This window comes from Saimiri boliviensis, chromosome 2 (genome assembly GCF_048565385.1).
Source record: "Saimiri boliviensis isolate mSaiBol1 chromosome 2, mSaiBol1.pri, whole genome shotgun sequence".
Lineage (NCBI taxonomy): Eukaryota > Metazoa > Chordata > Mammalia > Primates > Cebidae > Saimiri > Saimiri boliviensis.
This window is the reverse complement of record NC_133450.1, coordinates 119,151,741-119,440,098: the sequence shown is the minus strand read 5'-3', so window position 1 is coordinate 119,440,098 and position 288,358 is coordinate 119,151,741. Positions and strand designations below refer to the sequence as shown.

At 40.4% G+C, this 288,358-nt stretch overlaps 4 protein-coding genes and 3 pseudogenes across 7 annotated transcripts in view; all 7 read right to left on the bottom strand.

Annotated features, from left to right (window-relative positions):
* ACTC1 (actin alpha cardiac muscle 1) overlaps positions 1–249 on the bottom strand; it is a 5,367-nt gene extending 5,118 nt beyond the window's left edge. For both annotated transcript variants that reach the window (XM_039462909.2, XM_039462908.2), the window contains exon 1: positions 168–249. The gene's annotated coding sequence lies outside the window, so the exon portion shown is untranslated. The remainder of the gene's footprint in view (positions 1–167) is intronic.
* A 48,598-nt stretch (positions 250–48,847) lies between these two features.
* Positions 48,848–63,222, bottom strand: LOC141583660 (tubulin alpha-1B chain-like; annotated as a pseudogene).
* On the bottom strand, positions 60,586–189,658 carry AQR (aquarius intron-binding spliceosomal factor). The gene is made up of 36 exons (XM_003935747.4): positions 189,415–189,658; positions 183,412–183,468; positions 179,071–179,111; positions 170,250–170,285; positions 165,378–165,498; positions 161,821–161,961; positions 159,311–159,379; positions 158,216–158,316; positions 153,703–153,779; positions 150,564–150,628; positions 148,173–148,289; positions 145,816–145,929; positions 142,068–142,171; positions 136,758–136,860; positions 134,976–135,096; positions 131,523–131,664; positions 125,620–125,798; positions 119,997–120,164; positions 117,679–117,848; positions 113,720–113,961; positions 110,970–111,116; positions 110,309–110,378; positions 106,358–106,468; positions 102,774–102,883; positions 98,638–98,773; positions 96,349–96,558; positions 94,229–94,366; positions 88,260–88,331; positions 87,001–87,188; positions 86,155–86,326; positions 81,715–81,885; positions 78,456–78,541; positions 72,904–73,078; positions 70,058–70,171; positions 64,143–65,561; positions 60,586–63,309 (listed from the first exon to the last, which is right to left on the bottom strand). Exons 1-35 carry the CDS (start codon positions 189,487–189,489, stop codon positions 65,226–65,228), a joined length of 4,479 nt encoding a protein of 1,492 aa, XP_003935796.1. The 5' UTR covers positions 189,490–189,658; the 3' UTR covers positions 60,586–63,309; positions 64,143–65,225.
* A 2,197-nt stretch (positions 189,659–191,855) lies between these two features.
* On the bottom strand, positions 191,856–194,525 carry LOC141583659 (small ribosomal subunit protein eS12-like; annotated as a pseudogene).
* A 5,929-nt stretch (positions 194,526–200,454) lies between these two features.
* ZNF770 (zinc finger protein 770) lies at positions 200,455–211,185 on the bottom strand. Its single transcript, XM_003935746.4, has 3 exons — positions 210,997–211,185; positions 210,427–210,546; positions 200,455–205,411 (listed from the first exon to the last, which is right to left on the bottom strand). Exon 3 carries the CDS (start codon positions 205,353–205,355, stop codon positions 203,259–203,261), a length of 2,097 nt encoding a protein of 698 aa, XP_003935795.1. The 5' UTR covers positions 205,356–205,411; positions 210,427–210,546; positions 210,997–211,185; the 3' UTR covers positions 200,455–203,258.
* A 58,551-nt stretch (positions 211,186–269,736) lies between these two features.
* On the bottom strand, positions 269,737–273,067 carry LOC141583658 (putative uncharacterized protein encoded by LINC00596; annotated as a pseudogene).
* Positions 273,068–275,493: 2,426 nt separating this feature from the next.
* The window catches only part of DPH6 (diphthamine biosynthesis 6), a 520,575-nt gene continuing 507,710 nt past the window's right edge, over positions 275,494–288,358 (bottom strand). For all 3 annotated transcript variants that reach the window (XR_012516413.1, XR_012516414.1, XR_012516415.1), the window contains 3 exons: positions 282,950–283,217; positions 276,308–276,425; positions 275,494–276,083 (listed from right to left, as the gene is read on the bottom strand). The gene's annotated coding sequence lies outside the window, so the exon portion shown is untranslated. The remainder of the gene's footprint in view (positions 276,084–276,307; positions 276,426–282,949; positions 283,218–288,358) is intronic.

Sequence of the window (288,358 nt, the reverse complement as noted above, 5' to 3'; positions counted from 1 at the left end):
GGGGAAAAAACAGCAGTTGCAGAGCGGCAGAGCGGCAGAGCGGCAGAGCGGCAGAGCGGCCGAGGGCGGGCCGGGCGGGCCAGGCGGCTGCGCGGGGTTGGGCTGAGGCCGGGCGCGGCCTGCGGACCGAGAGGGGAGGGAGCGCGCAGGGCCGGGCTCTGACTCACCGTCCGCGGGGCGGGTCGGCTCGGCTCGGCTCGGGCGGCGGGCGCTGGGCGGCGGGCTCCAAGAGGGCCGCTTTATAGCACGCTGATGGACAGGGTCAGTTGGAGCAGCCGGGGGCAGGGGTGGGGGGCCCGGTCTGCCACCTTGCCTTATTTGGTCGCCTTCGCACCCGCTAGGACTACCGAGGCCATTCTTGGAGCCAAGGGCAGGGGAGAGGATCAGCCAGTGGGGCCCCCAGACCATGTAAGGAAGGGGAGGGGGCAGCCAGGGGGATGGCCAAATAGGGAGCTGGGGAGGGGCAGGAGGTGAAGGGTAGGGGGCAGGGGAAGACTAAGTGACGCCAACCCACCCCTCCCCGTTTCTGGGGTGGATGTGCTCCCTGGATGGGCTGTGGATTCGGTTCTCACAACCCCACCAATCTTGGGGACAATAAGCCACATGCAAGTGCGGGGGCTTGGCGCCCTGCCCTCTGCTGAGGGGTCCTGACAGCTGAGCCAGGGCAGCAGGGGAGTGACGGCGGCTTCTCGTCTTCCCGGGCTGCCAAGAGCACAAAGGACACCACAACAGCACATCTGAGTGGCTGGAAAAGGGGCAAGCGGGACAGGGCACCCTTCTGGTCTAGTCCCCACCAGCCTGGATATCTTTACTCAGAGAGCTGGGGCTGGGCTCATCTAGGTCAGAAAACTGAGATTAACCAAGGCCACCGAATTCCAAATCACACATGGATCAGGTCTGGCCGGTGAAGAGACAGAAAAGGGTTGCTGTGAGAGTTTGGCCAAGTTTTGCTGGAGAAAGGACCAGGTTTACTCCAGCCTAATTATGGGGTAGTCCTCATCCATGCTGCGGGGGGTTTTGCTCAAACTCAGACTCTGGTCTTCAAGCCAGAAGAGGATCCCCTGCTGCTAAAGTGAATAAAGGAACAAAAGCGGAAAGTAGCTTGCCCAACTGATGGTGGGGAAATGAGCATCTTTAAACTGGGGGCAGACAACTTCATTCCAGGTGGCGACACAAGACTGAAAAGGCAAATACTTTGATGGGGAACATAGCAGCAACTTAAACCATAAGAATACAGCAATCCTTGCTACTCAAAGTGCAGTCTGTGGACAAGCAGTATTGTCATAACCTGGGAATGAACTAGAAATGCAAAGTTTCAAGCGCCATCCCAATCCGCTTTTCAGCAAGATCCTCATTTGCTTGGTATGTACATTAAAGTGTGAGAAGCATCGATGTAAATGACAGATATCCTCTCTTTTGTGGAAAACAGATTTTTTGCAAGATCTTGAACTTCTGAGAAGGAAAAAGAAAAATGACATGAAATGAGGAGAGGGGAAGGAAGACGGAGACTGAAGGACACAGATCACTAGTTTGCCCTGGGTGCCCTGCATTCTCAGTTCTTTATTGGCGCTTTGATTTTTAATGCTCATGTTTTTCCTCCAGTTCACACCAGTTAAAAATAGCAAACTGGGCACTGGCATCTCTCTCCAGAGTGGTCTTGGATTGATATGCTGAGGAGGTCTGCTGATTAGATACTTGTCCCGACTCGGGAATGCTGGGCCCTCCCCTCTGAACTCCCCAACCATGTTTGGGTTGGTCTGCAGAAGCAGCGTGGGGGCAGCTGTGTGGTGGGGCCAGGGGAGAGGTGCGGCTGAAATCACTCCATGCAACACAGCAGGCATTTTACAGTGAAAATGTCTACTGACAGGATGCCAAGAGTAGAACTGCCTTGTCTCATGGAAGTATAGAAAAAAACAAGGAAAAGGAGAAATAGGACTGGTGTCAGAGCCAGACAGACCCGAGCTCAAATGCTGCCTCTATCACTTACTACTTACTGTTTAGTCTTGAGCAAGACACTTAACCTTCCCATGCTCCAAGTTTTCCCTCTCAAAAGCGATACCATAATACTTCTTGCCTAAGTTACTGTGTATTGTAATAATCAGAGACAAATGCTGTAAGCCATGTGGAAGCTACAAAGCGAATTGTATGTGTAATGATACTTGTGGAGGCATTGATAGCTCTGCCTTTTGAAGAATCTGGTTGATTTCATTCTTCATTGATTCAGCAAATCTTTGCAGGACAAGAACTGTGCTATAAGGATTCTGTGATAAATAAAACAGAAGAGGACTCATCCTCTATGGCAAATACAGAAAGTCAGACAGCTATGGCACAAGCTGGGAAGTAAAAACAGGTAGCAGCAGGATAGTCACAAAAAGGGAAAGGCAATCTGAGTTTCCGAGAAAGCCTTCCCGAGGGAGTTGTTCATTTTTAAAAGTAGAACAGAACTGAAGTTCATGGATATTTGTGTGAGAGACACAGTTTCTATATGGGAGCGGCTACTGAGATTCCCACTTTCACTGCTATAGGTGCCAAGACTCTCAGGAATGGAAAGCCATGATTACCGACCTCAGTCCTTCGCACAGGCTCCCAGGGCCTAGGAGGTCACTTCCAGCCCACTCACTGCAGGACCATTGGTTCTGGTGGGGGAGGGTGGGTAGAAGAGTGGAAGACTCACACTAATTTTGTGAAACAATATTCACCCTAAAAATGTTTTTAAAATGTTTCCTATTCTACTCAATTTCATTGCTCAAAACAGTGTATTTTCATGTGTTATGTGTATAGCAAGAAAGAATGCTTATCTCTTAAAGATTTATGATTGTTTGATATTTACTATTGTATTACTGCTTGATCTCCACATTTTATCTTAATTTTTATTTATTTGTTTGTTTACTTCAGATAGGTTCACCCTCTGTTACCCAGGTTAGAGTGCAATGGTATAATCAGGGCTCACTGCAGCCTGGACCTTCCAGGCTCGGGTGATCTTCCCACCTCAGCCAATCCTCCCACCTCACCCTCCCAAGCTGTTGGGACTACAGGCACATGCCGCCACACCCAACTAATTTTTGTACTTTTTGTAGAGACGGGGTTTCACTACGTTGCCTGGGCTGGTCTGAAACTCCTGGGCTCAAGTGGTCTGCCAGCCTCAGCTTCCCAATGTGCTGGGATTACAGTCATGAGCCACCAGGTCTGGCCTTAATGTCCACATTTTAAAAACTTTGAACCCTATTTTATATTTTAAAATGTAAACCAATAGGAAAGTAAGATTTCATGACTGAGTTTTATTTAAACAAGTCTTTAGGGATCCACTTAATATGAAAATTGAGATTGGCTTTTAGGCATATAAAAATTGACATCTCAAAACAAAAAAATTACAGAAGAAAGAAAAAATGGCATCTCCTTGTTGGTACATTACATATTTTTTTATCATGGTAAAATATGCATGATATCAAATTTACTATCTTAACCCTTTAGAAATACACAGTTCAAAAGTGTTCAGAGCATTCACGTTGTTGTGCAGTCTTCCAATGTTATTCTTTTAATGCTAATTGTGACTAAATTGTGGCTCCTGCTGTTTGAGAAAGACTGGTTTACAGCTTATGAGGTATGGAACCACTGAGCATTTTTGTCTGAGGTCACACAGGTGAGCAATGGCGGAGTGACAATTCAGACTCAGGCATCTGACTTTAAGCCCTATTCCCAACCACCAAAAATGCCTTCACATCTGCTTGGTCTGCTGTTTCTCAGAATGTGATGCTAGAACCACCTCCAGCCAAATTACCTAGACTGCCTAATAGAAAGTCAGATTCCTGGGTTCTACCCTGGAAGATTGAATCTGCATTTCAAATGAGCCCTCATCCTTCTCCCCTAGCTATGTTTCTCTGCAGAGTGAAAAACTTAGCCACACTGCTTGGCTGTTCTTTCTGAAGCCCACAAAGCTTTGCTGGATACTGCCCAAGCTGCCAGTGCTGGCTAGAGTCCAGGTTGGCTGACCTTGTAGGTCCCAGTGGGATGGCAGAGCTGGAGCGGGTCCCCAGGGCTCTTGAGGGCCAGCGAGGCCCTTCTCGGTGTGGACAGACCATGAGGCAGACGTGCAGGGCAAACTGAAGGAACAGAAGGTGGGACAGTTCCCACTGCCCTTGCCTCGGGGGAAGTCTGTTTCATCCACCATCTGCTGGGATCTGGAAGGGAGCGGCCCAGCCTCCTCCCCGGCACTGAGGGATTAGCAGTCACTTATCTCAGCTGTTCCTCCATTCGGAGGTGTCACAGTATTTACAGAGAAGCCAGAAACAGACAGAGCCACACTTAATTCCTCCCCATGAGCCCTCTCCATCCCCTCCTGTCCCTCCTGCATTCCGTGTGCCAGGGGGAGGGAGAGCCTCATTTTAGATCAGACCAGGGGCGGAGGATCTAGCCTTCCTAAACATTCCTATTTTCTTTGCCTACACATTTGTTCACCCCCACTGCCCTCTGGCTGGAGCTGGGTTTCAGTTTTCATTAAAAGAAGAAAGTGACGTGATGGTGAGGGCTGCAGGCCCCCACACATCCTGGTGTTCAGAATCCAATATATGAGGCATGGCTAATCTTCACAGCATACTTCCCCATGTTTTATATGCAACCACCAAGGGATTAACCCAGGCAGAGGGTATCTGGCCCCAGATGGATTCTGTTCTTGGCAGGTCCCAGTCATCACTGTTTTCTAACATGATAGGACCAACTGTAATGAACCATTTACTAAGATTCAGAAAAAGGAGGACAAGGAAAGAAGGAAGGGGATTGGGGGAGGGAGAATATAGAAGGGAGATGCTTCTCTGGATCCTAGTAGTAACCACATTCTTTTTTTTTTTTTTTTTTTTGAGACAGTGTTGCTCTGTCACCCAGGCTGGAGGGCAGTGGTGTAATCGCAGCTCAATGCAAGGTTCAAGTGATTCTCCTGCCTCAGCCTCCCAAGTAGCTGGGAATACAGATGCACATCACCGTGCCTGGCTAATTTTTGTATTTTTAGTAGAGACAGGGTTTCACCCTGTTGGCCAGGCTGGTCTCAAGCTCCTGGCCTCAAGTGATCTGCCCGCCCTGGCCTCCCAGGTGCTGGGGTTATGGGCATGAGTCACCACACTTGGCCTAAAGACCACATTTTTACCCTCCTCTATCCTGGTAAAGTCAGCGGGAAAGAATCAGAAAAGACTTCTAGATTGTCTTTTAAATTCCTTAAAAGGAATCTGTCCATCAAGAATGAAATGCTCACCCCCACGGGTTTCTGTTTGGAAGGTACTCCTGGTTAGCTCAGATTTGACTTGCTCTGCGCACGGGCAGTGACTTTATTTATGGTGTCTCAGTTTTTCAAGTATTACCTCGAGCAAACCCATCTTCCCTGGAAAGCCCAACCATGACAATGTCCAACCTAAGCCTGAACTGCAACCAGAAGGGCTCAGGGACCTGCATCAGCAGTGAGAACTATGAGCTCCGAAAACCTCCTGAGGGTCACTTTCACTTATCTGCCCCATGTAGAGCCCAACTCTTCCCCAGCAAAGATTAGGCACTCATCTGACATACAATAATGGTAATGGTGACACTAATTGTTGACATTTCCTGAGAATCTCCTAGAGGCTGGCACTATCCTGAGACTATATTGTCAACATGGTCAGTTTCTAGGTGAAGGTGGTCAGACTTCCGGCTACAGAATCCATTTTTACCCAACTTTTCTCTGTTTTTGTTTGGTTTGGTGTTTAATTTCTTTGTACATAAGGACAGGGTTTCCCCATGTTGCCCAGGCTGGTCTCAGATCCCTAAACTCAGGTTATAGTTGCCTTGGCCTCCCAAAGTGCTGGGATTATAGGTATGAGCCACTGCACATGGCCCCAACTGTTCTTTGATATGATGTCACCAGCCTATGTTGATGGTGAAAGTCACGTCACTTTCTTCTTTTAATGAAAACTGAAACCCAGCTCCCCTATGTTGAGGGGCTGTGTAAGAACAGGCCACCATCTCTATTGTAAGGACATTGTAAGGATGTTTTCATGGATGATGGTCATGGACACAATCTTCTTTATGAGCCTTCTTTGAAGAATTCCCTGTCTGACCCCAATACCAAGGGCAGAAGCACATCTACCAACCAACTAGTTTGTTCTGATTTGTGGTCCCTGAATCTAGTGACCAGTTAAGGTTTCACTTTTGGTGTTGGCTAAGAAAAATTTTTTAAACCATTTATGTGGCCCAATTGTTACAGCGATTACAGGTCATTTTGATCTGTTTTACACACTCGTCTCTTATTTTTATTTTTCTTCTACTTTTAATTTTCACTTTTCTATCTTTGTAAGCTGGCACAAATCTTGTGTAGGACAAAAAAAGAATGAATGAATAGATAGATAAGAACGAATTTATGGGAACAACGGAGAGAACATTTGAAATTAGAATTGGGATGGCCATTTTACAAGTAGCTGAGAGTCCACCATGACTTACATATACATCTGTAGTTGTTGTTTTTATCCCAGTGAAAGCATAAGCCAGGTGTGGTGACTCACGCCTGTAATCCTAGCACTTTTGGAGGCCGAGACAGGTGGATCACTTGAATCCAGGAGTTCAAGACCAGTCTGGGCAACCTGACGAAACCCTGTCTCTACAAAAATATAATAATTAGCTGGGCACATACCTGTGGTCCTCACTACTCCAGAGGCTAAGGGGAAAGGATTGCTTGAGTTTGGGATGTCAAGGCTGCAGTGAGCTGTGATCACACCACCGCATCACAGTCTGGGTGACAAAGCAAGACCCTAACTCAAAAATAAATAAATAAATAAATAGTATACATTGCTTAATGAAAAAACCCATTGCCTGTAAACTATGTCATTTTTTCCTCTTAAAATGGTAAGCATAACTGGCAATCTAAAATAATATTTCCCTCATTATAAAAATATGTGCTTATTGTGAAAAACTAGGAAAAACAGTGAACAGAAAAGTACCAAGAAAATGACTTGTCCGGGGGAGTTTGTAAAGCTCTACATTGTAACCTCCCTAAAATAAAACTAAATGTGACATAAAATTCATAAGGCCTTGACTTCCATATCTACTTATAGCTGCCAGACTGAGAAAAGACAAATAGCCTCCTATTCTGGTAGTGTGTAAGAATGTCCACTTGTTCTTCAAAAAGAGACATGCAATGCAAAGAATTTACATTAAAAGCATTTATTTGTCCTACTATTATAATGTAAATTATTTCTAGTCAACAGCTGGAACTAAAGAATGTCAAACTCAAGAGCAGACTCTGCCCTTGGGCTTATACCATCTGTATATATCCCATTTATATATTTCAGAGGGTGGGTTCTGGTTTCCAAGTCAGCTGTTGAACTGTTTTAAACTTGTAATTTAAAAACTGGTCTATTACAAACATAAAACTAAACCATATGAATATACTTCTGAAGGCCTTGCCTTCATATGTGGAGAGTCGGAAAGCACTTATTTTAGGAAAACATCTTTACAGCTATTTTATGATCAAAACTCTTCTTAATTAAGGCTACAAATAACCAATTCATCTTAACCACCTCTAATTTCATAAATTAAAAAAAAAAAAAAAAAACAATTAAAGCTAGCACTGTGTACCTAGAGAGCTTGTACCTACAAAATAAAAACAACTGAAAAGCCTTCTTAAGCCATCACTTGTGTGTGATTGCAGGCACTCACCCACATAAGTAGGCCTGTGACTTATGCTATTCCAGAGTGAAGAGCCAGCCTTTGAGGACTGAGAGAAAATAATCAGCCATTAAACTATGATGTGGGCCTTGAAAAATGATCAGAACAAACTTGATCATGACCCGAAGGACAGAGCAGACTAAAATACCAAATCATCAAAGAAATACCTGCAATGATTGGGTAACCCTAAAGTGAGAACATTCTTCAAGGATGAACGAGCAGAGTACTCTCTATTCATTTAACGTTTTTGCAAACTCTCTTTAAACATGTAATTTTCCAGTGAGAGATTCTAGTGAATTTTACATTATAGCACACTATTTATAGTTTTCACAAAAGATTCACAGTGGGCTCATTCCTTCACCAATGCATGTAAGCCAGCTTCTTTCTGTACTGCCTGTTCAATAACAGTCCAGAGCCCCCTCTTGAAGTTTCAGAGGGGAAAGCCCTGAAGCTTTAAATTAAGCTGATCTCTTAGATTGGCATAATTAGCTATTTCTGGTGTCCACCCAAGGATCGAATCACTAAGCTGCTGACCCAAGGTAGTGGGTGGGGCAGAGGAGAGAGGGATGAGGGTAGGGAGGTGGTGATGGGGGCGTGACCTACAACCCCCTTTCCCTCTCATTTCTGTCTGAATAGAAAACTGAAAATGCTAAATCAGAAGCACAGACAAACGCGGGTCCAAGGGGCTCAAGGCTTTGCTTTCCTATCTGGCAGGGCAAAACATTACACTGAGTTTACTTTGTCCAACTCAGTGTTATGGGTCCCAACAATGATAAAGGAAAATGCAAAAGTGATCCCATGAGGCAGAAAGTCACATGTATTAGAACGGCTCCGGTGTTCTGGGTTCTTCTAGAAGGGTGCACATCTCAGGCCTAATTATTAAACCTTAAAATGCTATTCCATAATTTACATCTTTATGTAGTCAGATCTTTCCTTGATCTATTTGGAAACTCACTCATTTTTACTAAATGTGAAAGGTTAAATGTTACATCTGCCTACTTTCTCACCTGGAATATGTTTGTATGATTCCGAGAGAATCAGAGAGAATCAGTCACAAATGAAAGATTTATTGTTTCTGTTTCCTATGTTTATTTCATTGCGATGTCACAAGGATAGATTGAGTACATCTTTCCAAAGCATCTGATTCAGTCACAATCACATAAACAGGGTTTAAAAACCTTGAGGCTGGTATTAGGCAGCAGCTAAGAATGGACAGATGTTCTTTGTTTTCTCAGATACTTGTGAATGTAGAAGGTCCAAATAACATTTCATAATTACCACACTGAAACTGTGAAATAAATATACCTTTACAAAGAAATGTGGCAAGATAGGAGAATATAATGCTCTATTCTTAGAGCATGTGTCATTTCCAATGAAGTTTTTTTTTTTTTTTTTTTTTTTTCTCTCGAGACGGAGTTTCGCTCTTGTTACCCAGGCTGGAGTGCAATGGCGCGATCTCGGCTCACCACAACCTCCGCCTCCTGGGTTCAGGCAATTCTCCTGCCTCAGCCTCCTGAGTAGCTGGGATTATAGGCATGTGCCATAATGCCCAGCTAATTTTTTGTATTTTTAGTAGAGATGGGGTTTCACCATGCTGACCAGGTTGGTCTCGATCTCTCGACCTTGTGATCCACCCGCCTCGGCTTCCCAAAGTGTTGGGATTACAGGCTTGAGCCACCGCACCCGGCCTCCAATGAAGTTTCTTTCACCCTCCTGGTCTCCCTGAACACTATGTAAATTCTCAGCATTAACCAAGATCTCAGCGACTGATTCTGAACAAAGGGCTTCTAATAATTTCTATGGGAGGTTCAAGGCTTGCTTTCACCTATATAGAAACTCAAATGTGTCCCAAAGCTCTCATTTTTCAAACAACTTAGCAAAATATTATAGATGAATAAACCCTTTGATTTGAAAAATCATACTAACTAAATATAATCAAAATAGTGATCCTTATCATACAAATGTAGATATCAACAAAAGGAAAAAGCCAATGTTGTGACTAAATTAGTGTTTTCTTGAAGTCAAGATGTGCTTTATTCAATTTTTTCATTCGATCAATATTTATTGAATGCCTTCTCTGTGCAAGCCATTGTGCCAGGAACACTGGAAAATACTAGGGTGCATGAGATGGTGTATACACACCAAGAGAATGTTTTCACTCTGCTAGATAGTACACAAACCCAACAATCCACCACAAGATCTGTGCTAAGCAGCACGAAAGGGTATTAAACAAAGTCTGAGGGGCTGGAAAGAGGGAGTGAGCCCTTCTCATGAGAGCCCTTGGGTAAGACATCATAGTTTGTGGATTTTGAGCTGAGTCTATGAGGGGTAGTTGATTAATAGATCCTGTTTGGAAGCCTTAGCATTACTTTCTACTTGAATTATGTTTTCTTATGAGGAAGACAAAAACAAATAACTTGTTCCCTCTTAAAATAATTAGTTTGTTCAACAGATACTCACTGAATGCCCACTGGGTCCCACATACTGTACTTCCAAGAAGATAACTTCCAGGTTCCAAGTAAAGTCAGAAATAAGCACACTGCTGAAGGTGCACTCAACTGGTCCTTTCAGATGAAAAGTACGTGAAATGTGTGTGTTTTTGTGTATATTTTAAAGGGTAAGCTCATCTTATTCTTCATGAATTGAAAGCTGGAAAACACCCAAGAAAGAGCTCTTCCCTACTTTCCCTAGGTCGTTTGCCATGATTGGTTTTGAAAGTCTTTAGGGAGTGAATGATTTCAAGTTCACCTGTTTACGTAAGTCTTTGACTACTGAAGGCTATTTCTAAAAATCTAACCAAACAAGACAAAACTCTTAACAGTGGGAAGAGTATTGAAGATTACGGGAGGAAGGAATCATCACATTTTCCATTTTTCACTTAGGTATTATTTGAACATTTTTCCAGAAGCATATATTAAAGAAAGAAAGGAGACAATCTAATGTAACATCCTCTTGCTGAAAGTCAAGCATATTTTTGTCTCATTTGCCCAGGGGAAATGTCTACATAATAACATCCACATCCTTTAGGAAAGACATTGCATCTCTGAGTGTTTAGGCTTTTTTTTCCACCAGCACTGCTATTTTTAATACTGTCTTCATATTTGGTCTATAATCTAACTCTGTTCCTAATTTTTTTAGATGCAATAAAATTTCTTTTAGCCAAACTGGTTAGGAATTGGGTTTCTAGTTAAGTTGAAAACTACCATTGTTCAGAGAATTAAGCTCATCTTCATATGCCCACACAAAACTACAGAGATCATTTAATTTTCTTTGAGACTGTGAAGTTATTTCCAGAATATTCTCTGTTGGAAAACTAATTTTTGTCACATACTATAACATATGTGACAAATGTAGACTATTAGGCCAGACAAAATTACAATATTCTGGAAAGCTGCTTAAATGATTTCATTGTTAGTATTGACATACCTGTACCTATTTCTCTTAAAAATCAAGTATAGATCATACTTCTGGTTCCAATGAAGATGGAGCATTCCATTTCTCACAAATGCTCCCTTATACAACTGTGGCCATAACACAACGAACAGACCTAGAGAAACTCAAAGAAGGAAAGAAGGTTGACTACCTAGGGATTTGGGGACTTAAACAACCTGCTGGGGAGTTCTCTAAGTTTCATCATTGCCTCTCATATATCCCAGATGGGGTGTTGCGGACGCCTCCAACCTAGGGCTGCCAACAGGCACAGACAAAATAAGCTCTAAGAAAAGTCTGCTCCTCCAAGTCAAAAGACCAGGAAACCAGTGCCCTTGGAATGGGAAGGCTTTTTGGTAATACCCACCCTACTCTTGCCAAATACTAATAGGAAAATTATATTCTCTTCTCCACAGTTTCAGTGGGACAGAGTGAGGAGCTGCTCTTCCTCCCCATCCCCTGTCTCAGTGGCATCAGACGGTGGTGCTCTGACTCCATTGCCCCGTGGTATTGGTAGGACTGATCAGGGAGCTAGTCTTCCATTTCCTGCAGGCAGAAGTAGGCAGGAAATGGAAGACTAGCTCCCTGATCAGTCCGATCCATCCATCAGGGTAGAGTCAGCAAGGTGCACCAGCAAACTGAACCTCCAACTCCCACCCAGCAGCAATGAAACTAAACAACGACATGCAAAATGGAGCTCACAGGCACTCTGGTTTCCGCTTCTGCCCTCACCCACAATCAGCCAGGCAAAATGAGGGGGTGGGATGTGGATTCTCATTGCCCAACTGCTTCCCTCCATGCCCTCCGCTGGTTCCAGCAGCACCAGTGAGAAGCTGACCTTCTGTGCCCACCCTGAAGCCACAAAGCTGTGTGTGTTAGTCCCCTCCTTCCTCACTCTCTAAAAACAGTGGAGCCCAGCAGAAAGTATTTTCATTCCCATTTGGAGGCCAGGAGATGGTAGGAGTCAGTGCCTCACTTTCACTGAGATGGTGTCAGTGAAGCCAAATGGGAGCTGAGCTTCCTCCCACTCGCCCACTGCAGTGAGGCAGAGTGAGCCAGCACTCCATTTTTGCCAGGATGGTGTCAGGAAGCTAAACATACACACCAACCTAGTCTTCAACATCTCAACAGGGGGGCTGCCTGCTAATAAAGGAAGATAAAACATGATCCAGAGTGTCATAATAGAACATACAAACTGTCAGAATACAATTGAAAATCACAACATGAATGAGAAAAATTGACAGATACCAACATCAAGATGAATCAGATGCTGGAATTATCTGACAAGAATTTTAAAGCAGCCATCATAAAACTACTTCAACAAGCAATCACAAATTCTCTGGAAACAAATGCAAAAAATACTGAGACAATCTCAGCAAAGAAACAGAAATTATAAAAAAGAACCAAATGGAAATTATAGAAATAAAAAATATGGTAAGCTAAATAAAATCTTAATGGATGGGCTCAATAGTAGAATGGAGAGGACAGAAGACAGACTTGGTGAACTTGAGGACAGATCAACAGATTTTACTCAAGCTGAACAGAGAAAAGTATAGATGGCAAAAAAATAAAAACAGTCTCAGAGGCCAGGTGTGGTGACTCACACCTGCAGTTCCAGCACTTTGGGAGGTAGAGGTGGATGGATTGCATGAGCTCAGGAGTTCAAGATTAGCCTGGAAAACATGTGGAAACCCCATCTCTACAAAAAATACAATAAATTAGCCAGGCATGGCCATACGTGCCTGTAGTTTCAGCTACTTGGGAGACTGAGGTTGGGAAGATTGCTTGAGCCTGGGAGGCAGAGGTTGCAGTAAGCCAAGATCATACCACTGCATTACAGCCTGAGTGACAGAGCAAGACCCTGTCTCAGAAAACAAAAACAAAGAAAAACCATAAACAGAGTCTCAGGGACCTGTGAGACAATAACAAAAGAGCTAACATTTGTACCATTGGATTCTCAGGAGAGAGAAAGTGAGACTGAAAAAAGTATTTAGAGAAAGTGAGACTGAAAAATTCCTGCATTTGGTGAAAGACAGAAATATAGAGACTTAAAGAAGCTGAAAGAATCTCAAATAGAGTAATTCCAAAAAAAAAAAACTACATTAAGACTTGTTATGATTAAAAGTCTGAAAACGAAAGGCAAAGAAAAATCTTGAAAGCAGCCAGAGAAAAATGACACATTACTTATAGGAGAACACCAGTGTACATGAGAACAGATTTCTCATCTGAAACCATGGAGGCCAGAATAAACTAGCACATTTTTCAAGCACTGAAAGAACAGAACTGTAAATCTCAAATTCTGTTTCTGCCAACAATATCTGTCAGGAATGAAGGGGAAAATAAAGACATTCTTAGATGAACAAAAGCTAAGAAAACTTGTTGCTAGCAAACCTATTATTTAGAAAAAATGGTTCAAGGAAATAGGCTTAGAACTTCAAAAAGGAAAGAATATTGGAATTGGCAAAAATAAAGGTAAATATAATAAAGTGTCTTTCTCATGAGTTTCTTAAATCACATTTGATGGTTGAGGCAAAAATTATAACATGCATCTGACGTGGTCCTAATCTTGGTAGAGTCAATACTTACAACGGTCTTTAAGAAACTGGGAAGGTAAAGAGATGTAAATGGAAGACGGTTTCTGTTCTCTACTAGATGTGGCAAAATGTGGTTACGGTAGACTGTAATAACTTTGTATATTATAATACCTGGGCTAAGAAAACTGTACAAAGCAGCATGCATTTGTATCATATGCTCAAGATGACAAAATTACAGACTAATGGTAGCCAGGACTTCAGGAAATGGAAAGAAGGGAAGTAATTGTGGCTATAAATGGGTGGTGCAAGGGACACTTGTGTTAGAACCGTACTGAATTGTAGTGACCATATGCGTCTATGCATGTGATGAAATTGCTCATTACTAGTCACGCAAACATACAGACACACAAATGGATGCATGTAAAACTGGTGCTATCTGAATATACTTGATGCATTGTATCAATGTCAATTTCCTAGTTATAATATGGTATTAAAGTTAGACCAGATGTTACCACTGGAGAAAACAAGATTAAGAGTATGTGGGCTCTCTGGATTGTCTTAAAACTGCACGTGAATCTACAACGATATCAACATATACAAGTTTCAAAGATTAAATATAAAGTGTGTGAAAAATCTAGTAATTTCCGTTTTTCAATCAAGTCTATTCTGAATGAATTTATTATGCTTAGGTGATCATAGTTTATGAAATTTAAATAGTAGTGCTAAATGTATCCTATTCTCTGTATTTAGAGAAAGCATACTGTCTGGTCCAGTAGTACGTCTGGCATGTGGTGTCAGGTGCCATTGAGGCTGAGGAGGTTCCAGTGTACATAAACATGTTAGATGAATCAGGGGCTGATGACAGTCGGAAAACTGTGGCATAATGCAAGAGCCCCAGAAAGAGAATTTACACCTACTTCAAGTGGAATCTGGCACAATGAACAGACTGGCCATAGGACCTGAAGACTGGAAGAGAGTGTCACTTCTAATTAATAGCATCTAAAACATCCCAAATGAGCTACTCCAAGAATGTTCATGAACATCTTGAAACTAAGACCTATCCTGTAAATAAACAGAGTTGTCCCACTAAACTCTCGTGGCCTGGGGCCTCTTCTGGGAGCATTCAGAGAAAGCAGGACTTACAGGATAGGGAGTTAAGCTTCCTGCCCTGGTTCAGATCTGCAGCTGAGCAATGAATGATTCAGCAACCAACCAGGAGAAGGCATCTGTGGGCCTGGATATTGGCAGCCAGGAACAAGTGCAAAAGCTGTGCCAGTGATGGCCAGAGTGAAGACGGCATGGCAGTGGAGGCTGGAGTAGCAGTCCACACTTCACCCTGAGCATCTGAGAGATGCCCCTTGGGACTCCTGGAGCTATGGAATAAGGTGGGAGTATGCGAGAGATGGGGAAGGGACCAATGCCACTCAGGCTCATGGAAAGGGGTTATCAGGCAAAAAAATATACAAGGCAGTTCTTCTTAATCTTGCACACATTGGAATCACTTGGGAACCGATTCCTGAAACTGACTCCTGGATCCTCTATCAATTCTGATTTAATTGGTCTGGGTGCATCTGAGCATTTTGGGGACATTTTTAGTTTCCCAGGAAATTCTAATGTTCAGTCTTTTGATCTAAGCTTAAGATCTCCAACTTAACAAGAGTCACGAAGACGGCTTGGTAAGCAGTAAATTGCTGAGTCCATCCCTAGAGTTTCTGATTCTGTAGGTCTGGAGTGAGACATGAGAATCTGCATTTCTGTAACGCTCCCAGATGATGCTGATGCTGAAGGTCTGTGGAATACATTCTGAATGGTACTGACCTAGGATAACTATCTATTGAGGTGACATTTGCATCCACCATGTGGGGTGGGTGCTGGGGACATCTGGATCATGGGAACAGTGCAGAGTACAACCCAACACATAGGCTTATTAGTCTGAGCCTCATGCTGCTCTGTTGCATTCCAGCTACATAAACTTGAATAATTTACTCAAACTTTCTAGACCTAATTACCCCCGGAATAAAATGAGAAAATTATGGCAGCTACTCACTAGGTGGTTGAATTTTTTTTTTTTTTTTTTTTTGAGTCTGGAGTGCAGTGATGCCATTTCCGCTCACTTCAACCTCAGCCTGCTGGGTTCAAGTGATTCTCGTGCCTCAGACTCCTGAGTAGCTGGGATTACAGCTGTGCACCATCAAGCCTGGCTAATTTTTATACTTTTAGTAGAGATGGGGTTTCACCATATTGGCCAGGCTGGTCTCGAACTCCTGGCCTCAAGTGATCCACCCACCTCAGCCTCCCAAAGTGCTGGGATTACAAGCGTGAGCCACCATGCCCAGCAAATACTTAATATTTTAACAGTGCTTTTATCACTGATAAACACACTGCATATATTATAACGATTTAATCCCCAACTAACCCTGGAAAGTATTATTTCTCCTGTTTCATAGATGAGGAAGCTGGGAAGCTGGGTTAAGTTACTTACCCAGGTCACATGGACAGTTAGGATGGGCTTAGAATCCGAACCGAGGCAACCTGAATCTGAAGCTCATCTACATCACTATTATACTATTCTAGTGCAGCAAATATGAGCTACTTTGGATAGTGATTATATTAAGAATTAAATGTAATAAAATTAATAAAACTTCATTTCTTGTTTTCATGAAACATAAATAGAACACAGTAGATATTGGGAATTGCTATAATTAAATCTAACCTCAGTTCTCTAAACTAGTGTTTCTCCGAGCGCATCTTGTATCTTGAGATTACCTACAAAGAGATCATTTGGAAACTCCGTACCTCAAATCTTTGGAACCACAATCTCTTAGGGGCAGGGCTACAGAATCTGACATTTTAAATAAGCTCCCAAGGAGAGCTGTCTTCCCAGCTGTAGTCTGAGTCACATGCCTATAAATTAAACATATTTAGTAATCATTCTTTTTCTATTTCTCAGACTGATCTAGTGTTGTTCTCAATGTTATTTTTTATGAATTTAGAATACACTATTTTGAGTAGTTCAAGTAGAATTGTCTATACTTTGAGAAAATAAAACCTACTTTTCAAGCTTTCATAAGTAGGAAAATAAAAATAATCTGGCTTAAAATCCAAATCATTATTATATGTGGTGGCTTAAGAATCCAACTTGACAAATGAAAAAGCAAATCATTTCATTTTAGAGAAAAAAAATTATAGCTGTATATGATCTTCTTGTTACAGTTCCTCAATTTAAACAGCTAATTAAGATTCTTTTAATGTAAAATTTACTGACACAGTAAAGTAAATTACACATATATTTATTTATTCTCAGACTCAACTGAAAGGACACTGAAGTTTTACAGGAAATCATTCCTATTTGAGAAATTCCTCTGATTCAATGTTGTCAATGAGCACCTAAATGTGAATGACAAAAGTTTCCACTCTAGCTATGATGGCCTGTCATGTGACCACCCAGCACAACTGGAAAAGTTGGGTAAAATATTTTTAAATAAGTTATTTGAAAACAAAGACACATTATCAAAGCAGGGAGAACTTTAGGGGCTAACATGGCAGAGAGAGGGGAAGCAAAGAGTTGACCAATATTTGTTCCTGCTTTTTCCCTTGAGATACTTGCCAATTTGTAGGAAAGAGAGAGAGAGACAGAGAGACAGAGACAGAGAGACAGAGACAGAGACAGAGACAGAGACAGAGACAGAGACAGAGACAGAGAGAGAGACAGAGAGAGAGACAGAGAGAGACAGAGAGAGACAGAGAGAGACAGAGACAGAGAGAGACAGAGAGAGACAGAGAGAGACAGAGAGAGAGACCCATCTAGAGCAGAAGCAGAGAAAAAAGTGGCAGCCAAAAGCTCAGGAACTAAGCAGCAATGTAAGCAGTCTCATGGGGCTGGGGTGGGGAGACAAAGAAGTTGAGTGTAGGGCCTACTGAGGAAGGGTGTCCCTGGTAAAAGGCCAGGCCTTCAGCTGTGATTCACAAAGGGTTACATCTTAGGAGTAAAGACAGACTGACAGCAAACAGACTTTGAGTCAGCTCAATCCCAGGCTACTTGAAACTGATTGGTCGTACTGACTGTCAAAATCAAAAGTAAACATCCTCTGGAGGACGATAACATTGTACAGAGCCTCAAATCATTGCTATAGTTTTTCATACATAGTATCTGGCAAGAAACAAACAAAGAAAAAAGTACTTGGCCAAATCAAATCATTGAAAAATCACAGGAAAAGAAATAGACAACAGAAAGAGACAAGCAGGAGATCCAGATATGCAAGTTATAGCTTTTTAAAAAGTGATTACTATGTTCAAGATAATAAATGGCAAATAGATAATTTCATCAAAAAATTAGCATCCATTAAGGAGACTCACATGAAATTCTATAACTAAAATTATGCAAATTAATAACAGCAAGTGAATTTAAAAGCATGTTGACACAGTTGAAAAGAGGATTAGTGAGCTTTAAGGTACTAGACGATAGCCAGACTAAAGCATAGAAAGCAAAAGAAACACAGTAAAGAGCTAAAAGGCAAATGAATACTGTGAAAAGGTTAGTACACATGCATTTGGAGCTCAAAAAGGAAAGGGGGATGAGAATATGGCAAAAGCAATATTTGAATAGATAATGGCCAAGAATTCTACTAAAGTGGCTGGGCGTGGTGGCTCATTCTTGTAACCCCAACACTTTGGGAAGCCAAGACAGGTGGATCACTGGAGGTCAGGAGTTTGAGACCAGCCTGGCCAACATAATAAAACCTTGTCTCTACTAAAAATGCAAAAATTAGCCACCACTACAGGTGGTGGCATGCACCTGTAGTCCCAGCCACCTGGTAGGCCGAGGCAAGAGAATCACTTAAACCTGGGAGGTGGAGGTTGCAGTGAGCTGAGATGACATCACTGCACTACAGCCTGGGCAACACAGCAAGACTCCATCTAGAAAAAAAAAAAAAAAAGCATTCTACTAAAGTGAAGAAAGACATCAATTCACAGGTCCAAAATTCTATAAACCTTAAACTGAGTAAATATAAAGAAAATCAGGCTAGGCACATCATATGAAAGTGCTAAAAAGGAGAGAAAAAAAGAAAATCGTGTAAGCAGCTAAAGAAAAAAATATTTTTGACAAATAAGCAGTAATAACAATGAGAAAGGCTTCTCAACAAGATGGAAGCCAAGGGCAACATAGTGAAATCTTCTGGCACAAAAGTCAGGCACAGTGATAAGAGGAGCTAAAGTTGCTAGCATTGTCTGGGAAGTAGTAAAAGGACCAATTGATATTAGACTATAATAAAGCAAGAATACAAATTGTGTTATCTAAGCTAGTGTCAAAAGCTTAGCAAAATAATGTGTATTTAACAACTAACATAAGGAAAAGTGAAGTAGTAAAACTACTGAATCCCAAAGAAATGAAAGAATAATTCAAAACAGGTTGGATATACACAGTAAGATAGATATAAACCTAATATAGCAACTATATAAATGTAAATGAACATTCTGATGAAAAGAGAGAGACTGTTAGACTGGAGTTAAAAGCTCAATTACATAATGCACACCTAAAATATAAAGGTACAAAAAAGTTCAAACAATGAGAGAGAGAAAGAGGCATATTACACAAATGTGAACCAAAGAAAGCTGGTGTGATTGTAATAATATCAGACAAAGTAAACTTTAAGACAGGAAGTATTACTGGAAACTAAGAGGAACATTTTGTAATGATAAAAGTGCCAATCTAACAGAAAGATATAAAAGTATTAAATTTGTATGTATGTAATAAAATGCATCAAAAATGTAAAGAAAATCTGACAAATTAAAGAAGCAATCTAATACTCTACAAACAAAACAATCAGATTTTTTTAAACTATGAAAATATGGAAGAGTTAAATCACAAGACAGGGTCAAATATTCACAAGATTCCATCTAAATGACACACAGAATACGATGTATCCAACAAAATGTGGCCCCATTTCAAATGTCCAGAGAATACTACCAAAGCATAACGATACAGTGGACAATAAAGCAAGTATCAACAAATGTCACAAAAACTGACATTATATGGAGTTTTCTAACAATAATGAACAGATAATTAGAACACTCCCAGATGTTTGGAATATAATCCATGGCGTATGGGTGACATTACAGTAGAAATAAGAAAATGTTTCAAACCAAATGGTGAAAATATAACATCTCAAAACTTACGGTATGTCGCCAAGCATTAAACTCATATATTAGAAAAAAAAGAAAAACAGATTGCAAATGAATAACCTAAAGCATCTTCCTCAGTAAATGTGGCAAAAAACAAAAACAAAAACAACACACATGAAACCAAGGGCTAAGATAGCCAAATAAAAGAAACAATAGATGAAGGCAGAAATTAGTAAAACAGAAAATTAATAAACAAAAGCAACAAAGCCAAAAGATTGTTCTTTCAACAAAAGCTAGTAACGTTCTCTGTTGGAACTGTAAAGCTGATTTAAAAAGATAGAGAAAGCATAAAATTCCAACAGTAGATATGAAAAAGGGGCATCATTTCCTTCAGATATTTAATAAGATATTATAAACAATTTTGTAACAATATCAGTAAAGATGCAGATGAAAGGGAAAAATTCTATAAAAACACCATTTACAGAAACCAACAATAGAAGCTGAATAATTTCATATCTGTTATATAAATTGAATATATAATCAAATATTTCCCACAAAAAGAAGTCTCCAGATCCATTAGCTTCCTTAGTAAATCTAACCAAATATTTGAGACATAAATAACACCAATATTACACAAACTCTTCTGAAGAGAAAAAAGGAGGGAAATTTCCCAACTGTTAATGAGGACAGCATAACGTTTAAATTAAAACCTAACAAGACTATTAAGACAGAAAAATGGAAGCTCATCTCTCTCGAACATAGATGCAGTAATCCTAAACTAAATATTAGTGAATGGAATACAGCAATATATGGAGGATAATATAATGTGACCACTTGAGTTCATAAGTGGAGAAATACATCATTTCTCTCCATTTTATGAACACACCTCTTTTAACTATTGGGACAAAAGATTCAACAATATAAAGATGTCAATTCAAATTAAATAACTTTTTAAATGCAATGCTATCAAATTGCCAGCTGTGTATGTGTGTTTGTTAATGGAAATGCTGATTTTGTAAAATTATGTAGAAATACAGAGGTCCATGAATAACTACAGTAACCTTAATGAGCAACAAAGCTGAAAGACTTAAACTACTGAATATCAAAATTAGAAAGCTGCAATAATTAAGAGTATTGTATTGGTGCAAGGTTAAACAAATAGAGTCCAGAAAATGACCTGCATATATATGTACACTTGATTTTGCCAAATGTAACCCCCAAAAATATTGAATTAGTCGTGGCCTTTTCAATAAATTGTGCTGAATCAATTGGATAACCATCTAAGAAAAATGAATAGACACCATCGCATACTATCTACAAAAATTAATTCTAAATGAATCATAAATCTAAATGGGCAAGTTTAAAAAATTGAGTTCCCAGCGAATTCACTTCTTCATTCTTCGCAAAGACTGAAATCAATTTTCAGGACCATGAAGAGTGAAAAAATACTTGTAAGTCCCACTGAAGTACTGCTTTAGTTTAACTATACATAAGAAATTACTTAAGCTTTGACTATTCCAAATATATTTAATGCTCATGTTGTAAGATGAGCCTTCCACCCCCAAAAGTAACTGCATTTTATCTTCGAAATTAAGCGTAAAAACAAAAAACTAAAACCCAGTGCTGGTGACAAATGTACAGCGAATTTACTTCTTCATTCTTCGCAATAATAATACATTGAATAATACATTGATTACTTTGAGATGAGCAAAGATTTCTTAAACAGAAAACACAAGCCACAATATGATGATAAATTGGACAGCAACAACTTTGCTTCAACAAAGACTCTAGTAAGAGGTTGAAAAAATAAGCAAACTTATGGAACAAAATATTTGCAATACATTTATCCGATCAAGGGCTTAGATCCAGGTTAAATGGGGAATTTCTATAAGTTAATGAGAAAAAGGCAGACAAGCCAATATAAAAATGGACAAAAGACACAAATAGGCACTACATGAAAGAGGTTATCCATGCAGCCAATAAATGTATGAAAAGACATTCAATCTCACTAGTAAGAGAAATGCAAATAAAATTACAATGAGACCTAGTAAAATGGCTAAAATCATTATAGTTTTCTTTCTCTTTCTCCCTCCCCAGTCATACAGTTTAGGACTCTTTGAAGAATATAATCTCTAATCTTTCTTGCCAAGTCATGGTTCTCTTTTTCTTCTAATCTCTTTAGGCATTCCCTTTAGAGGAAAAAAAAAAAAACAAAAAAAAAACAACCTTTCCAGCACACCACCACCTGACTCCCAGCACAAGAATAAACTCCTTCCTGGGCCAACACCCACTAGCCAGTCACTGCTTTCCTCAGCTCCCATTTTCTAAGCCTATGCAAGTTGCCCATTCTGTGTATGCCAGAGCTCAGAAACACATGAGCTTCAGTCAGGTGTCTTTAATATTTTCTCCATGCTTATCTTCTCTCTCCTTTTGAAATTCAGACTCTAAAGGCCAAGAATCATAACGTTTATCCACAGGCTACAAATGAGTTATAATTTTGATGGGTTGATGCTAAAAAAAATAAAATGGTTATAAAAGATTTTCTTTTTATTTGTTCCAAAGGAGGGTTTATTCTATATTTTGATTACTGAGAGTGTTTGGATGAGGGGGGAGAAAAAAAGTTTATTTTTGCTATTGCTTATTTTCAACTTACTGCTTTCATGGCCTTAAGAAAACCACAGAAGGATTGTATAATGCATCTTCTGAGCAATAAACAGAAAAAATTGTTATCGTGTGACAAATCTCCAGATTTTGATAAGTTACACTGAAAAAAAAATTAGGATATATGTGAGTGTCAGAAGAAAAGGGAGGATATGTGGCTTCTACCATGGGCTTGAGGGGACTGATTGCTTATCACATTGTGCCAACACAAAGGAAAACAATTTAACTTTGGCCAAAAAAAAAAGAAGGGAACAACCATGAGAGTAAAAGACCTATGCTGAACTTGTCACTCTGCCCTGCCTGCAAGTCAGGGCCAGATTCCTATCCTGTGCTAATTTATGGATTTTCTCTGGTAGAAAGTAGGATGTGAATCTCACCTCCAACGTGAGTTTGAGATGTTTGACTTAGGGAATTCACGGAAACAAATAAAAAACAACCAACTCACGACCAAAGTTCTTTTCATTAAAGTGTCAGCAAGTCTTCAAAGCTGATGTCTCCCGTTTCATATAAATGAAAAGAAAATCTGATGACACAAGGCCAGGAAAATAAACACTATGTTTATAATTAGAAGTTCTTCCACCGATCTGTTCACTTCCCTGTGTGATTAAAGTCTGAGCACTGCCTGATACACCTGGGGACAAATAGTCCTCCCTTTAAGAAAAAAGCCCCCACCCATAAGAAAAATGTCCACATTACCTGGCCACCCTTCCACCCAGTGGTGCCGCCATGGGTAGCACAGAATGGCAGGAAGTGTCTCTAAGAATATTTGTCCTGCTGCCTTCTCTCCGGTTCTTGAAACTACATCTTTCTGTTCAACTAATTAGAGACTTATTAAAAGTTATCAGAACATTAAACTGTTTCCCTTACCCCAGTAAGGGTAAGCCTATTTCTATTATATTGTATACACCGATTACCATTGGTTATTTCAATTAGTTTTGTGCAATTTGATTACCTAAAAGCAAAGATTCTGATAGGAACCAAAGTAAGGTGCTGACTTGAGCTAGCTGCCACAATGAAAGGAGGGCCACGGGTGCCATTGCAAGTGTCACAATGTCTAGTTTTGGGACAACAAAGAGCAGAATGCTAACTGGTACAGAGGAGGCACCCTTAGAAGACTGCCAGGGAACTAAGAGTGGAGAGAAGATTTGGGAAGAAGTGGGTATTATTTTATCAAGTGCCCTCCTTCAGGCAGTTGTTAGCTGTTGTCATTCTCCACAGCTCGAATTCTGCAATGGATGGTCCACTCCTTAGTATTCATTTGAAAAAAGTATAGGGCACAATCCCCCAAAAACTTTGTCCAGACAAAGTTTTGGGCGGAGAAAGAGATTACCATAAGGCTAGTGTAATCAGAGAAGGCTTCTTGGAATAGGTAGCATTTGACCGTGAGGTCTGGGTAGAGTTGTTCAGCAGGACAGAAAAGGGAATGGCATCCTAAATCAGAAGCACAAAAAAAGCAACAGAGATGGAAAAGTTCAAGAGTTTTTCAATGAAAACTAAGAAAAGTGTCCTAGCTCAAGAGGATAACTTCAGGAATACAGCTTATTAAATGCATTTAACAGTAATTGAGACAAAGATATTTTCCAATGACTCACTTCTTAATCCAAAACTTGCCTTTTAACCGGAAGTAATGTAATACCAGAAGCACCAGAGTAAACCTAAGACGCCAGAAAAGCGTGGTTTGAGTGCAAACATAATAATAAACACAATACCCATCTGACTGACAACAAGCTCCAACCCTAGCTGAACCCACCATCCACCTTCTCCAGACTGATGTCTGAGCAGATGAGGACTGATGAGGACACTTTATCCCATAGAACAGCAGCTGCCCAGTCATCTTTCTATGTTTCTATGTCAGTCCATGATTAATTTTCCATATTAGTTCACATATTTTCTATTCTCTTAAAACGTTCAATGAACTTCCACTCCTGAGACAGGCCTGCAGAAAGGAGTTTTAGAAACGAGGTTAGTGGATGACACCAAGTCACTCCCGGAAGTTTGGAACATACTATCTCTAGCAGCATTTTTTTTTTTTTCTGGAGACAAGGTGTCACCCAGTGTCACACAGGCTGTAGTGCACTGGCATGATCTTGGCTTACCGCAGCCTGTCTCCCAGGCTCAAGGAATCCTCTCACCCCAATCACCTAAGTGGCTGGGACCACAGGTTTGTGCCATCATGCTTGGCTATTTTTGATTTTTTGTGTATGTGGAAACGAGGTTTCATTGTATTGCCCAAGCTGTCTAACAGCGTCTTGTCTAAGACTTCCCTTGTCCCTTCCTTCCCTGAATTTCTCCTTCCATTACGTTATATACACTAACTCCAAGGCTTTTGACTTGTCTAGTTTTCCACAGTTGCGTGCTGGTAAACTGGCTTTCTGAAAAAAAAAAATAAAGCCTTCATGTGTATTGTTGGCCGATTTCTGTGGTGGGTGTACATACTTCCACCATGGCCAATTTCAAGGCGCTACCAGCTCAAAATACGAAACAACCAATCTATGGGAGCAGGCTCTCAGGGTTACCTGTGCTGTATTGTGCAATCTTCTCATTTCTCAGACAACTGTTCCTATGGACCTCCATTCCCTGGCCTTAGTAGGGATTTTGAGCTTGAAAACAGGGTCAGGACAACTAGGATCAGCTGGCTGAAGTATCCTTAAATCACTCACATTAGACCTGTAGGGTGCTAACTACATGCTCTATGGGTCCACGTGCTGGGGCTCACCTTTTATTGCTTATGAAGTTCAATATTCTAGCAGGACCAGGTAATGTTAGGGAAGTACAAAAAGCACTTAAGATCCTCTTCCCTCCTCAGCAAATGTTTGGTTCCTTAGCATTCTGGGGTATTTCTTTTGCACGCTTGTCAAAAGGCAAGAACTCATCTCATTTGCATTTTCCATCAGGGCTTGATAAACTTCCATGTGTATACAATTACCTGGGACCTTGATAAAATATAGATCCTAATTTAGGAGGGAATCAGGATGCTGATAGTTTTTTTTTTTTTTTTTTTTTTTTTGAGATGGAGTCTTACTCTGTCACCCAGGCTGAAATGCAATGGCGTGGTCTCAGCTCATTGCAACCTCCGCCTCCCAGGTTCAAGCTATTCTTCTGCCTCAGCCCTTCAAGTAGCTGGGATTACAGGTGTGTGCCACCATGCCTGCCTAATTTTTGCATTTTTAGTAGAGACGGGGTTTCTCCTTGTTGGCCAGGATGGTCTTTAACTCCGGAACTCAGGATCCACCCGCCTCGGCCTCCCAAAGTGCTGGGATTAGAGGTGTGAGCCACTGCACCTGGTCAAGAGTTAGCATTTTTAACAAGCTCCGAGATGGTGTGTGTGCTGCTGGTCCAAGGTCTATCCTAACAGTCCTCCCACCTGCACCTTCTTTCCCAATAACCAATCTCAATTGCAAGCTCATACTCACCTCCCAGGCTAACCCCCAGCCTCCACGTTCTCAATCCAGTTTTAGCAATGCTCTTAGCACTTATGCATATTTAACTTCATCTATTTATACGGTGTCACTTTTCCATTTGTGTTCTCATGCACATAATAGCTATTTACATCCTCTTGAATCTTCAAGAAAAGAACAGAGGCTATGACTTGTTTTCCCTTTCTCCCCTCTACTGTGAGCCAGGTATGGAGCTCTACGTAGGTCACCTCAGGGGGACAGAATTCATAAATCTCCATCAGGGACATCTGGTATCTCACTGTCCCTGTTGCTTCCTAAGTCCTCTGATTGACCCTCTTTTCTTTATCCTATATACTTCTTTCTCTGTGGTGTGTGTCACTGAAAAAGCCAGCGACTTTGGGACGATCCAATCCATCCTGCTTCCGAATGTGAGGCAGAAGAGTGTTAAGAGCCCAGACTTTGGGTCCTTTGAGAAGATCCTGCATCAGTTCAAATCCCACTTTCACCTCTTCTGTTTGGGTTCATTACTTTGCCTCTAAGACTTTCCTCATCAAAAGGGGACAATGGTGTCAAACTTGAGCAGTTTTAGGGTTTGATAAACAGCTCATGGAAAGCACTTAATACAATGCCTAGCACAGAGGAAAACTGCGTAGCTTTAAGAGACTGTAGAGCAGGATGCGATGGCTCATGCCTGTAATCCCAGCAGTCTGGGAGGCCGAGGCGGGCAGATCGCCTGAGGTTAGGAGGTTGAGACCAGCCTGGCCAACATGGCAAAACCCCATCTCTACTAAAAATACAAAAAATAAATTAGTGGGAGCCTGTAATCCCAACTACTTAGGAGGCTGAGGCAGGAGAGTCCCTTGAACCCAGGAGGCAGATGTTGCCCTGAGCCAAGATAGTGCCACTACATTCCAGCCTGGGCAACAGAGCCAGACTCTATCTCAAACAAAGCAAAACAAAACACTATGTAAACTCTGAGTCTTGATTCCCTCATGAGCAAAAGAGGAATAATGGTACATATCTTACAGGGCATTTCTGAGGATGAAATTAAACACTGCATGTTGGGGGCCTCAAGACAATCCCCACACCGTCTCCCCTCGATTCTCCCCTCTCTGCCATGTGTGTCGAATTCCTAAGGTTATTGGCAAATTTCTTGCTCTGGATACATTTTTTCTTCTCCAAGGCCCACTGCTCCCATTCCTTCCTTTTCTCCATTCCCCTTATGATTTAAATAGATTGGTAAAGAAACCTAAGAGTCCGGCTTTATCTGAGGCCAAGTTCTCACTCTTTTTCTGTCCTCCAGCCAAAGCCTTCTTTCTAGTCCCAAAATGCATCAGACCCTCCCACCCTTCACAAAGATTATCTGCCTGGAATGACATTCTTCCCTCTTCTTTTTATGCCATCCTATTCTAGACCATTTGTAAGGCTGAGCTCAAAGAAAGCCCTTGCTAACCTAAATAGCTGTACCTTATGCTTCTCTCCATCTATTGTAAATAATGTAATTTTTATTATATGTGATGAGTTATGTTTCTTTTGTTTTTTTGAGATGGAATCTCGCTCTGTCACCCACGCTGCAGTGCAGTGGCACTATCTTGGCTCACTGCAACCTCCACCTCCCAGGTTCAAGCAATTCTCCTGCCTCAGCCTCCTGAGCAGCTAAGATTACAGGTGCCTGCCACCACGCCTGGCTAATTTTTCTGTTTTTAGTCTAGATGAGGTTTCACCATGTTGGTCAGGCTGGTCTTGAGCTCCTGACTTCATAATCCGCCAGCCTCAGCCTCCCAAAGTGCTGGGATTACAGGCAGGAGCCACCGCTCCTGGCATGAGTTACGTTTTAGTTGTGTGCCCTGCTAGAATAAGAGTTCTCATAGTACCTGGACCAAGAGCATCAGCATCACCTGAGAAATAAGAATGTATCTTCTTCAGATCTACTGGATCCCACACTCTGGACGTGGGACCCAGCATTTTAAGCAGCTCTCATATCATTCTGATGCACCTTGTAGTTTAAGCACGGCTTGGAGAGTCTTAATGTTTTGACGGGCAAGGAGCTACTGCCACATCCTCATTATCCACCTCAGCATCCTATGTACCCAGAATAGCTTGGCCGTAGAGATTCCCACCCAAGCAACACTGAAGGAATTAAGAAATAGACACCCAGATACAAGAGCAAAGTGAGACAGCTTTAAGAGACCGACAGCCTTCTGGGCTGAGGGCCTCATGCAGACTCTGACCCACGTATTTATTCTCTCTGAACAGGTGATTATTATTAACAGCGGGTGTCCTGTGTTTTCTCATAGAACCGGGATAAACTAGGTAGGCAGCTGTGCCTGCTCACCACTGATCAACGACAAACCAGAAAGTATTCTCCACGAGGGAGCCACGGGGGCAGAATCACATATCCTGTGCTTAAAAAATTGTTTTAACCTGTGTATGATATACATCTACTGTCTGCTACTTAAGAGTGCCCCAAGCAGTTTTCAACGGGGGGGAGGGGGGGGGCTGGCTAGGTTTTCCTTGCTATCATTCTTCTTAGCAAACAATACGATTTTACCATACACTATGCATTTCTCAGCAATCATACACTCAGCATTTCTCAACACTATGAGAGTTATGCACCTGATAAATATTTGGTGGCTAAGTAAGCGTATGGCCCAAGAACCTGAGGTGGAGCTCTCTGGACCTAGAGGTAGGGAGCATGTTCATTTAGGTTAAAAAATAAATGCTCTGGCCAGGCGCAGTGGCTCACGCCTGTAATCCCAGCACTTTGGGAGGCCAAGGTGGGCAGATCATGAGGTCCAGAGATTGAGACCATCCTGGCCAACATGGTGAAACCTCGTCTCTACTAAAAATACAAAAATTAGCTGGGCATGGTAGTGTGCACCTGAGTCCCAGCTACTCGGGAGGCTGAGGCAGGAGAATTGCTTGAACCTGGGAGGCAGAAGTTGCAGTGAGCCGAGATTGTGCCCCTGCACTCCAGCCTGGCGCCTGGCGACAGAGCAAGACTCTGTCTCTAAAATAAAATAAATGCTCTGTGATATAAAGCCATATGAATCCTGGGAATTTATTTATCCTGAATCGGTACTGTTAGCCAGGGCCAACTCACTTAGGGCCTTACAAAACCTCGTTAAGAATGTTAGTCTTCATCTTTTTTTTTTTTTTTTTTTTGAAACAGAGTCTCGCTCTGTCACGCAGGCTGGAGTGCAGTGGCGCAATGCTGGCTCCCTGCAACCTCCCCCTCCCGGGTTCAAGCAATTCTTTTGTCTTGGCCTTCCAAGTAGCTGGGACTATAGGTGCACGCCACCATGCCCCGTTAATTTTTGTATTGTTAGTAGAGACAGTTTCACCGTATTTGTCAGGCTGGTTTCAAATTTCTGACCTGGTGACCCCCCTGCCTCTGCCTCTGCCTCCCAAAGTGTTGGGATTATAAGCATGAGCCACTGAGCCCAACCATTAGGCTTTATCTTAAGAGAAATTGAAAGATATCAGAAGATTTAAACACTGGAAGGCAGGTTTAAAGGCAGCACAAAAGGTGCTATAGCTAACAGACCTCAGCTTCAAAGGAGGAGCTTTGTTCCGATAGGAAGAGACAGCAATGGTGACAAGTGGAGAAAAAGGACTCTGGGGAGTGTGAGAGAAGGAACGTGTGCCCCTCAGGAGGGCTGCTGAGAAAAGACCTGACCAAGCTAAGGCCAGGGGAAGAGGACGGAGAAAACACTGAAGAGGACGAGCGCAGAGGAAAGTGGGGAGCTGGGGGATGCCCCTGGAAGTGCAGGAACACTCTGGAAAGAGGCAAGGGTACATCTGCAGGGAGGAAAGCTGGAGCTCCGGGAGAAAGAAAAGCATGAACAGTGCAATTCCAACAGCCTCTTGCAGGAAGGTGGGCGCCAGGTCTAGTGGCAGAGGTCCAGTCTTGTGATGATACCTGCCAGGCAGCACAATCTCAGATAAAGTGGCTTACCGCCTGTTTAATTTCTAATCACAAGGAGTTTAGAGTGGCTCAGCATCAAGTAGGTCCTTGTTCTATTAATAGTACTTAGATTCTGCCTTGATTCTTAGAACCTTATACCCAAGATCCAAAACCGGTTCTTATCCTCAGAAGTTACTGGATGAGGTTGTGTTTTCTTCTGAGCACTCCTCTCATTCATTTATTTACCTACTACGTGCCTGCTAGTATTCTGAAAACTGGGGTTTAAATCCTCCTCCTGAATCATATTCATTGCCTGGGTCCCCTCTTTCTGAAGCCAGATTTCTTTTATGGCAACTGTCAAGCAAATGACACCTGTTATCATCTCCAGACCTCTCGGGGAGGAGTGCACTTCGCCAGGAGCAATGGTCTCAGGATGTCAGCCCATTCCATGGTTTTAGGTCATCCAGAAACACCAGCCTCATCCAGGCAGTAGATAGAACAATGCTTTACTCATACAAAGAGGCAGAGCAAGATCAGCTTCAACAGTCGGCATTATTTCCCCATGGCTAGGAGCTGACACAGCGTGAGTATCTACACACACTCCTCTCATGCTGCAAGCAAAGGGCTCAGCTCTGTCCATGTTGGAATTAGATATTGTAGTGTGGTCAGCCAGGTACCAAATGATACACAGGCTTAGGCAAACACAGGAGTCCATACTGAGTGAAAAGGGAGGTATTCCCACACAAGGTGGTAAGACCAGCACAGCTGTGAGGGCTCTTTAAACTCTCGATAAGGAAGGGTGCTAGGCCCAAAGCTCATTCTTTTTTTTTTTTTTTTTTTTTGAGACGGAGTTTCGCTCTTGTTACCCAGGCTGGAGTGCAATGGCACGATCTCGGCTCACCACAACCTCCGCCTCCGGAGTAGCTGGGATTACAGGCACGCGCCACCATGCCCAGCTAATTTTTTGTATTTTTAGTAGAGACGGGGTTTCACCATGTTGACCAGGATGGTCTCGATCTCTTGACCTCGTGATCCACCTGCCTCGGCCTCCCAAAGTGCTGGGATTACAGATGTGAGCCACCGTGCCCAGCCAAAGCTCATTCTTAAGTGGCCAGAGAGATGACTCAGGACTGCATGCACATGACAGCCTTTCCCAACAATTATCTCACAGAATCTTGCAGGGCTTACAGTTGAAGGAAGTCTTTAGGGTCATTCCATCTATTTCCCTATCCACGTCATTTTGTCCATTGTCTACTATGTAGATTTGGCTGCCAGACATCAGGATGCTTAATTAGCTGGCCCAACTCTTATACTATGTGCAATGAATTTACCCAGTTACCAGCCATCCCTGGGTCTGATCCAAACAGCTACTACATCAAATTTTGACACTTGAGAGATTGAATATACACATAAACAACGGTCAGGCCATATGTGACAATAGAGCTCTGATCCTCAAGCTCTGCAGCAAACTCTAGGAAGCAAAACCTTAACCTCTAGCAATTATCCCAGAAAGGTCAGGACTTGGTCCATGACTGTCAAATTCCCTCCTTTTTTTCTTATCTCTGCTTCTATGTCAGCACCAGCCAGAGAAAGCCAAATACGCTTTCCAAACCAATTGCATAAGATGCCCTGCTGCTAGTTAGCCTGCCTCCAGCTTCCTCATGCCAACAACCTCCAAGCACAGCACACCTGAAATGTCTTTCTTCACTATAAAACTTTCCTACTTCCCTGCCTGCCTGAGTCTCTGCCAAATGCCAGTGATTGTGGCTGACTCCCTTGTTAGAGCCAGCTCTGAATAAATAGCCTCTGTTTGTTCTCCAGTGGTCTTCATTTACATCCAAACTCACGGACAATAAATTAAATGAATTTGGAATGATCTCCTGGACCTCATGAATGTGGTGGGATGAAACTCATACCTAGAACATGTTGAAAGTAGTCTGAGGTGAACAGAAGTGCATTTTAAAAAGATATTCAAGTTGATATGGAAATCTGTGGTCAGCTGGATAGCCATACAACAGAGAAAATTTGCTTAGGCATAGAAGGAAACAGAAAGACACATAAGAATATGCTATAAACCACCAAGCCAGATTAACGATAAAGAAAATATATTCATAATATAGATCATAATGCTAGCAAAAAGACAAATTTTGATAAAATATGTGACTGTGAACTATCTGTTAGAAATCTTTTTCCAAAATATTCAGATGTATTTCTGACTTTTTTTTTTAATATTTGAGGTATAAAACCACAGGAGGAACTGAGTGAACTGAATTGAACTGAATTGAACTTGTGAATTCACATCTTTGCAAGCCACAGACTAGGAAAAGTGGCAGGATCTAGTCAGTTAGCTCACTTTTGGAAATTTAACATCCCATTTTTTCTACTATTTGTCATTATGGTAAAAAAGCTCCCACATTTATGTATAAAGCAGTGAGGTCTCAAGTATGTCATTTTTAACATATGGTCTTATTTCTGATATGCTAATTTGGGTAGATATTTTGGGCAGTTGGTGCTAAACAATGAAACAAGAAAAGCCACCACCTACATTCTACTAGTTATATTTTCAATTAGGAGTTAATGTTTTCAAATTGCCTATACTTTGTTTTAATCAATTTTTTTTCTCCTGTCCTATTGTCACTTAACTGAATCAACTTATGAAGTTGATATTTAAAAACAAGGTGTGATCACTTCTCGGCCTTTTGGCTAAGATCAAGTGTAAAAACAATGTGTGACCAGGTGCGGTGCCTCTTGTCTATAATCCCAGTGCTCTGGGAGGCCGAGGCAGGACAATGACTTGAGCTCAGAAGTTCAGGGCTGCAGTGAGCTAGGATCACACCACTACTCTCTAATCTGGGCTGTAGGATGAGATCCTGTCTCTAAAACAAAAACAATGTTTAGCATGGTACATGATTTCAGCAGCTCAGTTCTTAATCTCTTCTGACTAGAGAGAAATGAATCTTGAAATCATGGATCAAGTCAGGTTTCTCAAATGTATCTCTCCACATGCATACATTTCCAAATTTTCAGCTATGTCTCCACTTTAGTATAATGGCCAATAGCATGAAGGGAAATTTTTAGAAAGCACACTTCATCATATCTGCATCAGACAATCACACTGATTTTTTTTTTTAATGGAAAGACTGAAATTATTCTTTTCTATTGACAGGTAAATACACTTCACTAAATATTTGCAGGGGAGTGGGAGAAAGGGGAGGGAGAGAATTAGGACAAATACCTAGTGCATGTGGAACTTAAAACCTAGATGACAGGTTGATGGGTGCAGCAAACGACCGCAGCACATGTATACCTACGTGAGAAACCTGCACCTTCAGCACACGTATCCCAGAACTTAAAGTAAAATTTTAAAAAATAATAAAATAAATATTTGCAATCATTAAGTATTTGGACATCAGCTTTGTGCAAGATACTGTATATATACTATGACAGGCTGAATAAAAGATGGAATATTTATTCTTCAAGTTTCCAAAGTTTTAAAATCTATTTTCCTGTTTCTGCCTTTCAATGTTTCTCTTAGAGACATTCAATTTATGTATCTTGGAATGCCATAAAAATGGTTACATTTTTGTTTATTTAGCACATCTTTTTTTGGCACTTTGCCCAAACCAATTCAGCTGTATTTAAGGTATTTTTTAATTAAAATAAATACTTCTCATATTTGTTTTTTTCTGGTGTTGGATTATCGGACAAGCATGTTTAAAGTTGTCCCCAGGAAAATACAACCTGACAAACAGAAAATGTTGATTTTGTGAATAATTCTCCATTTGTTTACTAAGTAAAAACATACGGATCACTGAGGACATGCACACCAGTATGCCACCCTTCCTCCAAAAGTCCCAGTTCTCGATGTGATAACACAGCCCTTTCATGATTTGGAGGTTATCACTTGTGAAACATGCTGTTGATTCAGTAACAGATATTTGGGGAAAAATAAGCCATTCTATAAAACATATATATAGTTGTAAATGTTAAAATAGAGAGAAAGGTACATCTTAGAATGTAGGAAATAAAATTTTCTCATAAAATACATATACATATACACCAATTTTTCTCATAATTATACCTATATATATTTCAACGTATGTCCCTCCTTCCCTCCCTTACTTTCTCTTTCTCTCTCTTTGTCTCTCTCTCTCATTCTCTTCCTCCAACCAACACATATCATCATCATCATCATCTATGTGGGAAAACACAGTAAATTTATTCAATCTCACATCCTGATTAGCGCATGCCATTAGCAGAAGCATACTTCTCACATAAGTGATATAACTTTTACGGTTTGGGTGCCATTTTCCCTTCTTTAAATATTTCAGTGCAAATGAGAATTTTAGTGTGATGATATCATGAGAAGTTTAAATTTACTTTAGGAGATACCCAAGGTAGATAAAGAACTTCTAAACATCACATTCACACAAGATAGCTATGTTTAAATAGCAGTGGCAGACCTAACTTTGATTTTCATTGTGGTTAGAATCTTTAGAATCATATTACAAATGAAATTGGATTCTTCTTATGTCGATTCATCTAATTTTAATTATTTAGGACCAATCACTTTTAAAACTCAATAAAGTAAACAGGTTAGATGTGACATTTTGAGGAAAGTTAAACATGGCTCCTAACCACAGGAGAAAAATATAAGGCCGAAGATAAAAGATAAACAAGAATAGAAGATGACATAGCCATCTGTCAGCCTCCCAAAGGATATGTTGTTTTTCATGACAGTGTTTTCTGCTTTCTTTTTCAATGCTATACTGGGCAGCCTGTTAGTAACATTCAGGTGCAGGACTGAGAGAGACATAGTTAACTATCTGTAGGTATTCCTGACATATAGCCTGGCTTGTCCACTAACAGATTTTGGATGATAGTTTTAAAGCACAAGTTTTAATCTACAACAGAAATCTTAAGCTACTGAAGAAAAGACAGATTTTTACGTATATGTGTGTATATGTTTTTCAAGTACAAGGCAAGAGATACAATGGACAAAAGCATTAGAGAAGGTAAAGACTTCTGGTTCCAATGATAGTTTACTAGGATACTCTGCAACTACCCCACGATAAACAACTAAAAATGCCAGATCAAATAAAGCAGTACATATTTTTTTAAGTTTATGGAAGTCTCTGTAAGAATAGGAAATTTGCAGATGCTATGAACAAGGAGGGAACTGAAAATCTGAGAGGTAAGAATGTGTTCTGATGGAGCAGCTATTCTAGAAATACTTATACAATAACCTAAGGGATTGAGTAATTTCTTTCCCTTTGTGTTGGCTTAAAATTCTGTAAATTTTACCTTAGAATTACAAATCTGATATGCACAATGTGAAATATATAATATCAACTTAGATATTTCAGTATTATATATCAGTGAAATATATATCAATTTACATACTTAAATTGTCATGGAAAGACATATCAGATACACGTTAAAATTCTGTAAATTTTACCTTAGAATTACAAATCTGTATCAGATGATGGTTTTTGAAAAATGTACACACCCATGTAACTAATACCCCCATTTATGATAGAAACATCTCCATCATCCCAGAAAGTTCCCTCAGATCCCCTTCCAGTCCATTCCTACACCCACAGGCAATCATTGTTCTGATTCCTACCACCATGTATTCTTATCATTGTCTTCCCAAACTTTATATAAATAGAATCACAATGTATATATATTCTGTCAGGCACAGTAGTTCACACCTAGAATCCCAGCTACTTGGTGAGGTTGAGGTGAGAGGAACATTTGAGGCCAGGAGTTCAAGAACTGCATGGGCAACATACCAAGATCCCCATTTCTAAAAAATTTTTTAAATGTATTTTTATATGTTTTAGTGCATGACCTCTTTCACTCACCATAATGTTTTTTGGAAATTCAAGCACGGTGTTGTGCTTTGGTAATTCATTCTTATTTACTGCTGATTAATGGTGCCTTGTATATAAATGGAATATTTGGTCCAATGGATAGACAGTTGGGTTATTTCTAATTTTTACTATTATGAATAAAAATGCTATACACATTCTTCCACAAGTCTTTTTTGTTTTCATTTCTCTTGGGTAAACACCTAAAAGTAGAATTGTTGGGTAACAGAGTAGGTATATGTTTAACTTTTTTAAAAAATTATATTCTAGGACTTTTTAAATGTTTAACTTTTTAAGAAACTATCAAAATCTTTTTGAAAGTTATTGAAGTAATCTACAATCTCATCAGCAATGCATGAGATTTCTAGTTGATCCACAAATTCACCAATATTTGATGTTATCCTATAATAAATATATAATTTTAGCTGTTCTATGGGGTATAAAATTTTCTCATTTTTAATTGTATTTCCTTAATAACTAATAATTCTGAGAACCTTTTTATGTTCTGAGAATATGCTCAACTGACTATTGTATGTCTTCCTTGGTGAGGTGTCTATTCAAGTCTTTTATCCACTTAAAAATCTGGATTGTCTTTTTGTTATTGATTTGTAAGAAAAAAAATTTTTAAGAGACAGAGTCTCACTCTGTTGCCCAGGCTAGAGTGCAGTGGCACAGTCAAAGCTCACTGCTGCCTCCAACTCCTGGGCTCACATGATCCTCCTGCCTCAGCCTCCTGAGTAACTGAGACTACAAGCACAAGCCACCATGCCTGGTTAATTTTTGGTTAAGAGATGGGGTCTCACTATGTTGCCCAGGCTTGTCTTGAACTCCTGGCCTCAAGCTGTCCTCCTGTCTTGGCCTCCCAAAATGCTGAGATTACACATGTGAGCCACCTTGCCCAGCCTGATTTGTAAGAATTCTTTGTATATTTCAGTTGTAAGTCCTTTGGCAAATATAAATATTTCAAATGTTTTCTCCTATTCTTGGTTTAGCTTTTTATTTTCTTAATGGTGTCTTTTAGTAAGTAGTTTTTAATTTGATGAAAGATAATGTATCATTTTTTTTCTACTTCTTGCTTTTTGTGTCTTATCTAAGAAATCTGTAATTACCTCAAGGGCATGAAAATATTCCTCCTTCATTTTCTGCTAAAAGCTTTATACCTTTAGATTTTATGTTTAGATCTATGATCAATCTCAAATTAATTTTTATGTTAGGTATAAGGTGAAGAATCAAGTTTTATAGATGTATCCGGTTACACTCTTTGCTAAAAAGACTTATTCTTTTAATAGAATTGAATTGCCTTAGTCCTATTGCCAAAAATCACTTTGCTATATATATCTGGATCTATTCTGGACTCTAGTCTGTTATATTAACCTATCTTGCTGTAATTTTGCCAACACTATAGTCTTGATTAGTGTAGCTTTGCATAAAGTATTGAAATGGGTAATACATCATCCAACTTTGTTTATTTCAAAATTATTTTGGCTATTTTAGGTTCTTTGTATCTCAAATAGCTTTTGGACCAGTTTTCCAATTTTTCACAAACAGATAAAAGACCCAAATAAATAAAATCAGAGATGAAAAAGGAGACATCACACCCAATACCACAGAAACTCAAAGGATGATTAGTGGCTACTATGAGTAACTACATGCCAATAAATTAGAAAATCTAGAAAAATGGATAAATTTCTAGACACACACAACCTACCAAGATTGAACTATGAAAAAAAAAAATCCAAAAGCTGAACAGACCAATAAAAAACAATGAGATTAAAGCTGTAACGAAAAGTCTCCCAGTAAAGAAAAGTCTGGGACCCAATGACTTCACTGCTAAATCTTACCAAACATTTAAAGAGCTGATACCCATACTCAAATTTTTCCAAAAAATGGAGGAAGAGGGGATACTTCCAAACTCACTCTAGGAGACTAGTATTGTTCTGATGCCAAAACCAGAGATACATCAAAAAAGAAAACTACAGGCCAATCTCCCTGATGAACAGTAACGTAAAAATTCTCAACAAAATACTAGCAAATCAAATTCAACAATACATTAAAAAGATAATTCATCATGACCAAGTGAGATTTATCCCAGGGATGCAAGAATAGTTCAACAAATACAAATCAATCAATGTGATACATCATTATCAACATAATGAAGGGCAAAACCATATGATAATTTCAATTAATGTTGAAAAAGCATTTGCTAAAGTTCAACATCCCTTCATGATAAAAACTCTCAAAAAAGGTATAAAAAGAACATATCTAAACATAATTAAGGCCATATATGACAGACCCACAGTATCATACCAAACAAAGAAAAATGGAAAGCCTCTCCTCTTAAATCTGGAACATGGTAAGGATGCCCACTTTCACCATTATTATTCAACATACTACTGGAAGTCTTAGCTACAGCAATCAGACAAGAGAAGAAATAAAAGACATCCAAAGTGGAAATAACTCAAATTATTCTTGTTTGCAGATGATATGATCTTATATTTGGAAAAACCTAAAAATCAACATACAAAAATCAGCAGCAATTATATATATCAACATAAAACAATCTAAAAAAAGAAATTTAAAAAGCAATCCCATTTACAATCACTATATAAATAAAAGTAAATACCCAGGAATTAACCAAAAACATGAAAGATCTCTACAATTAAAATTATAAAACATTGATGAAAGAAATTTAGGAGAACACAAAGAAATGGAAAGATATTCCATGATCACGGATTGGAAGAATCACTATTGTTTAAATATCCATACTGCCTAAAGCAATATAGAGATTCAGTGTAATCTCTATCAAAATACCAATGACATTCTGCATAGAAATAGAAAAAAAATCCTAAAACTTACATGGAATCAAACAAGACTCAGAATAGCCAAAGCTATCCTGAGCAAAAGGAAGAAAACTGGAGGAATCATGTTACCTGACTTCAAAGTATACTGCAGACTGTGGTAACCAAAACAGCATGGTACTGACGTAAAAACAGACCCATAGATCAGTGGAACAGAATAGAAAACCCAGAAACAAATCCACATACCTACAGTGAACCCATTTTTGACAAAGCTGCCAAGATATACATTGGGGAAAAGACAGTCTCTTTAATAACTGATGCTGGGAAAACTGGAGATCCATATTCAGAAAATGAAACTGGATCCCTACCTCTCACCTTACACAAAAATCAAATAAATTTGGATTAAAGACTTAAAACCTAAAACCTCAAACTATGAACCTACTACAAGAAAACAAACATTGGGAAAACTTTCCAGGGTATCAGTCTGGACAAAAATATCTTGAGTAATACCCCACAAGCACAGGCAACCCCTAGATTGGTTTTTCTCTTACCTTTTCTAGACATGATGGTGTTGACAGCAGTCCACCAACATTTTTGCATTTCTTTGGCTCTTCAGATATGGTAATGAATGAATGAATAATTTTAAATGCCCAGGGGAAGCAAAGATACCCAAGCATACATTTCCTATCTTCAGATTTGGGGTCCGCGCAGTGGCTCCCAGCACTGTGGGAGGCCAAGGCAGACAGATCACGTGAGGTCAGGAGTTCAAGACCAGCCTTGCTAACATGATGAAACCCCATGTCTACTAAAAATACAAAAATTAGCTGGGCATTGTGGTACATGCCTGTAGTGGCAGCTACTCGGGAAGCTAAGGAAAGAGAATCGCTTGAACCTGGGAGGCAGAGGTTGCAGTAAGCTGAGATTGCTCTACTGCACTCCAGCCTGGGTGACAGAGCGAGACTCAGTCTCAAAAACAAATAAATAAAATGATCTGGCTGTGCACATTGCCGCATTCAGGTGAGTGAGAGTTTGGAGCTTACCAGGTAATGATTCATGCCAACCCCAAACAACATATACAGCTGCAGGGCAGCCAGCATCCTTCAGATGCTCCACACATGGATATATGTTTGGTAAACTTCCCCTGCTGAATTAAGTTGGGCTATGCTAGCTTCTCAGGCTTGAAAAGAAGTGAAAAGAACAATGTCCTAGGGCAGTTAGGCCACCACACCAAGCAGGTGACCTTATCTCATAAGCTTCCTAATGGCTCCCCTCTACATGTAAACATCTCTGTCAATATCTGCACCTCTTTCCGTGGTCAGATTTTAGATGTCTCAATGAGCCCACAATGGCAAAGTTTTTCTTTGTTCAAAGCTCCAGGCAAGAATCAATCACAACAGTTTGGGGGAGGTATGGCCCTTATAAATCTGGTCAAATCACGGCTGCTGGGATTCAGACTTTGTGCCTTGTGGCTTCTATGTATAAAATGCTATTAAATACGTTCTCTATAACAGCAGATGAAGAAGAAGGAAAACATTTCATTTGGACTTCGGTGAACGTGAATTGGAAAAGAGAGGTGACAACTGACTCCCTGCTCATGAGTAATGGTATGTGGAGGAGAAAGCAGGCCAGTGAAGACAAGAGGCCTGGAACGGATTTGGGAAGGGGAGTGAGAAGCTTAAAACCATGACCAGGGAAGGTTGCAGTGAATGTTGATAAGAAGCCGACAGGAACCCATGGAAGAGTCCAGGCAGTGAGTCAGAAGCAGGAGAGGCTTTTGGGCAGTCACAATCCAGCAAGCACTACCTTAACAGTAGGCAGCTACTGTGCAGATGCCTGCCCAAGCCTCCCTCTTGGCCAGAGGCAGTCACAGCTGAGTGGTGAGTCAGCACCAAGCAGTCATTCATCCTTTTCTGAAGCCAAGTCTCCAGTCATTTCTGAAAAAATAATAAATACAAAAGGATCAAGGAGAAACTGTTTTCATTTTTCCTTCATAAGAAATGTAAGTGGACCCATTATATGTTTCACTAAGAAAAGCAGCCACGTCTCAAGAGCACCATGGATTTGGGGGATAAATGTCACATTGATAAATTTTGTCCATCACTGATGCTGCCAGTGGTGCCAAAGGATAGATGTCATTTTCCCGGCAGTGACATGTGAGGATCTGTCAATGCACCACTGTCCACCAGAAAAACATTTCCAAGAGCCAAGTGAGGGCTTTCACTCATTTAAGAGGCCATAGTGAGCCAGCTCACTATCACATGTATTTCAGTAACAGACAAAAATAAATTCTGTGCAACCAATTGTCTCAGCAGGTCCTTCTCCACATCCCCAAAACCTCTATCTTATTTCCTGGTGGCACATACCAGCCTCTCCCATTTCACTAAACTCAGAGTTCACCCTTCTGGGCAGCATAAGCCAGTCACGGTATAGGCCCTTTAGTCAAATATCCCAGTTCAAATCCTGCTTCCACCACTTACCAGCTATGTAAAACTTGGGCATGTTTCTTAATTTCCTGAAGAAATTTAAGTTTTTATTTTCTCATTTGCATAAGAGAAAATACTATAGTACCATAGAGTTTTGCATCAAATGTAATCATTTGTGTAAAACACATATCACAGTATCTGATGCGTAAGTGCTCAATAGCATCATCACCATTACTATCACCACCATCACCATCATCATCGCCATCATTACAGCACTGTCACCACCACCACCATCACTACCATGATCACCATCATAATCACAACTACCAACACCATCACTGTCATAACTACCCTCACCATCATCATCATCACCATCACCACCACCACCACCACCACCCTCATGCTCATTATGATCACAACCCTCACCCTCCCCTTCAGAGCATCATCACCATCACCATTACCTTCAGCATCATTATCAGCAGCAATAGCAACAGCAGCATCTCAGGTCTTTTTCCCCACTCAGGTTATGCCTGTTCTATGTCTTCCTCCCTCAGCATGCTCTTCTCCAGCACTGGTGTGCTAAACCAATGTGTGCCAAAAGCAGAGGGTCTGGACAATCCCAGGACTGAGAAGGATCATTTTTGACCATATCTTTTAGAACATTTCAAACCACACAAAGCAGGTAAAAGGCTGGCCCCTATTTATGATACTGCTGTTCTATCAAATGGAAGGGTGTGATGCATAGAAAGGGCATCCTAAAAATTTTTGGCCAAATAAATAATGTCTGAAACTTTTTGGACCAGCAAACCAAGCCATATGCCTCTTCTTCATATTAGGTGGTTTCTAACCTGCTGCAGATGGAAAGCTACTCTCAAATCCAGTCTTGTATGGGAGATAAGAACATCCACAAGCAACTAACTGTACCGTCATGGGGTAATGCTACCAGCCAGATGGTAATAGTAATAACAAAGGTAATGACCGCTACTATTTATTGAGTCCAACTATGTCTGGCATTATGCTGGTCAATTCCCATATCTCAATGTATTTAGTCTTTATAACAACCCTTCATCATTACCCTAATCATGCAGATGAGGAAACTATAGCAATGTGGTTAAAGATCACCCAGTTAGCAAGTGGCAGAGCTACTTTAGTTATTTTTGAGTTAGGTCTGTCTGACTCCGAAACTATTAATCCAAACGTGGTGGCTGCAAGGCTGAAAGGGGTGGGTATGGGAGAGCACAGCTGAGGAGTGACTAATTTCATAAGAAAGGAAGGTGGGAACATCTTCAGAGGAGATGAATTTGACCTTGTAGAAGGAGTTTGCTAGGCCAGCAAGAAAGAGCTTTTGAGCAAAAGAAGCCATGTGAACAGCAATATGGAAAACATGCTGTATTTGGGGACCAGGGAGGGATGTGCACAGAGTGATGGCAGCACAGAGCACATGAAATGGGGCCACCATCTTCCAGCCTGATCCCTCTGGGCTGACTATTGTGTCCCAGCACCGGCACAACCACCTCGCTTCTTTCGCAGTCTGTGGGGCATACAATGTAGCCCCACCTGGTACTACATTTTCCAATCTCTTCTTGCTTTCCTTGACTCCAGATACTGTGCCACCTGACATGTAATACTGCCCTGCTGGGACTGGCCCCTGGCTTCCTTTTCTGATCATCAAAAATTCCCCCAAACAGTCTGCTTCCCATCACCCTGAACAATCAATCAGCTCATAGAATCTAGCTTCAGGGCCGGACGCGGTGGCTCAAGCCTGTAATCCCAGCACTTTGGGAGGCCGAGGTGGGTGGATCACAAGGTCAAGAGATCGAGAGCATCCTGGTCAACATGGTGAAACCCCGTCTCTACTAAAAATACAAAAAAAAAATAAAAATAAAAATTAGCTGGGCATGGTGGCACGTGCCTGTAATCCCAGCTACTCAGGAGGCTGAGGCAGGAGAATTGCCTGAACCCCAGAGGCGGAGGTTGCGGTGAGCCGAGATTGCGCCATTGCACTCCAGCCTGGGTAACAAGAGCGAAACTCCGTCTCAAAAAAAAAAAAAAAAAAAAAAAGAATCTAGCTTCAGACAGAGGCCATTTTCCACGTCCTGTCTTGAGTTACCCAAGCCCCAAAATGGGCTTAGACTTTACCTTCTAGGCCAGAGGTTCTTAATTGCAGATACACAGATGAGCTCCACAGAATCACAAACCATTAGAATACTAGCAAAATATCATAGCTGAAGTTTTAAGGGAAAATAAAACTCACATTAGATTCTCAAAAGGAAAGGAAACCTGGCTTTTCCAAAAGATTAAAAACAATAGCAGTGTTAGGCTGTTTTTTTTGTTGTTTTGTTTTGTTTTGTTTTGTTTTTGAGACGGAGTTTCGCTCTTGTTACCCAGGCTGGAGTGCAATGGCGCGATCTCGGCTCACCGCAACCTCCGCCTCCTGGGTTCAGGCAATTCTCCTGCCTCAGCCTCCTGAGTAGCTGGGATTACAGGCACGCACCACCATGCCCAGCTAACTTTTTGTATTTTTATTAGAGACGGGGTTTCACCATGTTGACCAGGATGGTCTCGATCTCTTGACCTCATGATCCACCCGCCTCAGCCTCCCAAAGTGCTGGGATTACAGGCGTGAGCCACCGCGCCCGGCTTAGGCTGTTTAATAGTGTATGTAGCCACTAGCTATGTGCAACCATTTAAATTATCTAAAATTAAATAAAATTTAAAATTCAATGTTTCAGTCTCATTAGCCACATTTCAAATCCACGTGTGGTCACTGGACAGCACAGATTCCAGAACATTTCTGTTTTTGCAGAAAGTTCAATTGGAAAGTGCTAGCAAGATTAATGGGGGGCCATTGAAGATGCTGAAGAGGGGAATAACATGATCAGCTCCGTGACTGGAGAGGCTAACTGCAGCAGAAAAATGGAGGACAGCTTTGGGAGGGAAAAGCCATAGTTAGGGAAGCCAGCTGGGAGGAACTGATGGTCTGTGGTAGCAGTGGGAATGGAAAGGAGGTCACAATGTTGAGGAACGGTTCAGAGCACTTGGGGACTGAGCCAGGAGATAGAGGCAGAGAAAGAGTCAAAGACAACTCTTAGCTTTCTCATTTGAACAGTAGAAAACGCCGTTTTCTAGAGAGCTCCTGTCTGGCCTCCACTCTTTCCACTGCTCCCTTCACTCAACTTCAACACCCTCTGCCAGATCCTAGCTCAGGTCCCTCATGCTCCTGTTCTCTCTGCCTGGAATACTCTTCCTCTAGGTCTCCAACAGTCTCCCTCCCTCACCTCCTGCAAGTGTTTGCTCATTGGGGTCTTTCCTCATAAGTGTGAGTATAAGGAGCTGAGGAGACACTGAGCATCACGAAGCAGGTGTGAGGGTGAGGAAGCTGATGAGTCATTCTGCGTGTGCTGAGTTTGAGGGGGTCCAGTAAAATGCTGCTTGTAGGTCAGCTGATCAGTATCAGTGACACGTGTTCATCAAAGAAAGGCAAAGTGTGTGCTGACAGGCCAGGCCCAGAGCAGCCTTGGGAAACAGGCAACACGGCTCTCTCACCCCAGGTACCCAAGGCCCTCTAGTACCTTCTGTCTTTTCAAATCTTCTCCCAGGAAATGTCCTGATACTCTTATTAATACTAAGTCCTAACAACTAATATGTGCAACGTTAGCCAACCCAAGTAATTTTCATTTTAATTTGGAACAGGGTCCTAAGCTGTAAGACTGAATCTCTCATGGTGGGTTTTCATATATCAATGACAAATCTGTTGAGAACACACTTCCCCACTTCTCCCACCCGAAATACCTCATAGCTGGCTTTCTGATCTCCTTTGAGCTGACTAAAGCAATTTTTGAAAGGCATTCACTAGTGAGTGGACAGAAAAATTCTTTGTGACTAACTCCTCATTACTCAGAAAATTTAAGTGGATCAAACATCCCAACCCCTCACCGTTTGAGTATGTTGGTAATCACAATGTTACTGTATAATGTGAAATTTTCCAAATAGAACTAAACTCAGGTCTATAAATACACATGATTAAGGCTTCAAATATAGCACTGCTTTATTTTCATGGGGGCTATTTCTGTGTGGTGATTGCCTGGCTGATTTGCAATTTCAGAATACAAATGGCTTTTCTCCATAACTAACAGGAAACTTGGCAGGGTGCTGCACACCCAGGCCCTCTATGAAAAAGTCTGTAAAACAGCGGCAACTGCTCTTCTTCTGAATTACATAAGCAGGGCTGACAAGAGGCAATGGTACAACTCCACATCCTGCTAAGATGAAATAATGTCTGCTTGTTTTTTCTTCTGGTGTGAAAGGAGTACTGACTCTTCCTGCAATAAATAACAACATGATCATGAGTGTATATCCTTATTATATTCTAAATTAAATACACTATGGTGCACATTAGGAATAAATGAAAACGAAGATTTCTCTGACCTTGAATTCACAGGGAACTAAAAAAATTTTAAATAAGAACAATGTAAATAAATTCATAACCATGGCAACTAAACCGAAGAGGAACTGGATAAAACCACTTATGGCTTTACCAGCAAAACAATGACTAAAGAGTTTATCATCTCTATTTAATAGAGAGGAAAGTAGCTTTATGATCTTACTGTACTCTCAATATCATAAAGCAACTTTTCTAGTATCATCATAGACAGTAAAACCCAACTCTGAGCCCTTCTAGGTAAACACAACAAAATATCTATATTTTGAAGTAGTTTAGATAACGATAGACTTTGGAGTCAGAGTTCAAATCCCAGTTCTCTCACTTATTAATTTTGTGACTTTGGATAAATGTGGCTTAGGGAAGTTTTCTGTTAAGTACAATGGTGATTTCAAAGTAATTCCTGGCTGTGTGCAATGGCTCACGCCTGTAATCCCAACTCTTTGGGAGGCCGAGGCAGGCAGATCACTTGAGGTCAGGAGTTCAAGACCATCTGCCCAACACTGTGAAACCCCATCTCTACTAAAAATATAAAAATTAGCCAGGCATAGTGGCAGGCACCTATAATCCCAGCTACTAGGGAGGCTGAGGCAGGAGAATCACTTCAACCAGGAGGCAGAGGTTGCAGTGAGCAGAGATCACATCACTACACTCCAGACTGGGTGACAGAGCAAGACTGTCTCAAAACAACAAAATAAAACCTGTCCCTGGAACTGCCCTTGTCTAGTTCACGTGCTCTGAGACAGATTGACAAGGGAGTGGCCTCAAGCTGCAAACCACAGGGATAACCTGGAAGATCTTATTTTCCTGCCTCCTGATGGACTCGGGGTTGGTTGGAGATCAGAGATAAGGCTATGCCTGCAGGTGAGGCCTAAAGGCTCCTGTGGTGAAAAGAAGAGCCAAGTGGTATCAAGAATGAGGGTGCGACCAAGCTGATGATTAAGGCTAATTCTGCAGACTTGTAGTGCAGTAAGGGAAATGAAATATTACTGAAAAAAGTACAACGAGGCTTTATATCAGTATTTCTCACATGTGATTGAGTCCAGCTATGAGGGAGTAGCCCAACCAATACTCTCACCAAGACAAACTAAAGAAAGCTGGATCAAATTAAAGAAAACAAAAACAAAAACAGCTGAAAAGCAACAGAAAGCTGCCGAGATAGCTAGAACTTGAGAGAAGTTTATTGAGGTGATTGTGATTATTATGGTGGGTTTTTTACACAATACTTTACCTCTAAAGTCTTGTGGCAATTCTTGATGCAGGGCCAACAGCTGAGAAGGCAGTAAGTAGCTTTAGACAATTTGATGGGTCAGAGAAGTTAAAAGTTTAGTTTGAAGTTGCCAGAGAAAAGAGGGGTGCAAAAATGTGAGCCCCAAATCAGCATCAGTTTTCAAGTTATTTACTGATTAAATTGTACAAGAGGCTTGGAAGTCAAACAGAAAGTGGGTGAAAGGCAAAGCGGAGTTTCAGGCGGTTTCATAATGTTATGGAGACAAAACCTAAGTTCAGAACTTGTCAAGGAGGACCTAAAAAATATCCCAGGCCCCCAGCTGGGATTCTTTACATCTTAGGAATAGGGTGAGTCAGAGCTAGATGGACCTTCTCAGAGACAGCAAAACAGTCAGGGAGGCAGCATGATCCCAACTGGATTGGCGTGATCTGCCTCTGGAGTAAGAGAAAGTAAATCCTCTCCGGAGGGAGAAAACATCATGCAGAGCCTATGCAATGATTCAGGTACAATGTTAGGCATTCGCTAAAAAACTGCCAGGCATAGCAAGAAACAAGACTAAAAGAAATATCAGACAACAGACAACTCCAGATACTGGAGTAATTGGGCACACTAAAATAACTGATTAACATGCTTAAGAAAATGACAGGCCGGGAGCGGTGGCTGAAGCCTGTAATCCCAGCACCTTGGGAGGCCGAGGCAGGTAGATCACAAGGTCAAGAGATCGAGACCATCCTGGTCAACATGGTGAAACCCCGTCTCTACTAAAAATACAAAAAATTAGCTGGGCATGGTGGTGCGCATCTGTAATCCCAGCTACTCAGGAGGCTGAGGCAGGAGAATTGCCTGAACCCAGGAGGCGGAGGTTGCGGTGAGCCGAAATTGCGCCATTGCACTCCAGCCTGGGTAACAAGAGCAAAACTCTGTCTCAAAAAAAGAGAAAGAAAATGACAAGAGTTTGCTCAAAGAAATGGAATTTGTTAAAAGAGAACAGAATGAAGATGAAAACTACAACTAAAATTAGAACTCAGTAGATGGGTTTAACAGCAAGCAGAGCAAAACTGAAGAAGGAATTGGTGTGCTGGAAGATAGGTGAGTTGAAAATATGCAGACTGCATCTAGGCATCTTCCAGGCAAATTGAGGAAAATCAAAGACAGGCCAGGTGCAGTGGCTCACACCTGCAATCCTAGCACTTTGGGAGGCCAAAGCAGGCAGATTACTTGAGACCAGGAGTTTGAGACCAGCCTGGCAACATGGTGGAACCCCAACTCTACTACAAATACAGAAGTTAGCCAGATGTGGTGGCACACACCTGAAATCCCAGCTATTTGGTGGGAGGCTGAGGCAGAAGAACCACTTGAACTAGGGAGACAAAGGTTGCAGTAAGCTGAGATTGTGCCACTGCACTCCAGACAGAGCAAAACTCTGTCTCAAAAAAAAAAAAAAAAAGAAAAAAAGAAAAAATCAAACACAAACATTTTAAGAGCTGCAAGAGAAAAGAGACATTTTCTACAAAGGAGCAGAAAAAGACTAAGCACTGATTTTTCTAATGAGAGACAGGCATAAGAAACTGACCATTTTTTTAGGTACTTAAATAATTAACAATCTAGAGTGAATATACCCTTCAAAATCAAAGGTGAAATAGACATCTCCAGACAGAGAATTTGTCAGCAGCACATGTGCACAGAAGAAAATATTAAAAAGTTTTAATTCTTCATAAAGAAAATTATCCAGAAGGAAGCACAAAAAGAGGTAGGAAGGAATGAAAAGCAATGGAAAGGGTGAATCTAAATGAATATTAGCTTACAAAATAATAATAGTGTTTTAATTAGAAGGTAGAAAAATTGGCCAGGCACAGTGGCTCACACCTGTAATCCCATCACTTTGGGAGGCTCGGGGTGGATCACCTGAGGTCAGGAGTTTGAGACCAGCCTGACGAACATGGTGAAATCCCATCTCTACTAAATACAAAAAAACTAGCTGGGCATGGTGGTGGGTGACTGTAATCCCAGCTACTTGGGAGACTGAGGCAGGAGAATCGCTTGAACCCAGGAGGCAGAAGTTGCAGTGAGCTGGGTTGTGCCACTGCATTTCAGCCTGGGTGATAAGAGCAAAACTCTATCTCAAAAAGAAGAAAGAGGAGAAAGAGAAACAAGAGGAGGAGGAGGAGGAGAAGGAGGAGGAGGAGGAGGAGAACGAGGAGGAGGAGGAGGAGAAGGAGGAGGAGAAGGAGGAGGAGAAGGAGGAGGAGGAGGAGGAGGAGGAGGAGGAGGAGGAGGAGGAGAAAAATTTATATACAAGAATAATTGCACAAAGCAGGAGCCAAGGTGTTTGTGTTATAAGGTCTTGGCATCATCTGGGAAGTGAAATAAGTATATATTCTCAGTAAACTGTAATAAGACAAAAATGCCTGGAGTACTCTTTAGGCTCACTGGTGAAAGAATGAATTACTAACAAACTAATAGAATGGAGAAACTGGAATAATAAAAAATCCTTTATATATCCAAAAGAAGGCAAGAAAGATGAGAAAAAGGAACATAAAACATGGAGAAATAAAACAGTTAAAGTAAGTCCAAATACACCAGTAATTATATAAAAGTTAAAAGACAAAGATAGCTTGACTAATTATATATGTTGTTTACCAAAAAAAAAAAAAAAAAACCAACCAAACAAACAAACAAAATTCTTAAATATCAAGAAACAGAAAGACCAAGCACGAGGATGAGAATACCTATGCCTTGAAAAATATAACCAAAAGACAAATGGGGCAGCTACGTTGTCATATAAGACAAAGTACACTTAAAGTCAAAAAGCCTTACTAGAGTTAAGGACATCTGCTATTGATTAAAAGGCCCGTCTACCAGGAATATAATTCTAAATTTGTGTATATACAATAACATAATCTTGAAATACATGAAGCATAGTATGACAGAACGTCAAATTGAAGTAAACGAGCTCATAATCCTAGAGTACCCCTCCATGCTCCTGCCAGGTCTGCCAATACAAGGCTGCTCTTTTCTCAGGCCATTTCTCTATAGGGTTGAGTTTGTAGCAAGTAACCTCGAGGGATGAGGTTACGTCTCCCTCTGGGGCAAAGAGCAGGCTTGCTTGATGCTTGCTATAAAAGTGGTGCATTGCCCATTATTCTTCTCCTATAAAACTGAGCACTCACGCATTCAGCTGGACCCTCCACTTTACCTCTGAAGGGCTTGGGAGAAAGAGGAACTGACACAGCAAATATGCTGACACTTATGCTATTTACTGTGCTGAGTGAGTCTTCTGCTTATCATCCAAGAGTCTTATGACTTCTGCCGGCAATGCATAACTTATTAGATTGTAAGTAAGTACAATCAAATCCCAAGCCTAACAATATGTTGCTTACAACAGAATAATCCTAAACACAAAGACACAGAAAGGTTATGTAAGAGTGGAAAAAATATGCCATTCAAAAAGCAACCAAAAGAAGGTTGGTGAAGCAATACTAATGTAAGACAAAGTAGATTTTAAAATGAGAAGCATACTGAGAGTTAAAGACAGACAGTGGTAAATAATAATAACAATAAAGTCTACCCAGCAGGAAGATATAATTCTGCTTGTATGTTTTAATAACACAGCCTCAAAATACACAAGAAAAATTTGATGGAACTAAAAATAGAAATAAACATGTAATTACACTGAGTTTTTTTTTTTTAAACACACATCTCTCAGTAACTGGTAGAACAAGCAGACAAAAAAATAAAACCCCACAAAACATGAGGGGATAGAAGGGATTTGAACAAAATGATTAACAAACTTGACCTAATTTTTATATGTACCTAAGTTCTACAGAATATACAGCACAATCTTTTCATGTGTTCATGAAACATGTAGTGTAAAAGTCATGATAAATTGAAAAGGATTATCATAATACAGACTAGGTTCTCTGACCTCAGCAGAGAAGTTAGAATTGGTTTTTGTTGTTGTTGTTTATGTTTTGAGACAGTGTCTTCCTGTGTTGCCCAGGCTAGAGTGCAGTGGCACCATCATGGCATATGGCAGCCTCAACCTCCCTAGACTCAGGTGATCATCCTACCTCAGCCTCCCCAGTAGCTGGGACTACAGGTGTATGCTACCATGCCTGGCTAATTTTTTATATTTTTTGCAGAGACAAAGTTTTGTCATGTTGCCCAGGCTGGTTTCACACTCCTGGGCTCAAGCAGTCTGGTCACCTCAGCCTCCCAAATTGCTAGGATATAAGCATGAGCCACTGCACCCAGCCAAAGCTAGAAATCAACAACAAAAAGAAGAAAAACATAAAAATGCTTAGAAATTAAATAATCTACTTCTTAAAAAGTATTTTTGTTGAGGTGAAACTCACATAAAATTAACATAAAATTAACCAATTTAAAATAAATAATAACATGAAATTAAAATTTTTTCATTTTAAGTGAACAATTTAGTGGCATTTAGTGCATTCCCGATGTTGTGCGACCATCATCTCCATTATGTTCTAAAATATTTTCAGTAAAAATGAAAAAACATAAGTTAAAAACAAAATCACAATGGAAATTAGGAAACATTTTGAACAGAATGTTAATGAAAATGTGATACAGGATGTGTGGGATATAGCTAACATAGTGCTATCAACATATTATATATTACTTTTGCCAATATATATCTGAAAATTCAGCTTTATAATGGAAAAGTTCCTAGGATAACACAACTTACCAAAACCAACACAAGAGGAAATAGTGTAGTCTTACATAAATACAATGAATCTGAAATTTAAAATCTTCCCAGAAAGAAATCTAGCCTTAGATTGCTTCACTGTTGAATTTTTCCAACTGTTTAAAGAAGAAATATTATCAATTTTATAAAAAACACTTCCAGTGAATAAAAATAGAGTACTCAGAAAGAAAGAAAGAAAGAAAGAAAGAAAGAAAGAAAGAAAGAAAGAAAGAAAAAAAAAAACACCTTTCTGCCTATAATCCTAGCACTTCAGACTTTGGGAGGCCAAAGCAGGCAGACTGCTCGAGCCCAGGGGTTCGAGACCAGCCTGGGCAACATGGTGAAACCCTGTCTCTACAAAAGATACAAAAGCTAACCAGGCATGTTGGTGTGCACCTGCAGTCCCAGCTACTTGGGAAGCTGATGTGGGAGGATCACCTGAGCCCATGAGGTAGAGGTTGCAGTAAGCCAAAATTGCACCACTGTTCTACAGCTTGGGCCACAGAACGAGACCCTGTCTCAAAAAAAAAAAAAAAAAAAGACTTTCCAATTCAATTTGTGAAGTCACTCTAATGTTGATATCTAACCTGACAAGTACGGTAAAATAGACCAATCTTTCTCATAAACATAAATGCAAGAATTCTAAACAAAATACTAGCAAATGTAATACAGTATTTTTAAAAAAGATTAGGATTATAAGGTTAATTTAATATTTGCAAAAAACAATGTCAACTTCTGCTTCTGTTCATCCCACTATAATCAATTAAAACTGGACAAAATATATGAAGTCACTATTTTCAGACACTGAACGAAAGACAGCATAGTTCTGTGATCCTGGAGAGAAAGAAAAGGAACAAGATTAGCCCTGTGATTGCCCTGGCTTTCGCCTACAGGCAATTTTTGAAGAGCAGCACTGTTTGCCTTTACTTGGGGAGAACCTAAGTAGAAGCCCAGCAGTCCCACTGAATTTAAGACAAAAGCTTGGGAAGGCTGTGCTGGATAGAATTTGTAAGGCAGAGTAACTAAAAGGAGGAAGTTACACAAATAAAGAGCTCAAGAAATCTAAAGAGGGGTCCCCTCAAGTCTTGGCTGAATACTAATCTGTACATGCATGGGGTGAAACTTCATGAGATTAAGGGACAACTGCCTGGAAGCTCTACTAAACAATTCCTAGAGCTCATACAATAATAGAAAATGTTTTCATTTCGATCAACCCAAGCAGAAACACTTCATTGAAAACCTGGAGCAGCCAACAGGGGCCAGAGAAGGTCATAGCTTGATGACAGAGCTAAGTTAGCCCTAGAGTAAAGGTCCTCTACACCTGGGTAAAAAAGCTTAAAAACAAACATCAAAAAGGTAGATCCAACCCACATGTAACTGCCTGCCAAAGCAAACCTCAACCCTCTTTAAAGGAAGACAACAAAATCCAAACATCCAAAGACACAGTACAGTATTTGTAATGTCCAGCACCCAATGAAAAATTACCAGACTTGTCAAGAGTAGCAACTTACGGCTCTAATTTGAAAAACTTCAAACAGAAAAATAAATCAATGTAATCCACCACATTAACAAAATAAAGAAAAGCAAATGACTGGGGAGAGAGAGCATTATGACAAATAGCTAATACATGTGGAGCTTAAAACCTAGATGATGGGTTGATGGGTGCAGCAAACCACCATGGCACATGTATACCTAGGTAACAAACCTGCATTCTGCACATGTATCCCAGAACTTAAAGTAAAATTAGAAAAAAAGAAAAAAAGAAAAGCATATGATCATTTTGACAGACACTGAAAAAGCATTTGTTAGAATTCAGTATGCGTTAATGATTAGCAATGAAACACCTAGTTAACTAGAAATAGAAATTCTTAAAATTTGATACAGAGTGTATGCAAAAATCTATAGCAAACACTATACTTAGTGGTGAAATATTGAAAGTTCTGCCCCTAGGAGCCGGGCGTGGTGGCTCACGCCTGTAATCCCACCACTTTGGGAGGCCGAGGAGGGTGGATCATGAGGTCAGGAGATTGAGACCATCCTGGTCAACATGGTGAAACCCCGTCTCTACTAAAAATACAAAAAAATTAGCTGGGCGTGGTGGCACATGCCTGTAATCCCAGCTACTCGGGAGGCTGAGGCAGGAGAATTGCCTGAACCCAGGGGGCAGAGGTTGCAGTGAGCCGAGATTGCGCCATTGCACTCCAGCCTGGGTAACAAGAGCGAAACTCCAACTCAAAAAAAAAAAAAAAAAAAAAGAAAGTTTTGCCCCTAAAATTGGGAAGAAACAAAGATACTTGTTCTGATCATCTCTATTCAACATTGTAATAGAGGCCTTCAAAGGCCAAGAAGGGCAAAAAAGAAAATGAAAGGCATATAGGTAGAAAAGGAAATTTAAAATATGAAGACTGAAGAAAAAAAGCCTTACACTTGTATAAAGAAATATCTTGTATAAATAAAAATACTTGTATAAATAAAAACTTGCTTACACTTGTATAAATACCTAGGAATAAATTCAACAAAAAAATGACCATAACCTTTATACAGAAAACTATAAAATATTATTCAGTTTAAGAAGGCCTAAGTGAAAGGAGTTACCATATTCCTAGGTTGCAAAGATACCAATTTTCCCCATATTGATCTATAGATTTAGTGTGATCCCAATAAAAGCCCAGTAAGTTTTCTGTGGAATTGACAAGATAATTCTAAAATTTATACAAGTACTAAAAATGGCCAATAATCTTGAAGAAAATAGCTAAAGGATATACACAAGATAATCAAAATTTATTATAAAGTTACAGTAATTGTAACTGAAATTTTGGCACAAGAGAGAAATATACGCCAATTAAACAAAAGAAATTACAGACCCACACATGTGATCACTTGATTTACGACAAAGATGTTACTACATTGTAGTGTAGTGCACTGTAGAATGGTCTTTTCTCTTTCCTTCTTCTTCTTCTTTGTTTTGTTTTGAGATGGAGTTTTGCTCTTGTTGCCCAGGCTGGAGTGAAGTGGTGTGATCTCAGCTCACCACAACCTCTGCCTCCTGGGTTCAAGTGATTCTCCTGCCTCAGCCTCCTGAGTAGCTGGGATTACAGGTATGCACCACCACACCCGGCTAATTTTATATTTTTAGTAAAGACAGGGTTTCTCCATGTTAGTCAGGCTGGTCTCGAACTCCCAACCTCAGGTGATCCACCTGCCTTGGCCTCCCAAAGTGCTGGGATTACAGGCGTGAGCTGCCGCACCAGGCCAGATAGGCTTTTGAATAAATAGTACTTGGTTGATCTGCTGAACCCTGCTTCACATCATTCAGAGAAATGTATTGAAGAAGGCAAACACAAAAAGTATATTGTGTATGATTCAATTTATGTAAAGATCAAAAACAGGCAAAACTAATTGTGATAGAAGATAGGACCTTAGAGATCAGCCAGGCTGACTTCTGGTTTCAAAGTGGCAGTGTAGAAGCAAGCTGTTTTTATTCCCTTTTATAGAAAACCAAAAACAAATATGCACTAAGATTATCACAAGAAATATTTTAGAACTCAAATATGAAGAGAGATAGTTCTTGGGGCCACAGAGGAGTGGAAAAACACTGAGAAGATTATAAGAGACTAAGACTCCCCTTTCTGCTGGGCACCAAGTCCACAGAAAATTTCCCACCCAACTCACTTGTTTCTATGGTGGAGAAAGTGAAATCAATGTGGACAACCAGTTTTCTCATGATGTTGGGTTTCCTGGCAGGGGACCTGTCCCTCTCTTAACTTGCAGGGAGCATCTTGAGTGCTCAAAGAGAGAAATATCCCTGAGGACAGGCAGAGACAAAGGAGGAAGATGGATTACTATCCCCAGCCCTGGAAACTCTGCTCCGTAACTCTGCCAAAGAAGATGCCAAATCAGAGTGGCTGTTCAGCAGCACCATGCTGTAGGAGATCCGTCCCACAGATTCCCTGAGCAAAACCCCTAGCCAGCCTTCCTACACGGCTAGGACTTTCCCTTTGGAATCTCCCCCATTCAGGAAGAGCTGTGCTTCAAGTGTTTACTAGAGCCAAGGCGAAATCTGGGCTTAAGTCACTACCTAGAGTTGAAAAGCGGGCAGCAACCTGGCGGTAAAGAATCTCTACCCAAATACATCCAATAAAAACCAAAACAAGTTAGGCAGAGAAGGCTGGAATAGACAACTAATCTTTCAATGCAAAGACATAGATGTACATCCACAAGAAACAGCAGCAAACAGGGAACTATGATCTTCCCAAACAAACAAAGCAAGGAATCAGTGACTGACCCTAACAAAAAGGCAATAAAATAAATGAACTTTTTGACCAAGAACTCAAAATAGTAGTTTAAAGAAACTTAGTGATTTCTAAGCTAACACAGAAAAACAATTCAGAAATTTATCAGAAAAATTCAGTAAAGAGATTGAAGTAACACAAAAAATCAAATAGAAATTTTCAAACCGAGAAATATTGCTAAACTGGACAGTTTGTTAGATATTCTCAACAGCAAAATGGATCAAGTGGAGGAAAGAATCAGACGGAAGACAGGCTATTTGAAAACACACAGTCAGAGCAGACAAATGAAAAATGAATGAAAAGTAATAAAGATCACCTATAAACTATGGAAAATTACCTCAAAAGGTCAAATCTAAGAATTTTGGTGTTCAAGAGGGAATTGAGCAAGAGAAAAGGGTAGAAAGCTTATTCAAATAAATAACAAAACTTGCAAAAACTTGAGAAAGATATAAATATCCAAGTACAGGAAGGCTGGAGAACATCAAACATATCTGAACAAATAAGAGTACCCCAAGGCATATAATAATCAAACTCTCAAAGGTCAAGGACAAAGACAGAATCATAAAAGTATCAAGAGAAAAGAAGCAAGTAACATATCAAGGAGCTCCAATGCATCTGGCAACAAGCTTCTCAATGGAAAGCATACAGGCCAGAAGTTACAAAATAGTCAGAAAACAGACAACAGCAGTAAGTCCTTATATATCAATAATGATAAAAACTGTTAATGGACAAAATTCTTCAATTAAAAGCTAAGGAGTGTCTGAATGGACAAAGAAGCCCCAACCATATGCTGTTTACCAAGAAAACCACTTCACCTACAAAGACACGTTTAGGTTGAAAGTGAAAGAGTGGAAAAAGATATTTCATGCAACTAGAAACAATAAAAAAAGAAGTAGCTATATTTATATCAGACAAAATAGACTACAAATCAAAGACTGTAAAAAAAGACACAGAAGGTCACTAATGATTAAGGGGTTAATTCAGCAAGAGGATATAACAATTAAAAATATCTATGCAACAAACACCAAAACTCCCAAGCATATAAAGCAAACATTAATAGATTTGAAGGGAGAATGAAGAGAGAAACAGACTGCAATTCAACAGTGAAAGGGGACTTTAATATTCCACTCTCAGTAATGGACAGATTATGTACACAGGAAATCAATAAAGAAACACCAGAGTAGGGTTAAGCAATGTATTAGACCTAATAGGCCCAACTGACATTTACAAAACATTTCACCCAATTGCTGCAGGATATACATTCTTTTCATGGAACATTATTTAGAATAGATTACATTTTATGGCACAAAACAACTTTGAACAAATTTTTAAAAATAGAAATCATATCAAATATCTTTTCTGACCACAATGGAATAAAACTAAACATCAGTAACAAGAGGAACTTCAGAAACTTCACCAACACATGGAAACTAAACAACATGCCCTTGAATAAACCATGGGTCAATAAAGACTTGAAGAAGGAAATTTAAAATGTCTTGAAACAAATGGAAATGGAAATAAAACACACCAAAATATATGGGATATAGCTGTAGTAGTAAGAGGGAAGCTTATAGCAATCAACACCTGTATCAAAAAAGTATAAAGACTTCAAATAAACAACCCAATTATGCACCTCAAGGAATTAGAAAAGCAAGAACAAGCCAAACCCAAAATTAGTAGAAGAAATAATAAAGGTTAGAGCAGAAATATGAAATTAAGACTAAAAAACAATACAGACCAACAAAATGAAAAGTTGGTCTTTTTAGAAAGATAAATAAAATTGACAAAACTTTGGTGGGACTAGAAAAACATTCTCCTATTGTCATTGTTTTCTTAAAAAATAAATGTGTATGTCACAAAATGTATCAAATGTATTCTTCAGGATCCTAAAATGCCTACTGATACATAGTATGTCCTGCTTCATGCCACATGCTGCTAATTAAGGAACTCTTCATAGCTGATACCTTTAATCTGCTATACAGGCAATGAGACAAGATGGAAAAATCTTACAGGTATATATGGAACATTGATCTCCACTGAGTGAAAACAATCTAACCAGAAAGCTTTAATGTCTGTCAACTAATGTTGAAGCTTAAATTCTGGGAGTGAGACATGTTGCAGGGCTGAAGGAACGGATAGTTAATATTTCTCTCCTTCTTCTTCACCCTCTCCTTTAACAGAATCTATAGCAACCTCCTCATAAACCTCCTCAAGGGCAACCATGTCCTCATGGGCCTCAGAAAACTCTTCTACTCCCTCACTAATGTACTGGTGAACAAAGGCATGGTTGGCATACACCAGGTCAAAACTTATGGTCCAAGTGAGTCCTGGCCTCAGCAAGGACTGTGGTATTGCTTAGCACGCACACAACTCTCTGTACCTTGGCCAGGTCTTCACCAGGTACCACCATGGGAAGCTGGTAATTAATGCCAACCTTGAAACCAGTGGGACACCAATCCAGGGTCTTGATGGTGGTGACAGCAGCACTGACATCTTTGGGGTGATACCACAATGCAACAGGCAGGAAGCCATCATTTGCTATGGTAAGGGTAACATTTCATCACCTGGTTGGCTGGCTCAAATCAAGCATTGGTGATCTCTGCTACAGAAAGCTGTTCGTGATAGGCTTTCTTAGCAAAGATAACAGGGGCATATGTGGCCAGAAAAAAGTGGATGTGGGGAGAGGCACCAAGTTGGTCTGGAATTCTGTCAGATGGCCATTCAGGGAGCCATCAACTATGACGGAAGCAGTGATAGAGGGCATAATCTGAATAAGGCAAACTTAGTGCAGGCTGGGCACTCAATACTGAGGTTTTCCTATGGCAGATGTCTACCACAAAGACACACTCAGAGTGCTCCAAGGTGGTGTGGGTAGTGAGGATGGAGTTATAGGGCTCAGCTATAGCTGTGGAAACCTGAATAAATGAACTCCCGCTTGGACTTCTTGCCATAATGAACAGAGAGACATTCTATCAGCAGGGAGGTGAACCCAGAACAAGTTCCCCCCACAAAGCTGTGGAAAAGCAAGAAGCCCTAAAGACTTGTGCACTGGTTGGCCAGTTTGAGAATCTGGTCCAACATGAAGCCAGTGATATCCTTGCCAATGGCATAGTGCCCTTGGACAAACTTATTGGTAGCATCTTCCTTGTCTGTGATGAGCTGCTCAAGGTGAAAGAGCTGGTGGTAGATGGCAATGTGAACTCTGTCAATGAATGTGGGCTCCAGGTCTTCAAACACTGCCCTGGGCATATACTTGCCAGCACCTGTCTCACTGAAGATGTCAAAGAAGTCATCTCCCCCAGTGGTCTTGTCACTTGATATCTGGCTATCAGGCTGGATGCCTTCCTCCAGGCAGCAGAGGTCTGAGCAGGGATTATCAATCTGGACATCAGCCTGGCGAATGTGGATGGAGATGTGCTCATGCACTGTGGCTAGGGATTAAAAGGCAAAGGCAACAGAAGCAGACAAGTCACAGTTACTTTTCCTGAGAAGCTAACAGTCGAGGTAACACACTCAGAAGTCACACTTGTATTTTTTCTTCTTTTTTTTGAGACAGAGTCTCGCTCTGTTGCCCAGGCTGGAGTGCAGTGGCATGCTTAGCTCACTGAAACTTCTGCCTCCCAGGTTCAAGCGATTCTCCTACCTTAGCCTCCTGAAGAGCTGGGACTACAGGCACGTGCCACTATGCCCAGGTGATGTTTTACATTTTTAGTAGAGACAAGGTTTCACAGTGTTACCCAGGATGGTCTCAATTTCCTAACCTTGTGATCCACCCTCCTTGGCCTCCCAAAGTGCTGAGATTACAGGCATGAGCCACCACGCCCAGCCAATCACACTTTTAAAACTATTATAACTTAACATGTTTTCCTTCTGCTTAAATGTAAAACGGCTTTAGGATAATTAACATTTTGAGGCATACAGTATCACTTGCTAGAGTCCCTTCCTATTATGTGTTTCTCATTCCAAAACAAATACTAATTTGTCTTTCACCTGTAAGAATAAATATTGTAAACACTGGGACATCCTTTTTAGAGACCTTGTATTTCCTATTCTGATTTTGGCAACCTAGTCTCTCTGGTATATTGACCATAGAGAATTTCTTTAGTAGGTTTGTCTTACTCATGCACAATTGGTGTTGTTTCCTTCTTTAATTTGTCTCAAGCAAAGAAGTTTAAAGAGCAGCACGGTAAGGAATTTGCCTAAAAGTCATATGATGGTTCTAGTCTCAGTTCAATTAACTGTGGTGTCCTAGGCAAATCACCCAATGCCTTGGTGTTCTCATCTATAAAGTACTAGAGTTGCTTTTGGCATTGCTGCCTGGCACAGAGTTGGCATCCGATAGTCTATTAATATATAAATATTAGTTTCATAAACATCTTCAACATTTTTATTAAACTCCATTCACTTCTGTGAAAAGTAGTCAACCAACAAAATGGCGATACCAATTAACGAGGTTTGCCCTTATTCCCCTCCTATTCTTGTGGCAGTCTGAAATTAGAACTAGCACTGGAAGCAAAAATGAAATGAAAGTACAGTAACACAGTAATCACTTTTAGTTCACTTCGTGGACAACTGAACTACAAATCAGAAGGAAAAAACCAACTAACCAATCAAAAATGGCCCAAATGAACCAGTGAACTAAAGTAGAAAAGGTTCACTTCCCATCCAGAACTGTTTTTTGAAAAATGTCAATAAATTGAGCTTCTCAAAAGAGCTTTTTATGTTAAAACAGGCATCTTTCAAAGAGAAGCAGATACCTTTGAGGTTCCTGAACTTAGATTACAACACAGAGATAAGTATAATAAAGAGAGTGCACAATGTTAAAGGTGGAGGCGAAGAGGATTGTGGGGACAGTCATTTCTGGAGATCTAGAAAGAATTCAGTATGTTTCATGCAAGGTAATTTCTGGGGTCCTTGTATGTTAAACATTCTTAAGAGAAGAAACTGTCTTTATGTCTTACATTTACCTTAATTTTCTTTTATTATTTCCAGACCACATCTACTGGTTATGCTAAGCAATTCTTTTATCTTTTTGGAATTTAAACTTTTTAAGGAAACAAAAATTAAAGAACAGAAGCAAGACACATTGGAAATATGAACTCTTCTTTTACTGCATAAGAAATGAGAAGAAAAACTTAGTGTGAAATTCTGGAGTCTAAAATTAAAATGTAAACAGAGAATGCTCAGTGACCTTTTCCTAGGAGGCTCACATGAAGGAATGTCATGGTACATTGACCAAACTTTTATTCATTTGCATTTTCAGGATGTTGCTATTAATACCACATGACACTCAATAAATTACACTACAACATTTTGTACAAATCACTTCACTTCTGGTTTCCTCTTCAGCTGTGTTACTTCAGCATCTGGTTACCTAGTAGGAAAACAAATGTATTTGGGCTTATTTTTAAAGGGAGAGTCACAGTTCTGACTGATGTAAAGGTATTGGTTCCCAAACTATGTTCTAAGGAAATAGCTACCTAAGGCTTTTTTTTTTTTTTAAGATGGGGTTTCACCATGTTGGTCAGGCTGGTCTTGAACTCCCAACCTCAGGTGATCCACCCACCTTGGCCTCCAAAGTGCTTGGATTACAGGCATGAGCCACCACGCCCAGCCCAGGTATTTTATTTTTAAAAAGCTTTCTACTGTAACAAGTTTGGGAAGTGCTAGGTTAAACAAAGCTAAACATGATTCTTTCCAGTGGGACATCGGAGAGCCTTTAATTAGCTAACAGTACACTGTGATTCTGCAAAGAGGAAACAATAATTCATCGTGTTTCCCAAACTTATCTGACCATACAACATATTTCTCAGAGTATTTTTCAAGAGCAGTATTTTCTGTAATATATGCTGAAAAATAATGGTATCAGCCATCTTTGTACGTAAGGTCAAAATGTCAGCCAGCCCCTGAAATAAATGTTAGCCAAAAGGTAGAGAGATAAGTGAATAAAGCTGGCACACTATCAGTCAGGAGTACCATGCTGCGTTCTGAGTCAAGCTCCAGGAAACGGAGCTGGGGTTTGTCTCTAAGAAGAAAAACTAGAGCATTCAAAACTTCTGGATCCCATTTAATTAAAACCCTTTTAAATTAAATCCTTGTAACTGAAGAGTATCAGTAGAGGAAGAAAAAATAGTCTCACATGTCTTCATTTCCATCCTTGGCTCAGTACAGCTCCAGTTCCATTATTCTTAAACATCTATTAACATGATTGCTAAATAATTACACAGGCTAACTGCCAAGCATTTCTCACAGGAAGCAAGGCACTGCTCTTCTGGTTTATGCAAAAGGGTCACTTTTTTTTTTTTTAATTTTTATCTTGTTTTGATTGAAGAAACATCTCTAAAAATACCATCTGAGTGCAACACTAAAAGGAAATAGCAATTCAAGGCACAAAGCTAAGTACATGCAACAATATAGATGATTTGGGGGTGGGACAGTACAGAATTCAGAATTGATAGAAGTTATCAGCTCCATATTTCAGAAAGACCTAGTGTCTTCTTTCTGCTTATACTGTTCTGCCAGAATTTTAATTTTGGCAGAGATCATCCTCAATGTTATGATGTTGATTCAGGGGTTCCAAATCAGCAGACCTGATCCTAGACAGATCCTCAAAGGTCAACTGCCACTAGGTGTCCCCTTCTTGATCATCCTTCATGCTCCCTGGATTGGGGCATGGCTAAGGACTCAAGTCAAAGATTAGTTGGCAGTATCCTACATTGCCAACAAAGCTTTGAAGAAAACAGAGAGAGAAACTGGTAGTTTCTAAGTACCTAGAACAACTCCCCTGCCCCAAATCCAAACAGATCCTTTCCCTGCTATTTATAGATAAAATGGGCTTAGAGAGGTTGCAAAATTTGTCTAAGGTCAAACCAAATGCTGATAAGCAAATTAGATAAAATTCTGAGCCAGGTCTGGATGAGTCCAAAGTCTGTTTTACAATATCATGCTGTCTACTAATCGTTACAAAATTTCATTTGTTTACAGGAGCACAAATGGCCCATTTGTGCCTTTTCTCTCAGCATCTAGCAAAACATCTCAATTTTTATTACACCAACTTCAGGAGTCTTGATAATGTTTAGAGCTTCTCATTCATTTGCCTAATCAACAGAGCTATTTATTCTCAACTGTTGGCAATAAACTGTCTTAACTCAGCATTCTGGAGGAAAAAAAAAAGAAGAAAGAAATTCTAAATACTTGAATTGCTTCATTTCATGATAATTCTTTACGGCATGCATCTTTTTGGTTTTCTTTAAAAAGAGATTCTAAAATCATGACATATTTAGATATGTAAAATAGTATGAAGAGCAATGGGAACACTAATCTAAAATAGTCAAATGGCTAGAATACCTGTGTCTGTAGTAATCTCAAAGTATATAGAAAACTCTTGAATTTATTAAGCAATTGCTCACGTGTGCTTGATTGAAAAAAATAAAGCATTGCCGTAGGACAGTAGACTTGGATTAAGTCTCTCTGGTTGTTTCCTCATTGTTTAAAGTATGTAGAGCTCTTAAATTCCTTCAAAACTTCCAAGATTCTATAGTCAACTGCAACTCACTTGCCTTTCCAGAATAAACAATTTAAAAGAACACAAATCCCACTGCCTCACCCCTTTTTAAATCTTTTGACAAGGGCAAAGGACTTACCCATCTTCCACCTAAATTTGCTTTTCAGTGTGACAGAAAAATCAAGCAGCAAAGGAAAACGTATGACCACTCGGCTAGGCAAGAGTGATGTACAGTGCTTAGAAAATAGTTAAGAAGAGAGCAGCTTAACAGTCCACTTATCTTGGTTGCAGGTATCATATCTCATATCCCCTAAGGGTAGAGAGAAAAATCTATCATTTCCAGGAAAGGCGGTAACACAGTTAAAGCTTCTTTCCCTTGCTTGGCCTGATACCATATATTTACAAATGAAAATAATTCTATGAGTGCTATTATGCCCACAGCACCTGCTTTCAAAATCTTTTATCAGAGAAATTACATAATTTCTATCTGGCTTGATCCTTACTCTGATAACAAATAGACCTGGGTTTCCTAGTATCACATCCTTGTATTTCACTCCTCTCATCATCTCATCACTCTCATCTCCCCCTCCTCAACCGACATTGACACAAGCGGCCTGATACAGGACACATCGTAAAATCAGAGTCTGGACCATATTCACCACAACCTGGTACAGTTGAGCAAATACTAGTTACTCAAAAATATAACTGACTTGACTTTCTAGGTTTAATTTCCTTATGAAGCAATCATTCCTTCAAAATGTCAGGACCAGAAGGATTTCAATGGTAGTATGCAATGCTTGCTTGTTTCTTCAAAGATTTCTTGGACATGACCAGGCCCATGGGTAGATGCACTAGAGGGGATATTTTGGGGAAATGCTCCCCTTTAGATGCTCTAGCAGATGATCAAAATGGGAAAGAGAGAACTAGTGGGCGATTTTCCCCTCTACACAGACACATAACCATTTCTTTTTTTTTTTCCTCAGTTCTGGGCACCATGCCCAGGGACCTTATAAGCAGAGGTCTCTTGTCAGAAAACATTAGTCACATTCACTGGTAATTCTACCATTATAGCCTCATTCATGTGAAGACTACACAGTAATCTTAGTACAGTGCTTCTCAAACAACAAAGTGCATGTGAATTACCTGGGGACTTTGTTGCAATGCAGATTTAGATTTAATAGGTTTGGGGCAGAGCCCGAACTTCTGCTTTTCTATAAACAACAAACTTCAGTACGACGTTCATGCTGTTGGTTCACAAATCACACTTGAGCAGCGATGTCCTAGGCACCTCTGCCTTCCCATATTAGAACCACATTTTACCTAAAGGTCTCCTTGTGGCTCGTTATCCTAAGAAAAATAAAGCAGAAAAACTCAGAATCTCTGCCATGGGAGAATTCTACCCTGCACACAGGAGTTAAGTTCTCTGAGTCTCATTGCCCAGACTCAGGATCCTGCTTCTTGCCCAGATTGATCTGGCAGAGTCTTCCTATTTAGCTGATGACAAAACTTGGCTCAGCCTCACCACCCTTGGCTGATGCCACTGTGCCAGCAACCCAAACAATTAGTGGTGTGGAGAACCCCCTAAAATATAGATTCTTGGGCTCTAATCCTGAGATTCTGACTCTTTTGGTCTGAGGTGTGCCTCAAGAATAAACAGACATGTTAGGTAATTCTAAGGCATCCTAAGATTTGAGAGAAGAAAATGCATGTAACCACTCTGATAGACTGGAGAAACCTATACCTTACTGCTATTAATATCTTTACATAAAGACAACAAAGGTAAGAAAAAAGAAAACAGAATTTAAGCATTTGATAATATAACAGAAGAAACAAGTTCCTTCCCAATTTGGACACTTAAGGGTATTCATGGTTAAGTTCAGTGTATTCTGTCCTCTTCTTTAGAGAATTTCACTAAAAGTGTGAAGTGTATATTATATATTCTATAGAAAATTATTTTAATGTAGATATGATTACAAATATATTCACTTAGTGATCAAATCATCAAAGGAATGGTTATTTGCTCTTCTGACTGAACAAATGAAAGTAGAATTGTTAGTACACATATAATTTTAAAAAATGTATTCAATACACCAAAATCAGTTAACAAATATAAGAACCGAACATTAATTAGTGACAGTAAAATGGCAGAAGCAAATGTAAAATACAAAAAATAACTTTACTCAGACTTTTTGAATAACATGTCCTTCTTTAGAAGGGCTAGTTTGGCTACTTGGTCTCTGCCGAAGCAGATGTGGCATCCTGAGGCATGTTAGCCTCTGCCGGTGCAGGTACAGCTCCTGCCACAGTAGTGGTAGTCTCAGATAAAGCAGAGATGGCTTCTGGATTGGAACTGGCTCCTGTCTCACTGGGGGTGGTCTCAGTCTGATTAGAAGTGGTATCAGTTTGAAAGGCTAGAGTTTCGTGACTGCAGCTGGTGTCTGTCGGACTGGGTATGATGTCAGCTTGAATAGTCATGGCCTCTTCTTCTGTTTCCAATTCTGTTTCCTGATTTTGAACTTCCTCACCTTCTTCTACCATAGCAGGTGGTAGTTGCAATAAAGTCTAATTAAAAAAAAAAAGACAACACCAATATGAAAAATAGTTTATAAAGCTAAGCTCTCACACTGTTACTCTAGAGTTCTCCGAAACAGTGCTGGCCATTCTGTATCACAGATGTAACACCTCTGATGACAATGGTCTAGGAATATGCCTACAGAGATGTCATATATTGATGATCAAAATACATATAAAATCTTCAGAGAGGAAAACAACCATGAAAAGCTATTACATTTTTAAGCAACAGACTTTGCTGTAAACAGTTCTGCAAAAAACAGTGACTGATTAGGACTGATTATAAAACCAACTCAAGAGTCAACTTTGATTAAAGAGCCCTGTGGGCCGGGTGCAGTGGCTCATGCTGGTAATCCCAGCACTTTGGGAGGCTGATACAGGTGAATCAGAAGTTTGAGACCAGCCTGGCCAACATGATGAAACTCTGTCTCTACTAAAAATACAAAATTTAGCTGAGTGTGGTGGCGGGCACCTGTAATCCCAGCTACTTGAGAGGCTGAGGCAGGAGAATCGCTTGAACCTGAGAGGTGAAGGTTACACTGAGCAGACATTGCACCACTGTCCTCCAGCCTGAGCAACAGAGCAAGATTCTGTCTCCAAAAAATAAAAGAGCCCTGCGGGGGGTAAAGAGGAACCCAGCCTTGAGACAAAGCCACGGGAGGAGGGAGCAGCAAAAAAAAGGTTTCTGTCCCATTCAACCCGAAAACTAAAGCAACTCTATGTGCTTAGCCTGCCCTTTGCCCCATGGCAGTCTAGTGATTTTCTCATCAGGGACTCTGCTTACAGTGAAGGAAACTGAATCCACTCACTGACTGAATGATTAACTGACAGACTCTGGCTGTGTCGAGTACAGTGATGCAATCTTGGCTCACTGCAACCTCTGTCTCCTGGGTTCATGCAATTTTCCTGCCTCGGCCTCCCAAGTAGCTGGGATTATAGACATATACTACGAGCAGGTGATCCACCTGCCTTGGTCTCGCAAAGTGCTGAGATTACAGGTGTGAGCCACCATGACTGGCCTTGAAAATTTTTAAAAAGTACCATGCACTGGTACTGGTACTAAAACAGAGACATAGACCAATGGAACAGAACAGAGGCATCGGAAGCAATGCCACACATCTACAACCATCTGATCTTTGACAAACCTGAAAGAAACAAGCCATGGGGAAAGGATTCCCTGTTTAATAAATGGTGTTCAGAAAACTGGCTGGCAATGTGCAGAAAGCAGAAACTGGACCCCTTCCTGACACCTTACACTAAAATTAACTCCAGATGGATTAAAGACTTAAACATAAGACCTAACACCATAAAAAGCCTGGAAGAAAACCCAGGCAGAACCATTCAGGACATAGGCATGGGCAAGGACTTCATAACTAAAACACCAAAAGCAATGGCAACGAAAGCCAAAATAGACAAACGGGATCTAATTAAACTTCAGAGCTTCTGCACAGCAAAAGAAACAATCATTAGAGTGAACTGGCAACCGAGAGAATGGGAAAAAATTTCTGCAAGCTACCCACCTGACAAAGGGTATCCAGAATCTAAAAAGAACTAAAACAGATTTACAAGAAACAAACAAACCCATTCAAAAGTGGGCCAAGGATATGAACAGACACTTTTCAAAAGAAAACATATATGAGACCAACAAACATATGAAAAAATGCTCATCATCACTGGTCATTAGAGAAATGCAAATCAAAACCACATTGAGATACCATCTCAAGCCAGTTAGAATGGTGATCATTAAAAAATCTGGAGACAACAGATGCTGGAGAGGACGTGGAGAAACAGGAACACTTTTACACTATTGGTGGGAGTGTAAATTAGTTCAACTATTATAGAAGACAATGTGGCGATTCCTCAAGTATCTAGAAATAGAAATTCTACTCGACCCAGCAATCCCATTACTGGGTTTATGCCCAAAGGATTATAAATCATTCTATTATAAAGACACATGCACACGTTATGTTCATCACAGCACTGTTTACAATAGCAAAGACTTGGAACCAACCCAAATGCCCATCAATGATAGACTGAACAAAGAAAATGTGGCACATATATATACCATGGAATACTATGCAGACATAAAAAACAATGGGTTCATGACCTCTGTAGGGACATGGATGAAGCTGGAAACCATCATTCTTAGCAAACTGACACAAGAACAGAAAATCAAATACCACATACTCTCACTTATAGGGAGGTGTTGAACAATGAGAACATGTGGGCACAGGGAGGGGAGCATCACACACTGGGGTCAGTTAGTGGGAGGGGGGTAAGGTAGGAACATCATGGGGTGGGGAAGGATAACGTGGGAGAAATGCCAGATATAGATGATGGGGAGATGGAGGCAGCAGATCGCCCTGCCATGTATGTACCTGTGCAACAACCCTGCATGATCTGCACATGTTCCCCAGAACCTAGAGTACAATAAAAAAACAAAAAAAAAAAACAAAAACAAAAAAAACTACCATGCAAAATACCAGCCAAAAAAAAAAAAAGGAAAAGAAAAGAAAGAAAACTACATATAAGGTTTGTATGCTGAAAACTACAAAACCATGATGAGAATTCAACGATGATCTAAATAAATGAGAGATCTTATTCATGGAAAAGAAGACTCAATATTGTGAAGATGTTAATTGTCCCAAATGGATCCTAAAGAATCCTACCCTTCAAAATATGCTTTTAAAAACCATAGCATGCTTTTTGGGGGTAGAAACTGACCTGCTGATTCTAAAATAAATATAGAAAAGCGAAGGAACTAGGATAGCTAAAACAATTTCAAAAAAGAAGAACAAAGCTAAAGGATTTATGTTATCTAATTTCCAGATTGACTGTAAAGCTACTGTAATCAAGGTAGTGTGGTCATGGCAAAGGGACAGATACACAAAACAAGGGAATAGAATAGAAAGCTCAGAATTAGACTCTTGCATATATGGTCAGTTGATATTTTGACTAAGATAACAAGCAATTCAACAAAGAAAACAGTAACAGATCAGGGAAATGGTGCTGAAACAACTGGATATCCACAGGCAAATGAATAAAACTCAATCCTACCTGTATCACATAAAAAATTAATTCAAAATGTATCATACCTAAGTATCCAACCTAAAACTATACAACTTGTAGAAAAAAACTTTTAACTCTGAGTTAGGCTGAGTATTTTTAGGACATAAAATGCATGAATCATCAAAGAATAATTTGATATACTGAACTTTATCAAAATTTAAAACTTTTGCTAAGACGCTTACAAAATAAATAAGCCGGAGTGGGAGAAAATATTTGTAAAATACATATCTGATAAAGGACTTGTAACCAGAATACATAAAAACCTCGTGAGGCGAGGCACAGTGGTTCATGCCTGTAATCCCAGCACTTTGGGAGGCCGAGGTGGGCAGATCACGAGGTCAGGAGATTGAGACCATCTTTGCCCATGTGATGAAACCCCGCCTCTACTAAAAATACAAAAATTAGCTGGGTATGGTGGTGTGCTCCTGTAATCCCAGCTACTCAGAGGCTGAGGCAGGAGAATCACTTGAATTTGGGAGGTGAATATCGCAGTGAGTTGAGATCGCGCCACTGCACTCCAGCCTGGCGACAAAGCAAGACACCATCTCAATTGAAAAAAAAAACAAAAAACAAACCTCATAAAACATACAACCAAATAAAAAAAAAAAAATGAGCAAGAAACCAGAGCAGACACATCCCTAAAGATATACAGATGGCAAATGTCCACAGGAAAAGTTGCTCAACATCATTAGTCCTTAGAGAAATGAAAATTAAAACCACATTGAGACCACTGTATATATATTAGAACTGCCAAAATTTAAAACAGACCTACCATATCAAGTAAGGATGAGGATGTATAGCAATTAGAACTCTCAAACTGCTGGTGGGAGTGTAAAGTGGTACACCACTTTAAAAAACAGGTTGGCAGTTTCTTAGAAAGTTAAACACATCCTTAACATATAACCTAGACATTGCATTCTTAGGTATCTACCCAAGATAAAGTGCAAAGGCTTGTATAAGCAATAGCAGACAAATTTTTTTAAAATACTGTATGATTCCATTTATATAAATATCTAGAAAATGGAAAGAAACCTATTATGACAGAAAGTAGATCCTTGGCTGCCTGGGAAGATAAAAAGGGGACTAGTGAAAGACAAAAAGGAGGGATTTCAAACAAGCACAAAGCAAAACTCTTGGGGATAAGGGGTATGTTTTTTATCTTGACTGTGCTGATGGCTCCACAAGGAAATACCTATGCCAGAACATATAAAATTGTACACTTTAAGTTTGTGAACTTTATCATATGTATGAATTCTACCTATATAAAGATGATTTAAAAAATACAAATGTCACATAAATAATAACAGCCTACTTTAGTTCATTTCCCACAAGGAATTAGGTACTTTAAAGATTTATTCTGAAAAAAAGGAAATCATTTCTACAGCAAGAAAAATAAAAGTCAGTTATAAGAAACTCACCTGATGATAATGATGTGTAGTCTGTATCAAATGCATGTACATGTTGTATACAAAGTTTGCCATCTGGGGCATATTTTTTATTATTTGTACTTCATGAGATGGTCTCTCTCCATTCTATAAGAAGGAAAAAAGAATGCTAAATTTCTGGTCAAACAACCTGAGAAGGTAACACTTCAACATAAGCCCATTTTTTAATCTTATGAAAACGCACTATTAGGGTCTGGAAGACCTAACAGTAAGAGGACATAAAACTCAAGTGTGAAGAGTCTAAAAAGACTTCATGAATGTTTTAAAAAATAGATTTTTAAATAGAATTAATAAAAAAGGGGCCCAGGTCAGTGCATTCTGCCCGCCGGCCATGTGACTCCCATTAAAAAAAGATTATTAAATTTAAAAAAAAAAAAGTAAACTTCATGAAGAATAGTGAGTCCATTGAAATTTAGAAAAGTCAGAGACTTTTTTAAATTTAGACTTAGAAAAGCTAAGAGTCACTAGCTTTTAACACAATCTTGGGTTGGTAAATGAAGTATGGGTTTTAGTCTACAATCAATATAAAAGAATTAGTAAGAGAAAGTAATTATTTGAATAGAGAGGAAAATCAACATGGTGTAAAGCAACAGTTTCTAATACTGTGTATGCTCCAAAGACAGTTCACAAGATAATTCAGAAAAAAAAAATTAACACTCTTTTTCGTACTTATATTTTTCTAAAAAATAAGAAGTTAATACTTACTTTTACTGAACATACAAACTATGAGTCATGAGGGTGAATATTCGAATGTTCTTTTTAAAATTTTGATGTCTATTAGAACCGTCTGTGTTAGACTGTTTAATTGCAGGTACCTAGGCTCTATAGACTCTATAGATTCAAATTCAGAAGGTCTGGGTGGAATGAGCTGATGCTTTTGTAGCTTCCAACAACAATCTAAGAAACACTGCTCTAGTGTAGGTAAGGTTGTAAAGCCATGAAGAAAATACAAAATTTGCACTTCTTTTTAAACCACCCTAAGACAGAGATTAACAACTGTCCCATTTATAGTTATTAATAAAATGTTTATAAAGTCTTATCCTTTCTTATGGCAGGAACAATTTAGAAAACCATTAGGGTAAAAAACATACCCCCAAAAAGAGGGTTCAATTTAGTGACAAATTATTTAAGGAGCATCAAGCTAGAAATAATTTAGTAAATTAAAGAGCAGGATGGTAGCACTCCCATCAAAGCAGGTATTCTTTTAATTAATGGTCACTTTCTGCAATAGTCAAAACTCGTATGTACAAATACTGCCATGCTATTTTGACTAGGAAATGCTCTCTTCTAAACATGGAAAACTTTTTGTTTGCTTGCTTTATTTTCTGGAGTCTTGCCAAGAGCTGCCTTTCCTCGAGATGCAGCACTCCCTGCTCCTCACTATCTCTTGAGCAGAAGATGGGGGGATGTTCTCAGCCCTAACCTCCCCAGGGCCTTGAACTTATGAGTGTTACCTAAAACATGGGTTTTCAAGCCTTCTGTTCAGTGATATTATCTGACCTACACTCCAGATTTCTTCAGGTGTGACACGTAGCCCTTACATAGAAATCACCTAGAGAGCTTGTTACACATGAGGACACCTAGGCTCTGTCCCAGACCTCTCGTCAGGAAGTTGCCTGTTTAATAGCGCACAAAAGATTGAGAAACTCAGACATAATAGGATTGCATCTAGACTAGAGCCTGACACTTGAGGTTTTATGTGACCCTCCCCGCCATGATCTCTCTCCACCATTTTCCTGCTACTTCTCCACAGCAGCATTTCTTTAAAAATAAAAATGCGGGTTTTAAAAAAGTACTTATTATTAATAAACACACAGATTTAATTTTTTTTAGAGAGGTGGTGGGAAGACACATACTGTGAATATCTAAAATAATGTTATTTAAAATCCAATGGATCCCCTAGGACAATTCATTAAATAAAAAAGCAAAGCCCAAAAGTCTATAGTATAATAACCTTTGCGCAAGAAAGACAATAATATAAAAATAAACATATATCTTCTCCTTTATAGAAAAGGAATATAAGTATAAATGAGAAACTAAAGAGACTAGTTACCTGTAGAGGAAAGGTACTAGAAAAAGGGGAGTAAAAAGAGGGGATAAGAGAGAGTAGTAGTACTTCTCTATCTTTTCATTAAATATATGTGCTCTCTCCTCCCTCATTTCCCCCAGAATGTAAGCTTCTTAAGAACTCAACTATTTATTGCTCTATTTTCAATAAGTAGTTAAGTTCTCCTTACAAAGCTGAAGACAAACAGTATAGTATAATGATAAAGAACATGAACTCTGGGGGATGTTATTCAAAAAGACCTCCTGGCTTTTCAGATCTTGGATCCTCTATGCTAGATGCATGGCCAAACTATTTAACTTCTCTCACCCTAAGTTTCTGGATTTGTAAAATGGGATGAATAAAATAATCTACTAACATAACAGGCTGCTGTTACTGAGATGAAAATGAGGCAATGTACGTAAAGAACTAACTGCCTATACAGGTAGATAAATAAATGTTGGCTGAATTATTATTTTTAATATTTATTTATTTATTTTTGTATAGAGATGAGGTCTCCTTATGTTGTCCAGGCTGGTCTCAAACTCCTGGGCTCATGCGATCCTCTTACCTCGACCTCCCAAAGTGCTGGGATTACAGGCATGAGCCAATACTATTTTTATATAGAAAATCTAACTCAGTTCCTCAGTGCAACATACTCTAAACCAGTAAGTGAATTATGTATAATAATGCTCCAAGCTAACGTGGTCACCTATAAGAAAATCCCAATTTCCCCCTCCGAGGAATGCTGAAGAAATGAAGAAAGAAGTCCTACCTTTCTAGTGGTTGGGAAAGGTTCTGTTGGAATTATATGCAAATGAAGGGGGCGAGCTGTGAGCTGACTGAAAGCTGGAGTCAGTTCAAAACAGTTTTGGAAGAGGGATACTCTGGCAAAGATATAAAGTCCAAGTCTGGCTCTAGACATGGCCACTACCAAGCGACGGACATCCCTTTGGGAAATAAACAAAATGATTAGCACACTTCAAGATTATTAACGTTTATGCAGCTTATTTTTTTCACCTGTTTCACTAGATAGTCCTGTTAAGCCATGGCAATAAAAAGTTAAGCTTCTTAAAAACTTAATACAAGTTAATCAATGTTACATGACTAATAAACCAAGTAAAAGTTAAGGCTTCATTACTAACCTCTTATTGTTATTTTTGGGAGGAGGATCACAAAATAACCAATGCACTTACTTAAAAGGTCTAAGTAATATATTAGTATTACAGTATAGTTCAATTGTCAGTTACCAGTTTACTATATCACTGTCACTGAGTCAATCTTAACTAGTTCTTCTTCCACTTCACCTACCAAAATCCCAGGCTCCATCAAGGTAAAATTTCACTTTCTAGATAACTCTTATCACACTGTTTTATTCTTATTTACAATAATGAGTACATATGGAAATATAATATACAAGTTGAGCATCCCTAATGTGAAGATTCCAAATCTGAAACTTCAGATAAAGGACAGTTAGCCTATAACATGTCATCCATGTATTTATTCTAGTATTGAGATGCAATGCCTGGCCTATAATAGGTACTCAATGTTCATATAAACAGCGAAAACAGTTAAACTGAATGATCGGACTATACATGTAAGATGGCTATCTGACAAACAATGTCATTTTTCTTTAATCTCTCTCTTTTTTTTTAAAGAAACTAAGTTTCTTTACAATAGGTTTGAATCAAATAAATGTATAAAAGAGGGCTATATTAGATAAAATGTGTCTTAGTGAGAAAAGATAATTTTGGTTTCAAATGCAGAGGATAGTTTTTGTCCTTGAGATGTTTTCAGATGGCTATTTAAATTTTTGAGTACTCTGCAAAAGAGAAGACTTGCATAAATAATAATAAAGCCTGGGAGAATCACCTCCAATCTCTGAAATAAAGTATGAAAGAGTGAAACAGATTATTCTCTGTAATATTCAGAGAGACAGAGAGAACCAGGAATTGGAATATTTATCTAATAACTTTTCTTTGTGTAATCCAAGATATTTGGGGAGTATCTGTAATTCAGCCTCATTTTCTTTTTTTTTTTTTTTTTGAGACAGAGTCCCACTCTTGTCATCCAGGCTGGAGTGCAGGGGCATAATCTTAGTTCACTGCAACCTCTGACTCACAGGTTCAAGTGCTTCTCTTGTCTCAGCCTCCCAAGCCACAGAAATTACAGACACCCACCACTACGCCCAACTAAATTTTTTTTGTATTTTTAGTAGAGACAGGATTTCTCCATGTTGGCCAGGCTGGTCTTGAATGCAAGACCTCAGGTGATCAGCCCACCTCGGCCTCCCAAAGTGCTAGGATTACAGGCGTGAGCCACTGTGCCCAGCCTAATTCAGCCTCACTTTCTATGGTGTTTTACGGACTAATCTATGGTCTTAAAATAATCTAGTTTCCTTTCTTAGGAGGTACAGTGTGACACCAGCATATGCTATTACTTATATTCTTGTGTTATATGTATGTGTGTGAGGGGACAGAGTGGGGATAGGTATCCTTCCCCCGGCAACAAACAAAATTAATACGTATTCATTTAGGTAGAAGGAAAAGAAATACTCCTCTATGGGAACTCTGAGGAATCTCTACATTTGTGACACACTGGATTCATAAAGGAAATATTATTTTCTAGGTTACTGTAAGCCAAATTATTATTTTTGCCACATTTTCTTAGAACCCCAAGGGCTCATATTACAGTTGGGTGGTTCCAACACTGGTAACTGAAGGGATACTGCTAGAAATACTTAGCATAAGTTCTCACAGAAATATTATAAAAAAAATTATGGTGAAATTTAATGTTGTTAGGGGGAAAAAGGGTTAGTGATGGAAGCAGGTGATAAACTGTTATTTTCATAGTAACCACTGTAATCCCCCTCACATCAGAAGCCCCTATCTGTAGACAGAGCACAGATACAGCATTACTGCAATGATCACTGTATGGTTCCTCTGAGAAAACAACTCCCCAGTCTTCAGTGCTATAGTGCAATAAAGTGGCTTTTCTAAGTGTGATCTCCGCTGTACATGAAGAGATTTGAACTAAAAATTTTCTGCAGATTCAAATGTAGATATCTTTCAAAGGTATATTAATGAATCTGCCACTAGACCCTAAATGCCACAAGGGCAGAGATCATGAATGTTACATCTATTACCAAAAATTAAGAATCTAGCCCACTAACAGACAGCAGACCATACGAAAATGTTTGTTAAATGAATGACCAAACACCATGAACATAACAAACTACCAGGCAAAAAAACAAAGGATGGTAACGTGAGTAGGCAGAGTTCCTTGGAGTTATGTCTTGAAAGCAGGGCAATATTGACTACTAAGTTCCTTCTTAGTCCTCAGAAAATGGCTGGAGAGAAAAAGCACTGTTAAACAACAATGCCAACACCCTGACAGAACCCCTATGAGGAAACAACAGAGGAAAGCTGCAGCCTCAATACTTGGCTCAGAACAGGTTACACACATTTCTATTGGTAGCTAGGCTGTCCAAATCAGTTCAGTACAAGAACAATGAATGCTGGAAAAGGGACCAGAACTGTCCCACTACTCTGGCTTCTAAATAGCTCCACATTGTCCTAAAACAGGCCTCTGGAACTGCAACTGGCTCCCACCCAATCACCCAATTAGTCCATCCTAGCTGAAAAAAGGTGTGAGCAAAAGAAATAAAGCAGGCACTTGAAAAACAGTCTAACAGTTCTCTAAAATGCTAAATATGGTTACCATATGACCCAGAAATCCTACTCTTAGGTCTATACCCAAGTGAAAGAAAAACAAGTGTTCACATTAAAATTATATATGCATATTCATAGCAGCATTATTCATTCCAATAGCCACAAAGTGGAAACAATGCAATGTCCAATTGATGAATGGATAAATAAAATGTGACATAGCCAGACAATGGAATACTATTCAGCAATGAAAACGAAAGAAGTACTGATACATCCTACAACAATGAACCTTGAACATATGTTAAGTGAAAGAAGCCAGTAACCAAAGACCATATATTATATGATTCCATTTATATTAAGTGTCCAAAATAGGCAAATCTACAGAGATAAAAAGTAAATTAGTGGTTGCCAAGGTTTTAGGGGAAAGCAGAGGAAAATGATTGCTAAGTACAGGGTTTCTTGCTAGAGTGATGAAAATATTCTAAAAGTGATCGTGGAGATAACTGCATAACTGTTAATATACAAAAAAATCATTGAATTGCACACTTTAAATAGATAAATTGTATGGTAGGCAAATTACATCTCAATAAAGTTATTAAAAAATAAAACATGGCAGGAAGTAGGTTTCCTTGTTATCCTGAAACAGAAACAGTTTCTTACCTATATATAAAAGGAAGGATATGAAAGATTAGCTTTCTACAAATCAGAAATTTTTATTAAAAGTTTGATAAAATTCTAGCTAAGATACCTAGGCTAAGCTACCTGGGTAACTGGAATCATAAATAATAGTGCAATTGACATATCCCCTCTACGCACAACCACCACCAATACTATCCCTAATTAAGAAGTTGAAGTTTAAAAGGAAAATGTTGGCAAAAACAAATAAATGTAATTTATTGGAATATAGGTATTTTTGCTAGAATATTTTGATATGCAAGACAATACTGAAATCAGGTTTTATTTTAACCCTTCATTTATAAGCATTTTATTATCAAAACCTTTCTTTTTTCCTAAGTTACAGAAAAATTAGGCAAAGAACAGCATAGGACTAAAGTCACTGGAATTTGAAGACCAAGTATCAGAGTTAAAAAAAAAGATAGAGCCGGGCGCGGTGGCTCACGCCTGTAATCCCAGCACTTTGGGAGGCCGAGGCGGGTGGATCACAAGGTCAAGAGATGGAGCAACAAGGTGAAACCCTGTCTCTACTAAAAATAAAAAAAATTAGCTGGGCATGGTGGCGCGTGCCTGTAATCCCAGCTACTCAGGAGGCTGAGGCAGGAGAATTGCCTGAACCCAGGAGGCGGAGGTTGCGGTGAGCCGAGATCCCACCATTGCACTCCAGCCTGGGTAACAAGAGCGAAACTCCGTCTCAAAAAACAAACAAACAAACAAACAAACAAACAAACAAAAAGATAGGGAGGAGAATTCATATATTCATATTGTAAGTTTTTGGGATGTTAATTACGTAAACCACAGTGATAGCCCATTGAGATGGCAGTTATAAATCTCAAGGAGAAGAAGGAATTGCTTTTTTTTTTTTTTTTTGAGACGGAGTTTCACTCTTATTACCAGGCTGGAGTGCAATGGCGCGATCTTGGCTCACCGCAACCTCCTCCTCCCGGGTTCAGGCAATTCTCCTGCCTCAGCCTCCTGAGTAGCTTGGATTAAAGGCAAGTGCCAGCATGCCCAGCTACTTTTTTGTATTTTTAGTAGAGACGGGGTTTCCCCATGTTGACCGGGATGGTCTCGATCTCTTGACCTCGTGATCCACCTGCCTCGGCCTCCCAAAGTGCTGGGATTACAGGCTTGAGCCACCGCGCCCGGCGGAATTGCTTTTTAGAAAAGTTAAGTCTAAATATTTGCTTCACACTTAATACACAAAAGCAAACTATTTTAGAATGTGAAACAATTTCTTAAAACATTACATCTTTAATTACTCTTTCATAAAAGTTATCAATCTCATGAACCTGGTCACTGGGTTAAGCTCCAAATAGATCTTAATGACAACATTACAAGAGCATTGATAATTTTCTTTTTATGTCTATCCAATAAAATAAAAAAATAAAGTCTCCTTAGTTGTGTTAGTAAGTCAAAGGAGATGAAGCTTCATATAAAACTAAACGGAGGCTTTGTAATAAGAAGATATTTCCATAAATCTCTAGCACATAAATACATCACAATAAATGATAAAAATAGATTATTATTTGTTTTGACAATTCCTAATCCAGGGAGAACAAACGGCTCCTTTGTCCTCTAACACTGAAGCTGAAAGACTGTGTATAAGAAAAAATGAGAAACCATATTATACAATGAAAATTTATTCTTAAGACTTCTTGCTTCTTTATCTCCTTTAATTTCTAATATTAAGTTTCTAACAGATACAGGACAGATTAAGATTGTATGATAAAATGCTATCTCTGAGTGTTACTAAAGAGTAAAACTTAAAATTACTAAAACATTGAAGAGCACAAAAATTCAGCGGCAATGACAATGGTTACTACAAGGAATCTGATGTTACATTCCAACAAAAAGCAGCAGAAGTTGTCATAGTAACTATAGTTTAAACTTTAAAAATATTTAGAACACTTAGCCACAGAATTTCAAAATTAAAGTAGATGGAAAAGTTTGATAACTATTATGAAAGTTTTTTCCTACATACCTCAGATGACCCACTGCCCTGGTTCGCACCAGAGAAAGAAGAATATAATCATTCTGTTGACCTTGAAATCTATCAACAGTTGTCACCTAGAAATAAAAAATGGAAAATACGGTACATTTTCAAAAGCCAAAAGACTCTAGAGCTCATTTAAATAATGTGCTAGAAACAAACACCTTACCCTTAAAACATTAAATCCCAAAAGAAACACAATCATAGGCTTGGAATTCCAAGAACAAGTTACACAACATCATTAAATAAACCATACTAACCAGATTAAACTACATCCTTATGTTACTCACATTTATAGCATTTGTCTTTACTTTTGCTGATAACTAAATAACTATTTTTGGAATTAAGTCTTCCCTCATTAGACTGCAAACTTCATGAGAACAGGGACTATGTCTAGCTTATTAACTGGTATCCCAGTTTGATGCTCAGCAATGTAACTTAGCATGCTTATTACTTAACACCAGTACCTGTCTACAGCATTCCTCTATCAAAGAAAAAAAATAAAGAATTCTTACAGTACTTTCTGTTCATTTTGAAAACATACGTACATAGGAGGCCAAGGTGGGCAGATCACTGGAACCCAGGAGTTAAACACCAGACTGGGCAATATGGTGAAACCCCATCTACAAATTATACAAAAATGAGCCGGGCATGGTGGTGTGTGACTATAGTTCCAGCTACTCAGAAGGTTGAGTTGGGAGGATTGCTTGAGCCCAGGAGTGAGCTGAGATTGTGACACTACACTCCAGTCTGTGTAATAGAATGAGACCCCGTTTCTTAAAAAAAAAAAAAAAAGAAAGAAAGAAAAAACAAAAGAAAAAGTGTACAAATAGGGAAGTTCAGAAAGGTTTTAGTCACTAATACTGGCAACTCAGGCATTTATCTTTTCATCAATTCAACAAAAATTTTATTGCTTACCCTACAGAAACTGCAATTTATGGTCTCTCTATCTTTAGGAAGTTTACAAAACATTTTTAAAGTCAACTACATGGAGGCATAGTTTATACACAATAAAATGTGTTCAAGGTACAATTTGATGAATTCTGACAATAGATTTTCCCATGTGACCACCAGCACAATAAAAATGTTGCCCATCACCTCAGGCCCCATTTCGGTCAAATCGGCATCCCCCAGCCCCAGGCAATCACTGATCTACTTTCTGTCACTATAGATTATTTTTTGCCAGTTCTGGAATTACATAAAAATAGCATCAAAAGGATATACTCTTTTGTGTCTTGTTTCTTTCAATCAGCATAATGTTTCTGAGATATATTCATTCATGTTTTTGAGATAATTCTTGTGTGTACACAAGAAATTCATACCTTTTTATTTTGAGTATTCCTCCACTGAATGAATATACAACAGTTTGTTTATTCATTCACCTGTTGATGAGAATTTGGCCTGTTTCTAGTTTGAAGCTATTTTGCATAACATTGCAATAAATATTCATGTACAAATATTTTTGTGGACATGTTTTCATCGCTCTTGAATAAAGATGCAGGAGGGAAACTGCTGAGCTGTGTAGTAAAAGTGCATACTTTGTAAGAAATGATCAAACTTTTCCAAAACTGCTATCCCACTTTACACATTCACCAGCAATGTTCCAGTTCTAGAGTTTCAGTTGTTCTTCATCCTTGCCAACACTTGCCATAATGTCAATCTTTATCATTTCACTCATTCTTTTGAGTAGGTAGTGGTATATCATTGTAGTTTTAATTTCTACTTCTTTGACAACTAATGATGGTAAGCACTATTTCACATCATATTGGCTACCTGTAGGTCTTCCTGTGTGAAGTGTCTGTTCAAGTCATTTGCCCATTTTGTATTGGGCTGCCTTATTTCATAATAGCTTTTACAGGAGTTCATATATTCTGGATATAAGTCCCTTGTTATTATATGTGGATATTACCTGCAAATTCTGTTGCCAACCTGATCATGTGGAGAACTGGGCTCACATACTGACATTGGCAGGGCAGAATAACATCACTGAGCTACACTGTAACCCAACCTTGGAACCAATCCTATTTCCATCTTGTTATGAGAGACAGTAACTTTCCATATTATCTGAGTAAGGTTTTCCATAAAAAATCTCAAATATTAAGGTCCTTCTATTTCTAAACTTGCAAAATTATTAGTTTCTCAGTTTCACTCTATTCCTTATCAAGTATTCTGCAGTGTCTATTCTTCCCTGTATTCCTTTTGATTTTGTTTTCATTCCTCTGATTTTACTTTCTTACAGCTTACATTTCATCTCTTTCTGAGTTCTTACATTTCTCTGCTTTATAGCTTTTCCTCAAAGAAATGGTTACTTCATTAGGTATTTTCCAATTTACAGCAAAATGTGTATTTGAAAATGTCATCTTTTCCAGGCCAACATGTTTTCTGGAGCATGTATCCTATCCATGTTTTGCTGCTCTTCATTTTCTTTCCTATAAATTGGGCTTGTGCTAGTTCCCTTCATACTATCTGTCACTGAATAAGTAAGTTTCTTAGATTAGCTATGTGCGAGATGTTAAGATGGGGTGAGCAAGGCTGTTTTCTGAAGGCTGGATGGTTTTCATAGCAAAAGGCCCTCTTTTCTTCTGCTACTGTCCGGATATCCTATAAAAATAAGAGTTTGTCCCCTCTTTCCTCCATTTTCCTGTTACTTCTGCATAATTTCCAGAAAAGGTGAACTTTACATAGCCATGTTCACAACCAAAGTCCTAACTTTATCATTAGTATAATCTTTGTTATTTTCTAATTTTTTCAACCCATCATTAATAAAACAAACATCATTTTATTTATTATGCATCACTTTTCACTGTATAAAAACATAAAAAATATTTTTTAAAATCCCAAGTTCTGAATACATTTTACCATCTTCCCTTATTCCCAAGACATCCTCCCCTACATACAGTAAAAAGCAGTCTAAATTATACCTCTGCAAAGCAAAACAAACATACTCCTAGTAACAGTACACAACTTATTATGTAATTTTGTTATGTATCATTTTATAAACAAAAAGTTTCAGAAACATTTATTTCTGTTACCATCAGTAAACATTTTGTGTGCTGTAACTGAGATAGATGGTCACAGCAAACCAGCAAGACTAACAAATAGGACTGTCAGAGAATTATTTATGGTTCCCATTATTTCATTTTCTCAAATATCTTAAAAAGAGATAGCAAAGTGACAAAGGAGAACAATATAAACCTTTCTATCTTGCCAAAATGATGAATAAGAGAACACATTATATTTATAAAAGTACCTTGTTTGGTCTTCCAATCAATGGATTGTTTCCACATCGTCTATTGATAATGTCTCGAATAAGATGCTTTTGGCCATTGTATGTTGTTAGAATACTGATTCTGTCAGCAGGGTAACCAAGTAAACACATATACATAAAAAGTGCTACTACATATTCTGCCTCTCCAAGATTCTGTAATGCAAACATAATTAGATTGTGTATTTATTTGCTTTTGTTTCAATTTTATAGAGAAAATATCTCGCCTAGATAAGCACAATTTGTTCACTTTGTACACCACAAGAAGTGAAGACTCAGTAACTTGGATAAGTGAGTATCTTTCATAAAACTGAGGGATAATCTTATGCTACATTAACACTGATACATGAAAACTTTTACATTTGCAATATATTTGCAATACATGGAACAACCATAAAATAAAACTTGCCAACCTAAAGGCTTAGTATTCCTAAGACCACAACAATCACAATATAGATCAATAATATTCTGGCCAGGCATGGTAGCTCACATTTGTAATCACAGCACTTTGGAAGGCCAAGGCAGACAGATCACTTGAGTCCAGGAGTTCGAGACCAGTCTAGACAACATGTACTAAAAATACAAAAATGAGCTGGGCGTGGTAGTCCATGCCTATAGTTTCAGCTACTAAGGAGGCTGAGGTGGGGGGATCACTTGAGTCCAGGAGGTAGAGGTTGCAGTGAGCTGCAATTCCACCTCTGCAATATAGCCTGGTGACAAAGTGAGACTTCATCTCAAAAAAAAAAAAAAAAAAAAAAAATTCTATACAATGTGTTACAACTATAGTTACATATAGACATAAAACTATAAAGGAATAGAGTAACTAAGAAGACAATACGATACCCAGTTTAATAGCATATACACCTAGAAGTATTACAGTTGACTCAATTTTTGCACAATGCTTTTCCTTTTGCACAACCGTCACTCAGAGAACAGAAACAAAGCATACAAAAAACCATTTTGCACAATGTTTTTTGTGTGATGTTTCTGTTCTCTTAATGATGGTTGTCACTTCTACTAGATAACTTTAGGTGGGATGAGGATGTTACCTCAAATTGGTCTGTCTGGTTTACCATTAAATTAAGAGACTAGGAAGGCACTTAAAACTAAGGCTTATTCAACTTAAAGGTGAAGAATAATACATAAAGCTGTTTGGTCCAGTTCAATAGAGACTAAATCCAAAGTACTGGATGAAAGAAGAAAGTAAAATAAGAATATAAGCACAATATTTAAAAAAAAAAAAAAAGGAACCTGCATTTTATGCAAAGGCAACAGAAAAATTACTGGAAGACTTACCGAAATATCATTTATATTACGGTTCTTTCTGACACACAGCCTGAGTTACTTACATCTTTCATTTAAGTTTTCTAGTTATTTAACATTGCCCAATTTGGTACTTTGCCTAAAGGTTAGATATGAAGCATTAACAATAAAACAAGATGAACTGTATTGTGACCAAATATTTTAGAACTCACTCCAAATAAGTCGAGTTCCCTTCAAATTGTGACTTTTATTCATTTATCTACCTAGTCTTTCCCTCTCAGACACAGATTCTTCAAATGTTAGCACTTAAATGCACAGTATTCTTATTTTAGGGGATAATGTATTTAACTTTTCAGAAACATATTTAATAGTGGCAAATCCAAAAGTTAGCTGGGCGTGGTGGTGTGCACCTGTAGTCCCAGCTACTTGGGAGGCTGAGGCAGGAGAACTGCTTGAACCCGGGTGGCAGAGGTTGCAGTGAGCCGAGATTGTGCCACTGCACTCCAGCCTGGCATCTGGAGACAGACTGAGACTCTATCTCAAAAAAAAAAAAAAAAAAAATAGTGGCAAATCATCATCTGAAAATACATTTCTCGAAACCCTAAAAACTCACCCAGAGTTAGGCTTAATGAATAAGAAAAATAGGTAACCAATCTGGATAAAAATGTTTCAATCAATACTACAGTATAACTCAGGCAATAAAACTAACTCAAAGGAGAAATTCCAAAAACCATTATGTAATGAAAACATCAGTTGATTACTGATGTTTTCTAATATTTTTAAAGTTATCATTTAAAGGTCACATCTGTTCTCAGGCAAAAAGTACACAAATATAGTAACTTGATTTTTTTTTTTTTTTTTGAGACAGAGTTTTGCTCTTGTTACCCAGGCTGGAATGCAATGGCGCGATCTCGGCTCACCGAAACCTCCGCCTCCTGGGTTCAGGCAATTCTCCTGCGTCAGCCTACTGAGTAGCTGGGATTACAGGCACGTGCCACCATGCCCAGCTAATTTTTTGTATTTTTAGTAGAGACGGGGTTTCACTATGTTGACCGGGATAGTCTCAATCTCTTGACCTCGTGATCCACCCGCCTCGGCCTCCCAAAGTGCTGGGATTACAGGCTCGAGCCACCGCGCCCGGCAGTAACTTGATTTAATGTAACCAAATATTTGGAGGGAAAATAAGATCTGCATGAGTTATACGTATACATATACATTTAAGCTGATGATATATGATGCTTTTTCATGAATAACTCATAATCTCTAATTTAGGTAACAACCTATATTGGATATTTTGCTGTAAAAAGAGAGAGGGGAAAAAAGAAAAACAACTCCAAATGCTATCAACCAAACACTATATTTTGATGTATATACTGCCAGATTATTTTGTATGGCTTATCTGCACATATTTCTATTTTAAAATAAAATGAGACACTCCAGGTGCGGTGGCTCACGCCTGTAATTCCAGCACTTTGGGAGGCCGAAGTGGGTGGATCATGAGGTCAAAAGATCGAGACCATCCTGGCCAACATGGTGAAACCCTGCTTCTACTAAAAACAGAAAAATTAGCACAGCATGGTGGCTCAAGCCTGTAGTCCCAGCTGCCTGGGAGGCTGAGGCAGGAGAATCACTTGAACCTGGGAGGCAGAGGTTGCAGTGAGCCAAGATCGTGCCATCGCACTCCAGCCTGGCGACAGAGCAAGACTCCATCTCAAAAAAAAAAATAAGGCCGGGCGCGGTGGCTCAAGCCTGTAATCACAGCACTTTGGGAGGCCGAGGTGGGTGGATCACAAGGTCGAGAGATCGAGACCAACCTGGTCAACATGGTGAAACCCCGTCTCTACTAAAAATACAAAAAAAAAAGCAGCTGGGCATGGTGGCACGTGCCTGTAATCCCAGCTACTCAGGAGGCTAAGGCAGGAGAATTGCTTGAACCCAGGAGGCGGAGGTTGCAGTGAGCCGAGATCGCGCCATTGCACTCCAGCCTGGGTAACAAGAGTGAAACTCCGTCTCAAAAAAAAAAGTAAAATGAAATAAAAAATAAAACAAAATAAAATGAGATACTATAGATGTACTTTGCAATTTATTTCCACATAATATAGCATGAATATTCTTCCTGTTAGTAAACACTTACAATGTTGATAATAATGCAATTAATCCCTACGGACAGATATTTAGGTTGTTTCTCATTTCTAAAATAATATGCAGTGCCGGGCGCGGTGGCTCACGCCTGTAATCCCAGCACTTTGGGAGGCCGAGGCGGGTAGATCACGAGGTCAAGAGATCGAGACCATCCTGGTCAACATGATGAACCCCGTCTCTACTAAAAATACAAAAATTAGCTGGGCATGGTGTCGCAAGCCTGTAATCCCAGCTACTCAGGAGGCTGAGGCAGGAGAATTGCCTGAACCCAGGAGGCGGAGGTTGTGGTGAGCCGAGATTGCGCCATTGCACTCCAGCCTGGGTAACAACAGCAAAAAAACTCAGTCTCAAAAAAATAATAATAATAATATGCAGTGATGAAAATTAAACATACAAGTCTGCAAACTGGCCCAATTATTTTTTAAGGATAAATTCCTAGAAGTAAGAACATTGCTTTCACTATACAGTGACAATTTATCCACCAAATTATTTTCCCGCTAGCACTGTATGAGAATAAAATTTCCCCAAACCTACCTTAACACTGAGCATTATTAAAGAGTTTAAAATGTGATTAATTTACATTTGTTATAAAATATGAATTGCATATTCACATTTTTCAATTAGTCTTGGTTTTTGAAAAAAGTAATTGATGAGTTCTATATGAATATTCAGAATTCAACTTGTTTATTAAACACTGAAATAAATTTTAAGCATTGAAAATAAATTTTTTCTCCCATCAGCATTTTTATGATTTCTGCTTTTGTGACAAGCTTAGGAAGACCTTTCTCACTCCAACACTACATATTCATCAATATTTTCTTCTAGTAGTTTCCAGTTTGTTTATAGTTTCTTTAGTCCATGTATTTTTAATCAATCTGAAATTGATTTTTCATATGCTGTGTGTAAGGTGGCGTTCCAACTTTCCTTTTCTCAATGGCCAAATGGTTAAGTATCACTGATTTATGCATATGTCAGCCAGCAAATGCAAAATAAATTTAAAAGCTTTATCTTTTTTCTTACCTGATAGAAGTAAGGATTAGGTTCAGATTCTCCCACTCCTTGAAAATCTTCAACATTAATGAGCTGGAAGTCATACAGTAAGCCAGCATTTGCTGTACTAAACTCTGGCAAGAGCTGCACATGGGGTAAGTTCCCCAGATTCTTGTATCGCCAGTTGTAGAGGTTGCACAAGCTTTCCAAAGACAAATCCCCCCAAAAACAGAAAATGTTAGCAGTATAAAATCCCATTTAATATACATAAAGTTTCTCTGTTTCTGCGCTTCTTTTAAATTTTCATGTTAGCCATTTTTGTTCATCTTTTAAACAATAATGCTTTTCCAACCTTAGCTTCCCTACTTTAGGTAACCAAGGGTCAGAAGAGTAAAGGTACTACAAAAACGATAGTTTTATTACACTCTCTGAGGTAAATGCTATCTTTATCCCTTAAATTAAAAAATCAAGGAAGACTAAAAATTGAGGACAATTGGGGGTAACTCTGAGACGGGGCCTGCATCTTTTATAAAGTAAAAATTGGTGTGTTCTCCTCTTACTCACTTTTTTCTTTAGATTTCAAAATTATATTAACTGCATATCTTTTGGGGACATGAAGAAAGGGGAAGGGACAATGAAAAGAAGCCTTTAGATTGTAAGTTACTAAAGTTAATCTTAATGACTGAAATGAAGAAAATAAATTATTTGGCCCATTCAAATCTCCTGCAGAAGTCGACAAAAGTCCTTTGAGATTTATGGATAGTCAAGTTCCTGGATAGCCGGGAATGCTAACAGTCTATAAAAGCTATTCACAAATACTTCGATCATGGAACAAATGTCCTTAAGTAGAAATGATTTTTTTTCCGTTTCCTTTACCTTGCTCTGGCTCTCCCTTGAGCATCGAGGTCCACAGTCGGAACTCCAACGCGGACAAAGCGAGTGAAGAGAGACTGCTCCATGTTTGAGTACTTTTGAAAGGCCATGTTCTTAATAACTGGAGGTAACTGGTGATGATCACCAATCATAATCCATCGTTTCAGTCGGCTAAATCCATCCTGAGGATTCTAGAAATAAAAAATAAAGAAACGGCAAAATATTATTCTATAGTCCCCAATATATTACCCAAGGGACAGACTCTTCATCAAAAGGCTTCCTTATCTTACAAATTACCAATCTTTACAAGCTCCAAAAAGAGAAGTCTGGCAAATTTATAGAACAATTTGTGAACCAATTATGGATATCATTGCTCTTGGGTGACAGAGGGTGAGGGAGAATGGAGGGATTTAGAAGGCAAGCATGGAATTACCCTATTTTAATAGGTAAGGTAATCCAAAGAGGCCTGGAAGGCTTAGGTCAGCATTAGGTAAAGAGTATACAGAAAGAAAGAGAAGCCCGAGAAGAGAAATGGAAAGATGAGAAATAAGCATGTTTCACAGGCAGCTGAGGACCAATTCTGAACCCACCAAAGCAATTAAACACTACCTTCTTTAATTTTCTACATTACGACTTCAATTTCGTACTCTATATGTCTCCTTGTTCCTTGAAACATATCCTGATAGAATACATTCCAAGTTCCACGAAGTACGACTTATAAAAACAACTTTTGCAACTCAATTTATCTGTGTATTAGAGTGGTCTCTACCCTTAAATTGGGAATTCCACATTTCGTTTTAATGCTTCAATAGTAAAGAATATTGTACTGTAAAAAACATTCTTAAATAGCACCATTTAGCTCAAAAACTTAGGCATAAAGAAAAGCAATTTAGTCGGTGAATATCAAAAAATAATTCTACAAACAATTATAACAAAAGAAATTAAGAAACAGCTCCTCTCCCCACCAAATTGTACAACAATGTAATTTTGATTAAAATTACTGAATCTTTTCAAAACTACAGAAATAAACTATGAATTTTAAAATAGAACTTCTGGAAGCAAAATAACTATGAAATAGCCAGTGAATGGATCAAAAAAAGTTTACCGGCTTAAAATAGAACATCAAACATAATAAAGTTAAGGAAAATACTTAACTATGGCAATGAGCACACCCAAACTGTACAGCTTTCTGATGTTGTCCTCAGCATTCTTAGAACTCGATTTTCTTTGCCTCAGGTCTTATATTTCTTAATATTTCTTACCTGTAGAAGAAGAGGGATAAAAGTTTCTATCTCCAGAATCTGAGCAGCTTCTTCCATTAAAATGTTGTCATACTGAGAAAGAAAGAGGAAAGCTTGTCACAAAGACAGCTTAAAAGCCAAACAACTCCATGACAAACATAATCATCCAAAAGAACCCAAATAATTTCAGATAAAAACAACATACAAATTATTCAGACAGATAAAAATAACAACATACAAATTATTCAAGCAGAAACTTCATGGTATTATTTATCATTATGCCTCTGCATTTCCAATTCAAGTATTTGATTTCAGGAAAGCCTCCTAAGCATGCAACTTTACGTTGAAGAGATCATGTATGTCATTTCTTGAGTTACAATGTCAATTTGGTTCTTTTTAATTTAGATTTTCATTTCTACATCAGAAAGAATCAATTTATAATTACATATGAGGTCATTCCCTGTGGTACTCTTACTCTAGGTAGCATTTGGGAATAATGTTGTTTCTTTTATGAATCCTACTCATCAGAACAATCCACTTCAGTCTCACTCTTGGGCATGCAATTCATCACCGGGGCATGTCAATTTCACTTTAAAAACTCTTGAGTCTACTGATTTTTCTTTAATTCTACCAGCATTACCCCTCTAAAAATCCAAGCCATCACTATGACTACTGCTAGCAAACAACTTACTAGTTCCTCCCCTTCCTAACTTGATTCCTCTAAGGCATTTATACAACTCCTGGTTTCAAATCCTTTATACCACTGTTTTAGAAAAAACAAAACAAAACAAAACAAAACAAAAACCCTTAACATTGCCAGCAAGAAAGAACCTATATTCAATCTAGCCCCAGACTTACTGTTGAACTTTATCTTTCTCCTTGCTAGTATGCTTCAACAACAATGACCTATTGCAGTTTCTCTGAAATGGCAAAACCTTTCCTGCTGCAGCCCCTTTGCACATCCTGTTCTCTTTGCTTTTAGTCTACTTGGTTGTTTCTCATCCTTAAAATATCAGCTTAAAACGCACTTTACGTAGGCCTTCTCTGACCTCCCAATCTAAAACTAATCTCAAAGTACCGTTCTTTTGTCTTCCAGACCTTCACAATTTGTAATTCTCTCTGTATATTTATTTGTCTAATGTCTGTATCTTTTCCCCAGCCCAGTTCCCAGTCTTAGGTATTACACATCTGTTTAAAAAACATGAAAAATCAAGTCTTTCTCAAACATGAGAAAATTTCATTCTTTCTTTGACAATTACTGCTCTTCTATCTGTCCAATTCTCATTTAGATATATTCTCAACATGTTTTGTCTTTCCTCATCATTTCTAATTCTGATCACTACTTAGTATGCTATCTTACTTCTTGTTTTGGTACAATATCTTCTCCTTGAATCTAAGTACACATTAGAGCTCTGTTGCTTTCTGTTATTAAAGTTTTCTACCATTGTTTTATTTTATAGGGAGGTGGTAGATGGGGAGAGCATATTTACTCTGAATGTTTGATTAACTCTCTATTTTAAAGTTATGGTTCAATTCTGGACTGTTACTGAAACTACCTGATAATGTAGGCATATGGATGATCTCTTCTCTAGCTCTATAATAATACCAAATTTCCCTCTTATAATGATTAGGTCATTTTTATGGAAGCTGAAGAGAAGGAGGAATTCAAACAGTCACATTTTTTAACAAGTCCCTGTGTGGACTCTCAGGATAACAGATCCAATATGCAAAACAGCGTAGGGGCAACTCTGTAAAAACAGGTAGCTTAAAAGGACAGCTTCCTGAAAACCAATTCTGAAAATATAATACAATTTTACTTATAAAAATATTTATAGATTTTGCTTTTTAAAAGGGAGATTTTAATTCCAAAGCAAAATTACCAGCACTTTAGCTAGTTGTTCCATGTATTTATTAGACAGATCATTCATTTCATTCAACACTTACTAATCTCTACTAACATATTAAATGCTGGGTTGGCATTTGATGCTATAGGTCAACCAGGCTAGGAGCTAGTCTTTGTGACCTTTCAAAGGATTCCTAAATTCTACAGCCACCGCTACTACAGTTCTATGGTTCTTTAGCGGATTATAGCTGCTAGAATAGGGTCAAGGTGGTTTAAAAGTAAGGGCACAAGAGACTTTAAATTCTTGGAAAATCACGTTTTAATACTAGCTCTAGTAACTGATTACCTGTGACTCTAAGGTAATATTTCCCTTGAGTCACCCTTTCTAAACTATAAAATGGAGATATCTCAGCTAGGCACAGTGGCTCACAGCTGAAATCCCAGCATTCTGGGAGGCCAAGGGAGGTGGATCCCTTGAGCTCAGGAGTTTAAGACCAGCCTGGCCAACATGATGAAAACCCTTCTCTACTTAAAAAACAATCAAGTTGTTTGGGTGTGATGGTGTGCGCCTGTAATCCCAGCTACTCAGGAGGCTGAGGCTGTAGACTAGACTTGCTTGAACTCAGGAGGCGGAGGTTGCAGTGGGCCAAGATCATGCCACTGCACTCTAGCCTGAACAAAAAAATGAGATTCTGTCTCAAAAAAAAAAAAAAAAAAAAAAGAGCTCATATAAAAATCTAGTTGTAAAGAAGAGAAATAAATCATTGTAAATACAGAACTTTGTATGCTATAAACACAGAACTTGGTACCTAGCTAACACTCAACAAATGATGGTTATTATCAGTTTATGTTTTTGTTATCATTCTGATACATTTCCTTCTACAATTTCTACAATGCAAAACGGGTTTAAGATGATCGACATCGAATTTCCAATCCCTGAAAACAGGCAAATTAGAACTAATATTTATTTAACTTTGTGCTAGTAAAAAATTGGGCTTCAACAAAATACATATTGAAACAAGTGACAGACTTCTGTTAAAAGGTGATGAACTGACCGCATACTGATGACCACTATCTCTAGAAACCCCCTAAAATAACACTTGACATTATATAGTGAAATTTTACCCAAAAGAGTCAAAGAAACCAGCAACTAACAGAAATTCTTGAGTTTACAAGAAGGCAGATAAGAAAAGAAACACCTTGCTGAAAAGCTGAAACTTTCTTTGCTTCTAAGATAGTAAAACTGGCTGAAACTGGTTGGGATCAATACAGCCAAGTAGTTAGCACAAAATGAGTGTGCTTACATCACAACCCAAATTTCTACCATGTTTCATATTAACTTCTCTCAAACCTACATATGCGATCCAAGAGTTAGCATGAAAAGTGCATATGCTTGAAGACTTTCCAGACCCCTTTTCTTCCACCAATCACTTACTAAACCCAAAATCCACCCCCTAAACTTTTTCTAATAAAATTACTGCCTTAAAGCCAGCATGGGGACACAGATTTGAGCTTGACTATGTTCTTCCTGTGAGTCAACTTGCAATAAGATGCTTGTTTTCCTCAAAAACCTGGTGTTAGAATATTGGCTTCCAGTGCACCAGGCTGTGAGCCCCTTTTGCTCAGTAATAATAGGACTGGTTTAAAAAGGCAATTAGACTTTCCCACTTCAAGGAACCAAATGAATGTACCTCTTCTCTCACCCTCAATAGACAACAGAAGGTTTAGTGTCTGCAGAGGATCTTGGAACTTGGAGAAAGCGAAGTTAAGAGGGTGGGATCAGAAATGATCGCCATACAGAAAGTGGGAATTATGTCAAAGTCTGTGTATGTAACAGAATGTGGAGAAGTCTGGCTCTCTTTCTCCATTCATCTCCCACAACTCTAGGATCCAGAAGAGTCCTCCTTCTCCCTTTGTTATCCCTAAGACATACTACTGAAATTTCAGAACTCTAGGGACAAAGTAAAGATTGTAGGGTTTCCTGACAGAAGAAAAATGTGAAACGAAATACGTTTAAAATACGCTTTGGGGTTCTGAACAGCTACACTGGAAGACAGAGAAAATGGAACAAATATCAAAATCCTGAAGGAAAATAATTTCCATCTAGAAATCGATATCTAGCCATAATCATTAAATGTGAAAGTAGACTAAAAACAGTTTTTGGACATGGAAAGTCTTAAAAACATTACCTCCTATGCATCCTTTCACACGAAAAGATACTGGAGGATGTATTATACTAAAAGACAAAAGAAGAGAAAGACACAGAATGCCCAAAACACAGAATCTGACATATAAGAAAGTCAAAGGCTTAGAATGGATGCAATGTGAACTGAAATAGGTCAGGAGTATCTAGGAGAGATGTCTCAAAAAACATGTATGTGATGTGTCTAAATGTACTAAGAAAATATTTTAAAACTAAGCAGAGTTTGGGGTTGAACTGGTAGTAAAACAGAAAACTAAACAAACAAAAAAGACAAAAATTATAAATTCCAGAAAGAAAAAAAAAATTGTGCATGAATGGAAAACAAATCATGGTATATTACCCTGCTTGGATGTGAAAGTGTTCATGTAAATAATGATGTAAACACCCAAAAGTGAGCAAACCAAAGTTATGACGTGACTATATTGGGAGAATTAAGGGAGGAAAGGTGTATGCACACATGCATGAATGTGTGTCTATTTGTCCTTCAGGACAGCACAGAATCAAAAGATAACGCCTGAAATGGAAATCTAACATTCTTAACTGATATAGTTGAAAAGGACAAAACAGATCTTCAAGAGCTGAAGGACTGGATAAATTGGAAGGATAAGCAGAGTGGGCAATTGCCCTTTTTTGTTAAGTGGACCTACAAGGTTTTTAAAATTCTTAAGTGTGATAAAAATAAAACTTCAAAATCAAAAATATAGAAAACCTATTAGCACTCATGCTAACTACCCTTATATGTATAGCATAATTTAAATACAGAAAATGACTACTGAAAATTTGGTAAGTATTTTTAGAACACATGTAAAAGCTGCATGAAACCATAAAATGTTAATTATGATTACATTATTTCCCTTGTTATTAAGCTATGATTTAATATCAAATTCAAAGTATATTTTATACATCAGCCCCAAGAACAAAATATTTAGGTGAAAAATTCTCACTAGTAATTTGCAAAAGGGTAAGTTCACACCACTAGGGTATGTTCACACTACTTTTTAATAAATTGTTGTATTTGTCCTACCTTGCAGCTGAGGAACCTTTCATCCAAGATAACAATTTTATCACCTTGAATTTATTTAGCGCCTATCTTTCAGTGAGCTCGTAACATTCTTAAATTGCCAGTTAATTTAATCAACAGATGAATTACAAATTTTTAATTCAAACCCATATGCAGAACTATGTTTTAAACAACAGATAAACCAATTGAAGGAAGGTTAAATGACTGTATTAAAATCTAAGTTCAGATCAGTATCACTAGCAAAGTTACAAAAAATTTGCCAATTCAAATTTACTGCTCAATCATTACATTCGATTTCAAATGAGTTACAGGCTAACAGGCTATCACATCCTCTCCTGTCTTTATATGATGAAACCATTTTAGTATTAGCTAATTTTTGTATTTTTAGTAGAAATGGGGTTTCACCATGCTGGCCAGGCTGGTCTCGAACTCCTGACCTCAAGTGATCTGCTCACCTTGGCCTCCCAAAGTGCTGGGATTACAGAGCCACCACGCCCAGCTGAAACCCATTTTGAAATGTTCTTTTTATAGCTTTTACTTCTGATTGGAGATTTTTTTTTTATTATGACTTTTTTTAATTAGGTGAATTTTAGGTGTTTTTCATAACTTTAATTTTTAAATAAGTGATACTCAATAAAACTCCTTAGCAAGTATGAGACTTTGGTCAGACAACCATATGGTTATAACATTACCTAATGAACATATTACTGATAACTAGATTTTTAAAAAGTAGATTCAGAGTTCACTGATCACGTAAACATGGGATATTATCACCCACTTTTAAAAGAGATATTTTAAGGTAATTATAAATGCAAACTTCAATAAGAAGTGAGTCAACCTCGAAGGGAAACAAATGGCCTAGGTGATATTCAAAACAAAATAAAACAAAAACAAAAAACAAAACTACCAAAATAAGTCTTTACCTTGAAACCTAACTTGACCAAGTCATGTCGTTTTAAGGCAGCATGAGTACAGGTCATAGCAATAATTTTGGCTTCTTTCACTAAAAGGTATTTAGATCTATCCAGTCCACTTCGAAGCAATTCAGAGGCTCTGAATTCCTATGGAAATGAGGAGCAATGAAAGATAATTTTAGGAAAACAGAGTTTATGCACATAACCATACAATCGAATCAGACTTAGTTCCTGAGAAATTAAACATATTATAAACTAAGCCTAATGAATTATAATTCTGTTCATTATTATTTGGGTACTAATTGAGTTCATATAATAGCTGACACAGAAGTTATAATTCAAACTTTTTTGTATGTAAGGTAAAATATTTACAATATAAACAAGAATACTGAGTAAAATTCAGTTATCACTGTACCTGTATTATTCAATGTCCCTCCAGGAAAATGGAAATAATTTCAAGTATTCATACCAAAGGAAATTTAAGCAAGTAACTGGTTATAAAAGTGATAGAGGAATCACAAAGGTAAAGTAACACAGAGATTAGAGACAGCAGCAGTCACCATTATCCGTAGGTTAGAAAGAATAAAGGTAGGAAGTGCTATTATCAGAGCCTACGGACTGTAGTCACACACAAAAAGCTGGAACCACAAGTTTTTCCAGCAGAAACTGGAGTCATGGAAGAGATGAAGCCCAAGGCAGAGGGAAGTGATGAAAAAATACCTTGGCACTGTCTCATTGGCTATACTAAACAAGAAGTCAGCTGACGTAGGAAGCTGGGAAATTAAACCTACAAGGATAAGCCAGAACATCAACCATGGCAAAGGACCCCCAACAGAGCAGAAAAGGGCATGGACAAAAGCAGGATATGAGGGGCAAACAAAGAAAAGCAGCATAGCCAATGTCAACTTTTAAAAAATCTGAGCCTTACCAATACTTATTTTAAAACTTAACGTTTCTGTTTTGTTTTCTAATGATTAAAATATTACAAACATAGGTGAGGTATGCTGTATAACTTTCTGCCTACTCCCTCCCAAGGCAGTATTATGATGAATTGAGTATGTTTTTATACTTTTACTTTGTGTTCATGTAACCATAAACATAATACTTTACATTTAGTACTCTGTACCTACCATCCATCCACCTAACCATACATATACTTTTCAGTATTTACTGAATGTATACTACATGTCTGAAACTGTTATAGGAAGTGGGTACATACTCACATCTAAAAGATACAAAGACAAGAGACAACGTCCCTGACATTTTTACCTGCAGTAATCCTGAATGTTCTTGCTGAGGAATCTGAGCCTGAATGCGATCCCTTTATAGACCACTGCAGTTTTCAATGATGTTTGCTATAATATTTTTGCAATGATGATTCTGCAATGAGGTGGCAGAAACTAGGAGACATCTCCAGGAGAAGCTGGGTTCCAGACATAGTCTCTATTCCCACTGTGTAGCTAAGACTCTTATTTCACTTTAATAATCAGAACCAATCATCCTGGCTACCATAGCAACCCACTATTTTACTGATCAAGAGGCATAAAGGACTTAAAATGGCCACATGGCAGTCTCAAATTCCAATTCAAAATACCATCATTGAATTTCTGATGGAAGCATTTCTTTCTTAAAAATACTAAGACCTTTACATCAGGAAAGCCAGAATAAGGATCCAGTTTATATCTTACTTAAAATTAACAATCTAATTTCTAAGATTTGAATACTTCGAGCCAGGTGTGATGGCTCACACTTGTAATCCCAGCACTCTGGGAGGCCGAGGTGGGCAGACTACTTGAGATCAGGAGCTTGAGACCAGCCTGGCCAACATAGTGAAACCCTGTCTCTACTAAAAATACAAAAATTAGCTGGGTGTGGTGGTTTGCACCTGTGATCCCAGCTGCTCTGGAGGCTAAGGCAGGATAATTGCCTGAACCTGGAAGGCAGAGGTTGCAGTGAGCTAAGATTGTGCCATTGCACTCCAGTTTGGGCAACAGGGTGATACTCAGTCTCAAAAAAAAAAAAAAAAAAAGGTTTGAATATTTCACGTTTACTTCATTCATTAAATAAATAAATAAATAAAATAAAATAAAACTGTTAAAGGCAAGTTCAAAGAACTTGAGAATCCTTACCTCAAGCTGAGTAAAGATTTTCTTAATATGCCTAAAACATCCTTCAGCAATTTCCATGTCTTCTTCATAAGATCTTCCTTTAAAAATGGGTTGAGGAGCATTTGCAAAGTATTCATGGAAAGGGAAGAAAGTGGAGACTTCCGTAACATCTGGCAAGGCACTACCTTTATTTTTCACTTTGCTAATATACTCTTCCCAACGAGACATTACCTGTAGAAATAAGAACTTGAGGTTAACTGCCACCTAATTATGAAGTTTTAAAGGATTAAAAAAAAAATTTATAAAAACAAGCTGTTAGCTGAAAAAGAAAAAAAAGAAATTTAATATTTGATCCAATATAACTATTCCTCATTTCCTGTAATTGCTCTTCTGTTACAAAAGGTAAGCTTGTCTTTGGAGAAAAAAGGCTCTTTAATAACACATTTCTACAAACTAGAAAGAACCTTAACGTCATCTTATGGAACTTTATCTCGGACATTTCAGATTCGCCACATAACTCAAGATAGTTTATTACTGATGCTTAAAAAGAATGTAAAGGAAAGAACCCTCTCTGGACAAAGACATTTCTCATTTTTTCATCTCTGTTTCTGTCCATATATGGTAAATTCAGCTTTAGCAGCTTTTTAATCAATTTGGCACTTGTCAAACCTTCTCCCAGATTTTTAGAACATTTATAAAGAATGTCTGCTGAAGGCAAGTATATATTTAAAAGCTCAAGTTATGACTTTTGTGATTATAGTTCAATTGCTTTGTATGTTAGCTATGCCTCTACCAGGCAGTTACTATGTAACCTCAATTTCTGTAATTCTCTCACGTCTTTTTCTGTTATAATTTCAGTGTTTCTCAAAAGTGTAGTCCTTAGGCAAAATATTTGAGGAGCTAAATAAAAATGTGGATTCCTGAATTCCACTTCTATTGAATGAGAAGCTATAGGAACAAGGGCTAGGGAATTTAATTTGTGAAAAACTTTCCCAATATGATTCTTACATGTTGAAAATGTCAATTTATACTGTGAAGCCTCATGTTCATTTTTTCCAAATTTACTACATAAACCTCCATAATTTATAGATGTTTCCCCATTTTAAACATTGTTTTCACTGAAAGCCAAGTAATTTTCCGTGTCAAGAAAGCATTTAAGCATGATCTTTACTCCTTTATTCAAGTCCTAAACAGTCTTGAATCTAATGTAGACTATATTGTGTATTTTCCCTGCTTCACAAGAAACCATGAAAGCTGCTCATTTTGAATGGACTTAACTGGTTTGTGATATCCACTTACAATGAGCTTACAATATTATAATTTATATCTAAAATATGTAATTGGCATTAGAACAAAGAACAAATAAAGTTATACAAAAATCTTCATTATCTGATTACGTCCTAGTCCATTTAAAATTACTAGTAATCTAACTGATTATTAAAGTTTAGTTTTATTTACTTTATTTGGCTATTTCTCATGAGTTTTCATATTCCCCAAATTAACAGGAACAAAAGCAAAAGTACACCTTTTTTTTTTTTTTGAGAGGGAGTTTCGTTGTTACCCAGGCTGGAGCGCAATGGCACGATCTCGGCTCACCGCAACCTCCGCCTCCTGGGCTCAGGCAATTCTCCTGCCTCAGCCTCCTGAGTAGCTGGGATTATAGGCACGCACCACCATGCCCAGCTAATTTTTTGTATTTTTAGTAGAGACGGGGTTTCACCATGTTGACCAGGATGGTCTCGATCTCTTGACCTCGTGATCCACCTGCCTCGGCCTCCCAAAGTGCTGGGATTACAGGCTTGAGCCACCGCACCTGGCAAAAGTACACCTTTATAGTGAAGTCAGAAGACTTCAAGACCCACTGTACAATGAATTATTATAATTTAATTTAATTCTAACATAATTCACTTCTGGAAATTTAAGAATGTTTTCCTTCATTAGTTGATTAATGTGTATAATATAAGTTAACTGTACTTTGTTGCCACTGGGTAGCTAGAATATTTATTTAGTTATATTTCCACAGTAAAAAAAGTAAAAAAGAGTGACTAGAACTTTGTCAATAGAAAGGAAAAAATGTAAAGAGTAGCAAGATTGGCCTTGCACAGAATGATTCATCAGGCAAAGTTATTTAGCAAAGAAAATTGAAGATAACACAAAATATACTTAACATTCATAAATATAGCTTTGTAATACCACATATTTTAATCTACTCAAAAAATAAGCTTTCAAGAAGGATCATAAGAACTCATTACGCTTCCAATGCGGTTCATATTATGATGAAGTATGATTCAAAAATCCTTAATATCTTACCTGGTATAAGAAGAAATAGCCTGCAGTTTCACAGGTATATGAGGCATCTCCTGGAACCCCTAGACTCTTTTGCAATCGTTTGACTTCTTCTAAAAGTTCTATTCTTCGAGCCAGGACATAATTAACTCTTCCATACCTAGACATTTCAATTAGGCAAAATGGCAAAACTGTAATAAAGAAACTTTGAGGTAAACAATCAGCAAAATTCAAGAAAATCATAATAGCAATTGCCAAAGAAAGGGGGAAAAAAACCTAGAAGATATGCCTTCTATTTAACTTTTGGTGATAGTTCCTGGGTTACTTTACACAAAAGCTACTTAGCGAATACTCTATGGACCAGCGCTGATCCACAAGGGTGTACTGGTTTATGAGGAACGAAAACCAACTACATCACTAAATACATCATTTATTCAGATCTGAATCTTTTTTCTCATAATAACACACTTTCACAAAGAAGAAAACTGGACAGTGCATTCTGGTGTTAGTTGATTTTATCACAGACCAAGAACATGTAAGTTCACAGATTGGCTGCTTCAAACAAAGTATTTTACACTATTATAAAAGTAGATTCGATCTAAAGGCTTTGAAAAGTAATTTTTAAATATATTTCATTATCTGTGTCATTTACAAATCCCAATACATAGCTTGGCACCCTAACCTAGAAGGTTTATAATGTTTGCTGAACGAGTAAGAAAACTGAAGTTTAGAGAATACTTTGTCCAAAAACACACAGTTAAGGAAGAAAGTAGTAGAACCATAATTAGATTCCAAATTCTATGCACGTTCTTTCCACAACAAAACAGGGTCTCCTACAACCCTTTGATGCTTAAAATAAGACTAAAATAATTTAATCACGTTCTTTCCACAATAACAAAGGGTCTCCTACAACCCTTTTGATGCTTAAAATAAGACTAAAATAATTTAATCAGTCACTGTTGTTCACATGTTTAAAGACTCAACAAAAGAAGAAGTCACGTTTCTAGCTGTTCTGTAGTTCAGAGATTCATATTTGAGGTATCAAGGGATGATTAAGAATTAAAAAAGAGATATAAAACATGATACATGTTTTGAAGAATTTTTCAACTTGGAAGGATATAAACATTACGGCAGATACCTTTTTTTCTGAACACTTTGTTAATGTGAAAAACAATTAGAAATGCTTATAAAGACTCGGTTAATAAAATGCCAAAATTCTTGTGACATAATGTTAAACTTAAAAAGCAATATACCTGCCAGGCATGGTGGCTAACCTGTAATCCCAGTTTGGGAGGCTGAGGCAGGCAGATCACTTGAGGTCCAGAGTTTGAGACCAGCCTGGCCAACATGACAAAACCCCATCTCTACTAAAAATACAAAAATTAGACAGGTGTGGTGGCAGGTGCCTGTAATCCCAGCTACTTGGGAGGCTGAGGCATGAGGATCACTTGAACCCCGGAGGCAGAGATTGCAGTGAGCTGAGATCACACCACTGCACTCCAGCTTGGGTGACAGAGTGAGACTCCATCTCAAAACAAAACAAAACAAAAAAGGAATATACAGTACAATTAAACTCTATGTACTATCTGCTCAATTAGTACATTATTACACTTAAAAGATAAAGACTATTAATTATTTTTAAAAAGCAACTTAAAAATTAAAAATAACAGCATTACAGAAAAAGACTAGCAAAAGTTGTTTTAGGATAGTGTAATTACGGATAACCATTTCTTCTCTACAACTTCACCAGATTTTACAACTTTTTCTTCAGGGAAAGTGATGTTACTTTTATTGTGAAACAATAGTCATGATTTTTCTTTGTAATTGTAAAACAGAAAGAATACATCCAATCAAATATGCAAACTAACAAGATCTAGGTTATGTGTCAGAAGAAATAAGTATACTTTTTCTAAGAAATCTGGTGGTACCTGAAATCATCATAAAAATTCTACCCCTGTTCTAATATTATTTAAAAACTACAAATTCTACTTCAATATAATTGTAATTATAGTCAGACATTCTATTATCACCTTCATGTTCACTGAATTCCGAGTTACTAGATTTTAGAATCTAACCTCCCTTTGTAAGTTGGCTTTAAAATGAGGAAGTACTTATGGGATGAATTCAGAAGTATCACTGGCTGATCCGAAATTAAGAATACAGAGCCCTGTTGGGCGCAGTGGCTCATGCCTATAATCTCAGCACTTTGGAAGGCTAAGGTGGGCAGATTATGAGGTCAAGAGATTGCGAACATCCTGGCCTCTATTAAAAATACAAAAGTTAGCTGGGCATGGTGGCATGTTCCTGTAATCCCAGCTACTTGGAAGGCTGAGGCAGGAGGATCGCTTGAACCCGGGAGGTAGAGGTTGCAGTGAGCAGAGATGGCGCCATTGCACTCAAGCCTGGGCAACAAGAGCAAAACTCCATCTCAAAAAAAAAAAAGTATTACGGGTGAAGGATAAGTTTTAATAATACATGTAATCTGCATGTCAGTGATTTGCATGTAAACAGTACTCCTTCAAAGTATTTAAAGATTAAAAAAAAAAGAATATAGAACCCTAAATAACTTATGGCATGTTGTTCTTTGACCTTTGCAACACTCAGTGACTTTGTAGAAGCTAAAAAGTCACTGTGTAATATGAGAACTCAAAATAGATGGACGTAATAATTTAAAACTCTTTTAATGTCTGTAGTCAATTAGTCAAAGATCATGTTTAACAGACAAAGGCTGCATTAAATATGTCCACCTGTTAATTGTGCTTATTATCTAAAACTGGACTTTGAAAATGGATTTAAATATAAATGAAACATTATAAAGCAACTTTTAAGGAAAAAAATTAAAATACTAATGGCAGAAGAAATCCGACTTACAAAGTTTTAGTCAATTTACAGTAGGTAATATCAAACATAAAGTCCAGCCAAACTAGCAATAAGTATCTGAAGTTATAATCCCAAAGCTTGTATTATCATTAATTTATGTTTCTTTTCTTTTTGAGAAGGAGTCTTGCTCTGTCACCAGGCTGGAGCGTAGCGGTGTGATCTCAGCTCACTGCAACCTCTGCCTCCCAGGTTCAAGTAATTCTGCTGCCTCAGCCTCCCATAATTTGTATTTCAATAAATAAATTAACCTCTTGACTGATACCTAAAATACAGGCAAATTAAATGTCTGAATAAGATGTGAAAAGAAATCATTTACAGTTATACAGTTTTGAACTGGCAACATTAAAAATTACCTCAAGAAATAGCAAAAGGCAATCTGCAGTTTTAAAAAGATTAACAAGATATTTTCATTAAAATAATTGTATATTTGGGCCGGGCACGGTGGCTCAAGCCTGTAATCCCAGCACTTTGGGAGGCCGAGGCGGGTGGATCATGAGGTCAAGAGATCGAGACCATCCTGGTCAATATGGTGAAACCCCGTCTCTACTAAAAATACAAAAAATTAGCTGGGCGTGGTGGCGCGTGCCTGTAATCCCAGCTACTCAGGAGGCTGAGGCAGGAGAATTGCCTGAACCCAGGAGGCTGAGGTTGCGGTGAGCCGAGATTGCGCCATTGCACTCCAGCCTGGGTAACAAGAGCGGAACACGGTCTAAAAAAAAAAAAAAAAAAAAAAAAAAAAAAAAAAAAATTGTGTATTTGAAGACAAAATGGCATAACTATATAAAATGGGAACTGAGGGACATCATGACCAGATTTCTAGGTCAACATATGATCTTAGTAAGTTATATTAAAAACTTTCAGAATTAAGTTTGAGTATTCCTTTTTTTTTTTTTTTTTTTTTTTAGACGGAGTTTCGCTCTCGTTACCCAGGCTGGACTGCAATGGCACGATCTCGGCTCACCGCAACCTCTGCCTCCTGGGCTCAGGCAATTCTCCTGTCTCAGCCTCCTAAGTAGCTGGGATTACAGGCATGCGCCACCACGCCCAGCTAGTTTTTTGTATTTTTAGTAGAGACGGGGTTTCACCATGTTGACCAGGATGGTCTCGATCTCTTGACCTCGTGATCCACCCGCCTTGGCCTCCCAAAGTGCTGGGATTACAGGCTTGAGCCACCGCGCCCAGCCTTCATTCCTCTTTTCTTCTGGTATTTCTTTAGTAAAAGAAATGAAGAGGAAATAAAAAATCCTTTTTTACACTGTTATTCACTCCCATTTGCTCACCTGCTGAAATCTTTCTCCGTCTCCAGCTCTTCTTCTCCATGACCAAGACGCAGTAGGTGGCGCTCATCAATGTCTAATGCCATGATTTTCTCAAACAACTGGTTTAGGGCCTAGAGAATAAAGCAAGAAGGGTGATGGTGTGTTTTAAAGAATCAGCAGGCACCTTTAAACACAGCAAAAACTAACATTTAAAAAGAATCAAAGTTGAAACAGAGAAGAAAATCGCCCTTATACTAGGCCACTTATAATACAATCAAATAGTATTTGTATCGATTTCTGATACTGCCTTCTACATATATTTGGCTGTACGAATAACTAGAAACCATAAAACTACCCTTACCCATTAAACATTAGCTTTAATTTATGAAAGGAGAAAGGCAGTGGCTCAGATGCTATTTCTTCCAAGTTGTAACTATTCCTAAAATAAACAACCATACTGAGTTTCATTTCATTCAACAGCATTTCCTTGGTTGCAGAGAACTGGAAAAGTTTTTCCAGTTGGAGAAAGACAAGAAGGCAGTGAGTGTGTAGGTAGAATACATTAAGAAGACCACAGGGTGGAAACATAAATTGTTATCTTTCAAATCTTAGTCTGGAAGTCTAATGTTGTCTATATAATAAAGAAAAGAGCACTCATTTATTGCAAACTATTCTGATGGAGGTCATTTAAAAGTCACTATTTTCTATCTATGAAATGTTCATAATTAGGGTTCCCTTGAACCCTAGTATTCATTATATGAACCTCAAAGGCAAAAGTTTCATAGTATGGAGAGACTCACTAATAAAGTTATTATTTTAAAATGAGCCCCCATTCAAACATCTCTCCTCATTTATCACTAGTCCAATCCTGCCTGAGAAGTCAACATCCAGTCTTATAAACACCTAGGCTATATAACATAGGTACAGATATCCTTTACCATCAAAATTCTAGCAATTTGAGCTCTGAAACTGAAGAGATTTAACACAAATTTTCAGAAAAATCCCCCACTATCCACACCCTTGATACTCATCATCCAAAACTCAGGACCCAACAAAGGAGATTATATGGTGTTACTCATTATCCAAATCTTCACTATTTAAACTCAAGAAGCACATAGATTTAGAGTAAAAGTAAAAATAAAAAATGAAAACCCCACAAACTTGCACACTACAATCTCAGAAAAAATTACATTATTCCATTGTGAATTAAAGCGATTTTGGAGAACTACTTGAATTATACATGCAAATGAAGATCTGGCAAACAAAACAGTTAACTGAAGGAAAACCATCAATTTGATGGGCATCAAGGGAAATGATCTGAATTTCAAAAAAACAAGGCAGGTGTTTAGCAAGCCTTGAATTATGTGTCTACTTTTGCAAATTAATCTTTTCAATGATTGTGCTATACAAATCAATCATAAAGTAGAAGGTAACTGTAGAAAGTCATATCAAGGTATGACAAAACAGTAAAAATACGTTAAAACAACACATGAATTATTCTCTGTTCATTCTAAGAATTTACAATAGGCATAGTACAGAATAAATTTTACTAAACAGAAGAAAAACATTCTTTTCATCATTTGTTTCTTTTATCAAGACAAAGTCCAAACTGACCCCCTTTCAACCCCCACAAATTCAGTATATTGGATGTATCACATACATTATTATATAATTATACATATTACATATATCCAGTATACTAAATAAGTTTATTACTTATAAACTTCAAAATATGGAAAAATATGACAGGCAAATGAACTAAAAAGTATTATTTTTAAAACTTTACAAATTAAAAGTTAATGATCACTCATATAACTGATATTTGGGATTCCAAAAACCCAATGCTTCTTTGTATACCAACTCTTTTTTTTTTTTTAACAGTCCAGAAGTCTTTTTTTTTTTTTTTTTTTTTTAACACCTATTATACCATGAATTCATAGGGAATAGGTTCCAGCAGCTCAGGCTCCTTCCCATTGGTTCTCACAAAGTGTGCGTCTCTGGGTGGAGCAGGCTGGCGCTTCAGTTGGACCCAGGTACCTTTCTCTTTGGCTTCTTTCTTTTTCTGATCATTTTCCTTCACATGTTTTAGGAAGCTATCTCGGCTCTTAAGAGTGCTTGATGTGCTCAATACGCACATTGATTCTCTTGGCAAGAATCTTGCCCTTAACTTGTTTGTTTACAACAATGCCAACAGCATGCTGGGTAACACTGTAGACCCTTCCAGTTTTGCCCTGATAACATTTGTGGGGCATTCCTTTTTGAACAGTACCCATTCCCTTGAAGTCTACAATATCACCTTTCTTATAGATTGGCATATACGTGGCCAAAGAACAACTCCATGTTTTCTAAAAGGCCTAGAGAACATGTACCGAGTGCCTCTCCTCTTTCCCTTTGTGTTCGTCATTTTGGCGAATTACTGGAAGATGGCAGTTCCGGCCAAAAGGAAAAAAGCTGTATACCAACTCTTTTTAAGACTGGTCAACTGAAGTCACCACTCTGAGAAAAAACTTTCAGAGGTTTCGACTACAATGCAAATTTCAAAATGTGCTTCAGGGTGTTCTCAGAGTTGCCTGTCTGATTTTATATCTCATAAATGTTACTTGTTCTTCCCTCTTTTCTTACAGCTTCAGAATGACTAACGTAGCATACAGTCCGCTCATGTAATATTAGGTATACATTTCACATGGATTTGAAATTTAATCCAGTATCAGTACAGTTTAGACCTCAGTCTTTCAGTAATATACATTCTACTAAATGAAGAAAAAATGCTCCTAGTAAGGGTTAATGCTCATAATCTCAAAGTAAAAGTTCTAATTTAGCACAGAAGCAAAAAAAAAAAAAAAAATCGCAATTTAATTTAATCAAATATCTAACAATATATTAAAATATGCTTAGCTTTTTCACATTATTAACCTCTCCAGTAGAAATAAAAGATTGGTTTTATGTATCCCTCAATGTAGTCTCATTATAAGCAGTGATAATCCAAGAATAGCTCAACAGCAAATACTATTCAGAAACTCCTCAACTGAACAACGGGGTTACATTCCAATAAACCTATCATAAGTTGAAAATATCCTAAGTTGAAAATACATTTAACACACCTAACCTACTGAACACCATAGCTTAACCTAGCCTACATAAAACATGCTCAGAACACATATATTAGCCTATACCTGGGCAAAATCATCTAACACAATATGCCTGTTTTATAGTGAAATGTTGACCATCTCATATAATTTATTGAATACCAAAATAAGAGTGAAAAACAGAATAGTTGTATGGGTACTTGAAGTACAATTTCTGCTGAATTCATATTGCTTTCACACATCATAAAGTCAAATATTATAGGTGAGAATAAGTCAAACTGTAAGTCAGGGACCATCTGTACCAATTAGTCTTTCCTGATATTCTGTGGTACCTATGATTAGACTTCAATACAAGGAAAAATCATCTATCAATACATTCATTTCATGAATCCCCTGCTTCTTCTTTACCTCCCCCTCAACCCCTAAGCTACACAACTGCACATGTGCACATACACACATGCCTGCACGCGCGCACGCGCGCACACACACACACACACACACACACACACAGTCATTTACCTGATTGGAATGAGTAACAATTAGAGTTCTCTGTTCTGGGAAATTGTGGTAGATGTTGGATATGATCTGAACGGCCACATCTGTTTTTCCTGTACCAGGTGGGCCCACAACCTAAAAAGAAAATGAATACATAGCAAACTACTAAATTATCACATACTGTTAGAAACTGTGAAGTACAGAACTGAAAGATAAAATTAACAACTTCAGGAGGGGCCCAATAACAGAATGAACAGGATAGAGCAAAAGTTGGTGAACTTGGAGACAGATCAGTAAACTACACAACCTGAGTAACAGAAAAACACTGAAAAAAAATTAGAGACGCGTGAATCTACAGAACAGCGTTAAAACATTTAACACTCACGTCAACAAATTCTAAGAAGAAGAGGAAAAAGAGTATGGCATAGAAAAAATTTTCAAAAAATTATGGCTGAAAATTTCCTAAATATGGCAAAATACATAAATCTACAGATTCAAGCAGCTCAGTGAACCCCAAGAGAATAACCCTAAAGAAATCCAAGCCAGGCGCGGTGGCTCACGCCTGTAATCCCAACACTTTGGGAGGCCGAGGCGGGTGGATCATGAGGTCAAGAGATCAAGATCATCCTGGTCAACATGGTGAAACTCCGTCTCTACTAAAAGTACAAAAAATTAGCTGGGCATGCTGGTGCGTGCCTGCAATCCCAGCTACTCAGGAGGCTGAGGCAGGAGAATTGCCTGAACCCAGGAGGTTGCGGTGAGCCGAGACCATGCCATTGCACTCCAGCCTGGGTAACAAGAGCAAAACTCCATCTTAAAAAAAAAAAAAAAATCCAAGCCCAGATACACCACAACTGAATGGTTAAAAACAAAAAGCAAAGAAAAAAAATCCTCATAGCGGGGGCTGGGCGCGGTGGCTCAAGCCTGTAATCCCAGCACTTTGGGAGGCCGAGGCGGGTGGATCACGAGGTCAAGAGATCGAGACCATCCAGGTCAACATGGTGAAACCCCATCTCTACTAAAAATACAAAAAATTAGCTGGGCACGGTGGCTCGTGCCTGCAATCCCAGCTACTCAGGAGGCTGAGGAAGGAGAATTGCCTGAACCCAGGAGGCGGAGGTTGTGGTGAGCCGAGATCGTGCCATTGCACTCCAGCCTGGGTAACAAGAGCGAAACTCCGTCTCAAAAAAAAAAAAAAATCCTCATAGTAATCAGAGAAAAATGATACACTACATATAACAAAAAGATGTTTATAATGACTTTGGATTTGTTATCAGAAAACATGGAAGTCAGAAAGAAGTGTAGCAACATTTTAAGTGCTAAAACAAAGAACTAGCAACCCACAATTCTATGTCCAGGTAAAGTATCTTTTGAGAAGGTGTATTAGAGACATTATTCCATGAAGAAAAATAAAACTAACTCATATCTAGTAGACATGTTATAAAAAGTGGTTTTTAAAAAAAAAAAAAAAAGTTCTTCAGACAGAAAGAAAATGCCACCAGAAGACACTTCAAATATTTAGAATGAAGAATAAATGGCAAATACAATAAAAGGCTATTTTTTCCTCTAGAGTTCTTTAAAATACATATGCAATTGAAAGCAAAAATTCTAATACTACCCGATAGTATCTTAATGTATTTAGATGTAACACGCAAAGCAACTACAATATAAAAGGGGAAGGGAGGCAAAGGAATCTGTATGGGAGTAACTATTTGCCATTAAACCTGAGGTGACAAAATACTGATTGTAAGTAGGCTATGAAAAGTATATTGCAAATCCCTAGAATAGCCACTAAGAAAACACTACACCCAGAATATAATAAAATATAATAAAAGTATGATAGGCCAGGCGCAGTGGCTCACACCTGCATTCTCAGCACTTTAGGAGGCTGAGGCAGCAAATCACTTGAGACCAGGAGTTCAAGACCAGCCTGGCCAACATGGTGAAACACCATTCTCTACTCAAAATACAAAAAAATCAGCTGGCCATGGAGGTGTACATCTGTAATACCAGCTACTTGGGTGGCTGAGGCACAAGAATCACTTGAACTGGGAAAGCAGAGGTTGCAGTGAGCTAAGATGACGCCACTACACCTCAGCCTGAGAAGTGAGACTGTCTCAAAAAAAAAAAAAACAACAATAAATAAAAACATAATATTGAAAGCTATTCAAATAACACAACAGAAGGCAGGAAAGGGGAAATGGAAGAATACAAAATAAAGGGAACAAATAGAAAGTAAATAAAAAATGATGGGACTAAATCCAAACATGTCAATTAATTTGCATTAAATGTGAATAGTCTAAACACACAAGCTGAAAGACAGAGACTCTCAGAATGGATAAAGCAACTTCAGAGCAAAAAAAAAAAACTTCCAGCAATGAAGACAGACATTATATAATACTAAATGGGGCCAATTTACCAAGACAACGTAACAACCCTAAAGGTATAAAGCACTCAATCCATGAAGCTTCAGAATACATTAAGCAAAAACTAACAAAACTAAAGGAGAAACAGAAGAATTTATAATTATAATGGGAGATTTCAACAGTCTGCTTTCAGTAATCCACAAAACAACAGACAGAAAATCAGCAATGATAGAGAAAAATTAAATAAGATCAATGAAATAAATCAAATTGACATTTATAGGACAATCCATTCCCAAACAACAGAATACACGTTCTTTTCAAGTGAACACGAAATAGTCACCAAGGGATAGTATATGGTGGGCCATAAAACAAATTTTAAGAAATTTAAAAAGCAAAAACCAAAAAATTAAAATCATACAATATGTTCTCTGACCATAATGGACTTTGACCAGAAATCAATTAACTGGAAGATAACAAGTAAACCTCCAAATACTTAGAAATCAAACACACTTCTAAATCAGTTGACAGCAGACATTTTCTGTAAAGAGCAAAAGAGGAAGCATTTTCGGCTTTGCAGGCTAAGAAATTCCTGTTGCAAGTAATTACCTCTGCCATTGTAGCACAAAAGTGGCCATAGGCAATACAGAAACAAGTGGATGACAGATTTGCTAATTACCCTGATTTGATCATTACACAATGTATACAGTCATCAAAACATCACATCATACTCCACAAATATGTACAATCATGTCAATTAAAAATGAAACAAAACTTTATGCCAGGCAAGGTGGCTCACACCTGTAATCCCAGTACTTTGGGAGGCTGAGGTGGGCAGATGACCTGAGGTCAGGTGTTCGAGAGCAGCCTGACAAACATGAAGAAATCCCATCTCTACTAAAAATACGAAATTAGCTGTGCATGGTGGCACATGCCTGTAATCCCACCTATTCGGGAGGCTGAGGCGGGAGAATCACTCAAACCCAGAAGGCAGAGGCTGCAGTAAGTGGAGATCGCGCCATTGCACTCCAGCCTGGGCAACCACAGCGAAACTCCATCTCAAATAAAATAAAACAAAAATAAATAAAACTTTTTTTGATAAGAAAAAATGGGCACAGTCATGTTCTAATAAAACTTTATAAACACTGAAATGAGCAGCAAGATCTCTAAATACATAAGAACCTACACTTACTTATCAATACTTAAATTCAGCTGGGTTGCTGTCCTTCAAATAGAACACATTCTAAATTCTGTTACTTCTAAATCTATGTTAAAAATGGGTGCGGATGGGTGTGGTGGCTCACACCTGTAATCCCAGCACTTTGGGAGGCTGAGGCAGGTGGATCACCTGAGGCTTGGAGTTCAAGACCAGACTGGCCAACATGGTGAAACCCTGTCTCTACTAAAAATACAAAAAATTAAATTGGCACAAGGGGTGGGGGCCTGTGATCTCAGCTTCTCGAGAAATTGAGGCAAAAGAATCACTTGAACCTGGGAGGTGGAGGTGCAGTGAGTTGAGATCACACCACTACACTCCAGCCTGGGCAACAAGAGCAAAACTGTCTCAGGGGTAGAGTGGATGGACAAAAAATAGGTTTAACAATTCTCTTACCATAGTCAGTCCAGGCTGCATTCCAGCACGGATGGCTTCTATCTGTGTATGAGTGAACTGAATTGTATTACTGCAAAAAGAGTAAATAAAAAGTTGGTTCGGATAAATGACACATAGTGTAATACGAATTTAGACAACAATGACCAGTGGTCTAAGTATCTGCTCTGTATTTACTCCAGTTCTCTTCAATCTCTTCTGAACGACTCCCTTCACCTCTACCCCTCAACACAGACAATTAAAATGGAATCACAGTTATTTTTCAATATTTAACCCATCCGAGACCTCATATAGAGTGCCAAAGTTCTAGTTCCCATTCTAATGCTAAATATAATGCCGATTTACTAGTTATGGCACACATGCATTAGGATTACTGCTATATGTAACACAGAGTCAAGAAGTTAGAACGCTTTGCTCAAATTAAGGTAGCTCTCTAAAACTTACTTCTCATAGTGCCTGAAAATGTTTCTTTTTGAAAGATTATGACTACAGGATGGCCTAAAATTCAGTTATTGAGCTGAATGACAGAACAGAAAGAGAGAGGGTTCCGAAACGGAAGTTTTACGGAGTTTTAAAAGAAACAGAAAATTTAAAAACATTCTGAATTCAGTTGAAATAGCAAACTATTATTCCTTATTACAATTAGAATAAGCAGTAAAATTACCGTTTGGGTTGATTGTAAGGATAAGGACCCCTATTAGGAATAACATGGGGCTCAACAATTAAGGTTTTTGCCTCCTCAGTGTCTTCATCTTCCACATCTGCATCTTTCCTTTTCTTCCCTTTTCCACTTCTTACTGGAAAAGTTATCCTACAATACCAAAACTTTTGTTCATTTTTACAATTAACAAGGATTTACTGAGTGCCTATCTGGTACATGACATTGTATGCAGGATAATCAGAGGAATAAGAAACATTTCTGGCTTAAAGGAACTCACTATCTTTATGCAAACTCTGAAAACGGTAGAGTTACAAGCACTAACATGGGTGTTAAGAGTTTTCAGATTTTAAAAAGTTACCCACTTAACAGGGAATTAAGGGAGAATTTAAAGAAACATTAAATACTATGTCAGCTGCACTGGAAAGTGTTTTATTCATTGTCCTTCATTTAATCAGAAACAATTTCATGGAAGAGATGGTATCTAAGATGAGTCTCAAAGAATTTAGACCAGGCGTCCCCAAACTATGGCCCACGGGCCGCCCCCTGAGGCCATTTATCCGGCTCCCTGCCGCACTTCAGGACAGGGCACCTCTTTCATTGGTGGCCAGTGAGAGGAGCACAGTATGTGGTGGCCCTCCAACGGTCTGAGGGACAGTGAACTGGCCCCCTGTGTAAAAAGTTTGGGGACACCTGATTTAGACATTCAAAGACGGGAAGAAAAGATATTCCTGGAAAGAAGCAACAGTAGTGGCCAACTACAAGTGGCCTATTTTGCCTGAGCATAGGGTAGAGAAAAATAGGTTGAAGAGACAGGAGTCTTGTTACGACAGGAGCCTTGTTATGGCATCTCTAGAACATGAAGCATTTAAGGTAGAGGGTCATAACCTGGGGTTAGGAGGTAACTCCCCACAGATACCTCAGCAAAGTCAATGAACTCCCTAAAATTGAACTGCAAAATTAATTTTCTATGTGTACTTTCTCCAGTCTTCTTTCACATTCTAAAAAAATAGATTAACACCAAAAAATGCTAAGAGCCAGAGAGGCTAAGAGGTCAGCACTTATTTTGGTAAGAAATAGGAACAATCAGCTTTTTAGCCAGGCAGTGAATAGCTCTAGCAGTAAACCATGTAATGGATTCAAGTGAAGTGAGACAGGGATGAATGAATTTGCTATGATAAAGACTGCTGAGGATCTAAAGAGGAAGTGGCAAATGAAAAAACTAACCTCAAGGCAAAATCTCTGAGATATAGCAGGAGTTTTACGGGTGTAAAAAGATTTTTAAAAAGCTGAGATTTCAAGACGGAGGAGTAGAAAAACGTCTTTGCCATAAATAGGATTAGCAAAGTATGGAGGAAAACTAGGTTTGGGTGTATAAAGGATATGTTTATTTAACATGTAGAATTAGTTATTATTTTGAGATAGAGTCTCACTGTCCCCCAGGCTAGAGTGCAGTGGTGTGATCATAGCTTACTGCAGCCTTACTCTCCTGAGCTCACGTGATCCTCCCACCTCAGCTTCCTGAGTAGCTGGGCCTGTAGGCACACACCAAATCTTGCTAATTTTTTTTTTTAAATAGACATGAGGTCTCAGTTGCCCAGGCTGGTCTACAATTCCTGGCCTCAAGCAATCCTCCCAACTTTGCCTCCCAAAGTATTGGGATTACAAGCATGAGCCACCACACCTGGCCTAGAATTATTATACATACACACACACACACACACACACACATACACACACACACACACACACACTTAACAATCAATTGAAAGCTGTGTGTTTTCTAATTTCTAGCTAAGAAAGTAATCTGTAGGCTACCACCCATAGGTATACTCAGTGCCTTACCACTAATCCATATGAAGGAATTCAGGGAATAACAACCAATTATTTCAGGTACTTTGTTCTATGTTCACTTAATTTTTAGGACCAGAACTAATTTAACATTAAATATGACTATGTTTTAAGTATTTATTTTATTTATTTAGAGAAGGAGTCTTCCTCTGTCACCCAGGCTGGAGTGCAGTGGCACAATCATAGCTTATTGCAGCCTTAAACTCCTGGATTCAAGCAATCCTCCTGCCTCAGCCTCCTAAGTTGCTGAAATTACAGGTGTGTGCCATCATGCTCAGCTACTTTTTGAATTTTTTTAGAGATGGCGTCTCGCCATGTTGCCCAGGCTGGTTTCGAATTCCTGGCCTCAAGCAGTCCTGCCTTAGCCTCCTGAGTCTCTGGGATTACATGCATGAGCCACTGTGCCTAGCTATATACAAATTTGAACATTCCAGATTTGTGAAAGCAAGCAAAGTTAAAAGAAAAAAAGATTTTTTTTTTCCCTAAAAACAAAGTTCAACATCACATGGCTGTATTAGTTGGGAGACACAGTACTGACTATGCATAAATACAATGACATTTAGTCAAATGCTATAAATATATTTATACATTTCTCTTCAGACAATAAGCATTTATTGATCCCTTATTAGGCATTAGGCTACTTTTACTGTGGTCTTAAAACAGCTTCTGCACTTAGAAATAGATTCAAGCATAATAAAGTTATCCCAGCGATTATTTGGTGAAGGTAGGAACTGCTAAAACAAAATCCATAGTACAACTTGAAAGTTCATTGAAGGAAAGAAAGAAACAAACAAAAAAACACAATCTAAAAATAGTACTCAAAACTCACTTTAGCTAACAATCCTGATGCCAAAACACACTGACTACAGAATGCTGGAAAGGAACATACCCAGTTCTGACTTTACCTGAAAGGGGGTATTTGTAGAGCAGGGTCTTCCACAGTTACTTTAACATTATGACCAGGGAAGCTGGCTTTTAAATGCTCAATGGAGAGAAATGTATCATTGAAATCAAGGGTGGCAATCTGATTGGGCATTTTTGAGTAATGTGCGCTACTTGGGTCCCCATAACCTAAAATGATATCATGCAGCCAGTCAGGTACCACACAATCAGTATTCATCAGGTTCCGAATAGTTTCCAGCACAGCCTGTCAATAAAAGGACAGAAAAGGATGGTGTCAATAAGACATCTCAAACATTTGCACTTACTGGAATGCAAAGCCGGCTGTACTAATCCAGAATTCCCAAGTGTTTCAGAGCAAGAAGCTATTTTCCGCTGGCTGACAGGTGCTTGGCTAGACTGAATCAACAGCTATATTTTCAGCTGATACTGTACACTGGGTTAAACAAAAGACCAAACTTAGCAAGAACACTTTATCCGTTAAGAGTTCACTTAGACAGAATGGCATAAATTAATTTACCATTTGACTCCTATTGAGTAGGATGAAAACCAGACTCAGGTCGACACAGCAGTAAGAAAACAATCTAGAACAAAGCTTTAAAGAAAATACTTCCTCTCAGAAACTCCTGGAGTTTTTTCTCTTTATATTCCATAGTTCTCTAAAAATCACGCACAACCAGAAGTACATTAATGTATGCTTCAACTGTGATGAAATGTCATAATTTAAAAATGTTAAAATTAGCACTGTGAGAAGAAACTAAAAAGTGAGCAAAATGATAAAAATAAAGAAAATATCAATTATATTTCAGAAGGAAAGAATCGGGACTATAATAAAAGGTCATTGTAGTAGATAACATATATGCTGTCAAAGGTAATTACAAAAAGCCAAGGCAAATCTTAGACTTTCCAAAAATCATTTCAACAAAGTGATCTATCTCACATAAAGAAATCTAGAGGCTAGGCTATTAATTTCAATGAATAAAATAACCAAACTGACAATTTTTAAATCATAAGTGCTATACAACTTTTGAAAATGATAAGACAGTATATGTTAATCACACCCTTAATCACACTGCCTTGTTTTTACACTTGTCACTACCTGAAATTCTCTCGTTCAGGTACTTGGTTATTTGTTTTATCCCTACTATCCCTAATACCATTTGTTTAAATCCTACCAAAATACAATTCTCACAAAAGTAGGGATCTAGGAACAGTTTAAATATGGAACGAGTGAATGAAGGAATACCCAAATGAGTATATTCACATAACATTAATGAATAAGATCAGAGCTCTGCCTTCTAAGGAAATTACAGTTTTAGTAGCAAGATAAAATATGTCTTAACTATAACACAAAGCAGCAGAATGTGGTACATAGTAAAGAATGTTACAAAATACAATGGGAACACAGTTCACAGTAAATGAGAGAGATGGATGCAGGGGCTACTTAACATTAGGAAAGGTTTCATGAAGGAAAATGGCATTTTTATTGAACTCAAGTAAAAGATTTGTGATGGAGCTTTGATTTACTTCATCAAGAATAGAAAGTCAAAGAAATGTTCTGAGAAGGAGAGTAAAGTGATCAGTGTCACATAGTAGGAGGGAATATATGGAAAACAGGTGACTGGCTATGAGGAGACTCAAGGGTAGACAGAGAGGAGGCTTCTGTAACTGTCTAGACAAAAAATAAAGTATCCAGATGAGGACAGCTTGTACAAACTGGAAAAGAGAAAAGGCAATAAATGAGAGACGCTACACAGGCACATAATGAAACACCAAAAACACATAAACAGCAGTTTTTTCCTAAACATAGGCAAGTTAATCATTCTCCTTCTTTCTTGGATCAGAAACTAAATGCCTCCTTTGAACTTTCAGGATGCTTTTATCTAGAGCCCTTTTTTTTTTTTTGAGACAAAGTTTCGCTGTTGTTACTCAGGCAGGAGTGCAATGGCGCAATCTTGGCTCACTGCAACCTCCGCCTCCTGGGTTCAAGCAATTCTCCTGCCTCAGCCTCCTGAGTAGCTGGGATTGCAGGCACGCACCACCATGCCCAGCTAATTTTTAGTATTTTTTTTTTCGTAGAGACGGGGTTTCACCATGTTGATCAGGATGGTCTTGATCTCTTGACCTCATGATCCACCCGCCTCGGCCTCCCAAAGTGCTGGGATTACAGGCTTGAGCCACTGCGCCCGGCCTATCTAGAGCCTTTTTATGGCATTGGGCACCTTCTAACTGTTAATGGTATGTATTTGTCTATATTTCTTACTTCTCTAATGGTATCAGCTGTGTCTGATTCATCTACATAAGATTCATCTCAGCACAGTATCAGACTTACAGCAGGTACTAAATAAAACAGTCAAATGAATATAAGAAAGGATTTTTTCACTTTTCAGTAAAGTAACTGAGATTTACTTACTGAAAACTGACCAACTGTGACAGTCATAGGAAACTTGGAAATTCTTAGATTTCTCCAACCTTCATTCCCTCAATAAATGTTTATTAAGAACATACTATATAACAGGTACAGTTCTACGTGCTAAGGATACACAGGCAAACAAAACAAAGATCCTGCCCTCATAAACCTGCTTCTTCATTGCTTTCTAATGAAGAATTCAGATATTTAAAAAATGTATAATCATCCGTTATGATAACGGCTGTGGGGAAAAATAAAGAGCTTACGGTAGAGAATCATGAGATGCTACTTTAGGTAAGGTTGCCAGGGAAGGCTTCTCTTAGGAGGTGACATTGAAACAGAGTTGCCCATGTCAGGTGAGGAAAGGAGCCATGTAAATACCTGGAGATAACTGTCTAGGTATAAGGAACACCATGTGAAAAGTCTTGGGTTATTTTAAAAAACAGCAAAAAAGGCAGTGTGACTGACATAGAGTGAATACGGAAAAACTGTTAGAAAATGATGTTGGAGAGGTGGCCAAAAGACAGATAATGATAGGGCCTTTTGGATTATGGTAAGACCTTTCTAATGTGATAGGAAGCCATTAAAGAATATTAAATGGGGGTATCAAGGTAAACTTCACATTTTAAAAGGATTATTTGGCCATTATGTGGATATGTGTAAGGGGAGGAACAGATAAGAAAGGAGGCAGGAATATAAGAGATAAAGGTGTCTTGGACATGGCATCAGCAGAGGTGATGAGCTGACTTACTGATGGATCAGAGGGAGAGTATGAGACAAGAAGAAATCAGGGATATCTCCATTTGTGTACAACACCCGGGGAAGTTGAAAAGTCTTCTTTTTTTCAATCACAACAAAAGGGTTACATAAAAGTAATAAAATGATAAGAATGTCAAAGAAGTACTGCACTTTGGGAGAAAGAGAAAAGAAAGGCACTCTTTCTGTAAAAGCTACATATTATCAAATGCTAGAACTGTTCAATGTTTAAATTTTATAATATAGTTTCAAATAATGGTTTTTAAAAACTATCCTTTACTAAAACTCCTCTCCCCACAATTATTCTAAGAGTAAAATTTTGAGCCACCACACCTCTTTTTCCGACTAATTAGTAAAATAAAAATATATCATATAGTACTTCAGAGCCTTAAGGTTCCATATCTTTATTTTTAAAGTGACTTGAAAGTACAACTACTTTTGATTGAAAAAAGAAGCCCCAGTAAACAAGTAAGCAAGTTTTCTTCACCTCATCATAGGGCACTGAGTACCTAACATACCAAGAGCGAAAAAGGAGGTGGACCTTTAGCATAACACCTGGATTCATCTATATTTTAAGTTTTTAACTCCTCAAAAGACAAAATAGATTTAACAAATGGATTTCCTTAAACTTTTATATTTCATCAACATTAAAAGTTTAAGAGGACTGCTTATAATAAAAATATAAGTAGTAATTATTTTTTCAACAAATCTTCCTCTAACCAACTATCTTTGTATTTATGTCATAAAAGTCACTTAAATTATCACATAGTACTTTTAGTTACATAGCACCCAAATTACCTTAAAGTTATTTTCCTTTGGTTTTCTTCTCATTATTATATTAAAAGTTTCATACACATCCTCTGCTCCATTTTGTATAGTATTGGTCATATCTTGTTGATACTGGTTTGGATCCAAAAACACTCTAAATGTCCTTGACTCTCCTCTAAGATTGGGTCTGGGTTCAGGTCCTGGGGAATTTGAAAAAGTTTGTTAAATAAAATATATATTTTTCAAATACATAATTTCTTGTTTAGAAATGATGAGTAAATGGTTCTGGCTTAACTCCAATCATTCTTCCCAAATTAGAATGCCCTCCACTCACCCACTTCAAATTCTAAGAAGCTGAAAGTATTTTCTTCTTTCTCTAAATTCTTACTATTTCCTTCCAGAGCAGACATGTGATGTCTACGATGCAACACCATGACTTGCAATAATTTGTACACGCATTCAACTAAAATAGGAGCACTTGGAAGTCAAACAACTTATCTTTACTTTTGTCACTCTTAGCTCCTACTACTGCCTTACATATAGTAAGTATTCAATAAATATTTTCTAATTAAGAATTTAAGGCATACTTTTCTATTCCTTAATTTGACAGAGGTTTATCACTTTTCTCATCCTTCCACATTCCATACCTAGTATAACCAGCACGAAAGGAAAGTTCACATACACAGAAATGTGGGATACTAACAGTTGCAAGACCAGGGCCTTTCTTTCCTCTCTGATGTATCTCCTCTTTTGGCGGGGGGTGGGTCTTAGACCTCCAACTTTGGTTCCATTATGTGGCCTTATGCTTATTCTATCCATATTTCATTCCCTTCTCCTATTTTCTTTTATTCTAGAGACAAATAACCTAATCATCAGAAGTTTAGCAATGATATAATCTCTAAACCACAGATGATAGAAACTGATTCAAGTTTCAAAAGAAGTTTAACAACCAAATTGTAAAATAAGCACTAGCCATGTATGCAGTTATAATTTAATAATAAGTATTATAAAGGAAGTCAGGACAATGGAATAATTATTTTCTTCTTTTTTGAGAGAGTCTTACTGTCGCCCAGGCTGGAATGCACTGGTATGAACTCAGCTCACTACAACCTCTGCCTTCCAGTTTCAAGCAAGCCTCCTGCCTCAGTCTCCAGAGCAGCTGGAACTATAGGTGCCTGCCACCAAGCCCAGCTAATTTTTTTGTATTTTTAGTGGAGACAGGGTTCACCATGTTAACCAGGATGATCTTGATCTCCTGACCTCATGATCTGCCCACCAAAAAAGCTTGGACAACTGAAGGAAGTATTTAGAGGTCTTCTTAAAAAAAAGAAAATTATAAAGTATTATATATTTTTAAAAGCTTTGAATAAAGATAATTTCAAAAGATCCTGTCCCAGCGTTCGAGACCAGCCTGGCCAACATGGTGAAACCCTGTCTCTACTAAAAATACAAAAATTAGCCAGGCATGGTGTCAATCACCTGTAATCCCCACTACTGGGGAGGCCGAGGCAAAAGAATTGCTTGAACCTGGGAGGTGGAGGTTGCAGTGAACCAAGATCATGCCACTGCACTTCAGCCTGGGTGACAGAGCAAGACTCCTTCTTGGTGTGGGAAAAAAAAAGAGTCTGACCTTTCCAATATTTAACAATATCTAACAAAGAAGCTTTGAAACTGGCCAGGTGCAGTGGTGGCTCACGTCTATAATCCCAGCACTTTGGGAGGCTGAGGCAGATGGATTGCTTGATCTCGGGATTTTGACACCAGCCTGGGCAACATGGCAAAATCTTGTCTCTATTAAAAACTACAAAAATTAACTGGGCATGGTGGCACATGTCTATGGTCTCAGCTACTAGTGGGGCTGGAGAATCACATGAACCCAGGAGGCAGAGGTTGCAGTGAGCCGAGATCATGCCACTGCACTCCAGCCTGCATGACAGAGTGAGATTCTGTCACCAAAAAAAGAAAAAAAAAAGAATTAGTTTTGAAACCATGTTACATATATCTAAAACTACACGGTACACGGTAGGTACCCTGTACATGCAAATAAATAGAGATAATAACCTAAACATCAGCAGTTTAGCAATGATATAATCTCTAAACCACAGATGACAGAAACTGACTCAAGTTTCAAAAGAAGTTTAACAACCAAATTGTAAAATAAGCACTACACATGTATGCAGTTGTAATTTAATAATAGTAAGTATTATAAAGGAAGTCAAGACAACGAAAGCAAACTCTTTGTGTCAATTTAGTAGATAACACAACTAAAAAATATTACTTAAGAAGCAAAATAGGCAAAGACATTTATCATTCAATACATATACTCCTTCAAAAATATGTCACCATACCATCTTCAATGACACGTCCTTTATCATCCAGCATGCCCTGAATTTCACAGCCTCTGACATAAACCAGGCCAACCTGCTCAATAAAAGGTCTCCTTCGGTCAAACTTAGTGCCATAAGGTTTTGTGGGACGTACGGTAATTAAAAAGCATACATCATGCTTACGAAGACCTGGTAAGATATAAAGACATTTTCATTTATTAGAATTTCATTGTTTTCAGTCTTTTGTAGGCAAATTCTAATTTGTCTCTCTACCTCTTATCTTTGGTAGAGAGATATCACCAGTGACCAGTGATTATTATTGCACTGTAACACAACCATGGGCTTTTCTATGATCTTTATTACTCAAAATTTCATAGCATTAATTGAAATGAAAACCTCTTTATATTAAAATTAGAAACGTTCATGCCAGAATACATTACTGAATAAGCCCTCCAAGTCATGCTACAGCTCCAAAATTGGATGCTCGTCATCATTCTTATTTTTAACATTCTTAATAAGTAACCAAAAATACAGTTGGCATACAATCCATCTATATCATATTTAGCAGGTTTTTAATATTGGTTTAAACTATCTATCAATGTTCCTCCAAAGACAGCCTAATTGTATTTTACTAAAACTGGTCAACTCTAGAATAATTCATCAGGGCCAAAAAGTATTGTTTACAGATATGATCTTGAGAAAGCTGGCTGAATATACACAGTTTCAGTTGGCAAATAATTTCTGAAAACAAATCCATTAAGGAAATTTTTATAAGTGAATGTCAAGAAACAGGAGTCTTGTGCCAAAGTCCATAGCTTCTCAGCCGCTAGACCCAATAATGGACTCAAATGGCTTCCCAGCTCCATTAAAAGAAGAGAAACTGGAAGACAAGGATTATAAAATTAGACCATACAACATGTAATGATACACCACTTAATCTTCATTCCATTTCCGATGTTTTTGTTAGCCATTATATGACATAAATGTAAATGTAAACGGTCTGCTTGCTCATAATCTTATTAACAACAAACACAATGAAATCAAATCAACAATGTGGGTATATGACTAATAGTACTGAAAAGATTTTGGTTTGTTTTAATTGGGGGACTGGTTAGAGGTGGGTAAAGGTAGAAATAATAACCCTATTCATAACACTGACTTAATTATTTCCCAATAAATTCTATGCAAAGCAGCAAGAGAAGTAATGAGAATGAACAAGGAATCGTTCTACTATCCGAGTTGTACTACTTGCATGACGTCTGATCTGCACAACTCATTAAAACTTCTAAGTCTAGGCCAGCTGCGGTGGCTCACGCCTGTAATCCCAGCACTTTGGGAGGCTGAGGTCAGGAGTTCAAGACCAGCTCGGTCAACACGGTGAAATCCTGTCTCTACTAAATGTACAAAAATTAGCTGGGAGTGGTGGCAGGCATCTGTAATCCCTGCTACTGGGGAGGCTGAGGCAGGAGACTCGCTTGAACCCCGGAGGGGGAGGTTGCAGTGAGCCAAGACCACACCATTGGCCTCCAGCCTGGGTGACAGAGTGAAACTCCATCTCAAAACAACAACAACAACAATAAAAAACTTCTAAGTCTAAAAGCCAAAGAAGGGGCCCCGAGAAGTCATTGATCCTCTACCAAGATAGGAGTTACTTTTCGGCATCACTGAGGAATAACCTCTTGCTCCTTCCTAAAGCAAACCATTTACTCTGTGACATCTTAGATCTACATTTTTTTTAATTCTGTATTACAATGAGCTCAACTCTCCCTCTCCTAACAACCATTTGTATCCACCCAATCCTAGCTGTGCTTTCGAAGCATTTCCATTTTATTAATTCTGTTTCCTTAACTTTAAATGAGAATACCGAAGATAAGGGCTTGAGGTTCACATCTTTTTAAAGGGACAAGCAGAATGTTTTATGGTATTTAAAAATCTTTAAAATTTACTTTTATAAAACAATATTCATTATTGTTTACAGAATCTCTCCTTTTTGCTCCCATTTTCCATTTGGCTATCCCATCTGTGATCAATATAGGGGCTGGTTTTTGGCCCAGGCCTCCCAGAGAACACTTTTCTTTCCATCATACCCCAGATTATCACTCATCCCACAATACCCTACTGTGCCCTTTCTTGCCCATCAAAATGTACCATTCCAGTTCTCATTCTACCAGAAGCTGATGTGTAAAAGAAAAAAAGACTGTCTCATGCCCTTCTGAAAGCAGTCAGTAATGGGGGAAGCGGCCTGTCTGGGTAAAACATCCTTTTGTTTTCCTTAACATCAAAATGCAGACTGTCATCTATAAATTCCTATAAAAAGTCATTTAAAATAAAAAAACTTCCAACCACTTACTACTTCTGGGGTACCCAGTAGGTTATCTCAGTTTACTACCCACTGTGTAAAACAGTATTTAATATCTCCTTAAGCTTCAAGGAATAATAAATATGAAACCTTCTGCAGCAACTTAATGGCTTTCTAAAGGTCCAGCAACAACAAAGGTGTGCCATTATTCTAGATGAATAATATAACAGAATGAAACTCTTTTGAAGGACATAGGGGTCATAAAAACAATCTGTCACAAACCATATGCATCATAGCAGGCATCTGTTAAACGTTTGGCTAGCTTTGGTGCTGGATTCCTTCAAAATTCTTTGATAATGATATAGTTCCCATGAATATAAACAGCTACATTGGTAGTAATAATTTCTGAAAACAAATCCATTAAGGGACTTTCCCTTTCCTTCTGGGATGCCAAGAAGGTAAAAAAAAAAAAAAAAAAAATGTAAATCCTACTGACTACTGTTTCTCAAAACAGGGCATCAAATAAGGCCTCTCACAGGACAGCTAGGAGAAAAACGTAAAAGTACTAATTAGAAATCAGTTCATATGTCACTTCTAGCAAAGATCTTATTGATGTTTCAACTCTATTGGACTTAGTAATGCCTCCAAAACAAATTAATTTTGACATGGAATGTTCATCCTTAAAATCTTGCCTAGCAAAAAAAATTGGAGAAATAACTCCGTTAATTTCTTGGCAATTATTACATATGCTCAAGTACATTTGTTTTCACTGATTCTTTATCCTTTCTGTCTTAGGTGCAAATAAACTATTATTTATTTCTGAGTTGTTTTAATTTTTTATTTTTATTTTCCACAAAGTGTATGCATTTCTATTCTTTTCACCTTGGCTACTTTTATCTTTTGAAAAATACCAATTTTCCTTCCTTACCACTCTGCATGTTTATACATTATACGTGGGTTTTTTCCCTGCTCTTTGGCGAACACTAATATTTTTATTCTTCTATATTGATCCCACAAATCCATAAATATTATCTTGCTAAATTTAAGACCTAAAGTGCTCTCCTCTAAGCTTTGCAAACTTCAGTTTTCAAAGCTTTGATATGCATGCAATTTTATGCTTTTTATTAAAATATTAAGATACCTACATATTCTTGTATGATCCCCGGTATTTTTGTTTATTTTTTATTTTTACCCTATAAAATAAAGCTTTGCACACAAATGGAAACTTGCTACAACCCAAATTACAGAATCAAATGCCACCTATGTAAAATAAAATGGCAATTAAAAAAACAAATTAAATGTAGGCCTAGATTATTTGAAACCATACGTGACAAAATTTGTTAGTATAGAACAGTGTACGGTGGTTAAGGCACTGTCTTAGTCTAATAATCTCAGGGCAGCCTGATTGCTCCTAAATAGCATGAGAATTTAGACTAATCACTTAACATTTTTTTTTTTAAGTTCTGGGGTACATGTGCAGATTGTGCAGAATTGTTACACAGGTACACACAGGCCATAGTGGTTTGCTGCCTCCATCCCCTAGGTATTTCTCCTTATGTTATGTAATGCCACACACCTACAACCGTCTGATCTTTGACAAACCTGACAAAAACAAGCAATGGGGAAAGGATTCCCTGATTAATAAACGGTGTTGGGAAAACTGGCTAGCAATGTGCAGAAAGCTGAAACTGGACTCCTTCCTTACACCTTATACAAAAATTAACTCCAGGTGAATTAAAGACTTAAATAGACATATGGGATCTAATTAAACTTATGAGTTTCTGCACAGCAAAAGAAACTATCATTAGAGTGAACCGGTAACCAAAAAAAGGGAAAAAATTTCTGCAAGCTACTCATCTGACAAAGATGAGTAATATCCAGAATCTACAAAGAATGAAAACAAATATAGAAGAAAAAAACAACCCCATCAAAAAGTGGGCGAAGGATATGAACAGACACTTTTCAAAAGAAGACATTTATGCGGCCAACAAACATACGAAAAAATGCTCATCGGCCGGCCATGGTGGCTCAAGCCTGTAATCCCAGCACTTTGGGAGGCCGAGGCGGGTGGATCACGAGGTCAAGAGATCGAGACCATCCTGGTCAACATGGTGAAACCCTGTCTCTACTAAAAATACAAAAAAAATTAGCTGGGCATGGTGGCTCGTGCCTGTAATCCCAGCTACTCAGGAGGCTGAGGCAGGAGAATTGCTTGAACCCAGGAGGCGGAGGTTGCCGTGAGCCAAGATCGCGCCATTGCACCTGGGTAACAAGAGCGAAACTCCGTGTCAAAAAAAAAAAAAAAAAAAAAATGCTCATCATCACTGTTCATTAGAGAAACACAATTCAAAACCACACTGAGATATCATTTCATGCCATCAGTTAGAATGGCAATCATTAAAAAATCTGGAGAAAACAGATGCTGGAGAGGATGTAGAGAAATAGAAACATTTTTACACTGTTGGTGGGAGTGTAAATTAGTTCAACCACTATGGAAGACTGTGTGACAATTCTGCAAAGATCAAGAAACAGAGGTGCCATTTGACCCAGCAATCCCATTACTGGGTATATATCCAAAGGAATGTAAATTGTTCTATTATAAAGATACATGCACACGTATGTTCATGCGGCATTGTTTACAATAGCAAAGACCTGGAACCAACCCAAATGCCCATCAATGATAGACTGAATAAAGAAAATGTGACACATATACACCATGGAATATTATGCAGCCATAAAAAAGGATGAGCTCATGTCCTTTGCAGGGGCATGGATGAATCTGGAAACCATCATTCTCAGCAAACTGATAAAAGAACAGAAAACCAAACACCACATGTACTCACTTATAAGTGGATGCTGAACAATGAGAACACATGGACACAGGAGGGGAACATCACACACTGGAGTCTGTTGGGAGATGAGGGGCTAGGGGAGGGGTAACGGGGTGGGGAGATTGGGGAGGAATCCCTGGTATTTTTAAAACTAATTATCAGAAAGAAAATTGCTATTCCTTAAATCAAATTTCAAGGATAAAGTTTAATAAAAGCTAAAACGATAATATTCAGTAAAAGTACTTTGTTATTGCTCTAAGTCAGGCGTCCCCAAACTTTTTACACAGAGGGCCAGTACACTGTCCCTCAGACCACTGGAGGGCCGCCACATACTGTGCTCCTCTCACCGACCACCAATGAAAGAGGTGCCCCTTCCTGAAGTGCGGTGGGGGGCTGGATAAATGGCCTCAGGGGGCCGCATGCAGCCCACGGGCCGTAGTCTGGGGACACCTGCTCTAAGTGAAAGTTCATAACAAGGCAAAAGGTAACGTCACTTTTTGAAACATAAAATTACCTTCCCATTCATCTTTGATGTGATCTCTGACATTCAGATTTATGGTAACATCTGCACGAACTCGGGTTGGCCAGTTTTCACCTATGTTGGGTTTGGCAACTTCAACTACAGTAAAAGCCACGATGGGCTGGGCCATTCTTGCCCAACCACCAAATACCACACCGCCATATTCAGACTGCCTGAAACCAAAGAAATGGATGATTACTCAAACAAAAAATAATTTATCCCCAACTTTTAGACAGGTAAAACTAGTAAGCAGGAATATTGTTTAGCTAGTATTTAAGCCCTAAATTAGTAACCCTGATTTCTAAACTTAAAAAAAATAATTAAAAAAACCTTTAACTCTCAATGTATAGAAAGTATATATGATAGTATGAAACAGATAATATGGTCCAGAAAAGAAACAAAAGTAGAGGAATATCTCCTCTCCAACCTAAGAAAAAAGCTAACCCTATGTGCATAAGAACATTCGGGGGCTGAGCCACTGTATCAAAGAAATAAAGAATCTAACATACTTAGTTTTATTTCGGCTTTACTGAGGTATACTTGACAAATAAAAATTGTATATCGTTAATGAATACAATGTGATATTTTAAGCTATGTATACAATGTGATATTATTACCAACACAGTTATCATTTTTTTTGTGTGTGGTAAGAATACTTAAGATCCTGGCAAGTTTTAAGTACATAAAACATTAATTATAGTCACCATGCTTTACATTAGATCTCTACACTTACGTATCCTATAACTGAAAGTTTAGACCCTTTGACCAACATGTCCCCATTTCCCCCACCCACAACCTGGTAACTGTCCTTCTACTGTTTCTATGCGTTTGCCTTTTTTAGATTCCATATGGAAAGTGAGATCATCAGTTTTTGTTGATCTGTATCTGGCTTAATACATTTAGCATAATGTACTCCAAGTTTATCCATATTGTCAAAAAAAGGATTTCCTTCTTTTTAAAAGCCGAATCATATTCCATTATATGTTTTTATACATGTACACATACGCCACCACATCTTCTTTATCCAGTCATCCCTTACGTTGTTTCCACATTTTGGTTATTGTGAATAATGCTGCAATAACCACAATAGTGCAGATACCTCTTTGGGATAGTGATTTTATTTCCTTTAGATAAACATTCAGAAGTGGGTTTGCTGGATCATATGATAGCTCTGTTTTTTAATTTTTTGAGGAACCTCCATATTGCTTTCCATAATGGTATACCAAGTAACATTCCTACCAACAGCGTGTAAGGGTTACCTTTTCTTCACTTCCTTGCAAACACTTATCTTTTGACTTTTGATAATTGCCATTGCCAACAGTTGTGATATTTGAATACTTCATTGTGGTTTTGATATGCATTCACCTGATGATGAGTGATACTGAACATCTTTTCATCTACCTATTTGTCATTTGTATGTCTTCTTACAAATGACATGTTATTCAGGTCCTTCATTCATTTTTTTATTGGGTTATACGGTCTTAGGCTATTGAGTAATATGAGTTCCTTACATATTTTGGATATTAACTTCTAATCAGATACATGGTTTGAAAATATTTTCTCTGAGCGGAAGCTATGGTGAGCCGACATTGCGTCACTGCACTCCAGCCCAAGAAACAGTGCAATGTTGTCTCAAAAAAAAAAAAACAGAAAAGAAAATATTTTCTCCCATTCTGTAAGGCTGCCTTTTCATTTTGTTGATTGTTTCCTTTGCTGTGCAGAAACTTTTAAGTTTGATGTGGTCCCCACTTACTTATTTTTGCTTTTGTTCCCTGTGCTTTTGGTGTCACCCAAAAATCATTGCCAAGACCAATGTTATGCAGATTTTCCCCTATGTTTTCTTCGAGGAGTTTCATGGGCTCAGGTCTTATGTTTAAATCTTCAGTCTATCTTCGGTTAACTTCTGTGTATCATGTAAGATAGGGATCCCCTTTCATTGTTTTATAAGTAGATATCCAGTTTTCCCAAAACCATTCTCTTTTTCCCATTGCATGTTATTGGTACATGCATCAAAGATTAGATGACTGTACACGTGTGGGTTTAATTCTGAACTTTCTGTTCTCTTTTGTTGGTCTATGTGTTTTTATGCCAGTATCATAATGTTTTGACTAATGTAGCTTTGTAATATAATTTGAAATCAGAAAGTATGATGTCTCCAGCTTTGTTCTTCTTGATCAAGATTGCTTTAGCCGGGCGCGGTGGCTCAAGCCTGTAATCCCAGCACTTTGGGAGGCCGAGGCAGGTGGATCACGAGGTCAAGAGATCGAAGTCGGGCGCGGTGGCTCAAGCCTGTAATCCCAGCACTTTGGGAGGCCGAGGCGGGTGGATCACGAGGTCGAGAGATCGAGACCATCCTGGTCAACATGGTGAAACCCCGTCTCTACTAAAAGGTGCAAAAAATTAGCTGGGCATGGTGGTGTGTGCCTGTAATCCCAGCTACTTAGGAGGCCGAGGCAGGAGAATTGCCTGAGCCCAGGAGGCGGAGGTTGCAGTGAGCCGAGATCGCGCCATTGCACTCCAGCCTGGGTAACAAGAGCGAAACTCCATCTCAAAAAAAAAAAAAAAAAAAAAAGAGATCGAGACCATCCTGGCCAACATGGCGAAACCCCGTCTCTACTAAAAATACAAAAAATTAGCTGGGCATGGTGGCGTGTGCCTGTAATCCCAGCTACTCAGGAGGCTGAGGCAGGAGAATTGCCTGAACCCAGGAGGCGGAGGTTGTGGTGAGCCGAGATCGCGCCATTGCACTCCAGCCTGGATAACAAGAGCGAAACACCGTCTCAAAAAAAAAAAAAGATTGCTTTAGCTATTCAGGTCTCTCCATGTTACTAATTGGCATCTTTTCATTTCAGCTTGGAGAACTTCCCTTGGTATTTGCTGTAAGGCAGGTCTAGTGATGACAAACTCTCTCGGCGTTTGTTCTGTTTTGTTTTTTGGTCTTTATTCCTCTTTCATTTCTGAAGGACCTCTTTACTAAGTTTTATTTTATATTGTTACCCTTGTATCCTTTTCATAAAGACTGGCTCAATTGTTAATATTTTATTTTCTGTATTTTAAGTATAAGCTGTTTCAAATACATTTTAGGACAAGCTATAATTTCAAAAAAAATTTAAAACAAGCAAATAATATCAATGCAAAAAATTCCTTTAGAGTATATTTAAATCATTTAAAAGATGTTACTATGGATTAGAGAAAAAAATAATCAAGCTAGTTGTAATAACCAGAACCACTAACATCCCAATGCCTATTCTTTCTTCTTATGTTAGTCTAACTAGTGCTTTAGTTTTTATATTAAATAGTTGTATTTGGGAAATCAGTAACATAAAAGTTGAAGCAGCACTCCAAAATTAGAAGTACTGCAGAATATGACACACCTACAAAGATAAATTGCCTCCTATGTAAAGACTTAATGTCACAACAAAGAACTGTAGAACTTCATAACATCAAAAGGAGATACTAATTAAAAACAAAGTTCTGCAAACCAATGGCTTCGTTAGTATTGGGACAATTTCTAAAAGAAATTACATAGTGTCTAAACTCTTGTGAAACAACTTCCTTTCACCTCTTCCATTTTTGCAGCTTTAATGCAGTATAGTTTACATATATAACATTTATCCACTGTAAATGTACAAGCCCATAGTCCTCAGTAAATTTACAGAATTGTGCATTACCACAAAATCCAGTTGTGGAACACTTCCATCGTCTTTAAAAAGATCCCTCTGGCCAGGTACGGTGGCTCACGCCTGTAATCCTAGCACTTTGGGAGGCTGAGGCAGGTGGATCGCAAGGTCAGGAGTTCAAGATCAGACTGGGCAACATGGTAAAACCCTGTCTCTACTTAAAAATAGAAAAATTAGCTGGGCATGGTGGCTTGTGCCTGTAATCCCAGCTACTTGGGAGCCTGAGGTAGGAGAATTGCTTGAACCAGGACCTGGGAGACAGAGGTTGCAGTGAGCCAAAATCACGCCACTGCACTCCAGCCTGGGCTACTACAGAGCAAGACTCCATCTCAAAAAAAAAAAAAAAAAAAAAAAAAAAAAAGATCCTTCTTGTCCAGTTACAGTCAATCCCTGTGACCAAACCCAAGCAACCACTAATCTACTCCCCTGACCCATTTTTCTTCTTATAAAATCTATTTGAAGCATTAAAAAGTATAGATTTCTGGCCTTTAAGCATATCCTCTCTTACTGCTGGTTAGTGGGCTTCAGCACCCTGAAAACATGATCACTGGAACCACATACTGAGTCAAAATGCTTTCGTTAGTTTTCCATCTTCAAGATACGTAAAACAGAAAGAAGCCTAGCCCTGTTTTAGGTTTCAACAGTTTTAATACTTTTCAATGATGGGCATTAAAAATGTAAATTTTGAAAAATCTATTATTACAAATGTGAATGAATTAACTCCAAAAAGTGACATTTTCTTCCCCTGCCAGAAAATGGTATAATTAAAAAAAAATTCTTTTATTAATAGACCAAAAGAACTCAAAGTATTTTTGCTGCACTTGGCATTTAAGTAAAATATAAATGAATTCTATTTGTTGAACTGCCAGTTAATAAATCCCTAGAGTCTGCAAAATGGCCAAAATTAGGCCCAAAATCTCAGCATATAAACTCAAGGTAATGGTAAACTGTAAAGAAGTTTTCTGATCAAGCACTCCCCCAGGGTCCAAACAATGGGCAACAATTTCAGCAAAGCTGTGGGCAGAAATGATCAGCCAGTGGATATACAAATTTCACAGTGCTCTCCTGCCTACTGACTCAACTGATTATTAAGTAATAAATGCTTTGTGTTGTATTTTATAGTCTCATCCAGAATAACTTCTCACATAATAATTAATTAAAAAATAGAACTCTGTATGAAATAAAACATGGAAGTGAAAAAATAGCTCATAATCACAGTGTCTGTGGTAGCTCTCTATAATTAGTAAGGAGAAGCTTGGAAGATACCTGAATCAGTTCATATTCCAAAGCTGTTCAGCTTTTCACATAAAATGCAGTATAAACATGTATGTATACATGGTGTGCTATAATATAATAAAAATCCATCTCACAGTATTTTACTCATTTATAATCACGTGTGATGTATAACTTATATCTATCAGTTTCATACTCTGAATGAAACAGTGAATAAAGAGCATTTGCCTAAAGTCAGCCATATCTATAAAACCAAATTAACCTTTACAAATTCTTGTAATGCAGAGTCACTACCATAACCAGAAAGAAAGACTTTTCTTAGCTAAAGGAATTCCAGACATCAGCTAGCAGGTGGAGAGTGGAGTTTATGCAGAATAATTCCTAAATAACAAGACCAACTCAACTGGCCCTAAAAGTAAATCCTGGTGATTTACTCTCCTCCACAGAATCTATGGGTGGAGAGACAGAGAATACTTTCTAACACACCACCCCATACAATGCTCAGCAACAGCCCTAATCCTCTATCCATTCCCCTACAGAGGTGGAGTGAGAATACTGTGGCAACAGTGACAAGAGTAGCTGGATTAATGGAACATCCCTTTATTATAAGCTTCTTCCATGACTTAAACTGTCCTTCCCTAGCACAGACCTGCTGGCTAACCCCTAGCCTTCAATTAGGCTTTAAGTAAGGTCCGACCTACTACCCTCTACAGTTCCCCTTTCCCTTCCTGAGCATGATGACTTCTTCTCCCCGCTCCCCAGTCTCCCATCCCCATTCCCAAGTACCCAGATACGTAGTTTATATTTTAGCACTTGTGATACATGTTAATTCACATTTTAAAATGTCTCCAAGAGTAAGTATCTCCTATTTTAGAGGGTACCTTTGTGCTAGGTATATTATTTCTAAATATACCAAGGTTTCTGACAGAAGTTTATCAGTCACTGTCTGTATCATTTCATTACAGGTGGAACCAATTTACTAACCATGGCTTCATTCTGCTGACACTATCTTCGATGTCCTGCCGAATTTCATAAGTTGACTCTAAGCGGAAGAGGTTAAAGTTCCTTAGCAGGTAGTCATGAAGAGTCAAAAACTGCAAATTCAATTTGGGAAGAGCTAGACAACCTGAAAAGGAAAACATCATCCATATCTGAATTATTCTTCTAATCAGACATTTGCTCTCTGTGTTAAAAAAAACTGGCACCACAAAACTGAGAATATAATGAATGCCTGAAATGCGGCATATTTGATAACATCTTATTTTTGTTTCCACACAGATGTTAAAACCAGATTAATAAATGTTGGTTATTAAGAATTAGGGGTGAAGCTGGGCGTGGTGGCTCATGCCTATAATTCCAGCACTTTGGGAGGTCGAGGCAGGTGGATCGCCTGAGGTCAGGAGTTGGGAGATTAGCCTGGCCAACATAGTGAAACCCTGTCTCTACTAAAAATACAAAAAATTAGCTGGGCATGGTGGCAGGCACCTATAATCCCAGATACTCGGGAGTCTGAGGCAGGAGAATCGCTTGAACCCAGGAGGCAGAGGTTACAGTGAGCAGAGATCACACCATTGCACTCCAGCCTGGGAAACAAGAGCAAAACTCAGTCTCAAAAAAAAAAAAAAAAAAAATTATTAGGGATGAAGGATGAGTTTTATTAAAACATGTAACCTGCATATCAGTGATTCATATGTAAACAGTACTCCTTCAAAGTATTTAAAGATACTTGTACTAACAGTCTCAAGTAATTTAAAACTTCTTCCCTTATCACCTAATTTATTTTTAGCAAATATTAAAGTGAATCATGTTACCATAAATTTCGCCTATTTAGCATAAACACTGAATTATTATGTTACATTGCATAAATCAATCTCCAATGATCATTATTATGATCTGAACTTGCCTTGTGGCTAACCTTTAAGGATAAAACATTGCTTGTATGTTATTCCAGACTCCTCCTTCTCTGACTATATGAATAAACAATATTCTTTCCATTATTCTCACTTAACACTATTTCTCCTGGACAAGAAGTGACCAACCACTTGGATTTTTTAAATCCCAAAACACAATTTACTGATAAGTCACAGTCTCATCATTGTTGTCCATATTACCAAAAAATAAATAAATAAAGGCAACAACATTGACGTACAAAAATTTAACATTATTTATATTAGTAAACTGACTTATAATCCAACTCAATTTCTTTCAGTAGCACATTTTTATTTTAAAAAACCCCGACAATTAAACTGTCACCACTTTGCAACACTCAATGAATTAACAAATCTAGGTGTTAAGTATCAATAGCTACTAACAGCACAAAAAGAGAGATAAGCAGACAGTACGTGCCTCCTGATAAAAGAACATACCACTACCAGGAATCTTGCCAAGGAGAACCTTAACCTGAGACTCTGCCTAAGCTGGTATCAATTTGCCAGAAATATAAAAAAAAGAGGAACATATGCTGCAATATGCCATGAGTATTCAGTCAGAAAAACCTAGACTGTGGGAAACTCTAAGATCAAACAACTTTGGTTCGTCCGCAGAAAAAAAAAAAAGGAAAGAAAGGGACGTACAGAGGGTACCAGTAAAGTAAAAGACTTTTTTTTTTTTTTTTTTTGAGACGGAGTTTCACTCTTGTTACCCAGGCTGGAGTGCAATGGCGCAATCTCGGCTCACCGCAACCTCCGCCTCCCAGGTTCAGGCAATTCTCCTGCCTCAGCCTCCTGAGTAGCTGGGATTACAGGCACGCGCCACCATGCCCAGCTAATTTTTTGTATTTTTAGTAGAGACGGGGTTTCACCATGTTGACCAAGATGGTCTCGATCTCTTGACCTCGTGATCCACCCGCCTCAGCCTCCCAAAGTTTTTTTTTTTTTTTAATGAAACCTTGTTAGCTATCCCAGCATCCTCCCATATGCCCTTTCCTGGTTACAGCTTCTTCCCTTCACCTGAAAGTAACCATTTCCTGACTTTCATAGCAATCACTCTCTTAATTTCTTTACAGTTTTATCACCCAGGTGTGCATCCCTAGACATAAGAAATCAACATATGAACCACTCTAAGGAATGTTCTGAAACCTAGCACAATATTAGCACACTGGATTTACTGGGGTTGTGGCTCTAGGATATGTCATAGAGTAACCATTTTAAGTAAATATACCAATACTTATACTTGTGATGTCTTTAAAACAGTCACATTTCTTCTAACAGTAATACCATTGTTCAAAAACTGTCCTGAAATTTCTTTTGCAATATGCCTTCAAGGTCAGGTGCAGTGGCTCACATCTGTAATCCTAGCACTTTGGGAGGCCAAGGCGGGCAGATCACAAGGTCAGGAGTTCAAGACCAGCCTGCCAAACACAGCAAAACCCCATCTCTACTAAAGATACAAAAAATTAGCTGGGTGTAGTGGCACAAGCCTGTAGTCCCAGCTACTTGGGAGGATGAGGCAGGATAATCACTTGAACCCAAGAGGTGGAGGTTGCTGTGAGCTGAGATCAACAATTGCACTCGAGCCTGGGCTACAAGAGTGAAACTCAGTCTTTAAAAAAAAAAAAAAAAGGAGAAGAAGAAGAAGAAATATGCCATCAAAATATATCTGAATACACTTTTGCATACACTCAGTTGTGACAAATTCTCATTCTCAGAGGATGAGTGGAAAGTGAACAAACTAGGCAATACCATTTTGGATCAACACTAAGGGTTTACTCTCAATTAATGATAATATCTTTCTTTTGGTGTTTATTACCTGGCTTTACATAGCATTCAAAGAGCCCCTAAAAAAGGCTTTGAAAAACAAAAGCTCTATCAAACACAGCCTATCATAGTGACACAATTAAAGCTACACCTCATGCATTATCAAGTCTCCTTGAAAACAGTCTTATTGTCGGGTGCAATGGTTCACACCTGTAATTCCAGCACTTTGGGAGGCTAAGGTGGACAGATCGCTTGAGCTTAGGAGTTCTAGACCAGCCTGGGCAACATAAAGAGACCCTGTCTCTACTAAAAATACAAATAGAAAAAAAAAAAAGTGGGCATGGTGCACTCCTGTGGTCCCAGGTACTAGGGAGGCTAAGGTGGAAGGATTACTTGAGCCCAGGGGCAGAGGCTGCAGTGAGCTGAGACTTTGCCACTGCACTCCAGCCTAGGTGACAGAGCAAGATTGTGTCTCATACAAACAAAAAATTACAACAGTCCTAGGGCTTTATGGTTATATTTTTTACACGGTGAAATGTGTATAGTTAAATGTAAAGAAAATCCTTAGTGCTAAAGCATTCAAAATACGAAATCTTTTCTAGCTTCTAAGGTTAACTTCTGGGTACCAGGAAATTATCCTAATGTACAGAAGAGACTGAAGTACACTGTCTATAACTGCCAATTATACATGAGAAATCTGACTGTTTCATTGTACAGCTGAAGCCATATTTATTTACCATACCTTCTCCAGAATAGTACTCAGTTGGGACAATATTTTCATCCCATATAATTTTCTCAGTTGGATACAAAGGCATCTGGTTCAGCTGCTGAATCTGAGAAATTCGACGTTCATGACGAGATACCTAAAAGAAAGGAAACAAGTTCATGCAGAAGGTTAGAAGCATCTTTTTTCAATCAAAATAATTTATGGAAGATGTTTCAGGCCTATCAGTTATTTCATGCCTATATCAGTTATTGTAGCAGTTCAACAAGAGATTTTTTTTTCTTTTCCTACTTTCTCCATAGATCAAAGATGACAAATGAACCGACGGTGATGGTCTTTGGAAACAGAGAGACCTGAGTTCAAATCCCAGCTCTTCTATTTATGAGTACTGTAAAAACTGGCATGTCACTTTAACCTTCCTGAACTTAGTTTACTTTTCACTGAAACAGATAAAGTGCCACACACCTCAAGTTTCTTAAGAAAACGAAATACTATAAAACAGTGTCAAAGTCCCTGGCACACGTCAAGAGTTTAAAAACCATGACACTTAAGTTTTGGACTATAGTTTTCATCCTTATACTAACCAGTTATATCATCTGGGCAAGTTTATTAATCTATCACCCTAGTCTTCTCTCTCTATGTTCCCTTCCATGATGACTTCTATGTACCCTTAATATTAGTATTTTAGTAATCTATCTCAAATGTGAAATTAAGTGTTTAATAATGCTAAAATGATACGTTCTTACAACATATCACATTCTGTTCAGTGAAGACAACATAATTATATAAAAAATCATATCTGAACAATATGCATATTTCAAATTTTTAATCATAAATTGAATATTTGAAGAATCCAAAGTCTGAAGAATCCTAATCCAAATCCTCCCTTTCCCTTCAGGGGAAACATAATTGCAGTTCTTGCCATTAAGAAAAAAAAGAAAAAAAAAAAAGTAAAGGGAGGAAACAAAACATAATGTTGTAGCACTATACATTTTTAAAATTATTGTCTTTTGGTGAAACTATTTAAATTTTAGGAAAAAAATTCCAGCCACAAGACTTTAATAGGCACAGGATCAACGTTATACTCAAATTTGTTGTCCATTAGAAGAATTCCTGAAAATAGGCTGGGCACGGTGATTCATGCCTGTAACCCAACACTTTGGGAGGCCAAGGCAGGGGAATCACTTAAGGCCAGGAGTTCGAGACCAGCCTGGCCAACGTGGTGAAACCCCATCTTCTACTCAAAAATAAAAAACTTAGTCGGGAGTCGTGGCACACACCTGTAATACCAGCTAGTCAGGAGGCTGAGACGCAAGAATCACTTGAAGGCAGAGGTTACAGTGAGCTGAGATTACACCACTGCACTCCAGCCTGGGTGATGGAGTGAGACTTTGTCTCAAAAAGAATTCTTGAAAAAAATTCTCATTTCTTTCTATTGTGAAGATTTATTATTAATCCCCAAAACCTGACTCATGAGAGAACTTACAGGGTCATAAAATAGCACAGGAAATTTTAGGAATTAAAACAGAGACAATGAAAAGAGATTTGCACATAAATACTTGCTAATGGAATGATTCATCCAGAAAGTAGTTTAAAGAGATAAAATACTTGAGAAAAGAAATTCAAAAGATGAGAAAGCAAATCTCATAAAATCAAATGATAATACAATTCCAAAAACAAAATGGGAATTACCCACCTAATCTTTGGCCCACAAAATATCTATATGAACCTACATCTTTAAGAATGATTTAAAAAGGCAGGGAAAACCAAATGCAAAATTCAGAGAACATTAGTATTTACCAGCAATTCTAGAAGAAATTCCTTATCAAAAGTTGTGTCTTCATTTTTAGGAAGAGTTGGCAACAAGCAGAGGTATGATGCCACCTGGTGGAGTGTGTTTGAACTGCAGAATAGAGAACAATAATTTACTCATAGTAACTTACTTCACTTCACTTTTGAAACACGTATTGTTACAAATAGCTTTATAAAAACAAATATAATACTATGACATGGGCAGCAAATATCAAAAACCAGCAATGAAAATTAAGGCTTCTGTGCAGGGTTCTCAACACGTTTTCTGCAAACCTCTCATTGTACCCACGATCTTTCTAGGCAGTCCCCAAGAACACTTTTAAATATTCATACTAAGACACTATTTGTTTCACAGTTTTATTTAAGAATGTCCTTGATGAAGCAGCAAAAAAAATTAATGCTATTAAATTTGGACTCGAGTATCGTTGTTCTTTTTCTCTCTTTTTTTTTTTTTTTTTTTTTTTTTTTTTTGAGACGGAGTTTCGCTCTTGTTACCCAGGCTGGAGTGCAATGGCGCGATCTCGGCTCACCACAACCTCCGCCTCCTGCCTGGGTTCAGGCAATTCTCCTGCCTCAGCCTCCTGAGTAGCTGGGATTACAGGCACGTGCCACCACGCCCAGCTAATGTTTTGTATTTTTAGTAGAGACGGGGTTTCACCATGTTGACCAGGATGGTCTCGATCTCTTGACCTCGTGATCCACCCGCCTCGGCCTCCCAAAGTGCTGGGATTACAGGCTTGAGCCACCGCACCCGGCCCTTTTTCTCTTTTTTAATTCTGTGACAAAACTGGAAGTACATATTTGGCACACAACTTTTACTTCAAAAATGACAAACTATACAGCCTTGGACAAATGGCAATTTTCTTTCGAATTTCAATTTTTGAATGAAATAAGTCTATAATTTCAAGGAAAACAACTATCAGTATTTGCTGTCAATGATAAAATTTGAATTTCCATGTGAACGTGAAAAATTAGAATTTGGGAAAACCAGTATTTGCCGTCAGCTTCACGGCCTTCCATTATTTAATTGGTTTCATCACCTCCCAAAAATCCCTTGTGCTAATTTATAGCTAACCCCCTTCTCCATCCCAATCCAGCAACCATACTCAGTTTTCTGTTTGTAATTTTGTCTTTTCGGGTCAAATAAATGAAATCATACATTAGGTAGTCTTTTTTTTCTTGCTTGCTTTTTGAGACGAGTCTCACTCTGTCACCCAGGCTGGAGTGCAGTCACATGTTCTCAGCTCACTGCAAACTCCACATATGGGGCTTCAGCAGTCCTCCTACCTCAGCCTCCCCAGTAGGTGAAACCACCAGTGTGCACCACCACATCCCGCTAAATTTCTGTATTGTTGGTAGAGATGAGGTTTTACCATGTTGCCTAGGCTGGTCTCAAACTCCTAAGCTCAAGTGATCCTGCCTCAGCCTCCCAAAGTGCTGGGATTACAGGTGTGAACCACCACAGCTGGTCTTAGGTAGCCTTCTGAATGGCTGCTTTTACTTAGCATAATGCATTTGAGATTCACCCACACTGCACTATTTATCTGTAGTTGGTTCCTTTATGTTGCTGAACAGTATTTCATGATATGGCTGTATCACAGTATGATTATTTATTCAACAGCTGAGGGACATTTGTGTATTCCAGTTTTTGATGATTTTGAATAAAGCAACTATATTCCTTTTCCTATATATTTTTGTGTGAATATAAGTTTTCACTTCTCTTGAATACATCTGCAAGTGGGAAACACTGGATCACGATGTAAGTTCACGTTTATCGTTACAAGAAAGTGTCAAATTTTTCCAAAACAGCTATCCTACTTTGAATTCCCACCAGCAATGTATGAGAATTCCAACTGCTACACATCCTTGCCAAGAGTCAATGTTAATCCATTTTGGGTTTTTTGTTTCTTTTGTTAAGACAGGGTCCACTCTGTGGTCCAGGCTGAAGTGCGGTGGTGTGATCATAGCTTAGTGCAGCCTCGATCTCCTGGGCTCAAGCAATCTTCTTGTCTCAGCCTCCTGAGTAGCTGGAATTACAAGCACGTGCCACCACACTTGGCTAATTGTTTTGATTTTTAGTAGACAAGTGATCTTCCCGCCTCAGCCTCCCAAAGTACTGGAATCACAGACATGAACCACTGTGCCTGACCTTATCCATTTAAACAAACAAAAAAAATTATAATAGGTATGTAGTATCTTGTTATGGTTTAAATTTGAATTTCCCCAAAGACTAAACATGTTAAGCATCTTTCCATGGACTGACTGACATCTATCTATCTACTTTGATGAAATGTCTGTTCAAATCTTTTGTCATCTGTAAGTTTTTTTATTATTATAGGAGTCCCCCTTTATCTGTGGTTTCACTTTCCATAATTTCAGTTACTCATGGTTGATCACAGTCTGGAAATAGGTAAGTATAGTAGAATAAGATATCTTGAGAGAGATACCACATTGACATAACTTTTATTATAGTACATTGTTCTAACTGTTCTCTTGTTACTACTGTTGTTAATCTCTTACTGTGCCTAACTCATAACTTTATCATAGGTTTTTACATATACATGTAAAAACACAGTGTATACAGGGTTCAGTACAATATGCAGTTTCAGGCATCCACTGGGGTTCTTGGAACACATGCCCTGCAGAGAGAGAGGGGACTACTGTATTGAGTTCTGAGATATTCCTTCATCAAATATCTATTTAGCCAATATTTTCTCCTAGTTTGTAGCTTTTTTTTTTCCATTCTCTTATCAATGTCTTTCAAACAGCAAATGTCTTTTAGTTTTGATCAAGTCCAATTCATCATTTTTTTCCCATTATGGGTTGTGCTTTGGTGTCCATAGACAAACCACAATCGCAAACATTTTCTCCAATATTTCCCAGAAGTTTTGGTTTTGACATTTAGGTCTATAATCCATTTTGAGTTAATTTATGTATATGATGCAAGGTATGGGTCAAGGTTCACACTTTGCATGTGAATATCTAATTGTTTCAGCACCACTGTTGAAATCCTTTCTTTATTGAGTTGCCTGGACACATTAGTCAAAACTCAACTAACCATGTAGGTGTGGTATATTTCCGGACCTCTATTCTATTCCACTCTATTCTATATATATATATATACACACACACACACACACACACACACACACACACATATATGTTTATCAATACCATAATGTCTTGATTACAGTAGCCTTTACAGCAAGCCTTGAAATTAGTAGAAATCTTCCAACTTTGTTCTGTTACAAAATGGTTTGGGTTATTATAGTTCCTTTGCCTTCCCATGCTGTTTTCCAAGTAAGTTTGCCAATTTCTATAAAATATCCTACTAGAATTATGACTGGAATTAAATTATATCTGTAGCTTAATTTGGGAAGAATTCATACCTTGAGTCCTCTTACCCATAAGCAAGACCTAGCTTCTAATTTTTCAAATTAATTCATTTTAATTGCACAGACTTCCTTGACATGGTTTCAGATTCTACTGTGAAACTAATTTTTAAAGAAACCACCACTTGTTAAGTTCTTGTACAGTATCAAAGAAGAATATTCTCAATTATTTGATAAAGCTTATCAAAATACATGTCCCTCTGTGTAAGGTCCAATGTTCTCAATTTACTTCAAAACAATATCTCACAACAAACTGAATACAGAAACAGATCTGCAAATCTGTCTTCAATTAAATCAGACATTAAAGAGATTCACAAAAATGTAAAACAAAGATACTCTTTCCACTGTGCATTTTTTTTTTCATTTTGGAGAATATATTTCTCATTAGCAATACATATGCTAACATATAATAGATTTCAATCTTTTTTTTCGTTTTTGAGAAGGAGACTTACTCTGTTGCCCAGGCTGGAGTGCAGTGGCACCTGAGGTCAGGAGTTTGAGACCAACCTGGCCAACATGGTGAAACCCTCAAAATGCAAAACTTAGTCAGGTGTGGTGGCGCATGCCATAGTTCCAGCTATTCAGGAGGCTGAGGCAGGAGAATCACTTTAACTTGGGAGGCGGAGGTTGCAGTAAGCTGAGATCATACCACTGCACTCCAGCCTGGCACTCCAGTCTGGCCAAAAGAGGGAGACCCCGTCTCAAAAAAAAAGAAAGATTCAACAATAGATTGACTTAAAAAAAAAATAGTACGGTGGGTCTGGGCGCAGTGGTTCACACCTGTAATCACAGCACTTTGAGAGGCCGAGGTGGGTGGATCACAAGGTCAGGAGATTGAGACCATCCCTAACTAACATGGTGAAACCCCATCTCTACTAAATATACAAAAACTTAGCTGGGTGTGGTGGCACGCACCTCTAGTCCCAGCTACTCGGGGAGGCTGAGGCAGAAGACATGCTTGAACCTGGGAGGCAGAGGTTGCAGTAAGCCAAGATGGCACCACTGCACTCCAGTGTAGGTGAAGGAGCGATACTCCATATCAAAAAAAAAAAAAAAGGTGGTCCTGTTTAATAGAACTCTATGTAGTTATTTAAAAGACTAAAATGAATCTATATGTTATCAATTATATTAAATCCTCATATGAGAATGAACAACCAAACCAACATCAGTTTATTATATTTTAAATAGTCAAGGAACTACATCTAATTTCTCCCAAGAGCTGGGAGATTGATACGGAATAGTAGTTAAAAGTAAGTTAGGACTTGGAAATCACACTATCCAGGTTTAAACTGTATCTCTGCCACTTACTTGCTGTGTAACTTAGGCAAATTACTTAACTATTGTATGCCTCAGATACCTTATATGTAAAATGGTACCTAGTTCTAGCATGAGTATTTTAAGAACTGTTTACATACTTAACAGAATTCTATCACATAGTAAATAAATGTATACCATTATTATTACTATTTTCAAAAGGGCATATTAGCAGATAGCTAAGTGCCAGAGGAAATTACTAATTTTAGAAATTTTAAACATGCAAAAATTTCCCTAAGTCACACCTCTAATATCACACATATGAATATTTATTGGTTTTTGTTGTATGTTGTTTATGACTGATGAGATGGACCAGCTTTATGTTCTACTTTAAGAAAAATTTAAGATCTAGGCAAATTGTATACATCATAAAAAATAGAAACTTTACCAAAAATATATGGATCATTATAGTTAAGTGGCTCAAAGACACAAAACTGCTAGAGAGAAGCACTAGTTGTAGGCATCAGTAAAGAGTGAAATAATAAGTAATATTATCTAAAGTAGTATAAAATGATTAAAAGCAATAAAGACAAATAAAACTGAGGGAGCATGATACAAAGAAAGGATATATAGTTTTTTCATGTTGTTTTACCTAAGAGGTCCAAAAAACTTGACCAAGGATTCCCGAGTATCTACTTCTGCCACATTTGAGAGGGCAAAATCATAGAGTTCAGGGAAATGTGCAAAAGCAGCTCTCTGGAAAATAACAGCAAAAAATATCAATCATTAATGTCTACATATTAATATACACATCTACTATTTAATAAAAATAATATTTTCTAAAAATATTAACACATTTCTCTTTCTTACATTCTTCTTTTAAGTGACCTCTATCTTTTTTTTTTTTTTTTTTTGAGATGGAGTTTCACTCTTGTTACCCAGGCTGGAGTGCAATGGTGCGATCTCGGCTCACCGCAACCTCCGCCTCCTGGTCTCAGGCAATTCTCCTGCCTCAGCCTCCTAAGTAGCTGGGATTACAGGCACGCGCCGCCACGCCCAGCTAGTTTTATTGTATTTTTAGTAGAGACGGGGTTTCACCATGTTGACCAGGATGGTCTCGATCTTTCGACCTCGTGATCCACCCGCCTCGGCCTCCCAAAGTGCTGGGATTACAGGCTTGAGCCACCGCGCCCGGCCAAGTGACCTCTATCTTAATCAGACAGCAGCATGTAATAAAAAGAGAAAAAACTACAACTATCATAGCAGAAATATAAAAAACATAAAGTCGGTGTTCAGGTTTTGACATCTAAAAGGATCGTCAATATATATGAATATAGCCACAAAGGCTAGCTTCATTGATAGAAAAGGAGAAAATACTAAATACACACTTGATTATCAAGAACAGGTCTAATAAGACTAAAAGAAATTCCCAAGGGAAACTCCAGCTGCAGAGAGAACTTGAAGGAGAGACCAAAAACATTATGCATATGCCTTGCTTTCGTTTGGAACTCTGGGAAGAGAAGACCTCACAGGGTAACACTCTAAACCAACACGGGGTAAGCTGCAAGAAACAGAATAGTAGCATTACAAGAGACTGACTTAGGTAATGTCCCTAGTCTTCCTTGATGTGTAGCACAGAAAAAATGCAGAAGTTTTCATTTGTTCCAGGTGGATGACACAGAAGGTTGCCAAGGTTGCCATGAGTGAGCTTGCCATGGGATTATGGGATTACTGTACACAATGGCAAATGACTCTGCAACCCAAGCATGAGAATAACTATGTAAACAAGGAAATAAACAAGAGTCGGCCCTCAGAAGGATGCCAGCACCATCAAGCAAAGTTGGGGCCTCCTCAACAGGGGAAATAGCCAAGTTCCTTGAGAGCAATCATGACGCCTTGCCTGTGTCAATACAATAGACCACATGCCGTATCAGCTGTGGTCATTCCAAGGACAGAGCTGGGACAAAAAACACTAATGCTCTAAAAAAGAAGCCAGAAAAGACATCCAAATTAACTCCTCTTCCAAAACAATAAGGGTATTTTAGTGTCTCTACATACCTAGTAGGAAAGAAGGAGAACAGAGATTTTTTCTTTTTACACCATTATTATTTTTTTAATTTCCTCTTAAAAAAAAAAGGTACATGTGAAGAACATGCAGGTTCTCTTACATAGGTATACATGTGCAATGGTAGTTTGCGGCACCTACTGACCTGCCTTCTAAGTTCCCTCCCCTAAGCCCCCACCCCCAACGGGTCCTGGTGTGTGTCGTTCCCCTCTCTGTGTCCATGCGTTCTCAATGTTCAACTCCTACTTAGGAGTGACAACATGCGGTGTTTGGTTTTTTGTTCCTGTGTTGGTTTGAAAATGATGGCTTCCAGCTTCATCCATGTTCCTGCAAAGGACATGATCTCATTCCTTTTTATGGCTGCACAGTATTCCATGGTGTATATGTATCACATTTTCTTTATCCAGTCTACCATTAAGGGACATTTGGGTTGGGTTCATGTCTTTGCTATTGCAAACAGTGCTGCAATAAACGTATGTGTGCATGTGTCTTTATAGCAGAATGATTTATATTCCTTTGGGTATATAGCCAGTAATGGGATTGCTGCATCAAATGATATTTTTGGTTCTAGATCCTTGAGAAATCACCAGACTGTCTTCCACAATGGTTGAACTAATTTACATTCCCAGCAACAGTGTAAAAGCATTCCTATTTCTCCACAGCCTTGCCAGCATCTATTGTTTCCAGACTTTTTAATAACTGCCATTCTGACTGACATGAGATGATATGGTATCTCACCGTGGTTTTGATTTGCATTTCTCTGATGACCAGTGATGTTGAGCTTTTTTTCATGTTTGTTGGCCGCATAAATGTCTTCCTTTGAGAAGTGTCTGTTCATGTCCTTTGTCCCCTTTTTGATGGGGTTTTTTCTTATAAATATGTTTAAATTCCTTATAAATTCCGGGTATTAGCCCTTTGTCAGATGGGTAGATTGCAAAAATTTTCTCCCATTCTGTAGGATGCCTGTTCACTCTGATGATAGTTTCTTCTGCTGTACAGAAGCTCTTAAGTTTAATTAGATCCCATTTGTCAATTTTGGCTTTTGTTGCAATTGTTTTTGGTGTTTTTGTCATAAAGCCTTTGAATGGTATTGCCTAGGTTTTCTTCTAGGGTTTTTATGGTTTTGGGTTTTACGTTTAAGTATTTAATCCATCTTGAGTTAATTTTTGTATAATGTGTAAGGAAGGGGTCCAGTTTCACTTTTCTGCAGGTGGCTAGCTAGTTTTCCCAGCACCATTTACTGAATAGGAGATCCTTTCCCCATTGCTTGTTTTTGTCAGGTTTGTCGAAGATCAGATGGTTGTAGATGTGTGGTGTTATTTCTGAGGTCTCCATTCTGTTCCACTAGTCTATATGTCTGTTTTGGATCAGCACCATGCTATTTTGGTGGCTGTAGCCTTGTAATATAGTTTGAAGCCAGGTAGCATGATGCCTCCAGCTTTGCAGAACAGATGTCTTAAGAGATAGCCAACCTGATTACAAAAGGGTTTGAAGTGAATCTTTTTTTTTTTTTTTTGAGACAGAGTTTCACTCTTGTTACCCAGGCTGGAGTGCAATGGCGTGATCTCGGCTCACCGCAATCTCCGCCTCCTGGGTTCAAGCAATTCTCCTGCCTCAGCCTCCTGAGTAGCTGGGATTACAGGCACTCGCCACCATGCCCAGCTTATTTTTTGTATTTTTAGTAGAGACGGGGTTTCACCATGTTGACCAGGATGGTCTCGATCTCTTGACCTCGTGATCCACCCGCCTCGGCCTCCCAAAGCGCTGGGATTACAGGCTTGAGCCACCGCGCCCGGCCTGAAGTGAATCTTTACCGCCCTCAAAAGACTCTTTAAAACAGAAATAGCTGCATTACTTCAAACTGACAAAACTTCCTTCTGCCACCAGAATTTGAGCTCAAGAATAAGATAAGATCAGCAATAAAAAACAAATGAAGGTACTTTTTTGGGCTTATCTGAACTACATTGGTAAATTTTAGCCCCATCATATGTGTTCATCTTAAAAATGTGCAAAATCCTTGCACATATCCTGCCATATGTTGAAATACTCTTTAATAAATCTGACAGCAGAGTTAATATTTAAATACACCAAACTGGCCAAGTAACTAGTATTTCCGAGTAGCAAATATCAGTATATTGATTCACAGGATTTAAAAAGGCTGTAAAAGAAAGTTCTATTTTTCAAGAATTCATTGGAAAAAGAAATATAAAAAATGTTGAAGATAAAAACACTATTAAATTAACATCATTTTCAATCTGTACCTACACAAAACCTAAACTGTAGGATGACACAATTTTATGAAACATACACAAAGGCTATAATGTATTCTAATTACCTGTAGAGAAGTGATTCTATCGTAGTGAATTGTGGTCATCTCATTCTCCGTCAGAGCATTTCCAGTTTGGTCATTAATTTCAAAACCAGTATAGAATTTAAGCATGTCCAAAAGCTAAAAAAAAAAAAAATACATTTAAATGAATTTAAATGAATAAATCATAAGAACATAAGGGCAAAAAGCACAATACTATTCAAAATAATAAACAAGTTCATATAGCAGCTTAGAGGTGCTGAAAAACTCAGGAATGTAAACATTACAAAAAAGATTTTAGAACATATCCAAGTAAAAATGTTTTTGTTATGTGAAAATAAAGTATGTGAATAAATTGTTCAGTCTATTTCATATACATGGTCTACTTCTGCAAAGAAAAACTTATATTGCAATCCCAATACTTAAGAGACATTAAGGAGGTAATCTAAAGAAGCCCAGCATTTTAATCAAACAAAACCTATCTTATCTACATCGCTGAAAATTTATAAAACTATAGCACTAGAGGTAACTCCTGGGGTTTCTTATTTAAAACCCTAAACACAGGTTTTGGAATTCATTATGTGCTTAGGGAAAAACAGTAAGATGGGGAAAGCTAAAGTATTCTTTTTTCTCCCTGGCCATCAAAGCCCGTTGGCTTAACTTCTCTTGTTAATGAGGCTCTGATGTCCTGCCCTGTAGCAGCAGCATCAACAGAGCCTACTGGCTGCACTCACCGCAAATATTTATTATTTATTATTTTTAGATCTAATCTATAGCAGATCAGATATTAAGATTTTAAGGTATTTTAATATATGTGACAAATCACTAGACAGAAATTTAAAGAGAATAAGAGGAATGCTCACAGATATAAAAGAACAAAGGGGATATGTAAACACATACCAAAAATGTATCTCCAACTATGATGTCATTGAAAGATAGCATTAAAAGTTTGTTAGAAATGCTTTCTTCTGCTGGGTGCAGTGGCTCATGCCTGTAATCCTAGCATTTTGGGAGGCCGAGGTGGGCAGATTGCCTGAGCTTAGGAGTTTGAGACCACCTGGGCAACCTGGTGAGACCCTGTCTTTACTAAAAATATAAAACATTAGCCAGGCATGGTGGGGCATGCCTGTTATCCTGGCTACTGGAGAGGCTGAGGCAGGAGAATCACTTCAACACAGAAGGCAGAGGCTACAGTGAGCTGAGATCACGTCACTGCCACTGTACTCCAGCCCGGATGACCACTGCACTCCAGCCTGGGTGGCAGAGCAAGACCATCTCCATAAACAAAACAAAACAACACAAAACAAAATGAAATGCTCTCAGGCTGGGTGCAGTGGCTCACGCCTGTAATCCCAGCACTTTGGGAGGCCGAAGCGGGTGAATCATGAGTTCAGGAGTTCAAGACCAGCCTGGCCAACATTGTAAAACCCTGTCTCTACTAAATATACAAAAAATTAGCTGGGTGTAGTGGCAGGTGCCTGTAATCCCAGTTACTTGAGAGGCTGTGGCAGGAGAAGAGCTTGAACCTAGGAGTGGGAGGATGCAGTGAGCTGAGATCGTGCCACTGCACTTGACAGGGCGAGACTCCCTCTGAAAAAAAAAAAAAGAAATGCTTTCTTCTGCATGACACAACAGAAAATGTGAAATACTGTGTCTTCCTACCTAAGACAACAAAGTTCAGTGCATTTGCAGCTTCCTTATTCAAAGAAGCACGCATACTTCTAAGCTATCAACGATCTGTCACCATCATCTTACAGAAAGACAGAGCCAGCCGGGTATGGTGGCTCATGCCTGTAATCCCAGCACTTTGGGAGGCCAAGGAGGGTGGATCACTAGGTCAAGAGTTCGAGACCAGCCTGGCCAAGAGGGTGAAACCACGTCTCTACTAAAAAATACAAAAATTAGCCAGGCACGGTGGCGGGTGCCTATAATCTCAGCTAACTGGGAGGCTGAGGCAGGAGAATTGCTTGAACCTGGGAGGCGGAGGTTGCAGTGAACCAAGATGGGGCCACTGCACTCTAGCCTGGGTGACAGAGCAAGACTCTGTCTCAAAAAAAAAAAAAGGAAAAACAGAGCCATAGGATTGGGGCATAGTTCATTTAAAATTAATACACATCGGCTACTGTATTTCACGTAAAATCAAAACTTGTAAACATCTGTGACTGTATTCCCTAAATCATAATTTAGTTCAATAATAAAAATCACATATAATTAACAAAAAGTTATATAATTACTAGAGGAAACCTATATGAGAATACATTCATTTTGCATGTTAAGACATGACTTTAAAATAACTAGTAGTTTGTGTTATCCCAGTTGTGTGGCAAAGAAAAGTAAATTTAGAAAGTAAAACAATAAATACATTCAGATATATCAATACTCACCTGGGAAAAAAGATGGCCATCCTCTTCTCTACGAACAAGATTGGAAAGGTAACAGTGAACCAAAAGGTGAGAGTCATCCAGGATAGTATTAAACCAGCGCCTTGTGGGCAGTAGGGCCTGGGAAAAACAAACATCATAACAGTAAGTTTACATGTAGAGAATTCCACAGTTATAAGTACAATCTACTGATATTTTACTCATGAGTATTAATCATATACAAAGTACCCTCCAATCTTCCAATAGACACACTGTACACAATGCAAGAGGTCCCTTCATGCTGTAAATAAACCCAGTGGCAATGTTTTTGGTTTTAAAAACAATAATAATGCTGGGGGCACTGGCTCATGCCTACAATCCCAGCACTTTGGGAGGCCAAGTGGGGCAGATCACTTGAGGTTAGGAGTTTAAGACCAGCCTGGATAACATGGTGAAACCCCGTCTCTACTAAAAATACAAAAATTAGCCACGTGTGGTGATAGGCACCTGTAATCCCAGCTACTTGGGAGGCTGAGGCAGGAGAATCGCTTAAACCCAGGAGGCAGAAGTTGCAGTCAGCCAAGATCGCCACTGCACTCCAGCCTGGGCGACAGAGTAAGACTCTGCCTCAAAAAAATAAATAAATAAAATAATAATAATTATGATAAAAGAACTTTTAAGACAAAACTGAAAATAAGGGGAGGGCACAGTGGCTCATGCCTATAATCCCAGCACCTTGGGAGGCCATGGTGGGTAAATTACCTGAGGTCAGGAGCTTGAGACTAGCCTGGCCAACGTGGCAAAACCCTGTCTCTACTAAGAATACAAAAATTAGCTGGGTTTGGGGATGGGCGACTGTAATCCCAGCTACTCAGGAGGATGAGGCAGGAAGAATCGCTTGAACTCAGGAGGCGGAGGTTGCCGCAAGCTGAGTTAGCGCCACTACACTCCAGTCTGGCCAAAGAGCAAGACTCTGTCTCAAAAAAAAAAAAAAGAAAAAAAGAAAAAAAACTAGCACTAAGAGGAATCTCACAGATCAGCAGATCATCTCAGCCAGTAGTTTTCCAACAAAACCCTACGTAAAATCCCAATATGTACTGTGTGTACGTTTAAAAGTGGAGCTGCTCTGAGAAAAAAGGAAGTACAAGTTTCTGTGTAGAGAATCCTGTCTTTGTTTCCTCTCCTTTGTTCCCCTATACCATAGCTTGAAAATCACTAATCTAATCAAACATCATCATTTTATAGATGAGGTTATTGAGATCCTCAGAAGTTATAAATTAGTTACTGGCAGAGCTAGAATTTGAAAGATCTCATGAATGACTGCTAGTCTAATATGCTAATACGCATATCAAGAAACCACCTTACTTCTCCAGATAAGGAACAAATTTTCTTTCAATATCCCACATTAATAAGAGAAAGGAAAGGAAATCAATCCGATCTGAACTATACCAATTCTGTAACTGAATTTGCCACAAATCCTGTACCTGAGTATGAAATCTTGTTTGTTTGTTTTTAAAGATGGGGCTTCACCATGATGGCCAGGCTGGTCTTGAACTTCTGACCTTAGGTGATCCACCCACCTCAGCCTCCCAAAGTGCTAGGATTACAGGCATGAGCCATCATGCCCAGCTGTTTTTTGTTTAAGAATCTCCTTTTTAAAAAACTGCACACGGCAGCTATATTTTTCTTCACAAACATTGGGCACATTTAGAAAAGTAAGATTATTTCAAGAGACAGTTAGAAAACTGTGACTTCAGACATTACAGAAAACTCTGAGGGGCATATTTTGTGTCATATACAGTATGACACAAAATAAATTGTCACTGCTGGACTCACGTTTAATAACTATACTATGTCATGCTTTTTTACAACTAACAGCCCACAGTACATAAGTCAGTCATTTGAAAACCTCAAGGGCCAACTACTTGTGACTCCCTTCTCTAAGTGACACCTTGAAACAGGTACAAAGTAAAACCAGTTTGAGGTGATGAAGAAATACTTCATATAGACCAGGCATGGTAGCTCACACCTATAATCCCAAGCAATCCTCCTACTTGGGAAGCCAAGGTGAAAGAATCGCTTGAGCCCAAGATTTCTAGAACAGCATGGGCAATATAGAGAAACCCTGTTTCTACAAAAAATACAAAAATTAGCCAGGCATAGTGGTGCACACCTGTAGTGTCAGCTACTCAGGGCTCTGAGGCAGGAGGATCAGTTGAGGCCGGGGAGGCAAAGTTTGCAGTGAGCCAAGAAGATGGCACCACTGCATTCTAGCCTTCATGACAGAGCAAGACCCTGTCTCCAAAAGAGAGAAAAAAAAAAGGAAAAAAATACTTCCTATATAGTCATATGCTTAATCTTAGACCCCTAATGATTACATAACAAAAAAGTCACTGTAGATTGTAGATTTCTTACCTCTAGATCAATCATAAGTTCAATGAATCTTTCACAGTAATGAACTTTGTCCATAGTGACAGGTTCTAGACATAAAAGAGAAAGCATGTTAGAATGTTCTTATTAGACCATTTTGCATGCTGTTTCTGAAAACTGGCAGTTATTCAATAAAGTCATTTGTCTTTTATTCATCAGAATTGGACTATGATTTAGAATGAGGATCTCACATACATTTCTTTTTAAGCCAGGCCTTACTCTGACACTTAGCTATATAAATATGAGAAAATAAAACATCTAGCTTGGGTCAGAAGCACATTTTAAAAATCAGGTTTGCAACGATATTTTAAAAGTATTAACTTTAAAAAATCTGTATTTAATTAGATTTGAAAAAACTTAAGAGATATAAAAACCAGAAGGCAGTTTTATATCAGTTTTTGCTCCACTTTCCTGTCTTTATGTTCTAAACTTCTGAGTTTTCTCATATGTATAAACACACACACATATGTATATCTACACACACACACACACACACACACATACACACACACCCTTTAAAATGTACTGAAACTAATTTGAGGTGATTTTTATGACTTTTTTCCACTGTACATGTATTACTTTAATATTAGAATGCCAATGACACACAGAACAATAAAAATACCTTTTAAATAACTAGCTTATTATATACTATTTATGAGCATGATATACTATTTTTACAAACATTTATTTTTGTTTTAAAATAATTACAACCTTGGGGCATGAAATTCTTTCAAAGTACAAGCTTTTTTTCTAATATCAGGAAATAGTCTACCATTTTACCAACTAAAACCATCCTGTCAAGTTGGTTTCAATTAAAACAAAGATAATTTTAGGTTCCCTGTTGCTACTTAAAGGACTTCCAGCAGTAACTAACACCCAGTGCCAGACATATAGAAGGCATCCTACAATTGCTTAAATAAAAAGCCATTTATTTATTTGTAGTATACAGGAAAACAGAAAACTTAATGCAAAGCAAGAAATGTGAGTACTCTGGTGATTAATATATACAGAAATGTTAAATGGAACTTTTTCAGCTAGCATATCCCCATAATCTAAACCCTAAAATAATTGAATTATAGAATTTATTAGCTGGAAAAAACCTGTGAAAGCATCTGTTCTAGATCTTCATTGCCCAGGTAAGAAAAACATGATCAGAGAAAATGACCTGATAAAGGGGTAAAAAACTATAAAGTCTAGTTAGAACTGGAACCCAGGTTTTCTGAGACATACATATACAGTTGTTTAAAATAAAAATTTAAAGGAGCAATTTTTAAATCAAGTCCATTCAAACTAATCTTTTGTTGCTATCTTTTGTTCTTATAACTGCCAAAGAAAACATTTTTTTCCCAAACTAAAAGAGTGAGCAAATTCTGAATTCTGTATCTTTATTTATGTCTTGAGAAATTACTGGCAATGGCCTATTTAAAATCAGAAAATAATGCATGGTGCTCAAGTTCTGTGCTCTGGTGAATAGAGTTGCATGTTTTTATGTTAGCTAGTCATACTGGCCATGTTGCCTAATGTAGAAACCTTGTTATCCCAATTTCTTTCTTTTTTTTTTTTTTTTTTTTGAGACGGAGTTTCGCTCTTGTTACCCAGGCTGGAGTGCAATGGCATGATCTCGGCTCACCGCAACCTCCACCTCCTGGGCTCAGGCAATTCTCCTGCCTCAGCCTCCTGAGTAGCTGGGATTACAGGTACGTGCCACCATGCCCAGCTAGTTTTTTGTAGTTTTAGTAGAGACGGGGTTTCACCATGTTGACCAGGATGGTCTCGATCTCTTGACCTCGTGATCCACCCGCCTCAGCCTCCCAAAGTGCTGGGATTACAGGCTTGAGTCACCGCGCCCGGCTGTTATCCCAATTTGAAACACAAATATATCCTTATTTTTCTCAGGTACACTGTAATTTTTTTTCCCTTCTGAAAGCAGTCTTAACATCTAGAAAGATGTTATCCTACACAGATTTCCAACAACTCATCTGGGCATGCCGTTTTTAATGACCCTATTTTATTTTATGTATGTATGTATATATGTATGTATGTATGTGTGTGTGTATGTATGAGATGCAGTCTTGCTCTGTCACCAGGCTGGAGTGCAGCAGCGTGATATCTATCAGCTCACTTCAACCTCTGCCTCCCAGGTTCAAACAATTCTCCTGCCTTAGGCTCCCGAGCAGCTCGGACTACAGGTGAGCCCACCACACCCAGCTAATTTTTTGGATTTTAGTAGACAAGGGTTTCACCATGTTGGCAAGGATGGTCTCGATTTCCTGACCTCGTGATCTGCCCATCTGCACTTCCCAAAGTGCTGGGATTATAGGTGTGAGCCACCATGCCCACCCTTAATGACACTATTTTTAAAGGAAACTACAATCCTTCTTAAAATCTTTGAAAAATTTGCCTTCTCTTTCCTAACTATATAATCCATCTATCTTCATACCCACTCTAAACTGGCACATTATTGTCATTATCCTGTTAGTTCCTCTGCCAGCAAGCTGAAAATTTTTGATAATAGCTCAAGATTAAGAATGATGTTTACTGGCCAGGTGTGGTGGCTCAGGCATGTAATCCTAGCACTTTGGGAAGCCAAAGTGAGCACATCACTTGAAGTCAGGAGTTCGAGACCAGCCTAGTCAACATGGCAAAACCCAGTCTCTACTGAGAATACAAAACTTAGCTCGGCATGATGGTGTGCACCTGCATGTAGTCCCAGCTACTCGGGAGGCTGAGGCAGGAGAATCATTTGAACCCAGGAGGCAGAGGTTGCAGGGAACCAAGATCGTGCCACACTGCACTCTAGCCTGGGTGACAGAGCAAGACTCCATCTCAACTAAATAGCATAACATAACATAACATAACATAGCATAGCATAGCATAGCATAGCATAGCATAACATAGCAGAGCATAATATAGCATAGCATAGCATAACATAACATAACATAACATAATCCTTAAAGGCAGTCCCAATGTTCAGACTGGTAATACATTTAAAAAGGAGAGGACATACACTTTGCCAATATAAATTAAAATCATACCAAGAGTAGTTTTTAGAGATGAGTAAATACCAAAGAGGAAGCTATATGATAATTTCACAAATGCACTGAGTGAAAAAGAAGATAGTTACCAGAAAGTGGGACTGATTTCAGCACAGAAATAAACTTCTGGATGAGTTGTGAAAGAAATCTCCTCTCCTGATAGGCCCTAAAATCAGAAAGATCATTGACCAATTATTTTTCAAAAATAGTCATTTCAAAAGTAAATTTTAAATGTTGACCACGGCTTTCCTATACTGTTCAACTGTTCATCTCTCTGCGAAGCTGGAACTATAACTTGAATGCCCAGCTTCTTCTTTCTATGTAAACACAGTGCTATATAGAGAAAAGGAGAGTCACATTACTGACTTAATAAGCCACCTAAGCAAGCACCTCCTTTTCTCGCTTTCTTTTTTTTTTTTTTTTGAGATGGAGTCTCACTATGTTGCCTAGGCTGAAGTGCAGTGGTGCGATCTCAGCTTACTGCAACCTCTGCCTCCCAGGTTCAAGTGATTCTCCTGTAGCTGGGACTACAGGTACCTACCACCATGCCCAGCTAATTTTAGTATTTTTAGTAGAGATGGGGTTTCACCATCTTGGTCAGGCCAGTCTTGAACTCCTGACCTTGTGATTCATCTGCCTTGGCCTCTCAAAGTGCTGGGGATCACAGGTGTGAGCCACCACGCCAGGCCAAACGTTTTCACTTGTGATTTACGAGTCAGACCGAGAAAGAAGTTTCAAAATTCCATTTATAGTCTGTCCTTACCATTAAAAATCTCACATTTAATGCAGTTGAAATGAGATGAACAATATTAAATTTTAATATTCAAGTATTAAGTAAAATACAGTATCACAATAGCTAAAAATCAAATGTTTAAAAAATAATTTTCTATTCATTACTACTTCAAGATACATCAATTAAAGGACAAACTTATATCAAGTATTATATAGCTGTAAGTGCTTATAACAGTCCTGCTGGAAATACAAAGAAGGAGAATGGCTAAAATTTACTTGCAATAACAAGTCATACTATAAACATAATTAGTAATACATGCCACTGTGCAATTAATAAAACTGCCTGACATTAATTAAGCATCCATTGTGCCAGGATCTGAGCTATGCTAAACACTTCACATCTCATTTAATATTGGTAACAGTCCTCGGAAATGGGTACTATTGTCCAGATTTCACAATGGGACTCAGAGGTGAAGTAACTTGCCCAAAGTCACACAGCAAGTGAGTCTGAAATCCAGGTAAGTCTGACTGTAGAACCTACATCCTAAACAACTATACATACACAAATCATTATATAAACAGCTGGTGTTGCAAAAAAAAAAAAATCATAGAGCAAGTGTTCTAGGAGTTCAGATGAAAGCATTATGGTCTAAAGTAGTTGGTCTGGAAGTGTGTTTATATGGTTAATACTCAATTAAGTGCAGTGAAGAGGAAAGGGACTTAGGAAAGGAATGTTTCAGAAGCAATGACTAGAGTAGTCCAGTGATTTGCAGGAGTCATGAGAAACAGCTGGAAGCTTCTGAAAGCCTTGTAAAAAGTTTAGAGTTTATTCAGTGGGAACTAAGAAATGACTGAAAGCTTGTAAGTAGGAATATTCTATGAAAAAGGCTAGGGAGGCTACATTGGTGTAGGAAAGCTGGAGAAAGACCAAGTGGGAAATTACTACGGTAGTTGAGTTAAGATGCTATAGGGCCTGAATTCTGATGACAGCAGTGTGACAAGAAAAGAGAGGAAGGACAAAAGGTGAATCCAACAGGGCTGACTGGATATAATGAGCCAAAAAACTGGAGCGTTCCAAGTCTAACTGGCTAGGAGAATTAAGAGAAACTGAACAAAAGGGTAAATGTGGGGAAAAAAAACAATGTGTATTATTTAGCTACACCAAATATGAGTTCGTAACAATGACTCCAAGTAGAAGTATACAGGAAGCAGTTACATAGTGGAAAGACACAAAAGAAGTCAGGACCAGAGAGACTGAGGATGAAACCACACTGAGGTAATGAGAGGAAGATTCCACACACCTCCTCCCCCAAAATGCAGTCAAATATTGCAAAAATACCATTTGATTTGCCCAATCAAGAGGCTGTTGGTTAGAAAGATACTATGAAAGGGATGGATTGAAACTGAAAATTAAAGAAGGGATACTGCTACTCTGATTGTAATATTCTCTTCCTGAAACTGTCATTCTCTTACTCCCAAACTCATCTCTGACATGCAGTTTTTTAGTTCTTCCCTATTTTCACGAACTACCAGTTTAACTCCAGGTTTTATTTCCTTTTATCCTCATCCCACTTTTCATGGCTTATTTACCTCACTAAATAATCTCACCCATACTCATAGCTTCAATTATTATTTACACATGTACCTATACAAATGTGGCGTTTAATACATATCCCATAATCTCAATCTCCTGGTAGCTATCTCAACTTGGCAAGGCAAAACGAAAATCTTTCTCTTAACTGCCAAACCCACCCTCCGTCTTACATTCCCCATTTTGGTGAATATCTCACTATCATCCAGTCATCTAGCCAGGATGACAGTGAGATATTTAATGGATATCGGTAAACAGTTGTCTATGAGATTGACACTATCTCATAGTCAGCAGTTTACCGATATCCATTAAATAACTCTCCATTGTGTCACTATCTCTTTCCCTCCAATTCTGCTGTGTTAGTTCAAGCTCCCACTATCTCTTACCTGAGTATTACAACCACCTTCCATCCCTACAATCTACTGCTTGCTTCCAGAGAAATAATTCCAAAATTTAAGTCTGATTATATCTCTTTATTGATAAAATCCCTCGGCAGCTCTCCATCATACAGGAAACAAAATTCTAACTTCTTACTTGCAAAGTGGTCAAGGGAAAAATGCTTGTAGACAGAAGGAACTAGGTCTAAATTCTATTCTGCCATATCCTAGATTTTTATCTTTTGAGTCAAGCTACTTTATTTCTCTGAATGTGAGTTTTCTCATAAACCTCTGGAGGGAAGGGAAAGTAGAACTAAAAGACAATAAAAGATAAAGCCTTGTGATGTGTCAATATCCTGGAAGTAGGTGCCAGGAAAGACAGACAAAATATCCAAAAGGAGAAAAAGCTAGAGACGTCATGGAGGTGAAAGGAGGAGGGACATATAAGAAACGGAGTATGATCAGCAGGATCAAAAGAGGGTCCAAAGGAAATGACACAAAAAACAAACAATCCTCAAAATGACAGATGGTAGAGCTGACTGGTAAGATCAGAAAGAGCAATTTCAGGTGAGAGTAGGATAATGAGAATCAAAATTCAAGTGGGAGTTACAAGGCTTAAACAAAAGTTTAGACTAACTTATACTCTTCTGAAAAGTAGAAGAAAAAATAGGACAGTGCCAAAAGAAGTTATCATAGGCCCAGAGGAAGTTATGTCCTCAGCATATACATGTGCACGTGTGTCTGTGTGGGTTTATATATGCAGAGAAAAAAATTAGTGGAAAAGAAGAATTAAAGATAAAGGGGAAAAAATATTATTGCTGGAATAGTCAGGGAATAAATGAGGTAAGAAAATAAGACAAGTTAGTCTCCAAGAGATAAAGGGAAACAAACTTCTGAGAGCATACCAGTCCTTCCCCTGTGTCTTTGTTCCATGAAATAAATACTAGTTACACAGACTTTTATTTCATTAGTAAGCATTACTATTAGAAATAACATATTGGCCAGGCGCAGCAGCTAATGCCTGTAATTCCAACACATTGAGAGGCCGAGGCGGGCAGATCACAACGAGGTTAGGAATTCAAGACCAGCCTGGACAATATAGTGAAACCCTGCCTCTACTAAAAAATGCAAAAATTAGCCAAGCCTGGTGGTGCACACCTGTAGTCCCAGCGACTCAGGAGGCTGAGGCAGGAGTATTGCTTAAACCCAGGAGGCAAAGGTTGCAGTGAGCCGAGATCGTGCCACTGCACTCCAGCCTGGGTAACAGAGCAAAACTACGTCTCGAAAAAAAAAAGAGCCATCCTCATCTGCTCCTTTAATTCCTATACTTGATTTATTCTTTTCTTTAGCATGTATCACATCTAACATACTGTATAATTTATGTGTTCAGTGCTGTCTTCCTCAACTGGAATGTAAGCTCCATAAAAGCAGCAATTACTGTCCATTGTGTTCTCTGCTATATCCCTAAAGCCTAGAGCAGTACCTGGTAAAATAATAAACACTCAGTATTTGTTAAATAAATGAATGGTGGTTGGAGTGTGTAAAAGTCACTATTAGAGTCAAGGAGTAAGAAAAAGAAAGAAAAGTTGTATTAATATTCTGAAGATTATGGAGAAAATTGAGAACCATCCATGAGCGACACAGACAATAGGGACAAAAACAGCTGGGCAACTATATATACTTAGCAGCACAGAAAGAAGGAAAAGAAGAAAAGCATGATGTTCTAGTTTCTGCTTTAGACCTTTATGAAAAATATTCTTATGACGGTCTAAGTAAAAGCACTTATTAATAATTTAATTGGGCTCAGCACTATATAAAGGGAAACAACAAACCAGTTGACATCATCTACGGCCCACAATCCAGCATAATAAGCCAATGTGAAATGAAGCTTTGCCAACATACTGTTCTCTTGCTTCTGGATCCATCTTTTCATCATTCTTTTTAATCAAGTTCCAAAATTTTCTTAGCTTAGGTGTCTTTTTTAATTCTAATTCCAATCGTGCCTGAAGAAGAGATGTGTTATTAAATCACCAGTAACTGCAAAGTTTACAAGGATAAGGATTAGATCAACTATTTGCTAGTTTTCTAATCTATAAATACAAAATAGAGCAATGTCATAAAATCTGAAAACATAACCCTAAAAATTAAGAAATGATTAGTATTTTAAAAAATTATTCAACTCTAGCTCTTGTTAATAAAAATACAAATCAAGATTGTAAGCTCAATAACCAATTTTTATTTCAAAACTCAAAAAGCTCAGTCTGAAAAATACATGGATCAACACTTAGCACAATCACTGAGGTTTAAAAAATATGAGTCTAAATGCTGAAAAAACAGCTACCACAAGTAAATAAGGAAATGTCCTCATTAGCATATTCTCTCCTATGGTACTTGCCACTTTTTAATTTAGGATTAATTATTTATATGTGCCTTATGTTTTCATTCCCATAAACTGGTGCTTATGAATGAGTCTGCATATCTGGGTATATGCAGAAACACACATGTGCAGGAAATGAAATTCTGAATGAAGTATTACAATGAAATTTGATAGTTTTAACTACTTAAGATGTATTAATTTGGCTTTGGTACCTGCACATATTACTCATTAAAGACTTTATGAAAAATGGAAGTCATTAATATTAAGTACAATCCAGATCTTCTCCTACAGCTCTCTCTATATTCTAATCAAGGAAAAAAAAATTCAAGTCTACATTAAGTCTCATCCATACTTTACTAAATTAACTCCCTTTCTCTACAAGCTCAACAAATACCACTTTATTTCATTTTATAATACCGACATTAAGTTAAACATCAAATGCACAGAAAAACTTTACAACTGTATAAACTGTATCTATGATAAGCTAATGCATAATGGCTTTTCTAAGAAAAGGGGTATTTAGCTACCATTTGTATATCCAGATTAAGGCTATAGGCTCTAAAACCACATATTCTACTTATAAGACATACATTCATAAGACACTGAAATTAGAGACTTACAGCCTGCAAGCCCATCCACATTGGCAGGGAGATAAGCTGCTGTACTTGACTCCGTATCAAGTCTACTTCCTGTTTTAGGCATGAAGAAAACAAGTTAATAAACATACCATCATTTCTACCTAAGTCTTTACATAAGAAGTACACTGCCTTTTTAAGACCTGGAGGGAAAACATGCCACCAATATTTTCAAATTAATATTTTGATATTAAGAGTTCAATGCTTTAAAAAGGACTCCATCTTCATTATTTACAGATTTTGTATTTGCAAATTCATATACTAACAAAAATGTATTTGTAACCTCAAAATCAATACTTCATGTGCTTTCACAGTCATTCAGATGGCACAAACAAAATTCTGAGTTGCCTGATGTGTACATTCTCAGGTGAGACTGAAGTGATACTCTGCTTAACTCTCAGCTCTCATGCTGTAAGAATCAAGTCCTGCCTGGCCAACATGGTGAAACCCCGTCTCTACTAAAAATACAAAAATTGGCCAGGCATGGTGGGCACCTGTAATCTCAGCTACTGGGGAGGCAAAGGAAGGGGAAACACTTGAAGCCAGGAGATGGAGGATGCAGTTTTCCAGGAAAGGGAAACACTTGAAGCTGGGAGGTGGAGTTGCTGAGATCACGCCACTGCACTCCAGCCTGGGCGACAAAGCGAACTTCAAAAAAAAAAAAAAAAAAAAAAGAGGCTGGGCGCGGTGGCTCACACCTGTAATCTCAGCACTTTGGAAGGCCAAGGCGGGAGGATCACAAGGTCAGGAGATTGAGACCATCCTGGCCAACGTGGTGAAACACATATAAAATAAGGCTATGTATTAACAGGTTGTAAAAATGTCATGACCAAAGCTTGCAGGAACCTAACCCTGTATTTCCTCAAGGACTAATGTTGAGTTTTAGCTCATTCAGTGTTCATAGCTACTTTATAAAATGAACATAACTACCTCAAATAAGAATTGACTGTGTATTTTAAAAGATAAAGCATTTCATTAAAAAACTAGTTTTACCAAGTTGGTTAAAACTATCATCAAGGCCGGGCGCGGTGGCTCAAGCCTGTAATCCCAGCACTTTGGGAGGTCGAGACGGGTGGATCACAAGGTCGAGAGATCGAGACCATCCTGGTCAACATGGTGAAACCCCGTCTCTACTAAAAATACAAAAAAATTAGCTGGGCATGGTGGCACGTGCCTGTAATCCCAGCTACTCAGGAGGCTGAGGCAGGAGAATTGCCTGAGCCCAGGAGGCGGAGGTTGCGGTGAGCCGAGATCGCGCCATTGCACTCCAGCCTGGGTAACAAGAGCGAAACTCCGTCTCAAAAAAAAAAAAAAAAAAACTATCATCAAATTACTAATACTAATAAAATCTTGTTTCTGTTTAGTTTCTGACAAAAAAAATCACATCTATTTATATTTCTATTTGTTCTGTTTAGTTTAATAAATGTTGAAGAGATAACAGTGGACATCATAAATCTTTTTTTATGCCTTTAAAAGATCCATGTGAGGTAGTACATGGAAACAGGTAATAACCATCCATCTATTAACACTCAGTCTTCAGGACAAGAAAGAACTCCATGCATTCTCCTGCATAGCTGTAAGTAAATTATCAATGCAGAGCCACTAAATATGTATGTACCATCAGATAACCACAGTAGAAAAGTTCAAATGAAATATTAATTACTGAAAATATTTAATTTTTTTAGAAGATAATCTTATGGGGCCAGGCACAGTGGCTCACACCTATAATCCCAGCACATTGGGAGGCCAAGGCAGACGGATCATGAAGTGAGGAGTTCAAGACCAGCCTCATCAATATGGTGAAACCCTGTCCCTACTGAAAATACAAAAATTAGCTGGGTGTGGTAGTGCGCATCTGTAATCCCAGAAACTCAGGAGGCTGAGGCAGGAGAATCACTTGAACACAGGACGCGGAGGTTGTGGTGAGCCAAAATCGAGCCACTGCACTCCAGCCTGGACAACAGAGTAAGACTCCATTTCAAAAAAAAAAAAAGAAGATAATCTTATGAAGGATGAAAATGTATCACACAGGACATTTTCAAAGATCATCTACAATAGGCCTTTATTAGTCACAACTGAAAATATAACTCTCCTGCTGACTACCCAGCCTGTGCATGAAGCATGATAAAAAGTAATGAAACTACATTTCTGTATGTATACACAGCTTGTGGCATGAATCTCATTACTCAAATTCCGTATTAACCAGTCTCTTGCTGCTTCTCATTTGTGTGCTCTCCCTTTGGAGTTTCAGTTCTTATAATCATTTTTATTAAGAGTCTCACAGAAAAAAGTAAGTATCAAGTTCAAATCTATTAAAAAGTGAACATATCTTATAAAATGATTTTACTCATAAGTGGCTGAAATCAAGCTTTTAGCATTATCCTTATTCCCCACTATTATGGATGAAGAATTGGCTACAGAGGTAATCTCATGTAAACTCGACCTAAAAGAACAAGAAAAATTGAAAATTTAATGAAAATTTAAAGTGTAAGTACCAAACTATTGAAGCAGTGATCAAGAAAAAGTAGTAGGACTGTCTGTTCATGAAGTGAAAATTCACCATCAGTTTCAGCTAATGCCGCCTTCAAGATGTGTTTGAAAAAGAACGGGAAATGGTCCGGTTTCTTCTTAAAAATCTGAAAAGAAAAAGAATAGAAATTCATTTTGAATTGGCTTGCTCACTTAAGCTTTAAAGAAATCCTAGTAGGCTTTTAAGCAGTCTACTAAAAAAACCAAATAATTACAAGATTATTTGTATCTGTATTTAAAAAAGCAGCATCACATGCTTACTTATAATTAATGGCAAGTCAACTATAGGTTTCTAACAGGGCTAGGAGTTACAAAAACCTTTAGCTAATAAAATAATGGCTTTAATTCCTTTAGTTGTTCCTCTGTGGATTATGGCAGTATTTAGCTTAGGTTTTGTTTTCTTATTAAGGAACTGAAGTGTTTTAACTTACCTGATTATAAAAAAAAAAAGTACATCTTTAGCAAACATCTACTTTACACCCCGTAATTAATCTGAAGGAGAGACTCTCCTGTTTTATATTAACTCTTTCCTCTTAACTTGTAAATAATATACATATTTTCAAGTCTCTTTGACCTACCTCCATTTCTAGTTACTGCCATAGACAAGTGCTCCAAACCTGTGGTCTTTACTAGTTGTTTTCACTCACTTCTCTAAGACAAGCTCTCTTGAAGCTGTATGGCTGTCAAGTCCTATGAACCCCTTATTAATCCTCAACTCCTTTTTGCCATGTTGAAAGCTATTCTTCTTTTGTCTGTTTTCCAAACAGCAATAATCCTAGGGTTTTAGTTTCATTCTTCTCCCCTATTACTTCAACTACCAAATACCAATGATCCCAAATATACATCTGCAGTCCAGATTTCTCTTCTGAGCTCTCAAACCTTAGATTCCTCCATTTTCTTAATCTAGATATTCCAAAGGCAATTTAAACTGAATATGTCCAAATTCAGTTCAACAGTTTTCCATCCTTCAAATTATTCCTTACTAAATGGCAACATCATCTATTATATTAATTTGCCCAAGACTGGAAGGTTATTGAAAATAACACCCTTTTGCCGGGCGCGGTGGCTCAAGCCTATAATCCCAGCACTTTGGGAGGCCGAGGCGGGTGGATCATGAGGTCGAGAGATCGAGACAATCCTGGTCAACATGGTGAAACTCCGTCTCTACTAAAAATACAAAAAACTAGCTGGGCGTGGTGGCGCGTGCCTGTAATCCCAGCTACTTAGGAGGCTGAGGCAGGAGAATTACCTGAGCCCAGGAGGCAGAGGTTGCGGTGAGTTGAGATCACGCCATTGCACTCCAGCCTGGGTAACAAGAGTGAAACTCCGTCTCAAAAAAAAAAAAAAAGAAAGAAAGAAAATAATGCTGGGCGCGGTGGCTCAAGCCTGTAATCCCAGCACTTTGGGAGGCCGAGGCGGGTGGATCACGAGGTCGAGAGATCGAGACCATCCTGGTCAACGTGGTGAAACCCCGTCTCTACTAAAAATACAAAAAATTAGCTGGGCATGGTGGCGCGTGCCTGTAATCCCAGCTACTCAGGAGGCTGAGGCAGGAGAATTGCCTGAACCCAGGAGGCGGAGGTTGCGGTGAGCCGAGATCGTGCCATTGCACTCCAGCCTGGGTAACAAGAGCGACACTCTGTCTCAAAAAAAAAAAAAAAGAAAAAAAAAAGAAAATAACACCCTTTCCTAATGCTACTTCAACTGATTATCAAATTCAATCAATTCTACTTTCTAAATATGTGTTTATCATCTAAATCTCTATTATCATTTCTCTATTTCAAGGCCTAACCATCAAAGTGATCTTCGTAATAGGCAAATTGACCAGATTATTCCCTGGCTCAAAAAATTTTCCTTCTTCCTTTCTATAGTAGCTGAAGCAATTTCAAGAAATCCCTAGGCTCTCTTGATATCGACATAAAACCCATAGTTTATTTTGAGCTCTAATGTGCCCTGAGATGGTAGTCATTTAATAAATATTTGAGAGAAGTGTTCATGGTTTTATCTTTTTTTTTTTGAGACAGAGTTTCGCTCTTGTTACCCAGGCTGGAGTGGAATGGCACAATCTCGGCTCACCGCAACCTCCGCCTCCTGGGTTCAGGCAATTCTCCTGCCTCAGCCTCCTGAGTAGCTCGGATTACAGGCACGTGCCGCCATGCCCAGCTAATTTTTTGTATTTTTAGTAGAGACGAGGTTTCACCATGTTGACCAGGATGGTCTCTATCCCTTGACCTCACGATCTACCCGCCTCAGCCTCCAAAAGTGCTGGGATTACAGGCTTGAGCCACCACGCCTGGCCCCATGGTTTTATCTTAAAGATATTATCACCCTCTCACTTTGGAGACCATTTACTGCAAACAGATGACAGGCATCCGCTTCTTTTTTTCATTTAAAAAAGTCTGACTAGAAGAGAAGAAATTCTTGATGAGGTGACCATTTTATGGTGGGCAAAGAAAACCTAAGTTTTGGATCTCTACTGATTAAGTCTCTGTTGAACCAACACAAAAAGGAAAAGTCAGTTCATTAGAAATTTCTAAAAGGAAAAATACATCCCAGGGCGCAGTGACTCATGCCCATAATCCAAGCACTTTAGGAGGCCAACACAGGTGGATCACCTGAAGTCAGGAGTTCAAGATCAGACTGGCTAACATGGTGAAGCCCAGTCTCTACTACATTAGCCGCGTGTGGTGGCAGGTGCCTGTAATCCTAGCTACTTGGGCAGCTGAGGCAGGAGAATTACTTAAACCCAGGAGACAGGTTGCAGTGAGCTGAAATCGCACCACTGCACTCCAGCCTGGGCTTTGGTAACATTTTTTTATTCATATAAAACTACAAATATATACCTCTTCTTGTGAAAAAAGATGCTGAAAAATATCTCATTTGAACATTACATACTTGCACTTTTTTCTTCCTCTTAGAGACAGTCTCGCTCTGTTACCCAGGCTAGAGAACTATGGCGCAATCACAGTTCACTGTAACCTCAAATTCCTGGGCTCAAACGGTCCTCTTGCCTCAGTCTCTCAAGTAGCTCGGACTACAGACACATGCCACCATGCCTGACAAACTTTATTTTTTTTTTTAAGAGACAGGTTTTTGCTATGTTGCCCAGGCTGTTCTTGAACTCCTGGCTTCAAGCAATCCTTCCATCTCAGCATCCCAAAGTGCAGGATTACGGGCATGAGTGACAGCACTCAGCCTATTTGTACTTATGAATATAACTTCCATTTTGCCAGCTCCTGATATAAGTTGTTATAACATATACCATTCTTTGTTTCAAGCACAAAGCAGAAAAATAACTCCATACTCAAAAGTTTTCAGTTCATAGTAAATTATTACTGTTGGAAAAAAGTGTTGAAACCAAAAGAAAATGAATCTTTCACATATCCATTCTTTTTCTCAATATTTGCTTTAAAACTGGGTAAAGTGCTGCCCTAAAAGCACCACTATCAATAAAAGTTCTGCCACTTTGTAATGGCTTAAGTGGGCACAGTATGAAAGCTATGAAGTAATTTAAAACAGTTACCTCCCATGCAGGTACGTTTTCTCTGAACTTCTCATTCACCATACAGCAGATTGACATTAAATAAGCCTTGCTGGATACCTCAGGAGAATAATTCATCCAGAGATAATTTTCAAGATACTGGCTATAAAGTGTAAAAAGCACAGAGTATTTCATTAGTTACCACCATTCACTGTAATGTATAAGTCACCTAGAAAAGCATAATTATTTTAAACTTTCTGAAAATATTTTAGAAATCTCTATTTACAACTTGGAATCCATGACCAGGTGGGGTGGCTCATGCCTGTAATCCCAACACTTTGGGAGGCCAAGGCGGATGGATCACTTGAGGTCAGGAGCTGTGCCCAATTTGGTAAAACCCCATCTCTACTAAAAATATAATAATTAGCTGGTTGTGGTGGCATGTGCCTGCAATCCCAGCTACTCAAGAGGCTAAGGCAGGAGAATCACTTGAACCTGTGAGGCAGAGGAGGCCGTGAGCCGAGATTGTGCCACTGCACTCCAACCTGGCCTACAGAGCTAGACTCCGTCTCAAAACAAAGAAACAAACAAACTTGGAATCCTTCAAAAATTTACCTGTAATCTCGGTCACTGCTACCAGCTACAAATTCATATATAGAAAATACAGCTTTGCCGGGCGCGGTGGCTCACGCCTGTAATCCCAGCATTTTGGGAGGCAGAGGCGGGTGGATCATGAGGTCAAGAGATCGAGACCATCCTGGTCAACATGGTGAAACCCCGTCTCTACTAAAAATACAGAACATTAGCTGGGCATGGTGGCTCGTGCCTGTAATCCCAAATACTCAGGAGGCTGAGGCAGGAGAATTGCCTGAACCCAGGAGGCGGAGGTTGCGGTGAGCCGAGATCGCACCATTGCACTCCAACCTGGGTAACAAGAGCGAAACACCGTCTCGGAAAAAAAAAAAAAAAAGAAACTACAGCTTTGGGGAATGACAGCCTTATACTTTCAATTAAAAAGATATCAAAGTTGCCAACATATATAATTATCACCACCAAACCACTGGATGTTCCCTTACCTAAGGCTCTTCTTAAAGTAAAAGCCAAAAATACCTGACAAATATCAGTTCTAAAACAAAATGATGCCAGGTGTGGTGGCTCATACCAGTAATCCTAACACTTTGGGAGGCCAAAGTTGGTGGACTGCTTCAGCCCAGGAGTCTGAGACCAGCCTGGGCAACATAACGAGACCTCATCTCTACAAAAAATTTAAAATAAACTAGCCAGGTATGATGGTGCACACCTGTGGTCTCAACTACTCTGGGGGCTGCAGTAGGAAGATCACTTGAGCCTAGGGGATTGAAGATGCAGTAAGCCATGATTGTGCCACTGTACTCCAACCTGGACAACAGAGCAAGACCCCATCTCCAACACTTAAAAAAAAAAAATCTTCTGAAACTCCTATTAGGCTTTCCCATTCTAGCCTCCACATATCTTATTTTCCTTTCCTCTTTTTCATTTTTTACTTCTCTTTGCTATGTTCTAGTTAATTCCCTCAGATCTATTTTCGAGTAATTCCTTCTTTAGCTGTGTCTAACATGTTATTTTGCTAATTGATTTTTTGCATTTCAATGATTTTTATCTCCCTTTCCCTCCCCCAAGTCTATCCATTTTTTAGTGTCTTCTTTCTTTCTCACATATTATATTTCTTCTCTTATGCCAATAATAATTTTAAACATAATGACTTGATAGTGCATATCAATTATTTAATTATCTCAAGTTCTTGGTGGTGGGGGCAGGGGGGATCTTTGTTCTCTGTTATTCACTCTTGCTTACAGAATACTACCCTAGGCCGGGCGCGGTGGCTCAAGCCTGTAATCCCAGCACTTTGGGAGGCTGAGGTGGGCGGATCATGAGGTCGAGAGATCGAGACCATCCTGGTCAACATGGTGAAACCCCGTCTCTACTAAAAATACAAAAAATTAGCTGGGCATGGTGGCGCGTGCCTATAATCCCAGCTACTCAGGAGGCTGAGGCAGGAGAATTGCCTGAACCCAGGAGGCGGAGGTTGCAGTGAGCCGAGATCGTGCCATTGCACTCCAGCCTGGGCAACAAGAGCAAAACTCCGTCTCAAAAAAAAAAAAAAAAAAAAAAAAAAGAATACTACCCTAATGCGCTCTCTAATTTGGGAGTGTAAACTCACCTTTACCAAGGTTTCATTTATAGAGATTTTTTTGCAGCACATTTGGAATACATATGCTTCCAGAGTATCTTTTTAACTGTTTCTTTTTTTAACTGTTTCACAGTTTTTGTTTTTGTTTTTGTTTTTGTTTTTGTTTTTTGAGACAGAGTTTTGCTCTTGTTACCCAGGCTGGAGTGCAATGGCGCGATCTCGGCTCACCGCAACCTCCGCCTCCTGGGTTCAGGCAATTCTCCTGCCTCAGCCTCCTGAGTAGCTGGGATTACAGGTACGTGCGACCATGCCCAGCTAATTTTTTGTATTTTTAGTAGAGACGGGGTTTCACTATGTTGACCGGGATGGTCTCAATCTCTTGACCTCGTGATCCACCCACCTCGGCCTCCCAAAGTGCTGGGATTACAGGCTTGAGCCACCGCTCCCGGCCTCTGTCATAGTTTTTTTTTTTGAGACAGAGTTTCGCTCTTGTTACCCAGGCTGGAGTGCAATGGCGAGATCTCGGCTCACCACAACCTCCGCCTCCCGGGTTCAGGCAATTCTCCTGCCTCAGCTTCCTGAGTACCTGGGATTACAGGCACGCGCCACCATGCCCAGCTAATTTTTTGTATTTTTAGTAGAGACGGGGTTTCACTATGTTGACCAGGATGGTCTCGATCTCTTGACCTCGTGATCCACCTGCCTCAGCCTCCCAAAGTGCTGGGATTACAGGCTTGAGCCAACGCGCCTGGCTGTCACAGTTTTTAAGAGTAAAATCTTACCTTGGGTGTTATCTGACTATACAGCAAATTCCAAACCTATCTATCTTTAAATCTCTTAGATGAGCAAACTGAGACAATGAGTCAATGATTTGTCTGATTACACAGGTATGGGTCCTACATCTCTTTTCTTCAAATTTAAAGATTTGTTCAATAACTTCCTGATCCTATTTCAGCAACTGCAGCAAATTCTTACAATATTGATATAAAGTAATGCCTTCCTCTAATGATTTTCACCCACAGAAACCCTTTTCTTTCCCAGTTCATTTTCTCCTATCCAGCTACCTTCTCCATATCTTATTTTCCACTCTAGCAAGATACCATCAATCACTCTCTACAACAAACTTTTGACTGGTTATGTTTGGAAGTTGGCCCAGGGTACATGGCATTGTCACATAAAATTAAACAAAAGTTCCTGAAAGGTAACAACCGACTTTTTCAGTTATTAAAAAATTTTCACTGTCATTGATGCTTTCAATCTGTTTTGTTGCTTTCTCCCTCATCTCTTACAACTCTCTTGGTTTCTGGACTCTAGAATTCTGGTTAATTCTAATTGCATAGTTGTAGCCTCTTGATTTTACTCTGTCTTCTTGAGAGGAGGCACAATATGGTGGAAAAAGCATTATTATTTCAGGGACAGATGGGTCAAGTTTCTAGTCTCAGTTTTCTCGCTTATAAAATAAGGATGATCTTACTAGTGTTGTTATGAGGATTAAATGAGCTGATTTAATAAGAAAATGCAGTTCTGAGGATACAGGAGGCACTCAACTTACAATTCATAATAAATTTCAGTTTCCCTCTATGAAAACAATAAGACCATCTACTTCATGTCATTTTTTTGTGAGGATCAAATCTGCATATGTAGGAGTAAAATTATTAACACAGAGGCCCTGACCTCTGATGTAAACCAGACGTCAAGGAAGTGTAGAGAAATGGAAAACCATGAGCTTTGGCATCAACACTGTTATCCCAGCTCTGCCAGTTATTTAACTTCACTATCTTGAGCAAATTATTCAACCTCTCTGATCTCAGCTTCTGTTTCCAGTAAATGCAAAGGATAGTACTTACTTTACAGGATTGTTCCGAGTACTCTCTATATAAAATGCGTAACGCTGTGGTGAATACAAGACAAGTGTTCTTGTATACATGGTAAATCTAACTATCATCAGCAGCAACGCTGGCTTTTATTTTCAGCATACTGGCTAGATTTGGTTGTAACATAATCTAATGTATCTTTGCAATCTGAAAACCGTACATTATCTTTTGTCTGAAATATTTACAGTACTAGGAGCTAGATTGAAGCAATGCTGCCTTGATAACATTTTAGCCTGGCAGGGGGAAAAAATGGCTGTAGAACACACTCTAATTTACTTCCACTGATGACTAGAGAAACCAAGTTTGAGTTCAGAAATTATTCAGCACATGCTAGCTTAACAAGTAAGAAACAAAAATACAAGTTATTCTGACCATGGGCCATCATCTTTGAAAATAAAGGCCATGATACACATATTTCAAAATAAGCCAATCACAGAAATATAAATCTTCACAAATTTAGATTTTCTTTTCTTTCTTTTTTTTTTTGAGACAGAGTTTCGCTCTCATTACCCAGGCTGGAGTGCAATGGCGCGATCTCGGCTCACCGCAACCTCCGCCTCCTGGGTTCAGGTAATTCTCCTGCCTCAGTCTCCTGAGAAGCTGGGATTACAGGCACGCGCCACCATGCCCAGCTAATGTTTTGTATTTTTAGTAGAGACGGGGTTTCACCATGTTGACCAGGATGGTCTCGATCTCTTGACCTCGTGATCCGCCCGCCTCGGCCTCCCAAAGTGCTGGGATTACAGGTTTGAGCCACCGCGCCCGGCCAAATTTAGATTTTCTTAGTCACTCACAGAAATATGCTGAAAATGTAGCTAAAACTTAAGTCACATGGTCATCTTTTCATCAATGCAATGCTTTATAACTTACCTAAATTCCAACAGCATTATCTTTCTAATAGCAAACCTGAAACATACAAATAAAATGTTTAAAATAGAGAATACAAACATTTCAGTTTTTAACACAAATGTATTTGAGGATGTTTTGTTTTCATATTAACCCACTTATCAAAATTCATAATAGCAGATCACAACTTCCAATGTCAGTTTAACTTCTTAATCATTGACCAACATGTTTTCATTTAATACTCAAATAAAAACATTTTGCTAAAGTCATGCCTTCGTAAAAGCACACAGGACACGTATCTGTATTGCAAATGTGAAAAGCAGATGTTTCACTTGCTTCTTAGTGTTGACAGTGAGCCTAAAATACCAAAATATTGTGGAAGAAATATAAGATATTTGTCTTTAATATACTGTCTTTATTGTAATAGAATTGCTTTGTTTTACATGAATAAACAATGATATAGTCATGTTTGTCCAAAATATAGTCATGTTGTCCCAAAGCAGGTACAAATGGCCACTAATTTGGTTTTATCATTTTTTATTTTTATTTATTTATTTTTTTTTTGAGACGGAGTTTCGCTCCTGTTACCCAGGCTGGAGTGCAATGGCACGATCTTGGCTCACCGCAACCTCCGCCTCCTGGGTTCAGTCAATTCTCCTGCCTCAGCCTCCTGAGTAGCTGGGATTACAGGCAAGCACCACGATGCCCAGCTAATTTTTTGTATTTTTAGTAAAGACGGGGTTTCACCATGTTGACCAGGATGGTCTTGATCTCTTGACCTCATGATCCACCCGCCTCAGCCTCCCAGAGTGCTGGGGTTACAGGCTTGAGCCACCATGCCCGGCCCCCCATTTTTTATCATTTTATAGTATTAGAAATAAAATAGATCAGAACACTGCCACTTGATAATAGTTTCCAGCTTTGAAAATTAAATGTATATGTATTATGAATTTATAATGCCCCAGGAAACCATTATCCTGTCAAAATCCTATTCCACTGTTTCTGACCTCTTAAATAGTTTCATTGAGCATGCAGTCACATAACTTAAGAATGAAATGAAGGTTTTTACCATGCAAAAGCACAAGGACAAAATACTGCCAAAGTACTGGCTTCTACAGTTAGCCAAGATGCTGACTGAATATGTCATCTTGGGTGACACACTCTCGATCTCCAACGGCAGACATTTCACTTGAATTAACTGCATGTTAGACAAGAGAATTCACTCACTGCCCACTATACACAAAACTCGACATTTAATGTCTTCAGTCACAAACAGGACCCCATAATAAAAGAGAAAATTCTGGCTCATGATATAGAATACCAGTGTTCTAGTCATAACTCAGTGTTACTTTGACAATGCCTTTTAAACATTCTTTTTTTTTTCTTTTTTATTGAGACAGAGTCCTGCTCTGTCGCATTGTAGTGCAGTGGCGCGATCTTGACACTGCAACCTCCGCCTCCTAGGCTCAAGTGATTTTTGTGCCACAGCTTCCCAAGTAGCTGGGATTATAGTCACATGCCACCATGTCTTGCAAATTTTTTTGGTTTTTGGGTTTTTGCTTTTGTTTTTTTTTTTGAGACAGAGCCTCACTCTGTCACCCAGGCTGAAGTACAATGGCGCGGTCTTGGCTCACTGCAACCTCTGCCTCCTGGCTTCAAGTAATTCTCCTGCCTCAGCCTTCTGAGCAGCTGAGAGCAGCCTCCCAAGCAGCCCACCACCATGCCCAGCTAATTTTTGTATTTGTAGTAGAAACAAAGTTTCACCATGTTGGCCAGGCTGGTCTCAAACTCCTGACCTTGTGATCTGCCTGCCTCAGCCTCCCAAAGTGCTGGGATTACAGGTGTGAGCCACCAAACCCAGCAAATTTTTGTATTTTTAGTAGAGACAGGGGTTTCCCCATGTTGTCCAGGCTGGTCTCAAACTCCTGAGCTCAGGTGATCCACTCACCTTAGCCTCCCAAAGTGCTAGGATTTACAGGCATGAGCTACCACACCCGGCCTCTTTTAAGCATTCTGCGATTCAGTTTCCTCCTGTATAAAAATGGTAGAGCTGCCAACTTTCCTTTAAGATAACAAGTGAAAAATAAGTGTTCTTTTTTTTTTTCTGAGGTAGGTTTGCTCTGTTGCCCAGGCTACCGTACAGTGGCACAAACAGCTCACTGCAGTCTCGACCTCCCAGGCTCAAGCAATCCTCCCACCTCAGCCTCTCAGGTAGCTAGCTGGGACTATAGGCGTGTGTTACCACACCCAGCTAATGATTTTTAGTAGAGATGAAGTCTCACTATGTTGCCCAGGCTGGTTTCAAACTCCTGGACTCAAGTAATTCTCCCATCTGGGCCTCTCAAAGTGCCAGGACAACAGGCATGAGCCACCATGCCTGGCCTTGAAAAGTAAGTCTTGATATGACAAGATAAAACAAAAGTAGTCTGAAAAACATTCAACTCTTCTTCTAGCAATCTCAGTGGCATTCATTAAATTTAGTTTTATATTTTTGCCAATAAACTCTCTGAGACAGATAAAGTGAACACCTTAACTGAAAGTGGACTTATAAGGGCCAGGCGTGGTGGCTCACACCTATAATCCCAGCACTTTGGAAGCCGAGGCGGGCAGATCATCTGAGGTCGGGAGTGCGAGACCAGCCTGATCAACATGGATAAACTCCATCTCAACCAAAAATTCAAAATTTTCCAGGTGTGGGGGCACGTGCCTGTAATCCCAGCTACTCGGGAGGCTGAGGCAGGAGAATCGCTTGAACCTGGGAAGAGGAGGCTGTAGTGAGCCAAGATCATGCCACTGCACTCCAGCCTGGACGTGAGTGAGAATCCGTCTAAAAAAAACACAAAAGAAAAAAGATATAAAAACAGGTCTATGAACTAGATAACACATCAGAAGAATTTTGAAGTACGGAAGGCCAGGCATGGTGGCCCATGCCTATAATCCTAGCACTTTAGGAGGCCGAGGCGGTCAGACTGTCTGAACTCAGGAGCTCGAGACAAGCCTGGGCAACACAGTGAAACCCTATCTCTACTAAACAAAAAATTACCCGGGCGTGGTGGTGTGCACCTGTAGTCCCAGCTACTTGGGAGGCTGAGGCAAGAGAATCGCTTAAACCCAGGAGGCTGCAGTGGACTGAGATTGTGCCACTGCACTCCAACCCAGGTGACAGAGTGAGACTCCATCTCAAAAAAAATAAAAAAGATAATTATGAAAAGTTACAAACAATAATCACAAATATAAATAATTTGAATGATTTTTGGACAGTTTTTTAAGTTACCAATATTTATTGAGAGCATGAATTATGCCTGACACTGTGCTAAAGACTTAACGTGCATTTCATTAAATCCTTAAAAAGTTGAATAATTTATGTACAAAAACTGGGTCTATTACGGTATCATTAAATCTGATAGGAAAGAGAAAAGGTATCACGCAAATGAGAGTACTTTTCTATTATATCCTCCCTCCCTGCCCCAACAACTTCCTATTTTGGGATATGACTGTGTGAAACATGAGGTCTGGAGCTGTGGCAGCCCCAGTGCAACCACATAGAAAACGTCAATACAATCTTTTGACAAGACTGACAAGGGCCTTGACATTATGAACTTCTGAGCTACCTACTTCCCGATCTGTTAAGTAGATGATTAAAACAATAAATAAGAACAGTGGGCCGGGCGCGGTGGCTCAAGCCTGTAATCCCAGCACTTTGGGAGGCCGAGGCGGGTAGATCACGAGGTCAAGAGATCGAGACCATCCTGGTCAACATGGTGAAACCCCGTCTCTACTAAAAATACAAAAAATTAGCTGGGCATGGTGGCGTGTGCCTGTAATCCCAGCTACTCAGGAGGCTGAGGCAGGAGAATTGCCTGAACCCAGGAGGTGGAGGTTGCGGTGAGCCGAGATTGCACCATTGCACTCCAGCCTGGGCAACAAGAGTGAAACTCCGTCTCAAAAAAAAAAAAAAAAAAAAAAACAGTGAACAAAAGCTAGTCATGGCTGGGCATGGTAGCTCACGCCTGTAATCTCTGCCAATTTGGGCTTTGGGAGGCTGAGGCGGGCAGATCACCTGAGGTCAGGAGTTCGAGACCAGCCTGGCCGACATAGAGAAACCATGTATGTACTAAAAATACAAAAATTAGCCAGGTGTGGTGGTGGGCACCTGTAATCCCAGCTACTTGGGAGGCTGAGGAAGGAGAATTGCTTGAAGCTGGGAAGCAGAGGTTGCAGTGAGCCGAGATCCTGACACTGCACTCATGGGGCAACAAGAGTGAAATTCCCTTTCATCAAAAAAAAAAAAAAAAAAAAGAAGTAGCAGCTAGCCATAACCAAGTTTATAATTTGTGACTCTACTTATTTATTTAAACTTCAAAAAGAAGCAAATTATAGTTCTTGTTTGCATACTTACAGATTATAACGTTAAAAGAAAGGAACAAGTAGAGACCTACTGGAACGCTGACAATGTTTATTGAGTTTTTCAGCCTAGGTGATGGTTATGAATTACTATAATTGGTAAGGCTATACATTTGTTTTATGCCCTTTTCTGTATAATATTTCATAATAGTCGGGCGCGGTGGCTCAAGCCTGTAATCTCAGCACTTTGGGAGGCCGAGGCGGGTGGATCACGAGGTCAAGAGATCGAGACCATCCTGGTCAACATGGTGAAACCCCGTCTCTACTAAAAATACAAAAAATTAGCTGGGCGTGGTGGCGTGTGCCTGTAATCCCAGCTACTCAGGAGGCTGAGGCAGGAGAATTGCCTGAACCCAGGAGGCGGAGGTTGCGGTGAGCCGAGATCGCGCCATTGCACTCCAGCCTGGGCAACAAGAGCGAAACTCCATCTCAAAAAAAAAAAAAATATTTCATAATAAGAGCCTATACATTTCAAATAAAAATAAACACTTTGGCAAAAGTAAATTCCTCTATAAATCACCCTTTTCAAAAGCATAAAAACCACTTCGCTGGATTCATAACAGGATTAAACATCATATCATAGTGTACTAGTTAAGAGGTTTCTAAAAAGTAAAGGATTCTTATTTAAGAACAGAATACTCAAGGACAGGCGCAGTGGCTCATGCCTGTAATCCCACCACCTTGGACGGCCAAGGTGGGTGGATCACCTGAGGTCAGGAGTTCGAGACCAGCCTGGACAACACGGTGAAACTCCATCTCTACTAAAAATTTAAAAAATTAGCTGGGCATGGTGACACATGCCTGTCATCCCAGCTACCCAGGAGGCAGTGATTGCAGTGAGCCAAGATCATGCCACTGAAAGAAAAGAGCAGAATATTCAAAAGGAACCAGGGAACCAGGATTCAATACCTGGTGTGCCTCTAAATACTGGGAAACATCTTTGGCAAGAGTTATTTAACCTTTCTACTTCAGTTTACTCATCCATAAAATGAGGATAATAATAGTGTTACAGGGTTGTTGTGGGAATAAATGAGCTAGGTGCTTATAGCAGAATTCAAGGTGCTTAGTGCAGAACCTGGCACACAATAAGCACTTAACTATTATTTTAAAAAATATTTTGAATCAAACTTGGATTAAGATTAAGATAAACCTGCCAAATCTGATAATGGCAAGAAGAGCAAAAATGAATCAATTGTGTAACGTACCATAGAGTAACACGACTGTTACACCAAGCCATTTCCCCAACACTGAAAATGCCTTGAGCATGTAGCTCAGAAAAATAATTTCCTCAGGAACTAGCCTAAAAAACTGGTCATCAAAAAAAAATTTTTTTGAGACAGAGTCTTGCTCTGTTGCCCAAGCTGGAGTGCAATGGCACAATCTCAGCTCACTGCAACCTCTGCCTCCCCAGTACAAGACGATTCTCCTGCCTCACCCTCCAGAGTAGCTGAGATTACAGGTGCATGCCACCACCGCCTGATGATTTTTGTATTTTTAGTAGAGACAGGGTTTCACCATGTTAAAAATTTTAAAATACATACTATAGTTTGCACGTTACAGAAGTATACTTAGAAATAAAAAATGTGTCCAAGATAAGAAAATGACTGGTAAAAGTGCCATGATAAATCTTAGCCATGTCAAAGATAGCTACTTCTTTTGAAACTAAAAATAACACAGGGCTGGGCGTGGTGGCTAATGCCTATAATCTCAGCACTTTGGGAGGTCAAGGCGGGCAGACTGCTTGAGCTCAGGAGTGAGATCATCCTGGTAACGTGGCGAAACCCTGTTTCTACCAAAAATACAAAGAGAATTAGCCGAGCATGGTGGCATGCACCTGTGGTCCCAGCTACTCTTGAGGCTGAGGTTGGATTGCTTGAGCCCAGGAGGCAGAGGTTGCAATGAGCTGAGACCACACCACTGCACTCAAACCTAGGTGAAAGAGAGCAACCCTGTCACATATACATGCACAAGAAGTAGCAAGTCTATATGGCTTAAAAATCATTAGCAGCTTGTGGCTGTTAGAAAAAAAATCACCTCTGAAGAAGAAATATTAATAGCAAGGGTTTAAATGAAAAAATAAACAATTACTTTCCACAGGAGGGAAAGCCTATTCTAAAGATTCAAAATCATTTTCAATTTAGTATAACCTTAATACAGAGGGGGAAAATGATATTAGAATTAATCCACCTACTCGTCTTTAGTTTTCTCAGGAAATTTCATTCACACTCACCTTCAGACCAACAAGCAGTATCTTACAAATCTGCTCAAATGTCCTACCTTCAGAGAGGATTTGCCTAATTATTCTAAAATACGAGCCCTTGTCACTATTCTCTAACCACACTTTAATCCATAGCACTTACTATCTCCTGACATTACAGATATATATATATATATATATATATATATATATATCTGTCTGTCTGACCCACTACAATGTAAGCCCCAGGAAAACAGGGACTCTATCTATCCTCTTTTCTGTTGTACTGTTAGCATTGAAATGGTGGCTAATAAAAAGGAGGCTCAACTCAGTCTCTTTTTGTTGTTTGTTGTTTTTTTTTGAGATAGCGTCTCACTCTGTCACCCAGGCTGGAGTGCAGTGGCATGATTATGGCTCACTGCACCCTTAACCTCCTGGGCTCAGGTGATCCTCCCACCTCATCCTCTTGAGTAGCTGGGACTACAGACATATGCCACCATGCCCATCTAATTTTTTGTGTTTTTTCTACACACATGGTTTCGCCATGTTGCTCAGGCTAATCCTCAAGAACTTACTGGGCTCAAGCAATCCACCCGCCTCAGCCTCCCAAGGTGCTGGGATTACAGGCATGAGCCACCATGCCCAGCCAACCCTATCTCTTTTGAGCTATACACCTGGATACCCAACTGCTTATTTCACATCTCCATCTTCATGACTCTTATGTAGCTTGAACGCAAGACATCCAAAACTGAAATAATGACCTATACCCAATCCTACCCTCGACAACATGGCAAAAGTCAGTCATAGCATCATCGATCTCTCAGCAACTTAAGCAAAAAATTTTAGGGTCACTGTTGATCCCTCCTTTTCCTACATCTGCCATATCCAAACATCAAATCTCTCCACTTCTATCTTTCTCAAATGGACAGTTCCTCTCCCAACCTTCCACACAAGTCAAATCATCACATCCTGAAACTGACTACTACAATACTCACCTATTTCCCTGCCTCTTGCTACCTCCAAATCCAAATTTCTGCTGGGTGCAGTGGCTAATGCCTGTAATCCCAGCACTTTGGGAGTCTGAGGTGGGTGGACCACTTGAGGCCAGGAGTTTAAGTACAGTCTGGCCAACATGGTGAAACCCTGTCTCAAAAAAAGGAAAAAAAATCCAAATTATCTTTTTCAAATAACTGTTCTTACAACTCTTCTCACTTCCTATTGTTTTTCTTTTTTGAGACGGAGTTTCGCCCTTGTTACCCAGGCTGGAGTGCAAATGGCGCGATCTCGGCTCACCGCAACCTCCGCCTCCTGGGCTCAGGCAATTCTCCTGCCTCAGCCTCCTGAGTAGCTGGGATTACAGGCACGTGCCACCATGCCCAGCTAATTTTTTGCACTTTTAGTAGAGACGGGGTTTCACCATGTTGACCAGGATGGTCTCGATCTCTCGACCTCGTGATCCACCCGCCTCGGCCTCCCAAAGTGCTGGGATTACAGGCTTGAGCCACCGCGCCTGGCTCTATTGTTTTTCAAATAAAAAAACAAAATCCCATTTAGTCCAATATCCTTTTGAAATACTCACTGGGCATACATGTCTGCAGGTGCACATATGAAAAGGTGCCCAAGACACATTGTTAAATTTTTTAAAAGAAGCATGATGAAAAATGGCATGTAGAGTACAAACCTTTTTATGTTTGAAAAACCATGTGAGGGGGTGGGAAATAGAACAGATGTACAAACCCTTTTATGTTTGAAAAACCATGTGAGGGGGTGGGAAATAGAACAGAGTAATATACTCCTTACAGCATATTACTCAAAAATAATTCTTATCACTTCTCTGTTTATTATTACACATTTTATACATTACATATGTATACTATATTATTGTAAATTTAATGGTGTCTTACTTTCATAACTTTTAAGAATATTTTTAAAAGGTGAATCAGAAATAAGAAAATTAGTACTAGTTGAACTAAAATTAAATCCTCATGTTTACTTTTTCTCAAATTCCATCTAAATCCAAACAAACATTATGGGATTTGATACCTCTAATCTGAGCCAAAAGTTAGAAAGTAAAAAACAATTTATGACTCTTCAAGACCTAAAATTTTTCTAATCACCATTTCCCTGATGACCAATTTGAAACAGAAAAAAAAGGTTCCAAGTTATGATCACATTTAGAAGTTCAGCCAAGATCCAACTTGGTCCATCCCAACCACATTGTATAAAATTTAAACTCATTCTTACCTTGATTTGACAATCTCTTTTTCATATATCTCTTCAATAACCTGTTATCAAAAATATAAACATGTTTAATATCTCAACAACTTTTTTCAACCCCAAATTGACAGTTTTCAGAGTACGATAATATAAAATAAGTTGGTTTAGGAAAGCTATCAAATATTAATGCTACTGAAATAACAGGACTTTTAAATAATCCCATTATATTTCTCAAAATGTGAAATTAACAGAAAGCAAACTAGAAAAAATAAATAATAAAACAGAGCCCTAGATTCATTAAAATGATGTGCTTATAAACATTTTTAGGGAAAATAAAAATTCACAAGATCAGGATTTTTTTAAAACTTAAAGTGTATAAATGTTATCAGACTCCATTTAAGAGTCTGTTAACTGTGTGCCTTCAAAAGCCAGAGAGAAAATAAATTAAAAGTATAAAGACACAATAGAAACAAATTCTAACTGTTATATTCTATTATACAAATGAGTATGATAAAGCCTCAGAATTTCCATTCATTTGAGTGAGGGTGGACAGAATAGTATACTACTTAAGAAACCAGACTCTAGGCCGGGCGCAGTGGCTCACGCCTGTAATCCTAGCACTCTGGGAGGCCGAGGCGGGTGGATCACGAGGTCAAGAGATCAAGACCATTCTGGTCAACGTAGTGAAACCCCGTCTCTACTAAAAATACAAAAATTAGCTGGGCATGGTGGCGCATGCCTGTAGTCCCAGCTACTCAGGAGGCTGAGGCAGGAGAATTGCCTGAACCCAGGAGGCGGAGGTTGCGGTAAGCCAAGATCGCGCCATTGCACTCCAGCCTGGGTAACAAGGGCGAAACTCCGTCTCAAAAAAAAAAAAAAGAAAAGAAAAGAATTCAGACTCTGCAATTGGAAGCTTGGTTCAAACACCTGCCTTCACTACTGATGGCTGTAACTCTTGCCCAAGTGCCTGACCTCTCTAAAGCTCAGTTTCCTTACCCACAAAACAGATCTAATAATACAAACTATCACACAGGGTTACTGCAAATAAAATACGACATGGTATATAAACAATTAGTACAAATACTGGCACATGGTGAGCCTTCAGTAACAGTTATCAATAGCAGTAGTAGGCCGGGCGGAGTGGCTCAAGCCTAAAATCCCAGCACTTCGGAAGGCTGAGGTGGGCGGATCAACTGAGGTCGGGAGTTTGTGACTGGCCTGAACAAAATGAAGAAACCCAGTCTCTACTAAAAATACAAAAAATTAGCTGGGTGTGGTGGCACATGGCTATAATCCCAGCTACTTGGGAGGCTGAGGCAGAATCGCTTGAACCCAAAAGGCAGAGGTCACGGTGAGCTGAGGTTGCGCCATTGCACTCTAGCCCGGGCAACAAGAACGAAACTCTATCACCAAAAAAAAAAAAAAAGGCCGGGCGCGGTGGCTCACACCTGTAATCCCAGCACTTTGGGAAGCCGAGGCAGGTGGATCACAAAGTCAAGAGATTAAGAACATCCTGGCCAACATGGTGAAACCCGGTCTCTACTAAAAAAAATACAAAGATTAGCTGGTCGTGGTGGTGTGCACCTGTAGCCCAGCTACTCGTGAGGCTAAGGCAGAACTGCTTGAACCCGGGAGGGGAGGTTGCAGTGGCCCAAGATCCCGCCACTGCACTCCAGCCTGGCGCCTGGCAACAGGGCAAGGCTCTGTCGCAAAAATCTGTTGCAAAAAAAAAAAAAAAGGCCGGGCGCGGTGGCTCAAGCCTGTAATCCCAGCACTTTGGGAGGCCGAGGCGGGCGGATCACAAGGTCAAGAGATCAAGACCATCCTGGTCAACATGGTGAAACCCCGTCTCTACTAAAAATACAAAAAATTAGCTGGGCATGGTGGTGCGTGCCTGTAATCCCAGCTACTCAGGAGGCTGAGGCAGGAGAATTGCCTGAACCCAGGAGGTGGAGGTTGTGGTGAGCCGAGATGGCGCCATTGCACTCCAGCCTGGGTAACAAGAGCGAAACTCCGTCTCAAAAAAAAAAAAAAAAAAAAAAAAAACGGGCGTGGTGGCTCACACCTGTAATCCCAGCACTCTGGGAGGCCAAGGCAGGTGGATCATGAGGTAAAGAGATCGAGATCATTCTGGCCAACATGGTGAAACTCCATCTCTACTAAACACAAAAATTGGCTGGGTTTGGTGGTGCGTGCCTGTAGTACCAGCTACTCGGGAAGCTGAGGCAGGACAATCTGCCTCGGGATTCTCCTGCCTCAGCCTCCAGCTACTCGGGAGGCAGAGGTTGCAGTGAGCCGAGATCATGCCACTGCACTCTAGCCTGGCAAGAGACTCAGACTTCGTCTCAGAGAAAAAAAAAAAAAAAAAAAAAGGCAGTTGTAGTAGTGCTAGCATTAATAGTTTTTTTAAAAATCCTACTGCAAAATTATGAAGTGCTTTAACATGGTATAATATAATATTACTGTACAGTAACTATAATGTCTTTTTTCTTTTTCCTTTTTTTGTGATGGGGTCTTCCTCTGTCACCCAGGCTGGAGTGCAGCAGTGCAATCACAGATCACTACAACTTCACTTCTGCCTTCCAGGCTCAAATATCCTCCCACCATAGCCTCCCAAGTAGCTGGGATCACAGGCATACAACACCAAACCCAGCTAATTTTTTTGTATTTTTGGTAGAGATGGGGTTTCACCAAGTTGCCCAGGTTGGTCTTGAACTCCTGAGGTCAAGTGATCTGCTGCCTCAGCTTCCCAAAGTGCTGGGATTACAGGTGTGATCCATGGTGCTTGGCCTGTATCTTTTAACTACTCCAAGTATATTTGTGAAGTAAGTTAAGTATTTGTGGGTGGTAAAGAGAGGGAGGTGATGAAGAAAGCAAGTCTTGTTGAACCTAGATGAAATTCTGTTACTGCTTTCATCAAATTTCAAATTAAACAACAACAATTACTGGCAAAACAAAAATATATTTGTAAGATTTAAGCTCAAATAAAGTAAAAAATTGGGGGTAAAAAAAGTTCAGTTTTACCAACAGTGCCTAAAGCATCACCATTAAATTTATAATAGCAGAGCTTAAGAGTCTTCATTACCTGTTGAATGGCATGCAATATGTCAATATCTATTTCATTTAAAGACTTCACTCTCTTTAAGAGACAAGATCTCATTCTGTTGCCCAGGCTGGAGTGCAATAGCCTGATTATAGCTCACTGCAGCCTCAAACTCCTGGGCTCAGTCATCCTCCCACTTCAGTCTCCCTAGTAATTGAGACTACATGTGTGAGTCACCACACCAAGCCAATTTTTAAAAACTTTTTGTAGAGGCAATGTCTCACTACTGTCCAGTCTAGTCTCAAACTCCTGGCTTCAGATTATCTTCCCTCCTTGGGCTCCCAAAGCACTAGGATTACAGGTATGAGCCACTGCACTTGGCCTTAGACCTCTCTTTAACAACCTATTCCAGAGAGAATTAACCCTATATTTGGAATTTGTCATATTATTTGTTCTACATCGCTTCAGTTGGGCTTACTCAATTGAATAAGTTCAGTTCCCTTATTGAATATTACTGGACTTTAGTTACTACACTATACAACTCCCACTCCTTCCATCTTTATTATTCACCTTTCCCTAATTTACCACTCTGAAAAAAAGGTAACACAATAGATTCAATTTTAAATGAATTGTCAGAAATTTATACAGCCAGGCACGATGGTTCACGCCTATAATCCCAGCACTTTGGGAGGCTGAGGTGGGCAGATCACCTGAGGTCAGGAATTGGAGACCAGCCTGAGCAACATGGAGAAACGCTGTCTCTACTAAAAATAAAAAATTAGCCAGGCATGGTGGCGCACGCCTGTAATTCCAGCTACTTTGGAGGCTAAGGCAAGAGAATCGCTTGAACCCAGGAGGCTGGGGTTGCGGAGAGCCAAGATCATGCCATTGAACTCCAGCCTGGGCAACAAGAGCAAAACTCTGTCTCAAAAAAAAAAAAAAACTAGTACAAAACTTTCTGTATATTTACAAAGATATTTATTATATGATCATTTACAATAATGATAAATTAAAAACAACCTAAGAATCTATAAACAGAAAAACAAGTAAATTATATATAAACATGTTTTTTAAAAGCTTAAAGAAAATACAACAAAATGATGAGAGGTTATCTCTGGATAGTGATTATTTTCTTATGTGTAGTTTCCGTATCTTCCAAATTTCCTAACATGAGTAATTGTTAAGTTTGATAAGCAAAAATTGTATATTTTGTAGATTCTTAGGCTGTTTTTAATTTTTTAAAAACTATGAAAAGATTTTGTTGAAATAACCCTTTAAAAGGAGTGTAACTTCTCAAGAATTATGTTGCAAACAAAAATACTTACCTTTATATCAAAAGGTGATTTCTTCTTGATGTGAGGAGCCCAGTATTTACACGCTAACTGCAAAAGTAAACAGTATAAACAGTAAGTCACAGACTCATGCCATTGTAGAGCTAGAAGACAGATCATTTAGTGATAAGCTGTTTCTTAACAAGGCAATACTGGGCACTGGGGAGCAGACTAAATCTGAAGGGACTATTCAGACATATAGGCCAGTTGGCATCCTTGACACCCCAGACCACTAAATGCCAGTAGTGCTTTGCACAACATGCCACTGTGATTTAAACAAACAAAAAGTCCTCTCCAACCAGCCCTAGGGAAACAACACAGCCCAGTTAATAATCACAAAGCCAAACATCTTCAGCAAAGCGATAAGGAAACCCTAATCTAGAAAAAACAAATGATCTGCCTGTGATTACAGTTAGTTAATAGTTGAACAAGTATTACAAGTGATATTCAAAATCTTCATGAATACTTTCTAAAATAATGCGCCTCTAAATGATTAGTTCACACCCATACCAAAACCTAAAAAAACCGAATTGTACTCTATCAGCTGGTTATTACAGAGAATATAAGAGTTGGCATATTTCAGCAGACTAGGCTTTACCTATAAATTGTGAAATTTAAACAAATATATATATTTTCTCTACATACTTAAAGAAATAGCATAGCCTTATTCATAGAGTTTTGTTTAAAAAAACCAATTACAATTGCTTTAAAAATAGATCATGACACTGCACTCCAGACTGGGAGACAGAGGGAGACTCCGTCTCAAAAATAAATAAATAAATAAATAATAAAATAAATAGAAAACTGGTAAACACAACTCAACATATTTGTAAAAAGGTAGGGCAGGTGAGGTGGCTCACACCTGTAATCCCAGCACTTTGGGAAGCTGAGGTGCGCAGATCACCCGAGGTCGGGAGTTTGAGACGAGGCTGACCAACATAGAAAAACCCCTTCTCTACTAAAAATACACAATTAGCCAGGCATGGTGCCACATGCCTATAACCCCAACTATTCAGGAGGCTGAGGCAGGAGAATCCCCTGAACCTGGGAGGCACGATCATGCCATTGCACTCCAACCTGGGCAACAAGAGAGAAAAATCTCAAAAAAAAAAAAAAAGAAAAAAAAAAGGTGACTACTCTGCAGTGGCTGGCATATCAGAGGAACTCATAAAGTCTGATGGATAAATGGATGGACAAATGAAGTAAAATCTGAAATGTAACTTCTGTGAAGCTGTCTTCAACACTACCTGATGGTGACAACTGCTTTCTCCTTCTCTTCATTTTATATGTAACTCTTAATAATCTTACTTTTCTATATTATAAATATTTGATTGCTTATCCATCTTTCCTTCTCACTTAATTGGAACAATTAAGAGATGGAACCTGTTTTCTTTGCTTTTATAGCTCAGTGATGAACAGAGACAACACACTTAAAAAGTCTCCCAAGCCGGGCGCGGTGGCTCATGCCTGTAATCCCAGCACTTTGGGAGGCCGAGGCGGGTGGATCACAAGGTCAAGAGATCGAGACCATCCTGGCCAACATGGTGAAACCCCGTCTCTACTAAAAATACAAAACATTAGCTGGGCATGGCAGCACGTGCCTGTAATCCCAGCTACTCGGGAGACTGAGGCACGAGAATCGCTTGAACCCAGGAGGCGGAGGTTGCGGTGAGCCGAGATCGCGCCATTGCACTCCAGCCTGGGTAACAAGAGCGAAACTCCGTCTCAAAAAAAAAAAAAAAGTCTCCCAAGCAGTTAGACACTGGCCCTGAGGAACAGCCTCTAAAAACATTACAGCAACTTCCTACTTAAATGACACCTTCCGGCTGGGCATGGTGGCTCACACCTGTAATCCTAGCACTTTGGGAGAACAAGGCATGCAGATCACCTGAGGTCAAGAACTGGAGACCAGGCTGGGTGCGGTGGCTCAAGCCTGTAATCCCAGCACTTTGGGAGGCCGAGGCGGGTGGATCACAAGGTCGAGAGATCGAGACCATCCTGGTCAACATGGTGAAACCCCGTCTCTACTAAAAATACAAAAAATTAGCTGGGCATGGTGGCGCGTGCCTGTAATCCCAGCTACTCAGGAGGCTGAGGCAGGAGAATTGCCTGAACCCAGGAGGCGGAGGTTGCGGTGAGCCGAGATCGCGCCATTGCACTCCAGCCTGGGTAACAAGAGTGAAACTCCGTCTCAAAAAAAAAAAAAAAAGAACTGGAGACCAGACTGGCCAACATGGTGAAACTCCATCTCTACTAAAAACACAAAAATTAGCCAGGCGTGGTTGCAGGCGCCTGAGTCCCAGCTACTCAGGAGGCTGAGGCAGGAAAATTGCTTGAATCCAGAGGTAGAGGTTGCAATGAAGCTAAGACTGCATCACTGCACTGCAGCCTTGGAGACAGAGCAAGACCCTGTCTAAAAAAAAAAAAAAAAAAGATTAGCAGATTAGCAAACATTTATGAAGCATCTACCATGTCCCATGTCTCTTCTCTGAGTTTCTCCTTTCCCTTGGGGTCTAATGTGTAATGACTCAAATATCAGGATCTCGCAGTATATATATACTGCCCTCCCTCAAACTCTCTAGTCTCATGTAAAATAAAAACTTTCCATTCCCTGCTTACTACAACTATGACAACATAAACTATTTAAAGTAAACCTTGCTAAAAGACAAAAAGGAAATAAAAATGTAATGGTATAAAAAAATGACGTCACGAAGTTTAGATCTCTAATCTTATTAAAACGAAATTTTAACCTCTTGATCTCATCCATTCAATAAATAATTTTAAAAGTACCTTTTCTGGCAAGGTATGCCAGATGCTCAGAAATTAAATTAAAAAGAAAAAATGAGAAGAAAACACCTAGTCCCAAGATGTCCCCTCTACCTAGAAAACCAATTCCCCCACCTTCCTCTCTAAATTTCAAAGTCCATCTCAAATGATACTTTCTCAATGAGAAAATTCTTTCCTTCAACAAAGTAATCATTTTATGCTCTTTTCTCAAAGCACTTCCCTCATACCCCAATCTGGCATTTCTCACATTAAACTATGATGAGTTCTTTTAAGTCTCTTAAAGTCTCCTTCCATAGACTGTGAACTCCTTGAAGGCAAAGATTATCTTTCTTTGCAGCCCGGAAGCGCCTAAACAGTTTCTGGCAAATATTAGACATTAATGCTTGTACCCATGGCCCAAGATTGCTGAGAACCTTCCTTTCTCCCACTATATCTTAATGATCTGGCATATTTGTTCATTAATTCACTTATGTGTTCATTTGACAAATACTCATCACACAACGTGTGCCTAGTACAATACCAGGTGCTGGGAGTACATGGGGAATAAAACAGACATTTTCTAAAATCTAACCCAGGATACCATAAATGTCATGTTTACAAACAATGTGCTCTAGGATATCTCATTCAATCCTATGGTGTTAAATGTCATCTAGAGTCAGTAACTCCCAAATTTATATTCAAGCCCAGATCTCACCCATGTGCTCTAGACTGACACATTCAACTGCCTTCTCAACGTTTCTAACTGAATACATACTAGCCATTTTACACATCACAGAAATCTTGATACTACCCAAAGAAAAATCTCTCCTTCTAGTCTTCCCAATCTTAGTAATGGCCAAACCATTCACCCAGTTGTTCAAACTATTCTGTTTGTCTCTTTCTTCCACCCCTACACAAGCAATCATCAAATTCTATTGCCTCTAGCTTCAGAACATATTCAGTATACGTCGTTCTCTAACAGTACAGAGCACTACTCTTACCTGAACTAATAGGTAACCCTGTTAGAACTTATGTTCCCTCATTCCCATCCACTTTCCACACTTTAGGTACAGTGATCTTTCTAAAATATTATTCACTAGATTTCAAGAAATCCAAACTTCTTCAGATTCCAGAACTGTATATAATCTGGTCCCCACATGCTCTGTCCTCCTTTCCAATCATTCTTAGATTCTAGCTACCCAGGCCTTCCTGTGTGTGTGTGTGTGTGTGTGTGTGTGTGTGTGCGCGCGTGCGCAACAGAGTTTTGCTCTTGTTGCCCAGGCTGGAATGCAATGGCGCGAACTCAGCTCACTGCAACCTCTGCCTTCCGGATTCAGGCGATTCTCCTGCTTCAGCCTCCCGAGTAGCCAGGATTATAGGCATGCACCACCATACCTGGCTGATTTTGTATTTTTAGTAGACACCGGGTTTCTCCATGTTGGTCAGGCTGGTCTCGAACTCCCGTCCTCACGTGACCCAGACGCCTTGGCCTCCCAAAGTGCTGGGATTATAGGCGTGAGCCACCGCGTCCAGCTAAAGATTTTTAAGGACAGCCAGCCGTAGTGTAGTCCCTGTAGTCCCAGTGCAAGGGAGGCTGAGATGGAAGGATCACTAGAGCCCAAAAGTGGGAGACCAGCCTGGGCAACATAGTGAGACCCTATCTTTTTATCCTTTTTTTTTTTTTTTTTTTTTTTTTTGAGACGGAGTTTCGCTCTTGTTACCCAGGCTGGAGTGCAATGGCGCGATCTCGGCTCACCGCAACCTCCGCCTCCTGGGTTCAGGCAATTCTCCTGCCTCAGCTTCCTGAGTAGCTGGGATTACAGGCACGCGCCACCATGCCCAGCTAATGTTTTGTATTTTTAGTAGAGACAGGGTTTCACCATGTTGACCAGGATGGGTGACACCCTACCTTGAAAGAAAAAAAGGAAGGAAAGAAAGGAGGGAAGAGATTTTAAAAGGCAAGAGACATGATGAGATTTGCACTTGTATGAAATCCCTTGGAAAGCAACATGAATGAGCTAGAGGGGAGCAAGAGGAAAGACAATATGACAGATTAGGATATCTTGGTCCAGGTGGAAAATAATGGCAACACCGCGGCTTAGGGTGACAAAGATGCAGAACAACCGACAGATTCAAAAGATATTCAGAATGTAGAAATGTAAGGGTTAAAGGAAAGGGAGCATTCAAAACGGCTCCTAGGGTTCTGCCTTAGCAAATCTGCTGAGACAAGGAATAAAGAATAAAGAAGCAGGTGGACATGTTAACTTCTACGCTGAACTACCTACACTCTTACAAAACTCTCAAGTAAATAAGAATGAGGAATGTTGCTGACAACCACAGGGCTGTGTTTCCCTATCCAAAGCCAACTGTGGCTCACAATACAACACAGTAAACAGATTCTAAAGAAACGCTCTCAGCCGGGCGCGGTGGCTCAAGCCTGTAATCCCAGCACTTTGGGAGGCTGAGGCGGGTGGATCACGAGGTCGAGAGATCGAGACCATCCTGGTCAACATGGTGAAACCCCGTCTCTACTAAAAATACAAAAAATTAGCTGGGCATGGTGGCACGTGCCTGTAATCCCAGCTACTCAGGAGGCTGAGGCAGGAGAATTGCCTGAACCCAGGAGGCGGAGGTTGCGGTGAGCCGAGATCGCGCCATTGCACTCCAGCCTGGGTAACAAGAGTGAAACTCCGTCTCAAAAAAAAAAATAAATAAAAAATAAAGAAACGCTCTCAAACTGCAGAATCACTCTCTACTTAGATGGATCTATTGGGAGGTGTTTTGTCAGTTTCTCATCACTGCTCAAAAACCCAGGACACTCTACGGACCAGGAAAAAACCCATTCCTACTTGAAGAGTGAGTCCAGCATCACTCTGCTGCGAAGTCTACTTGCCAGTCTCAGATGACATCGGCTGCTCTCCCCTCTCTGAATCAACTTCTCCTGAGACAAACTCCAATACAGCCAACCTCCTATAGTTTTCTTTTTATATGTCTGTCCTCCTTGAGCCATGGAGTTCAGGTCAGGGCAGCCTCTTTCACCTGGGTATGCCCAGCACTTAGCATTAGTGGTCGGCACAGAGCTAACAGTAAAAAGACTTGTGTGAATGAATTAACAAACGAATGCCTCCTAGGAGGTCCTAGTCCCGGGAAAAAAAAAAAAAAGCTTACCACCAGGCCTCGGGGCCACGACGTCCTCACCCACTCACACACACCACACTCGCCCCAGCTCACCTGGGTCACGAACTCCGCGTTTATCTGGGACACCGTAGGGGCCACGATCTTCTTGGGCTGCGCAGTGGCTGCCATGGCAGCACTCTCCTCTCCACTCCAGGGGAAACGAAAGGACCGCCCCAAGTAGCAGCAAGCCTGGTCCGCCTCCCCTAAGCAACTGCCGGGGCGCCTAACTCCGCGCTGCACGGACGCTCCGGACCGGATATCCTCTGTCTTCAGAGTCCTCTACGGAACCCGTACAAAAGCCCAAGCGTTCCCCGGGAAGCGGAATGGCTTGTAGCCGGAAGTTCATGGAGTCGTTGGAGCTGAGCTAGAGAGCCAAAGGCTTTGACCTCCTCTGCACGCGCTCTCTAGCGGGCGGCAGACAGAAGACACCCTGCTGGCGAGATGAGAATGGCAGGGAGGGGCCCGGTGGATGGTGTTAGGTGAGGTTTCCCGTCGTTAGTGAGGAGTGGAGTGTGGGGTGAATGGGAATTTTTTTTTTTTTTTCAACCCTACAGAAAAAAAAAAGGGCCGAGTGCAGTGGCTCACGCCTGTAATCCCAACAGTTTGGGAGGCCGAGGCGGGCGGATCACGAGGTCAGGAGAGCGATACCATCCTGGCCAACATACTGAAACCCTGTCTTTACTAAAAATACAAAAATTAGCTGGGTGTCTTGGCGCGCGCCTGTAGTCCCAGCTACTAGAGAGGCTGAGGCAGAAGAATCGCCTCAACCCGGGAGGCGGAGGTTGCAGTGAGCCGAGATCATGCCATTGCACTCCAGCCTGGGAATACGCGCTGGGTTTTAACTGCCTTTAACAGTAATGGAGGTAAAAACTGACATACAATAACCCAGCCTGGCGCGGTGGCTCACACCTGTAATCCCACCATTTTGGAAGGACGACTCAGGCGTTCGAGACCAGCGTGGCTAACACGATGAAACCCCTTCTCTACTAAAAACACAAAGGAATTAGCAGGGCATGGTGGCGGGCGCCTGTAGTCCCAGCTACTGGGGAGACTGAGACAGGAGAATCGCTTGAAGCTGGGAGGCAAAGGTTGCAGTGAGCCGAATTCGCGCCACTGCACTCCAGTCTGCAACAGAACGAGACTGCGTCTCAAAAAATAAAAACAAATTGACATAAAATAACCCACACATATTCAGGTTGTAAAATTTGATGCGTTTTGATATGATCATACATTTGTGAAACTATCGCCAAAATCATTATAAAAAGCCTATCAAAGCCCCTAAAATTTTCCTCGTGCGCTTTTGCAATCTGTGCCTTTCACTATTCCCACCCACTTTCAGGCAACCACTGATTTTGCTGTCACTATCGTTTGCTTTTCGTGGAATTTTATATAAATGAAATAATACACTGCCTGCCTTCTTTCACTCAATAAAATGATTTTGAGATGCATTCATGCTGTTTCGAGTATCAGTAGTTCATTTTTTATTGCTTAATATTCATTCCATTTTACTGATATACCAGCTTGATAAACTATTCATCTGCTGATAGTCATTTGAGTTGTTGTAGGTTCTTGGTTATTACAAATAAAGCTGCTATGAGAATTTGTGTAAGTGTTTACGTGAACATATACTTCCTTGTCTCTTAAGCAAATACCTAGGAGTGAAATGTTACATGATAGGTGTATGTTTAAGTTTTTAGAAACTGCCATCTTTCTAAAGTAGTTGTACTATTTTACATTCACATCAGGAGCATATAATTCTAGTTTCTTCTCCACCTCACCAACACTTAATATGGACAATCTTTTTTTTTTTTTTTTTTTTTTGAGACGGAGTTTCGCTCTTGTTACCCAGGCTGGAGTGCAATGGCACGATCTCGGCTCACCGCAACCTCCGCCTCCTGGGTTCAGGCAATTCTCCTGCCTCAGCCTCCTGAGTAGCTGGGATTATAGGCACGCGCCACCATACCCAGCTAATTTTTTGTATTTTTAGTAGAGACGGGGTTTCACCATGTTGACCAGGATGGTCTCGATCTCTTGACCTCGTGATCCACCCGCCTCGGCCTCCCAAAGTGCTGGGATTACAGGCTTGAGCCACCGCGCCCGGCGACAATCTCTTTTTTTTAACTTTTAAGTTCAGGGATACATGTGCAGGATGTGCAAGTTTGTTACATAGGTAAAGGTGTGTCATAGGGGTTCATTGTACAGATTATTTCATCACTCAATTATGAAGCCTAGTATACATTAGTTTTTTCTTATCCTCTCCCTCCACCCATCCTCCACCCTCTGGTAGGCACCAGTGTGCGTTGTTCTCCTCTATGTGAATATGGATAGTCTTTTTAATTGTAGTCATCATTTATTTATTTATTTTGAGACAGAGTCTCACTCTGTTGCCCAGGCTGGAGTGCAGTGATAACGATCCTGGCTCACAACCTCTGCCTACCAAGTTCTTCTCCTGCCTCAGCCTCCCAAGTAGCTGGGATTATAGTTGCATGCCACCACACCTGGCTAATTTGTGTGTGTGTCTGTGTGTGTGTGTGTGTGTGTGTGCTGAAGATTTATTTCTTTCATTTGAAGTACTCTTTGATGACATCTTTGGCCTGAGACTCCTTGCCATAGTCCTTAATACACAACCGCAACCAACCACTTTACAGGGTTTCCCATGTCAGTTTTACAGAGGCCTACCCATTCCCCTAGTTTCTTGTTGTCATCAACCTTAATAAGGTTGATTTGGTGTTCAGCACAAAGGGCCTCCACCAACTTGGCATACACAGGCTCATCACAGTTGGATGGGCTTGGCGCTTGTCTACGGTTTTGGCAGCTTCGCGAATTCCGCATGCTAGGCCATCGTGGATGAGGGCCGTCTTCAGCACCTCTTGTAAAGCAGTATTAATGTCCATCACACCTCCAGCAGCAATGCCTTCCTCGGCCACAGCTGTGAGTTAAGGGTGAAGCTGAATCTTGAACCCACCCAAGCCTCTACCTCCGCAGGACTCGGAGAGCAATTTTTCTATTTTTAGTAGAGACAGGGTTTCCTCATGTTGGCCAGGCTGGTCTGGAGCTCCTGACCTCAAATGATCTGCCCACCTTGGCCTCTCAAAGTGCTGGGATTAGAGGCGTGTGCCACCGGGGGTGCCCGACCCTGAATTTTAGTCATTTTAATAGGTGTGTGATATATTTCATTGTGGCTTTCATTTGGATTTCCCTATAACTAATGATGTCGAGCATCTCTTCATGTGCTTACTTGCTAGTAATATATCTTCTTTGGGGAAGCCTCTATTCAGATTTTTTGCCCTTTCCTTAATCAAATAACTTTTATTTTTACTGAGTTTGAATGCACACCTCTACCATTCCCAAATTTGTACATAAATGAAACATGTGTCTCTCGTTAAACTCTCCGTGGATGAACACATGAAGCAACTGATAACACCATGGTTTCCAAGAAGGATGAACGGTGGGGAGGGGACAACAGGAAGGGAAGAAACTTATTTTACACTTTATACCCTTTTGTAACTTTAAAATTTTGTAATACATATGACATGCTCAAAAATAAAGTGTGGGCTGGGCCCGGTGGTGCACACCTGTAGTCCCAGCACTTTGGGAAGCCAAGGCAGGTGGATCATCTGAGGTCAGGAGTTTGAGACCAGCCTGTCGAACAAGGTGAAACACCATCTCTGCTAAAAATGCAAAAACTTGCTGGGCATTGTGGCATGCACCTGTAATCCCAGCTACTAAGGAGGCTGAGGCAGGAGAATCGCTTGAATCCAGGAGGCAGAGGTTTCAGTGAGCCAAGATGGCACCACTGCACTCCAGCCTGGGCAAGAAGAGTGAAACTCTGTCTCAAAACAAACAAAAAAAAGAAACAAAAACAAAAACAGCATGAAGGTAAAAGCAAGAGCCTTTAGGAATGGAGATTAAATGTGAAGTCCCTTTCCCCCCATATGTTATTGTATAAAGTTTGTTCAGAGTGCTAGTGATGAAAATTTGCATAATCACAATTTTAAATGTAACAGATTTTGAATGTATAATATCTATTGACATTTTATTTCCAAACACAGTGTCTATAAAACAGGAAAAATAAGATCTTCAGATGGCTTTTATGATGAATCTTGACATATAACATTTTGACTAACAAAAACCACAGGTACTGTATTTCTACACTATGCTATAGTTACAGCACAAATGAAGCCACGGAGGCAGGTCATGCGGGACTAGGTCAGGAGTGAGCAATATGGCTTGATGTGTTGAAAGCCTTGAAAGATAGGAAGAGGAAGCCCTCTTCCACAATAAAGATTGTGGAGACAATGGGAAACCACTGATTGTAAATGTATTTTTGGAAGATGACTTCTGAGTGGTATGTCAAATGGGTTGGTGCAGGTACTATGGGGATGGGAATATCAGCTAGGAGACTACTGCAAATATAAAACTAAAAAGGACTAAATATGGGTTCTGGCAGTCAAAATGAAAAGGAAGGAATAAATGTGTAAGACATTGGAGAGACAGAAAAAGAGAAATTACCAGCCGGGCGCGGTGGCTCAAGCCTGTAATCCCAGCACTTTGGGAGGCCGAGGCGGGTGGATCACAAGGTCAAGAGATCGAGACCATCCTGGTCAACAAGGTGAAACCCCGTCTCTACTAAAAATACAAAAAATTAGCTGGGCATGGTGGCACGTGCCTGTAATCCCAGCTACTCAGGAGGCTGAGGCAGGAGAATTGCCTTAACCCAGGAGGCGGAGGTTGCGGTGAGCCGAGATCGCGCCATTGCACTCCAGCCTGGGTAACAAGAGCGAAACTCCGTCTCAAAAAAAAAAAATAAAAAAATAAAAAAATAGAAAAAGAGAAATTACCTTTAGTAATTGAAAGAATAGGCTGGGTGTGGTGGCTCATGCCTGTAATCCAAGCACTTTGGAGGCCAAGGCGGGCAGATCACCTGAGGTCAGGAGTTCAAGACCAGCCTGACCAACATGGTGAAACCCCGTCTTAAAAAAAAACAAAAAACAAAAACGGGCCAGGCGCGGTGGCTCAAGCCTGTAATCCCAGCACTTTGGGAGGCCGAGGCGGGTGGATCATAAGGTCAAGAGATTGAGACCATCCCGGTCAACATGGTGAAACCCCGTCTCTACTAAAAATACAAAAAATTAGCTGGGCATGGTGGCGCGTGCCTGTAATCCCAGCTACTTAGGAGGCTGAGGCAGGAGAATTGCCAGAAAGGAGGCAGAGGTTGTGGTGAGCCGAGATCGCGCCATTGCACTCCAGCCTGGGTAACAAGAGCGAAACTCCGTCTCAAAAAAAAAAAAAAGAAAAAAGAAAGAAAGAATAGTGGAAGCAAAAAGCACAATAGAGAAGACAGAGGGTGGAGTAGGTTTTAAAAGGAAAAATGATTATTTTATATAGAGAGACAGTCTGAGGTAGTAAAGAGCCAGGTGATGATAAAGTTTATTTTCCAATTTATATGTTTATTAAATTCATAACTTATGATTTTGTGGCCAAGAGAATATTAGGGGTCAGGCGTGGTGGCTTATGCCTGTAATCCCAGCACTTTGGGTGATTAAGAAGGACGGAGCACCTGAGGTCAGAAGTTTGAGACCAGCCTAGCCAACATGGTGAAACCCTGTCTCTACTAAAAATACAAAAATGAGCTGGCATGGTAGCATTAACCTGTAATCCTATTCGGGGGGCTGAGGCACAAGAATTGCTTGAACCTGGGAGGCAGAGGTTACTGTGAGCCAAAATAGTGCCACCACACCGTAGCCTGAGTGACAGATCAACACTCCATCTCAACAACAAAAAATTAAATAAGCTCCAGATCACATGCAGCTTTCTACTGATCTAACACGTAAATGCTTCCATTTTATAATACCTAGAAGATTTATAACAAAATGTTGTATCACATCTTCCCTCCCCCTTGCTCTATCTACTTTTCTTATCAACTTCTCTTAGCTTAGTTTCTGACTGAGGGTTTGGACATTCTAAAATTATGTATATTTTATGATTTTCTCTTTATTTTACAAGCTTTCTATAATATGTTGTGCAGAGAGAAAGCAAAGGAAGCAGGGAGTCAAGAAAGAAGGGTTTCAAATGACAAGATTGGCAATAGTGTCGAGTGCTTCAAAGAAATCTGAAAGGGCACGAATTTCAAAAAGTCCATGAGTTTGGCAATTAGGAGACCATTAGTGACCATTATTAATTGGGATATAGTTAAGAAAATCTACTTCTAAATTGGCTTAACAATAAATAAAATCTAGAGGGGTAATACAAGCCTCATGATAAGTTAGGTTTCAGGCAGTTGAATCAGGTTTCCAGCCCCATTTCTCTGCGATTCTTTTCTTTGCCCCCACTACCTCATCCCCTGTGTGTTCTGACTTCATCACCAAAGAAGGAGTGTCCCTCATGGTACCACAATGGAGGGAGCTGCTTCTATACACCCACAATTCCTTCCTGAATCACTAACACAAGTACATGTTTTTGCTCTGATAGAATCAATTTAGGTTGGTGCTCACCCCCAAGCCAATTACTCTGGCTTAGACCTGAGTTACCAATTCCTAAACAGTCATCATGCCAAGGGAGATGTGAGTATTCTGACAGGCTTAGACTGATCATAACCCATGGGTGAGCTCCAGCTAGGTCACCCTGACTGTTTGGCAGATACACAGTGAAGGGAGGAGACGTTGTTACAACCAACAATGACCACTACAATAGCCACTGAGAGAGCAACTCCCAAAGGATGGTGAAGACAACGTGTATTAAATAATAAAGGGCTAAGAAGTTAGTGAGTGAAAAGGCCATGAAAGATGTAGGTGGAAGATAAATTTGCAATAGTTCTTACCATAAAAGGAAAAAAGTTAATTGTGACGGTAGCCAGAATGACAAATAAAAGTTGTTAGTCCCCACCAAACACAACTTTTTTTTTTTTGAGGCAGAGTCTCACTCTGTTGCCTAGGCTGGAGTGCAGTGGCACAGTCTCAGCTCACTGCAACTTCTGCCTCAGTCTCCCAAGTAGCTGGGATTACAGGTGCGCACCACCACACCCAGCTAATTTTTGTATTTTTAGTAGAGACGGGTTTTCACCATGTTAGTCAGGCTGGTCTCAAACTCCTGACCTCATGATCCGCTCGCCTCGGCCTCCCAAGTGCTGGGATTACAGGTGTGAGCCACCACGCCCGGCCACAAACACACCTTTTTAAGCTAGGTACAGGGGACAACATTGATTGCTTATTCGTTTATTTCTCTTCCTAAACACAACTTCAGATTTGACCAGTATCCATATTACTCCCAGGAAACCATATGCTTAAAAGGAAGGTGAATTCTAGCCTCAGTTCCAGGTTATTGTTGTCAGTGATTGGTTCAGAAACGTGGGCCAGGTGCCTTGGCTCACAACTGTAATTCCAGGTACTCAGGAAGGAGGCTGAGGCAGGAGAATGGCTTGAACTCAGGAGGCAGAGGTTGCAGTGAGCTGAAATAGTGCCACCACACTCCAGCCTGGGCAACAGAGTGAGTCTCCATCTCAAAAAGAAAGAAGGAAAGAAAAAATGTGATGTGTGAAACAATTCTGGCAGATGAGAGAGGAGAGGTTTGCTGTAGGCTTTAGGGAAAGTTGTCCTTTGGTCTTGTGACAGTTTCCTCCTCACCCACTCTCTGCTATGTTCTATTCCCTATGAAGTGAGCATGAGGTGTTGATTATAAAGCATCCAAAAACCACTGGAAAATAGCTTTGCCATTGTGAAAATCGGAGCAGACAAAAGGAAGCACAATCAATTCAACGATGTGATTTAACAACTCTGAAGCTTATTTACTCACTAGACTTACAAGTCATGTAAACCAATTAAGGTCCTTATTGCTAAAGCAGTTTGAGTCAGGTATTCTGTCACTTGCAGCCAAAAGCACTATTACTGAATAGGGAACACATGAAAAAATTGTCTTGTTTTAGGTAGAGGGGAAAAAACAACTGGAAAAACTAGTTACCAGAAAAAGGGATTATTAAGTTCCCAGAAGAGGGCAAGAAAAAAAGCTAGCTTCAGAAAGGCGAAGGAACATTATCCTGAGACAGACGAAGAGAAGCAGAGAAAATACAGAGTTTTGAGTGAAGACAAGTTTGTGGCTTTGATCACAATGCAGCAGAAGGTAAACATCCTCTGAGTGAAAGGAGGTAGGTGAAATTGTGGATTTAAGGAAAACATAAAATGTTAGTAATAATTGCTCCATTCCTTAATTTCTTCCTTCACACATTCAACATATATTTGAAGACATAGTGTTTGCCACAGTATTAAGCCTTCTGTATATAGATAGATTCATTCTGTTTCTTCCCAAAAACATGTAATTCAGTGGGTCTCAGAGTATAGTCTCCCAACTAACCTTAGTCACTAAATTCAAATTTGGGGGTCCTAAAAGACACTGAATCAGGAACTCTGAGGATGCAGCCCAGCAATCTATGCTTTTTATTTTAACAAGCCCAATTCACACACTCAAGTTTGAAAACACTAGTTTCTAGTGGAAGATCAACCGAGTTATGCACAAAAAGTAAGGGGAACACAGGAGATGGAGAACTTGGGTAAATCAGAGAGGCTCCTGGAGGTAGCAGTTAAGCTCAAACTTCAGCCGGGCACAGTGGCTCACACCTATAATCTCAACACTTTGGGAGGCTGAGGCGGGTGGATCATCTGAGGTTGGGAGTTTTGAGATCAGCCTGACCAACATGGTGAAACCCCGTCTCTACTAAAAATACAAAATGAGCTGGGCACAGTGGCACATGCCTATAATCCCAGCTACTCAGGAGGCTGAGAGGCAGGACAATCACTTGAATCCAGGAGGCGGAGGTTGCGGTGAGCAGAGATCGCACCACCGCACTACAACCTGGGCAACAAGAGCAAAAACTCCACCTCAAAAAAAAAAAAAAAAAAAAAAAAGCGCCGGGCGCGGTGGCTCAAGCCTGTAATCCCAGCACTTTGGGAGGCCGAGGCGGGTGGATCACAAGGTCGAAAGATCGAGACCATCCTGGTCAACATGGTGAAACCCCGTCTCTACTAAAAATACAATAAAACTAGCTGGGCATGGTGGCGCGTGCCTGTAATCCCAGCTACTCAGGAGGCTGAGGCAGGAGAATTGCCTGAGACCAGGAGGCGGAGGTTGCGGTGAGCCGAGATCGTGCCATTGCACTCCAGCCTGGGTAACAAGAGCGAAACTCCGTCTCAAAAAAAAAAAAAAAAAAAAAAGCCAAACTTCAAAAAAATGAATAGATTGCCAATGTAGATGCAAATATTACATGTTCTATATTTCATGTAGATGCAAATATTACATGTTCTATATTTCATGTAATACCATTATACTACTTTTCAGTTATATTTGCTTTTTTTTCTCGTACCGCTAATAGAATTACCTTAATAGAATTAGCCCTTAAATTCTAAGCCCTTCTAACCCGCATTAAGGAGAAATCTTAACAAGATAGGCATTAAATGTTCCTTCCCTGGAGCTTCAAAAAAGTAGACACCATTCGGCATCATAAAACAGTACTTCCAAATTTTTTTTTTTGAGATGGAGTCTCGATCTGTCACCATGCTGGGAAGTACAGGGGCTCCTATACAACCACCGCCTCCCGGGTTCAAGCAATTCTCCTGCCTCAGTCTCCCAAGTAGCTGAGATTACAGGCATATGCCACCACACCCAGCTTTTTTTTTTTTATTTATTTTTTTATTTAGTAGATACCGGGTTTTACCATGTTGGCCACGCTGGTTTTGAACTCCTGACCTCAAGCGATCGGCCCATCTCACCCAGTGTTAAGATTACAGGCGTGAGCCACCACACCCAGCCGCAAATGTTATTTCTAACAAAGATTCTTATAAAAGATTTCAAAGACTGTTGCTGTGTCCTAAAAATATAATTCTAATTGGTACTTATATAACATGTACATTGAAATCTGTTCTCTGCAGTCAGTTTTAAACACTTTTGTTTTCCCCCATAATCATGAAAAAATGGGAAAAGGAATGAAACCTGACTCAGCTAAATTTCTTCTTTGAACAGATTGTGAGTCTGTTTCTAATTTAAACTGATACAAGATAGACACCAGGGAAAGCAAAAGAAAATATATATATATATATTTTTTTTTTTTTTTTAAGAGACAATCTCTGAATCAAGGACCAGAGAAATAAAAAAATTTTTTTTAAAAAAAGAGACAATCTCACTCTGTCTCTCAGGCTTGGAAGGCTGGAGTACAGGGACATGATCATAGCTCACTGAACTTCCAGTACTTGGGCTCAAGTGATCCTCCTGCCTGTGTCCTGTGAGCAGCTGAGATCATATATGTGCACCATCACTTCACCTGACTTTATAAAGATTTTTTTTTTTTTTTTGAGGTGGAGTTTCGCTCTTGTTACCCAGGCTGGAGTGCAATGGCGCGATCTCGGCTCACCGCAACCTCCGCCTCCTGGGTTCAGGCAGTTCTCCTGCCTCAGCCTCCTGAGTAGCTGGGATTACAGGCACACGCCACTATGCCCAGCTAATTTTTTGTATTTTTAGTAGAGACGGGGTTTCACCATATTGACCAGGATGGTCTCGATCTGTTGACCTCGTGATCCACCCGCCTCGGCCTCCCAAAGTGCTGGGATTACAAGCTTGAGCCACTGCGCCCGGCCCAAGATTTTTTTTTTTTTTTTGTAGAGACAGGGATCTCGCTTTGCTGACTGTCTCAAACTCCTGGCTTCAAGCAATCCTCCCACCTCACCCTCCCAAAGTGCTGAGTACAGGCTTGAGACACTGTGCCCAGCCCCTAATTCTGTATTTATTTAGTACAAATCTGAAGAGAAAGGTCAAAACGGAGGATAAACAAGATAAATAGGTAGATCATGCAACATATAATGGAATTAACATATTCTTTTGTAGGTGATAAAGAAGCTGTCAAAGAGATTTTTATTTTTTGGCACCGAAGGGAACAGCATAGAAATGTAATGTAAACAAGAAGGTAAATGATTAAATATCCAATTAAATTTGGTGTAGAAGGTAGATTGGAGTGGACCCAGCTAAAGTAGCTAACAATCAATCAATCAGTACCTTGGCTCCAATATTATGTGATTTTTTTTCCCTTAACACAAAATAAAAAAGGCCAAACTGTATAATTTGAAACTTTATTTTTAAAGTATTCTGAAAATTTTTCAAGAGTTTTAACCACCCCTACTTCCCTTAAACACACACACATTTTTATGTTACAATTATAAGCCCTATTGCAATACCAAACAAGAAACAATAATTCTAAGTTAGCCAGCCAATCAAACCACTTCAGTAAATAATCATGCTACGGCCTGGAATCATTCAAACAAAAAATTCCTCTAGTTCTCTTTAAAGATATTTATCACTTATTTTTTTTGTAAAACCAAAGTAATTAACAATACTAACAGTTGTAGCATGCAACAAACCATCTAATATCTAATGTTTAATCTTCTTAACATGTATATTTTTCATTCCTATAGTTTCCATAAGAAGCTTGCAATGATAACAAAGGTAAATAAGTACAGTTGTCCCTTGGTATCCACAGGGCATTGGTTCCAGGACTCACCGCCCCCCCCACCCCCGCACACCCCCAGATGCCAAAAATCCAAGTATACTCAAGTCCCTTACATAAAATGGCAGATTTGCATATAACCAACTCACATCCTCCTGTATACTTTATCTCTAGATTAATACCTAATGCAATGTAAATGCTATTTAAATAACTGTTATACTGTATTTTTTATTTGTACTATTTTCATATTTTTTTCTCCTAATATTTTTGATGGGCAACTGGTTTAATCCACAGATGCAGAGTCCATGGATATGGAGGGCCAACTGGGTTTTGTTACAGGTACTTCAAATAGCACTACAGTACATCTTTGACAAAATTTTTACAATACTCCAACTTTCAATATGAAACAGTTTAAGAAGGCATGGGTCAAAAATAAAGTATAGTAGTATCACTTAGGCAAATAAAGTCTCATAATCATACAAGCACAACACTGTTAGGACTCCCCCTCTTTAGGTTGGGAAAAAGAGTATGTAAAACATTTCCTTCAAATAAAATTACATAAATTGCTTAGAAAAATACCAAAATCAGTAATTTCAGACATATGAAGGAAAAACCTTGAACATTTTTGGAAAATATAAACTAGTTATTCCTTGCTTTTGTGTAACCGATGATGAGTTCTTGAAAAGTTTTGTGTAAAGCAAATTCTGTAAACCATTATCTTGCTTGCACTGGAGGAATATATCTCAAGGAAACCTAAGAGAGTATTCTTTAAAGCATGTGAAAAGCATGTGATTCTTCTCCACTTTTGTTGGAGGTGTACTATCTATGTAATAAACAGGAAAAATTCTACATCATTGGGTATTTTACTCAGACTGTCATGTCTTATCTCCCTAAGTTAAACCCAAGTTACTTAAAAATCACCTCTGGCAAAAGCAAGCAGATCACTCCCACCTACTACCCCTCCCGCCTCCCCCCGACCCCCCGAAAAGAAAGTTCTCAGATTATGATGCAAAACTTACAATTGTTCATTTATCCACATTCTCAATAGAAGATTTTCCACTGTATTTAAGTGTGGTAGGATAACTACCCACATGTTCCTCTTTTCAGCTTAGAACCACAATGGTTAATTCCTTTTATTGCTAGAAAAGGTCATTCCTGAAGATTTCATAAACAAAGGCAAATGTGAAGGACAATCTGTCATTATGAAATAAGTCATTTGTAGTTTAGAATATTTCCCAAAACATAACAGTTCTATTTGGAATGATACCCACAACTCTACAAGCATCTTATTCCTCTACAGGAATGACTACTTTACTCATTAAAATAAAAATTTAACAAGGATCAAAATAAAATTCTTCTTCAGCATTAGACTCTTGCAAAAGTAAAAACTAAAACTAGACCTAGTCATTGCCATTTGATCAAACTTAGAACAGGCTTAAATAATAGGACCACTCCATTAAAGAGGCATAAAAAGAAAAGTTTACTAAGATAAACGTAAAAGTCTTAAGGAGATGAAAATCTCTAGAATAGAGTCTTAGGTCTAGGACTACTGCTATCACTAATGAGCAAATAAATGATATGAAATTATTCCTCTGAAAAGATAAAACTGCATATATATTATGGGGAAGAAAAAAAAAAAGACTATGGCACTTGGAAAATATTCCTGGTAAGTAAACATGGTAAATGTATATGGATATATCCTAGCCTCTTGTCTACTTTTAAATTATTTTGAGAAAAATGGCACTAGCTGGACAAAAAAAAAAAAAAAAAAAAAAAAAAATCCTTATCACCTGAAAAAGGTGAAATTATCACATACTCCTAAATATAAACAGCTTAGAAAAGACCAGTAAAAATATTATAATTTTCTCATCCATTTTCACCGTTAGTGCCTCTGTAGTTTTTTAAATTTACAAAGAAAAAACAAAAACAAAAAAACCCCCAACTTTCCAATGCAATTTGAACCACGTGGTCAAAAACTGTCATATGAAATGTAAAATAAATGAAATACAGCAGGGCTATGTGCTGCAGCTAAAAGGCAATTTTTGCCTCTCAGTCTTTTGAGTTTATCTAAAAGGAGATGGCATGTCTTAAGGAATAATTACTTTAAAAAATGAATGAGGCTAAATTATTTGTACAGCATCATGGATTTATATTTTTCATTACAGCCAAAGCTTGTTTACAATACTAAAATGCCTACTTTATAGCATCAAATCATGTTCTTGCCTCTAAAAATTCATTTGGCTGTTTCTAAACATCGTATTAATTTTCTATGTATTTTACCTCCTCACGATGCAGGACAAGCAAATGCCTGCGAAACCATTCAATTTAATGCAGGCCTTTGGAAACAAATGCATTTTAAATACAGGCTTTAAAAATGAGACTACCAGAGACCACAATTGTTAGGGGTTGCAACAGTTTACATAACCGAATCTAAAGCAACCACTTTCTCCCGTGGTCGTGGTCGTTCTTTAAAGTGAGTAAGTTGATGTCTCTTCCAGTGAGGAGCCTGTCTGAATGTTTTGCCACAAACTGAGCATTCAAATGGTTTCTGCCCTGCATGAATTAGGTAGTGCCTTTCCAGTTTAGATGGAGATCGGAAACTTTTAGCACAAACACTGCATCGGTACAGGAAGACTTCATTTTTCTCCTGATTCTCTGAATAACTGCCAAAAGGATGGCTTTGCTCTGATTCCAAAAGTACATTAGGAAGACAGGGCTGCCCGGTGCTACCAGGAATAAAATCCTGCGAGTCTGCCTTAACTCCTGACATTTGACCTGACTCTGAGACCTCATATTTTTGAACACCAGGAGCCTGACATTGTTGGGAAGCATTATAGTTAACATCATTACCTGGATGATTAGAAAGATTGTTCAAGTTTCCAAATTCTAGCTGGCAAAGAGATGCATAAGGACTCTTTTCATTATGAGTCTGTTCATGTCTTTTTAAGTGAGCTGACTGTCTAAAAGATTTCCCACAAATATTACAGCCAAAAGGCCTCTGTCCAGTATGAATTAAATAGTGTCTTTTCAGTTTGGATATAGAAGGAAATACCTTCTCACATTTGTCACAAGGACATATCTTATGTCTAGTACGTATGTTTTCCCTTGGAACTGAAAAACCGCACTGAAGTACCTCACAGTTATTAAAGAATTCCTCACCTGATGAACCACAGATTGACAAGTCCTTCTTACTCACTGAATTATCAATACTTAATATGTTTTCTGTCGTAAGGATACCTTTCAAATTTTTTCCCACATTTTGGCTCTGAAACTTTTGCCAAGAAAACGGCAAGGCCAATGTTTTCTTCTTTCTATTACCAATTGTTTTACATGTTCCATGTTTGCCAAGAGAACCCACAAAGGTTCTCTGGGTTTGTTCAGAGCTCTGCTCACCAGAAATAAGATCACAATTTTTCAAGAAACTCTTTTTAAATACTTTTTTCTCAGATCGAAAGTAATCTAATCTTCTACTCCTAGCACGTTTAAGCTTGGCCAAGATTTTTTTAACAATGGTTTTATAGTTGTAGCTTCTTTTGAACCTGCTTGAAATTTTGCCACCTCTAGCAGGAAAACACTTGTGTTCATTGAGAATCTGCTCCGATTCAAAACACTTTTCACACTTTGGACATTGAAAAGGGACAATATAAATTGAGTGGACATCAAGTGGATTATTCTCCTCAGATTCACCAATCTCACCATTTTCAAAACCACCCTGATTTGCATTTAACTTATTGGGCAGGGGGCGAGATTCTGTACGCCTCTTCTTTAATAAAAGAGCCCGAAAAACCTTATTTCTAGTATGGATTTGTTTATGCTTCAGAAGTTTGCTTTGAATCTTAAATCCTTTTTGACAAAAACAACATTGAAAAGGTCTTTCTTCTGAATGTGTAAGTTGGTGGATTTTTAAGTGAGTAGACTGTCGAAAAGATTTAGTACACAAGACACATTTAAAAGGCCTCTGACCAGTATGAGTAAGTACATGCCTATCAAGTTTTGACTGTGATGGAAACATCTTGCCACAGATTGTACATGCATGAATATTCTTTCTTCTCTTCATGCTATATGTGGGATCGGACCTAGAGCACGGGTGTAATGCCCATCTTTCCTGTGTGGTAAAAGTATTATACACTCCATACATTGACTTTTCTTGCTTGGCCTCCAGCAATCTTCTGACCTGTTTAACATTATTCTGATAGGTTTCATTGTGAAGTTGTTGGTGCTTCACAAATGTCTTCAGGTTTTTAAAGTGGCGCTGACAAATACTACATTTAAAAGGCAGATTATGAGTTAGCTGATGCCTCTCCAGATGAACTAGTTGTCTAAAGGTTTTATGACACACATCACATTCAAATGGCTTTTGGCCAGTATGAATGAGATAGTGCCTAGCTAATTTTGATGGTGTTTCAAAGTGCTTGAAGCAAATATTGCAAATATATGGCCTGTTTCTAGGTAGTTTGTTGGTTACCACACACTGTTGAATCTTCAGCATTTTTAAATTGTTTTCAGCCATCATATTCTTCAGTGATATACTCTGATGAGCTCCATAACGTTCTTAAATTCCACAGATGTCTAAAAATAAAATAAAAATGTATTATTGTATAAATGTATTAATGTATTAAATGTCTAATATAAAAATGTATTAATTTTAAAATTATTTATTCACATAAAAAGTAATTTGGCCGGGCGTGGTGGCTTGAGCCTGTAATCCCAAGCACTTTGGGAGGCCGAGGCGGGTGGATCACAAGGTCGAGATCGAGACCAACCTGGTCAACATGGTAAAACCCCGTCTCTACTAAAAATACAAAAATTTAGCTGGGCATGGTGGCGCATGCCTGTAATCCCAGCTACCCAGGAGGCTGAGGCAGGAGAATTGCCTGAACCCAGGAGGCGGACGTTGTGGTGAGCTGAGACCGCGCCATTGCACTCCAGCCTGGGTAACAAGAGCGAAACTGTCTCAAAAAAAAAAAAAAGTAATTTAAGTTGTCCTTTGGCTGAAGATATTAAAGGCAAAGGAGAATCTGGACTTAGTGTTTACAAGTGAATAATCATTTTAAATACTTAATAATAATAAAACTAATTTTATACATACAGAGATATGATGAGCCTTTAAAAGAAACATCTAAAAAACAATACAATTTTAAACTATTTTTCTAATTGAGATGCTGTATTACACGAGTACTAGGTTAAATTTCTTAACATTAAATAAATACTATAATTCCAATTTTCCTATTAGATAGATTTGCCAGTATTTAGTTGTCATCATTTTAAAAAATGGGCTAGAAAGATAACAAATTAAAACACAATACTGAAAACAAGATACACTTGCATTCAATTATAGCACATTATAAATATGCTCTGAGAATAGAACGTTCACTTATCATAGTTGGATTTCTTAGCCCCAAATTTAACATGACTTACTCTCAATTACTTCTTTAAACCAATAAGGACAGTGTGGACTAGGAGAAAATTCCCAGAAGACCTGGGTTCTAATTCTGGATTTGCCACTATATGATCTTAGTGGTAGGAAGAAGGAAACAGAGTTCTCACCTGTAAAATGGGGAAAAGGTCTCCTAGACTGTCTACCACAACAAACTGTTGTCAATAAATAAATAAATAAATAAATGGAGATAATGTATATGAATGTGCTGAAAAACTGTGAAACAACACATAAATCTAACTCAACATTGATCAAATTTTAAAATGTTGGCTCAACACGAATCAAATTTTAAAATGTGGCCGAGCGCGGTGGCTCACGCCTGTAATCCCAGAACTTTGGGAGGCTGAGGCGGGTGGATCACGAGGTCAAGAGATTGAGACCATCCTGGTCAACGTGGTGAAACCTCGTCTCTACTAAAAATACAAAAAATTAGCTGGGCATGGTGGCACGTGCCTGTAATCCCAGCTACTCAGGAGGCTGAGGCAGGAGAATTGCCTGAACCCAGGAGGCAGAGGTTGTGGTGAGCCGAGATTGCGCCATTGCACTCCAGCCTGGGTAACAAGAGTGAAACTTCGTCTCAAAAAAAAAAAAAAAAAAATTTAAAATGTTATCCTTTTAGAAATATTTTTAAGGGTTTCTCACTAAGAGATAAACCCACTGACTAAATTTACAGGTTTAAAAAATTTCTTGCCAGGTGCGGTGGCTCACGCCTGTAATGAGCACTTTGGGAGGCTGAGGCGGGTGGATCACCTGAGGTCAGGAGTTTGAGACCAATCTGGACAACATTGTGAAACACCCCATCCCACGTCTCTACTAATAATAGAAAAATTAGCCGGGCATGGTAGTGCACACCTGTAATCCCAGCTACTCAGGAGACTGAGGCAGGAGAATCGCTTGAACCTAGGAGACGGAGATTACAGTGAGCCGAGATTGCGCCATTGCACTCCAGCCGGGTGAGACTCCATCTCAAAGGAAAAAAAAATTATTTCTCCTTTTCATTCTTTTGTGAAATTCCCAAAAAGACAAGTACAGAGGTAATAAGATTGACAAATTGGTTACTTATATAGCTATCTATGACTAAGTAATTGAAAGTTCAGTGTGCTTTACCCACCAGGCAATATAATAAAAGTGTAATTTTGACTTAAAAGTTAATATAGGCCGGGCGTGGTGGCTCAAGCCTGTAATCCCAGCACTTTGGGAGGCCGAGGCGGGTGGATCACAAGGTCGAGAGATCGAGACCAACCTGGTCAACATGGTGAAACCCCGTCTCTACTAAAAATACAAAAAATTAGCTGGGCATGGTGGCGCGTGCCTATAATCCCAGCTACTCAGGAGGCTGAGGCAGGAGAATTGCCTGAACCCAGGAGGCGGAGGTTGCGGTGAGCCGAGATCGCGCCATTGCACTCCAGCCTGGGTAACAAGAGCGAAACTCCTTCTCAAAAAAAAAAAAAAAAAAAAGTTAATATAAAGATTAAAAAAACTGGCCCAGTGCGGTGGCTCACACCTATAATCTCAGCACTTTGGAAGGCCAAGGCAAGGAGATCACATGAGGCCAGAAGTTTAAGACCCTGAACAACATGGCAAAACCCTGTCTCTACTAAAAACACAAAGATTAGCCAGGCGTGGTGGTGTACATCTGTAAACCCAGCTACTTGGGAGGCTATGGCATGAGAATCACTTGAACCTGGGAGCAGGGGTTGCTGTGAGCCAAGATTGCACCACTGCACTCCTGCTTGGGCAACAGAGTGAGACTCCGTCTCAAAAAAAAAAAAAAACAACGTTTAGCAAGCACTTTCATAACTATCTTATACCCTGTCTTCTCTTTTATCAGAAAAGCCAATTTTCTACTCATTATTAGTCTATTATGGCATTACCCTTAAATAAAGGAGTCAGATTTTAAAAAAAAATTAAAAAGCTGTGCTGGTTCTTTCAATATAATGTATCTTCTAGATCACAGAGTGGTTAAGTCTGGAGTTCTTTCATCAGCTAATCTGGCAAACATCCAACAAATATGGTGTCACTATCTTCTCCTAGAAGATGCCTCCAACTCCAAATCACAAATATACCCACTGCGGTTCTTTAGCAACATGAATCAGAAACAAAAAAATTACTGAACAAGTATCTTTAGTTACTTTATTGCAGTGTTTTTTTAAACTGCAGGACAAACGGATTGTGAATTCAATTTAGCAGATCACGATCAGCACGTTTGTTATTTAAAATGAGTTGAGGCTGGCATGGTGGCTTATGCTGGTAATCCCAGCACTTTGGGAGGCCGAGGCAGGTGGATCACCTGAGGTCAGGAGTTTGGGGCCAGCCTGGCCAACATGGTGAAACCCTGTCTCTATCAGAAATACAAAAATTAGCAGAGTATGGTGGCACATACCTGTAATCCCAGATGCTTGGGAGGCTGAGACAGGAGAACTGCTTGAACCCAGGAGAAAGAAGATGCAGTGAGCTAAGATCAGACCACTACACTCCAGCCTGGGCAACAGAGCAAGACTCCATCACAAAAAAAATAAAAATAAAAATAAAATAGTAAAAACGGGATAAAAAATAAGAGTGAAAGTATCAGACTGCATACTATGTAGCAAGGATAAATAATGTTCTGTAGGAATAAGTAAAAAAGTTTATAAAAGCTGTTACTAACATGCCTCTTCACAGTAGACAGAATAACCTACAACAAATCAATCGCTTTATTCAAAGTGGCCAAGTAAGCTATTAAGGTCAGAAAGATCGGGGACCCAAAGGCTGAGACAAGATTACTAAAGAAAGCGAGTGTCTGATTTTCTTTGCTTGACCCACATTATTTCCAAAATATTTATTTTAAATAAAAATCATCATATTACAGGCCAAATGGAAAATGCCACATAAATTCACACAAAATAAAATAATCTGACTGTAAGCCAGTATAGTAGTAAAATATACCATATAACCCAGATATCCATCTTACCAACAATCAACTGTTGGTGCTGTGAATAAACACTTTCACTACCTTGAATTAGAGAAATTACAGGTGAACAAGCTCTAAAATCTCTAAACATGCCTATACAGAGCAACAGTCATGATAATTAAAATTAAGTCATGAATCCAGTGAACTGCAAAGAACTTGGCAGCAGTTAGGTGCCAAGGTAGTCAATCAGGACAATAAGCCAAACCAAAAGTAATCAAGCCTTTATCCACTTACTGTAACAGTGCAAGCAAGTGGCAAAAAGAGGCACTGGCTCCCCAGTGGTCTATTAAACAGAAGGACACTGGATGAGGGTCAGTTAATGCTGTGCATATGAGGTAATGCTCTCACTGATGAGGAGCCCCAGACAAAAGTCTCCTGCCTCTAATGGAACTTTAAAATTGGAAAGGGAGGAGAAGGTCTAGGAATGAAAAGAGCTGGGTCAAAATAGGAGAAAAGTGTCTTAGGCAGGGTCGTCCTTAGGACAGCCTCCAAATGCAGGTACCTAGGCTAGGAAAGAAGTTACAGGATTTGCCTATCTAGCAGGAAGGGCAGGGTGAGTCCCTGACTGCAACCCCCTCCAGAAAACTGCAATGCACTGGCCCATATCGAGTCTGGTACGGGAGGGCAGCTTCGCCCTTGAGGTCAGTCAAGCAAAGTCTGGTAATTGTCCAATGTCAGGACTGAATGATCACACAGAGGATTTTGATCTGGGGCCAGATTCAATTCCTTTAGTATGTTTCTTCTTCCCTTTAATAAATGCTTTCGTGGAACATGTCTAAAAGAAAACGAAATCACACACCACAACCATCTCCGATTAAACAGGGACTGGCTACCCACAGCTCCTGTACCAAAAAGGATCTATGGTTAATCATCCACTGCAAGCACTTAGATTGGATAACTATTGCCACTTGCCTCCCACCACGTGGAAAAGCACTTATTGGGAGCCCTATATTGTTAGAACCATTAGTGGCAAAGTGGTGATCTTATCTTCTGAGTCAGGTTAGGGATTCTCACCTCACGGACTCACGGAACTTCAAATCCCATTTCAACTGATTTTTTTGTTGATAACATAAAAAAAAAGTGCAATTTTTCTTATGTTAAACTGAAATAAAAGAATAATAGATCTGTTTAGTGATTCAATCCAGAATTTATCGTGACAAGAACAAAATATTCTATGTGAAGACTGTAAAAACTGACCTCAATAAAATCCAATGTTGCCTCAAGGCTGAAAGCCTGTTGATTTTCTTGTCTTGACTAGTAGTACCATTAAAACGACGTGACGGTTTCAGGAAACTAAGCGAACAAGAAATGAAAGACCTAAGAGAAACACACACGCAACTTTCAGTTGGGGAATAATCTCCAGCGGCTGCTTCTCCCCGACTCGCCCCGGGCCCGTTCTCTTGGCCTTGAACCCTCACCTCTCCCTCCCGGTGGACTACACTGGACAAAGGACACTGACACACAGTCCTCGTCCTAATCGCCCACAACCAATAATAAGCACTACTTAATGGTCGAGCCGAGTCGAGAAACCACAAAATCCCACACCAGTAAAGAAAGGGCAAGGGTAAAAGCTGCTTCGGCAACAGCCGGGATAAAAATGCCACATGTGATACAACCCACGGCAGGAAAAAAAATCCCCAAATCCCTCTGCGCCTTCCTCTCAGATTTCTGCTCCGCGGGAGACGCACTCAAGAGGTGGGGAAGTGAGAAAGCAAAAGGAGCTCAAAAACTGAGGTTGTGGAGCCCTCGTTCTGGGTCCCCAGGCACCTTGGCGAAATTGAGGCACGTCCGACCCTCCCTGGGGGTAGCTCCACTTCTCAGTCGGCTTTCCGAAGACCTCCTCACGCACCTGGAGCTGGCGAGGGCCCGGGAGCCACGCACCTTAGGCCCAGGTGCCGCGAAGGCAGCGCGCGCACGTCCGCAGGGCCGGCGCGGCAACGGGCGGAGCGCGCATGCGCGGCGCTCCAGCGTACTTAAGTACGCGGTCCGGCTGGAAACAAATGCCCCAAATTTCAGGGCCGTTATATCCTCCGCGCGGCCTGCCGGTCCCGAGGGTACTGGGACTCCGGAGACGCGTCCCCAACCGCAGCGCCACTCACCCCGTCGTTACGGGGGAGAAAGAATAGAAGAATGAAGACGGGTACATTTTCTGTCTCACCCCTAAACGACAGTTAGGAAAACGCTGTATCCCGGACTAGGGGGCGCAAGGGCCGACTGGAAAAGGGCGAGTCAGCGTTCACAGCCAAGTCGGGGCAGCCCTCTCTAACGCAGAGAGCCAGGCATAAGAAGACGACAGTGTATTAGGGGCCGTCTGGGCTAGACTGTCCTCAGTACTTTGTACATTGCCAAAGTAAATATAACGTAGAGGTCAAGCGCAGGCGCTTTGAGGGCAGACATGACTGAGCTCCACTCGTGACTTCCCTAATGGCGTGCCAGCTGCGGACCTCATTGGCCCCGCCTCAAATCATTCAGTGTGTTTTGGTTGTCTACAATGTCCGAAACCCTGTTCTCTCAATTAGATAAAATGAATGTGAACTGCTCAACATAATTCCTAGTGTAGCAGATTTTCAAAGAACTATTATTAATTACTCATATTAAATACAACTTTATGAAATGATAGGATCCCATTTTAAGATGAGGAAAACAAGGCTGTCAGAGACGTTAAGGGACTTAATGCCACACAGTTAACAAACGATAGCGGTGCGATTTGAACTCAGGTAGTCTAATATCAGACCTGCACTTATAACTCTCTACTGCTTCCCACGTTAGAAATATTTCAGCACTTTATGTAGTCACAATTGAAGACCAAATGTACAGTTATAGACTAAGATGACACGTTATTACTGAGTAAGATACTAAGGTATCTGCTAAAGATTTTAAGTGCAAATGGCATTAGAGAAGAATTTATTGTGGATTTTTGCAAATTCTGATTATTGTCTCACCTTGAGAAATGAAAGCGGATATCAGGCATACTTTTTTTTAAACTCTAAGCAACTTTTTGCATTACTTTCTGAGGATCATCAACATCAAAAATCAATAGTTTCTAATGTTGGTATATTTTCCTCTACCAAAAAAAATAAATAAAAGCAGTTGGGCCAACAAAAAGTCTCTGTTTTGGATGTATTAGCTTGAGGAAATGGCGAATAGGAAATGAGCTTTTGCTTCTCAAGAAGGAACCCTGAAGGAGTAAGATATGGGAGGGGTTGAAGTCTGCTCCCAACAGAAGCAGGGGTGGAGACAGGAAGGGAAAGACTTCTGGTGTCCCAAATGCTAATCCCAAAGTGGAGATGTTGTTTGTCCAGATAACCCTTGTAAATCTGCTCCATTCTGCAGCTGCTCCTGGGGAACTTAGCTCAGCCAAATAATACAAACAATTGCATCCAACATCAGCCATGTCAGCCTTAGGAGGTATATCCATATTATGAAGGCATATCCATATCATGAGAGAACACTACCTGAAATTGGCGACCACTGGAGGATGAGATTCGTTCTTTATCCACTACCTGCAAAACAAATTGGCCTTTGCACTGAGAGTCTGAATATGGAGTGTGAATGCATTTAGGACATTAATGAGCTATTCTCTAACACATGCCCTGTATCATTTACCCTCAGAGCTCCCGTTTACCTCCCCCATTTACCCTGAGAGCTATCTCAGGAGCCTTCTGGAAAAAAAAGAAATTAATATGAATAAGAATAATCAAGAAAGATTTCACTGAATACATGAAATTTGAACTAGTACTTAGTAGTGGGCAGACTATGGATAAATAAAAAGCATGGGGACAAGACAGAACATGGTAGGGCAGAGGTGACAGGAGGAAAAAAGATAGTATGACGAGGAAAAATAAAGAGGATGTATGAAATATGTTTGGGTGAGCATTTTTTTTTTTTGAGGCGGAGTTTCGCTCTTGTTACCCAGGCTAGAGTGCAATGGCGCGACCTCGGCTCACCACAGCCTCCACCTCCTGGATTCAAGCAATTCTCCTGCCTCAGCCTCCTGAGTAGCTGGGATTACAGGCATGCGCCGCCATGCCCAGCTAATTTTTAGTATTTTTAGTAGAGACAGGGTTTCACCATGTTGACCAGGATGGTCTCAATCTCTTGACCTCGTGATCCACCCGCCTCGGCCTCCCAAAGTGCTGGGATTACAGGCTTGAGCCACCGCACCCGGCTGGGTGAGCATCTTAACCTCTGTAGCTTACTAGTTGTGTCCTTAAAAGTTATTTAACCTTTCTGAACCTCTGTTCTCTCATCTGTAAAATGAGATCCGGATCATTCATTTATTTGATGGCATGTACCAGCTGGGCACTGTGGCTCATGCCTATAATCCCAGAATTTTGGGAGATTGAGTCAGAAGAATCACTTGAGCCCAGGAGTTCAAGACCAACTTGGGCAACATAGTGAGAGCCCATATCTACAAAAGAGTACAAAAATTAGCCAGGCATGCTGGCATGTGCCTGTAGTCCCAGCTATTCAGGAGGCTGAGGTGGGAGGATTGCTCTAGCCCAGGACGTCGAGGCTGCAGTGAGCCATGTTCATACCACTGCACTCTAGCCTGGATGACAGAGCAAGACTTTGTCTTAAAATAAGTAAATAAATAATAATAAAAATAGAAATGACATATCATGTACCAAGCACTAAAGATTCACTTCTAATTATATAAAGATGAAGAGGGCCAGGCGCAGTGGCTCATGACTGTAATCCAAGCACTTTGGAGGCCAAGGCGGGCAGATCACCTGAGGTCTGGAGTTCAAGACCAGCCTGACCAACATGGTGAAACCCCGTCTTTAAAAAAAGAAAAAGAAAAAAAAATAAAGATGAAGAGCAGTTAGGCCCTGAACCTTAAATTGGTTTTTAGCTCAGAGGAAAAAATAACCTACAAACAAGTATTAATACAATATGATAAGAGCAGATATATACAGGGGGAGGAACCTCTATATCTGCCTGGGAGGGTGCAGATGGTCCCTGAGCTATGGCTTCAATCAGCCATCCATCCATCCATCCATTCTGCATATATTAAACACTTATTCTGTGTCAAGTCCCGTTCTAGGCAGGAGTTTGAGCAGACAGAAAGTCAAAAATCGATGTCTTCATAGATTTTATATTCTACTGAAGGAGGGAGACAACAAATCAAGTCATTTAAAATATGTAATATGTGGCCGGGCGCGGTGGCTCAAGCCTGTAATCCCAGCACTTTGGGAGGCCGAGGCGGGTGGATCACGAGGTCAAGAGATCGAGACCATCCTGGTCAACATGGTGAAACCCCGTCTCTACTAAAAATACAAAAAATTAGCTGGGCATGGTGGCACGTGCCTGTAATCCCAGCTACTCAGGAGGCTGAGGCAGGAGAATTGCCTGAACCCAGGAGGCGGAGGTTGCGGTGAGCCGAGATCGCGCCATTGCACTCCAGCCTGGGTAACAAGAGCGAAACTCCGTCTCAAAAAAAAAAAAAAAAAAAATATGTAATATGTTAAATATTAGTAAGAACTGAGAAGAAAAAGCACAGGAGAGGGCTGTGAAGATTTGGGGGTGGGAGTGAGGATGCTGGCATTTTAGCAGATGGCCAGAGATGGCCTTAATGAGAAGTTCTGTGGTGTTTTCGTTTTTTTGTTTTTGTTACAGAGTCTCGCTCTGTCACCCAGGCTGGAGTGTAATGGTGCGATCTCGGCTCACTGCAACCTCTACCTCCCAGGTTCAAGCTATTCTCCTGCCTCAGACTCCTGAGTAACTGGGACTACAGGCATCTGCTACCACGCCTGACTAATTTTTGCTTTTTTAGTAGAGACAAGGTTTCATCATGTTGGCCAGGCTGGTCTCAAACTCCTCACCTCAGGTGATCCACCTGCCTCGGCCTCCCAAAGTGCTGGGATTATAGGCATGAGACACTGCGCCCCGCCTAGTTCTGTGATTTTTTTAGTTCAAACCTGGAGGAAATGAGAGACTGCCTTGCCCATGGGAGATGGTAGAAGGCAGGGAGAAAAATGAGTAGAAACTTGTTTAGTGGACAAGAGAGTGTGCTTTTGGAGGAGGGTGGGGAAGGGAAAGATAGGCAGAGAATATTCCAAACACAAAAGACACACAGTGAGAGAAGGCACGGCAAACAGGAAATACAAGTAGGTGCTGGAGTGTGAAGTACAGGTTGGGAAAGTGGGGAGTGGTAGGAGAGTCACTCATGCAGCAAATAATTTGGAACACCTACTGCTCACCAGGCTCTTAGCAAGAAACTCAGAAAGTCCTTATATGCAAATGTTTTCTTTTTTTTTTTTTTTTTTTTTGAGATTGTGTCTTGCTCTTGTTGCCCAGGCTGGAGTTCAATGGTGCAATCTTGACTCACCACAACTTCCACCTTTTGGGTTCTAGTGACTCTTCTGCCTCAGCCTCCCCAGTAGCTGGGATTACAGGAGCCCACCACCATGCCCAGCTAACTTTTTTGGTATTTTTAGTAGAGATGGGGTTTCACTATGTTGGTCAGGTTAATCTCAAACTCCTGACCTCAGGTGATCCACGCACCTTGGCCTTCCAAAGTGCTGGGATTACAGGCATGAGCCACAGCACCAGGCCAATGTTTTCTTTTTAAAATTTTTCTTCTTCTTCTTCTTTTTTTTTTTTTTTTTTTTTTTTTTTTTTTGAGATGGAGTTTCGCTCTTGTTACCCAGGCTGGAGTGCAATGGCGCAATCTCAGCTCACTGCAACCTCTGCCTCCTGGGTTCAGGCGATTCTCCTGCCTCAGCCTCCTGAGTAGCTGGGATTACAGGCACGCGCCACCATGCCCAGCTAATGTTTTGTATTTTTAGTAGAGATGGGGTTTCACCATGTTGACCAGTATGGTCTTGATCTCTTGACCTCGTGATCCACCCGCCTCGGCCTCCCAAAGTGCTGGGATTAGAGGCGTGAGCCACCATGCCCGACCTCTTCTTCTTTTTCTGTCTTTTATCCAAAATAATTGTATTTGATTCTCTGGTTTCTCTTCAGATCCTATACATCTTTCATCTGTTACCAAAATAATTGTGCTTGAAAGGAGTCTATACTTTTAGCATATTTTGTATGCTTTTTGGAATATTTCGAAGACAGACATTTTTGAAATTGACTTTTAACGGTGTTAAAGATGTCTGCTGCCCTAAGTAATAGGCTGGCAAGGAACGCACATCTCCTGGCTTCATCTTATCTCTTATCTTTCCTCTCTCCTTTTACCATTCCCTCTGTGGAGCAACCTACAAAGCCATCTGCTTGCCTTCTGCATTTAGTCCACCCAAATCTGTACCCCTCAAGTGTCAGTGTCTACCCTCAAGCAATTGTCAAAGAATTTCTTCAACAAAGAAATTCTATTTCTTAAGAGGATTTTTGGTGACTAAAACCCTCTGCTTCCATCATATACTGTACTTCCTTGAGAATAATGCTTGCAACTTCTTGTACATTGTGCTACACAACTTCTGAGAGCATTGTGGCATAGGTGTGGGCAGATTGGGAGGAGGAAGAGGGTGGGGGATAAGTTGAGATCAGAAGAGAAAGCACAATACAGCTGTACTGTATTTTACTTAGGGCAGTTGGACCATTTACAGCTCACAGGCTAGTCCCAGTCGCCTAAAGGATTGCTGGAAATCTCTAAAGCTCCATTGATGATCTTATTTATTGGATTTCTGGGCCTAGTTAGGTATTAGGTATTGTTCCACACCTGACTCCTGCCCCACTTTTCCACTTCCCATGTGTTGGTTCAAATTCGGTAGCACTGAGATTCCAGAGTTACCTGGAAGCAGGCAGAACTCCCCCCATAGGGTTTTGACCATATTTCTTCATTCTTAGAGTCAAGACCAACCTCTTGACCTCACTGAATAGCCCTCTTGTAACCATCCAAAGGGTTCACCTTGGCCACTGCCTACACAGAGCTTATTTATCAAGACAGGGGAATTGCAGTAGCAAAGAGTTTAATTCACACAGAATTGGTTGTACGGGAGACTGGAGTTATATTATTACTCAAATCACTCTCCCCGAGAATTTGGAGATCAGAGTTTTTAAGGATAATTTGGTTGGCGGGGAGGAGTGAATCAGGAGTGCTGATTGGTTGGCTCAGAGATGAAATCATAGGGAGTCGAAGCCGTCCTCTTATACTGAGTCATTTTGTGGGTGGAGGCCACAAGACCAGATGAGCCAGTTTATTGATCTGGGCGGTGCCAGCTGATCCGTCAAGTGTAGGGTCTTCAAAATATGTCAAGCACAGATAATAGGTTTTACAATAGTGATGCTGTCCTGGGAACAATTTGAGGAGGTTCAGAATCTTGCTGCTTCCAGCTGCATGACTCTGAAACCATAATTTCTAATCTTGTAGCTAATTTATTAGTCCTAAAAAAAGCAGTCTAGTCCCCAGGCAGGAAGGGGGTTTATTTTGGGAAAGAGCTGTTTTTGTCTTTGTTTCAAAGCTAAACTATAAACTGAGTTCCTCCCAAAGTTTGTTGGGTCCACACCCAAGAATGAACAAGGACAACTTGGAGATTTAAAAGCAAGATGGAGTCAGTTAGGTCACCCATAATTGTCTCAGTTATAATTTTTGCAAAGGTGTTTTCACTATGACTCTTAAGACAAAGGTCTGAGCCAACCAAGGAGGGTGGGAGGAACTATGGTTTTTGCTTACGGAGTAAGATGAGCTTGACATTGTGACCCTCTCCTGTTTCTGGATCTTACTTTCTGGAGGCCGGTGATAGTGTTCTTCTCACAGTCTACTGAAAAAAAAAAAAAAAAAAAGCCCTTCTTCACAAAAGCCAGCACAGACTGAACATTTCTTCTCCCCCATCTACAAGTAGTTTTGTAGGCTTTAAATCTGTCTCCGATGTCTGCTAGATTCTAGGGATAAATATGTGAGATGATACTGATCTCTGCTGTGTAAGATCTGGCTTCCCATTTATGTAAATACTTAATAGGTATGATTTCTGTTTAAGGTTCTGGGCTTTTTTGATGTGCTTTCTCACCCAAAGTAAGAACTTACTTATCTTATGATCAACGGCTTTAGTAGTTAGAAATCTGAACGCAGATGGCTAAAGGTAATCTTCCTCATTGCCAGCTCTGTATGGCTGGACTGGTGCTTTCACTTCTAACACTGAACTCTTTTTTTTTTTTCTTTTTCTCCTTTGAGACAGAGTCTCTCTCTGTCACCCAGGCTGGAGTGCAATGATGTGATCTTGGCTCACTGCAACCTCTGCCTCCCGGGTTCAAGCAATTCTCCTGCCTCAGCCTCCCAAATAGCTGGGACTACAGGTACATACCACCATGCCCGGGTAATTTTTTATTTTTGGTAGAGATGAGGTTTCATCATGTTGGCCAGGCTGGTCTTGAACTCCTGACCTTGTGATCCATCCACCTCGGCCCCCCAAAGTGCTAGGATTACAGGCATGAGCCACCGTGGCTGGCCTGAACAGTTTTCTTTTCTTTTTTTTTTTTTTTGAGACGGAGTTTCGCTCTTGTTACCCAGGCTGGAGTGCAATGGCGCGATCTCGGCTCACCGCAACCTCCGCCTCCTGGGTTCAAGCAATTCTCCTGCCTCAGCCTCCTGAGTAGCTGGGATTACAGGCACATGCCACCATGCCCAGCTAATTTTTGTATTTTTTAGTAGAGACGGGGTTTCACCATGTTGACCAGGATGGTCTCCATCTCTCGACCTCGTGATCCACCCGCCTCGGCCTCCCAAAGTGCTGGGATTACAGGCTTGAGCCACCGTGCCCAGCCTCACAGTTTTCTTAATAGTTAGTCTTCTCTCTTCCTCCGCTTGAATGACTTCTTTAAGAAAAGGAGGTGGGGAGGATATCTCAAGTTTTCATAGGAAGTTTTGAGCTTCTCCTGCAATGCTTTGCGTAAGTTCCTCCCATAGCAACTTGTTCCAACAACCCTGATTTTTCCAAATGACTTCTCAACAGCAATGTAGAATGGTTTGTTTCTAAAGCCTCTTAATTTTTTTTTTTTTTTTTTTTTTGAGACAGAGTTTTGTACTGTTACCAGGCTGGAGTGCAGTAATGTGATCTCTGCGCACAGCAACCTCCTCCTCCCGAGTTCAAGCAATTCTCCTGCCTCAGCCTCCTGAGTAGCTGGGATTACAGGCACCACAGCCAGCTAATTTTTGTATTTTTAGTAGAGATGGGGTTTCACCCTGTTGGCCAGGATGGTCTTGATCTCTTGACCTCGTGATCCGCCTGCCTCTGCCTCCCAAAGTGCTGGGATTACAGGCATGAGCCAATGCGCCTGGCCTTAAATGTTAACACATACGCAAAACAAAGGTTATTTCTCCTTCCAGCTGTTACATTGTCAGAAACTTTACTTACTAATCCAGGCAATTTATCACATTGCCAAGTATTGTTAAGCATTCAGGTACTCAGTGTACCCTGAGGGGTGCACTGACAGGTTTGCAATCAAATAAATTCCCAATTCTGGATCTGGCAAACATGCAATTAATTATTGTTCACACCCTTACTGACACCCCTGTAATATTAATATTTTAGGGGAACATAAAAATCTTCCTTTCTGCATTACCTAAAAATGTCTGTCTTTCTTGTGGCATAAAGCATTCACTAGTAGTCTTAATAGGCAGTTTCAAGTTTAGAGTCTAATCTATAAGGCTTATAGTGTAAGGGACCCTGTCTCAGTAAAAGAAGGAAGCATGATAGAAACCTTTAATCAGCCCTTTAATGAGCTGAAAACTGTCCTGTGTCCCTCAAAAAGATATGTTTTGGTCCTAACCCTGAGTAGCTTTGAATGTGGCTTTATTTGGATAAAAAACTTTGCAGATGTAATTAAGGATTTTCAGTGTGAAATCATCTGGGTTTTAGAATGAACCGCAAATCCAATGACTGGTGTTCTTACGAAGCAGGGCACTTCCCTGACCCCTTCACAGCAGAAACTGGAGTGCACAGGCACTAGAACTAGCCGGCCACTTTAGTACTGGCAGGGGCAGACTTCGCTAAGTTGGTCCCTCCATGTTCCACCCCTCGAGGGAGGGAAAGCACAGATGAGTGGGTTCAGGAGCTGAGGTGAGCATTTTTGGGCACTGGCAGGAGCAAAACTCCAAGCAGCCCATGTGGCAGTGGCTAGGGGGTTGCCCATGACCTATGAAGCTGCAGAAGGAGTGTTTCAGTGCCCTTTTAGCTTTGCAGTCTGTGGACAGCTTAAGTGTTAACAGCTCAGTGGAGGGTCAGTGTGACAGCCTTTTGCACCTGCACTCGTGGCTCCCAAATTCTTGTCTGGCATCCAGAAGGAATGAGGTCATGTGAATGACTTGAAGATGGTAGATGTGGGGAATTTTTGTTTTTTTTTATATGGAGTTTCACTCTTTTTTTTTTTTTCTTTTTTTTTTTTGAGACAGAGTTTCACTCTTGTTACCCAGGCTGGAGTGCAATGGCGCGATCTCGGCTCACTGCAACCTCCGCCTCCTGGGTTCAGGCAATTCTCCTGCCTCAGCCTCCTGAGTAGCTGGGATTACAGGCACGTGCCACCATGCCCAGCTAATGTTTTGTATTTTCAGTAGAGACGGGGTTTCATCATGTTGACCAGGGTGGTCTCGATCTCTTGACCTCGTGATCCACCTGCCTCAGCCTCCCAAAGTGCTGGGATTACAGGCTTGACCCACCGCGCCTGGCTTGGAGTTTCACTCTTATTGTCCATGCTGGAGTGCAATGGTGTGCTCTTGGCTCACCACAATCTCTGCGTCCTGGATTCAAGTGATTTCTCCTGCCTCAGCCTCCTGAATAGCTGGGATTACAAGCATGCACCACCACGCCTGGCTAATTTTGTATTTTTAGTAGAGATGGGGTTTCTCCATGATGGTCAGGCTGGTCTTGAATTCCTGACCTCAGGTGATCCACGTGCCTTGGCCTCCCAAAGTGCTGGGATTACAGGCATGAGCCACTGTGCCCAGCTAGATGTGGGGGAGTTTATTGCTGGTGAAAGTGGCTCTCAGTGGGAAGGGGAGCTGAAAAGGGGACAAAGCAGTCTTCTCCTGGAGTCCACTGTCCCCAGCGGGACTCCTCTCCAAAGCTGTGCCATCAAGCTGTCCCTCTGAAGTCAAGCCACTTCTCTCCAACCAATAGTAGTCTCTGACATCCAGCTGCTTCTCCTCTCTGCCAGCTGAGTTCTGGGGATTTTATAGGCGCAGGATGGAAGGTGGGGAAGACCGTAGGTGGTTTTGGAAAAGGCAACATTTGAGTGGCGAAAACAAGGATATATGTTCTCACTTTGGGCCATGGTGCCAGGCTTGAGGGTGGGGCCCTTGTTGTGCTGAGGACCCACCCTCTTCTGTCGAGATTTTCCCTGCCTCCTGTCTCTATGACTTATAAGAACAGGAAAAGAGGGAGACAAACAGGCACGCAGAGAAGAAGGCCATGTGAAGACAGAGGCAGAGATTGGAGTTATGCTGCCACGACTCAAAGGAATTCTTGGGGCCACCAGAAGTTGAAGAGTCAAGAAAGAATTCTTAGAGACAGCCAGGTGCGGTGGCTCAAGCCTGTAATCCCAGCACTCTGGGAGGCCGAGGCGGGTGGATCACGAGGTCAAGAGATTGAGACCATCCTGGTCAACATGGTGAAACCCCGTCTCTACTAAAAATACAAAAAATTAGCTGGGCATGGTGGCGCGTGCCTGTAATCCCAGCTACACAGGAGGCTGAGGCAGGAGAATTGCCTGAACCCAGGAGGTGGAGGTTGCGGTGTGCCGAGGTCGCGCCATCGCACTCCAGCCTGGGTAACAAGAGTGAAACTCTGTCTCAAAAAAAAAAAAAAAAAAAAAAAAAAAAAAAAAAAGAATTCTTAGAGACTTCATAGGGAATATGGCCTTGCTAATGCCTAGCTCTAGTTTTAGCTTTCAGAACACGAGAGAATAAATTTCTGTTACTTTATTTTATTCTTTTTTTTTTTTTTTTTTTTTTTTGAGGCGGAGTTTTGCTCTTGTTACCCAGGCTGGAGTGCAATGGCGAGATCTCGGCTCACCGCAGCCTCTGCCTCCTGGATTCAAGCAATTCTCCTGCCTCAGCCTCCTGAGTAGCTGGGATTACAGGCACGCGCTACCATGCCCAGCTAATTTTTTGTATTTTTAGTAGAGACGGGGTTTCACCATGTTGACCAGGATGGTCTCGATCTCTTGACCTCGTGATCCACCCGCCTCGGCCTCCCAAAGTGCTGGGATTACAGGCTTGAGCCACCGCGCCCGGCTTACTTTATTTTATTCTTTTGCTGAGACGGGGTCCTGCTCTATCGCCCAGGCGATTGTACAGTAGTGCAATCATAGCTTACTGTAGCCTCAACCTTGGGCCACACATAAAATATACTGAAAAAAAATTTGCAAGCCTCAGTGCGGTGGCTTATGCCTGTATTCCCAGCAGTTTGGGAGGCTGAGGCAGGCAGATTGCTTGAAGTTAAGAGTTCAAGACCAGCGTGGCTGACACAGCCCCATCTCTACTAAAAATACAAAAAATTAGCCAGGTATGGTGGCAAGCACCTGTAATCCCAGCTACTCAGGAGGCTGAGGCAGGAGAATCACTTGAACCTGGGAGGCAGAGGTTGCAGTGAGCCGAGGTGGTGCCACTGCACTTCAGCCTAGGTGACAAAACAAGAATCCATCTCAAAAAAAAAAAAAAAAAAAAGGTAGCCGGGCGCGGTGGCTCAAGCCTGTAATCCCAGCACTTTGGGAGGCCGAGGCGGGTGGATCATGAGGTCGAGAGATCGAGACCATCCTGGTCAACATGGTGAAACCCCGTCTCTACTAAAAATACAAAAAAAATTAGCTGGGCATGGTGGCACATGCCTGTAATCCCAGCTACTCAGGAGGCTGAGGCAGGAGAATTGCCTGAACCCAGGAGGCGGAGGTTGCAGTGAGCCGAGATCGCGCCATTGCACTCCAGCCTGGGTAACAAGAGCGAAACTCCGTCTCAAAAAAAAAAAAAAAAAAAAAGGTAAATAAAAATAAAAATTGCAAATAAATCTCAGAATGTTTTAAGAAAGTTTACAAATTTGTGTTGGGTCACATTCATAGCTGTTTTGGGGTATGGGTTGGACAAACTTGTAGAGGTTTCTTATCAGACTTAGAAAGGTGTCATGCTCTTAATTGTCTCCTGGATCAGGGAAAAGACCTGGAAAAGGAAGTGGATTCTCTACAGAATGTAGATTTCCTCCGTAAGAGACAGCTTTGTAGGATCATTTCAAAATACATCAAAGAAACATATTTGGGGGTAAAATGCTTCTATTCCTTTCAGGGCCTACCATCTGTCATGTTGGCATCGGATTGCTACAGTCTGTTTTGTCAATCTTAAGGTCTCTGTTTCAATGTTAATGCTGGTCAGCTGTACCTGAATTCCAAAGGGAGGAGAGTATAATGAGGCATGTTCAACTCCTGCTTCCTATCATGGCCTTAGCTAGTTTTGCAGGATAACTTTGGAATGCTCTTGGCTGAGATGAGGGATCCATGGAAGGCTTAGAATTTTGTTTTTGGTTTATAATTCCCTCAACAAACATTTACTGAGCACTATCACGTGCCAGGCAGAGAAATGAGAAAATTCTTCTTCTTATCGAGCCTACATTCTGATAGTGATGGTGGTGGGAAAGAGAAAGTAAACAAGCAAATAATAAATAAGACAATTTCTGATGGCGAAAATGACTATCCAGACGCAGTGATGTAAGAGAATACTGAGGTATGGTGGGCTTCTTTTTTTTTTTTTGAGATAGAGTTTTGCTCTTGTTACCCAGGCTGGAGTGCAATGGCGAGATCTCGGCTCACCGCAACCTCCACCTCCTGGGTTCAGGCAATTCTTCTGCCTCAGCCTCCCAAGTAGCTGGGACTACAGGTGTGTGCCATCATGCCCAGCTAATTTTTGTATTTCTAGTAGAGACGGGGTTTCACCATGTTGACCAGGATGGTCCCGATCTCTTGACCTCGTGATCCACCCGCCTTGGCTTCCCAAAGTGCTGGGATTATAGGCGTAAGCAACCACGCCTGGCTGGTGGGCTTCTTATAGATTAAGTGGTCAGGGAGGAAGGTCTCTGAGGAGACGATATTTTTTTTTTCTTTTTTTTTTTTTTTATTGCATTTTAGGTTTTGGGGTACATTTGAAGAACATGCAAGATAGTTGCATAGGTGAGGAGATGATATTTAAGCTGAAATCTGAATAAAAAGAAAAACCTGGTGACCTGAAGATCAATCAGTGAGAAGAAAGTTACAGGCAGATGTAACAGCTGGTGCAAAGGCTCTCAGGCAGGAATCACCTCAGGGAGGAACAGGTAGAAGACCAATGGGTGGCCAGGCGCACCTGTAATCCCAGCACTTTGGGAGGCCAAGGTAGGCAGATCACCTGAGGTCAGGAATTCAAAACCAGCCTGGCCAACACGGTGAAACCCCGTCTCTATAAAAATACAAAAAATAAATTAGCTGGGCATGATGGCAGGTGCCTGTAATTCCAACTGCTCGGGAGGCTAAGGCAGGAGAATTGCTTGAACCCAGGAGGCAGAGGTTGTAGTGAACTGAGATTGCACCATTGCACTCCAGCCTGGGTGACAAAGCAAAACTCCATCTCAAAAAAAAAAAAAAAAAAAAAAGAGGCCGAGTGTGGTGGCTCATGCCTGTAATTCAAGCACTTTGGAGGCCAAGGCGGGTGGATCACCTGAGGTTGGGAGTTCAAGACCAGCCTGACCAACATGGTGAAACCCCCTCTTTAAAAAAAAAAAAAAGAGCCGGGCGCGGTGGCTCAAGCCTGTAATCCCAGCACTTTGGGAGGCCGAGGCGGGTGGATCACGAGGTCGAGAGATCGAGACCAACCTGGTCAACATGGTGAAACCCCGTCTCTACTAAAAATACAAAAAATTAGCTGGGCATGGTGGTGCGTGCCTATAATCCCAGCTACTCAGGAGGCTGAGGCAGGAGAATTGCCTGAACCCAGGAGGCGGAGGTTGCGGTGAGCCGAGATCGCGCCATTGCACTCCAGCCTGGGTAACAAGAGCGAAACTCCGTCTCAAAAAAAAAAAAAAAAAAAAAGAAAGAAGAAAGAAGAGAGAGAAAGAAAGAAAGAAAGAAAGAAAGAAAGAAAGAAAAAAGGCCAGTGGCTCAGGAATGGTGAGCAAGGAGGAAGCAGTACAAAATGCAAAAAGCTCCAAGAAGTGGTAGGGGTCAGATCCTATGCACCCTTGTAAACTATAGTAAAGAGTTTGAATTTTATTCTAGATGCAATGGGAAGGACTGGGAAGACTTTGGGAAAGAAAAGTGGTCTGATTTATGTGTGTGTGTGTATATATATATGTATATATATATAGACTGTATATGTGTGTGTATATATATATATTTTTTTTTTTAGAAACAGGGTCTTGCTCTATTGTTCAGGCTAGAGTACAGTGGAGTGATTATAGCTCACTGCAGCCTCCAGCTTCTGAGCTCAGGTGATCCTCTTGCCTCTGCTTCTGAGTTTCTAAGACTATAGGCACATGCTGACACACATGGCTAGTTTTTAAATTTTTTGTAGAGATCGGGTTTTGCTATGTGGCACAGGCTGGTCTTGAACTGCTGGTCTCAAGTGACCTTCCTGCCTTGGCCTCCCAGAACTCTGAGATTACAGGCTTGAGTGATCATGTCCAGCCTGATTTGTATTTTTCTTTTCTTTTTTTTTAAGATGGGGTTTCACCATGATGGCCAGGCTGGTCTTGAACTCCTGACCTCAGGTGATCCACCCACCTCAGCCTCCCAAAGTGCTAGGATTACAGGCATGAGCCACCGTGTCCACCGTGTCCAGCCCCGATTTGTATTTTTAAATGAATTCTGCTGCCATGTTGGAGTTAGTTGAAGCAGTGTGGAGGGTTTGTATTGTGTCCGTTTAGCTAAACTGGGATTTTTTTTTTTCCCCCCAAGAATTTCCTTTGCTACCTGACTCAGGCCTCATACGAGGCATTTTGCATGGTATTTGAAAAGTAAGAACAAAGCAGTAGCTTGTTCTTACACTTGAAATGTCTGAGCAGGGCGCAGGCACCCATTCCAGCTCACCCATGTTGTTGTAATCTGCTGACTCACCTTGCTGGCCTTGGGCAACAACCAGCCCACAGTTCCTTCAACTTCTGCCAGATGTTCTCCTTCAGCTTCTCTAAGACCTTGGCCAGAAACAGTTAGCTTCACGACTAAGGGCAGGGTATTAGCATATCTGTGGAGGTAGTGAAAGGTCTGTCCTTGCAGGTTCATATTTCTCTTTGCAGATGCTAGTTGATCTTTGTGTTCTCACTTTGCATCCATCATCCCTTCTAAGCACCAGCCCCAAACTCTGGCACCAGGCACATATAGTTAGTGTTTAATCAGTCCCCACAGTTGTCTAAGGTCAAAGCCCTATAATAAATGTATATATCTTAATTTATTTACATTTTATATAAGTATATTTATATATAATTTACAGTTAAAATTATATCAATATTTGTATTTTAAATATATTTTTATATGTAGAGAAATAGATTTTCTATAAAATGTTATATATTTAAATTTTTAGGTGTAAAACATGATTTTTATATATTTGTTACAGATGTATGTATGTGTGTGTATGTATATCTATCTCCATCATTGTGGTTTTCTCTCTCATTGAACGCTACTGAAGAAGAGGCAAAAATGAAAGCAGATGCTGTGAACTTAATTCAGAACCAGAGATCCAGAGATGTCATGGAGATGTCACTGTTTGTTTCTTTTTTTTAAAATTTCATTTTTACTCTTTTTCTCTAAGTATGTTTGTTTCTTAAACAATTTAAGAAATGTTTTGGAGGTTGTTTATATATATGTATTTACAAAGGGAGAGAGAGAAAAGGGAAAAAGAAAGAAAGAAAGAAGGGTGGGTGCGGTGGCTCACACCTGCAATCCAAGCACTTTGGAGGCCAAGGCAGGCGGATCACCTGAGGTCGGGAGTTCAAGACCAGCCTGACCAACATGGTGAAACCCTGTCTTAAAAAAATAATAATAAAATAAATAAAAAATTTTTAAAAAAGAGAAAGAAAAAGAGAGAAAGAGAGAGGGAGGGAGGGAGAGAACGAAAGGAAGGAAGGAAGAACAGAAGAAAGAGAGGAAGGAAAGAAAGAAGTATTATAACAAATTGGTTCATGCTATTATGGAGGCCAAGAAGGCTCAAGATCTGCAGATCTGCAGCTGGAAAGCTGAAGACCCAGGATAGCTGATGATGCAGTTCTAGTCTGAGTCGGAAGGCCTGAGAACCAGGAGAACAGACGGTGAAAGTCCCAGTCTGAATGCCGCTTGGCTCAAGACTCAAGAATAGCTGCTGTTTCAGTTTAAGTCTGCAAGTAGGAAAAGACTAATGACCTAACTCAGTCAGGCAGAAGGAGTTCCCTCTAATTCCCAGGAAGGTCAGCCTTTTGTTCTACTCAGGCCTTCAAATGATTGGATGGGATCAACATTAGGGAAGATAATTTGCTTTACTTTCTCTCTACCTATTCCCATGTCAATCTCATCCAGAAACACCTTTACAGACACATCCAGAGTATTTGATCAAATGTCTAGGCACATCATGGCCCAGTCAAGTGGACACACAAAATTTACCATCACAGAGGTAGAACTTGCAAAACATACTGATATATATTGGATGCAAGGCTGCCTTCCTATGCAATTGTACTGGGCCTCACACTTAGAAGGACCCCACATTTGCTTTAATGTTCTGCTGTTGCTGTCTTGAAATTCTATTTATTTATTTATTTTTGAGATGGAGTCTCGCTCTTGCCCAGGCTGGAGTGCAGTGGTATGATCTTGGCTCACAGCAACCTCTGCCCCCTGGGTTTAAGCAATTCTCCTGCCTCAGCTTTCCCAGTAGGTGGGATTACAGGCACCCACTACCACGTCCGGCTAATTTTTGTATTTTTAGTATTGACAGGGTTTCACCATGTTGGCAAGGTTGGTCTCAAACTCCTGACCTCAGGTGATTCACCCACTTAGACTTCTCAAAGTGCTGGGATTACAGGTGTAAGCTAGCAAAGCTGGTTATCTTGAAATTCTTAGTAATTTTTTAACAAGGATCTCTGTGTTTTCATTTTTCACTGGATCTGCAAATTATGTAACTGGTCCAGACTGGATATGAGGAGCAAAGGAAAAGACGCTGAAGCATTACACTTACATTTTTGGCTTAAACAACTGGGTAGACGGTAGGGCACTTTGAGGTAAAATTTGGAAGATAAATGAAGAATTCTGATTTGAACATGTTAACTAAGAGCTGCCTCTTAGACATTGTGATATCTGTTAATGACTTCCTCAGCATTTGTTTTTCTCTTCCTGATTCCTAACTAGGCCTTGTTTTCCAGCCTCATGGCTAGGGTTTAATTGGCTCCAGTTCCAGTCATCCACAAGCTGTCCTGGCATGGCAGGTTCTGCCCTACAGGGGCGAAGTGTCAACTAAACATAGAAGACTAATTATTTTTGTAATTATCTTTACCTCTAGATTAAAGAAGGAAGGCCAGGTGCAGTGGCTCACACCTGTGATCCCAGCACTTTGGAAGGCCGAGGCAGGCAGATGACCTGAGGTCAGGAGTTCGAGACCAGCCTGACCAATATGGAGAAACCCTGTCTCTACTAAAAACACAAAATTAGCTGGGCACGGTGGCATATGCCTGCAATCCCAGCTATTCAGGAGGCTGAGGCAGGAGAATCACTTGAACCTGAGAAGCAGAGGTTGCAGTGAACCAATATTGCACCATTGCACTCCAGTCAGGGCAACAAGAGCAAAACTCTGTCTCAAAAACAACAACAACAACAAAACAAAAACAAAAAACAAGGAGAAGGCTGGTTATTTAAGAAGGCAAGGCAAAGGCTGCAGAAGTTAAGCCTAAAGGCTTATCAGATGGGATTGATAATTCTTTACTCTAGGGTTAAAAAAACTACTCATTTCCCCCAATATCTGTCTTTGCCATCTTCCTATCTAAGGAACCTTTTAATTCTTAGCTGGGGACATAGCTTTCTGGTATAAGAGCTATATTGCCCAGCCTTCCATTCAGGTAAGCTCTGCCATGTGACTATATTCTGTTTAATGTGCATCTTAGAAAGTGGAGTATGCAATTTCCTACTCATATCCATAAAGGAAGGGGAAATTTCATTTATCCTTCCCCTTTCCTTTCAATTGGCTAGATTTTGTATGCATTGACGGAAATCCCAGTAGTTTGCAGCTGAAAAGGATCCTGGTCCACCGATGTGGAGCCAGGCCTGTTCTGGACTGCCTGGATTTTTACAAGAAAGATAAATACTATTTAATTTAAGCCACCACTATTTTGGATGTCTGTCACATATAGCCAATGCTAATCCTAAATGATATGATAGTCATATAATTAACACCTTTTCTTAAGGACATCTAAATGAGTATCTACTTGCTAGAACCAAGAATCTAATTATAACATTTTTTTTTTCTTATGCAGGCCATGTACAATTTAGTTTTCATACAAACTACAAAATCTTACTAACCCATATTTTGCTTCGTCTATTTTTTAAGTCCTAAAAGAAATACAGACACTTTATTAAGATCTGTTATTAAAAGACTACTATTTCCTCTAGGGAAGCAACAATTGACCCACATTTTCCTGGCACCAGCTCACATTTCATAAATCCTTGCTCAAAATTAACCCAGATCATTAAACAACATAAAAAAGTTCTTTTTAAATTACACAATAAAAGCTGCCTTCTGAGAGACTTTAAAAAAGTGAGTTTATGTGTAATCTCAGATAAGGTGACCAAATATTCAAAATTGGCTACGACACTTCCAATTCCTAGATTGCCAGCTGCTCTGGTTTCTGTCCCAGCACACATCTTATGGTTCCAGCCAGATGTCATCCAACTTTAGGACAGGAATTCCTGCCCCTACTCAGAAGAGCAAGCCACTGAAAATGGGAAGAAACAGTAAGAAAAATGGAAATGGCAAAAAAAACTAAGATGCATTTAAAATTTTAGTTAACAATTTGGTTCTTTAACAAAGTTTGGGAGCATTTGTCAATAAATATTATTTGGTTTTATGCATTCCACACACACTGTCCATGATGACCCGTTTCTAGGGTGTGATTAATATATACATATATATTTTTGAAACAGAGCCTCACTCTGTCACCCAGGCTGGAGCGCAGTGGCGCCATCTCAGCTCACTGCTGCAACCTCTGCCTCCTGGGTTCAAGTGATTCCCCAGCCTCACCGTCTCCAGTAGCTGGGATAATAGATGCCTACCACCTCACCAGGCTAATTTTTGTATTTTTAGTAAAGACGGGTTTCACCATCTTGGCCAGGCTCGTCTTAAACTCCTAACCTTGTGATCCACCCACCTCGGACTCCCAAAGTGCTGGGATTACAGGCGTAAGCCACAGCGCCTGGCCTCTCACACAAGTTTTCCAAGGCTGTTCCATTTACACATGCCCAGGACTGTTGGGTGGTGGGTTGTCTACAGAGGACTGGTCAGTGGTAATTCACCTTTGATGTTCACTGGACAGATGATGTTTAAAGGCTAAATAAAAGTTAGCCAGGAGGACAAGAAAAGGAAAAACAATCCAACTAGAGAAAACAGTGTATGTAAACAGAAGAAAAAGACAGTATAGTGTGTGGATTCACATTATCTTATCTTTTTTTTTTTTTTTTTTTTTTTTGAGACGGAGTTTCGCTCTTGTTACCCAGGCTGGAGTGCAATGGCGCCATCTCGGCTCACCACAACCTCCGCCTCCTGGGTTCAGGCAATTCTCCTGCCTCAGCCTCCTGAGTAGCTGGGATTACAGGCACGCGCCACCATGCCCAGCTAATTTTTTGTATTTTTAGTAGAGACGGGGTTTCACCATGTTGACCAGGATGGTCCCGATCTCTTGACCTTGTGATCCACCTGCCTCGGCCTCCCAAAGTGCTGGGATTACAGGCTTGAGCCACCACGCCCAGCTTCCGACTCAATTTGAACTCATCGGTGTACTGCATTTGTCAGGGACCCATCAGGAAACAGTGGCATTCTTAAATTGGGATCACTTGAAGAAGATTTAAGAAAGAGATTATGTATATAGGTGTGGGTGAGGTGCAGAAAAAACATGGGGAGGAGGGAGGGTGCTCAGGCCTGTAATCCCAGCACTTCGGAAGGCTAAAGTGGGTAGGTAACTTGAGATCAGGAGTTTGAGACCCGCCTGTCCAATGTGTTAGGACCCCCTGTCTCTACTAAAAATACAAAAATTAGCTGGGCATCATGGTGCGTGCCTGTCTGTAGTCCCAGCTACTTGGAAGTCTGAGGCAGGAGAATTGCTCGACCCAGGAGGCGGAGGTTGCAGTGAGCTGAGATTGCGCCACTGCACTCCAGCCTGGTGCATGGCGACCAAGCAAGACTGTCTCAAAAAAAAAAAAGGAAACATAAATATAGTGAAAATTATCTGGATTCTGGCTGGACGTGGTGGCCACCCCTGTAATCTCAGCACTTTGGGAGCCAAGGTCAGCAGTTCAAGACCAGCCTAGGCAACATGGTGAAACAGTGTCTCTACTAAAAATACATAAATTAGCCGGGCATGGTGGTTGGTGCCTATAATTCCAGCTACTTGGGAGTCTGAGACACGAGAATTCCTTGAACCCAGAAGGCCCTCTGTCTTGCAGTGAGCTGAGATCGCGCCACTGCACTTCAGTCTGGGTGACAGAACGAGAGACTCCATCTCAAAAAAAAAAACAAAAAAGAAAGAAAATTCTCTGGAGTCTCAGGAAATGTTTGACTTTCTGAACATAACAGGAAATTTTAGGAATAGAAAGTAAGAGAAAATTCATTGATAATATATATTTGTGTCCTATATTTTCAAATGTTAGTATTAAAACCATCAGAAATAATGTCAAATTTTATTTATTGAAGAGCTGGTTATCCACATCTGAGATTTTACATATCTTTTGTTACTGTTTTCTTCCCACACCATTCCTGCAATCTTCTATATTTTCATCAATTACAAAGCATGTGGAGTCTGGTGTGAAATATTTTTCTCTCAATATGATTAGACTTTCAAGGCAAACTGTAGGGTTCGTGACTTCCTCTAAAGGAGGACTAATGGATCACTCCTTCTGGGGGGCATCCATATTCTCTGGAGTATTTTGACTACAGCCTTGAATTAAACACATGGTTTGGTTGGCTACATCATGATTTAATTTCACAAGAAACTTGAATGTCTCATTTCCTCATATCATCATTAACAAGATTTGAGGGCTTGACACTGGCTTTCAACCTCAGCTTCAGCACAGAATTCAAACTGTAGGACTTGTATGTTATGGTCTAAAAGTTTGTACCACCCCTCCCCCATTCATATGTTGAAATCCCAGCCTTCAAGGTGATGGTGTTGGGAAGTGCAGCCTTTGGGAAGCTATTAGGACATGAGGGCAGAGCTTAGTGTCCTTATAAAAGAGGCCCAAGGGAGACAGGTCCTTGCCTTTTCTACCTCGTGAAGACATAGCCAGATGGCACCCTCTATGAACCAGAAAGCAGGAGCTCACCAGAAACAGAACCTACTGGTACATTGATCTTGGACTTCTCTGCTTCTGGAACTTCAAGAAATACCTTTCTTTTGTTTATAAGCCACTCAGTTTATGGTATTTTATTATAGCAGCCCAAACCAACTAAGATGGGGATTTTTGATGCTTAAAGAGGGAGAGAAAATTAGAATGCTGTGGGTAGCCACTGATGCATGAAGAGCTGGCTTTCAAATTTTTAGACTATGATTAATATCTTAGGTAAATATTAAAATTAATATTTTACATATTTTTTTCTTTTATTTATCACCTTGTTCCAGAAAGTAAAGCAAAACTATCTCATGATTTCTCTTCCAGGACAGTATCAGAAAAATATGAAGCTCTTGTTTCTTTTCTTTCTCCTTGGCCTGCAAAGGCCTGTGTTTAACTCCATAATAATTCCTTTTCAAACTTGAGTTGCTCAGGCAACTACACTCTAACTTGACCCCATTTCCTGATGAATGGTCTTTTCATTTCTTTGCTAAGACCTAAAGGTTTTCACATTCTGCAATTTTCTCTGCTAAATAGCTCTAGGCATTTCTGCTTATAAAATCATAGACAATCATAAAACCTTAGATTTGGAAGGAAACTTAAAGATCATTTAATCCCACCCCCTCATTTTACAGTTAAAGAAACTGGGTTCTCAAGAGGGTAAATAACTTGTTCAGTGTCATCCAGCTAATTTGTAGACCAGGTAGTATTTTTCCAAGCTAATTTTTGGACTTATAAATTAAACTACAACTGAAACCATTTTAAAGGGCATATACTTTTCCATCTTGATCCTTTTGTAATATAATATAATTTACAGAATCAAATTTGCAAAATCACCACTTTTAATCCTGAAAAACACTGTGATGTAAGAAATGGCTGAGTAAGGTTTGTGATTTACACGCTTTTTAATAGACCATGTACTCTGCTCAGATTTACTAGTTAATTGAAGGTTGACTAAGTCAGCCTAAAGGGATTGCTTTGCTTTACCTAATGACATTTATGGTGGAGGGCAGGGGCAGTTGCAAGAAAATGGGCCAACAAAGAGAGACGTCAATGTCAGCATGGGAATGAGGTTAGGCTCAATAATCTATCGCCGTTATTATTACTGTTTTTTGTTTTTTTGTTTTTGTTTTTTTTTTTTTTTGAGACAGAGTTTCGCTCTTGTTACCCAGGCTGGAGTGCAATGGCGCAATCTCGGCTCACCGCAACCTCCGCCTCCTGGGCTCAGGCAATTCTCCTGCCTCAGCCTCCTGAGTAGCTGGGATTACAGGCACGCACCACCACGCCCAGCTAGTTTTTTGTATTTTTAGTAGAGACGGGGTTTCACCATGTTGACCAGGATGGTCTCGATCTCTCGACCTCGTGATCCACCCGCCTCGGCCTCCCAAAGTGCTGGGATTACAGGCTTGAGCCACCGCGCCCGGCCTATTATTACTGTTAATATAATATCACACTTGTGTGTACAATATCATGACTCAAGCTTGGCAGTATGAAGTCCAGACAAGAAATTATAAATTACCTTTGTGGCCAGGTGTGGTGGCTCAGGCCTGTAAACCCAGCACTTTGGGAGGCCGAGGCAGGTGGATCACCAGGTCAGGAGCAGCCTGGAATTCAAGACCAGCCTGGCCAAGATTGTGAAACCCTGTCTCTACTAAAAATACACAAACGAGCCCGGTGTGGTGTCAGGTGGCTATAATTCCAGCTATGCGGGAGGCTGAGGCAGAGAACTGTTTAAACCCAGGAAGCAGAGGTTGCAGTGAGGTGAGATTGCGCCAGTGCACTGCAGCCTGGGTAACAGAGAAAGACTCTGTCTCAATAAATAAATAAAATAAAATAAAATAAAAAATAAATTACCTTTGTGTCCAGAATTTTAATCTAGCTAGAGCCAAAGGTGAGCCACCCTCTTTTTACTGCCCGCTAACTTCTGACAGAGGGTCCTCCTATATGGCCACAAGTAACTCAGAGTCTTTGAAGAGCCACTTTTCTTTTTTTTCTTTTTTTTTTTTTTTTGAGACGGAGTTTTGCTCTTGTTACCCAGGCTGGAGTGCAATGGCGCGATCTCGGCTCACTGCAACCTCCACCTCCTGGGTTCAGGCAATTCTCCTGCCTCAGTCTCCCGAGTAGCTGGGATTACAGGCACGTGCCACCATGCCCGGCTAATTTTTTGTATTTTTAGTAGAGACGGGGTTTCACCCTGTTGACGGGGTTGGTCTCGATCTCTCGACCTCGTGATCCACCCGCCTCGGCCTCCCAAAGTGCTGGGATTACAGGCTTGAGCCACCGCGCCCGGCTAAGAGCCACTTTTCTTGACTGCTCTATGTCTCTCTTTGCAAAATGGTGTATCTCACAAGTAGGCCCATTCCTAACACTTATGAGCTTAATGTGAATGTACAAATTGATGTTTCTTGCCCTGCTCCAATGGACCACCCACCCTTCTGTCCATACTGACCTCACAGAGACTTTTAAGTATGTAGACTCTATCCAGCATATCCAAGTGCTATTCACAACTCCAAACACCATACACAGCTGCCCCTTGATGAGACTTTGGGCAGTATAATTCACCCCTAAAAAGAGAAGAGAGAGGCAGAAGCCCAAACAATCCCTGGAAGCAGGTTTAGATTTCACAGCAAGGGAATTATGGGTTTCTTGAGTAACAGAACTTGATTTAGAAGAGGGAACGAGGTTCCAGGTGGAACAATCCCCTTGGCCACACAGATCTATTACTCTGTGGGGAAAAGTGGGTACCAGGGGATCCAGAGTAGGGTCCTCTAAAGCACAGGATCCAGGAAAGAAGTCCCAGTCAAGTTGACTGGATCAAAAGCAATGCTGCTGATGAGAAAATTGTAGGACGAGGCCCTCCTGCAGGTGTTGTCTCTTGGGTTGGACCTATATAAGGAATGGAAGCAAAGATATTTGATGGACAGAAAGAAGCCACCTTAAACAAGTTATTTTTTAAATTGGGAAGGTTCAGATATGTTCTAAAAGAGCATCTAAGGAACAAGTCTGTTTTAAAGTATTTCGTGTCAGAACTAGACAGAATCTTCAAAATCCTCTAATAAAGATGGAATGTAGGCCGGGCGTGGTGGCTCAAGCCTGTAATCCCAGCACTTTGGGAGGCCGAGGCGGGTGGATCACAAGGTCGGGAGATCGAGACCATCCTGGTCAACGTGGTGAAACCCCGTCTCTACTAAAAATACAAAAAATTAGCTGGGCATGGTGGCGCGTGCCTGTAGTCCCAGCTACTCAGGAGGCTGAGGCAGGAGAATTGCTTGAACCCAGGAGGCGGAGGTTGCGGTGAGCCGAGATCGCGCCATTGCACTCCAGCCTGGGTAACAAGAGCGACACTCTGTCTCAAAAAAAAAAAAAAAAAAGATGGAATGTGATCACAGAGACAAGCAACTTGTCCAAGGTCAGAATGAAGTCAGAGCTCAGCCCCAAAACTTCAAACTTGGGCTTCCAGGTCCCAGGCCTGGGTCATTCCTTAACCTGGTGCTGTATTCCTTTGAAATATAACTTTAAGCAACATGAAAGGACGGTCACAGGGTAGCTCTTATTCTATAAGGTATTTTAGGTTGACTGACTACGCCATGGACTACATGGTAACCTCTGTGACCTGCACATACACCTCCGGCTGAGTTCCTGGAAATAGAAAGTCTGAAGTAACTGGAAAACTACAAAAAGGAGAGAAATGACCAAACCCTGTGGCGCCTAGTTAATTCTGAGACATTCTTCTATTTTTCCTTATTCCTACCTCAACTGATAAGGCAACTGGACTTTGTAACCAATCTTGCTCAACTGATAGGTCAACCTCATGACTCCAGACCCTATGAACCCCTCCCAGCTTGCAAAAACCACCCTGAACTATATCTTCTGTAACTTTCCACTGCCTAGCCCAAACCTATAAAACCAACTTCTATCCCACCACCCTCTGCTGACTCTCTTTTCAGACTCAGCCTGTCTGCACCCAGATGAATAAACAGCCATGTTGCTCACACAACATCTGTTTAGGGGGTCTCTTCATTCAGAGCATGCTTAACAGTCATCCACTGGCCTTGGCCTCCCAAAGTGCTGGGATTATAGCACTTTGGTGTGAGCCACTGCACCAAGACTTTAAAATGAATTTTGATATATGCTTCGATAGACAGCTTTTTTCTCAGTAAAGAATGTATATACTTGTCATTAGCAGAACACAGTGCATATGCCACCACTACCTCAGAACTATTTCTGTGTGCTGAGCCTGGTGTTCAAGAAAAAGTCAAATTGACCTTCATCAGCCTACAACAACTTTATCCATTCACTGGGAGGGATGACCAGCTCCTTGGGAAGATTTTTGTGCCTGAGGTGTGCCTCAGACAGGGGTGGGAAATGTTTAGACAGACTCCTTTTCCCATGGCGTCAGTTTCAGCCCCTCTTCTCAGCAGGGAGTGACCACTATCTCATGGTCATTCTCCATGGAAGCTGCTGGTAAGATGGAAAATGGTTAAAATACAAGTGCTTGGGAAATGAAAGCAGAGGGCAACTAGGCCTGCAAGTGGAGCTAGTTCCAGAATTGAGCTTGGCATCCTGGGAAGGTAAGGTCAGGTAATATAGGGACTACTACTGTTACAGACTACTGGGTCAAGTACTAGCTATTAATGATCTCATTTAACCCTTTAATAATATGAGGTTAGCCATGTTATTTCTTCCTCCCCCTCTCCTGCCCCACCCCTCTCCTCCTTCTCCTCCTCTTCCTTTTTTGCTGGGGTAACTGAAGCTCAGCCAAAACAAAACAAAATGAAACAAAAAACCACTTGCCAAGATCTCACAGGTAAATGCTGGAGCCAGAGTCTGAATTGAACTTTTACTGCTCTGAAATGTATACTTTTTACAACAGAGTCCAGTGAGCACCAGAGTTAATACCAGATTCATCCAGAAAGAACTTTGAAAACACAAATTCCAAAGTCCTATCCCTAGGAATGCTGATTTTAAGCATGTCGGGAATGGGACCAAGGAATATTTATTTTTAAAAGCCTCCTTGATTTTCTAGTGAAGGAGGTTCGAGGACTGCAGCTCTTTTCCACATGGCTGCTCCCACATCAGCAATTAGTCAGGATGTGTTCTTGTGCTTAGGCCTGAAGACTCAGCCCAGTGAGTGAGCTGTGTGAACTTCACATTCTTGGCCCTGCCAGTTCTTCAGCCTCATATCTCCCTCTCACCAAGTCAGAATTTGGGAAAGCCAGCCAGTCAGGAAGAGCGCTAATACAAAAAATTTAAAAGCCGGGCGCGGTGGCTCAAGCCTGTAATCCCAGCACTTTGGGAGGCCGAGGCGGGTGGATCACGAGGTCGAGAGATTGAGACCATCCTGGTCAACATGGTGAAACCCCGTCTCTACTAAAAATACAGAAAAATTAGCTGGGCATGGTGGCACGTGCCTGTAATCTCAGCTACTCAGGAGGCTGAGGCAGGAGAATTGCCTGAGCCCAGGAGGCGGAGGTTGTGGTGAGCCGAGATCGCACCATTGCACTGCAGCCTGGGTAACAAGAGCAAAACTCTGTTTAAAAAAAAAAAAAACCAAAAAAAATGTAAATGCCACGAGGTAGAAATACCGAAGCTTCAGCCGGGCGTGGTGGCTTACGCCTGGAATCCCAGCTCTTTGGGAGGCCGAGAGGGGTAGATCATGAGGTCTGGAGTTTGAGACCAGCCTGGCCAACACAGTGAAACCCCGTCTCACTAAAAATACAAAAAAAACTATCCAGGCATTATGGTGGGCGCCTGTAATCCAAGCTACTCAGGAGGCTGAGGCAGGAGAATCGCTTGAACTGGAGAGGCAGAGGTTGCAGTGAACCAGGAGAGCGCCATTGCACTCTCCCGGGCAGTAAGAGTGGAACACTGTCTCAAAAAAAAAAAAAAAAAGAAAAAGAAAAAGAAAAGAAAAAGAAGGAAAAAGAAATAATGAAGCTTCCTAGGGTGGTGAGTGGGAGAAAGGGACAAGAGCCCCGTGGAGTTGCTTCGGTTGCAATCAATGGTCATTAAATTGCTTCTAAGGAGGGCAGGTCCTCTTAGGTGCAGGCCTTTTGTTTAGCTGATTTGCTTTGCAGATCTGGGGCCAAGTCATGCCTCTGTTTAGGATCACAAAGGAATCACTGGGGAACCACCAGCATTCTCCCCACCCTACTACATTTTACTACATTTTCTCCAGACTTAATAAACCTCTCCTTTAAATAAATATTTTTAAGATATGTCAAAAGATTAGTTTGAAGAGGCACAAAATTATTGACCTGTCTCATGCATCCCTGCATTTTAGTCCTGCTCTGTCTCACACCCTCCTCACATTGCCTCTGTTCTCCTCCAGGCCTCTGCACACCATTTCCACCGCCTAGGACACTCTCCTGCCTGCTCTCTCTCTCTTCACTTATCTTATTCTTACTCATCTTTTAGGTGTAGGCATAAACATGGCTTTTTCAGGGAGCATTCCTCAACAGAGAGGATAGAGACTCCTAGTGTATGTTCTGACACCTATTACCACGCTCATCACATTTCATTGTTATTACATAGTCGATTATCTGTTTCCCCCTAAACTGTGAGCTCTCTGAAGACAGGACTTTTTTTTGTTTTGTCCATTACTGTTTCTTCACAGCTAGTCCAATGTTCATGAAATCTGTATTGAGTGATTGAATGAGCTGAGTCTGAGGCTATGTAAATAGTGAGCCTCTCGCTTAGAAAAACTAGAAGCTGGCACTGGAACCGTGGTCAGTTCACAAGAACTCCAGGGTATAGAGCAGGAATCCCCAAACTATGGGCCCGCGGGGGCCGCATGCGGCCCCCTGAGGCCATTTATCCGGCCCCCCGCCGCACTTCAGGAAGGGGCACCTCTTTCATTGGTGGTCAGTGAGAGGAGCACAGTATGTGGTGGCCCTCCAACGGTCTGAGGGACAGTGAACTGGCCCCCTGTGTAAAAAGTTTGGGGACGCCTGGTATAGAGTCTCTAACTTTACCAAAGCTCAACCTTATCCAAATTATGGTGCCAAGAATCCTGGGATGCAAATCAGAAATATAAGATCCACCAAGGTATGCAACCTTTTGCCAGCTGCTTAACTGCTTCAACCTCTCCAAGCTTTTCTGAGTAGCAAAGTGCAGGAAAGTACAGTGCTTTGAAAACAATACAAATATGAGTCCCCTTTGGTGGAGACATAGATGCATCATCTTTAAAGGGGCCACATTCTGGTTTCCATTTTTCCCACCTCAAGTCATACCTCTGGGAGGGTAAGCACAGTCAGTACAGTGGAGCCTCTCATCAACACCACTCACCACTGCCATTATCTGGCTGATTAACACACTTTGTGTTATTGCTAAGGAAAGGGGAGGAGGAGAAAGAACAATGTGGCAGCATTTGTGGTATAAGAATGTTGTAGATCTGTCAAAAACACTTTCCAGATTCCTCATTCTCTAGGGGATAATTTTTCTGCTGGTATTTTGAGATCTCTATATTAAATACCTGTGCCAGAACTGCCATCTCTAAGGTGACAATACTAGAAATCTCCCTCGGCTTCTTAACATGAAAGGTTTTAAATATTAGCTGCCTTAATGAAGTACCATATGGATAACATTTTAGGACGGGCAGTCAAATTTCGATAAAAAACAAAAAATGATTAACTACAAGAAAAGAAATTGGAAGTAGAGTTGCCAGATTTAGCAAGTAAAAATATGTGAGACATACTTGCACTAAAAAATTAATTGTTGGCTGGGCACTGTGGCTCTTGCCTGTAATACCAGCAGTTTGGGAGGCCGAGGTGGGTGGATCACCTAAGGTCAGGAGTTTGGGACCAGCCTGGCCAACACGGTGAAACCCCATCTCTACTAAAAATACAAAATTAGCCAAGAGTCGTGGCAGGTGCTTGTAATCCTAGCTACTTGGGAGGCTGAAGCAGGAGAATCACTGGAACCTGAGAGGCAGAGGCTGCAGTGAGCTGAGATTGCTCCATTGCATTCCAGCCTGGGTGACAAGAGTGAAACTCTGTCTCAAAAAAAAAAAAAAAAAAAAAAAATTATTAATCATTTATATGAAATTCAAGTGTAACTCAATATCCTGTATTTATCTGACAGCCCTTATAAGAAGGCCTTACCTTTCCCTTAGATTGTCCTAATTATTCTGTAATTTAAAAAAATATGTATTCTATAGAAATATTTATTCTGGCCGGGCGCGGTGGCTCAAGCCTGTAATCCCAGCACTTTGGGAGGCCGAGGCGGGTGGATCACGAGGTCGAGAGATCGAGACCAACCTGGTCAACATGGTGAAACCCCGTCTCTACTAAAAATACAAAAAATTAGCTGGGCATGGTGGCGTGTGCCTATAATCTCAGCTACTCAGGAGGCTGAGGCAGGAGAATTGCCTGAACCCAGGAGGCGGAGGTTGCGGTGAGCCGAGATTGCGCCATTGCACTCCAGCCTGGGTAACAAGAGCGAAACTCCGTCTCAAAAAAAAAAAAAAAAAAAAATATATTTATTCTGTAGTATCATTTCTTAAATGAGTTGAATATTATCATTTAATTTGTTGGGTTTTGTTTGTTTGTTTGGGTTTTTTTGAGACAGAGTTTCACTCTTATCTCTTAGCCTGTAGTGGAAAGGCATGTTCTTCGCTCACTGCAATCTCCACCTACCAGGTTCAAGTGATTCTCCTGCCTCAGCATCTTGAGTAGCTGGGATTACAGGTGTCTGTCACCATGCCTGGCTAATTTTTTTGTATTTTTAATAGAGACAGGGTTTTGCCATGTTGGTCCAGCTGGTCTCCAACTCCTGACCTCAGGTGATCCACCTGCCTTGGTCTCCCAAAGTGCTGGGATTATAGCTGTGAGCCACTGCGCCTGGCCTCCTGAGGTGTATTTCATATGGGTAAGTATCAAAGGTCAGTTTCCTGAACAACAGACTCGAGATGAAAATTGCATGTCAAAGGTTTAAAGCAGGAAGTTCTAGGGAACAACACCTGTAAGAAAGTGAGGAAAGTGGAGGCAGAGTGAGAAAGAAGTCGAACTGTGATGGAATTTTAAAGAACCCAGAAAATCCTACAAGTGAGCTTTAAATTCTGGATAGCTCATCAAAGTTGAGGCTATGCCTTTGTACCGTCTATCCTGCCCATGCATTGACTAATCCTTGTGGGCTGCCCTTGGGTTGAGAGTGTAATCTTGAGTAAGACAGCTCTCTTTACCCAATAGCAATTCCTGGGAGTGGCTCAGCTGAGAAACTTTAGAAGTGGAGGAGGCCTCTGGGGACCGAATGAGTATCTCAGTTGCAAAGGTGGCTATCTGAGTGGTGCACTTAAGTATCAAATACACAGGACAAGTTGTAATCCCAGCCTTTTGGGAGGCCTAAACAGATGAATCGCTTGAGGTCAGTAGTTTGAGACCAGCCTGGCCAACAAGGTGAAACTTTTTTTTTTTTCTTTTTGAGACGGAGTTTCACTCTTGTTACCCAGGCTGGAGTGCAATGGCACGATCTCGGCTCACCGCAACCTCCGCCTCCTGGGTTCAGGCAATTCTCCTGCCTCAGCCTCCTGAGTAGCTGGGATTACAGGCACACGCCACCATGCCCAGCTAATTTTTAGTATTTTTAGTACAGACGGGGTTTCACCATGTTGGCCAGGATGGTCTCGATCTCTCGACCTCATGATCCACCTGCCTCAGCCTCCCAAAGTGCTGGGATTACAGGCGTGAGCCACCGCGCCCGGCCGAAACCCTGTCTTTACTAAAAATACCAAAAAACAAAAACAAAAACTCAGCCTGGCATGGTGGTACACACCTGCAATCCCAGCTATTTGAGGGGCTGAGGCAGGAGAATCGCGTGAACCCAGGAGGTGGAGGCTGCAGTTAGCCAAGGTTGCGCCACTGCACTCCAGCCTGGGCAACAGAGCATAACTTTGTCTCAAAAAAAAATAAATAAAATAAAAAGTAAAAACTTCAGCACTTATATTTGAGTGTGTTTAATTCATACACTTGTTATTTTGTTTTGTTTTTAAAGATGGTTTTTAATTATTTATTAGGAGCTACAATATGTCATGAACTGTACTATGATTTGTTGGTAGTCTTCTGGCTCATATTCTTAGTCTTCACTAAATAGCCTAACCTGGCTGGGCATGGTGGCCCCTGTAATCCCAGCACTTTGGGAGGCTGAGGCAGGCGGATCACAAGGTCAGGAGTTCGAGACCAGCCTGACCAACATGGTGAAATCCCGTCTCTACTAAAAATACAAAAATTGGGCTGGGCTCGGTGGCTCAAGCCTGTAATCCCAGCACTTTGAGAGGCCGAGGCGGGTGGATCATGAGGTCAAGAGATCGAGACCATCCTGGTCAACATGGTGAAACCCCGTTTCTACTAAAAATACAAAAAATTAGCTGGGCATGGTGGCGCGTGCCTGTAATTCCAGCTACTCAGGACGCTGAGGCAGGAGAATTGCCTGAACCCAGGAGGCGGAGGTTGCGGTGAGCCGAGATCGTGCCATTGCACTCCAGCCTGGATAACAAGAGCGAAACTCCGTCTCAAAAAAAAATAAAAAAAAAATACAAAAAAAAAAATACAAAAATTAGCCAGCATGGTGGCATGAGCCTGTAATCCCAGCTACTCAGGAGGCTGAGGCAGGAGAATGGCTTCAACCCGGGAGGTGGAGGTTACAGTGAGCCGAGATCAAACCACTGCACTCCAGCCTGGGCAAGAGAGCAAGACTCCGTCTTAAAAAAAAAACAAAAAAACCTAATCTACCATTGGCAGTAACAATAGAGAGGTGTCTAACCTTTGGCCTATTCTTTTTTCTTAACGCTTATTTGACTGATAGGTATTTCAGAAGTTTGGAGAAGGCATATCTGGACTGCAAAGCTCAACTTACTATTCCTGTATTTTCTGAGAGGGCATAGAATATTCTTTCTTGTGTGTGTGACCAAGTTTTGCTCTTGTTGCCCAGGCTGCAGTGCAATGGTGCGATCTTGGCTCACTGCAACCTCTGCCTTCCGGGTTCAAGCAATTCTCCTGCCTCAGCCTCCCGAGTAGCTGAGATCACAAACATGTGCCACCACATTTGGCTAATTTTGTATTTTTAGTAGAGATGGGGTTTTACCATTTTGGTAAGGCTGGTCTTGAACTCCTGACTCACCCTCCTTGGTGCTGACACTACAGACATAAGCCACTGTGCCTGGCCAGGGTATTCTTAATTTAATCTCATATGGGAAAACAGGTTATGGAATAAGTGGATGACATTCAAATAAATCTGTCTGGTTAGTACTTGGAAATATAGGACTGGGACTAAGAAGACAATTCAAGGAAACGCTGCATAGGGCAGAAGGCTCACCAGCTGTTTTCATTTCATCAAAGGATAGAAACAAATGCACATGTACTTAAGCTGAAGCCAGAATACCTTAAAAAGAATCTCCTGGAAGACTGAAAAGCTTAATGCAGAAGACAGTGTAATAGCTTTCTTCAGAATTTGTAAAGGTTTGCCTTTATTTGTGCCATAGATTCTTATCGAGGGATGGGTTCAATAGCTAATAGTTTCTTAGGGTACTTTCCAGCCCCAGGAGTCAATAATTTAGTGTACTTAAGTAGGAATCTCCTTGACATTTCCGCATTGAATATCAGAATAAATAGGCAATAGCATATCCATATAACTTGCTAACATGTCATTTAGGCTGCCTGAGGGCTGCAGTAAATTGCTCTGCCACATTTTTTTTTTTTTTTTTTTTTTTTTTTTGAGACAGAGTTTCGCTCTTGTTACCCAGGCTGGAGTGCAGTCGCACGATCTCGGCTCACCGCAACCTCCGCCTCCTGGGTTCAGGCAATTCTCCTGTCTCAGCCTTCTGAGTAGCTGGGATTACAGGCATGCACCACCATGCCCAGCTAATTTTTTGTATTTTTAGTAGAGACGGGGTTTCACCTTGTTGACCAAGGTTGGTCTCGATTTCTTGACCTTGTGATCCACCCGCCTCGGCCTCCCAAAGTGCTGGGATTACAGGCTTGAGCCACCGCGCCCGGCCGCTCTGCCACATTTTTAAGTGAATATACAAATGCTCAGCATCAGTGATAAGATGATCCTGTGTTTTATTTTATTATTACTCTTCCCCTCTGGTGCTGAGAAATGAATTGCTTATGAGAGGGAAAAGGGGATGGCTTAATAACTTGTAACCAGATATTCCGTGCAGCAGTGTGAATTTCCCATGTCCCTATTTTTATCCTCTTTCTTCCCAACAACAGCAGAATCTCATAATGTGGAAAAGGGTGGCACAGTCACCCTTGAATATAAAATGCCCATAGGAATTAGGTACAAGTGAGAATAAAACAATAAAATGAACTTGTAATTGGTGACAATCTTATCCTTCTTTCTAAAAATAGTGCCAAGAGACAGCTAATAATGATATTAACACGAGGCTTATTACAAGACAGTCCCTCTTCTAAAGGTTTTATTAATATTAACTTAGTGCTTACAACAACTTGTGAGGTAGATATAGTTATTATTTCCATTTTATGGATGAGAGAACTGAAACAGTAACATCATGTGATTCCCCCATGGTCACACAGAGTACTAGCTACTATGGTAAACTGTCTCTAATGAAATACTGATTTCCTGACTGTATTTCAGTTTGTTCAATACTGTGTTTCTAGAGAAGACTTAATCAGTTTTTGAGAAAACATGGCATTCAGTCCAATTTCAAATTAGGAAGATTCTTTGGCTCAATTCCTTTAGTCTCTGAAAGTCCCTCAGAGCCCTTTCTTGGATAATTAGTTGCAAACAATATCAATTATATCTAAGCAGACAAATTTAATTACTACAGAAGACCAATTGATTTTTTACATTATCATTGATTGCTCAGTCGTTATCTTAGTGCAAAGATTTGTACATTCTAAATCTTTAATTTAATTGGTTTATTAAGTAGCCTAAAGGTTGACGCCATAGTAAGAGAGGTGAATATTCCCCCTGCTCCCTTATCCTCTCAATGAAAGTAAACACCTTGGAAGCATAAGACAGTCAAAAACAAAACAACAACAATTAATATTAAATTACGTGTAGGATTTTGGGATATTTTCTCCTTTTTGATTTTAGGGGGTTTATTGAAGGAGTGATATCCTAGTTTTCCTAATGGTGGGGACAGAGCTTGCTTTATTAGCTATTTCACTGCATTCCAGTATGCAGCTATTTTTAATCCTTAAGTCAAATTCACAATGAAGCCACTTAAGATCATAAATGTAATTGAAAACTGATGTGGATTTAGACGGAGGAGAACTGAAATCTACTTAAAAAAAAAAAGATACTGGGTGGGGGGGTGACGGGGGGTTGGGGGTTGATGGGGGATTGGGGGCTGATGGGGGGTTGGGGGACAGTGAGGGGTTGAGGGGCGATGAGGGGTTCATCTCACTATGTTGTCCAGGCTGGTCTCGAACTCTTGGTTTCAGGCAATTCTTCCTCAGCTTCCCAAAGGGTTAGAATTACAGGTGTGAGCCACTGCATCCAGCCAATTCTACTCTTTAAAAATCTATCTCTACCCCTACTCCTTTCCTTAACAGTAGCTGAGTGTGTGATTTAGTTTTTCAGTGTTTCCATGATCTCATCTTTAAAATGAGGATAATCACATCTGTCTTGCCTACAGGCCAAGTCTGTTGGCAGTGCATCAAAAAATATTAAATGTATGTAAATTCAAGGATCATTAATATTTAGAGATAACTGTGATATTTTCATTATTTTGCTATAAAAATATTGTCTGTCACTAATTGTATCAGTAATCTATTGTGGCATAAGAAACTACCCTTGGCCAGGTGCCCTGGCTCAGGCCTGTAATTCCAGCACTTTGAGAGGCTGAGGTGGGTGGATCACGAGGTCAGGAGACCAAGACCATTCTGGCCATGCTGAAACCCCGTCACTACTAAAATCCAAAATTAGCCAGGCATGGTGGTGCACACCCATAGTCCCAGCTACTCAGGAGGATGAGGCAGGGGAATCGCTTGAACCTGGGAGAAAGAGGTTGCAGTGAGCAGAGATCATGCTACTGCATTCCAGCCTGGCGACAGAGCAAGACTCCATCTCAAAAAAGAAAAAAAAAAAAAGAAAGAAAGAAAGAAAAGAAACTACCCTCTACACTTACTGACTTAAAAAAGCAACCATTTATTATTTCTCTCTTATAAGCCTACAAGTCAGCCAGATGAGTGTACTGGTCTGCACCAGCCTCAAATGTTCTTAGCTGGTCTTGCTTAAGTTTTTGTGATCAGCTGGTGGGTCAGCGGGTGGTGCGGTGGTACTGGCTTGTCTAGGATGGCCCCAGCTGGGATTATTTGGCTCTCTCTTATGTGGTCTCACATTCTTTAACAGCTAGCCCAGAGCTGTTCTCATGGCAAAGGAAGAGAAGCAAGTAAGTGAGTGTGCATAATGCCTCTTGAAGCCTAGGCTATGAATGGCATCCCATCACGGCCACTACACTGTAGTGATGAAAGCAAGCTACAAGACAGCCTGATTCAAGGGATGGGCATGCGGACAAATGAATTTAACTTCTTGATGGGAAGAGCTGTATATACACATTGTGAGGGTAGGAAAAATTGGAACAATTTTGCCATGATCTATTACACTAATTGAGTCACATATTCAATTTAAACCCTTGATTTTTAAAAAGGCTATTTACTATGAAGTGATTTTTTTTTGAAATTTGCAATTTTTAGGTCACTGAGTTATATCTTTTAACATATATGCATATATTCATATCCATGGCTTACTGCTTATATATAAACCTAAAATAAAACATTTGAATATATTTGCAATTATTGTGACCAACTCTTACCTGGAAAATCTATTAGATGTATTCTCATTTATGTATTAACTCGCATTTGCTATATTTGTATTTACATAGGGAAATAAAACAAGCAAGAGGTCCAATCAAAATAAGTGTTGGAGGCTGGGCATGGTGGCTCACGCCTGAAATCCCAGCACTTTGGGAAGCACAAGGTCAGGAGTTCAAGACCAGCCTGGCCAGCATGGTGAAACCCTGTCTCTATTAAAAATACAAAAATTAGGCTGGGCGCGGTGGCTCAAGCCTGTAATCCCAGCACTTTGGGAGGCCGAGGCCGGCGGATCACAAGGTCAAGAGATCGAGACCATCCTGGTCAACATGGTGAAACCCCGTCTCTACTAAAAATACAAAACATTAGCTGGGCATGGTGGCGCATGCCTATAATCCCAGCTACTCAGGAGGCTGAGGCAGGAGAATTGCCTGAACCCAGGGGGCAGAGATTGCGGTGAGCCGAGATCGCGCCATTGCACTTCAGCCTGGGTAACAAGAGCGAAACTCTGTCTCATAAAAAAAAAAAAAATACAAAAATTAGCCAGGCATGATGGTGGGTGCTAGTAATCCCATCTACTCAGGAGGCTGAGGCAGGGAATTGCATGAACCTGGGAGATGGAGGTTACAGTGAGCCGAGCTCATGCCACTGCATTCCAGCCTGGGCCACAGAGGGAGACTGTCTCAAAAAAAAAAAAAAAAAAAAAAAAAAAAGCAAAAACACAAAACACCAACAAAAAAAAAAGTATTGGAATTCTGAGGGCTAATGTGTTTTCCACTAGTGAATTCAATGTTGCACTGAAATGATTAGTGCAATTCATTACTGATCCTAAAAGCAGTCAGATTAAATAGAGAGTTGAGACAATATAAATAGAAAATCCAGGTTTTCAGCCCTGCCCTTGAAAATGAAAAGAATAATTCTGGCTTTGTTTTATTTTGTTTGAGCTAGAATGAACCCAATTGGATGACTATATTGATTACATTCTATGGCTGTGTGTTTAACTCATGATTTCCCTTGGACTTAGGCATTTGGTTGTATAATGCCAAACACCTGGATGTTTTTTCTCTAGTGCCAAATATATAACTGTGTGGAGGAATGTTCCAGCTATGGCATTTACTTGGCATTCTTTTTTTTTTTGGGACAGAGTTTCGCTCTTATTACCCAGGCTGGAGTGCAATGGCACGATCTCGGCTCACCACAACCTCCGCCTCCCGGGTTCAGGCAATTCTCCTGCCTCAGCCTCCTGAGTAGCTGGGATTACAGGCACACGCCACCATGCCCAGCTAATTTTTTGTATTTTTAGTAGAGACGGGGTTTCACCATGTTGACCAGGATGGTCCCGATCTCTTGACCTCGTGATCCACCCGCCTCGGCCTCCCAAAGTGCTGGGATTACAGGCTTGAGCCACCGTGCCCGGCCGGCATTCTTATATATACCCTTCAACTGGATGTACCATATCACATGAGGAACTCCAGAAATTTAGGTAAAAAAGATGTGTATTTCTTATTAGGTTTAATTCTAAAAACTGTAAGCCGGGCGCGGTGGCTCAAGCCTGTAATCCCAGCACTTTGGGAGGCCGAGGCGGGTGGATCACGAGGTCGAGAGATCGAGACCATCCTGGTCAACATGGTGAAACCCCGTCTCTACTAAAGATACAAAAAATTAGCTGGGCATGGTGGCGTGTGCCTGTAATCCCAGCTACTCAGGAGGCTGAGGCAGGAGAATTGCCTGAGCCCAGGAGGCGGAGGTTGCGGTGAGCCGAGATCGCGCCATTGCACTCCAGCCTGGGTAACAAGAGCGAAACTCCGTCTCAAAAAAAAAAAAAAAAAAAAAAAAAACTGTAAATATAAGCTATCTAAATTACACATAAGCACTTGGAAATATTCTTTTTTTTTTTTTTTTTTTTTTTTTTTTTTTTTTTTTTTGAGACGGAGTTTCGCTCTTGTTACCCAGGCTGGAGTGCAATGGCGCGATCTCGGCTCACCGCAACCTCCGCCTCCTGGGCTCAGGCAATTCTCCTGCCTCAGCCTCCTGAGTAGCTGGGATTACAGGCACACGCCACCATGCCCAGCTAATTTTTTGTATCTTTAGTAGAGACGGGGTTTCACCATGTTGACCAGGATGGTCTTGATCTCTCGACCTCGTGATCCACCCGCCTCGGCCTCCCAAAGTGCTGGGATTACAGGCTTGAGCCACCGCGCCCGGCCCGAAATATTCTTTTTTTTTTTTTTTTTTTTTTTTTTTTAAGACGAGGTTTCACCATATTGGTCAGGTGATCCACCCGCCTTGGCCTCCAAAGTGCTTGGATTACAGGTGTGAGCCACCACGCCCGACCAGAACTTGGAAATATTCTGTAGATTCTAAAAATCCCTCTCTCTATGTTGGCATCATGTTCAGAAACATTTAAAATATACTACCATAACATTTTTTAAATGACTGTATTGTAATTTAATGTTATATTTGGCAAACACAACCTAAAATACAGTAGCTAATAGTGCAAGCTCATTTTACTTGCATATCATTGTTAATCACTTTCATGTAGTACTTACCAAATGAGTCAGATTATTACAATCTATTTAATGACTTAATAGGTAAGACACATTGTTCTTAAATTCAATTATACCCTTTGCACCTCTGGAATTAAGGTCATATCAGCATTTCTATTATATAAGTGCTTGGGTTTAGCAGTTTCAGTTGGCTTCCAAATCAAGTCTTAGTAATAAAGGTCACTGCCTGAAGGAATTTCCCTCTTCTCTAAATTTAGTACATATAATGTTTTGGTGCAACTCCTGCTTTCTAAAATAATTTTTCGGGAAAAATTTCATTATACTCTTCATATGGCAGAAAGGAAGCTCTTTTATTTTCTTTTTGCTTGCTAAGACTAAGTTTTTCTTCCTTGCAAAGTGACAATCATCTTTCAGATGATCTGGTCTTTTTTTTTTTTTTTTTTTTTTTTTTTGGAGACGGAGTTTCGCTCTTGTTACCCAGGCTGGAGTGCAATGGCACGATCTCGGCTCACCACAACCTCCGTCTCCTGGGTTCAGGCAATTCTCCTGCCTCAGCCTCCTGAGTAGCTGGGATTACAGGCGTGCGCCACCATGCCCAGCTAATTTTTGTATTTTTTTTTTTTTTTTTTTTTTTTTTATGAGAGGGAGTTTCGCTCTTGTTACCCAGGCTGGAGTGCAATGGCGCGATCTCGGCTCACCGCAACCTCTGCCTCCTGGGTTCAGGCAATTCTCCTGCCTCAGCCTCCTGAGTAGCTGGGATTACAGGCGTGCGCCAACATGCCCAGCTAATTTTTGTATTTTTTCTTTTTTTTTTTTTTTTATGAGAGGGAGTTTCGCTCTTGTTACCCAGGCTGGAGTGCAATGGCGCGATCTTGGCTCACCGCAACCTCTGCCTCCTGGGTTCAGGCAATTCTCCTGCCTCAGCCTTCTGAGTAGCTGGGATTACAGGCACGCGCTACCATGCCCAGCTAATTTTTTGTATTTTTGGTAGAGACGGGGTTTCACCATGTTGACCAGGATGGTCTCGATCTCTTGACCTCGTGATCCACCCGCCTCGGCCTCCCAAAGTGCTGGGATTACAGGCTTGAGGCACCGCGCCCGGCCTTTTTTTTTTTTGAGACCAGTCTTACCCCATCACTCAGGCTGGAGTGCAATGGTGCAATCTTGGCTCACTGCAACCTCTGCCTCCCAGGTTCAAGCCATTCTCCTGCCTCAGCCTCCCAAGTAGCTGGGACTACAGGTGTCTGCCACCACGCCTGGCTAATTTTTTGTATCTTTAGTGAGATGGGGTTTCACCATGTTGGCCAGGCTGGTGTCAATCCCCTGACCTTGTGATCCGCTCACCTTGGCTTCCCAAAGTACTAGGATTACAGGTGTGAGCCACCACACATTGTTCTGTGATCACACCTGGCGTGATCTGGCTTTTAAAATGTTCTCAATCTTCTTTTTTTCTATTGGTTTCTTAAGGTGTCATTTAGCCACTTTGTGTCTCAATCTACTCATCTGTACAATGAACTACTGACAGTACCTACTATAAGGTCTTTTAGGCTGATGGACTGCGCCACAGACTGCATGGTAACCTCTGTGACCTACACATACACCTCCAGATGAGTTCCTGGAAACAGAAAGTCTGAAGTAACTGTAAAACCACAAAAGAAGAAGAATGAAGGCCGGGCGCGGTGGCTCAAGCCTGTAATCCCAGCACTTTGGGAGGCTGAGACGGGTGGATCACGAGGTCAAGAGATCGAGACCATCCTGGTCAACATGGTGAAACCCCGTCTCTACTAAAAATACAAAAAATTAGCTGGGCATGGTGGCGTGTGCCTGTAATCCCAGCTACTCAGGAGGCTGAGGCAGGAGAATTGCCTGAACCCAGGAGGCGGAGGTTGCGGTGAGCCGAGATCGTGCCATTGCACTCCAGCCTGGGCAACAAGAGCGAAACTCCATCTCAAAAAAAAAAAAAAAAAAAAAAGAAGAAGAATGACCAACCCCTGCAGCACCTAATTAACTTTGAGACGTTCTTCTATCGTTCCTTATTCCTGCCTCAACTGATAAGGCCAATGGACTTTGTAACCAATCTTGCTCAACTGATAGGTCAACCTCATGACTCCAGACCTTATGAACCCATCCCAGCTTGCAAAACCACTCTGAACTGTAACTTCTGTAACTTTCCACTGCCTATCCCAAATCTATAAAATTAACTCCTATCCCACTGCCCATTGCTGACTCTCTTTTCAGACTCAGCCCACCCACACCTGGGTGAATAAACAGCCATGTTGCTCACACAAAGCCTGTTTAGGTGGTCTCGTCATTCAGAGTGTGTGTTTAACACCTACCTCACAGAGTTGTAGTGAGGATTAGATGAGATAGTATACACTTGTGTTTGGGAAAGTGCCTATTAATTGCTTAACAAGTTAGGTTTTATTATTATGAGATAAGAGATTTAGTATGAGTCTATTCCATGTCAGAGAAACATTTGAAAACAACAGGCTACTGAGGTAAGAGTTGGCATTTACTGAGATGTATGGAAGAAGCTATGGCTATCAGACAATCATTATCCTAATGTCAATAGTTTTTTATTTTAGAAATTAATATCAATATTTTTATTATTCATCTTCAGATTTACTTAGCAAGAAAACAAGATTTTCTTGAAGCAGTTGAATTTGATAGGTAATTAGCCTTGTGGTGTCGAAATATTACTGTATATGTTTCTAATGAAATGCTCTAGGCAATTCTACTCAGCTGCATGTTAATCACAAGAAGACGGACACATTTTTCTGGGTGCAGGAAAAAGCCACTCCTTTACTGACTCATTCTTTTTTTAAATAATATAATTCACTGATAGATTCGGTTTTGCATTGACCAAATGCCTAATTTGTTCCTTAATAACCTGCAGAGAAATTCTCCTCCAAAAACTGGAAAGAGACAAATCCATTAACAATACAATTTGTTTTCCTCTGTCTGAACTAACAATAGAATCTCTGCTGTCTGAGTTGTCATGACCTTCTGTTTCTACAGGGAACAGATCACTGTGTAAGGGACCCCACACAGAAGCATCACAGTAGTGTGATTAGACATGACCTCACAGATGCTCCAGCACTGATGTTGTGCCACACTACAAAAAAGTCCAAGAAATAAAATGCATGTGACAGAATCCAAAAGCCCTTAGAAAGATTTTAATCAATATTTTCCAGGAACTTCTTTTCAATATACACTATCTAAACACTGAAAATTATAATTTCCAATTCAGTTAATTGACTTTTTCACCTCTGTTAAAATTCTTTGGAGTTTTCTGTTTGATCTTATTCAGGATAAATTTGATGTTGCTTACCTTTTTTTTTTTTTTAAGAGATGGGGTTTCACCATGTTGGCCAGGCTGGTCTCTAACTCTTTCTTTTTTTTTTTTTTTTGAGACGGAGTTTCGCTCTTGTTACCCAGGCTGGAGTGCAATGGCGCGATCTTGGCTCACCACAACCTCTGCCTCCTGGGTTCAGGCAATTCTCCTGCCTCGGCGTCCTCAGTAGCTGGGATTACAGGCATGTGCCACCATGCCCAGCTGATTTTTTTGTATTTTAGTAGAGACGGGGTTTCACCATGTCGACCAGGATGGTCTCGATCTCTTGACCTCGTGATCCACCCGCCTTGGCCTCCCAAAGTGCTGGGATTACAGGCTTGAGCCACCACGCCCGGCCTTGGTCTCGAAATCTTGACCTTGTGATCTGCCTGCCTTGGCCTCCCAAAGTGCTGGGATTACAGGCGTGAGCCACTGCACCCAGCCAATTTGATGTTTCTTTCTCTGACATAATACAGATAACATTCACACAACAACAATCTGTTGTTTCCACCTTGCCATTACACAAATAGAATCCTAGAACAGGAAAGTCGGCAGAATTCTTTTTTTTTTTTTTTTTTTTTGAGACGCAGTTTCGCTCTTGTTACCCAGGTTGGAGTGCAATGGCGCGATCTCGGCTCACAGCAACCTCCGCCTCCTGGGTTCAGGCAATTCTCCTGCCTCAGCCTCCTGAGTAGCTGGGATTACAGGCACGTGCCACCATGCCCAGCTAATTTTTTGCACTTTTAGTAGAGACGGGGTTTCACCATGTTGACCAGGATGGTCTCGATCTCTCGACCTTGTGATCCACCCGCCTCGGCCTCCCAAAGTGCTGGGATTACAGGCTTGAGCCACCACGCCCGGCAGAATTCATTTTTACAAGTGAGTATCAAATGTTTTAACTACTCTGTGCACAAGATTTCCTTTCCTAAGAGGGAAAAAGTTCACAGGCTGTGATGGACAAAAGTCTAAATCAGGGAAAATGACAGTGTTTAAAGCCCATACTGGGTAGACACATAAAAGTTAAAGGAACATCCTGATACAGAGAATATCCAGAATAAAACTTTGTGAAAGAAAATAAGGCTATACAGAAACACCATCTAAGTATTGGTCTGTTATTATTATTTTTGGGAAAGAGTTTTGCTCTGTTGTCCAGGGTAGAGAGCAATGGCATAATCATATCTCATGGCATAACCTCCAACCACTGGTCTCAGGTGATCCTCTCACCTCAGCCTCCTGCTCAGTTGGGACTACTGGCATGCAGTACCACACTCAGCTTGCTCTATTATTTATTTGATTCAATTATATAAGAAAATTCAAGCATAGTTCAAAATAACCTGAAATATTTCCTAGCAAAGAATAAGCAAGATAGATGCCAATCAGGATTCTAGACAACAGGCTACTTATGACTTGCTTGACCATCAAAAATAAGTTAGAGTAATATAAAATTCCTTTTCAAAATTTAATTAATGTTTAAAAGAGAACACACAATGTAATTGATTGGGAACCTCTAAGTTAATATAATTTCTGTATAAATCACATATATCAATTGACCATAAATCATCACTATCAACTATAAAATGGAGAATATGTTGTTCAGTGATACATGTTACATCATACCAGTAAGAGAGTAAGACAGGGTAATGACACAATATCTTAGAAAGACATTACTACCATTTGGCCCGGCCTGGTGGTTCAAACCTGTAATCTCAGCACTTTGGGAGGCTGAGGTGGGTGGATCACGAGGTCAGGAGTTCAAGACCAGCCTGGCCAATATGGTGAAACACCATCTCGACTGAAAAATACAAAAACTAGTTGGGCACGGTGGTGTGCACCTGTAGTCCCAGCTACTCAGGAGGATGAGGCAGAATACTTGCTTGAATCCGGGAGGCAGAGGTTGCAGTGAGTCAAGATCACGCCACTGCGCTCCAGCCTGGGCAACAGAGCAAGACTCTTGCCTCAAAAAAAAAAAAAAAAAAAAAAAAAACCTACTAAAATTCAACAATAGTTCTTGAACTATAGTTCCACCGGAAAGGAAAATGTAGTAGTTATAATAGGACAGGGTACAAGACAGATGGAGATAAATGCCTCAAATCAAACAGATTTGCAGAAAACTGCCCAGGGTCCCCATGGATGATTCCATGAGACTGGCTCACCCTGCAGCTGAGCATCCTGACACTACCAATGCAGGGGTAAATTAATCCAGGAGCTTAATAATTAAGCTTAATGTTTATTGATTAACAATGCATTGTTACCAATCCACTCAATGGCAGGTAGAGTGGAAGAAGATAGTTTGGCCAATTTAAAGAGAATGTTGACTCTATGAAAGGATGACGAGCCGGGCGCGGTGGCTCAAGCCTGTTATCCCAGCACTTTGGGAGGCCGAGGCGGGTGGATCACGAGGTCGAGAGATCGAGACCATCCTGGTCAACATGGTGAAACCCCGTCTCTACTAAAAATACAAAAAATCAGCTAGGCATGGTGGCTCGTGCCTGTAATCGCAGCTACTCAGGAGGCTGAGGCAGGAGAATTGCCTGAACCCAGGAGGCGGAGGTTGTGGTGAGCCGAGATCGCGCCATTGCACTCCAGCCTGGGTAACAAGAGCGAAACTCCGTCTCAAAAAAAAAAAAAAAAAAGTGTATACACCTTCCCATCCCTTTCCTTGTGAAGTGTTTTGTTCATTTGAGTTTGAACTCAAATAATTCTTCCTCCGTGAAGGTATCTCTTATTTATTGAGAGAAAAATAATTTCTGTGACCCCAGATTATGTACATATATTTCTAGTATTGTATTCATCCCACTGCATTCTAAAAATTTGTGTGTGTGTTAATTTCTCTGCTTATTAATATGATCAGAGTTCCTCAGGACCATGTCTAATTTTTATAGTACGCGGCATGTGGCAGGTCCATAATAAATGTGTATTGAATGCATGTGGTTAGTCAATATATGAGAATAAGAAATGTTCATCATGTCTATGATGCTTGTAATTTCAAAAATAAATTGGCTGACAGGCAAAACAAATCTCAAGAGACCAGATTTCTGTACCAAAACCACCTGCTTGTCAGATCGAATCATTTGCATATCATCCAAAGGCAAAACTCTAAGAGATCTTACAAAGTTGCAGAAATCATGTGTTGCAACTCAAGATAATATTTAATAAAAATAATAGCCAATACCAACTTCTTAATCTTTGATCAGATGTGTCCAAAAAATAAGTAAGTAAATAAAACTCGGCAACAACAGAAAATCTACATTTAAAACATCCATTTTTATTCTAACATTTAATTTGAAAACATGTAACTTTTCTTTTTGTATCTTTTTTTTTTTTTTGAGATGGAGTTTTTTTCTTGTTCCCCAGGCTGGAGTGCAATGGCATGATCTTGGCTCACTGCAACCTCCACCTCCTGGGTTCAAGCGATTCTCCTGCCTCAGCCTCCCAAGTAGCTGGGATGGGATTATAGGTGTGCACCACCATGCCTGGCTAATTTTGTATTTTTAGTAGAGATGGGGTTTCTCCTGTTGGTCAGGCTGGTCTTGAACTCCCTACCTCAGGTGATCCACCCACCTTGGCCTCCCAAAATGCTGGGATTACAGGTGTGAGCCACTGTGCCTGGTCTCTTTTTATATCTTAATGGGATAAGCAGTTGTGAAAGGATTTTTAATGTTTAGAGACTGACGATTCTAAATTATTAGAAGTCTCCTCAGTTTCTCACACTATACCTTGCCTGGCTATGCTGATAACATCCCGTATTTTCCCCTTTAGGATGGTAAATGTGTTACAGAGGGAGATTTTTAAAAAATTAAACTATTATCTGAAAATGTAACAAACACAAAATAAGGATGCAAACAAGTGGGGTATTGTGTATATTAGTAAAACTAATATGTTATTAAACTATTTAAAGCCACTACTAAATAAGTAGTAGATTTTCTTTTTATTCTTTTCTTTTCTCTTTTTTTTTTTTTTTTTTTTTGAGACAAAGTCTCATTTTGTCACCTAGGCTGGAGTGCAGTGGTGCAATCTCAGCTCACTACAAGCTCCATCTCCTGAGTTCAAGAGATTCTCCTGCCTCAGCCTCCTGAGTAGCTGGGATCACAGGTGCCCACCACCATGCCCGGCTAATTTTTGTATTTTTTTTTTCTTAGTAGAGATGGGGTTTCACCATGTTGGCCAGGCTGGTCTTGAACTTCTGACCTCAGGTGATCAGCCCACTTCAGCCTCCTAAAGTGCTGGGATTATAGGTGTGAGCCAGTGTACCCAGCCATAAGTAGAGTTTCTAAACTAAAGATTTTCTTTAAACACAATTTAAATATATTTGCCCTTGTCAGTTTATGTACCAAACATTTGACTTTTTGAGTGAAAACATCTGGTGGTTTTGCCAGCATAAGAGCTTCACTGCTGACTTGGTAGTATATTTCATAGAAGACGGTTGTGGCAAGAGTTAGGGCCCTGGAATGAGGTCTTGCTTCTGCTCTTTGGCAGCTATAGCACCTTGGGAAATTATTTGACCTTAGTCTTGGAGTTCTTATATACAAAGTGAAGATAATTAACTATTTCACAAGGTTATTATGTCAATGATATTATGTGTACAATAGTACTTGTAAACTGTAATGTGCCATATAAATGTTAATTATGATTATGGCTTCATCTACTGTAGCATCACATCATCATGGAATATGGGCAGCCTATTTCTTTCTTTCTTTTTGCCTGAGGGATAAAATCAATTTCTTCTTTCTTTCTTTCTTTTTTTTTTTTTTTGAGATGGAGTTTTGCTCTTGTTACCCAGGCTGGAGTGCAATGGCGTGTTCTCGGCTCACCGCAACCTCCGCCTCCTGGGTTCAGGCAATTTTCCTGCCTCAGTCTCCTGAGTAGCTGGGATTACAGGCACGCGCCACCATGCCCAGCTAATTTTTTTTTTTTTTTTTTTTTTTGTATTTTTAGTAGAGACGGGGTTTCAGCATGCTGACCAGGATGGTCTCGATCTCTTGACCTTGTGATCCACCCGCCTTGGCCTCCCAAAGTGCTGGGATTACAGGCTTGAGCCACCACGCCCGGCAATTTCTTCTTTCTAAATGTGCTCCTTTGCAACACAAATAGTGAAGCCTTTTTCCATTTACTTTCTCATTTTTCCTGTTCCCCACTTTTTTTATTGTGGTAAAATACATGTATCATAAAATTTACTATCTTAAACATTTTTAAGTATACAATTCATTGGTATTGAGTTCATTCATATTGTTGTGCAAACATTACCATCATCCACCTCCAGAACTCCCTTTATCTTGCAAAATGAAAACTTTATACCCATTAAACAGTAACTCCCCATTTCTTCCTCCCTACTTCCTTTTATTTTGAGGTAATTTAGAATTTGAATGCTGCTCCTACCTTAGCTGTTAAACAAAATTCACTGCCAACCAGAAATGTAATAGTGGTAATCTCAATTCCATCTGCTACTTCCATTGCTTTTAGTCTTGGCAAGATAAACAGAAGATATAGTGAAGAAATGCTCTCATGTAGAACCTGCATAAGAGAAATGTGCAATTCAGCTACAAGTAGAAGCCTGATTATTTTGCAAACTTTGGGGCATAGTGACTCGTCTAGAAATAGATCCTAAATAGCTAGGGATGTTTACAAAGAGTTATCTGATAACGGTTTTTAAAAAATTTAAGTAATCTGGACACAGTGGCTCACGCCTGTAATCCCAGCACTTTGGGAGGCCGAGGTGGGTGGATCACGAGGTCAGGAGTTCAAGACCAACCTGGCCAAGATGGTGAAACATTGTCTCTACTAAAAATAAAAAAATTAGCCGGGTGTGGTGGCGGGCACCTGTAATCCCAGCTATTCAGGAGGCTGAAGCAAGAGAATTGCTTGAACCCGGGGAATCAGAGATTGCAGTGAGCTGAGATGGCAACACTCACCTGGACAACAGAGTGAGGCTCCAAAAAAAAAAAAAAAAAAAAAAAAAAAAAAATGTACCTAAGCACAATGACTCAAGCTTGTATTCCAGCACTTTGGGAGGCCAAGGCAAGTGGATTACGAGTTCAGTAGTTCGAGACCAGCCTGGCCAAGACGGTGAAACCCTGTCTCTACTAAAAATACAAAAATTAGCTGGGCGTGGTGGCAGGCACCTGTAATCCCAGCTACTCAGGAGGCTGAGGCAGGAGAATCGCTTGAACCCAGGAGGCTGAGATTGCAGTGAGTCAAGACAGCACCACTGCATTCCAGCCTGGGTGACATAAGACTCCATCTCCAAAATAAAATAAAATAAGGCTGGGCGCGGTGGCTCAAGCCTGTAATCCCAGCACTTTGGGAGGCTGAGGCGGTTGGATCACGAGGTCAAGAGATCGAGACCATCCTGGTCAACATGGTGAAACCCCGTCTCTACTAAAAAATACAAAAAATTAGCTGGGCATGGTGGCCTGTGCCTGTAATCCCAGCTACTCAGGAGGCTGAGGCAGGAGAATTGCCTGAACCCAGGAGGCGGAGGTTGTGGTGAGCCGAGATCGTGCCATTGCACTCCAGCCTGGGTAACAAGAGCAAAACTCCATCTCAAAAAATAAAATAAAATAGGCCGGGCGCGGTGGCTCAAGCCTGTAATCCCAGCACTTTGGGAGGCCGAGGCGGGCGGATCATGAGGTCGAGAGATCGAGACCAACCTGGTTAACATGGTGAAACCCCGTCTCTACTAAAAATACAAAAAATTAGCTGGGCATGGTGGTGCGTGCCTATAATCCCAGCTACTCAGGAGGCTGAGGCAGGAGAATTGCTTGAACCCAGGAGGCGGAGGTTGCCGTGAGCCGAGATCGCGCCATTGCACTCCAGCCTGGGTAACAAGAGCGAAACTCCGTCTCAAAAAAAATAAAAATAAAAAAATAAAGTAAAATAAAATAAAATAAAATAAAAACAAGTTGATGTTACATATACACAATGAACTAAATATCTCATTATAGAATAAAACCTAAATATATGGGAATATGGTCTGTTATAGTGTTAGGTTAAAAAAATTATAAAACAGTATATATTACTGTTTGGGTATTACTATTTTTGATATTACTTAATTGATATTATGCCCAATTAAATAATAAAAATAATACAGCTACACCTGTATGTGTGTATGTATGTATATGTGTGCGTATTGCATATATACACATATATGAAAAGGCTAGAAGGTATACAGCAAAATGTTAGTGGCAATCTCTGGGTGGCAGAATTATTAGTGATTTTTAATTTCTTCTTTTTTTTAGAGACGGGGTCTTGCTATGTTGCCCAGGTTGGAGTGCAGTGGCTCTTCTCAGGTGCGATCCCACTACTGATCAGCACGGGAGTTTTGACTTGCTCCATTTCTGATCTGGGCCAGTTCACCACTCCTTAGGCAACCTGGTGGTCCCCCACTCTCGGGAGGTCACCATATTGATGCCGAACTTAGTGTGGACACCCGATCGGCATAGCACATACAGCCCAGAACTCCTGAGCTCAAGCGATCCTCCCACCTCAGCTTCCGAGTAGCTGGGACTACAGGCATGCACCTTTGCACGTGCCTGGTGATTTTTAATTTCTTTTTTGCAATTTTTTGCTTTGCAACTTTTTCAATGACCATTTATTACCTTTATAATCAGCATCAAAATTTAATTAAATAAAAACTCAGGCATAGGCTACCTTCAAAGCAAACCCAGCAATGAACTCTGAAATATTTCAGCTATGAACACTTAAGTAATTGGAAATTGGGAGGACCATAAAAATTAGGCACTTGGGGCTAGTATTTGAATGAAAAACCCAAAGAGCTTGTTTCGAGTCCTGTCAGCTTTCACATTACTAATATAATTAAAGCAAGTAAATCAGTTGGCCAACATGCCACTCACCCTTCAGACACACGTCACAGCTGTCTGCATGCTCACTATCTCCACCTTGCTTAATTTTTACAGTTTTCATATGAATATCAATTCACTTTTTCATAAACCTAACCTATAAATGCCACAACCCTCTGAGGGATTTCTCCAGGCTTCATTTTAGGCTCCACAAGAAAGGATGTAAAAGAGACTTTTCTTTTGTAAAGTGATTCTATAATTCTGTCCAATATCCATCATTTTCAAGGCCAAGTAATCATATTTAATAGATCCTAAATTACATTCTGTCAGGCAAAGATTCCCTTGATGATATTAACCAGAGCAGAGGACTGACAGTCAGAGGCCTGAAAGTAAGTATTATTCTACAAAGGGCTTACAAGCTTTGCTTTGTAGAGGTCAACCCCACGAAGTCCGGAGTGGTGTAGGATCTGTGCCTTCATCACAATCCTCAGCCTTCCTAGAGTTACCCACAAACAACCCCCTGATTTCCTGTCCTAAAAACACTTTTAAAATTAAATTACTTGGCCCACTTTTGACCCTTTCCTTTGAGGAAATTGCCATCATGAATTTGTTTTTACAACACTACTTTAGGAAGACAGTTAGATGTATAAGAATCTACCTACGCTATCTCCATTGTAGCCCCTTGTAGGAAAACTGAAAAGAGAAAAAGCTGAATGAGATGAGGAAGCTGGAGCGATGCTATCATGGCTTGTACTGCTTATATGAATGGTACAAGGTATCAGGTTGGAAATGTTTTCTTGATGGGAAAGACTGTAAGGTCAAGATGCCAGAAAAGGGGTAGAAGCACAGGGTTTCCTTTGCAAAAAGAGGACATCTTGTGCTAGATTTTCATTAGAAGGAAGTTCTTGTCATTCCTTCTTTGAGCACCTCTATTGAAGTGGCTTTTATTTTGTGGATTTTACATCTCAAAAGTATTAAAGAATAAGAATAAGGGCCAGGCTAGGTGGCTCAGGCCTGTAATCCCAGCACTTTGGGGGGCCGAGGTGGGAGGAACACTGTGAGACCAGCCTGACCAACATAGTGAACCCCTGTCTCTACTAAAAATACAAAAAAATTAGCTGGGTGTAGTCCCAGCTACTCGGGAGGCTGAGGTGGGAGAATTGCTTGAACCTGGGAGGCCGAGGTTGCAGTGAGTCGAGATGGTGCCCCTGCACTCCAGCCTGGGTGACGGATTCTGTCTCAAAAAAAAAGAGGATATTAAAAATAGCATGTTTAAGTTTTTTATGCTTTAGTTATTAAAATAACTGGAGCAAAAATATTTTAATCTGAATCTTCAGTTAAAATCCAACTATTGGCCGGGCATGGTGGCTCAAGCCTGTAATCCCAGCACTTTGGGAGGCTGAGGCGGGTGGATCACGAGGTCAAGAGATCGAGACCATCCTGGTCAATATGGTGAAACCCCGTCTCTACTAAAAATACAAAAAATCAGCTGGGCATGGTGGCGCGTGCCTGTAATCCCAGCTACTCAGGAGGCTGAGGCAGGAGAATTGCCTGAACCCAGGAGGCGGAGGTTGCAGTGAGCCAAGCCGAGATCGTGCCATTGCACTCCAGCCTGGGTAACGAGCGAAATTCCGTCTCAAAAAAACAAACAAAAAAAAAACAACAAAAAAAATCCAACTATTAAGCTCTTGCTATGTGCCTCACCCTTGTTGCTTTCTATACATGAACTCATTTCCTTCTTACAAAGACTCTGTAACCGATAGATAGAGTTGTCCCCATCTTAGAGATGATGCTTACAATACAGCCATTTATTTCCTTCTCATTTCTTTTTTTTTTTTTTTGAGACGGAGTTTCGCTCTTGTTACCCAGGCTGGAGTGCAATGGCGCGATCTCGGCTCACCGCAACCTCCGCCTCCTGGGTTCAGGCAATTCTCCTGCCTCAGCCTCCTGAGTAGCTGGGATTACAGGCACGCACCACCATGCCCAGCTAATTTTTTGTATTTTAGTAGAGACGGGGTTTCACTATGTTGACCAGGATGGTCTCGATCTCTCGACCTCGTGATCCACCCGCCTCGGCCTCCCAAAGTGCTGGGATTACAGGCTTGAGCCACTGCGCCCGGCCTCCTTCTCATTTCTAAAGTTTTAGGATGGCTTGGAGTCTGACAGTTTGTGTCACTATTAATGTTTTGATGATCTATCTATCCACTGATAATTTGTTTTTATTGTTCTGGAAAAAATCATCTCAATGCAGTTGCTCCAGACTTCAAGATATATGGATCTTGAAATTCTTGCCTAAAGAAAAACTGTCAAAATACTGAAGGGTAGAGTAAGAAAGAGGGGCTACTTGTCATCAGTGTTTAACATTCTAGAGCAAGAAGTAGGATGATGAGCCTAAAACTGCAGTAGCAGAAGAAAATAAATATTATGGCCGGACATGGTGACTCACGCCTGTAATCTCAGCACTTTGGGAAGCCGAGGCGGAAGAATCATGAGGTCAAGAGATCAAGACCACTCTGGCCAATGTGGTGAAACTGCATCGCTACTAAAAATACAAAAATTAGCTGGGCACGGTGGCACACACCTGTAGTCCTAGCTACTCAGGAGGCTGAGGCAGAATTGCTTGAACCCAGGAGGCGAAGGTGGCAGTGAGCTGAGATTGTGCCACTGTACTCCAGCCCTGGCAAAAGAGTGAGACTCTGTCTAAAAGAAAAGAAAAAAAATTAAAATTAGAAATATATATTAAACCATTATCAAGATACCTTTTTATAATTTTGAGTGATAAAAACATTTCACACAAAGGGACGAATGCTGCCCGTGTTCTGGCCAATTTTCTTACTTCTCTTCCTCCTATTTTTTCTTGGGTTTCCATGTCTTTCCTTTACTCTTTTATACCAGTTATTTTATTTTTACTCACATATCTGCCTTATCATTTCTACTTTACCATAGTTCTTTCTCTTATCCTTTAATTTTTTCCTATGTCTAAAAAAGAGAAAAAATAAAATTAATCCAACTTTGATGCTTTTCCTTTAAATGTAATAAAACACAGGTGCAATAACTGAAGGAACTGGCTGCTTTCATGATCATGTCTTCCATCTTTCATCATTAGCTCCTTTTGCTACTCTCTTCTTACTTCCTCCTTTCCAATAAGTTCCTTCCTTCTTTTTAATAAATCACCAAGGCTAAGATTTAAAAGCACTTTGCCGTATTCTGATACACTATAGTAGTTTAATTTTCATATCAGTCTAACCCAAATTGATTTCTCATTGACAGAGCTCAACTGCCACCTCCTTGCCTGCTGAGTTCACCAAATGGAAAATATCAGTAAAACATGTATTATCATTTATTTCCACTGTGGAAATACTAAGCAAGCTAGAAAGTGGTGATTTCTTTAAATTGTTAAAATCATAACACAATTATTAGAGTAACGAAAAATTCCCAGTTTCCCTGGGAATGAGTTACGGTTTCAAATAGAGTGTTCATGTAAAATCTGACCATCAAGGTCTCCAGTAAACTTTGGTCATTCATTTTGCCTACACATGTCAATATACTACTTACCCTCTCTTCTCAGTGCTATTACTTTTTTTTTTTTAAGAGTCAGCACACTTTTATCTTTTAATGAGTTCATTTTAAAATAGATTTATTTTAAACTTTATTGAATAAACAAAGACAGCTGCCTGTATTTGTGTTACATTTTATAATTTTATTTATTTGTTATTATTTTTTGAGACAGAGTCTTGCTCTGTCGCCCAGGCTGGAGTGCAGTGGCACAATCTTGGCTCACTGCAACCTCTGCCTTCAGGTGATTCTCCTGTCTCAGCCTCCCAAGTAGCTAGGACTTCAGGTGCCTGCCACCACGCCCACCTAACTTTTGTTATTTGTAGTGGGGATGGGGTTTCACCATGTTGGCCAGGATGGTTTTGATCTCTTGACCTTGTGATCCACCTGCCTCAGCCTCCCAAAGTGCTGGGATTACAAGCGTAAGCCACTGTGCCTGGCCTTAACCTGGTCTAATTTCCAACATTCATTTTTTCTTTTGCTCTTTTATATATCATATATGAAGAAATGATGGACTTACGTAGGTTTACTTACATAAACTCTGTCATCTAGCAAGATGACAATACTGTTCTTTTTTGTGATGACTCTGCCTAAAAACTCTTTTGTGGTACAGCCTTTTTCCCAGGCAGGTTAGAAGGGCTTTCAGTGCTAAAGCCAATGTCTTTATCTGACACATCCATTTAGATCCATGGTCTGTTTTGTGTCTGTTCCTCTGGTTCCAGCAGCGGGGCTCCTTACCCAACCTATGGTCCATCCTTGTTCAGGGATGAGGATCTAATGTGAGCCTTAAACAGGAAGTCCATGAGGAGCCCCAAGCCATCCCTGAGTTGGACTTCTTGTTGACTCTGCAAGGATGAGCTATAGTCATTTTTCTCTTATTTTTGAGGGGCTGAATTTTCTGTGGGGAAACTGACATCTGCTGCTGATCTTCCCTGCTGCTGGCTATGCGTCTACAGCAGGTGTCCCCCAACTACAGCCCGAGGGCCGCATGCGGCCCCCTGAGGCCATTTATCCAGCCCCCCGGCGCACTTCAGGAAGGGGCACCTCTTTCATTGGTGGTCAGTGAGAGGAGCACAATATGTGGCGGCCCTCCAACGGTCTGAGGGACAGTGAACTGGCCCCCTGTGTAAAAAGTTTGGGGATGCCTGGTCTACACTGACCCCACTGGTTCATTGCTAGCTGCCTCTTCCAGGTGTGCCTGGATAGACACCTGCTCTCTTGTCCTCAGGAATCTGCACTGTCTTCCTTGTCCTTTTTCCTTTGGCTGATGTTTTGCTTCAGCCCTACTTCCTACACTGGCAGGTCCTTTCTTAAAACAACCATCCTCTGGCTATGATCTGCATGGATCTCTGACTCTACCCATGCTCTGAAAGGTTCGATTCTCCCTAGCCTTCTCAGTTTTTTTTGGCTGCCCCATTCAATCCTGCATAACAGCCAGAGAAACCTAAATGCTCTTCTCTATTGAAAAAAAAGAGGGTTAACCGGCTTTTTCAGGGCCAAGAAAATAATGATTTGTTTAAGAACCCCTCCCTTTTTTTTTGAGATGGAGTCTGACTCCGTTGCCCAGGCTGGAGTGCAGTGGTGCGATCTCGGCTCACTGCAACCTCTGCCCCACCGGGTTCAAGTGATTCGTCTGCCTCAGCCTCCCAAGTAGCTGGGATTACAGGTGCCTGCCATAGCACTGGCTATTTTTTTTTTTTTCTTTTTGAGATGGAGTTTCCCTCTTGTTGCCCAGGCTGGAGTGCAATGGCACTATCCCGGCTCACTGCAACCTCCACCTCCCTGGTTCAAGTGATTCTCCTGCCTCAGCCCCCCAAGTAGCTGGGATTACAGGCACCCACCACCACACCCAGCTAATTTTTGTATTTTTAGTAGAGACAAGGTTTCTCCATGTTGGTCAGGCTGGTCTTGAACTCTCTACCTCAGATGATCCACCAGCTTCGGCCTCCCAAAGTGTTGGGATTACAGGCATGAGCCACTGCAACTGGCCTGGTGCCCAGCTAATTTTTGTAATTTTAGTAGAGATGGGGTTTCACCATCTTGGCCAGGCTGGTCTTGAACTCCTGACCTCGTGATCCACCTGCTTCAGCCTCTGAAAGTGCTGGAATTACAGATGTGAGCCAGTGCCCCCAGCCAAAACCTTTTAACTATATTCTGAAATGTATGAAGTAGCCCCTCTGGATCATTCCATCCCAAAGCCAAAAGGGACAGGAACTTGAGATCCTAGGATAAAATTTTAGAAGGTTTCTCTACAGCCCTTATTTATTACCAACTTTCCCTGCCTTGGCTGATCGGTGAACTTGGGAAAGGAGGGGAAGGCAGTCATAGCTTACCTCTGTGTTTTCTCTTGCTTGTTCATCATTGGCCATTGTACTTTACTGCACTGCCCCATGCAGATGTGTGCCACCCATGATATACTGAGGGCATCAGTCAAGGTCCGAACAGGAAACAAAAAGCACACTCAAGAGGGATTACTCAGGAGAGTTTAACAAAGAGGGTGTAAGCAGGTTTACGGAAAGGAACAAAGAATGGTGAAGTACCCTCAGGCTAGCAACAGCTGGAAGTCTTCACCAGCCCTAGGTTTGAAGGGGCACTAGGAGGGAAAAGCTACCAGGAACCTAAGAAATAGCTGTAGCTTTTGGAGATCACAGCATGGTGGGGGCTGTGACCTTTTCCACAGAAAGACAGCCACTGCTAACCCTTGGTCCTACGCAAGGAACCTCTGACCTCACTCTGTCTCCTCTTCCCACCTTCACATCTCCTGTACATCTCTTCCAAGTGCTTCTCATTGGCTGAATCCAACCAGAAAACAGAGGGGAAGGGAGCTGGGATGATGCAGTGAGCAGAGGTCACATGGGATGAAAAGTGCCATTATACTCCAGCTTGGGTGACAAGAGCAAAACTCCATCTCAAAAAGAAAAAAAAAAAGAAAATAATAGCCGGGCGCGGTGGCTCAAGCCTGTAATCCCAGCACTTTGGGAGGCCGAGGCGGGTGGATCATGAGGTCAAGAGATCGAGACCATCCTGGTCAAATGGTGAAACCCCGTCTCTACTAAAAATACAAAAAATTAGCTGGGCATGGTGGTGCGTGCCTGTAATCCCAGCTACTCAGGAGGCTGAGGCAGGAAAATTGCCTGAACCCAGGAGGCGGAGGTTGCAGTGAGCCGAGATCGCGCCATTGCACTCCAGCCTGGGTAACAAGAGCGAAACTCCGTCTCAAAAAAAAAAAAAAAAAAAAAAAATTAGCTGGGCATGGTGGTGCATGCCTGTAGTCCCAGCTACTTGGGAGGCTGAGGCAGGAGAATTGCTTGAACCCAGGAGGCGGAGGTTGCGGTGAGCCGAGATCGCGCCATTGCACTCCAGCCTGGGTAACAAGAGCAAAACTCCGTCTCAAAAAAAAAAAAAAAAAGAAAATAATAAATATTGTCAGTGAAATCCTACATAGCCATTTTCCTCCTGTGAATGGCCATTTTTCTAAAATAGTCAAATGATGTCTTAGGTAGAAGATTCCCAACAGCCTTGGGGTTTTCCCGGGACTTTGGCTTGCAAATTTGTTCCATAGCCTTTCAGCCTCCCGCATCTTCGTCTTATAAAATTTGTTCTGTAGAGGCATTGATGACAAAACTCCAGTTTTCTTTGATGCTCCTTTTTGTTGTATTCCTTTTAGCTGTTGATAGCAAACCACAAACCAACTTCCTCTTCTCCACACTCTTTCACTGGAGAGTAATCCTTTGAAACACATCTAGTAATTATTGGAAGACTTAGAAGAATTTCTCCCTTCCCATTCCAACACATGCACACGCACACACACACACACACACACACACACACACCCCTTGCAGAGAATTTGAAAACAGGGCCTTTTAATTGTGGGAGAAACAGACTCTCCAGACGAGAAACTGAGACATTGCTCAGTTGAATGGCAGGAGATTCACCTAGATGTAGCCTCTTCTGAGCTTGTGCAGCTTTGTGGCGATTCAGCGTTTCTTCTGGAGAAAATTCAGTGAACTACATACATGCTAGCTCCAAAAGGGGCAGAGAAATGTACTCTAAACTCCAATTACAAGCTTTCAAGCTAATATTGGGAGCACAGCATTGAAAGCAAAGGGTGTCACTGTGTTTTTATGCATGAAGTTCTATGTCAAATGGCATTTTTAGATTTCTCTAAAGGAGAGACTTGGCGATGGGGCCCTCCCCTTTACACCTCACACTGTGATAGTTTCTTGCCACAGCTGCTCTAAAGGCGCTGTAGGAGGTTTGCCTGGCCCTCCTGCAGATATCTGTTTCTGTGAGGGGAAACCTAAGCTGAGCAGTCGCCAGTCCATGCTGGGACACACATGCTGAGCCTCAGAAAGAGCATGACAAAACTGCGGAGGGAGATTAACACCAGCCCTGGCCCCTGGATCCAGGCATAGTGCCATGTGCTTCGCAACCTGCTCCCACCCTCTCTTGGAGAGCTGAGAGCTTTGAAAGGCCTCCTGCCCAGGCTGAGCCACATGTAAGACTCACACCATCAAACTGCGGAGCTCTACACTCCGTGCTAAGCAGCATGTTTCCTATGGCTCTGAAAGCTAATGATTTGTGCCTTCTCGGTTTATGGGATTTGGGATCCCTTTCTCCTGGAATTAAGGTGACTGTCTCATTCTTCACCACGTTCCATGGAATCTGCAAACTGGGCATCTTTACTTCTTGTCCCACTGAGTACTTTGGGTAGTTGTGGGTCGGCTGAGGTTTAAGTGCAATAATGCATGTTAAAACTTTTTTTTCTTTTTCTTTTTTTTGAGACGGAGTTTCGCTCTTGTTACCTAGGCTGGAGTGCAATGGCGCGATCTCGGCTCACCGCAACCTCCGTCTCCTGGGCTCAGGCAATTCTCCTGCCTCAGCCTCCTAAGTAGCTGGGATTACAGGCACGCACCACCACGCCCAGCTAGTTTTTTGTATTTTTAGTAGAGACGGGGTTTCACCATGTTGACCAAGATGGTCTCGATCTCTCGACCTCGTGATCCACCCGCCTCGGCCTCCCAAAGTGCTGGGATTACAGGCTTGAGCCACCGCGCCCTGCCATGTTAAAACTTTTTGTAGAGCCAGGCATGATGGCTCATGCCTGTAATCCCAGCACTTTGGGAGGCTGAGGCGGGTGGACCACCCGAAGTCAAGAGTTCAAGACCAGCCTGGCCAATATGGTGAAACCTGTCTCTACTAAAAATACAAAAAATTAGCCAGGTGTGGTGACGGACGCCTGTAATTCCAGCTACTCAGGAGCGTGAGGCAAGAGAATCACTTGAACCTGGGAGGCAGAGGTTGCAGTGAGCCAAGGTCACACCACTGTACTCCAGCCTGGGCAACAAGAGGGAAACTCCATCTCAAAAACAAAAAACCCACAGCATTTTGAAGAGTATTAAGCACTACACAAACATAATTATTTTAGTTACATCAGGCTTTCTTCATTAACAACCCGACTTTGAGCATGTGTGGGTCTCTTAACTTTGGGAAAAAGAAGGACCTTAAAAATATTATAAATTTGGGGCCGGGCATGGTGGCACGTGCCTGTAATCCCAGCTACTCAGGAGGCTGAGGCAGGAGAATTGCCTGAACCCGGGAGGCGGAGGTTGCGGTGAGCCGAGATCGTGCCATTGCACTCCAGCCTGGGTAACAAGAGTGAAACTCTGTCTCAAAAAAAAAAAAAAAAAAAAAAAAAAAATTATAAATTTAATATATCCTGGCTCACATGTGTAATCCCAACACTTTGGGAGGCCAGAGCAGACAGATCACTTGAGGTCAGGAGTTCAAGACCAGCCTGGCCAATCTGGTGAAATCCTGTCTCTACTAAAAATGCCAAAATTAGCTAGGCATGGTGGCATGCACCTGTAATCCTAGCTACTTGGGAGGCTGAGACAGGAGAATTGCTTGAACCTGGGAGGCAGAAGTTGCAGCGAGTCGAGATGGCCCCATTGCACTCCAGCCTGGGAGACAGATCAATACTCCACCTCAAAAAAAAAAAAAAAAAAAAAAAAAAAACAGCCGGGCACGGTGGCTCAAGCCTGTAATCCCAGCACTTTGGGAGGCCGAGGCGGGTGGATCACGAGGTCAAGAGATCGAGACCATCCTGGTCAACATAGTGAAACCCCGTCTCTACTAAAAATACAAAAAATTAGCTGGGCATGGTGGTGCTTGCCTGTAATCCCAGCTACTCAGGAGGCTGAGGCAGGAGAATTGCCTGAACCCAGGAGGCGGAGGTTGCGGTGAGCCGAGATCGCGCCATTGCACTCCAGCCTGGGTAACAAGAGTGAAACTCCGTCTCAAAAAAAAAACAAAAAACAAAAAACAAAAAACAAAACTGGGGCCAGGTGTGGTGGCTTACCCCTGTAATCCCAGCACTTGGGAGGCCAAGGCAGGTGGATCACAAAGATCATGAGGTCAAATGATCTAGACCATCCTGGTTAACATGGTGAAACCCTATCTCTACTGAAAATACAAAAAATTAGCCAGGTGTGGTGGCACGTGCCTGTAGTCCCAGCTACTCAGAAGGCTGAGGCAGGAGAATGGCTTGAACCTGGGAGACGGAGGCTGCAGTGAGCCGAGATTGCACCACTGCACTCCAGCCTGGGTGACGGAGGGAAACTCCATCTCAAAATAAGAAAAAAATTAATGTATCTTAATAAATAAATAATATGTTATATATTATCTACAAATACTATATTAAATAACAATATATTAAAATAAGTATTTTCTGTATACAATGAACACTGTGCTTTGTGCTTTATATATAGCACTTCTAATCCTTTGAAAAAGCCTGTGAAATCATATTATTCCCAGTTATCCCTAGATTCTGTTTTCTTAATTTGAGAGTCCTGTTCTCTTTTGGCATAGACAGATGAAAACAGATGGGTCAGTATGAATTACCTGAGCTGGTTTTCCAGAATGGGCCTGCTGTTTTGCATATCAACATAAATGCTGTGTGAAAATTTTAGCTGGCTAACCATTTGGGATAGAATGAGGGGCTTCAAAATTATTTAGTCAAGGCCAGAAACTGGGTTTTTTGTTTGTTTGTTTAAAGACAGTCTTAAAGACCCACACTGGAGTGCAGAGGCACAATCTCAGCTCACTACAACCTCTGCCTGCTGGGCTCAAGCCATCCTTCCACCTCAGTCTCTCAAGTAGCTGGAACTACAGATGCATGCCCCCATGCCTGGCTAATTTTTTTTTTTTTTTTTTTTTTTTTGTATAGGTGCAGTTTTGTCATGTTGCCCAGGCTGGTCTTGAACTCCTAAGCTCAAGTGATCTGTCTGCCTTGGCCTCCCAAAGTGCTGGGATTACAGGTGTGAGCCACTGCACAGGGTCAATTTTTATTTCTTTTTTTTTTTTTTTTTTTTTTGAGACGGAGTTTCGCTCTTGTTACCCAGGCTGGAGTGCAATGGCGCGATCTCGGCTCACCGCAACCTCCGCCTCCTGGGTTCAGGCAATTCTCCTGCCTCAGCCTCCTGAGTAGCTGGGATTACAGGCACAAGCCACCATGCCCAGCTGATTTTTTGTATTTTTAGTAGATACAGGGTTTCACCATGTTGACCAGGATGGTCTCGATCTCTCGACCTCGTGATCCACCCGCCTCGGCCTCCCAAAGTGCTGGGATTACAGGCTTGAGCCACCGCGCCCAGCCAATTTTTATTTCTTTATGATCAAGTTTAAAATGTTTTCCCAATTACTCATCTGTTACTTACTACTGAGTTAAATATTTTTTAAAATGCAGAGTAACATTCACTTCTTATCAACTCAACCTCACCTATTAGATTAATTAAATCCCATAGATTCTCCATTAGGCATTTGATAGAATTAAATCATGATTTAATTTCCACTTATCAAGCGAGGCTCTCTCAAAGCATTCAAAGCTTATGTCCAAGGAAAAATCTGCTTACAGAAAGAATCTCAAGGGGCTGGGCACGTGCCTATAATCTCAGCACTTTGGGAGGCCGAGGTGGGCGGATCACTTGAGGCCGTGAGTTCAAGACCAGCCTGACTAATATGGAGAAACCCCATCTCTACTAAAAATACAAAACTAGTCGGGCATGGTGGTGTATGCCTGTAATTCCAGCTACTCAGGAGACTCAGGCAGGAGAATCACTTGAACCCGAGATGGGCAGAGGTTGCAGTGAGCCGAGAACATGCCACTGCACTCCATCCTGGGCAACAAGAGTGAAACTTTGTCTCAAAAAAAAAAAAAAAAGAATCTGAAGGAAGATCTTTTACTCCGTGATAGCTGCTAAGTATGAATTACATTAGCCAAAGAAGAAAAATTTATTTCCATTAGTCAAATGAAAGTGCTGAGAGAATTCAAATAAACCAATTTTCCATATACTTAAGGGCTCCTGCATATAATATTATTTAATACCTTTCATTGATATTTCTTAGCTACTTAAAGTAGTAAAAAAATGCCGGGCGCGGTGGCTCAAGCCTGTAATCCCAGCACTTTGGGAGGCCGAGGCGGGTGGATCACGAGGTCAAGAGATCGAGACCATCCTGGTCAACATAGTGAAACCCCGTCTCTACTAAAAATACAAAAATTAGCTGGGCATGGTGGCGTGTGCCTGTAATCCCAGCTACTCAGGAGGCTGAAGCAGGAGAATTGCCTGAACCCAGGAGGCGGAGGTTGCGGTGAGCCGAGATCGCGCCATTGCACTCCAGCCTGGGCAACGAGAGCGAAACTCCGTCTCAAAAAAAAAAAAAAAAAAAAAAAGGAGTAAAAAAATATAGTATTTCTTCCTAAATGTTGTTTAAACAACTTCTTAGACAAACGGATACCCAGGTCAAAGCTTTATTTCTAGCTAGCCACAAGGGGTAAAACCTTTAAATGTACCAATTTAAGATTCCCTTTAGGAATTGTATAGGAAAAGCGAATGGTCAATCATTGTTAAACTGGGTACAAGAAAAAAATACTGCCTGGTTAAAAATTATTAGGCTAGCCAGTCAGCTGGGTGGGTAACTCTGGCTTCCCAGAAGTCCTTAATCTCATTTAGGTCTATCAGAAAAGTGCTCAAGCATTTTAACAGCAATGCCAAATACTTCCCAAAGGAGGTTGTGAATTATATCACATAAAAAAAGTTCTGCTTCCAGAAAAGGTTTAGGACAATTTCTGTTCTCGGTGTGACTAAAACTTTTGTGCCAAAAAGTTATTACTGAATTTTTGTTCTAAAATAATATTTTTCCTAACATTTGATTTAAGGTGGCTAGCCCTTTTGGAATAAGCCTATGAAATGTTTCTTAGCTTAAAAGAATGTTGCAAGATTTGAGACGTTGATAGACAAATGCAACACTTCTGAGAAATTCTAAGATGACATAATGGAAATAGTACTGAAGTAAGTGGCAAATGTGATTTTAAAACAAGCCAGCAGTGTCTGGATTTGTCTACCGATTTATAGGAAATACAAGATAAATTATACCACAGATGGGCAGTGAGGAATAAATAGACTATGGAAAATTCTACAGGACCCAAAATCTGGTTTTTTCAAGAAAAAAATTGCAAGGAAGGGGTGGGGAAACCTATATAAAATACATAAAAATTTACCAATCAATTATATGTGGACTTCATTTGGTTCCCTAGTGAAACAAACACATTATAAAATAAAATTATATCCGGCCGGGCACGGTGGCTCAAGCCTGTAATCCCAGCACTTTGGGAGGCCGAGGCGGGTGGATCACGAGGTCAAGAGATCGAGACCATCCTGGTCAACATGGTGAAACCTCGTCTCTACTAAAAATACAAAAAATTAGCTGGGCATGGTGGTGCGTGCCTATAATCCCAGCTACTCAGGAGGCTGAGGCAGGAGAATTGCCTGAACCCAGGAGGCGGAGGTTGCAGTGAGCCGAGATCGTGCCATTGCACTCAAGCCTGGGTAACAAGAGCGAAACTCCGTCTCAAAAAAAAAATAAATAAAAATAAAAATAAAATAAAATTATGCCATTCCTGAAGCAGATGAGAATTTGAACTCTCTTACTGAATCTTTAATATTAATGAATTGTTGTTGATTTTAAAATTGAGATAATGATATTGAGTTTATATGTTAAAAAATTCACCTTAATCTTTAGAGGTAACTGAAAAATCTGCAGACAAAATGATATGATGTCTGGAATTTACTTCAAAATAATACAAGAGAAAGAGAAGAGGGCATGGATATAGATTAAATACAACTAGCTTGGATCGACAATGGTTGAAGCTGGGTGATGGGGGTTAGAAAGCTTTTTGTATAAATCTGCCTTTTTGCATATGTTAGAAACTCTCTTTAATAGAAAGTTTAAGTTAAATGATGTCGGCAAGATTGGTCCTATGAGTTGTTGGTACTTTTGTTGCTTTCCTGGCTAAACTCCTTTTCTAGAGCCCACCACCAGTAGAGTCCTGTGCACAAAATGCAGGGGGAGGGCAGGAATGCCAATTACAGCACATGTGCAGATGTCAGACCAGATGTAAGGGAAACCTTTCCTTTAGAGCATAATATTATGGGTGAAAAAAATCCTGGCGAGACACAAGAAATGGCTATCACTTTGAAGCATTGTGGTGAAGGGGTAGTACTCATCTCTCTTTGGAAAATAGAAAACTTGGTGGGGTTTGGCTTTGGATAGAGAGGATGAAAACAATGAGAAAGAATAATGTCCCAAGTTTGGCAAGGGGCAGAACTATTCTTCCACAGTTTAAAAGGTGCCGGGGCCTCTTCTGGGAAGCAATTAGCATTCCTAATCAAAGGCTTGATAGATGTCGCCGAGATGAAGACCTCTTCTGGAATGCTGGCTGGCCACAATCTTCATCCATCCTTTATTAATCTTGTCTTCTTTCTTATAACACTTCCTCCTTCTTTCTCTTTTGTATTCTACTCTTCCTCTAGTCTTCTTTTTTTCCTTTCTACTTTTTTTTTTTTTTTTTTTTTTGAGACAGAGTTTTCGCTCTTGTTACCCAGGTTGGAGTGCAATGGCGTGATCTTGGCTCACCGCAACCTCCACCTCCTGGGTTCAGGCAATTCTCCTGCCTCAGCCTCCTGAGTAGCTGGGATTACAGGCACGCGCCACCATGCTCAGCTAATTTTTTTGGATTTTAGTAGAGACGGAGTTTCACCATGTTGACCAAGACGGTCTCGATCTCTTGACCTCGTGATTCACCCGCCTTGGCCTCCCAAAGTGCTAGGATTACAGGCTTGAGCCACCGCGCCCGGCCCCCTTTCTACTTCTTCATAGATGTTTCTTTCGAGAATTACTTGTGTATGACTTGCTCAGAGGGCTCTGTCCTTGCAGCAAACTTGAAATGAGACTCTTGACATTTCTTGTAATCAGTTTGTTTGAGAACTTGCTTTCTTCATTTTTTTCATTGCATAGACTAGATTGTTCGTTGGCACATAATAAACAACAAAAATCTTGGAGTTTCTAGTCCAGTAGCTCAAAGAAGGTGGCTGGAAGCCTGGAAAAGGTGGCAGAGAAAAAAGAAATGGAGAGAGAGGAGGACAGCAATAAGACCAGAGGTTGGGGGCAAGGCACAATGGCTCATGCCTGTAATCCCAGCACTCTGGGAGGCCGAGGTGTGTGGCTCATCTGAGGTTAGGAGCTCAAGACCAGCCTGGCCAACATGGTGAAACCCTGTCTCTACTAAAAATACAAAAATTGGTTGGGCATGGTAGCGCATACCTGTAGTTCCAGCTACTCGGGGTCCTGAGGCACGAGAATCGCTTGAATCCGGGAGGCAGAGGTTGCAATGAGCTGAGATTGCACCACTGCACTCCATCCTGGGTGACCGAGCAAGATCCTGTCTCAAAAAAAGAAAGGAAAAAAAAAAAAGACCAGAGGTTAGAACTCTGCCCAGAGAAACTGCTGTGCCTGACGTTCAACTTAACCTGTGTTGAATGTTCTTTCCTGACCTATGTTGTTATTGTTCCTTTTCTCTCCCATCTTAGTAGTTGACAACCCTATCCCTAGGTTGAAACCTAGTCCAAAAACCAAAGTTTCATCCTTGCTTCCTCTCATTCTTTCACAGCTACAGTGGATTCATATGCAAGTCCTGCTGGCAGACCTTCAACATGTGTCATAACTCAGCCACTCCTCCCCAATGCCATTGGTGGAACACTGGTTCTAGCCACCAGCTCTAGCCTGGGTTACTGTAATGGCTACTGAAGTCATCTTCCAGCTTTCACCTTTGCCTGTTTCATTCTCCTTTCAACTCAGGAGCCAGATGATCTTTCTAAAACGTAAATTAGATCGTATCACTTCTCTACTCCAGAGGGTGCAATAATCATGCAAAAGCTAATAGTCATACTGGTCTTCTGGTCCATGCAAGCCACTTCCCACCTATTCCTGCCCAGTTAGCCCTATGATCACATCTTGGCTCTGCCCTCACTTGTTCCCACTGCCGTCACACTGGTCTCCTGATTTTGTCCCTAGGGACTGCACCTGCTGCTCCCTCTACCTGGGTCGTCCTTCCCCCAGACGTGGGTATGGCTCTCTCCAGTGCTTCCTTCATGACTTTATCTAATGTTAAGGCTCCTCAGTGAAGTCTTTTTGACTCATCTGTTTAAACAATCAAACTCCTACGTAGATAGTAAAACCAAAAAGAAAAAAAAAGTGGAATTTGAGTCACGGCATAAAAAATAAAACCACCACCACCACCACCATCACAACAGAAAAGGAAAAAAAAAAATGAAAATAATCAACCTCTCCTCCCAGCACTCTGCAACCCATCTGCTTTGTTTTTCTCTGTATACGTATTATTATCAGACATGCTATCAGCATTTCATTCGCTATATTTATTTTATTTTGTATTTTTGAGACGGGAGTCTTGCTCTGTCACCAAGGCTAGAGTGCAGTGGCATGATCTTGGCTCACTGCAACCTCTGCCTCCTGGGTTCAAACAGTTTTCCTGCCTCAGCCTCAGGAGTAGCTGGAATTACAGGCATGTGCCACCACACCTGGCTAATTTTTGTATTTATAATAGAGACAGGGTTTTACCATCTGGGTCAGGCTGACCTCAAACTCCTAACCTCAGATGATCCACCTGCCTCAGCCTCCCAAAGTGCTGGGATTACAGGATTACAGGCGTTGAGTCACTGTGCCTGATATTTGTTTTTTGAGACAGAGCCTCGCTCCATTGCCCAGGCTGGAGTGCAATAGCGCTATCTCGCCTCACTGCAACCTCTGTCTCCTGCCTCAGCCTCCTGAGTAGCTGGGACTACAGGCGTGTGCCACCACACCCAGTTAATTCTTGTATTCTTAGTAGAGACAGTGTTTCACCATGTTGGCCAGGCTGGTCTCAAACTCCTGACCTCAGGTGATCTACCCATCTTGACCTCCCAAAGTGCTGGAATTACAGGCATGAGTCATCACACTTGGCCATTTTACTTGAGTATTAAAACAAGGGCAATCATAGAAGATTGGAAATACATGGGAATGTTTGGTTACTTTAAAATAACTTAAAATTACATTTTGAGAAAAGACATATTTTCTAAATCTGGACATTTATATGTCTGGTATTTTGTTGTTTCTCAGAAAAAGGTTTCAATATTTGAACTTAGACATCTGGCAACCCTAGTAACTAGCTTAAACAGGGCAGAGACAATCAACACTCTATTCCAGATCTGCCCAACAGGAAACACAACCTCCAATGTTGAAGCTTTGAGAGTGAGGGTGGGAGTCAGCAGTGTGGGTGTTTGCCCTATACATTGGCGACTTCTTTGGGGACTCTGAGAGTGGATGGAGCAGGTGAGGAGATGCTGATGAGGAAAGTAGAAGAGGCTGTGGTGGGAGGATCAGATCATCCCTGGAATAAGGCCCATTTTTAGGTTGGCCCAGTTGGCCTGCAGTGAACAGACTACAGCAAGACTCACAAAAAGAAGTGGCTTGTTTAGTTGGCACTAAGAAAAAGACAAAAACTAATTAGGAAAGAAAAGCAGCTCTAATTCATAAGTAGAAATAATCCACATCCCTGCCCTGTCTCCAGCCCCTTTTGTTAATCTCCCCATGGTCAAGGTGAAATCAGCAGGCTCCTCTCTCTCCTCTTCCAGTAATCTTTCAGTTCACAGATTGCATGTTCGAGGCTGTTCTTATTCTCACTCTCCAAGCTACCTTTTAAAGTTTTTCTTGATATGCATATTTTTGTCTTGTGTAAACATACTGAGGCCCACATTTGCTAGGCATAGTTGTGTTGCCGAATAAACCTAAAAGTGGGTGCATAAGACCAAAGAATTGATTGATACTTTATGCTAATGTTGGAGAAGTTGCAAAGCCTGGGTAGGCAGAGAGTTCAGGCCTCCAGGGGTTTTGCCCAGCTTCCACGATACCCTGAAGGTACCCAGGAGGAACACTGACCATGCTGAGGGTGTTGGTGGGAAAGCTTGCCTGAGAGCCAACTGAGGTCTGTGTATGTGTGTGTTTGTGGTGTCAGTGTATGTGTCTAAGGAAGGCAGGATGACCAAAGAAGAAAAATCATACTTTAGCTGACAGCAGTGCTGGTCTGCAACCCAAATAAGATTTGCAGGTAGACTTCCTCAGAGACTCCAGCAAGAACCCCAAAAAGAGTGGAAATGAGGCTGTGAAGTAGCCAGGAGGCACCACTGGGCTCTGGCTAAGCCTAAAGGAATCAGAGGATGACTGGGTGTGATGGCTCACACCTGTAATCCCAGCACTTTGGGAGCCTGAGGCAGGTGGATCACCTAAGGTTGGGGTTCAAGACCAGCCTGACCAACATGGAGAAACCCTGTCTCTACTGAAAATACAAAAATTAGCCAGATGTGGTAGCAGGCGCCTGTAATCCCAGCTACTCGGGAAGCTGAGGCAGGAGAATCGCTTGAATCCAGGAGGCAGAGGTTGCAGTGAGCCAAGATCGCACAACTGCACTCATAAGAGCAAAACTTCGTCTAAAGAAAAAAAAAAGAAAGAAAGAAAGAAATCAGAGGACAAGGTACAAACAACAGAAGCAGCAGACCTTAGCAGGGCAGCAGTGCCTGGGTGGACAAATGACAAGAACTTGCAGATCAGGGAGCTACAGGACCTCATGCTTGAGATCTCTGACCCCAATCATCAGGAAATCGCAGTTTCTGGAAAAACAATCCAACTCTCTATATATTCATGTATGATGCCATCTTAGAAAGGAGCTGGTAGAAGACTGAGAAATCACCACTTTTATCCAGAGAGATGGAACATTAAACAAAGGGATCCCAAATGGTTACACTGGACCAAGGTTTAACCAGATTGGACCTTTAGTTATTTACCTCCTTGCTGCTTACTTAGTGGTTAGGTGTCCACAAGGATATCTGTCCTATTTGTGTAAAAATACCAATTTTTAATTTTTACCTATCTGATAAAATTGCAACCACATAATATGTATGTAACTATGTACATTTTCTGACTATATGGTACCCTTGGGTATAATCAGCTCAGATATTTAAAGCTCCTGGCTGTCTTGGTACAGGGGAAATAGGGTAGGCACTAGCCTCAAAAAGACCTAGACTTGAACCCATCTCCTCTACTCTACTTCTTCCCTGTGGGAACCTGGGCAAGTTACTTAACACCTCTGAGTCATGGTTGTCTGTAAATGGATTTAACATGGCTCATCTCAGAGGGCTGTCCTGAAACTCAAAGGTATCCTTGGCTGGGCACGGTGGCTCCCGCCTATAATCCCAGCACTTTGGGAGGCCAAGGTGGGTGGATCACTTAGGCCCAGGAGTTTGAGACCAGTCTGGGCAACATGGCAAAACCCTGTCTTTGCCAGAAGTACAAAAATTAGTCGGGCATGGTGGTACATGCCTGCAGTCCCAGCTACTCAGGTGGCTAAGGCATGATAATCTCTTGCACCTGGGAGATGGAGCTTTCAGTGAGACCAGATGGCCCTACTGAACTCCCCACTGGGTGACAGAGTGAGATCCTGTCTGAAAAAAAAAAAAAAAAAAGAATGTTGAGTGCCCCGCTCAGGACTTGTCCCTCAGTAAATGCTCCACAAATGTCACTTTCTTTTTCTTCCCACTCTAATTAACTTGTACATCAATAAACAAATGACAAATTGTTTCTTAGCTAACTTAGTTCAGTTAACTTTCAATAAATTGTCTTAGGTATTTGGTGGGATAATCCAAATTAAAGTATTGGCACATTAAGAAGACACCATTTTTTCTTTTATGCTAGTTTGAACTGTAACCTGTAGATGTCCTTGGGAATCTTCCTCTGTATCCAATTATGGCTAAAGGTACAGAAAACAGCTCAGCCATTGGTGTTAATGATTAGTCATAAAAAAGTCTGTATGTGAGAAGAGAGCTCAATTCACTCTGCCCATCCATGTAGCCATCTCCATCCCCTACCACAGGATGAGGAAAGATACTCCTTCAATTTGACCCTTTAGACTGCATCTACTCTTGGCTTAGAGTGGGGGTATAACCCCCCATGCAAGGGACTCTGCAGGTGGGGCATCCAAGTCTGCAGGGTCTTTCTGATACCCTTGAGGCCTCAGCCGGGATGGCAGCTCAGGGCAAACTTCTGTTTGGAGCTGTCCTTTGGGGCATTTTCCACAAGAAGCTGGTTTTTTTCCATGGGACATGATTTGACTTGCATGACTGAGCTGGGTAAGAATTAGCCGAATAAGGGAGGGTTTCTGCCAGATGCAATGGGACAAAATATTGAGCATTTGTGTCAACTAACCCCAATAGCTGAAAGCGAATAAACAGCCATTGAAAAGGTGAGGGAAATGAATTTAATAAATTGTGGGTTTTTTTTTTTTTTTTTTTTTTGACAGAGTTTCGCTTTTGTCTCCCAGGCTAGAGTGCAGTAATGTGACCTCTCCTCGCTGCAACCTCCCCTCCTGGGTTCAAGTGATTCTCCTGCCTCAGCCTCCCAAGTAGCTAGGATTATAGGCACTATGCCTGGCTAATTTTTGCATTTTTAGTAGACAGGTTGTTTTTTTTTTTTTTTTTTTTTTGAGACAGTGGCTCACTCTGTCACCAGGTTGGAGTACAGTGGTGCAATCTTGGCTCACTGCAACCTCCGCCTCCTGGGTTTAAGCAGTTCTCCTGCCTCAGCCTCCCGAGTAGCTGAGATTACAGGTACCCACCACCATGCCTGGCTAATTTTTGTATTTTTTTTTTTTTTTTTTTTTTTTGAGACGGAGTTTCGCTCTTGTTACCCAGGCTGGAGTGCAATGGCGTGATCTCGGCTCACCGCAACCTCCGCCTCCTGGGCTCAGGCAATTCTCCTGCCTCAGCCTCCTAAGTAGCTGGGATTACAGGCACGCGCCACCACGCCCAGCTAGTTTTTTGTATTTTTAGTAGAGACGGGGTTTCACCGTGTTGACCAGGATGGTCTCGATCTCTCGACCTCGTGATCCACCCGCCTCGGCCTCCCAAAGTGCTGGGATTACAGGCGTGAGCCACCGCGCCCGGCCTAATTTTTGTATTTTTAGTAGAGATGGGGGTTTCACTATGTTGGCCAGGCTGATCTCAAACTCCTAACCTCATGATCTGCCTGCCTCAGCCTTCCAAAGTGCTGGGATTACATGTGTGAGCCACCATGCCTGGAGAGATGGGGTTTTGCCATGTGGGCTCGGCTGGTCTCAAATTCCTGATCTCAGGTGATCCACCTGCCTCAGCCTCCTAAAGTGTTGGGATTACAGGCGTAAGCCACCGTGCCTCGCCTGTATGATATTTTTACACAACATTTTCTACTCCATGAAAATAGGATTCTTTTGAACTCCATAAAACAGACACCAATGTATGTCCATCAATTGATGGGTCTGGCCTCTCCTGGGCTATACTTTATATGGCCTAAAAGGCTTCTGGTGAATAACATGATATGGGGTGGCAGTGGGTGAGCAAGAACAGGAGAAGAAGAATCTCCCGCCCGCAGTCCATTTCTTTCTTTCTTTTTTATTTTTTAAAGACAGAGTCTCACTCTATCACCCAGGCTAGAGTGCAGTGGCGCAATCTTGGCTCATTGCAACATTTGCCTCCCGGGTTGAAGTGATTCTCCTGCCTCAGCCCCCTGAGTACCTGGGATTACAGATGTGTGCCACCACACCTGGCAACTTTTGTATTCTTAGTAGAGACAGGGTTTCACCACATTGGCCAGGCTGGTTTCCAACTCCTGACCTCAAGTGATCTGCCTGCCTCAGCCTCCCAAAGTGTTGGGATTACAGGCGGGAGCCACTGCGCCTGGCTTGCAGTTCATTTCATTTTGAAGAGGACAAAACAAGGATCTGCTTTATTTTGGGGTCAGGGGTCTGTACTTTCTTCCTAACAAATGACTGAGACAATTTGAGTGGAATATAGTTTGACATTCTACTTTCTGGATTTCCTTTACCTCTTTTTGTCTTTCCTTCGGTCCACTGGAGCTTAGACCGCCCAGTCTCCTTCAGCAACCCTGAGTAGATGGTGATCAAGGCTGCTTCTCCGCATGGAGTTCCCATGCATCTGTTTTGTTCTGCCCTGCTGCTGGTCTTCAGCAGATGGCAGTGATCATGCAGCAGTTGATCGAGGATATGAGTGAGACAGTGTCTGTGTGTTCTATTATCCTCGGCAGAGGACGATCTCTTTCCCTTGGAGACATGAGTGGAGACACCTCAGGGAGTCTGTTGAGGCAGAGGTACCTGAAGTCAGTCAGAAGATAAGCAGGAAAAAGACATGACACTTGAAAGCACAGATAAAGTCACAGGATATTAGATCAGGAAGGAGCCCTGGAGCCAAGGGAGGGCCAAACCGGGATCTGAGTCACAGCTGTATTTGGATAGTGTGGAGCTTGCTCTCTGTAGGGTCTCCTGTTAATAGGCAACTACATGTCCTGGTCTGCTCAGGATGCTATTGGTTTATGCCTGTTGCCTGGGGCAATTAACAATAGCACCCCATTCATTCTTAGAAGTGTTCTCGCTGGGTGCGGTGGCTCATGCCTGTAATCCCAGCAGTTTGGGAGGCCGAGGCGGGCGGATCATGAGGTCAAGAAATCAAGACCATCCTGGCCAACATGGTGAAACCGTCATCTCTACTAAAAATATAAAAATTAGCTGGGCATGGTGGCAGGTGCCTGTAATCCTAGCTATTCTAGAGGCTGAGGCAGGAGAATTGCTTGAACCCAGGAGGCAGAGTTTGCAGTGAGATGAGATCACACCACTGCACTCCAGCCTGGTGACAGAGTGAGACTCCATCTCAAAAAAAAAAAAAAAAAGAAAAAGTGTTCTGATTTGGATGATAGATTATACTGTTACCCTACCTAGTCACTGCACTAGATAGTCTATCAATATCCCAAGAGGATGCTATGCTTGACAGTCCAGTAAACATACACTTAAAGCAGGACAAAGAAACCATTCTAAATGAGTCAGGGATTTTATTTGAGAAGCTGTGGGTTTCCTAGTTCTTACTTCGTGTTAAATTTTAATAATATCCATTTTCTTTTGATCCTTACTTCTCTTCTTTCCTTCTAGCTAAGAAAGGGTTTTTGTTGTTGTTGTTGTTTTTATTTTATTTTTTAAATTAACATTATACTGTAAATTGCTTTTTTTTTGAGATGGAGTTTCAATCTTGTTGTCTAGGCTGGAATGCAAGGGCACAATCTTGGCTCACCGCAACCTCTGCCTCCTAGGTTCAAGCAATTCTCCTGCCTAAACCTGCCAAGTAGCTGGGATTACAGGCATGCGCCACCACGCCCAGCTAATTTTGTATTTTTAGTAAAGATGGGGTTTTACCATGTTGGTCAGGCTGGTCTCGAACTGCTGACCTCAGGTGATCCACCCACCTCAGCCTCCCAGTGTTGGGATTACAGGCATGAGCCACTATACCCTGCCCACATTTCTTTTTTGTTTTTTCTTCTTTTTGGGGAGCAGGGGGAGCTGGAGTCTTGCTCTGTCATCCAGGCTGGAGTGTAGTGGTGTGATCTCTGCTCACTGAAACCGCCATCTCCTAGGTTCAAGGGATTATCCTGCCTCAGCCTCCAGAGTAGCTGAGATTACAGGTGCATGCCACAATGCCTGGCTAATTTTTTTGTATTTCTTAGTACAGACGGGGTTTTAACATGTTGGCCAGGCTGTTCTAGAACTCCTGTTCCACCTGCCTCCGCCTCTCAAAGTACTGGGATTATAGGGGTGAGCTATAGTGCCCAGCCTTGTAAATTACTTTTTTTTTTTTTTTTTTTTGAGATGGAGTTTCGCCCTTGTTACCCAGGCTGGAGTGCAATGGCGCGATCTCAGCTCACTGCAACCTCCGCCTCCTGGGCTCAGGCAATTCTCCTGCCTCAGCCTCCTGAGTAGCTGGGATTACAGGCACGTGCCACCATGCCCAGCTAATTTTTTGCACTTTTAGTAGAGACGGGGTTTCACCATGTTGACCAGGATGGTCTCGATCTCTCGACCTCGTGATCCACCCGCCTCGGCCTCCCAAAGTGCTGGGATTACAGGCTTGAGCCACCGCGCCTGGCATACTTTTTTTTTTTTTTAACTAAAAAATGTATTTTAGTATTCCTCTGTTAACAGGTTAACAACGTTTGGCCACTACAAATCATGCATATACATATTTGCTTCTCATATACTGCATTTATTTCTGTTTTTTTATCTGCTAATGAAGAAATCAGAGGTAGAAAAATGGTAAGATTAGTGGGATTATTAAATGAGATAATGCTTACAAAAATACATAATACAGCACCTGGCAGAGTAAACATCCAATCAAATAAGCCCTTATTATTATTACTTAAACATTACTGGTTCCATAAATGACTTTTTCTTATCTTAGAAAGCACTCACCTTAGGGCCTTCTGACTAGTGGAAATGGAGCCCTATGCCCTTTCAGGGTCATGGGCAAGGGAAGGGCATGTCTATATAAAATGCCTTCCTGACCAGGCGCAGTGGCTCATGCCTGTAATTCCAACACTTTGGGAGGCTGAGGTAGGCAGATCACCTGAGGTCAGGAGTTCAAGACTAGCCTGGCCAACATGATAAAACCCCATCTCTACTAAAAATACAAAAATTAGCTGGGTGTGGTGGTGGGTGCCTGTAATCCCAGCTACTCGGGAGGCTGAGGCAAGAGAATTGCTTCAACCCGGGAGGTGGAGGTTGCAGTGAGCCAAGAACATGCCATTGTACTCCAGCTTGGGTGACAAGAGTGAAACTCCACCTCAAAAAAAAAAAAAAAAGCCTTCCTAAAGCATTACTCAGGACTTCAATGAGGGTTCCAAATGAGAAACCCAAAGTTCTTGTGGTCTATAATCCCTTTCAGCTCCCAGTTATAAAGTGAGTGTGATTATTTATTCATTTCTGTAGGGGCTAAAATGCCATTTGAAGTTGTCATTGAGGCATTAGATTTTTTCTCATCTCCAAAGCATAAGGTTCCAAAGACCTACAGAGGTGAGGCAGTGAGAGATGGGAGGATGAGAGAGGCCATTCAAAGGAGAATGAAATGGAAGAAGTGGGCCTGCCACTCTTGGAACATGAGGTTTGTTTGCAGGAACTCCTGTAGAGATTGGAGTGGGAAGTGGCAAGGTAAAGAGTTGCCTCCACCTTTATGTTTTATAATACATTTTTTAGAAGTTTCTTCCCAGCCAGAAATTGTCAATATGATTAAGAATCAGCTGTCTGACCGCAAAAGAAGGTGACCAGCTGCCCTTTAAATAAACTGTCTCTGCAGTTGAGGGCATCCAAAAAAAGCCATCTTTATATGAAAAATCAATTTTTCTCTTTGCAGTTTATTTTTTTCTTAAAAAGCTTTGAACAACATAGCAAAAAGTAAGAAAGGAGGGCTGTGCTCCAGATGTGCAAGGTTTCCTAGAAGAAAAAAGATCTAAAAAGCTTCTTCACCATCTGTCCTGGTGAGACAGAGAGGACTTCACATGAGAAAGATAATCAAAGAAAAAACTCCACTTGTCAAAATTATTCTCTCTAGTTTTCATTTTAAAGAGGCACATCCTGACAAGCTGTGGAGTCTCTCCACTGACCAAAACCAAAAAACAGCAAGACAAAGTAACTTAAAATAGGGCTGAGTAGAACTGAAGGTTTAAGAAACTATTACAAACAAAGGAAACATGCTAATTCTACCCAACGAAGATACAGGAAACATGTCAGGAGACAGAGGGAAAGAAATAAGACCCACCACCCATGTTTACTCCTTGCTTTCAGAAGACTCACAGAATTTCAAACAAGTAAAAATGAAAATACAGAACACACTTTAACAAAACAGTAGGTGGTTACCATGTGCCTACTTAGAGCGGCCCTTATTTCTCAGGGCCACGAGAGTGACAGCACAGATGAATTAAGCCCAGAAGCCAGAAGCAAAAATTTCATTTTGGTCTTTAGTCTTACTCTCTTTTCAACCAGAGACTAACGAAAGTAAACCACTTTGAGTTGCAGCAGCTTTCCTTCCTATCTCTGTACTAAAGAGTTGTGAAAGTGCCTATTGGCAAATATGAAGAAAAGGAAAAGCAACAATCCTCATGTGACCACAGTGAGGATGTCTGTGGAAAGACTCTTCAGAGGTGGGGGTGTCAGTGCAACAGAGGAACAGCACACAGGACTCTTAGCCTTGCCACTTTCTTTGAAAGGCTATGGAAACTGACTGGTAGGTGCCACGCATTGTGATCATTGCCATATATATATATTCCTTACAATAGCCCAATGAAGTAGAAATTTGTATTTCTGTTTCACACAAGAAGACCACAGAGTTCCAGGTATCACGGTCAAAGTCTCATATATATATATATATTCTAAATACGGGTGGGCCAATATTTGAATAAAGATTGGAGAAGAAACAATGTATTTGCTGTGCTGTGAGCAAGCATATTTGCTCTGAAATTTGAACTGAGAGGCAGTTCTGGAATGTTCTGCAGACTGGGGGCCAGAATTGGTACCCTGGCAAACCAGAGCTACAGGCATGATGGTATAGTAGCCAAGGAATCAGCTCCCTGTGGCAGGAATGAAGCACATGTAGAGAGAAGAGATCAGGAGTCATTGAGGACTGGTGTCTGTACAACATTTAAAGCTACAGATAGGCCAGGTGCAGTGGCTCATGTCTATAATCCCAGCACTCTGGGAGGCCGAGGCAGGTGGATCGCTTGATCTCAAGAGTCAGAGACCAGCTGGGCAATATGGCCAAATCCTGTCTCTACAAAAAATACAAAAATTTGGCCGGGCGCGGTGGCTCAAGCCTGTAATCCCAGCACTTTGGGAGGCCGAGGCGGGTGGATCAAGAGATCGAGACCATCCTGGTCAACGTGGTAAAACCCTGTCTCTACTAAAAATACAAAAAAAATCAGCTGGGCATGGTGGTGCGTGCCTGTAATCCCAGCTACTCAGGAGACTGAGGCAGGAGAATTGCTTGAACCCAGGAGGCAGAGGTTGCGGTGAGCCGAGATCACGCCATTGCACTCCAGCTTGGGTAACAAGAGCAAAACTCTGTCTCAAAAAAAAAAAAAAAAAAAAAGCGGGGCGCGGTGGCTCAAGCCTGTAATCCCAGCACTTTGGGAGGCTGAGGCGGGTGGATCACGAGGTCAAGAGATCGAGACCATCCTGGTCAACATGGTGAAACCCCGTCTCTACTAAAAATACAAAAAATTAGCTGGGCATGGTGGTGCATGCCTGCAATCCCAGCTACTCAGGAGGCTGAGACAGGAGAATTGCCTGAGCCCAGGAGGCGGAGGTTTCGGTGAGCCGAGATCGCGCCATTGCACTCCAGCCTGGGTAACAAGAGCGAAACTCTGTCTCAAAAAGAAAAAGAAAAAAAATTAGCTGGGTGTGCT

Excerpts from the sequence above, each read along its gene's own strand:
- AQR (XM_003935747.4), bottom strand. The coding sequence starts at position 189,489 with ATGGCAGCCACTGCGCAGCCCAAGAAGATCGTGGCCCCTACGGTGTCC. Across the intron at positions 148,290-150,563 it reads AACTTATGATTGATCTAGAG|GCCCTACTGCCCACAAGGCG; the intron begins GTAAGAAATCTA and ends TGTTTTTCCCAG. Across the intron at positions 88,332-94,228 it reads TGGTCAAGTTAGGTTTCAAG|TATGACAACATTTTAATGGA; the intron begins GTAAAGACTTAT and ends TTTCTTTCTCAG.
- ZNF770 (XM_003935746.4), bottom strand. The coding sequence starts at position 205,355 with ATGATGGCTGAAAACAATTTAAAAATGCTGAAGATTCAACAGTGTGTG.